Source organism: Pinus tabuliformis, chromosome 1_2 (genome assembly GCF_031772625.1).
Source record: "Pinus tabuliformis cultivar Carrire ecotype Pingquan chromosome 1_2, CPIR1, whole genome shotgun sequence".
Taxonomy (NCBI): domain Eukaryota; kingdom Viridiplantae; phylum Streptophyta; class Pinopsida; order Pinales; family Pinaceae; genus Pinus; species Pinus tabuliformis.
Genome location: NC_142298.1, coordinates 147740314 through 148028671, shown reverse-complemented (window position 1 = coordinate 148028671; position 288358 = coordinate 147740314). Strand labels below are relative to the sequence as shown.

The 288358-nt window shown below is 38.9% G+C and overlaps 1 protein-coding gene across 1 annotated transcript; it reads right to left on the bottom strand.

The window, feature by feature from the left end:
* Positions 1-100759: 100759 nt before the first annotated feature.
* LOC149204945 (uncharacterized) lies at positions 100760-266151 on the bottom strand. Its single transcript, XM_089393391.1, has 7 exons — positions 266024-266151; positions 265610-265674; positions 264623-264684; positions 171354-171413; positions 170815-170847; positions 101375-101440; positions 100760-101142 (listed from the first exon to the last, which is right to left on the bottom strand). The coding sequence occupies exons 1-7, from the start codon at positions 266041-266043 to the stop codon at positions 101101-101103; spliced, it is 348 nt and encodes a 115-aa protein (XP_089249517.1). The 5' UTR covers positions 266044-266151; the 3' UTR covers positions 100760-101100.
* Positions 266152-288358: the final 22207 nt, after the last annotated feature.

Sequence of the window (288358 nt, the reverse complement as noted above, 5' to 3'; positions counted from 1 at the left end):
AAGCCTCTAGAAGTTTCTCAAGGCTAATCACTCCTTTGATTTCGCATTTGGATGAGGAAGGGAGTTAAGGAACATCAATCCCCTATCCCTTCTTCCATGGAACTGATTTCTAAATTTAGAAAGGCATTCAGTATCACCATTGATGGCATGACTTCCTTCATTCACCTATAAAAAGACCACTCATCTAAGTGATCAGGGGGCTGAAAATTGTAGAGAGATGCTGTTAGTATGAGATTTGAGTTTGATTGCAAGTATTGTAATGATGTCAAAGTGTCTTGCTTGTTATGAGGAGAGAATGGGATTGAACTGGAGGAGTGATGCTGAATCAGGAAAATTGGGTTGTAACTCTTCCTTTTACTAATAAAGTATTCAAAGATTTTTCCATATGCTTGTATTGTCTTTTGATGCTTTCATATGCTTATCATGTATCTGATTCCATGCTATTTTTAATCAATAGATCATTATCATATGCTTTGATGGGTTCTTGTTTTTGTCTGTGTGTAGGTACTTCTCAAGCGGCTTAAGTACGGGAAGGAGCAACAGAATCGGTCAAGGGAAATAAGGAACAAGCGGAAGCTACAAGTAGGTTCTTTGTTCTCTTATTTTATCTATTGTTTATAGAAAAGGTAGAGAATGCTTTGTACTGTTGTTTCTAGATTGAGCTACTAGTCTAGAGGGTTAGGCGTTTGTCCAAGAACACTAAATTTTCCCAAAAAAAATTGGTGACTCCACTGGGGAACAGATTATCCATCTTATTAGCTTATTAGCCTCTTAAGACATTTCTACATATTGTACTTGTGGCCGTTGATTGAATTTCAGTCTTCTTTCATTGAAAATTGAGTCGAAATTGTGTCAAAATTGCCTTTAGAATGGCTCACTTGTTATAGACATATTTGGGCACTGCAACCCCAATCACATATGTCAATAAACCAAGGGCTCTCAAACCCCTAAAAGTGTTGTTTCATACCATAAAGGATCAAGGTCAACTGATTACATCATTTCCCAGAAGTTCTCCCTGAAAAACTGCTCAGAACTGGTCAAAACTGGAACATACAGATTGCTCCATGCTGATTGTGCGATGCATCTCACCTGCTACACACAAAGGGTGTGATGCATACTGAAAAGCCCTTCTGTAGGGTGTGATGAGCGAGAGAAGACAAATGGCAGAGGCAGTTTGCTAGGTGGAAACTCAGAGAATCTTTTAGAAACAACTCATATGACATTTGTCTCTCTGAATTCGCCCAGGGATGAGTAAGAGATCATGAAATATCCAAGTGGAACCAAGAACTATCAGTGAAATGAAACTAATCAAAATCCCAGAAGCTGACTCACTCCCCTGCAAATATCTATATATGGATCCCTCATCCTAGAGATCCAGAGGCTAGAATCTTTTAATTTGTAAGGAAGTGTTGTTGGTTTCTCTTTGAGACATTGTATTGTTGGATGATCTTGCTTTTCATGAGGTGAAGAGGGCTTTCATGCTGGGAGGATGATGCTGGATCAGATAGCTGGGTTGTGATCCTCTCTTCTACTACTACTATCAATAAAGCTATTTGAGTTTTCCTCCATATACTTGTATATTTCTGAATCTTGTATTTGTGTATGCATTTGTACGGTTAATGTACATCTGATTCTACATTGTTTATGGTTATAGATCTCTATGCTTTGATGGTATTTTGCTGTTTTGACTCTACAGGTGTTCTTTGAAGCGGGACAAGTGAGAAAGGAGTGGCGAAGCTCTATCAAAGGAGAGAGGAAACAAGCAAGGAGCCAAGCGAAAGACTGAGGTTGGTGCTCTCTGCTTCTCTCTCATCTATCTCTCATAAAGGAAAACACAAGTTACTTTGAATTGTTTGTTTCTAAGATAGCTACCCGTCTTAATGGGACTAGCAGCTCTGAATGGACACTAGTTTTCCCGGAAACAAAATGGCGACTCCACTGGGGAGTGAATAGTTTGTTTGTTTGTTACTGTTGTTTGCTTTATAAACTACAGACGGAGCCTGAAGTTAAGCCAGCTAGCCTTCGAACTGATTTTGCTATGCAACTGCAAAGTATATCAACGTTGCTTCAGTCAATCTCCGCGTTGGTTTATGAACTGAACATCTGAATTGCAAACATCCTAAGTGCCCTAGTGGTAGCTCAATAACCTCATTAGATCAGCCCCTATACTTTTTGTTTACTGTCTATCATAAGCTCAGCCTAAATCCCTCAAATTAGCTGCAAAATGTGGGTGAAAACCAAGCTCAGTCTCATCCCTGGACCATCGCACTGTCTCTCATTGGTAGTCTGGATGAATCGCACCTCCCATGTGCTATAGCTGAGATGCATCCCTATTTTCCTTAAGGATAGGTGCGGTGATTGAATGAGACTGTTTCTGCCTCCAGATTTTGGTTTTTTCTTCATTATTTTCAGCTCTATTTAGTAGTTTTGCTGTCTATGATCAGTATATCACTGTTGAAACCTTCTTCCTTCACATTATTCAGCCTCCATTTATAAGGATTTGTGAATGTTTTTTTTATTATTATGTATTTTTCATCATTTACAGTCTTCCTTTGCAAACAGTAACTTAATCAAACTATCGTCTTTTGATTCGAAAGTGTCGCAACTGTCATTTTCAGTCAAGAAAAAGAGTGTCGTAAAGTCTTCCTCTTTTAGATAGTCGATTACACTTTTGCCATTATATTTGATTTGAATTATCAATTCTTTGAAGTGTCGAAAACAATTTTCCATTCGAAAGAGAAAGTGTCATCTTAGTCTTCCTTTCGTTTTTTGAAAAGAAATTGTTAAAGTGTCGCTTCGAGGAAAAGTAGTTCAGATTTGTACTTAGTTTTCTTTTTGTCATTCTCACATTAAGGGAACTGAAAAACAAATACATGCATGTGCATTTGCATTTAGACTGCATGCGGAAATTGATTTAGGAAAAGTGCATTTAGTGTGTGCTCTCTGCTCTATGTTGAAAGAATCATATTTTTCTTTCCTTAGTAGCTAGGATTTTCATTGCTAAAAGAAAATAAACGACTGTTTATCATTTTAGATTGCATATTTAGGAGTTGTACATCTACATCACGCGGTGAACCTTGAAAGGCAAACTTCTTAAGAAAGATCAACTATAAAATAAACCTCAATGAACATAAAAACGCTTTGGAACCTAACGCACAACATCTAGAAGTCTAGGCTAGAGACGTATTTCGGCATCGTAAAGCCTGGTAACTATCATTTTCATCGTAGGTTGGGTGATTCCTCCTCTTTGATACAACAAGTGCCAGTACGGACTTGTGCTCCCACGTACTGTTGAGTATATATTGGGAGACCACAATAGGCTGATATCCTTTATCCTCAGGACGCCGTGTTTGCTTCCCTATCGATCGCAATGCACTGAACACAACATTCGGGAAGATTGACTGCCGTACGTAAAGTCCTTGGTAATTTCTCTATAATTTACCACCGAGGTTTATATTGCATTTTTGCGATTGGTTTGGTAATCCCTCTGTCTAGATTTCCAGAGTAGTCACTTTTGTTCCTTTTCAGACTCCTTAAAAGAAAAGGTCCATCTGAGCACTTGTCACTACAGGCTCATTAAAAATCGAAGACAACTAGAGTCATCTTTAGCTTTTTCTCGGCTCTTAAAAATTGAAAAAGCAAGTTGTGTCAAAGCGTCATAAAATTTATTTTATTCAGAATATCATCACTGTTCCCTCGTTGGTCTTAGGTTGAGAAAATGGAGTCCACCAATCAAGGATTTCCCCTTGGGGGGAATCCTAGTCCTTTCTCCTCTTGGGGAGATATTGGTGCTCCACACATGGCTACATTGTCCCTTCCAGGACTCACAATTGGCCTGCTAGTATGGCTATTCTCGACCTCTGTCGTTCAAAACACTATAATTCCTCAGCAATCAAATCAGCAACCAGATGATACTGAAGTTTCTCCCCCACCTTCCACTTCATTTGTTTCTCCCTCTCCTTCTTCTTCTTTGCTTGGTGAAACTAGTAACACTAAAAACCAAGTAACTGAGAAGAAGAAGAAAGGGAAGGAGAAGAAGAAGAAGAAGAAGCCAACGGTGAAAGGGGGCAACCATGCATCGTCTGGCGAAAATCCACACACTACACCATCCAAACCCAAATCTCCATGTGTCATTTGCAAAGGAGACCACTATCATCGAGATTGTCCCTACATCCCGCGGATCTTGAGAGACTGGTCTCCCCGCTTGCACAATCCGGTGTCTTCAACCTCTGTCAATCATGTTGAGAGTACACCGTCAACTAGTGAAAATGAAGTCAATGGGAAAAAAGGAAGATCTAAGTGTTATAGACATTTTTGTGCCCTACAACTCCAAGCATGAAATGTCCATAAACCAAGGGCTCCTAAGTCCCTAAAAGTGTTGTTCTAACCCCTAAAGGAACAAGGTCAACAGATTACAGCTTCTCCCAGAAGTTCTCCACCAGAAACTGCTCAGAATAAGTCAAAACAGGATCATTTCAGCTGCTCCACTAGCTAGGTGCGTTGCATTGCACCTAAATACACTATGAGGGTGCGTTGCATTTCAAAAGTCCCTTCTGTGGGGTGCGATGGGTGAGAAATGACAAATGGCAGTGTCATTCCGCGAGGTGGAGAGACAATGGAAGCTTCCAGAATCTTCTCCAGTGACACTTGCCTCACTGAATTCAACCAAGGATGAGTAAGAGGCCTTCAGTCTCCAAGTGGAAGCAAGAACTGACAGAGAGAAGACACTAATCAAATCACAAGATGACTCATCCTCCTTACAGATATCTATATATGGATCCCTCATCCCAGAGATCCAGAGGCTGGAATTTTGCATATTGTAAGGAATTGCTGTTGGTTTTTTGAGACAAACATCAGATTGTTGGGTGATCTATGCTTTGTTTGAGGTGAAGAGGGGCTTCTTTGCTGGGAGGTTGATGCTGGGTCAGGAACCACTGGTTGTAACTCCTCCTGGATCTTTTCTTGTTTATCAATAAAAGCTATTTGAGTTTTCCTCCATGCTTTTGTATCATTGATGCTTGTTAAATTTGTATGGTTAACTTAAATCTGATCCTAAGTTGTTTATGAATATAGATCCATGTCTTTGTATAGTTTTCTTCTTCTGTGATATTACAGGTACTTTGTGAAGCTGGGCAAGTAAGGGAGCAGGTAGCTGGAGACTATCAAAGAAGAGAAGGATTGGATCAAAGGACTAGCGCAAGACTCAGGTTGGTTCTTTCTATTCCTCTCTATCTATAGTTCATAAAGGAAATACAAAAGTAGTTTTTCTCTGTTTGTTTCTAAGGCAGCTGTCACACCTTAGTGGGATAGAGCAGTTCTAAATAGACACTTTTCCCTGTAACACTAAGTTTCCTTGTAGGTTGTGTGAAGGTGATCATTCCCTCCACCATTTCCCTTTCCTGGACAAAGCTAAAAGAGTCTTGGATAACCGTCCTGCTTCACCGCAACGACTTCCTCCTGGATACAAGAAACTCTTGCCAAGTCCATCGCTAGTTGAAAATCTGATTGACACACCTCTGTTGTCGGTCAAAATGCCTATCATTGAAGATAAACCCTCTGAGTCCACACCAGACCAAAGTCAACAGGTCGAGACGGCAGTCGACCCAGTTTTGTCTTCAGAAAGTCCACCTTCAGATGATACAGTCTCCAAAGAGAATGAGAACGACACCGTTCAGATTCTTTTTGTTAACACAGAATCCGATGAACATGGGGGCAATCTACCCATTCCTCTACTGCAAGAGGGAAGTTCCTCAGTTCAAGAGATTCATTCGACCGTTTATTCGGTCCCTCCTCCAAGCAATCTAGTCATTTCCTTTGATTGGAATCTACTAGAGAGACCCCGCCTACCATCTAATGTACCATTCTGAATCATAGTACAAGCTTACAGAATGATCATGGCTAGTACTTCATAGAGGAAGGGGCTTCTGTGAGTATCCTTTCCTCAACTGCTTGGAAAGTGCTTGGTTTGCCATCGCTTCTGCCTGAGATTTGAAATCTGCCAGGCTTCAATAATGGAACCAATAGATCGTTAGGGATCCTTACAAATTTGCCTATAACTTTGAGAAGGAAAACCGTTCATCTAAACGTGATGGTATTCCAAGGGCCTCTAGATTATAATCTACTCCTTGGGCATGACTACATTTACAGCATGGGATATATTGTTTCCTCACTCTTTCGGGTGATGTGTTTCCTATATGAAGGCAAAATGATCCAACTCATTAACCAGCTTTCATTCCCCGGTTCAAACACAGCTACTAGTCAACTGCCATCCCTAAATGGTATTTTTGCACAAGGAATGTCTCATCAACCTTCAGTTCGTCCACCTGATGATCGCGAGTGATTTAGTGAACGTGACGAACCCAGGGGGCATGCGCCCTGGTTTGCTCCGGCAAGAAAACCCCAGATATAAGGTAGGTTTCCTTGTAGGATATATGACTAGTCTGACACACCCGTCCGTTTCGGATATGGGATCAGTTTGGAATAAGACTTACTCGTTGAAGGTTATGTGATTGGTAGTGGATCCACACCTTTCACCTTTGTCTATTTCGATGGACAGAGCTGAAGAAGTGTTTTGTCTGCAACGTGGACAAAACAACCTTGCTTTAATGCAAGAACTTCCATATGGTAACCTGGAAACTTTATTTTTATTTATACATGGGGAAACCTTTTGTACGCAAGTGAAAAGCGACCAGCGTAACTCTAACCCCGTAATTTTTACTAACTTCAACTGCTTAAGTTAGGTGATTGGTCTGATCCACCATTCATCTTTGCAGGGACCGGCAGCGATGGCAAAGCAAAGGAAAAAGTTTTGTATGAAACTATCCTACCTAACCTTGGTAGTTCATTAACCCTTAGGACAGTAGTTGGTCGTTCCTAGCCTACATACAAAAGGATAAAGAGCAAAGTTTTGCATGGGGCAAGCTCCCTAAAAAATGAACCTACTGATGAGAGACATCCTTAATAGATGATTGGCATGAGCAATGTTTCCGCAAAGTTCAAGCTCGTTAAAAAATAAACCCAGCGATGAACATATGTTCCCCCGGAGGTCAAGCTCATTAAAAAATGAACCCACCTTCGGTAAATAACCTTTGTGATCGCATTGCTATCAACTTTTGAGCCTTGGTCGTGTTCTTATCATCACCTCCACCTTTTTAGCTGATCATACACCTCTACTTGATTGTTTACCCTTTTTGAGGAACAACTGCGATGAGTGATTCTATTAGCCACCTTCTTTACACTGCCATGATTGAAAAGTTCCAAACTTACTTGGAACCAGTTGCTATCCGAAAACATCACTCGTTCCTAAAAAACGAGTCTCCTTTAAGCTCTTTTTAGACTCGTAAAATATGAAAAGATTGTCGAGCAATTGGCCTCTCCAGCTCGTTAAAGTGATTGAAAGTGCCATCCCTCCTCTATATTTTAATCTTTTTGGACTTGAGGGACCATTACACAAAAGATCGAGCGCTTGTATTTTTCGGCTCGCTAAAGTGATCGGAAAAGTCATCCCTTTTGTATTATTTTATACTTTTTCAGACTTAAGGGATTATACTACGAAAAATGACTACTAGAGTTTCCTTTCCGTCTCTTTTCAGACTCTCTAAAACTGAAAAGGACCGAGTTATCTTTGTTGTTAAACTCGTTAAAACAATAGCGACAAACTTGTCCATACGGACAAGAGCGAGTTTCACTGTCGCTAGGCTTGCTAAAACATAGCGACAGGTTTGCCCGAAGGGAAAATTATAGAACAAGCATATGTTATCCTCCTCAAGCTTGACAAAAATAAAGAGGTACTGGTCAGCAATGACTGGGAAAAATGGAAGAAAAATTGAAGAACTTCATTGGTAGCAGGTCACTCTTGAACATGACACTTTCACTCCATCACCATGATTGAGTTGGGTTGGGTTATTCCGTTCACCATTCAAATCACCATTGGTCCTCCGTACCATCCATTTTGGGGTTAACGCTATCAATCAATTCCAGTGTTGCCGATATGTTCAAGAGAAGTCGCTCTAAGAATTCACCAACCCAGCTAACACCTCCTCCGCTGCAATACCTTCGTGCTCCATTTTTCATGACTGCCACCCTGAACCTTGTATCATCAAATCTTTTTCACCTCCACAAAATCATTTGCTCTGTTCCGTGTCGTAGATGTGGGATTCATCAAGGCCCTCCTACGACGGGTCACTTCTTTTCGACATCAGCTCATTATCCAAGAAGTCGACTTAGGAACAACCCTTTCAATACTTTGAAGCTTACATGCCTCGGCATGCTTCTCACTTCCGACAATAGGTTTACATCAATGGCCTTCGATCGAAAGATTTTACGTGGTGTTCGACATCAACCCTTGTATTCACACCACGTGAATTGTACTGCAGTACCTTGAGGGTCATTATCATTATTGGTGATTCCTCTTGCGCCTGTTAACAACTTACATCATTGGTTGGTAATCGGGCTATGTCTTTCCATGTTCGACACCAGAACATCTTTTCACATGGATCGACTTGTACATCGGGCGAAGATTGAACGAGTTTGAAGACCCTAGATATAGTTTCATCCATCTGGGCTGCGATACATTCGGGAAAATAAAAACATCAAATGTACTCCATGGCTGCACAGATAGTCATCCAAGCTAAGGGTATGATGGCTCTACTAGAATCATCAGTCTGCCACACAGACGATTGTCTATCCTATGTATATGAAAATGAATTTATAAAACTGAGCATGGGAATGCCCGCCTTAGCTAAATCATGAAAATACTATGAAGATAATGTATTTTATTGTATTTTATAAAGGTCACCTTCCAATTCGAAAAACCTCGGATCCTCATGATAAAGCATTTCACCCAACATCAGAAGATTTACGACCTCATGCTTTAGGGGGCAACTGTTATAGACATATTTGGGCACTGCAACCCCAATCACATATGTCAATAAACCAAGGGATCTCAAACCCCTAAAAGTGTTGTTTCATACCCTAAAGGATCAAGGTCAATTGATTACATCATTTCCTAGAAGTTCTCCCTGAAAAACTGCTCAGAACTGGTCAAAACTGGACCATACAAACTGCTCCATGCCGAGGGTGCGATGCATCTCACCTGCTACACACAGAGGGTGCGATGCATACTGAAAAGCCCTTTTGTAGGGTGTGATGAGCGAGAGCAGACAAATGGCAGAGGCAGTTTGCTAGGTGGAAACTCAGAGAATCTTCTAGAAACTGCTCATATGACACTTGCCTCTCTGAATTCACCCAGGGATGAGTAAGAGATCATGAAATCTCCAAGTGGAACCAAGTACTATCAATAAAATGACACTAATCAAAATCCCAGAAGCTGACTCACTCCCCTGCAAATATCTATATATGGATCCCTCATCCTAGAGATCCAGAGGCTGGAATCTTTTAATTTGTAAGGAAGTGTTGTTGGTTTCTCTTTGAGACATTGTATTGTTGGGTGATCTTGCTTTTCATGAGGTGAAGAGGGCTTTCATGCTGGGAGGATGATGCTGGATCAGACAGCTGGGTTGTAATCCTCTCTTCTACTACTTCTATCAATAAAGCTATTTGAGTTTTCCTCCATATACTTGTATATTTATGAATCTTGTATTTGTGTATACATTTGTATGGTTAATGTACATTTGATTCTACATTGTTTATGGTTATAGATCTCTATGCTTTGATGGTATTTTGCTGCTTTGACAATATAGGTGTTCTTTGAAGCGGGACAAGTGAGAAAGGAGTGGCGAAGCTCTATCAAAGGAGAGAGGAAACAAGTAAGGAGCCAAGTGAAAGACTAAGGTTGGTGCTCTCTTCTTCTTTCTCATCTATCTCTCATAAAGGAAAACACAAGTTACTTTGAATTGTTTGTTTCTAAGATAGCAACCTGTCTTAGTGCGATTAACAGCTCTGAATGGACACTAGTTTTCTCGAAAACATCACTGTCATCAGTGCAGTCTAATGAAGGAAACAGTGCGTTGCAGTGCACTTCCCGCATAGATCCAGAGCGATTTAGCGCACTGTCTCTAACTGTTGCCTGTGCTAATCCCTCGAGGGTCAGTTTCCCATCTAGGAACTGAAAGTTTTTGCCAATTTTCTCTTGTTTGAATGAGTTTCTGAATGTCAATGATGTTTTGTCTCTGAAAATAGTTTTTCCTCCTTAATTTGGCCCTACTTAGACTAGGATTGATAAATGTTTCTTATGTATTTACTTTGTCATTTTCAATCTATAGTCGAAAGTTAGTTTTAATCGATTGATCTTTAGCAAAAGAAAGTGTCGTAAAATCGTTTTTTCCTTCAAAAGTTGAATTGTCGTCAAATCTTCATTCATGAAAGATAGATTGGTTGATATGTGCATATGATTAGTATTTTCGTTGAAAGTGTCGTAATTCCTCATTTCTTTGAAAACGAAAGTGTCATAGAGTCTTCCTTTCCTTGAAAATAAATTGTCGCAAAATCGTCATTTTTATGAAAAGAGTTTGTTGATCGTTTGTGCATTAGTTTCCTTTTTTGAATCATTCACATAAAGGGAAATTGAAAAGAAATACATGCATTTGCATTGAAAAGAGTTTGTGTGTGCTAAAAGGAATAGCGTAGGGAACTTGCATTTAGATTGTGCTCTTTGCTATATGATCAAAAGAAATCTGATTTCTCTATCCCTAAGTAGATAGGATTTTCATTATTAAAACTGAATGGAAAGAATGCTTATCATGATAGTTTCATTCCTAGGAATTTCAGAATACATCACGTGGTGAACTTGAAAGGCAAATTCCTAAGCAATATCAACTTAAAATTAACATTAATTTACCTAATGGAGCATTTTCATTAACGAAAACATTTAGTGGTTCTAGGCTAGAGACGTGTTCAGGCGTCGTTAAACCAAGCAACTGTTGCTAACTTGTCTGCAATACATCCTGAGTGTGATACCTCATTCCAGTGTGTGAGTATATCGTAGCTTGTCCACGTACCTTCGGTTATATAGGGCGGTGTTACAGTACGTAAAGTATATGGGAATGCTCTCACTGTGCGGTTTTGCATTATATAGCGCTTATACAGACTAGGCCTCCACGTACCTTCAAGTATATATGGGAGGACAACACTAGGTTGCTATCTATGCTTAAGTAACCGAGTCGACTGCCTTGCAAATGTGATACACCGAACACAGCATTCGGGGAGATTTCCTGCCTGTACTTCTTGGTTCGCCAGGAGGTATTCTGCAGTTCAAGTTGCCTGGTAAAGCTTTTGCATAGTTACCCCTTTTTGTTTATTTCTTTTTTGATAATAAAATTAATCGTAAATCGTGGAGGAACATCAAGTCAAACCCCGTCGTTTGCGGAGAACAGTGAGCCAACCGCCTTTACCTCCCGAAGTGACACCAATTCGGACAAAGCAGTCTCGTTTAACTGAGTCTAGTACATGAAGAACTCCTAGTTCTTCATCTGGGTTACCTAAAACATTTATTTCGTAGCTACAGAGACTTCAATTACTCCGATTATTTCTGGTACATATGTTCCTAAAGAAGAAGTTTCATAATTACCTGAGGACATTACCACCGATCCTAGTGAAACAGTAACCGAGGTTGTGCAACAACAAGTTGATACTCAACTTGAAATTTTTCAACAAGGAAGTGCTTCTGAACTTGAATCAGTTCAACCAGAAGTTAGACCAAAATCTATCCCAGTTCAAATAGAAGTTACATCTAAACCTGAAGTTGTTCAGGAACCTCCCTTTCAAACTGTTGTTCATTTACCTAAACATCTAGACTTCGAATTTCGACATTCAAAAGCTGTTACCCCTCAGACATCAGTAATTGTTGAAACTACACTTTCATCAACACCAAAAATATTTTACGGACCTGACGGTCAAGTCCGTCCACCAGGTTTGATTTCCGTAGAGGAGGAATTAGTAGAAGATTCCACACCTGGAAACCTGTTTCACTTTGGAACTGGGCTTTATCTTGTTGAGAATGCAACAAGATGATGGAGCTTAGTGGAAAGGAGTCGCCTTCACTAAGTGGGCCCGCAGGCAAATTATGACGCAAAGTCTATTTTTAGACTATGTTTATTTTTAGACATATGGATCATGGTCTATGAGTTGCAGGATGTTGTTTATGGATGATTGGTCATGTTGGGAAAAATAGATGGAATTCTATTTCTGGTTCACAGCGGAGTGATCAAAGTCTATTTTTAGACTGCTAGGCTAAAAATAGAAACAGTCAAATATTATTAGCCCTTAGTAATATTTGGACTCTAAACATTATCTTATTCTCTTGGAGCACTTCAGTTCGAGCTACGGATGTGGCACATGCAGCTGACAGAAGGAAATATGCTTTTCTTATGTGTTAGTTGAGCTATTGCATGCAGGACTTCAGTTAGAACTCATGTGGTTGAGTTCTGTGGAGTTGATGGAGTTGTGTTCAGTTTGACTTGGTTAAACTAGTTGTAGTTAGTCTAACTGCAAATAGACTAGTGATGAGTGATGTGAATTAATTGATTAAATTAATTCACTAATTATTAACTCATAATGCAACTGAAGAATACATCAGTTAACTCAGTGCATGTACAGTTCAGTGGAGACAGGTGTTAGAGGTTGAGATTGCTATCAGTTGTGACTATAGTTGTGCATGAGATCTTGCACAATCAATGGATTGAGTATGCCAATGAGTATTGCGCAGTGTGGGCCAATGCCTAGTGATATAGCCTATGCTCACGTGATTTTCAGGGTGAGTGATTCTCAGCAGGTATTGTGCAATAGAGGCAGGCAAAGCAACGGAGGAGATTTGAACCTGTGACTTGTTCGGATCTGAGCTAGTTTTGTGTGTAACAGGTGGAGATAGTGCTGGATACTTGTGAGGAGTATTGTACTATGTATTGTTACATGTTCTCAATCATTAATATACAGATAGTGTGGGGTTTTCAGCTGTAAGCTTTCCCCGGGTTACATACTGTGTTAATGTGTGCATGCGATTGATGTTTCATTGTTTTTGATGCTGCTAAATTGATGATCAAGGTAGAGGAGATTATGTATTGTGCATGTATTCCGCAATAGTGTATAATCAGGATAATCTTTGTGAATAAGTGTCATATTATTCAAAATTTCTACATGGTATCAGAGCTTTTGATCATCAGATCTATTATTTAGAAAGTGTTTACATCTTATTTCTTCAGGCAGAGTCTGTAATCGGGCCAGGTAGCCTATGGATTCATCCTTCCTTTGGAAGGTGAGATATCCGGTAAAAGCCCATACAGTCAATCTCTGTACGAGAAATACTTTGTTCTCACGAATTCTAGATCAGAGGCGGTTGAGTTTGGAGTTGGTGGAATTCGAATTTGCAGCAGTGTTTTCTTGGTATCAACGTGGCAATGTCTTTCAACGGATTGCGATTGGAGTATGCTCTTGAGGGCAGCTCGAACTATATTGCATGGAAGGACAGGATGGAGGCAATGTTGGATGATAATGGGCTGAAGGATTTCATAGAGGCCGATGTCCCAAAGCCTACTGATGCTACTCAAGTTGATGCTTGGCAAAAGAAGACAACAAAGTGTCGAAGGATTCTGTTGGAGGGCGTGAAGGATCACATTGTGTCCAGTCTGCATGGAAAGGCTTCTCCATACTTGATGTGGAAAGCGTTAACAGATCTATTCCAAAGAAAGAGCGATCAGAGGAAGCTGGCGCTCAAGGATAAACTCAGAAACATCAAATGTGAGAAGGGAGACAGTATGCCCAAGTATTTCATGAAGTTCACCCAGTGCCGGGATGAGCTGGGAAGTGTGGGGGTGACTGTCGATGATGAGGACTTGGTGAGCTTGGATCTACTTGATCTTTCGAAGAGTTGGCATTCCTATCACGACTCTGTCAATGGTCGGGAGAAACTGCCAGGATGGGAGAGACTTTGGTCAGATCTTGTGCAGGAAGAGATCAGGCGGAATACCAGGGACGGATCTTCATCAAAGGGAACTGATGAAGAAAATTGCACTTTGGATGCCAAAGCAAAGAAGGGGAAGAACAAGAAAGATCCTCAATCCGGTGCGAAAGGCAAGAAGCGGGACATGTCCAAGGTGAAGTGTTTTCACTGTCACCAGCACGGACACTATGCCACTAATTGTCCACAGAAGAAGATGAACAAGCAAGCTGTTGGATCTGCAGCAGGAGAGGCTCTAACCTCTCAATTTGAGCTTGATTTTTCATTGATCGCATGCTTGGTTTCAAGTGTGATGGGATCGGTGTGGTTCTTGGACAGTGGTGCGTCTTTTCACATGACAGGAGATCGAGATTTGTTTTCTGATCTGGAGGACAAAGATCTTGGAGTGCACATCGAGATGGGCGATGATGGTAGATACAGTGCGACCGGTATCCGTACCATTTCCTTTGAGAGGGAGTCTGGTAAACCATTCGTATATAAGGAAGTGATGCATGTTCTAGGATTGAAGAAGAATATTATCTTTGTGGCGATGTTAGAAGACAAGGGATATGATGTTGTTTTCAGCGAGGGGAAGGCTTTCCTGCGCAGCAAGACAACTGGAGAAACCCAGAAGATAGGGGTTCGAGTGAGGAACCTTTATCATTTGCATGTAGATGGATGCGGAGCAATGGCATGCAAGGTAGAAGGATTGGTGAGCCAGGATGATGGCGAGCTGTGGCACAGGAGATTGGGTCACCTTCAACATGGAGCCTTGAAGATACTACAACAGATCACTACAGGGCTTCCTAAAGGCACTCTTGCACAGTCAGATTAGTCAAGGGGTGTACTTTGGGAAAGTTTGTGAAAGCCACCTTTCACGAGAAGGATAGTCACGCCACAACGATCCTTGAGAGAATTCACACAGATGTGTGTGGACCTTTCTCAGTAGCTTCGACAGCAAAACACAGGTATTATGTGATTTTTTTTTATGATTTCTCTCTTAAGTGTTGGATCTTCTTCATGTAGAAGAAGAGCGAGACATACTCAAAGCTTTGTGAGTTCAAAGCACTGGTTGAGAAGGAGTCGAGGAAGAAAGTGAAGGCTCTTAGGAGTGATAATGGTGGTGAATACATCTCTGGCGAGTTCAAGGATTTCTGCAGTGTAGAAGGGATTCGAAGAGAGCTCATAGCTCCCCATAACCCACAGTAGAACGGGGTTGCTGAGCAGAAGAACAGAACGATCGTGGGTGCTGCACGGGCGATGTTGCATGATCAGGGCCTACCCCTTCACTTGTGGGCGGAAGCATGCAATACAACATTTTATGTGCAGAACCGTTGTCCTCACAGGATACTTGGCATGAGTACACCCGAGGAGGCTTATTCTGGTAAGAAGCCTGATCTTTCTCATTTGAGGATTTTTGGTGCTAACGTTTACATGCATGTGACGAAGGATGCCAGGAAGAAGTTGGAGTTGACCGCAGAGGTTGGGATATTTGTGGGGTACACTGATACGCCCCACAACTATCGTGTGTATTTGCCAGACAGTGGTAAGACTGTTGTGCGACGCGATATAAAATTTCAGGAGGAGAAAGCCATGAAGTGTTCGCTTGAGAGGGAGCCACACTTGCATGCAGATGAGGAGCTATTAGTTCCTAAAGATGAGCTTCAGGACATGGATCAACCACAAGACGAAGTTCATGGAGTGGAAGAGACCACTCATGCAGCGCCAACCATCAGAGGGCGAGAGCGCTTGACAGAAGCTGAGCAATAGGCTCAAGATGCAGAGAAAGTTGTAGGACCACCTACAACCCAATGCAGGGAGAGATAGTCACCTGATCGGTACACTAGATACATGGCTCTTGTGAGCAAATGTGTTGTGACTGAGCCATCCTCTTTCGAGGAAGCTATGGAGGATCCTGCATGGGTAGACGCTATGGTGGAAGAGTATGATTCGATTGTCAGAAACAGTGCATGGGAGATTGTTCCTAGACCGGAAGGGAAATCAGTGGTGGGTTCGAGATGGATCAAAGTTAAGTAGGCAGTTGACGGGAGTGTGGAGAAGTACAAGGAAAGATTTTTTGCCCGAGGCTTTTCACAGATAGAGGGGATCGATTATGAGGAGACCTTTGCACCTGTCGCAAGGTATTCTTCCATACGGACGATTCTTGCTCTCTCAGCGCAGATGGGTGTTGAGTCTTGAAAATGTCATTCATTTCCATTACACTTTCACTATTATGTCCATTATATCATCTCCATTCCACCTCCATTTCACTACTATGTCACCACATTCATCCCACTTTCATTATCATTGGGCCACATTTATGTTTTCCAATCTTTATTAATTCTAAGCCTTTTAAGTGAATTTGTGGTTAAAAATTAGAAAATAATGTGCATATGCTTATACCTAACAAATGGGTTGAGATTTTTGACATGTGTAGGTTGAAAGGAGGCTTCTAGAAGACCCTTATGTGGCACTCTAAGGCCAAATTCGAATTTGAGTGGAAAGAATCATGGGATCATGAGGATATGTGTCACATCTCCTAATTGTATTGTAACTCTAAGAAGACATGTGTCTTATTAGTTCCTATTTTGATTAGAACTCTAGAGGTAGAGGGAGAGATTCATGGATTCTCATTAATGAGATGGCTTCTCATCTTTTTGTATAAATAGGAGATCTCTATCCTTCATTTGGGAGCTTATCTTATTAGTCTTTTTAGCTTGTGAGTTCTTTAGCTTGGAGTTTGTAGTTCTTCCTTGATGGCTTTTGAAAGCTTTGGAGAACTTTGTTGTACTTTGTAATTTTGAAGAATTTGAATAAAGCTTTGATGTTCTCAACATGGAAGGAGATGTGAAGTAGATGTCATGGAGCACATTAGAATGTAAGGTAGAGTAGATTTCATTTTGTAATTTTGATTTGATTTCATTATGTCATTTGATTGCTTTCAAGTTGATAGATTAGATTTTTCATTCATGCAATTTTAATTCATGCAAGTGTGTTCAACCGGTTGATTGTAGGTTAGTAATGCACATAGATTTTTAATGACTAATGACATGACGGAATCATCTTGTCCTTCTGCTGATTTTTTTTTTTTGAGTTCTAATTCCAGCATTTTTATTTCTTTCAGTTTTGTTTTGCTCATTTACTTTCATGCAATTTAGATATCATATTACTCAGCTCGTTTATGATTACTTCCTATAGATAGATTGAGTTGAAAGGAGAAGGATCAGAACGGGGGTTGGAGTAGTGTGATTAGTTTCCTTTTATGCAATTTAATTTCCTGCAATTTAGATATCATATTACTCAGCTTGTTTATGATTACTCCCCATAGGCAGATTGAGTTGAAGGGTAAAGTATCAGAACAAGGGTTGGAGTAGTGTGATTAGTTTCCTTTTATGCAATTTAATTTCCTGCAATTTAGATATCATATTACTCAGCTTGTTTATGATTACTCCCCATAGGCAGATTGAGTTGAAGGGTAAAGGATCAGAACATGGGTTGAAGTAGTGTGATTTAGTTGCTTTGCTTTCAGTCTTTGAGTTTCTTTAAGTTCAGTTTTTACTTTCTTCAGTTTTCTTTTTATACAACAACAAAGATACTGGGTTTCATAGTCACTAGCTCATTGATTGGTTATTGCATTCTATTTTGATTGAAGTAGCTGAATATTTACACTTTTGTTTAAGTACTAATTCCATCAATAACATGTTTTAAGATCTTTTGAAGTGCTAAGTTTTGGAAGCTACCATTAGGGACATAGGCCTTGTCTTGAAATCTCTATCCATACTTGTCCTGTAAAAGTATTCTTAAGACCTTAGAATATGATTTCCATTTGCATTAGACACTTTAGGAAACCAATAAGAACAAAACCCCCAAAACAACATAAACTATAAAACAACGAAGTAAGAAAAAGGTTAACTAAGCACATATGGTGCACCACACTTCATCAATTTACGATACCCGGATTGATAATTTATGTAGAGCAATTTAAGACATTAAATTGACTAGACAATGGGATGGCACATTCATCAGATGGATGTGAAGACTGCGTTCCTCAATGGAGTCATTGAGGAGGAGGTGTACATAGAACAGCCTGAAGGTTTTGAGATATTCAGTAGCGAGTCACATGTGCAGGCTCAAGAGAGCGCTGTATGGGTTGAAACAAGCACCACGTGCTTGGTACACACGGATAGACAACTATTTCACCGGACTTGGATTCTCCAAGAGTGAGGCGGATCCTAACCTATACCAGATTGTGGTGGAGGGTAAGTTGCTTATCATTGTACTTTATGTAGATGATTTGATTATGAGTTTTTGATACTTTCATGCAAGGATGATCTTGCTAAGGAGTTTGAGATGAAGGACTTGGGCCTCCTTCATTATTTCCTGGGATTGGAAATTTGGCAGCGCAGTGATGGACTATTTGTTTCTCAGGGTAAGTATGCTCGGGAGATACTGGAGAAGTTCAACATGCATGGCTGCAAGCCTGTTGATACTCCTCTTCCTGGAGGTTGGAGGAAGGAGGATGCCACTTCGGCAGAAGAAGTGGATGCCATTGTTTATTGACAGTTGGTGGGGTCGCTTATGTATCTGGTCAATACACAACCCGATATATGCTATGCTGTTAACCAGCTTTCACAAGCTATGGTTAAGCCTACCAAGCTCTTCTGGAAGGCAGGAAAGCATGTATTGCATTATTTGAGAGGCACATTGGGATATGGATTGTGGTACAGACAGGAGGATGAGGTGAAGCTATGTGGCTTCACTGATGCAGATTGGGAAGGGAGCCCAACGGACAGAAAGAGCACACCAGGAGGGGTCTTCAATATCGGGTCGACAGCAGTTTCTTGCTACAGCAAGAAGCAGAGATTCGTGGCACTTAGTTCAGTAGAGGCCGAGTATATAGTAGCAAGTTTGGCTGCATGCGAGGCTATATGGATGAGGAAGATCTTGGTCAGTTTGTTCGGTTCTTACTTGGAGCCTACTGTGATTTACTGTGATAACCAGAGTTGCATTAAACTCTCGGCTAATCCAATATTTCATGATAGATCTAAGCACATTGACATCACGTACCATCATATCAGAGATTGTGTGCAGCGGAGAATCATGTTACTTTCATACATTCCAACGGAGGATCAGGATGCTGATATCTTGACGAAGGTGCTCACCAGGAGAAAATTCGAATAGCATCGAGGCAGGATAGGGGTTGCTGATAATCCATATCTTATTGAGAGGGAGTGTTGAGAATGCAACAAGCTGATGGAGCTTAGTGGAAAGGAGTCGCCTTCACTAAGTGGGCCCGTAGGCAAATTATGGCGCAAAGTCTATTTTTAGACTATGTCTATTTTTAGACATATGGATCATGGTCTATGAGTTGCAGGATGCTGTTTATGGATGATTGGTCATGTTGGGAAAAATAGATGGACTTCTATTTCTGGTTCACAGCGGAGTGATCAAAGTCTATTTTTAGACTGCCAGGCTAAAAATAGAAACAATCAAATATTATTAGCCCTTAGTAATATTTGGACTCTAAACATTATCTTATTCTCTTGGAGCACTTCAGTTCGAGCTATGGATGTGGCACATGTAGCTGACAGAAGGAAACACACTTTTCTTATGTGTTAGTTGAGCTATTGCATGTAGTACTTCAGTTAGAACTCATGTGGTTGAGTTCTGTGGAGTTGGATGTGGAGTTGATGGAGTTGTGTTCAGTTTGACTTGGTTAAACTAGTTGTAATTAGTCTAACTGCAAATAGACTAGTGATGAGTGATGTGAATTAATTGATTGAATTAATTCACTAATTATTAACTCATAATGCAACTTAAGAATACATCAGTTAACTCAGTGCATGTATAGTTCAATAGAGACAGGTGTTAGAGGTTGAGATTGCTATCAGTTGTGACTATAGTTGTGCATGAGAACTTGCACAACCAATGGATTGAGTATGCCAATGAGTATTGCGCAGTGTGGGCCAATGCCCAGTGATATAGCCTATGCTCAAGTGATTTTTAGGGTGAGTGATTCTCAGCAGGTATTGTGCAATAGAGGCAGGCAAAGCAGCGGAGGAGATTTGAACCTGTGACTTGTTCAGATCTGAGCTAGTTTTGTGTGTAACAGGAGGAGATAGTGCTGGATACTTGTGAGGAGTATTGTACTATGTATTGTTACATGTTATCAATCATTAATATACATATAGTGTGGGGTTTTCAGCTGTAAACTTTCCCTGGGTTACATACTGTGTTAATGTGTGCATGTGATTGATGTTTCATTGTTTTTGATGCTGCTAAATTGATGATCAACGTAGAGGAGATTATGTATTGTGCATGTATTCCGCAATAGTGTATAATTGGGATAATCTCTGTGAATAAGTGTCATATTATTCAAAATTTCTACATATATTTACCCTACTACTCCTGATTACTTTGCTTCATCTGATCCTGCTTCCTTTCAAGTACCCGTCAAATCTTTAGTACAACTTTTGGGCCAATTAACTATGGCTGAACAACTGTTAACATTCCAAACTATATCATTTGATGCAGCTGTAGCAGAATAGTATGTTGTAACTCCTTCAATGTTTTCTACCACACCTGAGTCGCACCTATATGGTGAATCGTCCGTCCCGATTGGTTACCAGTCATTGTCAGGAACCCACTAAGGGGTTGCTTCTGCACCATGGTCATCGCCCTTGTCCACAAATGGAATTTTACCCAGTTCTTCTCTAATGGGAACCCAACAGTTTGATCTTGCACGTCAGTATCAGGCTAGGAAATCTGGTCAACAAAGACCTATATATCCATTAAATACTAGATTTCCACCATATGGAGAGAAATTTGCTTATTCATCGTATCCTCCTTATTCTGGAGGACAACCATATGGTAATTTCCCACAATATTCAAGTCAACCTGGAATTAGAGTTTGTCAATGGAAACCAGCAATGCCAACTCAACCAAGGCTTGTGTATCCAACACAACCAATGCAAATTGTGTCAACTATTCCTACTACACATGTTGTTACCACTGTGCCACAGTCACAAGCTCAAACTGTTGTATCTCAACCGGTACAAACTGATCCTTCTCTCTTGCAACCACAAGTTTCAATTCAAGAGGTTCAAGTTTCTCAAGTTTTTATACAACAACCACTTGTTTTTGGAGCTCAGCAACAACCTCAGGTTAGTATACCTTTATTTGGACTAACCCAGGCTTACACTGGTATAGTTGATTCACAACCTGGTCAACCTTTCATTGCTGGGAAAAAATAGTTGGTTCAACAACCGTGGTTGCCGCAATTCCAACAACCCCAGTTCCAACAGTTCCAACCTTATTTTGGACTTGGTTCACAAGATCAACCTGGTTTTAGTCAATATCAAGCTTACCAAGGTCCCGGGCAACAAGGCTTTGCAGGTTATGGAAAACCACAAATGCAGTCTAGTTATCAACAACCATACCAAGGTTACCAAATGCAGATGCCCTATGTTGGTCTGCAAAGACCTATTGCATAGGCAATTCCATCATATCTTGGGTATGCTCAACCTGAATTGAATCGACAGTTTCCATTCATAGCAACTTTAGAATTACCAGATTTAAACCGGCTCACCAATGATCCAATCGCATATGCACCTTGGTGGCCAGTAATTCCACATAATTTACCATCTGATATTCCAAAGTTTAAAGGAAATCCTGGAGAAGACCCATCGAATCATGTTATGAACTTTCATTTATGGTGTTCATCCAACACTTTGAATGATGATTTGATCAAATTTAGTCTTTTCAAAATAACACTTATTGGTCCAGCTGCTAAATGATACATTGAATTACTGAGAGCTTCTTTCGATAACTTCACCACTTTAGCCACTACCTCTTTGACCCATTTCCAGTTACTTATCAGATATGAGACTGGAATGGAGCTCTTGACCAACTTTAAACAGACTACTGCTACCCATATCTCAGATCATATTCATGAGTGGCGACGTCGTCGTCGAATGGTTAAGACATATGTTCTTGATCAGCTTTTGGCTGAGTGGTTCATAAAGTCCTTGTTGCCATCAATCACCGAGGATGTGGCAAAAGGAGGATTTGTCACAGAAGAGCAAGTTATCGCTCTTGCCCAATACTTGGATTTGATTTACACACAATTCGACACGCTCTATGATAAAATTCCCGATCAGGGAAAATTTTAAGAACCCCCCCTAAATTTATAAATATAATAAATGGGCGAATCTCCATGGTATATAGGAAAAATGGAAGGCGATTTTATCAATAATATAATATGTATATATAATTTTTTGGCGAATCTCTCACCAGGCATGGCGAAAACCTGGAGCTTAAAAATTACTATTAGTAATTTATAAAAATTAATAAAATTAATAGTTGATTTTTATTTTATTTTTTATTTTAACCAAGCTAAAATGTTTAACCTACATTAAATTACAACATCCATTTTTACTCTTGACCAAGCCCCAAGAGGATCAAATATTTTTTCACTCTATGCTAGTTTGCATATCACGATATTTGATACCTCTCGGGGGTTAGTAGATCCAGAGATGGATCTATGCTGGTTTAATTAATTCCCCCATTTAAATAGGCTACATTCCAGGTGAATACCATGGGTCAATACCATGTGCCATTTTGGTGAATACCATGGGTCAATACCATGTGCCATTTTTATTTTTATTAATTCTAATATTAGGGTTAATAATGGTTTTTTGCATGGTATTAAAAACAATCTAGTCCATGGTATTTGTCCCATAGTATTTTGCCCATAGGTTTCACCTAAATATAACCCATTTTTTGAGTGTTCGTAAATATAAGGTGACTTATGGAGTAAATATAAAAAAATGTTTTATTTGTTTACCATACCTCTTGTTTATTTATATTTTTATTAATTTACCATACCTCTGTTACAAATATGGTATTTGGCCCATAGGATTCACTTAAATAAAACCTCTTTCTTGAGCCTTCATAAATAGAACGAGGGTTATGGACTAAATATAAAAAGAGGTTTTATTTATTTACCATACGTCTAGTTTATTTATATTTTTATTTATTTACCATACCTTTTGAGTAAGTATAAAAAGACGCTTTATTTATTTACCATACCTCCACTTTACTTATATTTTTATTTGTTTACACCAAGTGACTTATGGAGTAAATATAAAAAATGTTTTATTTATTTACCATACCTCTCATTTATTTATATTTTTATTAATTTACCATACCTCTTTTATAAATATGGTATTTGGCCCATAGAATTCACTTAAATAAACCCTATTCTTGAAAATGGGCGAATGGATTCACTTAAATAAAACCTATTCTTGAAAATGGGCGAATGGAAGGTTGTAACTCCTAATTTCAAGGGCTAAATTTACCTTTTTTACCCTCTCCCTTAAAATAAGGTGGGCTATTTGAGGTGATTTGTAAAAATGTACTATGATACAAAATATTCGCCCACTAAAAATTTAAAACCCCTTAATTTCGCCAAAAGGCGAACATTCGCCCCTAAAATTATCCTTGTTCCCGATGCACCTAGACCAGCTTTCACTGTTCCACCACCTCCACAATCGAGTAGGGACTCTCATGTCGGCGATAGTGTGATCGGTTCTTCAAGCACACAGGCAGCAAGAAGACCATCTGGTCAAACTCTTGATGTTTCCAATCAAGCTACCAATGCATCAGAAAACACTCATGCCTCAGAGATTAATTCTGTGTCATCTGATAAAGGAAAAAATCCAAAGCAACCAGGAGGTAAGAAAAAGGGGAAGAATAACAAAAAGAAACAAGAAAATCCCTCTCTAGAGAAATCATCTGAATCCCCTACTGCAACCAGGAAACCTCGTTATCCATGTCTGATATGTAATGACGAGCATTATACAAGAGATTTTCCACATCGCTCTGAGGTCTCTAAACTTTTAAAGACTTCAACCACATCAGCAGTGTTGACAGATCCGTTTCCTACCCCAAAGACACATTTGGTTGCAACTGACAATGCTTCCACATCCCAAGTACTCATGTTATCCATCACAAATCCACAAAACGATGTTTTGGTGTCAACAAGAAACAAAGATTATGGAAATCCGTTGTCGTCGAATAATCAGGCCACTGATCAACCTAGTACTTCGACCTCGACTTCATCTGAAGTTGTTCCACCAGTTGTACCTGAATTGACAATAAAACCACCAAAGGGAGTTGTGCACAAATCAACATTCAACCCTCGTGCTCGAGTAGCTCAAAACTATAATATAGTGGAAGATCTGGCTCAATCACCTTCCGCTATGTCGACACTCGAGGTGTTGCAAAACTGTCCCTCCTAGAAACAAGCTTTATTGTTAGCAATAGGTGGAATAGATTCTATGGATTCAAATCTTGTGGTTTTCAACCATGCGGGATATTCACCACAGTTACCGGCGCAATTAGCTTTCCTAATCCAAGTAAATGCTCTCAATAAGTTTTAAAATTGGCAACCAGGGCAAAACTTCATGTGGGTCATCTTATTCATGGCTGATAATATTTTTATTAGATTCCTCTCGTCGAGAGGTGTAGGATTGATATAAAGATCATCCGATTCCGATAAGTATTCACAGAGATATGAATTTATTTTGATTATGGAATTATTATCAAGCCGACCTACAACTCATGTAGGCTCAGAAGCCCAACAGTCGCATCTATTCACCCACCAACGTTGTGTATAAATATAAGAGGACTTTTCCTCATTTGAACTCACTCATCTCATCACATCTCTCTCTCTCTCTCTACTGCGCAGATATGAGTCTCTTCTCTACTGCGCTGAAATGGGTCTCTCTCTCTCACACATGTGAAGCCGGAAACTGTTGAATTTGAAGCTGCAACTACAGAAGTAAAGATTGAATTGCGTGGCCTAGAAGATCTCCTCTTTGGAACTACGCTGTAGGTTCATCTGAACCTCCTTTGAAAGCCGCAACTTTTGGTGGTGGAATGAAGTCAATCCGACAAACGGTTTGCAAGATATCAACTGCCCTAGTTTGAAGCCGAAAACTGCTGAAACTGAAGCTGCAACTGCAGAAGCAAAGATTGACTTGCGTGGCCTAGAAGATATCCTCTTTGGAATTGAGCTGTAGGTTCATCTAAACCTCCTTTGAAAGCCGCAACTTTTGGTGGTGGAATGAAGTCAATCTGATGAACGGTTTGCAAGATATCGACTGCCCTAGTTTGAAGCCGGAAACTGCTGAAACTGAAGCTACAACTGCAGAAGCAAAGATTGACTTGCATGGCCTAGAAGATCTCCTCTTTGGAACTACGCTGTAGGTTCATCTGAACCTCCTCTGAAAGCCGCAACTTTTGGTGGTGGAATGAAGTCAATCCGACGGTCGGTTTGTGAGATATGGTCTGCCCTAGTTTGATAATGAAGTCGCTAATGCTGATGCTACTGATCTAGGGTTTGCTACTGCTGATATGAATCAGATTTATTGTACTATTTATCTCTGCTGAATTATTGAAGATAAAAGAAGATTTGATCAAAGGGTTTCCCCACACATTGTGGGGTTTGTCCCTGGCTAGCCGCCACATCTTGTGTCTCTTGTCTTGGCTTGTTTTCTGTCGATCGTTTAATGTTCTATCTGCACTTTACTTTATGTACATGTGATTGCTAATCGGTGGAATATAATAAGAAAAAGAAGTAAACTGTTATAAGCATAGAACATACCATAACTTAACATGGTATCAGAGCTGAGGTGAAGACAAAGCCCGAGCAAGAGCAAGAGCAATCATCGAAGAGAATATTGGCAAGGCTATCCTAAAAGAACTATGGGGTCCTCAACACTCTTTCCTGCTGAAGACAAGCTCCGTGAGAAAGCTGACTATCACGGATGGAAGATGTCTATCGATCTTACCCTTGAGAATCAAGGAGTGTTGGATCATGTGAGAGGCAATATTGTTGAGTCTCCATCAAATGCATCCGCTGCTGCCTGGAACAAATGAAAAAATGGAGAAGTCAAATCAAAGAAGATCATCCAGGACTCTATCGACAAGCACTTGGTGGCCTACATCTCTGAACTGGACACCTCCAAGGAAATCTACGATAGACTGGTGAGTTTATTTAAAGTTAATGATGCAAATCAAGTTTTGTTTCTTAGAAATAAGCTGAGGGAAATCAAGAAGGGTAAATATGAAAGTATGCAAGCATACTTCTTAAGAATCATCGAGATCAAGAACGATCTCCTATCTATTGGGGAAACCATTACTGACAGAGAAATGGCACTCACAACTCTCGGAGGATTACCATCTGAATGGTATGTGTTCAGGACTACTCTTCTGAACAATAATGTAATTCCTAGTTTCGAGGAATTAATGGCTAGATGCATTCAAGAAGAAACAAGGGAAGAAGTGCAAGAAATGCCCATGCCTAAAGGTCCTCCTGCTGCCTTTTCTTCTCATGCAAAGAAAAGAAATAATTCCGGGACTAAATCAAAAGGAAAGGCTGGACCTAAGGCTAGAAGAAAATGACGATGTTACATTTGCGATAAAGCAAGTCACTATGTATGAGATCATGAGCATCATGATGAATGAGATCATGGACATAAAGGGCAACATGAGATCATGGACATATAGGATAGCATGATGATGATGCACACTAGTTTGCGCAGCATTATAATGGATAAAATCATGGACATGGGCAGCATGATGATAATCATGATTAGAGAAGCATGGTACAATATGCAGTGGTGCAACTCGAAATCCCTCTGATGGCAATCAAACGAATGACAAATTCAACAGCAAAGGTAAGAGGAGAGCTGGGAATCAAGGAAGAGGACAAGCATTCAAGAAGGCTAGAAATTCTAGGATGTATTAAATGCACCTGACCTCAACAGGAACCTAGTGTCCATCTTGGCAATGGAAGACAGAGGCTACAAGGTAACCTTCAGCAATGGCAAGGTATGTATATGGAAAAATAATGTTAAAGATGACTTTACTCTTGGGTTTAGTGTTGATTCATTATATCAGGTCGATGGAAGTCCGCTAGGTGTCATGTATTGTGACACATCTCTTTAGTCTGAACTTTAGCATCGGATGTTTGCCCACCTTCATTACAAAGCTCTACCCGATGTAAGACAGATGGTAATAGGGATGCCCAAATTTCAAGTAGAGAAAGAAGGTGTATGTCCAGGATGTGCCAAAGGAAAGCTCAAAAGGGGACCATTCCCCTCAAGCCAAAGCAAGACCTCCGATATATTACAATTGGTTTACTCAGGCATACCTGAGGTTGGCATTAAGAGGGAGACTACTACACCACATACTCCTGAGCAGAATGGTGTGGTGGGAAGGAAGAACCACACGATGATGGAAGCTGTCCGGGCCATGCTACATGATCAAAGACTTCCAAATATTCTATGGGCTGAAGCTGCAAACACTGCCGTATATGTACAAAATCGATGCCCTCATCAAGCATTGGGTTCCAAGTCTCCTGAAGAAAAATTCACCGGTAAGAAACCTGATCTTTCCCATTTTAAAATTTTTGTAAGCCCTGTATACTTTCATGTGCCGAAAGAGAAAAGAAATAAATTGGGAACATCTGGAAAGAAGGGAATTTTCATGGGCTATGGTGAAAATACTAAAGGCTATAGAATCTATGTAGCCGGTCAAAGGGAAGTCATAATTAGTCATGATGTCACCTTTGACGAAGATATGGCTCTCAGCAAGGTGATCAATCTTCCGACTTTGAGGAGCTCTCAAGAAGCCGACACCAGGGAACCGAAAGAAAAGGATGATGAATCAATGCCTGATGTAGAAGAACCCATGGATCCGATTGATCCTCCTCCATATGAGCCTTCCTCTTCTAGGAAGAGGCCTTCATGGCTTAAGGGGTTACATGATGATGCTGAAGGACATGCTGCACCCCGAGGAACCTTTCGTGAAAGTAAGAAATCTAATAATACCTGACCATCATGAGCACGATCATACAAAATGAGCCTTCGTCATTCTCAGATGCCGTCAAGCATCAAGTATGGAAGGATGCTATGACCGAAGAATATGAGTCTATCATAAAGAATGATGTTTGTGAAGTAGTTCCCAGACCCCAGGACAAGATTGTTGTTACTACCAAATGGCTTTAAAAGATAAAGCATGCAGCAGATGGAAGCACGGAAAAGTATAAGGCTCGTTTTGTTGCTCGAGGTTTCTCCCAAAAGGAAGGTATAGACTATGATGAGATATTTGCACCTGTTGCCAGATATACGACCATCCGCTCAATCATAGCCCTTGTCGCTTCACAAGGATGGAACCTACATCAGATGGATGTCAAGCCTGCGTTCTTGCATGGCTCGATCAAAGAAGAGGTCTACGTGGAGCAACCCGAAGGATTTGAGATTTATGATCGAAAATCTCATGTATGCAGGTTGAAGAAAGCTCTCTATGGGCTGAAGAAAGCACCCCGAGCATGGTATGAGAGGATCGATAGCTACTTGATGAAGCTGGGATTCACTAGGAGTGAAGCCGATCCTAACCTTTACTTTAAGGTTGAAGATGACAAGCCTCTCATACTGGTGTTGTATGTGGATGACCTCTTTCTAACAGGTGCAGACCCTCTCATTCACAAATGTAAGAGGGAGATGGCTTCTGAATTTTAAATGAAGGACCAAGGACTTGAAGTGTGGCAGAAGCCAAGGGAAATTTTCCTATCTCAAGGAAAATATGTGGTAAATATATTGGAAAGATTCGGTATGATGGATTGCAAGCCTGTGACTACCTCGAGGATCTTAACTTTTAGAAGTTATATGGTAGTGATGCCGGACCAGACTTGGGAAATGCCTCTGAGTTTCAAAAACTCATTCGCATTGATGTTCTTGGTGAACCTCTGTCTGAACATATGTTTTGCAGTTAGCATTGTGAGCTCATATTTGGTTGAGCCTCACTGGATTGATGCCAGGAATCTTCTGAGATGTCTTCAGGACACAATCTCTCATGGAGTAAGATACACTGCCAGAGATGTGAGACTACTTGGATATACTGATGTTGATTGGGCAGGAAGTGTGGTGGACCGTAAGAGCACCTCCGGGTACTGTTTCACCTTGGGATCTGCTTCGATATCCTGGATGAGCAGGAAGCAGAAGTCGGTGGCTTTGAGCACCGCTGAAGCAGGACATATTGTTGCTAGCATAACCTCGTGTGAGGCAGCCTGGTTGCGAAAGCTCTTCAGTGAGCTGTTTGGATTTACATTGGATACCACTGTGATTCTCTGTAACAACCATAGGTGGGATTCAATTATTGAGGAATCCCATATTCGTCAATTTCTCCAGCAGATAGACATCATCTGGGATATGGTAAGTCGATGAGCATGAAAGCTCCATCAAATTAAGATGATGTACAGGTTGATACACCTTGTCAAAGCCCCGAGGAAAGATCTAATCTGTGATTTTCCCAAATGACTTGGAGTCGGAAAGAAACCCTTGTACAAGGGTCCTGCATGTTGCATACATTGAGCTCTGGGAGCTCTGAGGGCTTGCGGTTCCTACTGGAGCAACATATGACCACAGGGTGACTCACCCTCCCCTGGTGGTGCACACTGGAACAAGATGATTCGCTCTCTTGTGGGACAAGATGATTCGCTCTCTTATGGAACAGGATGATTCGCTCTCCTGTGTAGCAGGATGATTAGTTCTCCTGTGAGGCCTGGATTGATGTGTTCTCCATGGCAATTGTAGCAGGATTGATGTGTTCTCCTGTGAGGACAAGATTGATTAGTTCTCCTGTCGAGGCATCCTACCCATGCAGTCTGGGACTCATGGGAAGTACCTCTCATCTGATCAATGAGCAGGGAAATGAAGTTAGGGACCATAGTAGTACCGATGGACGCATCGTTGTAACTACCGTACTCCCTATGCTAGGATGACCTCCATTGATCTGGGATCAATGATACTGGTCTGGGACCAGTGGTAGGAGTGGTACTTACTATGAAGCTGACTTCGGGTCGGCTGAGACTGGTCTGGGACCAGTAGTACGCACTCTGAGACCGACTTTGAGTCAGTGGAGGATGATATTGGTCTAGGACCAGTGGAGTTGTACTCACTATGACGCTGACTTCGGGTTGGTTGAGACTGGTCTGGGACCAGTGGTACATACTCTGAGACTGACTTTGAGTCAGTATGATACATCCTCGATCATTTCTTCTTCTTCATAATTCGGACAAAAGCAGAGCAGAACAGAACAATGCAAGAGCAGAGCAGAATAGAGCAAAACAGTACAGATCAGTGCAGGGCAGAACAAGACAAAGTAAAATAGGTAGAATAGAGCAGAGCAGGGCAAGGGTCAGGCTATACAAGGCAGTGCATTTGATGGATGAATAGTAACGACCGATAGACAAATTGTAGATGAAGTTCTCCATGGTTGAGAGGGAGTGTTAAAATTGGCAACCAGGGAAAAACTTCATGTGGGTCATCTTATTCATGGCTGATAATATTTTTATTAGATTCCTCTCGTCTAGAGGTGTAGGATTGATATAAATATCATCCGATTCCGATAAGTATTCACGGAGATATGAATTTATTTTGATTATGGAATTATTATCAAGCCGACCTACAACTCATGTAGGCTTAGAAGCCCAACAGTCGCATCTATTCACCCACCAACGTTGTGTATAAATATAAGAGGAATTTTCCTCATTTGAACTCACTCATCTCATCACATCTCTCTCTCTCTACTGCACAGATATGAGTCTCTTCTCTACTGCGCTGAAATGGGTCTCTCTCTCTCTCACACATGTGAAGCCGGAAGCTGTTGAATTTGAAGCTGCAACTACAGAAGTAAAGATTGACTTGCGTGGCCTAGAAGATCTCCTCTTTGGAACTACGCTGTAGGTTCATCTGAACCTCCTTTGAAAGCCACAACTTGTGGTGGTGGAATGAAGTCAATCCGACGAACGGTTTGCAAGATATCGACCGCCCTAGTTTGAAGCCGGAAACTGCTGAAACTGAAGCTGCAACTGCAGAAGCAAAGATTGACTTGCGTGGCCTAGAAGATCTCCTCTTTGGAACTACGCTGTAGGTTCATCTGAACCTCCTTTGAAAGCCGCAACTTTTGGTGGTGGAATGAAGTCAATCCGATGAACGGTTTGCAAGATATCGACTGCCCTAGTTTGAAGCCGGAAATTGCTGAAACTGAAGCTACAACTGCAGAAGCAAAGATTGACTTGCGTGGCCTAGAAGATCTCCTCTTTGGAACTATGCTATAGGTTCATCTGAACCTCCTCTGAAAGCCGCAACTTTTGGTGGTGGAATGAGTCAATCCGACAGTCAGTTTGTGAGATATGGTCTGCCCTAGTTTGATAATGAAGCCGCTAATGCTGATGCTACTGATCTAGGGTTTGCTACTGCTGATATGAATCAGATTTATTGTAATATTTCTCTCTGCTGAATTATTGAAGATAAAAGAAGATTTGATCAAAGGGTTTCCCCACACATTGTGGGGTTTGTCCCTGGCTAGCCGCCACATCTTGTGTCTCTTGTCTTGGCTTGTTTTCTGTCGATCGTTTAATGTTCTATCTGCACTTTAATTTATGTACATGTGATTGCTAATCGGTGGAATATAATAAGAAAGAGAAGTAAACTGTTATAAGCATAGAACATACCATAACTTAACAATAAGAATGTTCACCGAACTATTATTGATGAGGGGGCCTCTACTTGCATTATGTCCATGAGTTGCTGGAAAACACTTGGTTCACTGCCATTGTCACGATCACAAACTACGTTAAAAGCCTTTGATGGAAGAACATATACTCCATATGGGATTTTGAGTAACATGCAAATCGAACTAGGGGGTAAGACAGTAACTGTTTAAGTTGAGGTAGTTGACGGACTCCTCGATGACAACATTTTACTAGGAAGGCCTTGGGTATATGCTATGGCTGCTGTTCTTTCCACATACTTTCGTATGATTTCATTCCCTTTCAAGGGTGGAATCACAGTCATTGATCAGCTAGCCTTCTTTGCCAATATTTCATAGGCTACGGGAAGAATTCCATTGATACACGGAAACTCGCTGTCACTTCAAAGTGTTGGAGTAGGTCTCCTTAAAGATCCTTCCCTAATGGGCACTTTCACCCTCCCGTCACCATTTGGTTTGGCGAAAGTGGCAAGAGTGGAGACTTGCAACATGATTTCTTCTACATCATCTGATTTTACGAGAATTTCCAACCACTTTGAAATTGATAGTCATAGTAAGGGGTTGCCGTTCAGCCCCATTGAATCATCATAGCAATCAATTTTTCGGGCTTGTGCGGCAAACCCTAATCTGCACTCAACAATTGAATGGGTAGATATATCGTTAGAATATGGTACCTCTTCGGATCCTTTTTCACGTATACATTCTATGAATGAAGGAATTGTCAAATCAATGATGATAGGCGAGGCACCGTGGGAAGATTATCATCATCATTCCCACCTTCTAGATGACATTGAAGATTATTCAAATGAAGTAAATAACCCATTGATCGTTGATTTCATGTCAAATTCTGTAAATACTGTAGATTCTGAGCGTAATTTGTCAAACATAGAAGAAACAATTTCTATAAACATTTGGACCAAGCCTAATATTGTAGAAAACATTCATGTCGGCAAATCTTGTTCTCAATTGGAACTTGATAATTACTGTGCTCTGTTTCGTGAATTTAGAGATGTTTTTTCATGGTCTTACAAGGAGATGCCAGCCATTGACCCAAGTATTGTACACTGATGTCAAACCAGTACGACAACGGCTTCAACCTGTTCATCCTAAGAAATTCGCTGCCATTAAAGCAGAGGTTGAAAAACTTTTGCGTGTTGGCTTCATTTTCCCTGTACCTCTTACTGATTGAGTATCTAATATTGTTCCAGTAATGAAAAACAAGGGACAATTCGAGTGTGCATTGATTATAGGGATGTAAACCAAGCATGTCCAAAGGACAATTATCCTACACCCTTTATTGACCAGATTATTGATGAATGTGATGGATGTGAAACCTTTTCATTTATGGATGGATTTTCTGGCTACAATCAAATCAATATCCGCCCACAGGACCAATCAAAACAACTTTTATTTGTTCGTGGGGCAAATTCGCTTATCGAAAGTTACCTTTTGGTTTGAAGAATGTAGGGGCTGCATTTCAGAGGGCAATGAATTATGCTTTCCATGACATCAAGCACATTGTTCAACCTTATCTTGATGATTTGCCTCCTCATTTACGAAACCAGACTGATCACCCGCAACATTTGAGAGCAATATTCTTACGATGTTGACACTACAAGATAAGACTCAATCCCCATAAATGTGTGTTTTGTGTTGGCTCTGGTCGATTGCTTGGATTCGTAGTTTCAAAAGATGGAATTCGACTTGATCCCATTAAGGTTCAGGCAATCCTTGACTTGCCTCCACCTTCAAACTTGTTACAGATACAAAGACTTCAAGGGAAGGCAAACTTTCTGAGGAGATTCATTCCAAACTATGCTGAATTAGCTAAAGGTTTTACGCGTCTATTGAAGAAAGGGGTACCCTTCCATTGGGACCAAGTTGCGCAAGCTTCTTTTGATGCTCTCAAAGATTCCCTGATTAGAGCATTATTAATGTATGCCCCAATCAACGTTACCTGTATCTCGCCGTTGCAGATACAACCATTGGTATGGTTTTAGTTCAAGAATAAAGTGGAACTGAACATCTTATTAACTATTTGAGTTGTAATCTCAACGATACAGAAAGTAAGTATCCATATGTCGAAAATTTAGCCTTGGAAACCGTTCAATTTGTGCAGAGATTTCATCATTACATCCTCCTCCGTAAAACTACCATTATATCAGATTGCAACCCTATGACATACATTTTGTCACGTCAATTGCTGGGGGGCAAATATTCTAAATGGATAGTTATCTTGCAGGAGTTTGATTTGGAATTCATCAAGTCTAAATCAAAGAAATCTCTTGTCTTTGCCGAGTTACTTTGCGATCTTCCCTCATCCTCCAATGATTTAACATCAGAAGCATCAATCTTGGATGAGTCTCTATTTCTTATCTCGTCAAGTGATCCATGGTATGGAGATATACTGATCTATCTCCAGACCCAAGCTTTTCAGCCTAATACCTCTCGCTTTGAACAACGATGTACTTGATACCAAGCCAAAGATTATCTAATCATTGGTGATACACTTTATCGTCGTGGTGTCGATACGATTTTACGTAGGTGCCTTACTCATGAGGAGGCCGAAAAAGATTTGAATGAGTGTCATTCAGGTGCTTGTGGGGGGCATTTATCTGGTTACGCAACTGCACAAAAAATTCTATGTGTTCGTTACTTCTGGCCAACCGTATTCAAAGATTGCATTCTTATTTTCAGAAGTTGCCATGCTTGCCAGATATTTGACCATAAAACTAGATTACCACCTGTACCACTACATCCAGTCATTGTTGTTGGCCCATTCGCAAAATGGGGCATTGACTTTATGACATGTAACCCTGCCTCGGCCGGGGGGCATGGGTATATTATAGTCGTCGTTGACTATTTTACCAAATGGGTCGAGGCGATGCCAACATTGAATAATAGTGGCGAAACGACTGCTTTTTTTTTCTTCAACCATGTGGTTTCCAGGTTTGGTGTACCACAATCTATAGTTACAAATCATGGGTTGCATTTTCATAATCACATGATGGTTGAATTAACTGCCAAATTAGGACTGTCATATGATAGTTCTACTCCATACTACCCGCAAGCTAATGGACAAGTTGAGGCTATCAACAAAGTCCTTAAGCGCATGTTGCAAAGAATGATTGGAGTTCATAAAAGGAATTGGCATTTAATCTTGTACTCGGCTTTGTGGGCATATCGAACCTCGGTGAGAAATGCGACCGGATTTACGCCTTTTCAGTTGGTGTATGGTTTGGAAGCAATCTTACCAATCTAATGTGAAATCTCGTCTCTCAAACTTGCGATTGACCTGCTACCTGACATTTCTGAAGAAGAAGCACGTTTCTTGGAATTAATCCATCTGGATGAAACCCATCATGATGCCGCAGTGGCTAACGAGGCGCATAAAAAACGCATCAAGGCGCAATATGATAAAAATGTTAAGCCTCGTGTCTTCTTAGAAGGTGACCTGGTCTTGCTTTACGATCAGGATTTTGATAAACTTGGAGCAGGAAAATTTGAACCACTATGGATGGGCCCTTATATTGTTAAACGTGTGTTGACGAAAGGTGCCTATGAGTTAGTGGACTATGATGGGATTCCATTGTCGCAACCTCGAAATGGGTTGTACCTTAAACATTACTATGCTTAGTTAAGTGTAGTAAAACTCACTATATATATGCTTTGATTGCATTTGTGTGTGTGTTTCTTTTAGAGTTTTTTTTTGGTTAGGTAATCCACTTCGCATTTGTTGCAGATGTCGAAATTTTCGGAACCATTTGTTGGTTATGCTAATGGAGCTAGTCGTAGTACGCAGAATTTATCTTCTGCAGCATGGGCCATTTTCGCTCCAAGCAGCGAGTTAGTGAGTTTTAGAGGGATATGTATTAGACAATCGACAAACAATATCGCTGAGTATAGCGCGTTGATTGAACTCCTCTCTGATGCCATTTCACTTGGCATACGCCGAATCATCATTAGGCTAGACTCACAACTTGTTGTACTACAGCTTACTGGCATCTATACCGTCTAAAACCCAGCAATTCATCACATGTTCCTTAGAGTTCGTATTTTGGAAAGGTATTTTGAGTTTATTCAATATCAACATATTTCCAGAAATCTAAACACATTAACTGATTCTGTAGCGAACTATGTGTTAAATAGAAATTTGCGACATTTGTAAAGTAAACATTTTCAATTCACATCATCATTTGAATCGGATTGCATCACTTAACCATAATAAAAATCTGAAATTAAAATAGATAGTTGTATATAAGTTTGTACAAATAATTTGTGCCCAATACAAAAATTGGTCATCTGACCCAAAAACTCAAAAAAATATGCAGAAAATATCCAAGTAGACTAGTATTGCTCATGATAACAGGTCATAGCCTGTGTTATCATGCGTAGGAGTCTCATCCAACAACTCGACACACCAATGGTGTGGCGCTGCAATCGCATAGGTAACTCCTCGATCCGGACATCCGGAATACCTAGGATCAAACCCCCTATGTGACCTTGTAGCTCGGCCAGTGTCTCTGCTAAGTCCAGGTCTTGGAGAACTGCTCTCCCAACAGCTCTCTGGACTGGCACACCTACCTCTTGTTGATGTCCCGTAGGTAGAACAAGTCCAACATCTGCATACATATAAAAATGTTTGTTTAGTCTTGGCAATAAATAAAAAAACACAAAAAAGTAGAAACTTAAAATAAAAACTTTGGTCAAACAATTTACCAATAGCACTCCACTGCACTCCAACTGGTAACATCAGATCTGGATCACCACGGAAATCCATTCCTGAATATGGATATTCTGCGAAGGCCATGTCCTATCGGTCAAACCACTCAAAGAAAGCAAGGGTAAACGAGATCAATGACTAGCCAGCATGCCTAGCCATAAGATCTACCCACCTTTGCATTCGTGGGTCTCTAGGTCTAGGTACTCCCAGTGAGATGTGTTGTGGCTGCATGAGTGGAATTCTCTCCAAGGCAAAAGAAATCAAGATAGACCCATAGCCAAATTTTTTTGTCTTTCCATTCTTTACCTTGGTCAGTTGTTCTTTCATGGATGAAATAACTGCCTCACACCAGTTGAACACTTTTGGCTCCAAACACTCTAAAGCATACTGCATATATGACCTGTTTTCCAAGTGTAAAGTTGCGCTGCTAGCCAGTTTGGTGAGGGTAAAAAGGATTGTTCTCAATGGTAAATCACTAACATCCTTGATGTTGATCTTTCCGTCTCTGCTAGGTTGAGCTCCTTCTTGGCAGAACTGTCGTATATAGTCTCTCACTGATTCACCTCCTTTGGTAAATCCTGATAATGAGATGGGGACACCACGCCTTGACAGTCCAGTCAGAAAGTAAATATCATCGATGGTAAAGGGCATCACTTTGTCCCTAATATGAAAGACCTGATCGGTAGGATCCCAAGAACGAACAAGGTACTGTAAAAGCTCAATTTGTTGCTGCATGCTAGATAATCAAAAATACTTGAGTAACCCACAATTCCTTAGGGCATCAACTATTCCCTGATTATTTAGGGCAATCATATCTTGTTCTTCATGCTCTCGTTCTCTCCATATAATCACCATTTTGATCCGATGAATGTTTGAAATGAAACCATTAGACAAATTAGGATCCTTTTTTTGCAAAAAACAGTGGAAAATTTGGGAGAAAACAACTGTCAAAATTTGGTTTTTACGCCCATCGCACCCTTCCCTTAGAGACAATGCGCTGCAATGCATACAGCCTTCTAGGTGTGTGCAATGCAGTGCACCTTTCGATATTGAAAGGGTGCGCTGATCTAGAGTGCGAAAAATGAAACCTTAGGGGCCTCAAAAACCAATTTTTTTTGCTTAAAACTGAAAATAATTGGAATAAAATGAAAGAGAATAGGGATAGCTCCTACCTGGTCTAGACGACATAAGAAACGGTCCAATGAATCCTCCACATTTAGCTAGTGAACTTTGAGGTAGAAAACTGCTCAAGATCACCAAAGTCAAAGGGTAAAATTAAATAAAACGTGTTTTTATGTTTATTTCTTGCACGTTAATCGAGTAAACATTGGTTTTTATTCATTTTATCCATTTGAACAGGTACTCCTAATCTATTTTGATGGAGTTTTGAGCAGGTTTAACAATTGAAAAGTAGAATTTGACGTGCTCAAGTGTAAATTGAACATCTTTGACCACAAAGCAAACTTTTATCTCTTTTTCGAGCTTTGTTAAAAATGAAAAAGGAACCCCCTTGGAGTCCTCTTTAAACTCTTTTCAGACTCTCTAAATATGAAAAGATTGTCGAGTGCTTGTCTATTCCAGCTCGTTAAAGGATTGGAAACGATATCTCTCTTGTATTATTTTATGCTTTTTCAGACTTGAGAGATTATTTTACGAAAAATAACTTGTGGAGTTTCCTTTTCGTCCCTTTTCAAACTCTCTAAACATGAAAAGGACCGAGTTGTCTTTGTCGTTAAACTCGTTAAAAACATCAAATAGTGACAAACTTGTCCATCAAGACAAGGTCGAGTTTCACCTTTGCTAGACTTGTTAAAGCATCAAATAGCGATGGATTCGCCCGAAGGGTGAAATTATACAACAAGCATATGTTATCCTCCTCAATATTGATAAAAAATAAATAGGTACTGGTCAACAATGACTGGGGAAAAAGGAAAAATCCGAGAACACTTTATGGTAGTAAGTCGCTCTTGAACATGACACTTTCACCTCATCATCGTGACTATGTGGGTTGGGTCATTCAGCTTGATGGTTATCACACTGTTGGTCTATCATACCATCCATTACTTTGTTTTGGGTTAATGCTACCAATTCATCTTAGTGTCTCCAGCATGTTCAAGAGAAGTCATTCAGTACAAACTTCATCCTTTGCAATACCGTAAACCTTCATTTTCATGACCGCCATTCCTGAACCTTTTGTCGTCAGTTGTTTTTTCATCTCCAAAATCATTTACCTCGTTTCGTGTCGTAGATGTGGGATACATCAAGGCCCTCCTGTGACGAGTCGCTTCTTGTCGACGTCAGCACATCATCCAAGAAGTTGACTTAGAAACACCCCTTCAGTACCATGAAGCTTGGATACATCAATGGTAGGTTTCTCACTTCCGACGATAAGTTGACATCTTTGGCCTTCGACCGAAAGAATTTGTATGGTGTTCGACATCAAATCATTTATTCACACCATGCGAAATGTACTGTAGTACCTTAAGGGTCATTATCATTATCGGTGATTCCTCTCGTGTCTGTTAACGGCTTACATCATTGGTTGGTAATCAGACGATGTCTTTCCATGTTCGACTTTAGAACATCTATTCACATGGTTAGACTTGTACTTGAGCAAAAGATTGAACGAGATTGAAGACCCCAGATCTAGTTTCATCCATCCAGGCTGCGATATTTTCAGGAGTACTAAATCAAATGTACAATGGCCTTACATTCATGGTTAACCATTCATGGGTCTATATTTGTAGACAACTATATTTGTACATGTAATGAAAGTTTATGAGCTGAGCATGGGTATGCCTTCCCTCAGCTAGTTCATGAGAAAAATCAAATTATCATGATATATGTATTGTAATTGATGCAGGTCACCTTTCGTTTCGAAACCTCCTCTCCTCGTGATAAAGCATTTCACTCGACATATATATATTTACGACTTCATGCTTTAGGGGGCAACTGTTATAGATCCACTTGGGCACACTAACCCCAACTTACAGATCGATACTATTAGGGTCCATCAACCCCTAATGCAGTTGTTACATTCCCTAAAGAAGTTGAACATCAGAATGCCTCATTTCCCAAGAAGTTCCATCACTGAAAAAATCCAAAAACTACCTCTAAGAAGATCAGCGCAGGTAGGCCTTCATTAGGGTGCGCTGCAATGCAAACCATACACTGTTAGGGTGCTATGCAGGGCACTTGGTCCCTCTTTGGCCTGTGCTGGACGAATTTGAGTGAATTTCCGTGAGGGTTTGAAGATTCCTTATCCATTGAAAGCCTCTAGAAGTTTCTCAAGGCTAACCACTCCTTTGATTTTGCATTTGGATGAGGAAGGGAGTTAAGGAACATCAATCCCCTATCCCTTCTTCCATGGAACTGATTTCTAAATTTAGAAAGGCATTCATTATCACCATTGATGGCATAACCTCCTTCATTCACCTATAAAAAGACCACTCATCTAAGTGATCAGGGGGCTGAAAATTGTAGAGAGATGCTGTTATTATGAGATTTGAGTTTGATTGCAAGTATTGTAATGATGTCAAACTGTCTTGCTTGTTGTGAGGAGAGGATGGGATTGAACTGGAGGAGTGATGCTGAATCAAGAAAATTGGGTTGTAACTCTTCCTTTTACTAATAAAGTATTCAAAGCTTTTTCCATATGCTTGTATTGTCTTTTGATGCTTTCATATGCTTATCATGTATCTGATTCCATGCTATTTTTAATCAATAGATCATTATCATATGCTTTGATGGGTTCTTGTTCTATTTGTGTGCAGGTACTTCTCAAGCAGCTTAAGTATGGGAAGGAGCAACAGAATCGGTCAAGGGAAATAAGGAACAAGCGGAAACTACAAGTAGGTTCTATGTTCTCTTATTTTATCTATTATTTATAGAAAAGGTAGAGAATGCTTTGTACTGTTGTTTCTAGATTGAGCTACTAGTCTGGAGGGTTAGGCGTTTGTCCAATAACACTAAATTTTCCCAAAACATTGGCCAAAACCTTTCATTACAAACCACCCCCCCCCCCCTCATCTCTCTCACACATTATACACACACCAAAGAGACCTAGTCATAGGATCATCATATATTGTATTGTATTCATTGCATAAGGAGGTTTTGCCCTTGAAGTGGATTATATTCATTGTTTTTTTTTAAGGTGCACGGTTCATTAAATTTGGTATTAGAGCATCTAAACCAAGGGTTTTGTTGCTTCAAATGAGTCATTTTGACATTTCGCTATAACCTTGTTTTTAGGAAGCTTGAGAATCTGAAATTTTGAGAAGATTGAGGAGAACTATTTAGATTCTAGTTTACTATACTTTGAGATAAACCCTAACGAAGTTAGGATTTGTGATTGGTCCTGAAATTAGTTTCAAACAAGTGATGTTGGAATTCCCACCATAATTTATTTTTTAGGATACTTCATACAATGAATTTTTCAAGAGACTGAGGAGAGATCTCATAGTACAACTAGTAAAAGTTTTAGATTTGATTCACTACAATTTTGGAGATATACCTTGTGGTTTGTGAATATAATTGAAATCAATTTTCAAATGAGTGATCTTGGAATTTTCACTGTAACTTTCTCTTAGAGAAGTTTCAGATTGTAAAATTTCCAAGCAGGTAAGGAGACATAGTAAGGTACCTCAGGAAATAATTTTATAATCATAGAATCATATTTGAAAAATTGGACTCGCAACATGCTATACAAGTTCACTCTTGGGAAGAGGCCAAAAATAAACAAGCTTTGAGAAAGTTACCATAAATTTTACTTGACACATCAAATTTTGGTTAAACCCATGGAATTGTAGAGAAGATATATCAAAGTACTACACACAAAAGTTTCAGATCAAATTTTAGAGATATATGAGAACAAAATTTAGCCATCTAGATAGTCTACAAATTAGGGTGTTGAAAGGTACACAACATACAGTTGGCATAACTTTTGATTGGAGGATCTATTTTTGGTGATTCAAATTTTGTGATGAAGAGGAAGAAGAAGAGAATTATTATTTACACACATGGCTCCTAAGGGTGTTTCAAAAGTTACTTCACCACTTAATGCTCCAGAAGTCTCATCCATGACTCATGAGGAAATAAAAATGTATAGTATAAGGTATCCAAGTTGAAAACTCAATTGTCAAAGGCGTAAGGATCAATAAAAAATATGTACAAAATTATCTCAAAGAGGCTTCTAAAATAATATATGGAGATATTAGGGAATCATGAGAATAAGGAGAACAATTGTGTTGAAACCTAATCACATATGGGGATTATTTTATCACAATGACAAATATTGAATCATAGAACCATAATCATGATTTTTCAATCCAAGATCCACATCATTAAGGCTTAAAGTTAGCACCAAGGAACTACTTCATTCTGAATATATTTATGAGGAACTTTGATGGTAACGGTCCTATCAAATGGATATTTAAGATAAATCAATACTTTTATCTTTGAAAAGTAACATCCTTACAAAAGGTAAATATGTCACCCATGTATTTAGGACAAGATCAATTTGTATGGTATCAATGGCTTTGTGAAAGAAAAAATGATATTGTATCTTGGTCCAATGATATTGTATCTTGGTCCATTTTTAAGGAGGAATTGATAGCTCATTATGGAGATACTAAGATAAATACATTCTATAATCAATTGGTAAATATTATCGAAAAGGTCCAATTACAAAGCACATTCAACAATTCCAAAAATTGAGTCTCAGGGTAAAGAACATTTCAGATAATAATTTGTTACACCTCTTTATGGGAGCTTTAAAGAAAATCATTCAACATGAGGTGCATCTATTTGAACTTAAACCTTTAGAGCATGCTTTTAGTCTAGAAAGGAAAGTTGAAATAAAAAATATGGATACTAGAAGAGTTGCCATTGACAACTATAGATAACATAATTCTCCCTCTCTTAACCTCACTCAACTAACAAGGCTAATTGATGCAGGGTCTGATCAGTTCGTTGATCAAATACTAAGGTTTGCACTTAAATATAACCTCCCCTGCAATATATAACAACTGTCTATATAACCAAGACCTTGAAAACAAGGCTCATCACAATTTCACAGGCACATCAACAGGTGACTCCTCGTCGCATTCCTAAGGCTCCTTTGCCCGAACGCGATATGCGATGGAAACTTCAAGACCAAATTTGCAATTTGCGATGAAATACTTCAGACCAATTGGTGCTCTGCAAATGACTTCAGAACAAATGCGATATGCGATGGAAGGTTTTCGGGAACCAATGCGATATGCGATATTCCACTGTGAATGCACAACGCTTCAAATGAAACACAAGATTAAGATCAAATCACGATTTTTCTAGACTTACTCTGCAACTTTGTCGAATTTCCAAGGTCCTGGGCACGATCTACAAATTTATTAATGAATTCTAAGGGATCTGACTGTTCCGCTGGCCTCCATACGGTTCCTCTTTAAGAGCTGTAATTATGTGAAATACTGCGTAAACACAAAGAAAAACAAATAACAAAACACAGAACCATCCCTGCTCCAATGGCGTGATCTTCACGAATTCAGGGAGAACAAAAAAACACAATTTAAGGCAGATAATAGTGATCTCTGCACACAGTCTCTTCTGGAATAAAAAAATACTCAAACAAAATAGAGTTTTCTCCTTCTGGCCCTTGATGACTTGATAATTACATTCCTGTGGCTCTCGCTCTGCTCTCTCCTCTTTTACTCTCTAATAAAAACCAAAATGCGTTATTTTCTTTTTATTGTTTTAATGCCGCTATCCTATTCCAATCTCTCAAACAACCTAATCCCTATTTTATAGGTCTAACACACACCTATCTAACAAACCTAATATTTTTCTTTCTAATCTTGTACTCTATTAACTATTACAGTAAATAATCATTTAAAATAAATTCAAGAGGTCCAACCCTCCTTATTAAATGATGATTGACCAATCAAGTCAATAAAATTGATCTGATTTGACGCTCCTGCATCACTAACACCTCAACAAGTGATTGAAAGAAGATAAAGGAGAATATGTTTCATTGTGACAACTAGTATATTAAGGGGCACAAATGTGATGAAAATAAATTATTCTACATAGACTATGAAGAGGAAGAAGATCAAGATTTGGAATCATCACAAGATCTAGAGCTAAAGAGAGTACTCCAATGATATATTGTCATGCATTGGCCAATGTCAGTTTTCCACAAACCCTCAAGATATAATGATATATAAAACAAAGGCAACAATGTTAATTGATTTAGGTAGTACACATAACTTCATTAATTACAAATTGGCAAAACTTCTCATTTGTTTTGTATTTCTAGCACTAGAATTGTAAGTAATGATCGCAGATGGAGGTACCATAAAATGTTCCAGAAAATGCCATTCTATTAAGCTGAATATGAGATATTATTTATTGGAGAGTCTCATTATTGCAATCCAAATGGGTGGTGCTAATGTTATATTAAGGGTCTACTGGTTACAATCATTGAGAACAATGGAACTTGATTTATGAGATCTTTTCATGAGATTTTCCTAAGAATGAAAGGAAATTGAGCTTAAAGGTATCCAAGGGAAACCCTCTAAAGTGATAAGCTCTAATAACATGACAAAATTACTCACAAATGGATAACTTGATGTAATTGCACAATTATGTTCATTATATGTTCAAACATATATATCCTTTGCTTTAGTGGATTTCCAAAAGGTTATCAACAATCATTTTAAGGTATTTGGAGAGAATCCTAAGAGTACTCCACCTACTCAAGACCATTACCAATGATATCCATTTGCAACTTGGAAGTGTACCACCTAACATTAGGCCTTACAGGTATATGTATGCAAAAAAGAGTGAGATTGAGCATATGGTTCAATAAATGTTAGAGGTTGATATCATTCAACCTAACCAAAGTCACTAAAGGTGATAGTTATAAAGAAGGGTGGTTCATGACGTATATGCCCATGTTACCACACAATCTAGCATGCCATAGGAGGGAAATACTATGGGTCAAAGAGCTATACTAAGTGATAACAATGGGACAATGACCCACTGTCACCTCAGCTAGTGTCCCTTTCTCTTTACTGACTTTCATTGATGTGAGGAGTCTCAGTAGATAGATAATCATCTTTTTTGAAATTCTAAGGTTTATGGTACTAGGTGATAAGGTAAAGCCTCTTAAAACAATATCTATAGGATGTTTTGAAATTTCTAAAAGGCCTTTCTCTCCCTCTAAGAAAACTTGCACAAGACCTAGGGTTTCATGAGTTATCGTGGTTAGAGGTGCTCCCGAGATCAAGGTAAGGAGAAGAAAGGGCTTCTTAAGATTTACTCCAATGAGTACTGAAATCATACAACCCTCAAAGAAGTCACCAAGTCAAAAGAATGCAAGCTAGGGTTTCCATTCTAGAGCACACCTAGGGCAGGGGTTTTTATGGATGAAAAATCAAGGGATGACTACCAAACTCTAAGGTCTTGTAGACAAGACCATAAGCTTGAAATATGTGCTCCTAAAATCTACCAATTTGTATTCTAATGCAATTCGATCTATGCCTTAGCCTCACCATCCAAGAAGAGGCGACCAAAATTTATAAGGATAAAATATGGAGAAGAAAAAGTTTGATCACCAAATGGCTTGGACCAATGCCTTATCCCTTGGGGTATGGAGTCCTAGATGTTCTAGATTTTCCAAAATCGTTCGTAAGGAGGTCGAGAGTTGATGCCCTAGCTTCTAACCCTTAGAAATTAACCACTCAATATTTATGGAGTTTTATGGAGAAAAACAATATTTCATCCATTGGGAACATTGATCACTTGTCATGCTATGAGTAACATATGCAATTGCCAACCAAATTCAAAATAAATCTTCAATAATTAAGGCACAATATAACATTAACCTATTTGTAACTATTCCATACAATAGACACTTTTAAAGAACAAAACTTCAATAAATGGCACTTAAAAGATGACAATATGATATATCCACCCACAAATCAAGAGATGGCTCCAAATAAGATCAATTTTCAACTCCAAATATCGAAATGCATTTAAGACACCCAACATCTAATCCAAAGAAAAAGTGTGAATTTACTAAGAGGGTCGAAATTCGCAAGTGTGATGATGATCCAATACAAATGAAGTTGAGTTCTATTTCTATGAGACCTATTAGGTTGAATTATTAGCCTAAGGGCCCCTTAACATTATAAAATTAAGCAATATACATGCCTTGGTTGCAATCCAACCAAGTATCTCTTACAAATTGCGAAATAACCATCCAAATGCTAGTTGAATTGATGACATCATGTTGATGTAGGGCCATTAGAGGGCCACATTGAGTCCTATTGGTTCCAAAATGTGTGAGAGGGCTCCATAAATCATGAACAAGGGGATGACCCTTTGTCTCCATGCAAGTCATCATGTGGGGCCCCAAAGTGAATTTGGGGCACATAAAATAGTCTCATGGGTCCCTTGATGACATAATAGACTATAATGCTCTAATAATGAGGGCTCTAACAATGGTGTTTTCCCTCCCATGTCTCAAGGGATGAGACAAACCTCCTATGGACCATGGATCGACTACAAAACCATGTGATAATTGTTAAGTCGGTTGGGGCACACTAGTCCAAGTGCATCATCTCGTGAATAAAGTAAGGAAATGAGAAGATTGTTGAGGGAGTTGAAGGTTCCCATAGTGTGAAATAATGCTTTGCACATGATGGGAGTCTCGTGACTCAACGCTTCACCCGGGGGTGTCAATACGATCCTCTGGTGGACTTGGGCCCCGATTAAGTTGCCCAACCCATGATGAAACTACTTTCCAATTACATATAATGTTCAGTATTACATCCTCACCATCAGGTGCAATAGTTCACTAGTGCGTCTAAATTAACCAAGCTTGTTTATCAATGTCACATTGAGACTTCATAGTGGGATTCCCCTCCAAATTTGGGGTTTCAAGCCTGTAATAGTGTTCCCTCCCTAGGTAGGAGTGGATAATGAAAAACCCTATTAGGTGTTCCCAACCCCTAAGGGGAAAGAAAGTTCCCTGGTACATCCTTCATTTGATAGGTGTTATGTGAATGATGATGAATGGATGGGGGCATGGGGTCTCAAGGACAAGTTCCATGGGTTCAAGGGTGCCAATGATGAGGAATGCCTATAAATTGGGTGTATAAATGTAGGGTAGAGAAATCGTGGATACATAAGCTACCCCAGCCTTTGTTTTTACACCCTTCTATATTTTCATTTTTCCTTTTCTTGATTTTTCTTTATATTGTTGCTCGGGGCTCTAGAAAATGAGAACATGTAGTGTATGATATAAGTAGTTATTAACCCCTTAAGGTGGGGCATTTCATCGCCCACTAGGGGTTGGGACATGCATGGGTTTCTTAATGATGTAGGGGCACCCATGGGGCCCTAGGAACCAGGGCGATGGCTATAATAAGGGGTAGAGATCATGCTTTCCTTTTTCCCACATGCTATGCTAATGTCCTAGCCATCTTTTGCAATTTATAATATTCTTTTACTTTGTTTCTTGCTTGTGGCCATGATATGCTTTTAACGTTCTTTTAGTTGCATTAACCTCCGTGGAAACATTTCTAGGCCCGACCCATACATGTGGAAAAGGGGAGGGGGTGTGCCAGTACCTTGTGGACCCAGTGGTCATGTAGACACAAAGAAGAAAAAGGATGAAACAAGACTTGTAATGTGCAAACAAGAGTGAAATATGTGGAACTGGAAAATGAGACCACACTACCAAAATTGGGGTTTCCCAAGTAGTGTCCTTCCTAAAGCCATAGGCTAATAGGGGAGATCCCATATGACTAGGATTGAAGATTAAACCCCCCATTTAATGCGAGGGAAAAAAACTATGGTAAAAACCCTTCCTTCTTTCAAGCCACCCATTAATCCATGTCCAAGATGCCCAAGGAAAAAAAAGCATAAGCACCAGATTGCATAGTGAAAAACATATCTTTTAGATTGGATTTCCCACCTTATAATATATGCTCTCAAAAAATGGGCTAGGGGACATATGACTGATGCAGGGAGCAAAGATCAATGGTACAATGTCTTGACTACACTAGTCACTATCAAGGGTTGCTGGCTACTGGCTAAAGAGAGATCTAGGGGAATTTTTTTTCCTATGGGGTCACCCATTTTTGGTGGGTAACAGTCCACATTACAGACAACTCAACAAAATGACAATAAAAGTTAAGTCTCCTATTCTTAACATTGATGAATTATTAGGAAAATTGCATGGTAAAATTTTCTTTACTAAGTTGGATCTCCATTCATATCATCAAATCATAGTTAGAAAGAAGACAATCCCAAAACAACCTTTAGAACACATGAAGATCATTATGGGTTCTTGGTTATGTCATTTAGACCTAGTAATGGACCTTCAACATTTCAAAGCTTGATGAATTCTATTTTCAAACTGATTCTTAGAAAATTTGTGTTAGTATCTTTTAATGACATGCTAATCTACAACAAATCTTGGGAAGAGCATGAACATGTTAACAAGCTCTTAACATTGTTGGACAAGCACCAATTATATGCAAAACCTTCTAAATGTGCCCTTGGGCTCCAAGAAGTGGAATATTTAGGTCATATTGTGTCTCATGAGGGTGTCAAAGTGGAATCTAAGAAAATTAAAGCTATAATGGAATGGACATTCCCCAAAACCTCGAAGAAACTCAAAGGATATTTAGGATTGATAGGCTATCACAATAATTTTGTCAAGAACTACGGTCAAATAAAAACACCTGTAACAAGATTATTAAGGAAGGAAGAATTTTCTTGGACTCAAGAAGCAACCGAATATTTTGAAAAACTTAAAGAGACTATGTGTACAACACCTATATTGGCCACACCTTACATCAAAAAGATCTTTATTATCGAGTGTGATGCCCCAGGCCATGGCATTGTTGTAGTTTTTGATACAAGAAGGCAAGATCATTGCCTTTGAAAGTAACCAACTCAAAGGAAAGAACTTACTCAAACCCATCTATGAAATTAAATGTTGTCCATACTACATGTAGTTAAGAAATGACATCCATACTTAATAGGAAGACACTTCAAAGTAAAAACAAATCATGATAGTTTGAAGTACATCTTGAAACAAAGACTATCTTCAAAAGAGTGACAAAAATGAGTTACAAAGATGTTAGGGTATGACTTTGAAATTATCTACAAAAAGGGAAAGAAAAATATCTTGGTAGATGCATTATTAAGGAAAGAGGAAGACAAAAAGGGTTTACTATGCATTGTTTCCATTTCACAATCTAATTGGGTGGAAGAAGCGAGGATAGAATGGAAGCGGGATGAGAAGGTATGCAAGATCATTCAACAACTATAGGAGGACCCCCATGTAATACAAAATTTTATGTGGAAGAATTATTTTTTGTGGTATGAAGATCGCTAATGCCTATGTAAGAATTCTCATCTCAAACGAAAGGTCCTTTGGGAATTATACATAAGTTTCCTATACAAGGAAAGTTGGGGTTCTTGAAAAGATACCATAGGATCAAGAAATATTTTTCCTCGGAAGCTCTTAAAGTAGATTTGCAAACGTTTCTGGTTGAATGTGTGGTTTTCCAATAGAGTAAGAGAGAGACAATCGAGACCCTGGGGCTCCTACAACCATTAGCAATACCAAAGTTAACATTGGGAAGAACTTTTAATGGATTTTATTATAGGTTTACCCAAATCTAAAGGAAAGAATGTCATTATGGTAGTGGTAGTGTTATGAAACCGGCTCAAGAAAAGATAGAAAAGATAGATCAACGCCTTAGAATTCAGCCTCTTCGAGGGGGCAACCTCCTTTACATTACATAAATGAACAATTCTTCGATGATACAAATGACAAAACCTCCTTTCTATATATAGGAGTCTATGGAGTCACAATATAATCCAGCCGACCTAACAATAATAATATAAAGCCACAAAAATAACAATAGAGGGATTCTATGGGGCACAGAAATAACAATATGGGGGTAATAGGGGCACAACAATATAAATAAGGGGTATAACTACAATAGTAATGGGGTAATCACTAGTATTATAGGGACCCAACATGCCCCTCTCCTTCAAAAAAAGTGTTGTCCTCAACGCTTGAGTAGTTCTGGATACTTCTGCATAAAATTCTCATCCTCCCATGTGGAATCTTCAGCGGATAAGTTCTTCCACTTGATAAGATACTCTGAAATTGATCGATTTCGTAGCTGTCGAGTTCTTGTTTCTGTGACTGCTTTCGGTTCCAATATAATTTTTCCTTCCTCGTCAAGTTCTGGTAATATTGTTTGAATTGGGAGCTTGTCACCTATAACCTTCTTTAAACATGAAACATGGAAAACTGGGTGCAATCGAGAAGCTGCAGGAAGCTCCAATTTGTATGCCATAGTACCAATCTTTTGCAACACCTTGTACGGACCATAATACTTTGGTGATAATTTATTATCCTTCTTAGCTTGCTTTAGGGACATTTGCTTATATGGTTGTAACCGTAGGAATACCCAATCACCTACATCAAAACTTCTTTCACTGCGATGTTGATTTGCCTGTTGTTTCATTCTATTTTGTGCCAACACGAGGTTATCCTTTAAGAGTTGGAGGACTTGTTGTTGATGTTCGATGTGATGTTCCACTGCCTGAACCTTAGAATTTTCTCTTAAATATGATGTGATGGATGGTGGTTGATACCCATAAAGTGCCATAAATGGGGTCATTTTTGTTGCTGTATGGAAGGAAGTGTTATACCACCATTCAGCCAGAGGCAACCATTTGACCCATTGTGTCTGTTTATCAGATACAAAGCAACGAAGATATCCTTCCAAACATTTGTTTACTATCTCAGTTTGCCCATTAGATTGAGGATGATAAGATGAGCTATGAGCTAACTGAGTACCAAGACAAGAAAATAATTCTGTCCAAAAATTTCCAGTGAAAATGGGATCTCTGTCACTTACAATAATCTTTGGGTTTCCATGTAGCTTTTGAACTGTTTCCATAAATGCAGTAGAAACTGTACTGGCTTTAAATGGATGTGATAGTGCACAAAAGTGTGAATACTTGGTAAGTCTGTCAACTACCACCATGATGACACTCTTTCCCTTAGACTTGGGTAAACCTGTGATAAAATCCATTGAAACCTCCTCCCAACGTTAGCTTGGAATGGATAAAGGTTGTAATAGACCCGATGTCTTAATTGCTTCAACTTTATTTTGCTGGCAAACCAAACATTCTGCCACAAACTTTTGAATATCTGATTTAAGGCCATCCCAAAAAAATTCCTTCTTAACCCTGTGGTAAGTTTTTAAAAATTCTGAGTGCCCTCCTAAGGGAGAAGTGTGCAATTCCATAAGAATCTTTTGTTTTAGCTGGGAATTCTTACAGAGGTATAAGCGATCTTTGTACCATAATGAATCATTTTGCCAGCTAAATGTATCAGAAGTACTGGAATCTTGTTGTAGGTGATTGGGTATTCCTACGGTTACAATAAAGGTTTTTGTGAAGTCCGGTGTAGCTAAGACCGGTGCTTGGCACATTGCCTCTTTAAGATGTTCAAAGGCCTTTGTTGCTTCTGGAGTCCATGAAAATGAATCTTTCTTCAATAATGTTGTTAGAAGTGCTGCTATTCTCCCATAATTCTTAACAAACTTGCGATAATACCCTGTCAACCCAAGAAATCCTCACAGATGCTTTATGGATGTGGGGATTTTCCATTCCTTAATGGTTTTAATTTTGCTAGGGTCTACCTTAACTCCTTCATGAGATACAATATGACCCAAATATTCCACCTCCTGGACTCCAAAGAAACATTTGGATCTTTTTGCATATAATTGTTTCTCCTCCAATAGTTGTAGCACCCTGTCAACATGTTCAACATGATCCTTCCAAGACTTGCTGTAGATTAGTATATCATCAAAAAATACTAACACAAATTTTCTAAGGAATGGTTTGAAAATTGAATTCATCAAACCTTGAAATGTTGAAGGTGCATTGGTAAGGCCAAAAGGCATGACCAAAAATTCATAATGACCCTCATGAGTTCTAAATGCCGTTTTCGGAATGTCTTCAACCTTCATTCTGATTTGATGATATCCCGAACGAAGATCCAACTTGGTGAAGTAAATTGATCCATGCAATTCATCCAGTAATTCATCAATAACAGGAATGGGGAACTTATCTTTAATAGTGAGCTTGTTGAGCTCCCTATAATCCGAACACATGCGCCATGATCCATCCTTCTTGTGCACCAATACTACTGGAGCTGAGAAAGAACTTTGACTCGGTTGAATTATACCAGCCTCTAGCATTTCTGCAACCATACGTTCAATTTCACTTTTTTGGACATAGGGATATCTGTACGGCCTGATGTTTGGAGGAACACTTCCTGGAATCAGATGAATAGCATGATCATGATCACGCATAGGTGGGAGACCCTTGGGAGTCTCAAATACCTTGGAATGATTGTCCAGGACGTTTTGGAGGTCTGGAGAAATAGATGATTCCAATGTGGAAACATCTAGCGAGCATAATTGTGCAATTACACCTCTTTGCTCCTTTTTTAGAAGCTTTGTCATACCATGAGAGCTGATTATCTTTCCTGGTTTCCCTGCAATACCCCTTAATTCAACTTCCTTTCCTTCCGTAGAAAATTTGATGAAAATTTCTTGAAAATTAAAAGCTATTGTACCCAAGGATTGTAGCCATTGGACTCCTAGTACAACATCCGCACCTCCCATTGGAATGGAAAGCATTGGGCTAGTCAATACATATTCTCCCATGGATAGCTTTATATTATGGCACTTTCCAGAGCAATTTATTGTTCCTCCATTTGCAATCATCACTTGACACTCTGGTGCTGGATATAGGAAGCAATTCAATTCTTTTGCTACCCTACAATGAATAAAATTGTGGGTGCTTCCTGAATCAATCAACACTATTACCTTTTTCTTCTTGATTTGTCCTTCTATCTTGATGGTTTGAGGAGTGGTAATTCCCGCCAATGCATTACAAGATATGGTCGGATTTATTTGTTCTTCATCTAGGCTTTGTTCCTGAAGTATATCTTCTTCTTTTGACCTTTCTTGCTCCTTTTCTTCTTCCTCTTCACAATCTATGTAGAATAATTTCTTCTCAGCACACTTATGACCTTTAGTGTATTTGCTATCACAACTGTAACAAAGCCCTTTTTCTCTTTTTTCTTCCAATTGTTGTGGTGTCAACCTTATAGGTTGTGGAAGACTAGGGGCAACAACACTTCCGTCTTTATAGTTGTGAGTGGTATGCTTCCTGGTTGCCATAATTTTGCTTTCCATTTTTCTTGCTAACCTGAATGCCTTCTCTAATGAATCAGGTTCCCAAAGGCGAACATCATGTTGGATATTATCCTTTAAAGACCCTATGAACACATCAATCCTATGCTCCTCTGGAATATCTTTTACCCTTATGTTCAATTTTTGGAAATCCTCAATGTGCTCCATTACTGAACCCTTTTGTTTGAGACTTATCAATTGGCTAAAAAAAGTGTTGCTTTTTGTATCTTCATAATGTGCTATCAATTCTTCCGTAAAAATTGCCCAAGTGATAAATTGTTTACGAGAGCAAAGCCATTGATACCATACAAACTGATTTGGTTCCAAATATACAGTTGCCATACGTACCTTTTGTGTGTTTTGCACATTATTGAGATCGAAGAATTGCTCCATCTGTAATATCCATGTGGCGGGATCCTTGCCATCAAACTTCCTCATATCGATTTTTGGAATATGGTGATTCTTCGATCCAACATTAGCGTCTATGGAATCATTATTAACATTTCTTTTGTTCTCATCATGAGTTTCCTTTACTACCTTTTCACCATTAGTGACCCTTTCTTGTAGCAACTTCTTCAATTCTTCCATGTCTGTCTTCATATCTATCTTCAAATATGCCATGTCTCTCTTCAAATCTGTCTTCGAATCATCCATCTTAGCTTCCATGCCCTTTATCTTAGATTCCACGCCATTTATCTTAGATTCCACGCCACTTATCTTAGCTTCTGTTAGCTTTTGTGAGCGTGACATTTGTTGCACTTGTTCTTGTAATTTTGATATATCATGTAGCATTTCTTCCTCTTCTTCATGGGTCATGCTAGGGCTTTCAGGTTCCTTACTAGGTGTTTGCATTTTCTTTCCTCGGGGCATCAGTTACCGATAATAATGCTTTACTATGCCCTTTTAATTCCGTTAAACCAAGCTTACACAAAAATTAAAAAAAAAACTACACACCTTTTTTCACTTTATAGAAGCCTGATATTGAATCTGATGTATCTCTGTAATTTCAGATCATCCAATTCTGAAATTGCTACCTGTAGTAGCCTTCTGTGTCCTCTTTCCAATGCCACAAGTCTGAGCCAAATTGGATTCTCCAAGGAAGAGTTATGTGAAATCTCCCACAGTGACTTGTTTTTAGACTGGTTCAGTACAGCGAACTTGTACGACGTGCCACGAGTCACTGTTTCAACCTTTGAATCTGAAACATACACACAAGAAACTACAGTCCGTCCTCTTTCTGTACCTTCTTACGAAATTTCAATCCGATCCCTAGAGAGAAAGTTATGACGATTTTCCCCAGGTCACCTGTTTTGAAAGTAATTCAGGTGTTTGCAAAAAGACCAACTTCCTCAGATCATATCTCCGCAAATATCGCGCAAAAAGCTCTGAAATTCGGACCCAAGGTTCAGCGCGATTTCTTCTCAAATGGGTTTTTTTTTTGCGACTTCTGAAACATCACAGAAAAAAAGTTATAGCGAAAATTCTACGATGACCTGTTTGGAGCAACGAAACCCTAGAATCCAAAGCTCTGATACCAAATGTTATGAAACCAGCTCAAGAAAAGATAGAAATGATAGATCAACGCCTTAGAATTCAGCCTCTTCGAGGGGGCAACCTCCTTTACATTACATAAATGAACAATTCTTCGATGATACAAATGACAAAACCTCCTTTCTATATATAGGAGTCTAGGGAGTCACAATATAATCCAACCGACCTAACAATAATAATATAAAGCCACAAAAATAACAATAGAGGGATTCTATGGGGCACAGAAATAACAATATGGGGGTAATAGGGGCACAACAATATAAATAAGGGGTATAACTACAATAGTAATGGGGTAATCACTAGTATTATAGGGACCCAACAGGTAGATTGACTGAGAAAGTATGCTCACGTTGCTCTTTTTCTCGTCCTTTTAAACGAAGTACAATGACAAAATCATTATGAAAACAATACAAGAGCTACATGGAATCCTGAAGGTTATTGTAAGTGACAAAGATCTAATTTTCACTGAATTGATTTTCTTGTTTGGGTACTAAATTGGCTCACAACTCATATTACCATCCTAAAACTAATGGGAAAAGTGAGATTATGAATAAATGTTTAAAAGGATATCTTCGTTGTTTGCATTTGATACAAAAACACAATGTCTTAGGTGGTTTCCCTTGGTAGAATGATGATACAACACATCCTTTTGTACGTCATAAAAAAATGTCCTCATTTATGGATATCATCCTCCATCCATCACATCATCCTTGAAAGGGACTACAAAGGCACAGGTAGTGGAGGCAGAGGACCACACAAGGGACCAACAAGAGGTTCTAAACCTATTGAAGGGCAACTTGGTTAAGCACAAAATATGATGAAATCAGAAGCAAATTAACATAGCAGTGAAAGGGAATTTGAAGAGGGGTATTTAGTGTTTTTGAGAAAATAACTATACACACAAATGTCCCTCAAGCAACAAAATAAGGCCAATAAATTAAGAACAAGGTATTATGACCCCTGTAAAGTGTTACAGAGGGTTTAAAGTATGATTTAGAAATTAGGGTTACCTCCATCTTCACATATACATTCACATTAGGGGAATTTTGAGGTCTAAAATGGACATCCTAAGGAAAATGATAAAATAATAGTAAAAATAACAAAATGAAAGTTATGATTTTTCAAAAGAAAAGAAATGAACCTACTTTTGTTTTATTGCACTTTCGACTTATCTCCTTCTATGTCTACTCAAATTTCAAGTGCAGGCACTTGTTGAATGCAAAATTATATTATGCATTGAACGAATACCTTCTCTACATACTTAAAAGTAGACACACACCGATAAAAATTGAAAATACATGAAAACATGTATTTTTTTTAAAGAATTATGTTTTTCATGCATTTTCAAATTTTCTCAGTGTGGATCTACTCAAAAGTATGTAGAGTGGGTAGTCATTAGATGCAAAATCTAATTCTACATCCAACAAGTTTTCATACTTGAAATTTGAGTAAATCTATAAGGAAATAAGTTGAAAATACAATTAAAAAAAGTAGTTTTCTTATTTTCCCTCCAAAAATATTAACCCCTGGGAATGATATCAACATCTTGAATCCTATTTTTTATTTAAAATTGATTTTTTTAGTAATTTTTCATTTTGAGGCTCATTTTTAACCTCAAAATTCCCTTAATGGTCTTCCATGTTTCTTTCTTAAAGAAGGTAACCAATTACAAGATCTTAATCCAAACTATTTATTAAAGATTGATGAAAAAGGGAAAACATACTTAAACCAGAAACAATCATGGCAAAAAGTATTAAGTAGCAACGAAATCAAGCAAATATAAAGTACCTCAAAAAATGGAAGTACCTACTAATGAAAAAGGCAACATGGGAAGATAAGTTACTCATGTAAAAACGCCAACAATTAGTCAAGTGTTGAGGATAACACTTGTTTGTAAGGGGAGGGACATGGTAAGCCCTAGAAAAACTCCATGTTAACCCGAAAACTCATTATTAAGCCCTATATATTGAGTTATTTCATTTCTATTGTTATATTATTATGTATCCTAGAAAATTTCATTATAATTGTACCCTTTGTCTCCAATGATGTAGTCTTGGGATCATCATATCTTGTCTTGTATTGTATTAATTGTAAAAAGAGGTCCATTCCTTGAAGTGGATTGTATTCATTGACTTCTTATCCTTTTTAAGGCACATGGTTCATAACATAGTTTTACATACTTAAGAATACAATGGAAAGAAATTCACCGAGGTAGAATTTTAGGGACATAACACATGCACCATAACATAATTAAGGAGTTGGACATATCACCCTTCACTAATCAATCCTTTTCCTTGGGAACCATACTAGAAACAATTAGGAGTTTTACATATTTACATCATGAAGTCATATAACTCAACCCACTTAGCTTGAAACTTGTCAAATACATAATATCATTACAATATGTTCATTATTTTACATAATATATTTTAGGGATAAAAACCGTCAACATTATTGGAGGATAATACATTGGCAATGATTTCAAAACATTTCTCATGGCATCTCTTAGAAAATGATTGTTCTACCAAAAAATGGGGTAGTTGAATGGGATAATAAAGTCATTATGGACATGACTCAATGCATGCTTCACTCCGAGCAAATGAGGCTTAAATTATATCGAGAAGCGGTTATTTATGTAGCCCACATCATCAATTGAATTACTACTCATGTTGTTGAAGGTATGAATCCACATTGAAAATGACGTGGAAACAACTTGATGATTTCACAATACAAAAAAAATTCATAAGTGCATGGATCCATATTCCTATTGAAATGATAAACAAAATTGGAACCAAAATCTCTACTACATTTTGGTGGGTTACATTAAACTTTCCAAAACATAGTCTCTGTCACATTTCCATTGACAAGGTTAATGAACATAGAGACGTTCTCTTTAATTAAGTCCTTTCTTACATTTTGTCAAGATCTTTCCCACTACTTCTTATAGAGGATTTTCCTATAGATCATTCCCAACACGTTTCATTGCATAATTCTCTTTCACATTATCATGTCGGTCCTTCTCTCAACCCTGTGAATGTTCCTTGAGCATTATTCTTATGGTGACTACACAAGAAAATGATAAGGACCTAAGTTATGACTCAAATGGTTCCAATCCTTTCGAAGTCTCTTCCATTATAATATTTCTCCTTTCAACACTCCTTTTAAAGCGATTTCCCAATAAAGTGATGATGAAGAAGGTCTCTTGATCGATCCATATATTCCAACTCCTCTTGCTAGGTCAATCCCTATGCACAAATGGGTCATATCCACACTTATAGATGTTATTGGTTGTATTACACCAGAAGGAAACTTGAAGCATCTTCAAAAGTTGTCCCTACTAGGGTTGATGATGTGCCCATTAAACTGAGGTTTAATCCACCATTAATACCCCACTACATGGTTAATGCTACAAAATATTTCACTGGATACTGAAGGGAGTGATATGGAATTTAAGGGGGATGGCATATGTCTTATTTTGCAAATCCCATGTTTAGTGTTAAGAGGGAATGTGTGTATTATATTTTCCCCAAGGTATCATGCTCAAATTAAAGGGGATGTTAATTTATTAAGGGTGTAATCTCCATTTTTTATCATGGCCAACATTATATTGCATCATTATTATATTTCTAAGTTTCATTAAAGTTGTCATTGTACATGTAGACTCAAAAATCTATGGGAAAGAAACCTACCTTTCACTTGGGTATTATATTCCCTCTCCCATTCATATTTTTCATTAAAGTGATCCATTGATTATTTTAATAAAGTGAATTTCCCAAGGGAAACTATCAAATATTGCGCTCTTTCTCGTGCTTGGTTTTCTTTCTCTCAAGTGCACATGTTCTTAAGTTGTTTATCTCTCTAGGGTTGAGTTAATCTTGTGTGATATATATTCAAGTGTTGAGATGCCATAAAAACTGGTTATTTATAGATCAAAAGTCTGGATTAAGCACAATCATTTATAAGAATGTCTATGTTTCGGGTCCATAAGTGGATCCATCATCATGACACAATATTGAGGGAAATAATGTCGAGATAACAATACAAATATGAGAAGCAAAAGGAATATAAGGATGTAGACTCTGAAAACCTAGGTCATGACATTTCTTCAAAAATTGTAGATTTGCAACTTCCTTTTAAATTTTGATTCTGGTTCTCCCTAATAGAAAATTTTCCTTCCATATATCCCCTCCATACAGGGAAATAACAATGGTTTTTAGATTACTATGGTTGGAATTCATAGTTTGGAAGTTTGGATTAACCACAATCATTTTGTAGGAATGTCTACATTTCGAGTCCATAAGTGGATCCATCATCAAGACATAAAAGCCCAAGGGAAATAATGTCGAGAGAACAATATAAATATGAGAAACAAAAGGAATAGAAGAATGTAAACTTTGAAAACCTAGGTCACGACATTTCTTAAAAAATTGTAGAATTGTAGTTTCCTTCTCAATTTGATTATGGTTCTCTCTAATAGACATATTTCCTTCCATATATCCCCTTCGTGCATGGAAGTAACAATGGTTTTTAGATTTATATGCTTGGAATTAATAGTTTGGAAGTTCAAATGTCTATGTTTTGGGTCCATTAGTGGATCCATCATCAAGAAATAAAATCTCGAGGGAAATAATGTCGAGAGAACAATATAAATATTAGAAGCAAAAGGAACATAAGAACGTCGGCTCTGAAAACCTAGGTCACGACATTTCTTCAAAAATTGTAGATTTGCAATGTCCTTATGAATTTTGATTATGGTTCTCTCTAATAGACATATTTCCTTCCATATATCCCCTTTGTATAGGGAAATAACAATGGTTTTTAGATTTTTTTGGTTGGAATTCATAGTTTGGAGGTTTATATTAACCACAGTCATTTTGTAGGAATGTCTATGTTTCGGGTCCATAAGTGGATCCATGATGAGGACATAAAATCCCGAGGGAAATAATGCCGAGAGAATAATATAAATATGAGAATCAAAAGGAATATAAGAATGTCGGCTTTGAAAACCTAGGTCACGACATTTCTTCAAAAAATGTAGATATGCAGCTTCCTTCTGAATTTTGATTTTGGTTATCTCTAATAGACACATTTCCTTCCATATATGCCCTTCGTACAGGGAAATAATAATGGTTTTTAGATTTATGTTGTTGGAATTCATAGTTTGGAAGTTCATATTAACCACAATCATTTTGTAGGAATGTCTATGTTTCGATTCCATAAGTGGATCCATCATTAGGACTTAAAAGTTTGGGGGAAATAATGTCAAGGGAACAATATAAATATAAGAAGCAAAATGAATAGGATAATGTCGACTCTGAAAACCTAAGTCACGACATTTCTTCAAAAATTGTAGATTTGCAACTTCCTTTTGAATTTTGATTCTGGTTCTCTCTAATAGATATATTTCCTTCCATATACCCTCTCCGTACAAATTATTTTTCATTTGTATTGTAAAAATAGGATTTTGTTGGTTTTACTCAAATATTTCTCTATCTGTTATGAAATTCAAAAATTACATTCATATACGAGTTTTTAAACATTTGGTTGCATTTGACACTTTAATAGTTTTCTCCTTTCTTTAAGTGTTTCCACATGATAAGTGAATGACATTAATAATAGAACACAACATCTTATCTATCTCAATCCTATTCTTAAAGCGAAAACAATGGAATCTTTATTCAACAAAGTTTCAGGGAAGAAAGAACTTCTATTGAAAAATTGAAACAACAATATGTAGTAAATAATGTCCTTGTTCCTCAAATAGGTTTTTATAGTTCAAATCAATATATATTGATTGTCTTAGATTTGACTTCACATCTTAGAGAGATTATCTTCAATAAAGAACATATATCAACTTTATCATTGATTTAATGAAGAAACAACAAAAGTTGTCCAACCAAATTTTGAATTAATGTAGTTTCTTATAAAATGTCCACAAGGGTGTCATGAAAAATATTTAAAAAATGCAATAAGCCATCTATAATAGGCAGTAGTTGCAAAATTATTGTAGTTTAATGCAACATAATGTTAGACAAAAATGATCATATAGATCATAGAATGCCATCGCTATGGAGTAGATAATGAAAAATAGAAGTGGTTTTAGGTGTATGAGAGAATGGTTTCGGAAGCTCCAAATGGTCCAAAACCAATGGACGACTATCATAGGGCTACACGACAATATCATTATATTGGTCCATATTCCCAAGGCCCACAGTATTCCCAAAGTAAAATTGATTGGCCAATTCAACCTGTAAAACAGAAGACTTATTTAGTTAACTAAATTCTATTTGAATATCAAAAGGAAAATAATGTGAACAAAGTGTGTTTACCACAAAATATTTGGAATATAATAATATCCATCACAGGATAAATAATATTTATATAAATATTTGAGTGCAAAAGTGATATGATTTGATATTACAATGATGGATTTTTCTTTTATATATAGGTAGGAATGCCCATTCATAATTATTTTGTATTATATATTATTATTATATGTTCATATCATTACCTTACCCTTTAGAAACGTTTTGTCCTCAAAGCACATGGATGAAAAAGTGTGTTTATTTTTGTCTTTGTCTTGTAATCTCTTCACAACTTTTTGAATTCTTGAAGTTGTCATCTTTAAATATATAAGGCGGTGTGAACTTCTAATTTTTGTACAAAATTGTTGCACTGTGAAATGATCTATGCTGATTTTTGGGTAGTTGTGATCGGTATTCACCAGCTACATATGTTGAAACTTGAAAGAAAAATAAAATAAAATTTACAATATAAATTTTGGAGCACATGTAGGACTAGTCAACCCCACAAGTGAAGGGATGTGACTTTTGGTCAAAAGTCACCCCACTTGATCTAATATAAATACAAGTGTAACTCCTCCACTTTTCTCACTCATTCAACAAATCATATCTTCTGTTCTGATCCACACGTGTGAAGATAAAGGAGATCAAAAGTTTGATCAACGAATATTTGACCAACATTTGACATACATTGACCAAGGTGGACTGAAGATTTATGAGATCTGTTTTGGCCAATTTTTTTGGGGAAGTTTGGCCGCAAAAAAAGAGAAAATGACCAAACCTTTTCTAAGTAGAGTTGGCTATTTTGCGGAAAATTGACTAAGCTACTTTAGGGAAATTTGTTCGAGTTGACCAACTGATGTAGAAGGCCAAATTTCGACATGTTTGACTAGATTTGACTAGAAGTTGATTAGCTGCTTGTCCAATGCTGAAATCTTGGTATGGGTTGACCAAGTTTGACCTGAGAATATCATATTGTACCTTTTGCTGAATTGAGCAATTTCTCCTAGAAAAAATTGTTTGTCTTTCTCTCGATTTTGGGTTTCCTAGGCAAATATTTTTACGTTTCTTTTGTGCTTGGGTGTCTCTTTATGATCATACTTTCATTATCACATTATTGTTAATATTTTATATGTATAATTGCTTAATGATATGTGTGACATAAGATGACTTGATTAAGAAATAATTGGAAAGTAATTATCAAATTAGAAGACCGAGATTTGCTTTTGAAAAATCAATAATCTAACCATCCCAAACCAATCTTCTGTGCAACTTTGTAATTATTTGATACATGGGATGAATTGTTATCATAAGACTTAATTTTGTTAACATCATCATTCTTTGGAACATATGTTTGTTTTTTTCGTCCTAAGTAATTTTGATAGGTTGATTGATTGAAATATTTGTTCTTATGATTTGGGTGCCAGTAAAGAGTTCATGTGGCATGCTTTTATCTTATCACATTCGTGGCGATTTATTCTTTTTCTTCAAGTATATGATTACCTACACACCACAAATGTTTCTTGGTATATCACGAAATATTCACGCACTGTTTCTGTCATTTGTACGAAAACATTCGAGTAATTCACTTCAATTGGATTCATATTTTTCTAGAATTATGAGGTTGATGGGATTTGTATTTGTTCCCTTCTCTGAACATTTTTATTTGAACACTTCGATGATTATATCTAGATAAGTTATTCTATTCTACTTTCTAATGATTGCTTCGCAGCCTTAGACTTTTTGACTTGTGCAAGTAATTTCTGACCATGATCTTTTATGTGAGATATTTCTTTATTTTTATTGTGATAATTTTATCAAATTATTTTTTCATTCTTGATATTGACTTTTGACTTTCCTAACTGATTATATTTGATATGTTTATAAGGTCATTGGATGAAGGTACTATTGTGTTAGAAAATTATATATTATAAAGCAATGGAACACATAAAATATATTGCAGAAATATAAACACATAAAACACATAAAACAAGAGAGACACAAATATATGTGGTTCACCCAATTTGGGCTACGTCCACGGAGAAATAGCCAGTCCTTCCTTTTATATTATCCAACAAACTGAAGAGATACAACCTACAACAGATCCGTTGTAATTCCCTCTTCGCTCTCACACAATCTTCTCTCTCTTTCTCACTCAGAATACAGATCTTCATAGACGCAATACAATTCCCTCATATAGCAAGGGGTTGACTTCTAGGGCAAAAAACCATAAATTAAACGTAACTACTACCTTCAGATCTCCGCCTAATGAACGACCCAGATTGACTATGAAATTACAACATTTTACAAGGAAATTTTACATCTATTTTTAGCTTCAGGGGCGCTGCCCCCAATCCCCGCTGGGGGGTTCCCAAAGATCGCAACTGCTTGCTCCTCCGGACCCCCCTTGTAACGTATATTTTATGGGTGGCGTTTCTGCCACATTACGAACTGGGGTCCAATGTGGCGATACCTCTAAATAAAGAAGATAATCAGGCTCCACACCCAACAATCTCCCACTTGGAGACTGATTATAACAACTCCACCGCTGCTTCATTTGTTGGAAAATGAATCCAATTTGGACCTGACTGTTTCTTATCTTCATCATCATAATTGAAGACCAATTGAAACTGAGCAATATCTCAATTCCTCCCTGGTTACAACTTTTGTTAACATATCTGCAGGATTCTGGCTAGTGTGTATCTTTTCCAGCTTCAACTGTCCATCTTCCAACACTAACCGTATGAATTTATACTTGAGCTGTATATGTTTTGTCTTGGAATGAAATGCAGATTTGTTTACAAGATGTATGGCACTTTGGCTGTCACTGTATAACCTGCCCAACTCCTACTTCTTACCCAATTCATCTAGAAACCTTTGTAACCAAATCATTTCTTTACTAGCCTTTGTAGCAGCAACATACTCTGCTTTCGTTGTTGAGAGTGCAACAACACTTTGCAGTTTTGAAACCCAACTAACAAATGTTCCACCTACAGTAAACACTTAACCTGTTGTGCTCCTCCTGTTATCTCTATCACCAACCATATTTGCATCAACATATCCCTATAGATCAATGTTTGAACCACCAAATCATAATGCTTGATTTGTGGTACCTCTCAAATACCTGAGAATCCACTTCACCGCCATCCAATGTTCTTTTCCTGGATTGTTCATGTGCCTACTTACAACTCCAACTGCATGTGCAATATCAGGCCTTGTGCAAACCATTGCATACATTAAGCTTCCAATTGCTAATGCATATGGAACTTTAGTCATATAAGCCATTTCTTCCTGAGTCTTGGGACACACCTCCTTACTTAGTTTGAAATGTCTAGCCAAAGGTATACTAACTGGTTTTTCATTTTGCATATTAAATCTTTTCAACACCTTTTCTATGTACTCGCTCTAAGACAATGTTAATTTTCAATTCTTCCTGTCTCTAGTTATTCTCATACCAAGGATTTGTTCTGTAGCACCTTGTTAAAATTGGAAACCAGGGCAAAACTTCATGTGGCTCATCTTATTCATAGCTGATAATATTTTTATTAGATTCCTCTCGTCGAGAGGTGTAGGATTGATATAAACATCATCCGATTCCGATAAGTATTCATGGAGATATGAATTTATTATCAAGCCGACCTACAACTCATGTAGGCTTAGAAGCCCAACAGTCGCATCTATTCACCCACCAACGCTATGTATAATATAAGATGATTTTTCCTCATTTGGACTCACTCATCTCATCACATCTCTCTCTATCTACTGCGCAGAAATGAGTCTCTTCTCTACTCCGCAGAAAAGGGTCTCTCTATCACACATGTGAAGCCGGAAACTGCTGAAACTGAAGCTGCAATTGCAGAAGTACAGATTGACTTGAGTGGCCTAGAAGATCTCCTCTTTAGAACTGCACTGTAGGTCCATCTGGATCTCCTCTGAAAGATGCTACTTTTGGTGGTGGAATGAAGTCAATCCGACGAACGGTTTGCAAGATATCGATTGCCCTAGTTTGAAGCTGGAAACTGCTGAAATTGAAGCTGCAACTGCAGAAGTAAAGATTGACCTGCGTGGACTAGAAGATCTCCTCATCTGAACTGCATTGTAGGTTCATCTGAACCTCCTCTTGAAGCCGCAACTTTTGATGGTGGAATTAAGCCGATCCGAAAGTTGGTTTGTGAGATATCGTTTGCCCTAGTTTGATAATGAAGCCGCTAATGTTGATGCTGCTGATCTAGGGTTTGCTACTGCTGATATGAATCAGATTTATTGTACTATTTTTCTCTGTTGAATTATTGAAGATAAAATAATATTTGATCAAAGGGTTTCCCCACACATTGTGGGGTTTGTCCCTGGCTAGCCGCCACATCTTGTGTCTCTTGTCTTGGCTTGTTTTCTGTCGATCGTTTAATGTTCTATCTGCACTTTACTTTATGTACATGTGATTGCTAATTTGTGGAATATAATAAGAAAAATAAGTAAACTATTATAAACATAGAACATACCATAACTTAACATGGTATCAGAGCTGAGGTGAAGACAAAGCCTGAGCAAGAGCAAGAGCAATCATCGAAGAGAAGATTGGCAAGGCTATCCTAAAAGAACCATGGGGTCCTCAACACTCTTCCCTGCCGAAGACAAGCTCCGTGAGAAAGCTGACTATCACGGATGGAAGATGTCTATCGATCTAACTCTAGAGGATCAAGGAGTATTGGGTCACATAAGAGGCAATATTGTTGAGCCTCCATCAAATGCACCTCCTGCTGCCAGGAACAAATGGAAGAGCGGAGAAATTAAAGCGAAGAAGATCATCCGGGACTCTATCGACAAGCGCTTGGTGGCCTACATCTCTGATCTAGACACCTCCAAGGAAATCTACAATAGACTAGTGAGTTTATTTAAAGTTAATGATGCAAATCAAGTTTTGTTTCTTAGAAATAAGCCGAGGGAAATCAAGAAGGGTAAAGATGAAAGTATGCAAGCATACTTCTTAAGAATCACCGAGATCAAGAACGATCTCCTATCTATTGGGGAAACTATTACTAACAGAGAAATGACACTCACAACTCTTGGAGGATTACCATCTGAATGGTATGTGTTTAGGACTACTCTTCTGAACAATAATGTAATTTCTAGTTTCGAGGAATTAATGGCTAGATGCATTCAAGAAGAAACAAGGGTAGAAGAGCAGGAAATGCCCTTGCCTAAAGGTCCTCCTGCTGCTTTTCCTTCTCATGCTAAGAAAAGAAATAATTCTGGGTCTAAATCGAAAAGAAAGGTTGGATTTAAGGGTGGAAGAAAAGGACGATGTTTCATTTGCAATAAACCAGGTCTCTATGCAAGGGAATGCCCTGATAGAAAGGACTCTCACCATGGCGATGATCAAAATCCCTCTCATGGTAATCGAAGGAATGGAAAATTCAACAGCAAAGGCAAAAGGAATGTGGGAAATCAAGGAAGAGGGAAACCATTCAAGAAGGCTATAAATTCCAGGTATGAATCTAACACTGTTGACAATAAGCAGGATAAATATTATCTACCAGCTGCTCTATCTACCTCCGCTCCTTCAGACTCAATGGGAATTTGGCTCATTGATAGTGGTGCCTCAAGACACTTCACTGGTTACAAAGAAGTACTCTATAATCTGGTAGAGAAAGAAACTAACCTGGAAATTGTCCTTGGAGATGACATGAAATACCCAGTGAAAGGTGTAGGCAATGTTTCTCTCAAATTGAATCAAGGTAATACGATTCACTTACAAGATGTATTATATGTACCTGATCTCAAAAAGAACCTGGTATCCATCTCGGCAATGGAAGACAAAGGCTATAAGGTAACCTTCAGCGATGGTAAGGTACGTATATGGAAAAATAATGTTAAAGATGCTTTCACTCTTGGGTTTCGAGTTGATTCTTTATATCAGGTCGGTGGAAGTCCGCTAGGTGTCATGTCTTGTGACACAACGCTTCAGTCTGAACTTTGGCATCGAAGGTTTGCCCACCTTCATTACAAAGCTCTACCCGATGTAAGACAGATGGTAACAGGGATGCCTAAATTCCAAGTAGAGAAAGAAGGTGTATGTTCGGGATGTGCCGAAGGAAAGCTCAAAAGGGGACCATTCCCTTCAAGTCAAAGCAAGACCTCCGATATATTACAACTAGTTCACTCAGACATATCAGGTATGATGCCTGTGAACTCCTTGGGAGGATATTCATATTATCTCACTTTTATAGATGACCTTTCTCGAAAGACCTAGATATACTTCTTGAAAAAGAAGGATGAAGTGCTCCCTTGGTTTCGACACTTCAAAGCCCTAATCGAGAATCAAACCGAAAAAAAGATCAAGATCTTAAGAACTGATAATGGGACTGAATATGAATCTAATGAGTTCCATGATTTTTGTAAAGAGGCTGGCATCCAGAGGGAGACTACTACACCATATACTCCTGAACAGAATGGTGTGGCAGAAAGGAAGAACCGCAAAATTATGGAAGCTGTCCGGGCCATGCTACATGATCAAAGACTTCCAAAGTTTCTATGGGCTGAAGCTGCAAACACTGCCGTATATGTACAAAATCGATGCCCTCATCAAGCATTGGGTTCCAAGACTCCTGAAGAAAAATTCACCAGTAAGAAACCTGATGTTTCTCATTTTAAAATTTTTGGAAGCCCTGTATATTTTCATGTGCTGAAAGAGAAAAGAAATAAATTGGGTGCAACTGGAAAGAAGGGAATTTTTGTGGGCTATGGTGAAAATACTAAAGGCTATAGAATCTATGTAGCCAGTCAAAGGGAAGTCGTAATTAGTCATGATGTCACCTTTGACGAAGATATGGCTCTCAGCAAGGTGAACAATCTTTCGACTTTGAGGAGCTCTCAAGAAGCCGACACCAGGGAACCGAAAGAAAAGGATGATGAATCAATGCTTGATGTAGAAGAACCCATGGATCCGATTGATCCTCCTCCATATGAGCCTTCCTCTTCTAGGAAGAGGCCTTCATGGCTTAGGGGGTTACTTGATGATGTTGAAGGACATGCTGCACCCTGAGGAACCTATCGTGAAAGTAAGAAACCTAATAGGTATCAGGGATACCTGACCATCATGAGCACGATCATACAGAATGAGCCTTCGTCATTCTCAGATGCCGTCAAGCATCAAGTATGGAAGGATGATATGACCGAAGAATATGAGTCTATCATGAAGAATGATGTTTGGGAAGTAGTTCCCAGACCCCAAGACAAGACATTTGTTACTTCCAAATGGCTTTACAAGATAAAGCATGCTGCAGATGGAAGTATGGAAAAGTATAAGGCTCGTTTTGTTGCTCGTGGTTTCTCCCAAAAGGAAGGTATAGACTATGATGAGATATTTGCACCTGTTTCCAGATACACGACCATCCGCTCGATCATAGCCCTTGCCGCTTCACAAGGATGGAACCTACATCAGATGGATGTCAAGACTGCGTTCTTGCACGGCTCGATCAAAGAAGAAGTCTACGTGGAGCAACCTGAAGGATTTGAAATTTATGATCGAAAATCTCATGTATGCAGGTTGAAGAAGGCTCTCTATGGGCTGAAGCAAGCACCTCGAGCATGGTATGAGAGGATCGAAAACTACTTGATGAAGCTGGGATTCACTAGGAGTGAAGCTGATCCTAACCTTTACTTTAAGGTTGAAGATGATAAACCTCTCATACTGGAATTGTATGTGGATGACCTCTTTCTAACAGGTGTAGACCCTCTCATTCTCAAATGTAAGAGGGATTTGGCTTCTGAATTTGAAATGAAGGACATAGGACTGATGCACTACTTCCTAGGACTTGAAGTGTGGCAGAAGCTAGGAGAAACTTTCCTATCTCAAGGAAAATATGTGGTGAAGATATTGGAAAGATTCGGTATGGTGGACTGCAAGCCTGTAACTACCCCGATGGAGCTTGACTTTAAGAAGTTAAGCGGTAGTGCTGCTGGACCTGTTTTACGAAATGCTACCGATTATCGACAACTCGTCGAAGCATTAATGTTCTTAGTGAACTCCCGTCCAGATATATGCTTTGCAGTCAACACATTGAGTTAGCATATGGTTGAACCCCACCACATACGTTGGACTGGTGCCAAGAATCTACTGAGATATCTTCGTGGCACTATCACTTATGGGTTAAGATACGTTGCCGGAAATGTGAGACTATTTGGATACACAGATGCTGACTGGGCAGGCAATGTGGAGGACTGTAAGAGCACTTCCGGGTGTTGTTTCTCCTTGGGATCTGCTTCGATATCCTGGATGAGAAGGAAACAAAATTCGGTGGCTTTGAGCGTCGCCGAAGCAGAGTATATTGCTACCAACATGGCTTCTTGTGAGGCAATTTGGTTGCGAAAGCTCTTCAGTGAGTTGTTTGGATTTACATTGGATACCACCCTGATCCTTTGTGACAACCAGAGTGGGATTCGTTTGTCAGAGAATCTCGTATTTCATGATCGCTCCAAGCATATCGATATCAGATACCATTATATTCGAGATATGGTGCAGCGGGGAGCTATAAGGCTCCAACATATCGATACAGATGAACAGGTCACCGACATTCTGACAAAACCCCTTGGGAAAGTAAAATTTCTGACTTTCCGAGAACAACTTGGAGTTGTTCAAAGACCCTCCAATGAGGGTCATGTATGATGCATTGAGCTCTGGGAGCTCCAGGGGGGTGCGGGGTGCTTCTTGGAGCAGCATATGACCACAGGATAATTCACTATCCCCTGGTGGTATACATGTACACCCCGTGGCGACATTGTAGCAGGATTGATGTGTTCTCCATGGCAATTGTAGCAGGATTGATGTGTTCTCCTGTGAGGCCTGGATTGATGTGTTCTCCATGGCGGCCTAGATTGATGTGTTCTCCATGGCGATTGTAGAAGGATTGATGTATTCTCCTGTGAGGACATGATTGATTAGTTCTCCTGTCGAGGCATCCTACCCATGCAGTCTGGGACTCATGGGAAGTACCTCTCATCTGATCAATGAGCAGGGAAATGAAGTTAGGGACCATAGTAGTACCGATGGATGCATCGTTGTATCTACCGTACTCCCTACGCTAGGATGACCTCCATTGATCTGGGATCAATGATACTGGTCTAGGACTAGTGGTAGGAGTTGTACCATACTATGACGCTGAATTCGGGTCGGTTGAGACTGGTCTGGGACCAGTGGTACATACTCCGAGAATGACTTCGTGTCAGTGCAGTACTGGTCTGGGACTAGGGAGAGTGGTACATACTATGACGCTGACTTCGGGTCGGTTGAGACTGGTCTGGGACTAGTGGCACACTCTCTGAGACTGCGATACTGGTCTGGGACCAGTGGTAGGAGTGGTACATACTATGACGCTAACTTCGGGTAGGTTGAGATTGGTCTGGGACCAGTAGTACGCACTCTGAGACTGACTTTGAGTCAGTGGAGGATGATACTGGTCTGGGACCAATGGAGTTGTACTCACTATGACACTGACTTTGGGTTGGTTGAGACTGGTCTAGGACCAGTGGTACATACTCTGAGACTGACTTTTGAGTTAGTATGATACATCCTCGATCATTTCTTCTTCTTCATAATTCGGACAAAAGTAGAGCATAACAGAACAATGCAAGAGCAGAGCAGAACAGAGAAAAACAATACAGATCAGTGCAGGGCAGAACAAGACAAAGCAGAATAGGCAGAATTGAGTAGAGCAGGGCAAGGGTTAGACTGCACAGGGCAGTGCATTTGATGGATGAATAGTAACGACCGATAGACAGATTGCAGATGAAGTTCTCCCTAGTTGAGAGGGAGTGTTAAAATTGGCAACCAGGGAAAAAATTCATGTGGCTCATCTTATTCATGGCTGATAATATTTTTATTAGATTCATTTCATCGAGAGGTGTAGGATTGATATAAAGATCATCCGATTCCGATAAGTATTCATGGAGATATGAATTTATTTTGATTATGGAATTGTTATCAAGCTGACCTACAACTCATGTAGGCTCAGAAGCCCAACAGTCGCATCTATTCACCCACCAACGTTGTGTATAAATATAACAGGAATTTTCCTCATTTGGACTCACTCATCTCATCACATCTCTCTCTATCTACTGCGCATAAATGAGTCTCTTCTCTACTCCGCAGAAAAGGGTCTCTCTCTCACACATGTGAAGCCAGAAACTGCTGAAACTGAAGCTGCAATTGCAGAAGTAAAGCTTGACTTGCGTGGCCTAGAAGATCTCCTCTTTAGAACTGTGCTATAGGTCCATCTGGATCTCCTCTGAAAGCCGCAACTTTTGGTGGTGGAATGAAGTCAATCCGACGAACGGTTTGCAAGATATCAACTGCCCTAGTTTGAAGCCAGAAACTGCTGAAACTGAAGCTGCAATTGCAGAATAAAGATTGACTTGCATGGACTAGAAGATCTTCTCATCTGAACTGCACTGTAGGTTCATCTGAACCTCCTCTTGAAGCCACAACTTTTGGTGGTGGAATCAAGCCGATCCAACAGTCGGTTTGTGAGATATCGTTTGCCCTAGTTTGATAATGAAGCCGCTAATGTTGATGCTACTGATCTAGGGTTTGCTACTGCTGATATGAATCAAATTTATTGTACTATTTCTCTTTTCTGAATTATTGAAGATAAAATAAGATTTGATCAAAGGGTTTCCCCACACATTGTGGGGTTTGTCCTTGGCTAGTCGCCACATCTTGTGTCTCTTGTCTTGACTTGTTTTCTGTCGATCGTTTAATGTTCTATCTGCACTTTACTTTATGTACATGTGATTGCTAATCTGTGGAATATAATAAGAAAAAGAAGTAAACTATTATAAGCATAGAACATACCATAACTTAACACACCCAAATCCTTCATTGCAAATGAGTTCACCAATTTTCTTTTGAGCACATTTATTTCCTACATGTTAGAACCTGCAACAAGCATGTCATCGACATACAATAACAATATAATATAGCTGCCATCGTTTTTCCTTTTGAGATAAACACAATGATTAGAGTGAATTCTAGTATTTTTCAGACATAAACCTGTCAAATTTTAGATACCACTACCTTGGAGCTTGTTTTAAGCCATACAAGCTCTTCTTCAACCTGCACACTAGTTTCTCCTTCCCTTTTACCTCATATCCTTGTGGTTGCTGCATATATATCTCTCCTCCAAATCCCCATGGAGAAATGTTGTCTTTGCATCTAACTGCTCAAGATGCAGATCTTCAGCTGCTACTAGACTTAAAATAGTTCTGATTGAAGTCATTTTAACAACAGGAGAAAATATCTCATCCAAATCTATACCCTTTTTCTGTGCAAACCCCTTCACCACAAGTCTAGCTTTATACCTTTTTCTACCTCCATCTTCTTCCTTCAACCTGTAAACCCATTTATTCTGTAATGTTGTTTTACCTGCAGGCAATCTAACTAAGTCCCAAGTCTGTTTATGTGCTAAGGAGTCCATCTCTTCTTTCATGGCTTGCTCCCACTTCTTCCTGGTTTCTACCTGCACTACTTCTTCATAACATTCTGGTTCACCAGAATCAATCAACAATATATAATATAATGAAGGAGAGTATCGTTCAGGGGGTCTATTTATCTTTGTAGATCTTCTAACACCACTTTCAGGCGTTTGAGGTGCTTGTTGCTGTTGTGGTTGTTGTTGTTGTTTTGGTTGTTGATCATTATGATTTTCAAGCACCTTCACTTTTTCTATGATCTCATCAAGCACTGTGTATTCTCTGTTTTATTTTTCCTGTTTCTTTTCCTGCAGCTGATCCTTATACAAAATATTTTCATTGAATATGACATCTATGCTCCTAATGATTTTGTGTTTTTCATAATCATAAAAGTGATAACCAAAATCATTAACACCATATCCAATAAAGGTACATTTCTTTGATCTTGCCTCAAGCTTTGTTCTATTTTCTTTATTAATGTGGACAAATGCTTCACAACCAAAATTCTTTAAAAATGAGTAGTTTACCTTTTTACCTGTCCATGCCTCCTCTGGAATACCACCATCCAAGGAACTTGAAGGCCCTCTGTTTATTAGATAAACAACAATATCTACATCATTTGCCCAAAATTGTAAAGGCAATCCTGCATGCAATCTCATGCACCTTGCACACTCCATGATTGTCTTGTTCATCCTTTCTGACACACCATTTTCTTGTGGTGTTCCTGGAACTTTCTTCTCTCTATGAATTCCATTCTCTGAACAATACCTATCAAGCTCTTTGCTGCAATATTCACCTCCATTATCTGATCTGAGACACTTCAACCTTTTTCCTGTCTCATTTTCAACCAAAGCTTTCCATTTCTTGAAAGTATCAAATACATCAGATTTATTTCAAATACAATAAATCCAGGTTTTTCTGATTGCATCATCAATAAAAGTAACATAATAACGACACCCACCGAGAGATGATACCTTAGCAGGTTCCCATACATCTATATGCACAAGCTCTAAATTTTCTCTCTTCTTTCCTTTCCATACTCTGAGGAATTTGACTCTATTTTGTTTTCCATAAACACAATTCTCACAGATTTTTAAATCAACATGCTTCAAACCTAGCAACAAATTTATTGAGTGAAGAATTTGCATCCCCTTCTCACTCATGTTCCGAGCTTATGATGCCATAATGCCATATCTTCTCCTGTAGAAGTTAAAGCACTAACATAATTAGATATACCATTTCATAAATACAATGTACCAACCTTTTCTCCTTTTGCTATTACCAGGGCTCCTTTAGTGACCTTCTAGGTTTTATCTATGAAAGTAGTTACACAAAATTCACCTCCCAACTCCCCTGTTGAAATCAGATTTTTCTTCAGATATGGAACATGCCTTACCTCCTTCAATATCCATTGATTTCCATTCTTTGTTTTATGAAAACTGTACCCATTCCAATGATTTTACAAGGTTTATCATCATCCAATCGAACCTGTCCAAAATCTCCTTGAACATAATCATGAAATTTTTTCCTATCAGGTGTGGCATGGAATGAGGCCCCTGAATCTACCACCCAGGCATCAATAATATTTTCTAATGAAAGAATCAAAGCATCTTGCAACACATCACTTGTCACATTTGCTTCATGATTGTTTTCTTGCTGTGCGTCTCCTTCTTTTTCCTTCCGAGACTTGCAGTCTTTCTTCAGGTGTCCTTTCTTCCCGCATTTCCAGCACACTATCCCCGATTTGGACTTGGATCTGCCTTTCCTTGACTTAATGTGATATCTTGGGCTCTTTCCTCTTTCCATTTTTCTTCCCCTAGTCTATGCAATCAAAGCATTACCTGATGTCTCACCAGAGCTTTTCCGTCGCATTTCCTTGCTAAGGATTGCACTGACAACATCATCAAACTTTAAAGTACTAGATCCAGAGACAGAGTTACTAATGGCCATAACTAAACCATTCCAAATTTCTGGAAATGAGCATAGAAATAACAGAGCTCTAACTTCATCATCAAAAGTTACCCCTACAAAACTTAACTAACTGGTAACTGTATTAAATTCATTTAAATGATCATCAACAAATCCACCTTCTGACATCTTCACATTAAGTAAACGCTTCATAAGAAATACCTTATTTGAGGCTGAGGGTTTTTCATATAATTTTTCCAATGCTGACATTAAACCCTCTGTTTTCATTTCCTTTGAAATATTAAATGTTATCGATGCCGCTAGGCACAATGGTATTGTTCCAAGTGCCTTTCTGTCGAGAATATCCCATTTTGTGTCTGTCATAATCGTCGGTTTCTTTGTCTTTCCACTTAATGGTAGGTACATATCTCTCTGATACAGATAATCTTCCATCTGCATCTTCCATAGCTGGTAGTTTTGGCCGTTAAACTTTTCGACCCTAAACCTACCATCTTCCGCTATTACTCCCACTCGAACCAAGAACCCTTCTCTCCTGCGAGTTTATCAACCAAATAGACCTTTGGCTCTGATACCAGTTGTTACAAAATTATAAAATAGAGAGCAATGGAACACATAAAATATATTACAGAAATATAAACACAGAAAACACATAAAACAAGAGAGACACAAATATACGTGGTTCACCCAATTTGGGCTACGTCCACGGAGAAACAGCTAGTCCTTCCTTTTATATTATCCAGAAAACTGAAGAGATACAACCTATAGTAGATCCATTGTAATTCCCTCTTCGCTCTCACACATTCTCCTCTCTTTCTCACTCAGAATACAAATCTTCATAGACACAATACAATTCCCTCATATATAGCGAGGGGTTGCCTTCTAGGGCAAAAAGCCCTAAGTTAAACACAACTACTACAGTTAGATCTTCGCCTAATGAACAACCGAGATTGACTATGAAATTACAACATTTTACAAGGTAATTTTACATTTATTTTTAGCTTCGGGGGCGCTGCCCTCAATCTCCTGCCAAAGGGGGGGGGGGGTTCCCAAAGATCGCAGCCACCGCCCTGGACCCCCCTTGTAGCATATATTTTACGGGTGGCGTTGCCGCCACATTACAAATTGAGGTTCAATGTGGCGATACCTCTAAATAAAGAAGATAATCAAGCTCCACACCCAACATATTGGATTTGACCTCACAGTAATGTCTTGAAGTGTCACCTTCTTCTTCTTAAAAAATAAGTCAAATATTTTTCTTTTGTGTTTAATATGAAGGTAACCAATTTTTTGAACCAAGGTAAACCAAGAATTATGTTGATTTTCTTTAAACATAGTTACGACACTGAATTAAGACATATATTCATAATAATCAATTATTACTTGTAAGTCTTAAATTTGTAAGGTTTCTTATGAAAAAAATATTCTCTTTCATCTATATTTTGTTAAGGAAATGATAACTAATTTTCCAAGTTAATTGTAATGTAATTTTCCTTGTTACATAGTTTGATAACAATATTGCTCTTTTCCTGGGACACTTTCTTTTAATGTAAATAATCCGTGATCTACCGTTGAAACACTCTTACATGAGAATCTTTCTTCCTTCATTTTTGGATTATTCATTTTCCTTGTTTGAGATGAGCTTGGGTTTATAAGTAACCCTTTTGTTTTTTTATAACCCCTTTTTTACAGAAAACAAAAATATCACTATGAATATCCCTTTTTATACTTTACACTCTTCCCTTTTTCTTTAATTTTTTCCTTTTCCCCCATATTATATATATGTGACACTTTTAAGTTCCTTTCTCTTTTGCAAATTAATACTTTAATGAAAAATAATTTAATATTTTTATTAAAGTTTTAATACTTTTATCTTAATTTTTTTTAAGACTAACCCCTTAACTATAATATGACCTTAAGAATGAAAAAAATTATGATTTTCCTTTTATGACCTATAACCACTTAATTATTCTTTTCTTTAACCTCCTTTTTCTTTTTCTATATTTTTAATAAAGAATGAGGCTTGGATTAGAATTTAATGTTGGATTAATTTATTTATTCTTTATTTGAACTTCAATATTTAGCCCGTAATATTTTTATGGTTCCCCTTACTAATCATGTACTTTTTTTTTTTTTTTTAATTATAAATTAGAAGGCATGTTTTTGTTTTACCCACGAATCCATTAGGTGGTTAGATTATTAGTCCCTGCCTCACCAATGACTATAGTATTCGCCTCATGGTCAAAGTGTGTTCAATCTACATTATTTCGTTGTGATTTTGCAATTTTAACCAAAGTTTCGGGAAAATGTTGAATATTTCATTTTTTTCGTAAATTCAAAACAAAAACGAAAAACTAAGTTTCTACGTGGCCATTCCATCAATGAGTGCTCTGACACTGACATTTAGACAATGTTATGAGCAGTTTATGGGGGGAGGGGGGGCGGTGTTTCATCAATAAGTGCTTTGACACTGAGACTGACACTATGCCATGTATTGCTAGTGCATTTTGCTCTTATTTCATTTTACATTTTTTTTCTATCTTAAACTTTTTTAAGAGCATGGAGTCGTGAATGTGTGTGGAGTAAAGGATGTGCGGGTGAAGGGGTATGTACGGATACAAGGGAGTCCGGAGAAGGAGACACATATATAACACAACTACATAGTAGATTTCACAATGTTTCGTATGTTTGGATAACAAAGACTAATTTTGTGATATGCAAAGGAAGGAGAAATAATATGTGAGAGAAAGGGTGTGCGGAGACAATGTTTGCAGTGGAATTATTAAAGAGAACGAGTTATGTAAGTGGGTGGGGAGAGGGGGAGGGGGGCGATGTTACATCAATATGTGATCTTATTCCGTTTTAAACTCTTTTTTTTTTTCCATCTTAAACTTTTTCAGGTTTCTCTATGTGGGAGAACATGTGCATGGAGCCGTGAATGCGTGCAAAAAAAAGAGAGTGCAGAGAAGGAGACAAGGATGTAGCACAACTTCGAAGTAAGTTTTGCAATGTTACGTATCTCTAGACAATATACACTAATTTTGTGATATGCCAAGGAAGGAGAGACAATGTGTGAGAAAAAAGATGTGTGAAGAAACTGTATGCAGTGGGATTTGTTAAAGGGCATGAACTATATCAAATTAAACTTTCTTCTCTGCACTATGTAGAAGAAGAATTTAATATGTGGAGCAAGGAACATAAACTTTAATTCGTAGATGTTTTATTTGATGTAGAGATGATTCAATAATTTGATGTGCAATTTTTAAAACTATGAGTTTGCGAGTACTTATTATGCAACACTAGTCAAATCACACACAATGGAAATAAAAAACCAATGGCTTCAAGCGAGTTTCCCAAATCAAGGAACATAAACTCTCTTTCAAGATTATATGTAACTCAGGATACATTAGTTCAATTAGTTAGCCATCATATAAAATGTATAAAAAAAACTGAAATATTTGAACGTAATAAACCTGTTAAAGTCTCCTTTTAATGCATAACTATAAAATTTGTTCAACACAATGTATGAATTTGTGCAATGTATGAACCCACACCTTCGCATTTCGTACAATGTATCAAAAAAGTATTTATATTTCACTATAATTCTAAGACACATTGTTCGATGGTCACATGTGCAAAGTGCAGACAAATAAAGGAAGGCGGAGAAGCGTTTTGTACAATAAAAGTTTTGATTTCACTATCGCATTCTATATAATGAAAATGTTGACTGCATATATTATCAGTAATATATGCGAAAGATTGCAAATTATTGAACATGCATGGCAAGAAACTTTCTATTTGAAACATTTAGTGCAAAGAACTAAGTCATTTATTGAGTCCATTGAATGCAATTTCGAAGGAGACAAGTATTTCGTAAACAATGGTGAATGGTAATCAGATGAAGCAAATCAAAGCTACATGGTCTCAGAGAATAAAAAGGTTGGAGAACATTATTTATGAATGAATATGTCAGGGCTGTAGAAATTGTGCACGATCGAAACACATGACATGTGACTCTTGATTAATTTTGAGAATAAAGAAATTTTATTCACACATGCGTACTTCACATAGCTTCCTTCGCTTCACGCACTCTACATGGTAATTGTTCGTTGATACATTGTGAAAAGTGATTAATATCAAGTGGCTTCCATCATTTAAAATCTAATATTGTGCAAAAGGAAGGTGTGCAGGAGAACTGTGTGGAGGGAGAATGCATGCATAGGTGCATAACTTTGTGGTAAAAATATAATGTTTGTTATTGCACAAACTTTTTCTTTGACACAAACCAAAAATGTAAAATGTCAAAGTTTTATGAAGCTTTTGTAACGTAATTTTAACAAGTAACGTGTCAGTAGTTGCATTGGCTAGGTGTTCATCATGAATTTTTTAGACATGCATGTTGTCAACGCATATTTGATTAGTTCTCGAGGGGGCTCATTATGAATGGTTTTTCCTAAATTTGTCAAAATCAATAGTTAAGAGTGTTGTTTTGAGTACTCTGTATTTTTCTTGTTAGCATAAGAATTATGCGCATAAGATGTTTTAAAAAACAAGGACATATTTTAGGATATCTTAATCAGATACGTTGTGGTTGTTTGTTTTATGATCTTAAATATTGTTCCTACAAAAGAGTTTTATGGGTTTCAAAGTGGATATATGCATATGCTATTAATGTGTGTATTTTCTGTTATCTTATGGATTTATTGTGTGTAGCATAATCATGTTGTTCATTTTCTTGTATGTTGTTTATGTTGTGGTTATCGTGCAACACTAGCTCATAGTGAATTTAGAACATGTTTAAAGTGTGATTGCTAAAGCATCAACGAAGAAGCGTTTGTTTTCTATAAAAAGAGATAATACATATGAAATTCTGAGGCAACATAATCTATTTTGTTTAAACAATTTTTCATATGCTGTAGGAGATTGTCTATTTAATGTTATGCAAACTCTATTGCATTTTAGATACATGTCAACAGAGTTATGTGAAGGAACGATAGAACATTTCAGGAATTGTTTACATGAATGAAACAATGAAGTGATACTATCTTATGAAAGTGAAATGAATATAGATGCATTGATGCAAATGCATGGTATAAATAACTCACATGTTTACTTGGAAATGATGACAAAATCAACTTCAATTTCTATGACTGCGGAAGAACGAGAACTTTGGGGGGACATATTTTGTATAGATTGGTTATTAAATTGGATAAAATTTCCGATAAGACTTTGGTCAAAGACAAAAATGAAAATCTGTTTACATTTTAATTCAAATTTGTGCAAATAAAGTTACAACATATTGTTCCATGACGAAAATCCAATTGCCAAACATTTTGAACCACTTATGTGCAAGAAAAAATGTTCAATAAGAAATGATCATGAACATATAATAAATATAACACCATATGAATAGACAAAACATACATGGATGCAAATAGGGGAAACCATGAGTAGACGTATGTTTAAGAGATTTTTTGGGTTCAAGAGTATTTACAGTGAATCTATTTTGAAAAACATGTCAATTGACAAAGAATGAAAATGATGTGCCTTGTTCATGACACATAATTGCACAAATGTTTTGCAATGCAATCATGCATAATGATTCATTTGCATTAAATTGCATAGAAAAATACATGAACAAAGATGCTATTATGCAATTCCTTGGAGTAATAGATCGGGAGAGATACATTATACAATTAACAATGCCATATAAAAAAGGGAGATAGATAGTGGAATTTTTTTTTATGATTGGATACAATATATCTTGAATATAACTATATACATATGGTATGCTAATACGTTGGATGTTATAGTTGAATTTTGAGTGTTCGAGAAAGACACAACAATATTCCATGTTATGCAATTTGGAACGAGTATAGGTCATTTGCTTTATGAACCATTGAAAGAGATAGTACAAGAGAAAAACATTTCACATCGTATTGAAGCAGTTAATGAAGAACAATTTATAAAAGAATCCAATAAAAAACATGAAAATGTCATAAAACTTGACACAAATCTTATCAATGAAAACAAGAGATGGAATCTATCATCGCATCAACTTAAAAAACATATAAGAAACAAGGATGTTTTCGAAACAAGACTTGTTATAAAAGAATGCAAACCATTAAATTCTAGCTTTAAAAACATCAACATAGATGAACATGCCAATGTAAAAAAGAGACCACGTTGCTCGTTGCATCAAATAAAAAAACACATAAAAAACAATAATGTTATTGAAACAAATGTGATTAGAAGATGACCAAAGCGGCCAAAATCAACATAGAATATGATATTTCCAAATAAACATAAGGAATTATTACAAATGTTTGATTATACATTCAAAACAGTGGCCAGACAACAATATTTAAAGAAAATACAAGATGTTATTGTTTATGATTGTTTAATATGCAATGAAACTAGGTTGAAAAGAGATGTCATAGAAAAACAATTGGGAAATGTGTCCAAAGGTAAACTTATATTCAAAAAATGCAAAAAAGCATTAAAAAATGACACAATTATCAAATTTACTGTTCTAGAGTGGATTAGGCGTAATAGGAAAATTTCCATAGTGAAAGAACTTTATGAATTGGAAGAAAGACTAATATCACTAACATTACCTTTTTTGCAAATATGAGAACTTGGACAATGTTTTAGAAAACCACAATTGACATTCACTAGTGGACTACTCAATGTACTAGTTGACACATCTCAAATTCAAATTACACTTCCTTGTTACATAAATGAATCTAGTACAGTGGTTGTGACAATTAAAAGGAATTTAGCGTTTAAAATAATATTTGTTGTTGGGCGAATACATGTTCATAAAGTCATGAAGGCATTGAGACAATTGTGTAAAACTTCACTTTATAGACTAGAGAATGTTAGAAAGGCTGGAAACAAGTCTTTGATCAAAACAAGTATGCATATGCATGTGAGACATATACAAAAAGCAATGATGATAATGATCACTATGATGAAGAGTCAGTAACAAAGAAACTATTACATGGATTTAGATATTTGTATAGTATTTATGATTTTCAAAATAATCAAATAAACATTGATCCGGGTGAAAGCTATAAGCCTTTGGGCATATTCAGGTATAGGTATTCAGAAGAATTGAGCTTTACCACATTATTTTATGGGAAAAAATGATCAAACAATGTTGCGAGAAAATTTACATATCACAATATTGCTCGATGGGAAGTTTTGCATCAAAATCCTGATTTTGCGTATCATATGACGGATTTATTTTGCAAAACAATGCAAATTTTCCTCAATCAAGTATTTAGTTGTATTTGGATTCATATAAAAACATGATATTTAAAAGGACAAAAAACTAATAGCTAGAGATTTTAAAACAAAGGCAAATTTGAAATGGATTCTAATGTCGAACATTGTGCATATGGATCTTAACAAATACAGACATTGTTAGACTATTTTTTGCATTTGCGTAAGAAATTAGATGAAATGATCCGACAATTAGGTCCATCGACTTTGTTTGTTTCGTTTAATAGTGCTGAACATATTTGGGAGACTTTAGTAAAGAATTTGCAACAAATACATCGAGAGAAAAAACCGTCAACTGAAAAATGAAGTAGAAGAAGATGATATTGACACCTTAATTAGAAATGACCCCGTTACTTGTGTACGCTATAATAAAAGTAAAATGAATTCTCTATGCCAGTTAATTTTACACGAGTCAAAGTACTTTGGTGACACTTTTAAATATTTCTTTGTATATGAATTCCAAAATCGAGGAAGCCAACATGAACATGGATTGATATGGATAAAAAATGCTCCTATCTATGGAACAATAAACTACTTGCAAATCTAAAAATTATTCAATGTCATCGTCATACAAACACTTGTAGGAAAGGAAAACATATGCATTGTAGGTTCAATTTTCCAATTCCACCAATGCGAAAGATGCAAATATTTGAGGCTATGCAATTCGACAATGAAAAAAAAAACAAATGCAAGAACGATATTTGGTGCACTAAAGAATATGGAACATGATGAGACATATACATTTGGTAGTTTTCTTGCAAAATTAGGTATAAGCGAATCTGATTATATCCATGCAATTCAAGGTACTCTAAAACAAAGAACAATTCTATTGAAAAGAGAGAAAATAAACATATGAGCTAATAACATTTCTCAGCATATTCCATTAATTAGGGTGCAAATAATGATGCCCAATTTGTACTTGAATCATATGCTACAACTACTTAATGTAGTTCAAACGTGACAAAGCTAGATAAAACAATGGCATCGATGTTTAAGCGAGTATGAAGTGAATGTTAAAAAATGACGGTGATATCATAGAAACAATTGTAATCTTGAAAATTCTTTATTGAACTTACAACAAATGTCTACATAATAGACTGTGTATATAGTGTTGCCATTGTCATTGAATACTAGTTCAAGAAAATGTATATTTATTAATACTTCAACAACAGATGATTGGACATTTTAGTTAAAAAACCAAAAGAGATGGAGCGTGAACTAGATGATTAAGAAAACATAGCATGTTATCAATTATCGACCACTATGTGCAACGACCAGAAATCATTGAACATCTATGCTTAGCGGAATTTACATTGTGCTATACACTACAATGCAGGGAAAGAGGAGGCGTTGAGAGACCATATGCTATAAGATATACAAAGTATAATAAACATATTGATCCTGATAACTATTACAAATAACGATCAATGTTGTATGTCCCATATCACATTGATGAGAATAGTTTTAAGGAACAATATTCGACTTGGGAAAATGCATATTTATTATTTAAAGAAATATATTTTTAAAGAAATGATAAAATGCAATGAGAAAAAGTTCATGAATGAAACAATGACATCATGGACTGATATTGATAACATAACAACTTAGCTTGAAAACAAAGAGAGTGAACTGATTGAAAGAGCTGTACCTACATATGAAGAAATAAGTAAGAAGAAACGTTATCAAGAATATGACATTGAACAAGATTTTTAATATTTGCAAAAGGATAGAAATGTGAAATCAATAGTTGAGATACCTTACCAACTTGTAAAACAACCACATATACTAGAAGTAACATAATTCTACGAAATCATGGGAATAATCAACCCAGAACATGCAAAATTAGTGAAAGAAATAGTGATAGAGAAAAAAAATCTAGATTAACCATTGTATGTACTTATAACAGATGGTACGGGTGTTGGAAAAACAATTACTGTTATAACATTATTCCAATCTTTTATTCATTTGTACAATAACATATTGGAATATGACCCAACTCAAATAAAAGGAATCGTAACAACATATACAGGGAATGCAACATTCAATGTAGGTGCTATAATGTTGCATTCTGCATTCCATTTACCATTTAACAAATCATAATATTTTTCGCTTAAAGGTAAAATTGACAAAACATTGCAAACAACTCCGTGTTATGCTTATTTATGAGGTGTCTTTGATAGGTTTAAAATTACTATGTTGGCTTATTTTGGAGATATTGAAATAATATTTTCAGGTGATTTCTTCCAACAGCAACCAATCAAAGATTCTCTAAATTTTGAGCAAACAATTTTAGCAAAGGAAAAAACAGTATACGATTTTTGGAAGGAAAAAGTTAAATGCTATGAATTTCATACCATAATGCATAAAAAAGACAACAAATTCGTTGAAATTCTTAACAGAATGCAAATGAATAAATAATTTGATGAAGACATACAATATATAAACAATAAGTGCTATAAACCTACTCCGCTAGATCCATTTTTTTTCATATCTATAATACAGGAACAAGGATGTACAAAAGCATAACGAAAAAATGTTGTCACATGTAAAGGAAGAGCTAATTGTTCTTGACGCGATTGACAAATGTCACAGTAAGGAAATAAGCTATGTAGCATATGAGAAAACAATGAGGATCCTTATCAAATGTAATGTTCTCGTTCAACTATATGTAGGAAACTTTAATACAAAGGATGACCTTGTTAATGGCATGGATGGAATATGCAAAAAATATACGAAAAATAGCAAAAATGTTGATGTGTTATGGATAAATTTTGTAAATACAAAAATTGGTAAACTGCAAAGAAACAAGTATCATGAACTATATGACGAAAACATTTCACCGAATTGGACTCCAATATTACATGTTCCAAAACCATTGACATGTCATAGCAAGAGCTTTACAACTATAGTGCAAAAACAATTTCCCATTGAAATATGTAACTAGGTTCGATATTCATAATGACACATGTAATCATGATTTTATGTATTTAATGTAATGAGAATAATAAATTTATTATTGTTGATCTTAAAGCATGGGTTTCATGCTCAAGATAATTTATTTTTAGGCTGAGCTTCCATTGATAGCTTCCAGGGTTTGTCATTGAGTCTACAAGTTTAGGGAGTCATTATCATGTATGAGGGACCCTTCTTGGGCATGTTACCTATTGTAAGAAAATTTATTTGAGTCATTGTAGATTCTCCAAAGACATCGTCACAAGTGCACATCAAGTTTTCCTTCAAAAGAAGCTATACACTTATCTAGAATGAGATGTTGGCCTACACATGATGACAAGTCAACTCAAATAGATGGACAAGATTACTATATAAAGGAGGATTCACCCTCACTTGAAAAGGCATAGATTAAGCATCTAAAAGGAAGAAATAAGAGTAAATAAAGGAAGGAATGAAGCCTCTCATCCAACGAAAAGAAGGATAAGAATATCGAAGGTTTTTAACACTGTTTTTGGGTACCTCTACTCATACATGTGATTGTAGCTAGGGTTTCTGCAGTAGGGTTACATCATAATTCTAAGGAGTCAAGAAAAGAACATCATTACTAGACGAAGTCACAAAATGAAGTGTGCAAGCATAATGAAGGAGAAGAGCCACACAAATATGCCCAAGTCAAGGTCACACGTGTGACATATTGACAGTTGTAGGTAGGCTCAAAAATTTAGGTCTGTAAAAAGAAGACGAAATTCCACAGAAGCCAAGAACAAAGGTGCAAAAGTCAGTTTGACTAACATTTACTTGTATAAGAAAACGAGTTGTTCAAATAATCCTTGTGACTTGGTCTTGGAGAGGTTCTTAGGTCAAGGGTCTTGGTCTTGGAATTCATCAATTGAAGATTCTACAAGAAGAAGAATTCGATGGGTTTTCCTCTCAAGGTTGGAGAGGTTTTGGCCCTGGATGACAACCTATATCTTGTGTCCTATGACTCATTGTTCATTATGTTTTAGTAACTTTTTGATGAAAATAACTCAATAATAATCAAGCTAAAGAACAATATAATCAAGAAAAGTAAAAAGCCTTCACAAGAAGTTACTACAAGAAGAGAAACCATCTAATATTGTTGCCCTAGATTTCTCAACATGGTATCAAAGCTAAGGTGACAAGTCAAGTAAGGGCAGCTCATCAAAGGAACGAAGTTCTAGAAGATTACCAAAGGCATCAAATCATCAAGAATATCATATCATCTCCAAGGAATCTTCAAGGTTAAGGACCGTATCATCATCTTGAAGGAAGAAGACCTACAAAACCTGAGTTCGTTCAAAGAAGAATTCTACAAAGCACCCTTCCGAATCTTGTTCAAGAAAGGATACCTCAATATACCCTGCCTCTTTTCAAAATTCAAGAATAAATTCAAAAGGCGAAGCAACTTGAAGTCTACTCATCCAAGGAAATCAAGGTCAAAGGCATTTTCTTCATCATCAAGGATACAAAGTGATCTCCCTCTCCTTGGATCAAAGATCACTTTTGAAGAAATGAATCTTCATTAAGAAGAAGTCCTCCATTACTAATATCATCATCCAAATAAAGAAGAAAGCAGGTTGACGAGAAGTATATTCTCAAGTAAGTACATTTATGTCTATATCTGAATCTATCAAAATTCCTTTTTGTAAGGAAAGAAACAAGTTGGTTGGGGCTTCAAACTTTCTTGCATGTAAGAAAAAGACAAACTTGAACCTCATAGAAAATGAAGTTATGGAACATGTTAAGGGCTCAATAACTAAACCTCTAAAGGAAGAAGCTCAAGCACAAGAAAAATTCATGAAAGGGGAAGTAAGGGCTCAAAGGATTCTCATAGAATCCATTAAGGATCCCCTCATTCCCTATGTATCAAAATTAGAAACATCAAAAGAAATATATGACAAACTTGTAGAATTGTTCTCCGTAAGAATTGCAGGAGAAGTGATCTCGTTAAAACAAGAACTCTACAAGATGAAAATATCAAAAGAAGAAGGAATAGCCTAACACTTTATGAGGATATATGAAATAAGGGACTAAACTACAAGAGTTGGGAGAGATAATGTCTGACAAGGAAATGACAACTATAGTACTCAATGCACTACCAGAGGAATGTGGTAACTTTACATAAAGAATTTATGGGAAGAAGGAAGCTACCCCATTCAATGATCTATGGTAACTATGCAAAATAGAGGACACCAGCTTGAAGGCAAAAACTAATGTAGGATCAAATGAGCAAACTCAAGCATATGCTGCCATGGAAAAGAGAAAAGGAAAGTTTGGGAAATTTGGTCCTTAGAAAAGGAAGAATAATATGACAAAAGTTCAATGCTATCGATGTCAAGAATATGGGCACTACAAGAGAGATTGTCCTAAGCTCAATAAGGACAACAAAAAAATAGGAAGGTAAGAAGTCCATATCACTAAAGAAGTGGAAGAAGCTGAAAAGAAGAAATCCAAAAAGGAAGAAGAAAAATATCTATACTATGATTGAGATAAGTCTTCTCCACCTAGTTCTTTTCCATTTCTTGTAAAATATGGCTATCATGGTAGGAAGCATGATGGGATGCATCATATTAGGAGATGGCATCATAGGAGCATACAACCGAAGCAAGAGCTCAAGACATCATCATAAGAATCTTGAAAGATAGTTGAAGTAGGTTTCTATGACAATCATCATTAGAAGGAAGTAGATCTTAGTAACCTCAATAGAAAAATAAGTAGAAATTATGGGTAGAAGTAAGTCATCTAGTATAAAAATCATCATATGTCATTGGGAAGGATCATTTGCAAGATGAGGACAATCATGATCCTCTGCTGGAATCTTCATTAGAAGGTTCATCTATTGAAAGATGGCTAGCTTAGAATTCCACTCAGGATGGGATTCATTAGAAGAATGATGGTGTGATGACAAAGCAATGAAATAGGTCAAAGATGATTGAAGCACTCTCAATCAAGGATAGGAAGCTACTGAAGGAAGTCTAGATGACCAAGGAATAAAAGAGGTATGTATGCATATGATAAATAAGCCAAGTCATGTCATTATATAGTTGCAAATAGTAATGATGCATGCTCTAACTCACGAGCATGATCAAGGAAAGAGACCTCTTTCATTAGAAGGATGCATAAAGGCATGGGTCACATATTAACTGGATAAAATCAACATAATATCTCCTCATATGGAATATGAGGTGGTTGACAAAATGAATGGAACTATGATTGGGTGTTACTGGGAAGTAATATGTGAATAAAGTGAAAGGAAGATATCATGAAAAATGCAACTATGGAGAAGGCAATCAACATCCTATGAGTAGAAGAATTGACTATGATACCCACATGGGAAAGATATGAAGACCTTGGAAAAGTATGAAAAGAGAGAAGACCCTTGACAAAAGAATATCTTGGAGATATGTCAACATGAATGCAGGATGTTGATGTTGCAGCAAGCAAATGTCATGATAAAGGGCCATCACAAAAGGTAACTTTTGATTTGATGTTCAATTCTAATTTTTGAAAAATATCTGGATGGGCTAATACAAGGCTATCGAAAGAAAGGTATGGATGTCATCCACAATTGGTACTCATGTGGTGGGATGGAAGATCCTGAAGGATACATGATGTAGAAAATGTAGTTGTATGAGGAAAATCTAGATATGGTCTAATGGATCAATCTCCGATAAAAGGAAGAAAGACATGAATACTCTGATTTGAGAAGGAAAGTGATGGATTACCAATGCCCAACAGAGAAGTCTCAATGATGAAGGCTCCGTAATGTTAAAAATGAAATTCATGACATCGAATAGAGGAGCACTACAAGTAGCTGAAGGTCCCATGATCTCCACTAATGAAGAAAGAGCTAATGTTGGAAACAGGTCCCTAATTAAGAGGGAGCTTGGAAGCAAGTTTCTAATTAATAAGAAACTTGGAAACAAGTCCCTAACTAAGAGGGAGATTGGGTACATTAATTTTATAGGAATGGATACATTCCTTAATTGTAATGAGTATATCCTCCCTAATTGAGAGGGAGAGATAGATATATTATTCTTGTCTTCACTTGGGAAGAAAATAATTGAGGATTGGGTAAGCATCTGGCATTCGATACTCTTTGAGGATGTGGTAGGACATCCAAGATAATAGTAGTCATAGAGGACCAATATTCTTTGAGGGTTGGGAATCCAAGATAAGAATAGTCTTGGAAGGACATACCCTGTGAACACCCGGGTGGGGTATGCTTTTGGAGAGACAATGATGAAGGTGTTTATAAGTCATTAGTCTTGCCAACATTGTGCTTTAATCTTGTGGAGAGATAGCGTTGTTAGTCAAGGCCTTATTATGTGACAATGCCGGATGATATGATGCTATACAGATGGGTTACCAATCCGACTCTTCTTATGAAAATTCTTCAGATTGAGAATGTCCAAGTACCTTGTATGGATTATGAATACCTCCCTAGTTAAGAGGGAGTGTTGAAATATGTAACTAGGTTCAATCTTCATAATGACATATGTAATCATGATTTTATGTGTTTAATGTAATGAGAAAAATAAATTTATTATTTTTGATCTTAAGGCATGGGTTTCATGCTCAAGAGAATTTATTTGTAGGTTAAGCTCCCATTGAGAGCTTCTAGGGCTTGTCATCGAGTCTGCAAGACTAGGGAGTCATTGTCATGTATGAAGGACCCTTCTTGGGCATGTTACATATTGTAATAAAATTTATTTGAGTCATTGTAAGAGTAAAAAAGACCCTCCAAAGACCTTATCACAAGTGCACATCAAGTCGGCCTTCAAAAGGAGATATACGCCTATCTACAATGAAATGTCGGCCTACACATGATGACAAGTTGGATCAAATAGATGGACACGATTACTATATAAAGGAGGACTTGACCTCACTTGACAAGGCATCAATCAAGAATCTAAAAGGAATAAATAAGAGAGACTAAAGGAAGGAAGGAAGCCCCTCATCCAACAAAAAGAAGGAGAAGAAGATCAAAGGTTTTTAGCACTGTTTTTGGGCCCCTCTACTCGCACGTGTGACTGCACCTAGGATTTCTGCAGTAGGTTTACATCATACTTCTAAGGATCCGAGATAAAGGTTAAGAAAAGGACATCATTACTAGCCGAAGTCACAAAGAGAAGTATACAAACATAGCGAAGGAGAAGAGCCACACAAATATGCCCAAATCAAGATCACAGGTGTGACATCTTGACAGTTGCAGGTAGGCCGAAAACTTCTGGTCTATAAAAAGAAGCCAAAATTCCAGAGAAGCCGATAATAGAGGTGAAAAAGTTAGTTTGACTAACGTTGACATGCAGAAAAAAAAGAGTTGTTCAAAGAAGCCTTGTGACTTGGACTTGGAGAGGTTCTTAGGTCAAGGGTCTTGGTCTTGGAATTCATCAATTGAGGATTCTACAAGAAGAATAATTCGATGGGTTTTCCTCTCAATATTGGAGAGGTTTTGGCCTTGGATGAGAACCTATATCTTGTGTCCATTGTCTCATTGTTCATTATGTTTTGGTATCTGTTTGATGAAAAGAACTCAATAATAATCAATCTAAAGAAAAATATAATCAAGAAAAGTAAAAATCCTTCACAAGCAGTTACTACAAGAAGAGAAATCATCTAATATTGTTGCCCTAGATTTCTCAACATTTCCGATGCAATTAGCTTATGCTAGAACAATTCATCAATCACAGGGTTTAACGTTGAATGGAGTTCCATTTGATCTGAGTGCTATATCGATACATGGACTTGTTTACGCAATATTGTCATGTGATAGAACCATGGAATCATTGTATCTTCTTCATAAAATAACATAAAAGAAATTTTATGTGAATAAAAAAATATTGGAAGAAAACGAAACACTTAAGAACTGAAGCGTCATGGAAATCATGATACATAGAGAAGCCGATAACAAGTGCAAATACTTTAACAATTGCAAGTTTGAATACATGAAGTCTACACGGTCATGTGAATGGCATTGTATGTGATGAAGATCTAATGAATGCTATGATTCTTTGTATTTAGGAAACACATATAAATTTTCCGTCGTAAAAAATTGAATTTCACAAATTCAATTTCAACATATCAAATTGTCTTCATGGAGTCCTTGCATACAAGAAAACATCAAAATAGTATCATCGAAAAAAATTTACAATAACATAATTGAACTTGTTTTTTCATATGTATATTTCCAATTTCGAATATGCATAATAAATGTATATGTTGCACAAATTGTATTTGTTTCAACAATCATTACAAGGGCAAAATTCACTCCCGTTGATTACATTTTTATACATATTGGAAATTTCAATATTGACATCAATTTAAATAGCAAATGAAGTAAACAATTATTAAAGCACACATGGTGCAAACAATTACAAGAAGTAAGGATAAATTTTATTTATGGGAATAAAACAATTATTGATCACATTTGGACAAAATTTCCTATTCAACAATGTCATGTTCATATTTCACATTCATACTAGAGTGATCATGATGCAGTTCATGCTTGGCTACACTTGTGTGATTCTAATCTTGCATAAGCTATGCATTTTGTTTTGAAGTAGTAAAGTTCACTAGCAATTATAAATGCAATACAACATATTTTTGTAAATCTTAGCTATTTCATATAAGCTGAAACAATACATTTGTTTGTTCATTCTCATGCAGAATCCAAAATGGATAAGTAATTAATTTAACTTTTTCAAGGTGATAAGAACCGTAGATTGCAGGATTCATATATACTTTCAAGGTGTGAGTATTCTTAAATCTTTAAGTATATGTTTGTTTGTTATTATTTTTAATGTTTGATAACTCACATTCGTTAATTGTATTATCATAACTTAAGTTAATTTTTAGTTCCACAAGTGCAGAAGATATGATAGATGCACAAGTGTTGTGCGAAATGTGCGAATGTGTGAAGTGTTGCTGTCTTTTTTGCATGTTCCTTCTCGTGTACATACTTTTCGCTTTGCACATTTTCTTCGCATACTTCCATCTCTTTCTGTATGTTCGTGAACTCTTTCTAAATGCGATTAATTTTAAATTGAACTAAGCTTTATTTAGGGAACATATTATGTGTTTGTGAACAAAAACGAGATATGGTTAACAAGTAAGAGAGCAGAGAAATTTGCATGATTTCCCAAAGCTGCATGTGTCTATGAACTTTTTCAAATCCGTGTGTCAGGTTATTCATAAATCAAAGTTGACAACGATATAGTAGTGGGGACCAACCAAGCGATCAAATCACTTCGTAGTAGGGATAAATGAGCACGTCTTTTGTAGTGAGAGTTATTATTGAAAACCTATAAGCTAATTGTCATTATCACAAAGAATTCATACTAACGTTGAAGCAAGATGCATAATAAATGGACAAGATGGTTTTGAAATTTCGAGATTTATTTGCACTAGTTTCGATAAACTTTAGTTTTGGTATCTTCAATTGTTATGTATTTAAAAATGTCCTGTATAACATATTTCACACTTGCAATAGTAGCATATGATTTTGCACATGCAGTAGTAACAACTGGTGATTATATATATAATTGAAACATTGTGCAGTTAACCGACATTGAGAGCGTTATTGATTGAGAAATGGGTTTAAGGTACAAAACAAACATGGCTAATAAAGGAAGTAGATAAACTATTTACACTGATACGATTTACTTACTTGCTCGTATCGATGAGAAATTTCACAGGTCGACTGCATATGAGCATTATGTGAACTTGCTGACGTGAGAGAAGAAGAACAACAAGATTTGGACTAGCCAATTCGCAAATGTTGTATTTGTGCCAACATTTTTTGATTTTAGGGAAATTGTTCATTTGTGCGCAAAAAATTTGGATTCAAGAACAAGAACGAGTGTGCTACTAGAAAAAAGGATTCCTTTGAGTCTGAAGGCATTTAGATGAATATTCAAGCTACCAAAACCTAATATGCATTTAAAATTGTCGGAAGCAAATAGTTTCTTGAAGTCAGAGGTAGGCGAGGCTAACGTTGTTGGATATTTCATTTTTCCAAGTTGTCAGGTTCCTTGTGATCTTTCTGTTCAAGATATTTCTTTGTTTAAACAATCGTTTAGGGACTTTTGTTGGCTCTATGTGCGTGTGATGGATCGAGAAACTACAACAAATGTTCCAAAATATCTATATGTTTTATCACACATACAAAAAATATTGTATATTCGATTGGGTTGATATCATTTCTAATGAATTGGCTTTTTAGTTAGTCAATTTATCCAGGACCAATAGGTTCTTCATGATGATGTATTTGATAACAACTTTGTTTTCTAGCCATGTTTTTCGCGACTTGCCGTATCATCCTAAATTCATTGTGAATCAAGAACTAATGTAGTTTTGGTATCCTATATTACAAAAGCATAATGCTTCTTTAAACTTTTGTCTAATTCAATGTCTTTATAAAGAAAGTCAATTGCATGATAACTAGACAAGAGCCTCATGGAATATCTTCACATCTGCATGTTTTCTTATGGGGAAATTTTATGCATGAAGAAAGAAAAAGTAATACGCTAATTCTAATTTATGGATTTCAAGGTAAGCCGTTGTTGTTGCCAGAATTTATTATAGATATGTATTTTTTTGCTGAAGTCTGTAGGCAATACCGTGTCTCGCTGATTATATCTAAAAGCAAAAATACAAGACAATTTATTTCATTGTCATTTACCATTGGAGAAATAACAGTGAAGAATGCAGATCATGTTGCAGAGATCGTAGAGAATTTGCATTCTTTTAACTTAAGTGAAGTTGAAGGCATTAAAGCCTTTTTTAAGGAGGGACTTTTTAGTGCACACTTGGAAACTATTGGGTACGCAAACTTAAGAACAAAGTGAGCAAAGTCAAAATGCATCAATAAAAAATCAAGGGCTAGTCATAAATGTTGAATAAATTGTTTAAGAATCAAGTATTAGTACTCCTGTAGAGCAATCTGTACCTTCCACAAACGATACTGATGCAAGTTCACCCTCAAGTAAAAAAAAAGAGATACTACAGATACGAAACTGGTTCACGATGGGCTACCGGGAGCAGAAATGACAAAGATCTTGATTGAAGATTCACTCTAGAAAGAACATATATGGGTGAATAAGTCAAATCCAGAAGTCCTGTGAAAACAAGAAGCATTGGAGGAGCTATTGACGCAGAAGTTGACAACATTGTGCCACCTAATTGGGTTAGTGCTTGTTTAGCAGAAAACCAGAAAACAATGCAACAAATTGCTGAAGAATTTATTACTTTCGATGACTGTTCTGTTACATTGCAAAATGCAAAGTATGACAGGGGCATTAAAAATTGAAAATTGAGAAAGTAAAGGTTCGCAACAAAAAGGTTATTGATCAAACAAAAATGCATGTTGATCTCTATGGAGTTGGAAGCACGTGGCTCATGAAACTAAATCAAGTTACTAGTGACGTACTTGCACAGTCTGTTAGCTAGCAGGAAGCAAAAAACTTGACACTGAAGACAAGAATAAACGACCTAGAAGATGCTCTAAATACAGGTCCTTTGTTAATGAATCCATTGGCAATACAAATAACATCATTGGCAATTTCTACCCCTGACACATCACATAGATTTCCTAATCCTATCAATCTCCTTAATGTGGTGAAAACATATATTATTAGATATATATGCGAAAGATCACAAATCATTGAACATGCATGACAAGAAGATTTCAATTTGGAGCATTTAGTACAAAGAACTAAGTCATTTATCGAGTGCATTGAATTTAATCTCGAAGGAGACATGTATTTCGTAAATAATGATTTATCTTCTTTTAGCCAAACACTTGATTTACTTTATAATCTAGAGAAAAAAAGGCAGGAACTACCAAATGCTAATGAGATGAAGCAAATCAAAGTTGCATGGTCTCAAAGAATCAAAAGGCTAGAAAATATTATTTCTGAATGTGAAAACATAGGGAACTGAAGAGCAACATCAAGGCTGTACAAATTCTACAGGATTTAAATGGTCCATGTATCACATGTGACGCTGATTTAATTTCGAGAGAAACACTAACGGTTGAATTGGATAAGCTAAAATAATTGATAATATAGCCAATTTTAGTACAGAGGAAATTATAGAATGGCTAATTACTTTTGTTAATGTTAATAAACATAACTTTGCTTTAGTTGCACAATTGCAAGAAGAAGCTAGGGAAAGTAAGGAGATATTTAGTCAACGTGTCAAACAAGAAATTACAGTTGCTCCTATGAAAAATTACATCTAGGCCAAGCTAAATAAATTGCTTGAACAAATCGAAAATCCAAAAAACAATTGACAGTTAAACAATCAAGATCTATGCTTTTACATATTGTGAGTGTTCTTAAATATTGGAACATTTGTTTCGCTGTTTACTAGTGATTAAATGTTCATATTTGTTAGATATGTTATCATGAACTAAGCTAATTTATGGATGCAGTTTCTTGCTTTTCTTTGCAGGTGCCTTTTGCATATTGCATTTCACAGAAATCCAATTCCAACCTTCACTAAGACAAATTCATTTACTTTTGCGGTTAATTATAAATATTTTGATAAATGCTTTAGAAAATCAAGCATTATTCTCTACACCCAAAACTTTCGAAGTGGTCTATTATAAAAAATGTAAATTCAGTTACATAACAACTTTCATTTGCACATATCTTTCTTTTTTGAGATAACTTTGTTTTGGAGTTAAATTATCATTTATTTTGTGTATATAATTCATCATGGAACAATTGTTGCTATTCTCCGAAATGCAAGTGCAGAAAGTTAAAGAAACAAGAAAGCGAAATGGTCGAAGTGAATACGCTAGTGAGCTAGGATAGTAGAAAAGTCTCATTATGGTTATGAGCAACCTACGAAAAAAAATTAACACAACAATAATTTTGGATTTGATATATATGTTCCAATTGTAGTATTTATCTTAATCATAGCTATGATGAATAGCTATGTAGTATTCTTGTTATTGCAATTGTATTCGTTACTGTTCAAATTTGATTACGTTGTGTGAATTCTAAGACTGTTTACCAATTTTGTGGACATTTTCGAGATGATGCTTTGCATAAGTTGTGGACTGTATACTTTGAGCTTTTATATTGTATTTAATGTTCTTTTGTTGAACAAAATGAAGATGAATTTTCAATAACAATTTTGCTTGTCAGAAATTCATTACATCTTTGATGTTTATTTTAATCATAGCTATTGTAATTGGCATTTGAATCTGGATACAATTGTTGTTACTGTAACTATTTATTGTTAAAGATTTTTCAGGCACAAATAATGATCACTCTGTTTTAATTCTGAATCTATTTATCGATTTTGTGAAATGCTCTAAAATGATGTTTTTGCAAACTTTTTCGAGGATATGGGTTCTTCATTATTGTTAAAGACTTTTCAAGCACAAGCAATGATAAACTATGTTCTAATTCTAAATTTGTTTACCAATTTTGTGAAGTGCTATGAAATGATGTTTTTTTGCAAAAGTTTTCAAGGATATGCTTTGTGCTTTTACTTGTGTACATTGTTTACTTTTGCATACAACTTAGCTAATACAATTAATCATATATACTTACTCGACATCTGATGCACACATAAACCAAAATTTTCATGTCATAAACTGCTACTTAATTGACTTATCCGTAGTATGGTCCACATATCCATTTTATCGCACAACACTTCTTCCTCACACAGATTGAAAACACAATTCATTTAATATTGGATAATACGAGTTCAATTGAAAAATGTGAAATCACTAATGCACTTAGTATTCGACAAACGTCAATAAAAAGTTCGTTCACTCTATTTTGGTAGCAAAAAAAATGGTCGATAACAAAACAAGCTAATGGAGTAAATGCCCTAAATACACGTTGGTTCACTGAATAAATGCTGAAAAGACTTGTATTTATTGACAGGAGAGCTTTAGTTAACCAAAATAGATTGAGATTTAGGATATTAATAAGATAGTATGCTGATTTCAATTCCTAAAGCGTGTCAAATAGAGCAATCATTAATGGTAAGAAATTGATATAGTTACTAGTATTAACGTTTTCATTACAGATAATGCCAAGGTAGAGTCGAAGGTTTTATTGAGCAGTAACACTAACTATAATAGCGATAATGTCAATATTAATGTTTTGAAAGTCTTTCCTGCCCCTCCGCACTCATCATTACCTATTCTATGCACCTCTGCACATTAGCCATCCAACAATATGTCTTAGTATTTCATTATGCAGAATCTGAAAACAAATATTGAACAAACACTGATTAATATTATATATCAATTAATTTGTCTAGATTATCCCTTTGTACAGGTGCAAAGGAAGCTTTCATTATGTAGAATACAAAGATAGGAGAGAAGCACAATGCAAAGGAAGGAGAAAGGGTGAGCAAAAAGTGCAGAGGAAGGAGGGGCAAAGAACGTTTTAATTTTGTGGAGCTAAGTGGCCTAATATCTTTTATGCAGATCTTTTTTGGTTGTGCGAACTTCCACATCTTTGCACCTACTTGGTATCAAGACACAAGTTTGAATATTAGCACCAAAAAGTTTTGCATGTTCACATACATTTTCATTGTCGTAGAATTTTTTGATACTTCTATTTTCCACAAAGCAATTGTTGTGGATACACACAAGTTTTGCATTTTCTGTAGACATTAAGCCCTTTGTAGATATGTTCCACACATTCTAATCCTGTACAACACTTTTATGCAAGTCAATAATGGTTAACCAAACTTACATTTCCCCGTTTGTAGATGCAATATGCAAAAAGTGCAGAGGAAGGAGGGGCAAAGAATGTTTTAAATTTGTGGAGCTAAGTGGCCTAATATCTTTTACGCAGATCTTTTTTGGTTGTGCGAATTTCCGCATCTTTGCACCTACTTTGTATCAAGACACAAGTTTGAATATTCACACCAAAAAGTTTTGCATGTTCACATACATTTTCATTGTCGTAGAATTTTTCGATACTTTTATTTTCCACAAAACAATTGTTGTGGATACACACAAGTTTTGCATTTTCTGTAGACATTAAGCCCTTTGTAGATTTGTTCCACACATTCTAATCCCGTACAACACTTTTATGCAAGTCAATAATGGTTAACCAAACTTACATTTCCCCGTTTGTAGATGCAATATGCATAGTTGACATATCTGCTTCAGCGGTGCACATATCTTTGTTTGACAGTTTTTAGTTCATATATGCCTTGGTTTCACACGTGTTATTTAACACATCAGTCATTTTACAAACAACTATAATAATATTTCCATGTTCTAACCGACAACAGACTCTAGGCAGTCCAATCCATAATCAAAGATATTTGTGTAAAATATTTAGTCGAATTAACCGTATGCATCACACTCAATATCCATCACTGCAGGTTCTTGCATTAGTTAATAAAAAAACAATTAATGTAGGGCAAATTTTATTATTTTATGTTTTACTCTTTTAAAATTTGGGTAATGTTAAACATTTAAACATTTAAATGTTTTGTTTTTAATTTAGTTATTTTCGTTATATGGAGTGCGAAAATGCAAAGAAAGAGTTCATCGTGCTTGTTACAGACTCCGCACAACAAAAGCTTCCTTCTCACCTCCATATTCCGTACAATGAAAACGTAACACTAATTATTGCTATATACATCAAAATCCAATATAGGTTGAAGCACTATGCTATATAGTAACAATGCAAAACAATGATTCAATGGACATTTGACGTTTGTTCACCCTGAATGAATTACCATTTTAATGTGAAAGGTAAAGTGTTTTTAGTGTTTGAAATAATGGATGTGCGAACGAACCTTTACGTCGTGCTTTTCACATCTCCGCACACATTTCTCGACAACACAAATTGATGTCATAGCGGTTAGCCTTTTCTTTCTCTCTATTGAGATTTGCAGGCACATAATTTGCAAGAGGTTGTACAGAGGTATGCCTACCTCATATTTGATGATGACTTTATGATAGCGTTGACCATGATGGAAAGAGGGAGCTGCAAGAGCCCTAATGACATTGAAGTTTACATTGATGGTTGAAAGATGACCTTGTTGCCATATGAAGATAAAAAATGATGTTCCTAAAGGTCGAAGTTCTCTGATGATATGATTATGCAAAAGAAAGAGCATATGTAGCCATAAGAATATAGTTGTTGATGATGGACTTATCTCCCTAAGTTGAGAGGGAGCTTGGATGAAGGAAAGTGTATATCCTCCATAGTTGAGAGGGAGGACATGATGTGTCATAACTAACAATTGTGCATATAGAAAAGACCATGAATGAACAATGAGATCAGACAATAGCTAAAAGCACTAATGGTTAGTTTTGATGTATCAAGAATAAGGCTTGTTTGTTTTGAGTAGTGCCAAGTTTGTGTATGGTGCTGCTAGGAGAGGAAGAATCCGTGAAGATTTGTTTGATATTGTGATGACCTGAGCAACATCAGAATGGTTAAAGACCCCCAGAATTTAAGCTAGCATATTGATGATAAGTACCAATACTGGTTGGGGTTGTGGAGCTACAATATGTTTTGTTAGATGAAAAAGTAGTTGATGTGTTGATCTTTCCCTGAGAAGTTTGACTATTTGACAAGCATGGTTGGATTGGTGAATATCTCTGATTTGGTTGAGAGGGAGAGATGAGTACCTTAGGCTGCGTGCATGTATGATGGTACTTGGTAGGACATCTTGGCCTAGTCGGTATTGAGATCTCAGTTATAATTTGGCCTTGATGATGTCTAGATCTTGGTGTGGGATGGTATCTTAGTCTTGAGGATATGGAGCTCCGTTTGAGTGATGATACTTAGATCCCTATGAGGGTTGGGGTCTTGGCATGCAGGCCTAGATGGTATCTATATCCAACTGGATTGATACTAGGGCTATAGCATGATGGTACATATAAGAAGAAGTTGCCTTGACGACACCTTAGTCCTTGTTGAGTTAGTGTCTTGGCAAATAGCCTTTGATGGCACTTGATGATACCTTGGCAATTTTTGGCTTTGATGGTATTTAGCATTGGATATGTTGTTGTACTCTTCTTGGAACACTTAAAATTGAGGCCATCCTTATACTAGTTGAACAATTATGAATACCTCCCTAGTTAAGAGGGAGTGTTGAAAATGTAACTAGTATCAGTCTTCATAATTGTTGTTTAGCTCATGACATGATGTAATTCTTATGTATTTGAAAAGAGAAGAAAAAGAAAAATCATTATAAATATCAAAGAAATATTTTTATTAGCATGGGTTTCATGCTCATTTGATTATATTAATAGGTCAAAGCACCCATTGAGTGCTTCTAGGGTTGAGTCATGAGTCATTGTACTTGTCATTATGTTCTAGACCCTTATTGGGCTTTTTGTATTAAAAGAAATAAAATTATTTTGATGTAATTTGGTCATCTACACCTCCACCATCAAGTCGGTCTGTCCATCCTTCATGTTGGCCTTAATGAAGAGATTTGACCTCATTGGGAGACTATATATAGGCCAACATTCGACTTATTGTGGACATACATAACATTTGCATTTCTATGGAAAAAGGAGGCACGAAGAATCTTAAAGAGGAGGACTATCTGTTGGAGAAGCCTAACCAAGAAAAAAAAGACTAAAATTTGCTCATTTTGTCACACATGTAAAAAGGTCTGAGATAGAAGTACGAAAATTAAAAGGTCGAAGTTCAGAAGTTGAAAAGAGGGTCAAGATCCCTTGTTGAAGTTCAAAAGTTACAGAGAGGGCCAAGATCCCTTGTTGAAGTTCAAAAGTTGCACAAAGGGCCAAGATCCCTTATTGACTCAGTTTGGAAGGGTTGACATGTGTTGAATTTTGATGAATTTGACTAGAGTGTGACTACTCTTCTTGGGAGGTCGACTTGATAGATTGGAGGAGGTCTTATTGGGTCTTGGTTGTCTCATTTGATTTGGTTCTTGAAGAAAAGGATATTTTGGTTGGGTTTTCCCCTAGGAGAAGGGTTTTCCCTTGGCTGAGAGCCTACATCTTGTATTCTTGTTGTTTTGATCTTCATGCATTTGATTTTTGATAGTTGATTGATGATAAGAGGTTAAAGAAAACATAAGAAAGATAAAAAAGACCTAAAGATGATAAACATACATCACAAGTAATTATCAAAGATAAGAAATTCTTTCTGCCCTTTTGATTTTCCAACATGCTCCATTTATATATAGGCAAAAGTGCCCTTCATAAGAGTCATGCACTTTCATAGTTATTATGTATTATTGTTATTATTATTTATTATTTGTATTATTCTACATTTATGTTCATAATAGAAAAATCAATATGTAATAGAAACTATGGTCTCTCTTGGTTTAAATTTTTACAATAAATAGCCAAAACGACTGAAAAATGATTGAAAATTAATAATAACATGCAATATTACAAAACATTGCTAGACAAAAAACATGACAAGCCTAAAGATACGTATTTGGATTTAGGATCAGCAAAAACAATGAAAATATCACTCAATAAATATAGGAAAAAGGGAGAATTTTTCTCTCTATTTGGACCATACAAAGGGGCCCATTGAGTTTTTTTGGTGGGCTGTTTAGTCAAACTTATTCTTTGTGCTACACCAAATTTGACTTAGCAAATATAAGCCAATCTCAATGATATTCAACAACAATAACATATTATGCACAACTTTGCATATTTAGTTGTACTAGCTAATAAGATAAATGTTTATGTATCTAAATGCTTTTCACTTGGGATTAAGTTACATAGATTTAAAGGTATAAAATTTAATATTAAATGAAATAGTATAATGATTAAAAAAATAGTTTTCTTGCTTTCTACATCCCTTGTCCACATGCTTTATTCAACATATCTCATATTTTTGAGATACTTACATACAAATGAAATATATAATGATTAAAAAATAATAGTTTTCTTGCTTTGTACATCCCTTGTCCACATGCTTTATTCGACATATTTCATATTTTTGACATACTCACAAGTGTGAACATAACAATTATCTACATCCATTTCCAATATTTTGGTAGGTATGCACTCGCCACTTATCAAACTATGATGCATTTAAGGCTTCAAACAACCATTGTATACTATTCTTCTTTCAACGCTCGTATTAGTGCAGGTTCTTGCTCCTGCAAAAGTTGTTAAATAAACTATAAGAAGTGCACATATCACATATCTTAACTTCACGAAAGTCACTACCTTTATACAATTTCTTCTAAAGAAGTTAAAGATCCTAGTGTTTTGGTTGTTGGGAAAATTATGCCCACATCTCATATTTATGTGGTGCTCAAAATGTCCTTTCAAACAAAACATCAAAACATCCTTGTTATAAGTAAACATTATTAAGGTTTCACAGCATACCACCAATGCTTGAAATTCATTCTCTTCATCAATAGCATCAAGAACCAAATCGTCGTCTAGAAGATCCTGCATTCCGTTGATCATAACAAATATTTGTCAAGATATGTGAAGACATGCCCCAAAAAAAAAAACAAAAACTTTGCGCATAATTTTGTCGAAGTAGTTCCATTAAAAAAGAACTTACCAACGAGAGAATAATTAAGTCAATACAAGAGAAATAATACAACTGTTAAGGAGTGACGCAACAAGTTAATCTAATAATACTGCAATATTGACAAAAACATCTCATAATGTAACATATTATCAAAGCTTGTGCAACTATGGAATATTTAAGAAAACAAAAGACTATTCAACTATGGAAAATTTTAAAAACCAAAAAGCCTATGCAACTATGAAAAAACTAACAAGCCGATCTATAAGAAACAAGCACACATGCATTTCCTAATACTTTATATACAATGAAGGACTAAATTCAAATCTCCACTAAAAATATAGAACCATGGCCTAGTTTAAGTGTGTGTCTAATGGGGAAAGTGTTATGATTGCAAAACTAGTTCCCCTGCCACCCAATTAGCGATTTTAGTATCAAGTTACGTCCTATATTTCCTAGCTAGTAAGGCCAAAATATAAAAAGCGAAATAATTTCCTATAAATGGTTTTCTTCGAGGGGAAATAAAAAAACTTCTAACCTAATTATAATTTATGTCTTGAATCAAATACATGTAAACGATTCGGTATTTTGCCCTGTTATATCAGCCTTTGCAATAAATACAAGGAACCATTAAAATAAACTCAAAATAAGGCACTTGCCTAGTCGTCAAGTGACTTGGTCAATTGCCCTTCTTGTATATAACGAGTAGATAGAGTTGGCACCAGTGAGAATTATCATTATTCTATTTGGTCAAGTGCCCTCTTGTATATAATGAGTAAAAAGACTTGACACCAATGGGAATTATTATTATTCTACTTTTTAACATCGATTTTGGTTAGAGATATCAAAACATTGTAATGTGTTTTTGCATCCATGTCCAAGATAAGTAACTCTTTTCAAATTGGATTTTTCCTCCTATCGAAAGTTTTTCTCACTCTAAATCTGTTTCTAATTTTTATGATGTTATTTGTTTCTTAAATGTGATAATAGTATGAACATTGATTGATGTGGTAGAATAGATTTGCAATGACTCATACTTGGTTATTGTGTCATTCATTCAAACAATGAATCCCATCCAAAGTGAAATTCTTAGCGAGATATTTGCTTCTTCCAAGAGTTGAACCTTCTAATGAAGATCCCAATGCTTCTTCCAAGAGTTGAACCTTCTAATGAAGATTCCAACGAAGGATCTTAATTATCCTCATCTTGCAAATGCTCCTTTCCAATGATGTATGATGAGTTCTATACCAGATGACTTTCTTCTATCCATAAGTACTATTTATGCTTCCAATGAGGTTACCAAGAGCTACTTCCTTCTAATGATGACTGCCATAGACTTCTACTTCAGCTATTTTTCAGGCTTCTTATGGTGATGCCATGTGCTCTTGCTTCAATCGTATGCCCTTATAATGCCATCTCCTAAAACGATGCATCCTATCATGCTTCTAGAGTTTCCTACCATGATAGCTTTACAAAAACTCAAAAGAACTTAGTGGAGAAGATTATCTCAATCATAGTAGAGAGCTTTCACTTCCTCCTTTGATTTCTTCTTTTCAGCTTCTTCCACTTCTTCAGTGATATGAGCTTCTTCCCTTCCTCTTTTGTTGTCGTCCTTCTTGAGTTTGACACAATTTCTCTTGTAGTGGCCATATTCTTGATAGCCATAGCATTAGACCTTGGCCATATTCTTCTTCTTTATCTGAGGACCAAACTTCCCAAACTTTTCTTTTCTCTTAGCCATCGCAGCAAATGCTTGTGTTTGTTCGTTTGGTCCTACATCACTTTTTGCCTTCACCTTGGTTTCCTCAATTTTGCATAGTGACCAAAGTTCATTGAATGGGGTAGCTTCCTTCTTTCCATAGACACTCGATGTAAAGTTGCCCCATTCCTTTGGTAGTGCATTGAGCACTATGGTGGTCATTTCCTTATTAGACATTATTTCTCCCAACTTTTGTAGTTGGTCTCTAATTTTTAACATCCTCATAAAGTATGAGGCTATTCCTTCTTCTTTCGATATCTTCATCTTGTAGAGTTATTGTCTTAATGAGATCACTTCTCCTGCAGTGCTTACAGAGAAAAATTCTACAAGTTTGTCATATATTTCTTTAGATGTTTCCAATTTTGATACATAGGGAATGAGGGGATCTTTGATGGATTCTATGAGAATCTTTTGAGCCCTTACTTCCCCTTTCATGTACTTTGCAAGAGCTTGAGCTTCTTCCTTTGGAGGTTTAGTGATTGAGCCCTTAACATGTTCCACAACTTCATTTTCTATGAGGATCAAATCTGTCCTCTTCTTCCATGCAAGAAAGTTTGATGCCCCAACCAACTTGTTGCTTTCCTTGCAAAAAGACATTTTGATAGATTCAGATGTGGACATAAAGATACTTACTTGTGAAGATACTCCTTGATGACAATATCTTCAACCTGTTGCCTTCTTGATTTTGATGATGATATTGATAGTGGAGGATGACTTCTTGATGAAGATGTCTTCCTTCAAAAGTGATCCTTGACTCAAGGAGAGGGAGATCACCTTGAATCCTTGATGATGATGATAACGCCTTTCTTCTTGCTTCCCTTGGATGTGTAGACTTCAAGATGCTTCAATTTGAGGTTCTTCTTAATTTGAGTAGAGGTAGGGTCTTTTGAGGTCTCCTTCTTGATGTAATGGTTGAACAAAGTTCCCAAGAATGCTTGAAGTGTAGAGTTGTTCTTTGAACGAACTAGGGTTTTTGAGGTCTTCTTTAGAAACTTCCTTCTTGACTATGGATGCTCTTCTAGTGTTTCGGCCCTTGAGTGTCCTTCTTTAAGCTTCCCTTCCTTGACTCATCTCCTTAGCTCTGATTCCATGTTGAGAAATCTAGGGGAAATAACATAGAATGATTTCTCTTACTTTGATAACTACTTGTGACATATTTTTACTTTTCTTGATTTACTTCTTTCTTTGTTTTATTATAATTAGTGTTCTTTATCATCAAAGAACTACCAAAACATAAAGAACAATGAGACAACAGGGACACAAGATGTGGGCGATCAGCCAGGGCCAAAACCTCTCCAACTTGAGAGGAAAATCCACCAGAATTCTTTCTTTTTTTATAGACCTTCAATTAACAAATTCCAAGATCTTTGACCCTTGACCAAGAACCTCCAAGACCAAGTCAAACCTTGCTTTTAACAACTTTTGCAAATTCTTACTTCCAATAGCTTCTTTTGCAACTTCGACCTGCCCAAAAAAAATCTTCTGTAGAAACCCTAACCCTTGCATGTGTGAGAAGTGATGGTGTGATCTTGTTCCTTTCTCCTTCGCTTGGGTAGATTCTCTCTCCTACAGAATTCAGTTTCAAAAATAACTCTTCTTGATGAAATAACTTCACCCAGTGTTGCGGGGGAGCGCCCCCCCCCCCCCTCGCTCCCGCTCCCAATCCGCGCTCCGGGCGGGAGCGACTCGGGAGCGCGCTCCCAAAATCGCTCCCGAAAAGGGAGCGATTTCGGGAGCGCGCTCCCTAAAAAAAATTTCGCTCCCTGCCTTTTCGGGAGCGTTTTCGGGAGCGTTTTGCCTTTTTTGCATTTTTTTTTTTGTAGTAATGTTCGAAATGCAATTTTTTTTGAAAGAAACAAATAGTTTTTGAGTGGGGCAACTTAATGATCAAGTCTAGGCCCTAGTATTGATATGCTATTCATGGTAATGTTAAATTCTTAAAGTAAAAGTGACATTTTCTTTAATTTTCATTTTCATCCTTTTACTTAAATTTTTAACATTACCATGAAATGACTCAGGATGTTTGAGAGTGGTTTCGTCCTCATTGGATTTCATATGGAGAAAGTAGAATTTTAGATTTCATTCAAAATCCAGCAGACTTATCAGTTTTTCAGGATTTCAGGATTGGGGGATTGCAATGTTTCCATTGAATTTTGTCATGTATTAGGGTATGGAACTCATATTTAATCAAGAGTACCAATCCCTCTATGTACCTTGATGTTAGTGACATTGGTTGTCGAACTCCTCTATCATGACCCTTCTAAAAATGTACGCATCACTCAAACAAAATCTTGACTTGACATGCTATGCTTTTTCTATCTTATGTTAATGCTTAGAGGGTGATATTAATGACAAAGATCCCTATACAGATACAAAGGTAATGACAAAGATACCTCTGGATATTAATGCTTGGAGGGTGATATTAATGACAAAGATCCTGATTTTGCAACAAGACTAAAAAATTAGACATTTCTCGTGGTGGCAAGAGGCCCAAGCATAAGAAATAGATAATAGATTTACTTCTCTTTTCTAGTTTATAGTAGCTTTTATAACTATTGACTCTTTCATATTTATTATGATATTTTTTTAAACAATATATGACAATTTAAGTTTGAAGTTGGCAATTATAACTCATTAGTAATGAATTATGAATATGATGCTTCATGAAAGTTGAAAGTTGTTTCATTTCATTTCATTTTATAACATTTCATTTTATAACATTTCATTTCATGTTAGATATTATTTGTTGTAATGGTTACACTTAGCTTACAAGTACAACTTTGGTGATCAATGATGATAAATGTTATATATTGAATTTTAAAAGCTTGAAACTTTAAGATTGATGAATCATGAGACTCAATATGTTGTATGTTACTATGTTACTAACTTGCGGACGTGGTTGATGAAGATTATAACTTCTAGATGATTGTTGTTATATGGTTCAATCTATGTTTTTTTATGTTTTTTATGTCTATTTCATCATTCTACATGTTTTTGTTGACATATATGTATCAAAAATTAAAAAATATAAAAAATATATATATTTTTAAAAAATCGCTCCCCGATTCGCTCCCAAACCGGGAGCTTCTGAAAATGGTCGCTCCCGCTCCCGCTTCCGCTCCCGCTCCCCGCTCCCGCTCCCCGCTCCCGCTCCCGCTCCCAAGTAACATTGACTTCACCTCTGCAACTCGGCTTTTATGCAGCAACAAGAACCCTAATTCCTTCACAATTGTGGAGAGAAGTAGCCTAGAAACAATCCAAAAAACTTGATTTTCTCTTCCTCCTTCGTTCTCTTTTCCTTCGCACTTCTTCTTGTCCTTATGATTGAACTTGTGTGTATGAAGTGTGTCATCCAAGTGAAGTCAATGTCTCCTTTATATAGGCTTCTCATTGGGTCGAATTGCTCCTTTTAGGCAGACTTGTTTTTGAGTGTAGACCGACTTGATTATTGCAATATGACTTGGTCTTGGAGGGTTCTTTGACTTGATTTTGACTCAAATAAATTCTTTTTACAATATGTAACATGCCCAAATGGGTCTTCCATACATGACAATAACTTAATGACTTGCAGACTCAATGACAAGCCCTAGGAGCTCACAATGGGAGTTTGACCTAAAAATAAATTTCTTTGAGCATGAAACCCATGCCTCAAGAACAAAAATAACAAATTTATTTTTCTAATTACATCAAATACGTAAAATCATGATTACATATGTCATTATGAAGACCGAACCTAGTTACATATTTCAAAAGCGAGGAGACAACACAAACCATCATGATGCGAGGAAAGGAGTTGCTACCAACTGTATAAGCGCTGACACATAGCAGACAGTCAACCATACAGGCCGTACAAAACGTATGGGTACAAGAACTGACACATAGGAGACGAACCATTATGCAAGCCGTACATGACCTATGGGTACAACAACCATGAGAAATCAATAGTATAGGTGCTATAGCAACACAATGGATAATAGAGGCCAAATTTTATAGTTGGTACAAAGGATAGTGCCAATGCAACTAGCAAGATTGGCAAAGGTCACCTTTCAGAGGGAGACCATACCAATCAAAAAACTTTGTGGATGTTTCAAAGGACCAAGATACAGATCCACATGAGATCCTAGTGGATCTATAAACCAACAACAATTTATTATTCTTTTGGGTGCTAGAAGGATTTAGCACAAGGCAAAAAATTAGATCCAGAGATGGCAACAATCAATATCAGATTAGAGGACCAGTTGGATGAGCATCCCACTTCCTGCCTTGGAAGGAAAGGGTTACCTTGCTAATGACGAAACATGACATTTCAAAATTTGCTGAAAAGGTTGTTCTGAAATGGAAAAATCTAACAAATAAGGTGACTCATATGAAGAAGGACATCAAATCCCAGAGGATTGTCATGTATGCTATGAAGGATCATTTGATCTTGCACTTCATGGAAAAGAAGTTGGCCAGGGAGATTTTCAAAGCTCTAGTGGACTTGTTCCAAAGTGATAACAAGAATAGGAAGGTGATATTGAGAATACACTCAAATCCATCCAATGTCAAGATATGATAATGTTCCTAGTTACTTCATGAGGATCACTGAGACGCATGAACAACTTGTAGTCATTGGGGAGAAAGTGGAGGACATAGAACTCATAAATGTGGTACTAAATGGGTTTCCCAAGTCATGGGAATTGTTACCCACCAAAAGTGGGTAAACCCATAGGAGAAAAATTTTCTCCTATTTTGGACAGCCAACCAACTGGCAGCGCTATGCCACATTCCTTCGCCATTCACACCGATCATACACCTCTCATCTCTTAATTTTTATTTTGGCTGAATTGTTCTTTGCTTTGATAATTGCATTTATACACTTTTCATTATTTACATAGTCATTCACCTCATAACATCATTTGCAACATATGCAATTATGTAGAAAGAATAATCATCATCAACAATGCAGCATAAGTAAAAGAAACATCAAAAGGAAAGCACACACACATAGAAACACCAAGATTGGTCAGAGACCAGGGAAAAACCCCACAAGGGGGAAAACCCAAAATTCTTCTTCTTCTTCTATTAGATATCATTGAAAGTTCAATAGAGAGGTACAATGTACAAATATCATGATCATCGAGTTACCCAGGGCCTATACATGACTTGTTCACAACTACCTTTGTGAACAAGTCTTATTGAGAGTATAACTATATTATACTGCCATATTGATATGAGGGCTGAAACATTTAAACCCCATCACTACTTCTTGACTGAACGATATAATTGAATTGTGATGCCAATAGAGCCATATATTGTCAACGAAAACACTGATAATGCTGCTATCCATACAATTGAACTGAGGTGCCATATATGACTGATATTATGAAGCCAACCAAAGAGGAACCACACAAACTTGTACACATGACCTTCAGAAGTGTTAAAATTGGCAACAAGGGCCAAATTCCACCTTAGGACAACTCATATGATGGAGATGATTATGGCATTGGATTCCTCTTTTCGAGAGGTCCAATTTTGATATAAGGATCATCTCATTTTGACAAGTAGAAATGGAATTTTGAATTTATTCTCTCTCATGCACAAATTGTCAAGGTCGACCTCAGTCAAATGTAGGCTCATAAAGCCCAATAGATGTGTCTCCTCAGCCTCAACAAAGTGTATAAATACGAGTGACCTCTCTCTCATTTGGACATCACTCATCTCATCATATATCTCTCTCTCCTCTCTTGATTGGTTCGTACAACTTGGAGGCAACCTTTTCTACTTCGCACGTGTGAAAGGAGGATGAATTTTTGGGTTTGTTTGCTGGCCGAATTTCAGGAAATTAGAACAACATTGACCAAGGATCTTTTGACTAGCGTTGATTGCGTTTTCTTGGGCAAAATTCTGATTTTTGTAGGCTGCACTCATTGGCACATAAATCGATGTGATTGAGACTATTTGACCAGGGTTGACCTCGATGTTGACTTCAGATTTGATTGCAGAAATTACAACAATGTTTTATCTCTCCTTTGATTGGGTTGACTGAATTGTTTTGGGTTGACTTTGATTCTCTTGGAAGGCCGCATTTATTTGTTTTGACCGAGCTGCTTGGAGGACATTTTGGAGCTGCTTTGACGAGCGTTGACTTTCTGGTTAGGGTTGCAGTTGACTGTTGATTTTGACAGGACTGTTTCGGGCAAGTTAATTTGATATTTGTACTCACTCTCTCTGCTGAACTATTGAAGAATTAAAAGAAGATTTGATCAAAGGGTTTCCCCACATTGGGGTTTTTCCATGGCATCCACCATATCTTGTGTCCTCTTGTCCTGGCTTGTCTTCTGCACATGTTTTTATGTTCTATCTGCATTTACTATCAATGTGTTTAAGTTAATGTGATTGCCACTGGATCTAATTGGAAATTGTCATTGGGCTGCTAAAGGAACATTGAAGTAAATTGTGCTAAAGCATAGAACATACCATTGTTATCTAACATTAACACGGGATCAGAGCACAGGTGAAGACAAAGCTCGAGCAAGAGTGAGGAAAAACAATCACTAAGGGAAACTGTTGGACAAGGACTTGGGTCCCAATGACTACTACATCTTACTTCAAATCCGAGGACAAGCTTAAGGACAAATCCGACCATCATGCATGGAAGATGTCTGTAGATCTAACATTGGAAGAAAATGATGCCATGGACTATGTCAAAGGAAGAGTAGTGGAGCCTCCTTCAAATGCATCCGCAACTGCACAAACAAAGTACAAGAAAGGTGAGGTTAAAGCTAAGAAAATTATTGCTAATTCTATTCACAAGCCTTTAGTTGCCTATATTTCTGGTTTGGAAACATCTAAGGAGATGTATGACAAGCTGGTTGGGATGTTCAAAGGAGATAATGCAAATAAAGTTCTCTTTCTCAAGAACAAGTTGAAAGACATGAAGATGGATAGAGGAGAATCCATCCAATCCTACTTCATGAGGATTACCGAGATCAAGAATGATCTCCTATCTATTGGAGAAGTCATTGGTGACAGGGAGCTCACTCTTATTGCACTTGGAGGCCTTACAAGAGAATGGGATGTGTTCAACACCACCATCCTCAACAATGACAAGATTTCAGGATTTGATGAATTATTGGCTAGATGCACTCAAGAAGAAATAAGGATGATAGAAAGAGATAAGCCCTCAAATGGAAATAATCCTACCGCCTTCTTCGTTCATTCTAAAAGGAAGAACAACGCTGGTCCGAGAAATCAAGGTCAAGAATTCAAGCCAAGATACAAAGAAGGAAGAAAAGGAAAATGCTTCAATTGTAACAAGTTTGGCCACTTCGCTAGAGAGTGTCCTCACAAGGATACTCCAAGAGATGATGAAAACAATAACAACAACTTCAAAGGCAAGGACAATCAAAGGAACAACAGGTTCAACAACAAAGAAAAGAGGAATGCTCCTGCTGCTCAAAATGGAAATGGTCGTCCTCCCAAGAATTCGAGAAACTCCAGGTATGAAGGAGTTAATGTTGTAAAACAAAAAGAATTTTATCTTATTTCTGCCCTCACCGCTGCCTCTCCTTCAGATACATTGGATCATTGGTTGATTGACAGTGGTGCCTCATGGCACTTCACTGGGTACAAAGAAGCTCCCTCTAACTTGGTTGAAAAGAAGACGAATATGGAGATTATAGTCTGGGATAATGCCACTCATCCCATGAAAGGAATTGGGACCGTTACTCTCCACTTAAATCAAGGTCAAACTCTTCATTTACAAGAAGTGTTATATGTACCCGATCTAAAAAAGAACTTGGTCTTTGTTTTTGCGATGGAGGATAAAGGTTTCAAGGTGTCATTCATTGATGGGAAGGTTCGTGTTTGGCAAAAGAACCCAAGAGATGCATTCACTCTTGGATTCAGGGTTGAAGGTCTCTATCAGGTTGGAGGAAGTTCGTTGGGAGCAATGACTTGTGATACTTCTCTTCAATTTGAATTATGGCACTAGAGATTTTCTCACCTTCATTTCAAAGCCTTACCCGATGTAAGGAATATGGTCAAAGGGATGCCCGAATTCAACTTAGATCATGAAGGTGTTTGTCAAGGTTGTGAAGCTGGAAAACATACAAGGGGACTATTCCCCTCAAGTGAAACTTAAACCACCAATATTCTTCAGTTAGTCCATTATGATCTATTAGGTATGTTTCCCGTGACATCTTTGGGTGGATATTTGTACTATTCTATTTTTGTGGATGACTTCTCTTGCAGAATATGGATCTATTTCTTAAAGAATAAAAATGAATTTTTCAAAAGCTTCCGCTCTTTCAAAGCCTTGGTCGAGAATCAAACATGGAAGAAGATCAAAATATTGAGGACCGAATATGAGTCAAATGAATTCAAAGACTATTGTAGAGAAGTTGAGATTAAGAGGGAGACCACTACTTCATATGCTCTTGAACAAAATGGTGTTGCCGAAAGGAAGAATCATACTATCATAGAAGCCAACTGTGCCATGCTTCATGACCAAGGTCTACCGAAGTTCTTATGGGGAGAATCTACCAACACCGATGTGTATGTTCAAAACAGATGCCCACATCAAGCTTTGGACTTCAAGACACCCGAAGAAGTTTTCACCAGTAAGAAACTTGATGTTTCTCATTTTAGAATTTTTGGTTGTCCTGTATATTTTCATGTGCCAAAAGAGAAAATAAACAAACTAGATGCATATGGGAAGAAAGGAACGTTTTTGGGCTATGGTGAAACTTCGAAGGCATATAGAATCTATGTGCTTGGTCAAAGGGAAGTTGAATTAAGCCATGATGTCACTTTCAATGAAGATTTTTCTCTTAGGAAAGTTCAAGATGTTCCTATCGCTAGGAAGGAAAATGATGACGATAATGTAGGAAAGTAGGATGAACCTCTGTCTGATGAACCGATACCCGATGTAGAAGGTCCGATGGATCCCATTGATCGACCTCCTAGTGAGTCCTCTACTTCAAGAAAAAGACCTTTGTGGCTCAAAGATACTCCTGAAGATGTTGAGAAACATATTGCACCGAGGGGGACATTTCGTGAAAGCAAGAAGTCGAATAGGTATCAGTGGTACTTAGCTGCCACGAATACCATTGTACAATCTGAGCCTTGCACATTCGAAGAAGCCATGAAACACCAAGTTTGGAAGGATACGATGAACGAGGAGTATGAATTGATCATGAAAAATGATGTATGGGATATGGTTCCTAGACCCAAGGACAAGTAAACGGTCACTTCAAAATGGCTCTACAAGATCAAACATGGAGCTGATGGGAGTGCTGAAAAGTTCAAGGCTAGATTTGTTGCTCGGGGCTTCTCTCAAAAGGAAGGAGTAGACTATGATGAGATATTTGCACCGATTGCCCGATATACCACCATCCGTTCGATCATAGCCCTTTCCGCTTCGCAAGGATGAAGCCTACACCAGATGGATGTCAAAACTGCCTTCTTGCATGGCTCGCTTAAAGAGGAAGTCTATGTAGAACAAATCGAGGGGTTCAAAGTTCAAGATCGTGAGACACATGTATGTAGGTTGAAGAAATCCCCTCTATGGGTTGAAGCAAGTCCCTAGGGCTTAGTATAGGAGGATTGATAACTATCTTATGAAGTTGGGATTTACAAGGAGTGATGCTGACCCAAACCTATACTTCAAGGTTGAAAAGGATAGGCCTCTCATTCTGGTCCTTTATGTGGATGATCTCTCTCTGGCAGGTGATGACCCTCTCATTCATCAATACAAGAGGGAGTTGGCTTCCGAGTTCGAGATGAAGGACCTAGGACTGATGCATTACTTCCTAGCGCTGGAGGTTTGACAAAATCCAGGTGAGATTTTCTTTTCTCAAGGAAAATACATTGTGAAGCTACTTGAGAGATGTGGGATGGTGGACTGCAAGTCCGTGACTACTCTGATGGAACTCAACTTTAAGAAGCTATGTGGAAGTGCTGCTAGGCCCGGATTAGCGAACCCTTCCAAGTATCGCCAACTTGTAGGGGCCCTGATGTTCTTGATCAACTCCCATCTTGACATATGCTTCGCTATGAACATGTTGAGTCAATTCATGGTCGAGCTTCATCACATTCATTGGATTGCTGTTAAGAATCTCTTGAGATATCTCTGGGTCATAATCCACTATGGACTGAGATACATTGTCGGGAACTTGAGGCTACATGGATATTCATATGCTGACTGGGCTGGCAGTGTGATGGATTGTAAGAGCACGTTTGGATGCTGCTTCTCTTTGGGGTCTGCTTCAATATATTGGATGAGTAGGAAGCAAAATTCGGTTGCTTTGAGCACCACCGAGGCTGAATATATTGCTGCGAGTATGGCTTGTTGTGAAGTAGTTTGGTTGAGGAAGCTCTTCAATGAGCTATTTGAGCACATGCTAGATACAACTGTGATCCTCTGTGACAACCGGACTGAGATTTGCCTATCAAAGAATCCCATGTTCCACGACTGCTCCAAGCGCATTGATATTAGGTACCACTTTATCCAGGGTATGGTACAACGGGGAGCAATAAAGCTCCAACCAAGGTTACTTGGGAGCGAGAGCGAAAACGGGGAGCAGGAGCAACATTTTCAGAAGCTCGCAGTTTGGGAGCGATTCCAGGAGCATTTTTTATATAATATATATTTTTTTATATTTTGATGCATATATGTCAACAAAAGCACGTGGAATGATTAATTACATATAAAGAACATAAAAAACATAGATTGAACCATATAACAACAATCATCTAGAAGTTATAATCTTTATCAACCACGTCCACAAGTTAGTAACATAGTAACATACAACATATTGAGTCTCATGATTCATCAATCTTAAAGTTTCAAGCTTTCAAAATTCAATGTATAACATTTATCATCATTGATTACCAAAGTTGTACTTGTAAGCTAAGTGTAACCATTACAACAAACAATATCTAACATGAAATGAAATGAAACAACTTTCAACTTTCACAAAGCATCATATTCTTTTTTTGCTTAAGCAAGAGTCCAACCTTCTATTTCATTAAAGTGAAAAATCCATTACATAATGTACAACTGTTCACCAGGAACTTAAGAAAAAAGTGGAAAAAACCCCAGACTCCCAATTACCCAGCCCAAGGCCGAAGTCCCACCCCTTACATATCACACTGCTACCTCTTAAAAGGAATACTTAGCCTCCAAACTACTAAATCATAAATCGCTATCTTTCCAGGCATCAAGGAATCCTTCAAAGCAAAGAGCATCAGAAGCCGTAAAGACTCCGAGACCCAGAAAGCCGTGAATAGTTCTTTACCTTGCATCGCCCTACTCACTTCCTTAATCTCCACCGTTGGATCCCCCTGGTCAATCCAACGATTGTAGAGGATTTTGCAATGTGAAGAAGCCCGACTGTTAACCCGCAGGTCCCACTGACTTGCTCGCTCCATGCTGACCGTCGATCCGCTATCTCTGATCCGATGGCTACGGATCATTTTGCGCGGTGCAACCCTACCGAATATTACTGTGCGAGAAGGGCAGTAATGCCTCAGGCCCCACTGCCACGTGTTATCCGTTGAGTGGGATCGCTTCCAAAATCGTAAAACCGCTTCCCGCTTACACCGCATGCGATCGCCAGAAAACCTCCCCCAAGATGGAAAGACGATCTCTGGCATAAAACAGGGGGTATTACCGCCCAAAATCGGAACCTGAGACGGATGCATTTTCACTTTCCCTCCTTGTCTGTACCTGAACTCGTATCTAAAACTGTCACCACCATTCAACCTTACTGCTGATAAACTGGCACTCCCCTTTTGTTTCCCCCTGGGCTCTCTGAACCAATTCTTTACTTGTCTGCGAGGGTCGAAAAAGGTCTGCCACCCATACCTAAACGAGCCATACAAAAAAAGGCTACTCATACAAAAAACTCTTCCGCTTGTTCACGATACCGAGTTTTCACTTTGCATTGAGGCCACTCCTGCCAATTCATTGTAACCCTGCTATCAGGACAATTCACCCCTTGGTTGGCCAGTAGATCCGCCAACTTGTTGGCTGTTCTGCGAACATGGTTGAAACTAACAGTACGAAGACCTTGAATTCTCTGGAAAACCCAGATAAGCCTCCAGTGATTTGAAACTTTCTCCAGCTCTGTTCCACAGCTAATTCTTTTTACCGAGTTAATAATTAACTCTGAGTCCGCTTCTATGATCACATTCGAGCAGTTGTCCTGCTTCAGACACTCTAAGCATTGCTCCATAGCCATTAGTTCCGCCATGTTATTGGTAGCTTTACCTAAATGACCATGGAAGATGGAGATAATACTTCCTCTTTCATCCCTTAAAACCCCACCATAGCCAGCTGTTCCTGGGTTGCCTTTAGAAGCTCCGTCAATATTGTATTTCAAATACCCTGCCGGGGGGGTATACCAGTCATTTTTCTCCGTATTTGAAGAAATCACTTGCCTGTCCAGGTTTAGAGGAATGATTCCCTGAAGACCCAATTGCCTGAGAATTTTCAAATCTGCCTCTGAAGGAGGATTATTAGGATATTTCTTCACTGTGGATCCTAGTGTTTCCTTCAGCTGTTTTAAAATCAACTCAAGCAGGAGATGAGAGGGTTTCTTTTCTTCTTTAAATATTCTCTTGTTCCTTTCTTTCCAAACATTCCATATAATAAAACTTGGTGTAAGGGCCCAGGCCGAGTTAAGCCAATCATTATCAGAAAAGTTCCTTCTCCAATTATTGAGGGTGTTGATTATACTCCCTTTGTCTCTATCTGATTGACGAAAAATGATAGCAAAAGAATCCCATAGCCAGGAGGTAAAGCTGCAACTATTTAGTAAATGTTCCATTGTTTCCTCTTGAGCCTCACAGAGCTGGCATCTAGAAGGCCCCAGAACCCCCCTCCTCCTAATATTATCCCACGTCAAGATTTTTTTGTGATGAACTAACCACATGAAGAGTTTGATCTTCATCCACCCATGGTGCCTCCATAGGTTTGGCCAAGTCTTGTCTGGTATAAGAGAATTCAGCTTAAGTAGAATTCCTTTTGCTTCCTTAAGATTGAAGGTGCCCTCATTATTATTGCCCCATCTTAGCTGATCTTGCCCTCCTGTTACTAAGATTTTCCTTTGCTCCAGCGTTTTCCTTAGTATCTCTGCTTTTCTATTCAAGGGGCTCCCCTCTCTGCCAACGATGTTCTTCCAGATTCTCCACTTTTCTGTATGCTGAGTGTGCTCCCAGAAGTCCTTTACCTTAATTAGTCCTTGTATATCTATCTCGTGCTTAAGGTCTAAAAAGTCCTCATTAAGCAGTATTGGTTCTTGCTGCCACTTGTCCTCCCAGAAAAGAGCTAAGTTTCCCTCTTTGATCTCCCAGAAACTATTTTCTTGTACGAGGCTCCTGTTCTCCCAGGCTTTGTTCCAGATGTGTGAGCCTTTTATGTTTCCAGACATTCTTATGAGATCACTAGTGTGCCATGAGCTGGCATATTTTTCCTTCCAGATATTTGCCCATTGGGCCTTTGGATTTTGTACCCAACGCCACCAGAGTTTGGCCCCTAGAACATTGTTAAGAATTTCTTGGTCATCCAAGCCTAGGCCTCCATAGTTCTTGGGCCTACAGATTTTATCCCAAGAAACTAAGGCCCACTTTTTCCTTGTTTCCTCCTTACCCCACAGGAAATCTCTTTGTATGTTTCTGAACTGCTGTAGGACCCCTTTGGGAGCTGGGAGGGCTGATAGCATGAAAACCGGAATAGCTTGCAGAACTGCCTTAGTGAGAACCAGCCTACCAGCTAGGTTCAAAGATCTGATGGTCCATTTTTTAACTTTATCCTGTAGCTTATTGATTAATGGTTCCCAGATGCTTTTGAGCAATGGTTTAGCAGTAAGAGGGATTCCTAAATATTTTGAGGGGAGGGAGTCCCTTTGAAAGCCTAGGATTCTGGAAATATTTCTCTGAATCGCAATATTGGTATTAAAGAAAAATATTTTTGATTTGGATAGATTGACTTCCATACCTATGGCCTTGGCAAAGACGTTCAGTAACTGTTTATAGGCAGTAGCTTCTTTGACTGTAGGGATTCCCTATAGCATGATATCATCTACAAATTGTTGATGAGTCAGAGCCTGCCCATTCTCAGTTAGTTGAAGACCTTTAATCTTACCTGTAACTTTAGCATGCTTGATAGATCTACCAAGTCCTTCCATCATGAGAATGAAAAGGAAAGGAGATAGTGGGTCTCCCTGTCTGAGACCTCTGGAAGGACAAAAGATCTCTGAGGGAGAGCCATTCACCAAGATTGAAAAGCTGGAGGAGGTCACTAAGGCCATAACCCACCTGACCCAATTATGATCAAATCCAAAAGCAATAAGGACCCTCTTTATATAGGTCCAGTTGACCTTATCATAAGCTTTGGCTATATCTAATTGCATGATCATTCCAGCCTGCCTTTTGCTACTTAACGAGTGCACCACCTCTTGGGCTTGAATGATGTTGTCTAAAATTTGTCTTCCTTCCACATAACCTGATTGTTCCCCTGAGACTAGGGTAGGAAGCAAAGGTTTAAGTCTATTAGCCACTACTTTGGATATTATCTTGTAGACCACATTGCAGAGAGCTATGGGTCTGAATTTATCCGGAGTTTGCGCAATATCCTGCTTAGGGATAAGGGAGATGAAGGAGGTATTGAGCACTTTCAAAATAGTTCTGTTCAGCCTGGAATCCTCCACTACATTCAAAACATCCTGTTTGACAATATTCCAGCATGCTTTAAAAAAATCCACATTGAAACCATCCGGGCCTGGTGCTTTTCCATTCTGCATTTCTTTGAGGACATCCCCTACCTCCTCTTCAGAAACTGGCCTGTTTAGATTGAAATTGTCCTCTTTGGTTACCAGCTTTGGTATGTTTCTAGTTACCTCACTGATAGACTGCTCCCTATCTGCAATATTTTCCTGAGTGATTCTTCGGAAATGCTGAACAAACTCAGCTTCAATATTCTCATGGGCGGTGAGAAGAATCCCATCTTCGTTTTTGATTGAAGATATTCTGTTGTGAGTTCTGTTTGCCATAGTGGATCTGTGAAAAAATTTCGTGTTTCTCTCTCCCTCTTTTAGCCATTGAACTCGAGACTTTTGTCTCCAAAAAATTTCCTCTTGTTTGCACAGATTATCCCATTCTTGATGATATTTATCCACTTGGTTACTTTTATCTCTATCAAATCCATCCATGATCAGAGCTTGGTTAAGAACCTTCATTTTGTTTTCAACAGATTTTTTTCCACAAAAATATTGCCGAACTCATTTCTGTTCCAATCCTTTAGTCTGAGTTTGATATGCTTTAATCTTTTGTGGAGAAGAAACATTCTTGTTCCCTGAATCTGAAGATCTTCTGACCACCATTTCTTAATATTGTTGACAAAATCTGGGTGGGAAAGCCAGATATTTTCAAATCTGAAAGGTCTGTTTCTGAAAGTACCTATTCCTTTGATCTCTAGTTGAACCGGCCAGTGATCTGAGCCACCAAAGGGGAGAACTCTCGCTGTTACTTCCTTATTTGTCAGCATAAGATCCTCTGAGATAATGAATCTATCTAGCTTTGAGGCTACCTGAAACTCACCTCCTCTTTTGTTATTCCAAGTAAAGAGACCAGAATTCGTTTCAGTATCTATTAGGTTCATCTCATCTATGAAAGATAGAAATTCTAAAGAGTCTTTACTAAGAGTTCTGATTCCTCCTTTTTTCTCCGAAAGGGATTTAATCATGTTGAAGTCCCCACCCAAGATCCAAGGTATTCCTGCCTGTCTGTTTCTAAGCTCCACCAGGGAATCTAGAAACCTATGTTTGTCGTCTATTCTTTGAGGGCCATATACATTTGTGACCAGATAGGTGAACCTGTCTCCTACAGGTTGGACCACTACTGATAAATAGTTCCTAGTTGCCTCAGCATCTATTATGCTAATTATTTGAGGGTTCCAAAGAGTAAGAATTCCCCCTGCTGTATTCTCTGCTTTGACTTCTAGAAATTCATATCTACTGAGCCATTTGCTATGAATTTGTCTTAATTTTTGAATGGAACATTTCGTTTCTTGAATAAATATTATATCCGACATTTCTTGTTTCATCCTATTACTAAGCATTCTCTGCTTTCTCCTACTCCCTAGACCTCTGATATTCCAAGATGTAAACTTCATAATTAAAGATTTGTGAAGGAGTAGCTGGCTAGATCTTTCATCTTACCTGAATCTATCATTAGCTTTCCACACTCCATCAAGAGTTCATTCTGCTTTTTCCTGCCTCTTTTCTTGCCTAGGTTTCTTGTGGCTAGTCCCGGAGTTGTTTTCATCGTCTTCACCCCTTTGATGTCCTGCTTATTTATGTTTTTTCCTTTCTCCAACTTATTTGCCTGCGTTTTCCATAAGAACAACTGCTGTATTCTGTTGAGCTCTTCTTGAGGTACAAAATCTACTCCTTCTGTATTTCCCTGAATCAAGAACCCTTCCAGATCCAGGTTTTCTTTGTCCAGAATCTCCTACAGCTCATTTTCCTCAAGGTCCATTTCACTTTGGGTCATTTCCTGATCCATCTCAAGCTCTGTGTCACTCATTATAGTTTCTTTCTGATAATCAGTTTTTTGTGTTTGTTCACTGTCTTTTTCTTTTCTCTTTTCCTCAGAATTTTCTTCCATGGCTTGATCTTCTTTAGGAGTCTCTTCGTTTTCCTCAAGAACTCGGAATTTATTTTGGCTGACTTGTAGCCCTTCATCTTGATGATTCTTTGGTCCTACTTTGCCGCCTTTTCCTCGCTTTCCCACTTTCTGGAAGCTGTCCGTTTCCTTCATTGTGTTTATTTTGCTATTATTTACCACTTTACCGAGTGGACAGTCTCTAAATAGATGTCCATGTTCATGACATCTGAATGGAATATGCTCATAATCTATTGTTTGCACCCATTCTTCATCAAAAACCTCTAAGATCACTTCATTTGGGAGAGCTCCTGATAGATCCATTTCCACACATATCCTAGCAAAGGAAGTGTATTTCCCTCTTCTGGTGGCTTCAGAAGCTTTGACAAAACGACCTAATTTATTGCCTATGGCTGTTAATGATTCATTTTGCCAGTAGTCCAGAGGTAAAGAATAGAGTCTTACCCACACCGGTACCGAAGTGAAAGTCTCCCATTCCGGGACAAAATTCATCATCCATGGTCTCATGTAGAGTCCAACTGTTGCATAGAAGTAGGGTCCTCCTTCAAATACTCTGTCCTTGTCTTCAATGTTCGTGAACACCACAATGAAAAATCCCTTTGACCCAAGATGTAGGTCAATGCTCCCTTTAGGTTTCCAGTGATATTTGATCCAAGTCTGTAATGCTTTTTTAGTGGGCCATAGTCCCATGAACTTACAGATAATAGCATATGTCCGCATGTGATCCCTATGTGCTTGCAGGGCAGGATCATTTAAAATAACTCTGGGTGTGATCTCAGCTTTGGGTTTGCAGGGTCCCTTTTGCTTTTTGTCTTTAGTCCCCTGTTTTTTTGTCTTCTTCCTCCTTGTTCTCTGTGCCATTGTTTTTGTGTTCTTTGGCTCTTGCTGTCTCATCTTCCCTATTTCATTTCTCTTCCTCTAAAGTTTCTTTAGCATTTTCTAGAGGTTTCTTCCCTCTCCTAGCAATGGCCTCCTTGTGGGAGGGAGTGGCACTCCCTCCTTTGCGACACTCCATGCGAAACACCTCCTGCAACTTGCTGAAACCCTTGTTCGTCTTTGTGCCTCCCTACTTCTCCAGTTGTGTTCAATCTTTCACAAAGCATCATATTCATAATTCATTACTAATGAGTTATAATTGCCAACTTCAAACTTAAAATGTCATATATTATTTACAAAAATATCATAATAAGAAAAGACAAGTAAATCTATTATCTATTGCTAATGCTTGGGCCTCTTGCCGCCACGAGAAATGTCTAATTTTTTAGTCTTGTTGGAAAATCAAGATCTTTGTCATTAATACCACCTTCTAAGCATTAATATCTAGAGGTATCTTTGTCATTATCTCTGGATCTGTATAGGGATCTTTGTCATTAATATCACCCTCTAAGCATTAACATAAGATAGAAAAGGCATAGCATGTCAAGCAAGATTTTGTTTGAGTGATGCGTACATTTTTAGGAGGGGCATGATAGAGGAGTTCGACAACCAATGTCACTAACATCAACGTACATAGAGGGATTGGTGCTCTTGATTAAATACGAGTTCCATACCCTAACACATGATAAAATCCAATGGAAAAATTGCAAACCCTCCAATCCTGAAATCCCGAAAAACTGATAAGTCTGTTGGATTTTGAATGAAATCTAAAATTCCACTTTCTCCATAAGTAATCCAATGAGGTCAGAACCACTCTTAAACATCCTGATTCATTTCATGGTAATGTTAAAAATTTAAGTAAAATGATGAAAATGAAGATTAAGGAGAATGTCACTTTTACTTTAAGAATTTAACATTATCATGAATCACATATCAGTACTAGGGCCATAGGCTTGATCATTACGCTGCCCCACTCAAAACTTATTTGTTTCTTTGAAAAAAAACTACATTTGGAATATCACTGCAATGTTTTTTTGCAAAAAAGACTAAATGCTCCCGAAAAACCTGGGAGCGATTTTGGGAGCGCACTCCTGACTAGCCGCTGAGTCGCTCTCGCCCAAAGCGCGAATTAGGAGCGGGGCGGGTGGTGCTCCCTCGCAACCCTGGCTCCAACACATTAGGACGGATGAGCAAGTCGCAGGCATTCTCACGAAGCCTTTGGGAAAGGTCAAATTCTTAACCTTATGAGAGAGACTTGGAGTTGTGGAACGACCCTCCTATGAGGGTCATGTATGAGTTGGACACTGAGCTCTGGGAGCTCTTGGGGGGCTTGGGGTACTTCTTAGAGCTATGAGAGACCATGGGGTGAGTGGTTCACCTTCCCCTAGTGGTGTGCTATGTACAGGGTGAGTGGTTCACTTTCCCATATGATTGACATGCATAGGATGAGTGGTTCACGTTCTCCTATGGAATATGCGCAGGATGAGTGGTTCACCTTCTCCTGCTGATGCCCCAACACACATCCTACCCATAGAATCTGGGACTCATGGGAAGTACCTCTCATCTGGCCAATGAGTTGGGAAAAGATGGTTAGGGACCATAGCACTACTAATGGACGCATCGTGTACTGTCGTACTCCCTATGACTAGGATGCCTGGTGTTCAACAACTTGATCTGGGATCAAAGATTGACTTTTGTCAGTGGAGAGTGGTATGATCTTATGACTCATTCTCGATCACTTCTTCATTATTACTTCATGGTTTAGTACAGCAGAGCAAGGCCGTGATGACAAGGATGGTACAAGATGACAGGATGGCATGATGACAGATGGATTGGCAGGTGGAATTCTCCCTAGTTGAGAGGGAGTGTTAAAATTGGCAACTAGGGCCAAATTCCACCTTAGGAAAACTCATATGATGGAGATGATTATTGCATTGGATTCCTCTTTTCGAGAGGTCCAATTTTGATATAAGGATCATCTCATTCTAATAAGCAGAAATGGGATTTTGAATTTATTCTCTCTCATGCACAAATTTCAAGGTCGGCCTTAATCAAATGTAGGTTCATGAAGCCCAATAGATGTGTCTCCTCATCCTCAACAAGTGTATAAATATGAGTGACCTCTCTCTCATTTGGACATCACTCATCTCATCACATATCTCTCTCTCTCCTCTCTTGATTGGTTCGTACAACTTGGAGGCAACCTTCTTTACTTCACATGTGTGAAAGGAGGATGAATTTCTGGGTTTGTTTGCCGGCCAAATTTCAGGAAATCAGAACAACGTTGACTAGGGATCTTTTGACCAGTGTTGAGTGCGTTTTCTTGGGCATAATTCCAATTTTTGGAGGCCGCACTCATTGGCATATAAATCGAGGTGATTGGGATTGTTTGGCTAGGGTTGATTTCGGCGTTGATTTCAGATTTGACTGCAAAAATTACAACAGTGTTTTCTCTCTCCTTTGACTGGGTTGACCAAATTGTTTTGGGCTGACTTTGATTCTCTTAGAAGGCTGAATTTATCTATTGTTGATCAAGCTGCTTGGAGGACATTTTGGTGTTGCTTTGACTTTTGGTTAGGGTAGTAGTTGGCCGCTGATTTTGACAGGATTGTTTTGGGCAAGTTAATTTGATATTTGTACCCTCTCTCTCTCTGTTGAACTATTAAAGAATAATAAGAAGATTTGATCAAAGGGTTTCCCCACATTGGGGATTTTCCCTGACATCCGCCATATCTTGTGTCTTGTCTTGGCTTGTTTTCTGCACATGTTTTTATATTCTATCTGCATTTATTATCAATGTGTTTAAGTTAATGTGATTGCTATTGGATATAATTGGAAATTGCCATTGGGCTGCTAAAGGAACATTGAAGTTGATTGTGCTAAAGCATAGAACACACCATTGTTATCTAAAATTAACAAGAAGCCATACATAAATATCTTGCAGAGATACCTAATTGTGTGAAAAATAGATGACTGTGAGTTAAATAATTGTGCAGAGAATCATATAGACTACTATGCAAAATACCCATACAAACAGAGATGCGATATCCTGTTTGAGGCCATACAACGGAAGTGTGAAGTGATATCATGTCTGAGGACATACAATCGAAGTGTGAAGTGATATCATGTCAACTGCCATACAATGGAATTGCGAACCGATCTTATATCAAATGCCATACAACAGAAATTTTCGAGATCCATCCTAAGTATGGAAGATTACGCCATACCTCTGAACCATAGAAAGTAAAAATTATTGTTTTCGATATATATATATACAACCAGAGCGTCATATTATACAAACCCTAGATGTGTATGGAGAACAAGTTGAGTCTGGTGATTTGCGTATGACACCATTACAGAGATGTGAGTTACATATGTTAAATCATATCAAAAGTCACACAAATCGAACCACATAGAATAACGATGCAAGCCATGAAAAATTACGATGACTGTAACCGACATTGGATTAGCGATAGAATTGAGATGACTATAGAATGGAATTGCGATACCTTTGGAATATGCGCATAACATAGAGACAACGAGATTTGTCCATAAGAAGTTGCTATATGCGCTGGTGCACAACTTCTGCAAAGTTGATGTATGATTGGATCACAATAACACACCACAAGGTTATGCATACCAAACCACATAGGCATACGAACCATAACCGCAGACATTCAAACCAATGTGGAAAAAGTCGAAGTCAGGATTAAATCGGCAAGGGTCCAAAAGTTGAAAAACTCGTTAAAGTCTAGAGTTTTTTGAAAAAGTCGGCAAAATAAAAAAAAAAAATAATATTCATTTTTTTTTAACATCTAGAATATCCACAACATCAAATAAATGCATTTCCACATAAACATGTAAAGAAAGCTAACATATAATATGTATATGAAGTCTAGTGCTACATCACATATCAAAATAGTGAATCAACTCCTGAATCTTGAGTCTTGTCTGAGTCTCAACTCTCAAGAGTCAAAATATCAACAAAAAATATAATAAATGTATATCATGAGTCATCTAAAAGTCATAAAGTAATCAGTCACTGAGATCCTCTTCCCCTTTTACGGGAATAGGGAATGGCTTTGCCTTTTCCTCTAGAGGAAGAAGGCCCAACCCCTAGAAATACAAATGGAGTTAGTTGTCCTCTAGAAGCCAATAAAAGAGGTGGCCTCTGTCTAATGCTGCTGCTGCCCATCCTAGATGGTGTCACCTCCTCCTCATCATCCTCATCTAGCTCTGCCCCCTGACCCTGATGTTGCTCCTCCTCCTCTACCTCTGGTTCTCCCTCCCTTGCAACTGCTACCTCCTCTAGATCCACACCTAACCAATCCAGGATCGAGTCCATGGTTAGCTTCTCAGTCTCGACCCTCCGTGTAGCAATGGTATCAATATTGTCCAATGATATGGCTTCCACATCAAGAGGTGTCTGAAGTCGTCTCACCCACAATCGAAGATTGTAGTAGACGTAGACCATGTCATTGAGGCGTTGGGACTCCAATTTGTATTAGGGTCATAGATTGTAAATTAGTACTTAGAAAATTTAAATATTAAAGATATTCAAATGAATTCAAAAAAATTATTTTGAATTTTTTTTACCTGTTGGGCTTTTTGCTGTGTATTTTGTCAAATACACTCCAATTGCGTTCACACCTAGAGGAACTGCATGTTTGGCTGAGCACTCGAACGACAAGCTTTTGGAGATGGGGTACTCTGTCACCATAGCTTGTCCACCAAGCATCTACAAGTTAAAGGAAAAAATAAAAAAAAAACATTGAAATTCTAAACTTAAAAGTTTGAAACAAACTAAAGCTTACCTGACATTTTGTTCATCCTATTCTCAATAGCCATGGTAAAACCAAATGTGCCACACCCAATCCTATATACCTCCATTTTTGTAGAAAAATATTCACGTTCTTTCTCAGATGACACCATCCTCTCAACACAAGTGAAGAAACCATCCATCACCTCAACATCAAATCTAAAACCACATGCGTAAGAAAATGCGGGGTTGAGGTAGATACCTGTAGCATGAATGGGGCAATGGAGGGTATTGTTCCATCGCTCATCAATCACTCTCCATATGACCTATTGTTTCTCTAACCCCTCGTCTCCCTTATCTTCATAATAAGCATGAATGGCTTCTTTGGCCCTATCCATGGCCATGGCCTCATACATGTAGCCCATTGTGGGCTTGTCTCCATCAACCAACCGAAGAACCCTTACCAAAGATTCTGAAATGGCACACACCTCCTCTACTCCTGCCCAAAAGCTCAGATCATATGAAACTAGTCTGCATATGCCCTCTCCCTTTGGTTTGTAGCTAATAGATAAAGCATGTCAATCCAGTGAAAGAAACATGTTCTTCACATTCCACATAGAATTCAATAGACACTGAAGAGATATGAAAGTAGTGGCAAATCGTGTAATGGTAGGATGCACCAACTCTTTGTTTTTGGTGATTTTTCTCATCAAGCTAAGCACAAATGCATGATTATATATAAATTTTGTTATGCTCCTGGATGATTCAACAATATCCCTCACAATAGGAATCTTCCCTATATCCTCCAACATCGAGTCAATGCAATGAGTAGCACAAGGTGTCCAAAACAAGTTAGGATACCTCTCCATAAGCAACTTGCCAACTGCAACATAATTTGCAGCGTTGTCCGTTATGACTTGGACAACATTGCTTGGGCCTACTCCCTGAATGAAGAGGTCCAACAACTCACATAATGTACGTGCATCTTTAATGTGTGCAGATGCATCAACATATTTCATAAACATTGTCCTCTTCGGACAACTAACCAAGAAGTTAAGAAAGGTCCTACCCTTTTGGTCATTCCAACCATCTGACATGACTGTGCATGCAATTAGTTCCCATGGTGCCCTAAACTCCTCCAATATAGAAGTGCAATTAGTCTTTTCATCTTGAAGAAGAGGCCCTCTCAATTCTGCAAAGGTGGGGGCTTTGTACCCTGGGCCAACGACAACAACAACATCAAACATAGGTTGGTAGAATGGGTTTGTCTTGGCAATGTTGAAAGGAACATCACTCCATAGAAGACATTTACTGACCAACTTGTCAGCTTCTGCCTTTTCCTTTTTTTAAGTGCTGATTTGATGCCAGGTTGTGCACCAGGTGTGGTTCTAGGAACAAAAAAAGATGAGATAGATGAGGGGTTGGGACATATGGGTGAGGAAGGTGATGCTGAAGAAGCACTGCCACTCTCAATTCCCCCCACTCTTGAGGCCCCTACAAGTTGGAATTTTAGTGCTGCCCTGGTGTCTTTTCCCTCCTCTTTATCCATCAATGATTGAATGGCCCATCGGATGATTTCTGGAGATGTATTTGGGCAAAGGTCAACATTTTGCTCCGGAATTTGCCCCAAATGGAATTTTAACCTGTTGATACTTTCTAACATATGCTTGCCACACAACTTGCAAGTATAATACATTCTATTGATCCCCCCAGATTCAGGTATAGTATCAGGTTCACCATATTCCCACATAGCGTCCAAAAGCCTCGACATTTTATTTTAAACTTTGAACTTGAATTTAAACATGGGCACAATTTTTTTTTGAAACAAATTAAAAATTTCCCATCACATAAGAAGCAAACACAAATGCAATAGTTGATTTTAGATTTTAAATGCCTGTTCTCAGTCACTTGAAAACACTCAGATTCAGTAAACAAGGGTTTGAATTTTTGTCATTTTATTCTTGAAAGTTGAAGTTTTGCTTCAATCTAGATTCTAAACAATGTTTCCCTTTCAAAATTCTAGGCAAAAATAAGATATAAACAAACTAATATAATTATAGAGAATTATAGAAAGATTTAAGAAGCCATTTGTGTAAAAAAAACTAAGAAAGAAATTAAAATACATACATGGCATCAACAATTCGACACTTTGAATCTCTCACATTGACCAGTGGACAAATCTCCAAATCCCCACCACAAAACTAGCAAATCTTCTCCTCTAGGGCAATGGCAAACAACGATGAATCTCCATAGCGCCGAATGGGAGAAAAAACAACAACCACTGATATTATTTTCGACCTTTTCGGCCTCTTTATCTGCGGTCTGGGAGGATGGTCGACTTTTTGGGTCGACTCCCGATAAAATCGGGCATAAAACGATTTAATTGTGATTTTTTCGGGACTGAAAAAGTCTGCAAAAAATCGGCTGATGAAATCGTTTTGCTGAAAAAATCGCCATTTTGGGAATTAACCCCGATTTTTTCATCAATCACTCTCCATATGATTTATTGCCTCTAGACAAGGCTTCACTCTTTTGCCCTGTTTAATTAAGGGATTTATGGAGAGTGATTGAGAATTGTTAAAATTGGCAACCAGGGCAAAACTTCATGTGGGTCATCTTATTCATGGCTAATAATACTTTTATTAGATTCCTCTCGTCGAGAGGTGTAGGATTGATATAAAGATCATCCAATTCCGATAAGTATTCATAGAGATATGAATTTATTTTGATTATGGAATTATTATCAAGCCGACCTACAACTCATGTAGGCTCAGAAGCCCAACAGTCGCATCTATTCACCCACCAACGTTGTGTATAAATATAAGAGGACTTTTCCTCATTTAGACTCACTCATCTCATCACATCTCTCTCTCTCTCTACTGCGCAGATATGAGTCTCTTCTCTACTGCGCTGAAATGGGTCTCTCTCTCTCACACATGTGAAGCCGGAAGCTGTTGAATTTGAAGCTGCAACTGCAGAAGTAAAGATTGACTTGCGTGGCCTAGAATATATCCTCTTTGGAACTGCGCTGTAGGTTCATCTGAACCTCCTCTAAAAGCCGCAACTTTTGGTGGTGGAATGAAGTCAATCCGACAAATGGTTTGCAAGATATCGACTGCCCTAGTTTGAAGCCGGAAACTACTGAAACTGAAGCTGCAACTGCAGAAGCAAAAATTGACTTGCGTGGCCTAGAAGATCTCCTCTTTGGAACTGCGCTGTAGGTTCATCTGAACCTCCTTTGAAAGCCGCAACTTTTGGTGGTGGAATGAAGTCAATCCGACGAACGGTTTGCAAGATATCGACTGCCCTAGTTTGAAGCCGGAAATTGCTGAAACTGAAGCTGCAACTGCAGAAGCAAAGATTGACTTGCGTGGCCTAGAAGATCTCCTCATCTGAACTGCGCTGTAGGTTCATCTGAACCTCCTCTGGAAGCCGAAACTTTTGGTGGTGGAATGAAATCAATCCGACTATCGGTTTGTGAGATATGGTCTGCCCTAGTTTGATAATGAAGCCGCTAATACTGATGCTACTGATCTAGGGTTTGCTACTGCTGATATGAATCAGATTTATTGTACTATTTCTCTCTGCTGAATTATTGAAGATAAAAGAAGATTTGATCAAAGGGTTTCCCCACACATTGTGGGGTTTGTCCCTGGCTAGCCGCCACATCTTGTGTCTCTTGTCTCGGCTTGTTTTCTGTCGATCGTTTAATGTTCTATCTGCACTTTACTTTATGTACATGTGATTGCTAATCGGTGGAATATAATAAGAAAAAGAAGTAAACTGTTATAAGCATAGAACATACCATAACTTAACATGGTATCAGAGCTGAGGTGAAGACAAAGCCCAAGCAAGAGCAAGAGCAATCATTGAAGAGAAGATTGGCAAGGCTATCCTAAAAGAACTATGGGGTCCTCAACACTCTTTCCTGCCGAAGACAAGCTCCGTGAGAAAGCTGACTATCACGGATGGAAGATGTCTATCGATCTAACCCTTGAAGATCAAGGAGTGCTGGACCATGTAAGAGGCAATATTGTTGAGCCTTCATCAAATGCATCTGCTGCTGCCTGGAACAAATGGAAAAATGGAGAAGTCAAAACAAAGAAGATCATCCGGGACTCTATCGACAAGCACTTGGTGGCCTACATCTCTGATCTAGACACCTCCAAGGAAATCTACGACAGATTGGTGAGTTTATTTAAAGTTAATGATGCAAATCAAGTTTTGTTTCTTAGAAATAAGCTGAGGGAAATCAAGAAGGGTAAAGATGAAAGTATGCAAGCATACTTCTTAAGAATCACCGAGATCAAGAACGATCTCCTATCTATTGGGGAAACTATTATTGACAGAGAAATGGCACTCACAACTCTTGAAGGATTACCATCTGAATGGTATTTGTTCAGGACTACTCTTCTGAACTATAATGTAATTCCTGGTTTCGAGGAATTAATGGCTAGATGCATTCAAGAAGAAACAAGGGAAGAAGTGTAAGAAATGCCCATGCCTAAAGGTCCTCCTGCTGCCTTTTCTTTTCATGCAAAGAAAAGAAATAATTCCGGGACTAAATCAAAAGGAAAGGTTGGACCTAAGGCTAGAAGAAAATGACGATGTTACATTTGCGATAAAGCAAGTCACTATGCAAGGGAGTGCCCTGATAGAAAGGACTCACTCTAGGACGATGATCAAAATCCCTCTGATGGCAATCAAAGGAATGACAAATTCAACAGCAAAGGTAAGAGGAGAGCTGGGAATCAAGGAAGAGGACAAGCATTCAAGAAGGCCAGAAATTCCAGAATGTATTAAATGCACCTGACCTCAAAAAGAACCTAGTGTCCATCTCGGGAACGGAAGACAAAGGCTACAAGGTAACCTTCAGCGATGACAAGGTATGTATATGGAAAAATAATGTTAAAGATGCCTTTACTCTTGGGTTTAGTGATTCATTATATCAGGTCGATGGAAGTCTCCTAGGTGTCATGTCTTATGACACATCTCTTCAGTCCGAACTTTGGCATTAGAGGTTTTCCCCCCTTCATTATAAAGCTATACTCGGTGTAAGACAAATGGTGATAGGGATGCCCGAATTCTGAATAGAGAATGAAGGTGTATGCCCAGGATGTGCTGAAGGAAAGCTCAAAAGGGGACCATTCCCCTCAAGCCAAAGCAAGACCTCTGATATATTACAATTGGTTCACTCAGGCATACCTGAGGTTGGCATTAAGAGGGAGACTACTACACCACATACTCCTGAGCAGAATGGTGTGGTGGGAAGGAAGAACCGCACGATAATGGAAGCTGTCTGGGCCATGCTACATGATCAAAGACTTCTGATGTTTCTATGGGCTGAAACTACAATCACCGTCGTATATGTACAAAATTGATGCCCTCATCAAGCATTGGGTTCCAAGACTCCTAAAGACAAGTTCACCGCAAGATGAACAATCTTTCGACTTTGAGGAGCTCTCAAGAAGCCAACACCAGGGAGCCGAAAGAAAAGGATGATGAATCAATGCCTGATGTAGAAGAACCCATGGATCTGATAAATTCTCATCCACATGAGCCTTCCTCTTCTAGGAAGAGGCCTTCATGGCTTAGGGGGATACTTGATGATGCTAAAGGACATGCTGCACCCTGAGGAACCTTCCGTCAAAGTAAGAAACTTAATAGGTATCAAGGATACCTGACCATCATGAGCTCGATCATACAAAATGAGCCTTCGTCATTCTCAGATGCCGTGAAGCATCAAGTATGGAAGGATGCTATGACCGTAGAATATGAGTCTATTATGGAGAATGATGTCTGGGAAGTAGTTCCCAGACTCTGGACAAGACAATTGTTACTTCAAAATGGCTTTACAAGATAAAGCATGCAGCAGATGGAAGCACGGAAAAGTATAAGGCTCGTTTTGTTGCTCGAGGTTTCTCCCAAAAGGAAGGTATAGACTATGATGAGATATTTGCACCTGTTGCCAGATATACGACCATCCGCTCGATCATAGCCCTTGCTGCTTCACAAGGATGGAACCTACATCAGACGGATGTCAAGACTGCGTTCTTGCATGGCTCGATCAAAGAAGAGGTCTACGTGGAGCAACCCGAAGGATTTGAGATTTATGATCGAAAATCTCATGTATGCAGGTTGAAGAAAGCTCTCTATGGGCTGAAGCAAGCACCTCGAGCATGGTATGAGAGGATCGATAGCTACTTGATGAAGCTGGGATTCACTAGGAGTGAAGCCGATCCTAACCTTTACTTTAAGGTTGAAGATGACAAGCCTCTCATACTGGTATTGTATGTGGATGACCTCTTTCTAACAGGTGCAGACCCTCTCATTCACAAATGTAAGAGGGAGCTGGCCTCTGAATTTGAAATGAAAGACCTAGGACTGATGCACTACTTCCTAGGACTTGAAGTATGGCAGAAGCCAAGGGAAATTTTCCTATCTCAAGGGAAATATGTGGTAAAGATATTGGAAAGATTTGGTATGATGGACTGCAAGCCTGTGACTACCTCGAGGATCTTAACTTTTAAAAGTTATATGGTAGTGATGTCGGACCAGATTTGGGAAATGCCTCTGAGTTTCATAAACTCATTCGCATTGATGTTCTTGGTGAACCTCCGTCCGAACATATTTTTTGCAGTTAGCATTGTGAGCTCATATTTGGTTGAGCCTCACTGGATTGATGCCAGGAATCTTCTGAGATGTCTTCAGGACACAATCCCTCATGTATTAAGATACACTGCCGGAGATGTGAGACTACTTGGATATACTGATGTTGATTGGGCAGGCAGTGTGGTGGACCGTAAGAGCACTTCCGGGTGCTGTTTCACCTTGGGATCTGCTTCGATATCCTGGATGAGCAGGAAGCAGAAGTCGGTGGCTTTGAGCACCGCCGAAGCAGGATATATTGTTGCTAGCATAACCTCGTGTGAGGTAGTCTGGTTGCGAAAGCTTTTCAGTGAGCTGCTTGGATTTACATTGGATACCACTGTGATTCTCTATAACAACCAGAGGTGGGATTCGATTATTGAGGAATCCCGTATTCGTCGATTGCTCCAGCAGATAGACATCATCTTGGATATGGTAAGTTGATGAGCAAGGAGGCTCCATCGCATTAAGATGATGTACAGGTTGATACACCTTGTCAAAGCCCCGAGGAAAGATCTAATCTGTGATTTTCCCAAACGACTTGGAGTCGGTAAGAAACCCTTGTACAAGGGTCCTGCATGTTGCATACATTGAGCTCTGGGAGCTCTGAGGGCTTGCGGTTATTACTGGAGCAACATACGACCACAGGGTGACTCACCCTCCCCTGGTGGTGCACACTGGAACAAGATGATTCGCTCTCTTGTGGGACAAGATGATTCACTCTCTTGTGGAACAGGATGATTCGCTCTCCTGTGTAGCAGGATGATTAGTTCTCCTGTGAGGCCTGGATTGATGTGTTCTCCATGGTGATTGTAGCAGGATTGATGTGTTCTCCTGTGAGGCCTGGATTGATGTGTTCTCCATGGCGGCCTGGATTGATGTGTTCTCCTGTGAGGACAAGATTGATTAGTTCTCCTGTCGAGGCATCCTACCCATGCAGTCTGGGACTCATGGGAAGTACCTCTCATCTGATCAATGAGCAGGGAAATGAAGTTAGGGACCATAGTAGTACCGATGGACGCATCGTTGTAACTACCGTACTCCCTACGCTAGGATGACCTCCATTGATCTGGGATCAATGATACTGGGCTGGGACCAGTGGTAGGAGTTGTACCATACTATGACGCTGACTTCGGGTCGGTTGAGACTGGTCTGGGATCAGTGGTACATACTCTGAGACTGACTTTGAGTCAGTGGAGGATGATATTGGTCTGGGACCATTGGAGTTGTACTCACTATGACGCTGACTTTGGGTTGGTTGAGACTGGTCTGGGACCAGTGGTACATACTCTGAGACTGACTTTGAGTCAATATGATACATCCTCGATCATTTCTTCTTCTTCATAATTCGGACAAAAGCAGAGTAGAACAGAACAATGCAAGAGCAGAGCAGAACAGAACAAAACAGTACAGATCAGTGCAGGGCAGAACAAGACAAAGCAGAACAGGCAAAATAGAGCAGAGCAGGGCAAGGGTCAGGCTGTACAAGGCAGTGCATTTGATGGATGAATAGTAACGACCGATAGATAGGTTGCAGATGAAGTTCTCCATGGTTGAGAGGGAGTGTTAAAATTGGCAACCAGGGCAAAACTTCATGTGGGTCATCTTATTCATGGCTAATAATATTTTTATTAGATTCCTCTCGTCGAGAGGTGTAGGATTGATATAAAGATCATCCAATTCCGATAAGTATTCATGGAGATATGAATTTATTTTGATTATGGAATTATTATCAAGCCGACCTACAACTCATGTAGGCTCAGAAGCCCAATAGTCGCATCTATTCACCCACCAACGTTGTGTATAAATATAAGAGGACTTTTCCTCATTTAGACTCACTCATCTCATCACATCTCTCTCTTTCTACTGCGCAGATATGAGTCTCTTCTCTACTGTGCTGAAATGGGTCTCTCTCTCTCACACATGTGAAGCTGGAAGCTGTTGAATTTGACGCTGCAACTGCAGAAGTAAAGATTGACTTGCGTGGCCTAGAAGATCTCCTCTTTGGAACTGCGCTGTAGGTTCATCTGAACCTCCTCTAAAAGCCGCAACTTTTGGTGGTGGAATGAAGTCAATCCGATGAACGGTTTGCAAGATATCGACTGCCCTAGTTTGAAGCCGGAAACTGCTGACACTGAAGCTGCAACTGCAGAAGCAAAAATTGACTTGCGTGGCCTAGAAGATCTCCTCTTTTGGAACTGCGCTGTAGGTTCATCTGAACCTCCTCTGAAAGCCGCAACTTTTGGTGGTGGAATGAAGTCAATCCGACGAACGGTTTGCAAGATATCGACTGCCCTAGTTTGAAGCCGGAAACTGCTGAAACTGAAGCTACAACTGCAGAAGCAAAGATTGACTTGCGTGGCCTAGAAGATCTCCTCATCTGAACTGCGCTGTAGGTTCATCTGAACCTCCTCTGGAAGCCGAAACTTTTGGTGGTGGAATGAAGTCAATCCGACTGTCGGTTTGTGAGATATGGTCTGCCCTAGTTTGATAATGAAGCCGCTAATACTGATGCTACTGATCTAGGGTTTGCTACTGCTGATATGAATCAAATTTATTGTACTATTTCTCTCTGCTGAGTTATTGAAGATAAAAGAAGATTTGATCAAAGGGTTTCCCCACACATTGTGGGGTTTGTCCCTGGCTAGCCGCCACATCTTGTGTCTCTTGTCTTGGCTTGTTTTCTGTCGATCGTTTAATGTTCTATCTGCACTTTACTTTATGTACATGTGATTGCTAATCGGTGGAATATAATAAGAAAAAGAAGTAAACTGTTATAAGCAGAGAACATACCATAACTTAACAAGAATAAAGATCTGAAACCAAGGCAATAGAGTGAAGCCCTATCTTGTAACCATTCAATGTGCCAAACAAATGTGACATCTGAATTGTGCACAAGGTAACGAAACTGAGGCAGAGAATTAGAGTCATCCAGAACTTCAGAGCCTTGAATACCGTGCGAACGTTTCAGAGAAAATACCCAAGCGAGAATTGCACACTAAATTCACACCGCCTCTTGTGGATCACCCCAATGGGCTATATATAGTAATTTGCCATTAATGAAGGGTCCTGACTTTTGGATGAGCCAACATGCACCTATTGAAGCCGACTTGAAGACAAACATTGATTTTCAAAAATACTTTTCCCTCCAACAAGGCCAACGTAGATTTTGAAATTAAGCCGACATGGAAATCACTAAATATATTTTAGTAATATTTTGGAATCATGAGATGGCTAGGGAATTTCTCCCTGGCTGCCAAAATTAACATCATCATCTGGCATTCCTCTTATAGGATGGTGGGTTACCACTCGATAGGTACTTTAATCATTTTGCAATCAAGTGCTTTTACTTAATGTTTTGGTCATTCTAACATGGATAAAGGGGAGATCTAGTTGACTGATAGATCTTGACTGTAAAGTTGTTCTCTCACCTTACTAGGAGGTTTAGTCTTTAGCCCTAATCCAGTGGGACCTCCTCTAAGGCCTTAGGGTTATAGGAGGGGCACTCCTATTGGAGAATGTAGCAAGTTTACATCTTCATAATTTGTACCATTATGTATTTTATGTAAAAAAGCAAAAGAAAAGAAAAAGAAAAATTAATATTATTTTTCTAGACAAGCATGTTCTTCATGCTTTTAAGTTTTTGAGTCAAAGTCCTATTTGGACCTATTGCAAAGAAAAAAAAGAATTTTTAAATATGTAATTTTGGGATAGAAACCTCTCTAGGTGCCAAGTCGGCCTACATGTCAAATTGGCTTTGCCCCAATGGATGTGTCCATGCACACCCCTCTGACCTATATAAATAGAGGGAAGATGGAGCTCATTTAGCACACACACATTTGATGGAATTGTGGTTTGAAATATCGCCAAAAGGGCAAAGGAAAAGTGGAGGACAAACTTTGAAAGAAAGAATGTCTTCTTGAGGTTTGACTTGGCATCTAGAGGTGGAAGTTTTTGTGGTTATGGGTCTTGGATATCTCATTTGATATGATTCTATAAAGAAGAGAATGTTTTTCTTGGTTTCCCCCTTGGAGGGGATTTTGCCCTGGCTTGGAGCCTATATCTTGTGTCTTTTTGCTTATGTGATCTTCATGTTCATGTTATGGTAATTGTTTAATGAAAAGAATTAGAATAAAAGTTTAATAAGAAATAAAATAAATTGACAAGCAATTACTATGGATAAGGAAATCTAAATTAAACGACATAGCCTCCTGATTTCCAACATGGTTTCAGAGCTAAGGTCTAGAATAGGAGGCTAAAGATCGCACTTTTCTGGCTTCTGGTTTGAGGTCTAATGCATCTTTGAAGAATCTCGATGGTAATGATTTCGATGGACTTGTGGCTTATATCATTTACAATATGGCTTGCATTAAAACTATGGTGATCGCTGCACATAACAATTCACACTTCGGTTCCCTTTTTCCAACTCACTTATGACATATGCATTGATCACACCTGTTGTAGCATGCATTTTTTGTTGCCTTTAATATTCATGTTTCATTCAAGAATCACTTGAAAATATCTTAAAAAAAGGATAAGGCAAGAGGGAAATGTAATAAATTACATATCAGAATCAAAACACAAAAAGAATTGGCCCATGCGATAAAGTTAAATTGCAATATAAACAATTATATGAAGCCATAATCAATATATATATATATATAGGTGTTAGTGATGCGATTAAATCGTAATCGCAAAACACAATGGGCATTTGTATAAAGTTACCACGGGAATCATTGATCATCGATTGCGATAAAGGCGTATCTTGAAAACTATGCAAAGGCTTTGAAAAGGTGGAAAAAGGTATGGTTACGCATTCTGTATGTATTTCTATTATAAAATATTATAATAGAAATAAGCGCTGAACAGGTTGGACCCGAAGTGTATATAGATTATGTAGTAAAGTGCCGGCGGGTTCGCAATAACATAGCGTGCCTTTATATATATATATATATAGATATATGGGATCGCCGATTGCGATTGCGATAGGCCGGACCCGATATAACATATATTATGTTTGATTCTCCCGTCGGGTCCGCGATCATCGCATAACATTTATGACTTATGCCGATTGCGATTTGCGACGGCGATCCAGACCCGATATTATATCTATTACGTTTTATAACTCCGTTGTGTCCGTCATGCCGCAGTTTATAAAGGATTGGGTCGATATAACATTTGATAGTGCCAATTGCGATTTATGATGAAAAGTCAATGGAACATTGGATGGGCGGATCCGATGGATTTATGAAGCAGAGTTAATTCTTTTTCAGTTCCGCAGTTACCAAAGGTTTGCGTTAGTTTAGCTGGGTAAAGGGAAAAATCAGTGTTAGAGCCAAATCCGAGGAATAGGTGATTGTTCGGGTTTATATATGTTTTTGTCAATCAGATCATTCCCGACATATATATATGGACCCCTTTTAAAGATTTTGGCGCAGTTTACATATTTTCTGAGCTTTAATATTGTATATGTAATTAAGTTGAATAATTTCAAAGAGAAAATAGTTTTATAACTGTTATAAAGCAGTTTATTAGCTGCTCCAAGAAATCAGTTCCAAAACTGATTTGATAGAAGAGATAAAAGCCCGAAAAGGGAATTTTAACGGTTGGTTGTTGGAATTTTGGAGAACCCGGAGACTAGGCCACAGTATTCCTGATATCATCGTTGATAAATGAAAGAATCAGAAGTTTTGATGAGTTGTTGGGTATAATTTTGTAACCTTCTCTGTCATGTGTCATGTTATGTTTTCTTCTTTCAAGTATAGTAATGAAGCTGCAGGTCTTTATTTGCTTATGTAGATAAAGTTAAAATTCTTTAAAAGAGCGCTCCTATACTTGAAGTTTCCACCTTCTTTTTTAAGTTATAGATAATAGTTTCTGTGAAAGATCAACATATTATCTTTAGCTTCTCCCAAAGTCACAAGTAGTAGTTTCTGTGTTAAGCAGCATATTGTCTATGATTCAGTTCTCATTTCCATAATTCCTCTAAGTGACAGATAATAGTTTCTTCATTCATCATTTATATTTAGCAACAAATGGCATTCTGAGATGTTCTGGTCATACATGTACTAAGGGTTAAAGACCAAGTCTCCAAGTCCTTCAGTTCAAGACACAACATATATATCGAAGTGCCAAATAAGTGATAGTAAATAATATTTATTAATGTCTTAAGCACAATTTCCCTACAGCGAGGAAATTGGTTTCTTAAGGTACAACATTAATTGGCGCCGTTGCCAGGGAGAGAAGACAAGAACATTTTTCCCTAGGTTTTCACTATTTTCCTCTGGTTGTTCAGTGAGGAGGAAATACTTGGCTGTTTTGAATAAAAGCAATAAAAGGTGACTCCATTGTAACAAAGACCACAATCTGCAAAGCAATAGAATAATAACACTTTCTCTTAAATTCATTAAGTTTGAAGTTGATTCTTGAGAATGACAAGTTTCAACAGTTGGTTGTACATTCACACCTGTGATTTTCACTTACAACATTGATTGGCGACTCCACTGTACTTTGAAGTTTTCTTTTCTGGGTTTTAATGGCTCTCCCTGCATTCTTAGCCCATAAATTTGATCCATTTGATTTTACTGGGATCACTGGCTATTCTGTTAAGTTGTGGTATGTTTTATGCTATAGCAATTTATTTAAATTTTCACAGTTAGCAATCGCATCAGCATTAAGATAAACTATAGATAGAACATAAATATAAATCGCAGAAGACAAGCCAAGACAAGAGGACACAAGATGTGGCGTGAGCCAGGGACAAACCCCACAATGTGTGGGGAAACCCTTTGATCAAATCTTCTTTTATCTTCAAAGTTCAGCAGAGAAAGAGAGAGAGAGTACATTTACAAGAGAAGTCAACACTTTGACTTATCTAGATCTAGCATAGATCATTTCGTATAACGATGAGATCAGTTGAAGACATTTTGCTTCCACTGATTCTCAAGGTGACTCCTTCACCTATCGTAGTGCTGCCTCTTGTTTATTTGCTGCACATTATCGTGTGACACCTTGCTGTACTGTCACATGTGTTGAACCTTGATGACTGAACTGCTCTCAGCTTTATGCTGCTCATCATGCTGCATCTTCCATCATCAAGCTGCCCATGCTCATGATCTCATTCATCATCCATTCTGGTCATGCCCACAGTGCTGCATCTTTCATCATCATGCTCCTTCATTCATTACTGCTTTGATGAGAGGATTATACACCATGATTGTTCCTAGAGGCTGAGATGATCTTAGTACCTTGAGATCATAACGACACCTTACTGTACTATAAGATTGTGATCTTGTCTCTTACATTTGCAGAGGTGATCGCTGCATATTGGTGCATCATTTAATACTTTAAGTCACAGCTGTATAGGATGTATGTTACTGTGATTTATATACCGAGATCTTTCATAGCATATCAAAACTGTTCTCAGATGTGCCTAGATTACATATCAAGTACATCGTATATAATTTCGTGATCTGCGTATAAATTCTTTTATGAACAACGTATAAAGACCTTAATGAACAACATATAAAGAAGTCTCCATGATCTGCTTATAAATGTCATCAATGATCTGCGGCTAGGGCTGAGTGTCACCATTGACTGCGTCTAAGTGACTTCCTTAGGCTACTACAACTAGGTCATCACTGCGGCTTTTATTACCCTTACAACGTCTTCATTACCATGACTGCGGCTCTTATGTGCTTCATTATGTTATTATTGCGACTTCCATGCTTTGGTTGTGACTTCATGCCTTGACCCATTACATTGTGTGTAAGGATCTTTGCCTTGTGTATAATTAGGGCATCACGTTGACCGATGTCACTATGAACAACGTAACCATGAACAGATCATGACTGCGTTGGATGAGTCTTCATTGACTGCGTTGAATATCTCCCATGACTGCATGAAACCAACGTATAATATCCACAGCGTATCCACTATGAACATCGTAACCATGAACAGATCATGACTACGTTGGATGAGTCTTCATTGACTGTGTTGAAAACCAGCGTATAATATCCACAGCGTATCCACTATGAACAGCGTAAGCATGAACAGATCATGACTGCATTGGATGAGTCTTCATTGATTGTGTTGAAAACCAGCGTATAATATCCACAACGTATCCACTATGAACAACGTAACCATGAACAGATCATGACTGTGTTGGACGAGTCTTCATTCATTACGTTGAATATCTCCCATGACTGCATGAATAGGTGTCTCTGTTTGCTGCGTAGATCAACTTGCGGCTAGGGCATCACCATAAGGCCAGCGTATTACTCTTGGTGTCTCATTCCTTCTCCAAAAACCCAAGACGTGGAGAGGAGGAGATCACTCAAGAATGTGTGTCCAAATGACATCAAATCCTCATCTATTTATACTAACGTGTAGATGATGAATAGACACCACATTTGGGCTTCTTGAGCCTACGTAAGAGCTGGTCGGCTTGATAATAATTACATAACCAAAATAAATTCATATCTCCATAAATACTTATCGGAATCGGATAATCTTTAGATCGATCCTACACCTCTCAACGAGAGGAATCCAATAAAAATATCAGCTGCCATAAATACGCTGATTCACATGGAGTTTGGCCCTTGTTGCCAATTTAACATATTCTCATGATATGCCTGCATTTTCTGTGTGGAATGAGTATCTTCCAAAATTCAATAGAAAGGAATATGAAGATCCAGCTCAGCATCTCCAAGAGTTTCATGAATGCATGGAGCAGCAGGGCATCATTCATGAAGATGTTAAGATGAAGTTGTTTAGGTTTTCTTTGGACCTAGAAGCTAGGGATTGGTTCAGGTCTCTGCCTCATTCAAGAATTTCATCTTTGAAAGATTTCCATTCAGTATTCAATTCTTCTTGTAGAGTTTATTATCCACACAAGTTTATTTTTGAAAATTGTTGTGAATATTGTGATTTTAAAGAAACTTTAAAAGCTCAAGATATTCCTGTTGAGGAAACTAATGATCTTGTTGATAATATATCAAGCATTCAGAAAGATTATAGCCAGATTAACTATGAGCAAGTCTCTGAAAGCGAGGAACTATCATTTTCTCAAAATGATGCAGAGAAGTTTATAAAGCATGCCTCTCTAATAATCTCCCAAGCAGATAATTGGTTGACTCTGTTCCAAGCAAATCAAGAGAGTATTCAGATGGAAGAAAGTTCAAGCATGCATCAAGAATTTCTGCTTAGCAGTCGAGAGGAGGAAGAAATAATTAAGTTGCAAATAAATCCCCAGAGTTCTTATTTTGTTAAATTTGATGATCCTCCTATCTATAATGAAAATGGTTTAAATGGGGAACATGACGAAGCTCTTCAAGTGCATCAGTTGGGTGTTGAACATACAGGAAGAAACCAGCAAGTGGGATATGTTGGACAACAATATATTGAGCCATCTATCATAGAAAAAGAGGCTATCTCATGTAAAAAGGAAGCTGATAAAGAGGTTGTATATCACTGTATTGAAGAACATAATGATGCCCATGGATCAGAGGTAAATAATTTATTTGAAGTTGATCATATGTCGTATAGTAATGTGACAAAATTTCTTTTTCTTCTTGAGCTTAGAATCACAAATTATTTTCAATCAAATCTTAGAGATGAAAAGTGGAGATATGAAAGTGACATAGATCATCTTCTTAAAGATGTTGCTGATTGTTCTGTTGAACATATTATCCCAACAAAAGGTTTAATTGAGCAGGAACCTTCATACATAGAGAATTTATTTTTTGGAGCTGATCAAGAACATATTTTTTCTCATACTTTTGAAGATCTTGTGGCAGATTACATGGAAGAATTTATCAGCAGTATACACATATCATTTTGTGGATATACTCTTAATTTTCGTTGTGAGCTGCTTTTATGCATAATTTATTTTTTGTTCAGGATGAATTGCATTTTCAAGATTCATTGGCAAAATGGTTCTAGATTAAGCACTCAAATGCTAACCTGGTACCATTGGAAGATTGACTTCACCTGATGGAGATCAATCATGTACATATGTCGGAACTTGTACATAAATAAGCTAAGGAGTTGAGAATTTGGTTTCCAGTTGCGGTTCTTCAGTTTAATCATCAGTTGATGAATAAGGGTGACTTTCCTAGTTGGAAACTGGTTTGCAGAGGTGTCAAATTGTCAGGTTTCAGTTGTCAGATTTCAGGGTTTTCAGAGTTTTGGACTCCATGCCCAACTAAGGCTACTGATCTATGATTCTCAATACTTTGCTATCAAAGCACAAGCATTTTATCACTGCAGATATTACAAAATTTTCACACAGTTAAGTTTGGTGAAACAATATATGACTCCATGCCCAATGGATAAGGCACTAATCTATGGTTCTTAGTGCTTCAGAAGCACTATCCCCTGGTGGAGCCAGATGTTGTAGCATGCATTTTTTGTTACCTTTAATATTCATGTTTCATTCAAGAATCACTTGAAAATATCTTAAAAAAAGGATAAGGCAAGAGGGAAATGTAATAAATTACATATCGGAATCAAAACACAAAAAGAATTGGCCCATGCGATAAAGTTAAATTGCAATATAAACAATTATATGAAGCCATTATATATATATATATATATATATATATAGTTGTTAGCAATGCGATTAAATCGCAATGGCAAAACGTGGCGGGCATTTGTATAAAGTTACCATGGTGTTAGCGATGCGATTAAATCGCAATCGCAAAACGCGGCGGGCATTTGTATAAAGTTACCATGGGAATCACCAATCACTGATTGCGATAAAGGCATATCTTGAAAACTGTGCAAAGGCTTTGAAAAGGCGGAAAAAGGTATGGTTACATTTTGTATGTATTTCTATTATAAAAGATTATAATAGAAATAAGTGCTGAACAGGCTGGACCTAAAGCGTATATAGATTATGTTGTAAAGTGCTGGCGGGTCCGTAATAACATAGCGCGCCTTTATATATATATATATATATATATATATATATATATATATATGGGCTCGCCGATTGCGATTGCGATAGGCCGAACCCAATATAACATATATTATGTTTGATTCTCTCGTTGGGTCCGCGATCATCGCATAACGTTTATGACTTATGCCGATTGCGATTTGTAACGGTGATCCAAATCCGATATTATATATATTACGTTTTATAACTCCGTTGCGTCTGTCATGCCGCAGTTTATAAAGGATTGGGTCGATATAACATTTGATAGCGCCGATTGCGATTTATGATGAAAAGTCAATGGAACATTGGATGGGCGGATCTGATGGATTTATGAAGCGGAGTTAATTCTTTTTCAGTTTTGTAGTTACCAAAGGTTTGCGTTAGTTTCACTGGGTAAAGGGAAAAATCAGTGTTAGAGCCGAATCCGAGGAAAAGGTGACAATTCGGGTTTATTTATGTTTTTGTCAATCAGATCATTCCCGACATATATATATGGACCCCTTTCAAAGCTTTTGGCACAGTTTACATATTTTTTGAGTTTTAATATTGTATATGTAATTAAGTCGAATAATTTCAAAGAGAAAATAGTTTTATAACTGTTATAAAGCAGTTTATTAGTTGTTCCAAGAAATCAGTTCCAAAACTGATTTGATAGAAGAGATAAAAGCCCGAAAAGGGAATTGTAACGGTTGGTTGTTGGAATTTTGGAGAACCCGGAGACTAGGCCACGGTATTCCTCATATCATCGCTGATTAATGAAAGAATCAGAAGTTTCCATGAGTTGTTGGGTATAATTTTGTAACCTTTTCTGTCATGTGTCATGTTATGTTTTCTTCTTTCAAGTATAATAATGAAGCTGCAGGACTTTATTTGCTTATGTAGATAAAGTTAAAATTCCTTAAAAGAGAGCTCCTATACTTGAAGTTTCCACCTTCTTTTCTAAGTTATAGATAATAGTTTCTGTGAAAGATCAACATATTATCTTTAACTTCTCTCAGAGTCACAGGTAGTAGTTTCTGTGTTAAGCAGCATATTGTCTATGATTCAGTTCTCATTTCCATAATTCCTCTAAGTGACAGATAATAGTTTCTGTGAAAGATCAGCATATTATCTTTAACTTTTCCTTCAAGCTTTCTTCATTCATCATTTATATTTAGCAACAAATGGCATTCTGAGATGTTCTGGTCATACATGTACTAAGGGTTAAAGACCAAGTCTCCAAGTCCTTCATTTAAAGACACAACATATATATCTAAGTAATAAATAAGTGACAATAAATAATATTTATTAATGTCTTAAGCACAATTTCCCTACAACTAGGAAATTGGTTTCTTAAGGTACAACAACATCTATGACTCACGATATCTCTGAGCTTTGTGGATCTCCTAAATCAAACATGGTATTATAATTCCGCTCATAATCCTTGATGGATCACATGTAAATCCAAGATTCAAATTTATGTGAATCACAATTCTGGACATTGAATTTCTAAAAGTGCGAGTTCAGTGATCTCAGATCTGTGGTTCAATGGCTCGCTATAAGGATTCACATCAATCACAATGGGTCATTATCTTCTATAAACAAGTGTTTAATACGTGTTCACATAAATCTCGCTTGTTGAGATCGTGTGGTTCACATTTGACGTACAATAACAACCTGCATCCATCTTAGAGGTTATCTGATATATATTATGTCTAACAATTAGGATATTAGTTTCGCGTGGCTCATCTCAACGACATTTTTCATTGAACTGTGCAATCGATCACGCACAATAGCTCTTATTTTTGAGACTCGCATTCCAATTAAAGACTCAGTAGCTCAAGATCAATGACTCATGGCTCTCCCTGCGTTGACGTATCTATGATGACATCATCATACACATGCTATATACTATGGCTACGATCTTCTGTACATAAGAATCAAAACTGGTATTGTTATAGCATCGACACTTCGCATCGATTTGGCATCTATAAGATTGTTGTGTAATCACGATGGCTCAACAACAAAGCATCAAATTTATGGATGACAACCATAGCTTGACGAATTTATGTCACCGACTTGCACACATTAGATATAAGTTTCTGTGGTTCACTATTAAGGAGTCAACATCCATATAGTGATAGCTCGATGGCTATCATAGTGAAGATCTAACTATGATAATATGCACGTCCTTGATGACTATAGCATTGTATGTTGTAGTGGCTCGATGGTGATAACAAAATGGTGGTTCGAAGTCCCTTGACAAAGTCTAAGTCACTGGCAAAGGCAAGCAACATGATCTGCAAGAAATGATTGCATTACTTGCTACTGCTATGCGGGATATTAGCCTTTAGCCTCATTATTCCTCCTTGTTCACGAAACCCTTGGTGCTACTCAACAAGACTCACAGTGATAGGGAAGTTCTCGAGATCGTAACGATGCTCACATTGTGGTTGTGTTTCTAACAAACATTAGGTCGTTGCTCATCTCAACGCTTATGGTTGGATAGGGCATTGTTGCACTCACGGTGCATCTAGAGTTCTTGAAGATCTGTGTTTAAGTCGACAGTCAGATTCTCAGTGGTGGTGGATCTCAGCCCCCAATTTTCTTATGGTTTGTTTGGTTACTTAAGGAGAATTGAGCTACTGAGGTTGCAAAACAGAGTATTGGTGCTTTGGACTTAACAAAAAGTTATGTGTTCAGATCTAGCTCATCTCTGCAAAGAAGAAGTAAAGTAGAATTTGCAAAGGTACGTATAATTGTCATGTTAAATTTAAAGGGCCTATAAAGTCTCTAGGGTTTTGCAGATTCTAGGGTTTGTAGGACTTGTAAAGTCTTGAAGAATTTTGGTAGGGTTTCTAAATCCTAGTTTAGATTAATCATACCCTAGGAGTAACCCTAAATCTCATTGATTGTTCCCTCTAAAGAAACCCTAGCCATTGACATCTAGGGTTTGCAGGTCTAATTTTGATAGGATTATCTAGGGTATATGGTAAAACCCTAGCAAGGGTTGAATTGAATAAACCGTAGGGCTTGAAAGTCAAAACTCTAGGGCTGATGTTTCCATTGAAAGTAAAAAACTTAATAAGAGTTAGATCGAGAAATGTAGGGTTTGTAATTAGAACCCTTGAAGTACACCCTCTAAGAAACCTTGGAACCCTAGATTGACAGAATTGACACCATGTCTTGTCTTTGTATATTTTGCTTGGTTGTACTTGTTGGTGGATATTGTAGGTATATAATAAAGGAAGCAAGATGAGAAGGATAGAAAAGTAAAGCAACACTCATCCCTGTTGATGACTCTTGAAAATGATGAGCATGATGGAAGGAGGGAACTGTAAGGACCCTGATGAACATTGATGATTAAAAGATGAAGCAGAACCTTGTTGCAATTTGAAGATAAAGCATGCAAAGCGATGTTGAATTCAAAGGAAGCAAGTAGCAAAATTTGACATAACACTCTTACTAGAGGATGTTATAATTTGGCAAATCTGATATTGATGATTTGCTTGGGACATGACTTGGCTCCCCGGTAGGACCAATTGCTAAAGCATGTAAAGAAGCTGGAAGGAGAGTTCATTTTGATGATATTGATCAACATTCAGATATGGTCTCTTGAAGTAAGAAAAAGAGTTAACAAAGACAACTCTATAGAAGAAGGATTAGAACCTATCCATGCAGCAACACTTTGACATCATGTCATGGCAAGAAAGGAACACAAAGATCCTCTACAAGAATAAAGTTACAAAGAGATTCTTCAATATATAGAAGAAGAATCACGATGACATCACAGGAGTATACCATACTCACATATTATGGAAGCAAGCTTCCTAGAAGTTTGCAGGTACAATTGCAGCATGAAGGAAGTCATATCTTCAAAATGAGAAGCAGTTTGATCCAAAGGAAGTGGACTAGATGACTGGTTGAAGAAAGAAGAATTCTCTTTAACTGATGAATGAATGGCTAGGAGTATGGAAAAGTACTCTAGCATGGAGATAGGCCATATGAAAGGATGCTGATCTCAAAAAGAACAAGTAAGCAAAATTTGATAACTTGACAAAAGGCCATCAGGTTGAGGTAATCATGATATTGATGTTTTGGTATTGGATATTTGGTTGGTATATGGCTTTGCTACCTAGAAGAATGTGGCAAAAATGCAAAATGGCAGTTGAGGCAAGTGCATCTACAACTGTTTGTTTTCAACTCAATGAATACATGGATTGAGTGGATGACTTTGGTAATCCTTGGAAGATTATGTGGTCAATATGTCCATATCATCTTGGGGTGGAAAGGTAGTAGTACAAAAGGATAACCTGATGTTCATATGACGATGAAGATCACTTTCATGATGAAAAGAATCTATATGTCTAGCTCTACTTGAATTGGCTCTATATAATGCCTTCGTTGACGAAGGAAAGTGATATGAAAGGTTGATGGGATGAATCCTATCGCAGTTTGGTTCCAAGAAGATGAAAGCTCAATTTGATGAAATGCGAAGAAAAGGAGGAACCATGCAACTACTTGAAGATCTTCATGAAGGACTAGTAGCCGATGTATTGATGAAGACAAGCTAAAATAGTTTGTGGTTATGACTTCCCAATAGAAAGGAAGTAAGGAATCTCCTCCATGCGGGAGTAAAGAAGTCTCCTTAAATGTTTGAAAGGGAGCAAGGACAATTACCTAATCAAGAGGGAATACGGATCTCCTCTTTGGATGAGAGAGAGTGATGATGGACATCATATTCTCTTCTTCATGTGTCATGCACTAGGCTAGGATTAATAGCCATACGTCTAATGAAGGCCATGGAGGGAGAATGGAGTTTGGAGGATTCGATAAGAATCTAAGATTTCCTCGAGGATAGAGAATCCAAGATAGGAAGTAGATTGACACTCTTTGAGGATTGGACAGGTATCTAAGACAAGAGTGGTTGAACAGGATCAATATTCTTTGAGGATTGGGAATCCAAGATATGAATAGTCCTGACAGGACATACCTAGAGAACATCTGTATGGAGTATGTGCCTTGAGAGGTAGTGTGGTATCTCACGTAAAGCCTCCCAACATTATGCTTTGATCTAGTGGTGAGATAGAGCTTGTTAGTCAAGGCCTTGCTATGTTGACAATGTTGGTTATGATGTTGATGCTTAAAGATAGCTTATCAATCCAACTCTTCTTTTGAGAATATTTCAGTTTGAGAATATCCATGTACTAGGTGTACAATTATGAATACCTCCATAGTTAAGAGGGAGTGTTGGAGAATATAACTAGTTTCGGTCTTCATAATTTGTACCAATATGTATTTAATGTAATAAAGCAAAAGAAAAGAAAAAGAAAAATTATTATTATTTTTCTAGACAAGCATGTTCTTCATGCTTTTAGGTTTTTGAGTCAAAGTCCTATTTAGACCTATTGTATAGAGAAAAAAAAATTTAATATGTAATTTCGAGACAGAAACCTGTCTAGGTGCGAAGTCGGCCTACATGTCAAGTCAACTCTACCCCAATGGATGTGTCCATTCGCACCCCTTTGAATTATATAAATAGAGAGAGATGGAGCTCATTTAACAAACACATTTGATGAATTTGTGGTCTGAAATATTGCAGAAAGGGCAAAGGAGAAGTGGAGGACGAAGTTTGAAAGAAAATATTTCTTAAGGTTTGACTTGGCATCTAGAGGTGGAAGTTTTTGTGGTTATGGGTCTTGGACATCTCATTCGATTTGATTCTATAAATAAGAGAATCTTTTCATGGGTTTTCCCCTTGGAGGGGTTTTGCCCTGGCTTGGAGCTTATATGTTGTGTTCTTTTGTTTATGTGATCTTCATCTTCATGTTATGGTAATTGTTTGATGAGAAGAATCATAATAAAAGTTTAATAAGAAATCAAATAAATTCACAAGCAATTACTATGGATAAGGAAATCTGAATTAAATGATAGCCTCCCGATTTCCAACAACTCCTTGGGAAACTTGGATTGAAGTAGTGTGTCCATAACCATTCCATCCTGAACACCTTTCATCATTCCCTTGATTTCACATCCATCCTTCGGGTTTTGCTATCATTCGTTCATTGGGATTTGGTACCCTCATATCTGCATCCTTGAATCAAGGTCATAAAACATTGCTTTGGAGGTTGATGCAACTAAAAGAAAGGTAAAAACACAAGACGACCACAACAAAAGAAAAAGAAAAGACAAAATGCAAAAGATGGCTAGGGCAATAATTAACATGTCGGAAAAATCCTAGCATGAGCTCTGCCCCCCTCATTAGCCATCACTCGGTTCCTGAGCACTAGATACTCCATCATATAATATAGAAACCCTTGCATGTCCCAACCCTGATGAGCAAGAAATTGGCTCATCGTTAAGGGGTAAATAAATGCTACCTCATTAAAAGCCAACTTGCACACCTAAGTTATGCTCCCTATCAACACATTATAAAAATGAGGAAAAACGTGCACTAAAGGGGTGGAGAAAGAAGGATGAGGAAAGGGGTAACTCATGCCTCCACAATTGCCCCCTCCATACATCTATACACTCAGGATGATGGACCTCCATCAACTAGTCCTGTGGCCATGGCACCAAGCCATGAAGCCTTTCCCCTTTGTTGCCACTACTGCCATAAACACCTATGAATTAAAGGGTTGACCTTGGACATGTCACCTCCCCTTAGGGGCTAAAAGCACCCAATAGGGTTTACCATCTAACAACATTTAACAAGGTAGGGAACACTTTTACAAGATTTGGTCTAGTTAGATATTTGAGGATGATCCTGGTTTGAAGTCTTACTATGCCCTTAACAATTAAGTATGGTCCACTATGACGCATTTATGGCCATTGTCTCTAATGAGTGGTTGCTTTCACTTGAGTTTGAGATGGTTTTGGTAGGTCATCCTTCATAGATCAACAAAGGCCTTAAGGGAACACATTCCATGTTTGTACTCTACATGATGCACATGCCATACAACACATCTAGAGAATAGTGATGAATTTGCATATGCAACGCTGCCCCTCCATAGCAGCATTGGACAATTTGATGATTCTAGCAATTGATTGACACCTCAGAGCACCTGTTGAAATGCTAAGCTCACTTTGCGTGGGGTTGGAGAATCTTTGTGATGTACCCAATGGACCCAGAATGCCCCCAGGTTGGCCTTGACACTCTTGGATGGGCATGGGTTGATTTGAAGTCCAGATAATGATGGTCATCCCCAAGATGACTAGGGAGGGCTTGTACCACTTCAAGGAGCCCTGATGCTTGAGAGAAATTGCACCATGTTGTCTTGATGGCCCACTTAGAGATGACGCAAGACACCAAGAGCTGGCTTTTGACATATGGAGACATTTTGAGGCTTGATTTGAGGGCTTATCCTCAATCACTTGGTTGATTATGATGGTTGGAGATGCATCTAGCCCATTTCTTGCATTTTTGGAGCTTTATTAGCCCTTAAAAGGCATGATGTCTTGCTTGGGAGGAGTTTCAACCCACACGTGTAAGCTCTTAGTGGCTTATTTTATTGTATTGAGCTATTGGGTTGGCTTGTAACCCATTTCTTCATGTACACTCAAAATTGAACTTGTCATAAGGCTTTTAGGCAAATTAATGGAAGTGATTGACCTCATATAAATAGAGGATCACTCCATTCTCTTTTTTCATCACCACTCTTGGATTTTAGTCTTCTTTAGAGAGCTCGACTTAACCTAGTGTAATTCTTTACTTGCGGAGATGTGATCTTTTTGGAGATATTGCTCTTGGAGACGTCTTTTTGGGATTGAAAGAAGGCCATTTCTTGGAAGAATTGTAAGCTTAATTGCAATTTTTTATTGTTTTTCACGTGATTAATTAATGTTAGGGTTTTTCTTATGCCATGTCTAAATGCAAATTATTTATGGAAAATATTCCTTGATTGTTGCATGTTAACCTTATCTTCCTTGACATCCATAGGGGACCTCCTAGAGAGCTTCCCATATTTAATTTCTCCCCACAATAAAGATAGCTAGGGTTTATCAAGTGAAAACTAGGTTTTCCCCCTTACTCCAAGCATTAATTCACTTTCACTTTAATTTATCCCTAAAGACTCCATCACCCAAGTAGGGAAAAGCAATGGGAATCTTTGTGTTGGTCAAAAACTACAAAAAATTCTTACTCTCTTCTCCTTTATTTTTTCTACGTCCTTCAAGGCAAATTGCTAGGGCTTAATTCAATTAGGGCAATTCTTGGATGGACATTGAAGCTTAATTGGCTTGAATTTTACTTTCTTAATCCTTATAACTCAAAATCTAGCACTTTACATGGTTGAATTTGCCCTAGTAGGGTTGATGTCATCCTCCCTAAGTAATTTGTGCCCTAGAAAAACCGTAACCTTAGTTTGGGCTTCAACTTAGGGCTTAATTCAAAGGTTTGGTTTCTTTCTTTTTTGATTACATCATTTGCAAACATATTCCTTGGTGCTTGTATGCCTAGGTATTCCTTTGTTGATCCATATCTTGAAACCCTAGGTCACATGTGCCTCTTTTAGGGCTTAGTATATGATACATTGCTCCTACACAAAAGAATTGTCCTGACGATGAACCACACTAGTTGGTTCGAAACGCGTCGACAAATGATTTTCCATGTGATTTTCGCCGAAAATCTCTCACAAAATTGTGTCCTTGTCCATTGAAGAAGTATCTTTACTTAGCCTTTTTATTTGCATCACCTTGAGCCATCTAACTTTAAATATCCTTTAGGTGATTACTGGGAAGCCTCCCTTGTGGTGAAATTCCATTAAAGAGTAAGAGGAGGATTGTTGAGGTGATAGTTGCAATCCACCTCATTATTGCAATAAACTCTGACCTTCACCTTGGGAGACCTCTCACAAGGTTTGCTAGATTTTCAGGTAACATTCCTATCGTCGTTGTCAGGAAGGATTCGAGTTAACTTGTTCGTAGTCTAAAGAATAAGCTTCATTAAATTTTGGAGAGAATAGCTTATAAATGACAACATAGATTCTCTCTTGGCGACTCTAAAAGTTGGCCCTCATATTTCCCCTAGTAGTTTGTTTGACAATACCATAGCTCCAAGAAAGAAAAGAACTACTCGGAAGACGACTATTGATACCTCCACATCTCCCTAAGTTCCAAAAACTTGTGGAGAGGAGTCTCTTTGGTGATACATCAACCACTAACACCATGGCTCATTGTTGCATTCAAGCCCTTGGATGTGAGTGGCTTCCTTGATGCTCCTTACAAATTCCCTAATAAGTATGAAGAGTGGTTGCCTAAATTCAATGGCACCAATGTAGTCACAACAGGAATACACATGCATGAGTTCTATTGGGTTGTAGGTGGAAGGTTGATATAAGAAGAGGATGTTGCTATGATGTTGTTTGCCTTGTCCTTAGATGGGAATGCTAGGGATTGGAACCTAGATTTACCTGAAGGTACCCTTAAGAACTGGGAATTTTTATACCAAGCATTCGACAAAAGATTGACCACTGTCAATGAAGGCATACAACTCTTAGATAAGTTCTAGAGAGCCAACAAAACCGAAAATGAGAATGTCAAAGAATTCACACAAAGGTTTGATAAGTTGCTCAAGGAAGTCCCTCCCCTATATAAACCTACAAAAAAACCTATCTTTGAGAGATACATAGAAGCTTTCACTGGACATTTGTCATATGCTATAAAAGGCAAGGGACCTAAGTCTTTAGATGAGGCCAAGATCCTAGCTATCCAAATTTAGCATAACATAAGTACATCCAAATTGATTTGCTTGCTTACACAAGGGTTAGAATTGAACCCAAAACTAAGCCTAGCGCCGAGGTTGACACTGCCTTGCAAGCATTTATCCAAAAATTTGACAAAGTTACAACTAATCTAATGCAAGGGCAGATGGCTATGATGAATAAGTTGTTAAAGGAAAGCGGAGCCCGTCCTAGTGCCAGGTGATCGTACCATCCAGTGTACCAGATACGTGCCCTCCTTGACAGTAGTTATGGGAAACTACTCGATGACGGACCACTTCTTTGTGGTCGATGTGCCAGACACCAACGTGGTGATGGGTGTCCAGTGGTTGTATTCCCTTGGGCGAGTCACGACAGATTGGAGGAAACCTGAGATGGAGTTCATGGGGCCAGATGGCAAACTGGTGGTCTTGAGAGGCATGCAATCTTATCCGCCTCAGACAGTTTCAGCCCACAGGATGGAGGCAGATCTTCGACATGGGGACATTGCATGGGTAATCGAGTTGAGGATCTCAGAGGTTGGGGGACAGGCACAGTCACCACCAGCCTGACATACAAGCTCTACTAGACAGGTATGCAGTAGTGTTTGGGGACATTCCACCAGGGCAACCACCAGATAGAGGGTTTGAGCACACCATTGAGCTGGAGCCGGGTATACAGGCAATCATCACTACTCCTTACAGGCACCCCAAAGCCTATAAGGACGAGATAGAGAAGGCTATTCAGGAGTTGCTTGCTTTGGGTCACATCAGGCCTAGTTCCAGTCCTTTCGCTTCTTCCGTAGTGCTGGTGAAGAAGAAGGATGGGACCCTCAGGATGTGTATCGACTACAGAGCCCTTAACAGGAAGACCCTCAAGAACCGGTACCCCATTCCCCGCATTGATGAGCTGATGGATGAACTTAGAGGAGCCAAGTACTTCTCTAAGATCGACCTGCGTTTCGGGTACCAGCAGATCAGAGTTCGGGATCAGGGCATCCTAAAGACAACATTCCAGTGCCACTATGGGCACTTTAAGTTTCTAGTCATGCCATTTGGGTTGACCAATGTTCCTGCCACATTTCAGTCTTGCATGAACCATATCTTTCGGGGGTAGCTGAGGAGGTTCGCGCTAGTATTTTTTGATGACATCTTGATCTATAGTTGGACATGGTAGGAGCACCTCTAACACTTGGAGGAGGTACAGTGCATTTTAGAGCAACGGTTTTATGCCAAGTTCTCCAAGTGCGAGTTTGGATTGACAGAGATGCTTTATCTCGGGCATATCATTGGAGCAGATGGGGTGAAGGTTCATGAGGAGAAGATTCGGGCCATCTGGGATTGGTCAGTACCTCGAGACATGACTACGCTGAGAGGCTTCTTAGGCATTTTCACTTACTATAGGAAGTTTGTCAAAGGGTTCTCACAGCTGGTAGCACCCTTGACCGACTTGACCAAGAAAGGGGCCTTCGCATGGACTAAGGGAGCACAGGCCGCCTTTGATCACCTCAAGGAGGTGATGAGCAATTGCCTTGTTTTGGCACTCCCGGATTTTTCCCAACCATTCACGGTGGAGTGTGATGCATCAGGGGTAGGAGTTGGAGCCGTATTGTCACAGGAGGGGCACCCCATAGCTTTCAAGAGTTGAAAGCTCCTACCGCATGAGCTGTCATATTCCATATATGACAAGGAGATGTTGGCCATTATGCATGCATTGGCCAAGTTCCACCAGTACTTGGTGGGCAACCGATTCCGAGTGAAGACTCATCACAACAGTCTTTGACATTTCATGGGGCAGCAGGGCCTCAATGACAGGTAGTAGAGATGGGTCAGCAAGGTGCAAGCCTACGACTTTGATATTGAGTATGTGCGGGGCAAGCACAATGTGGTGGTCGATGCTCTATCCAGGAGACCAGCTGGGTTATCTCTTATGAGCATCTGCCAGGATTGGAAGGCTCAGTTGTTGGTAGAGTACTCCAAGGACAGGAAGGCCTACGAGGTGCTGGAGGGGACACATCAGAGGAGCATTACTGTGTGATGGATGAGGTCATCTATTACAAGAGGCGTATTTACTTGGTGCCTAACTCGCAGTTGAGGGAGAGGGTACTCCAGGCAACTCACGATTCACAATTGTCCGGACACCAGGGGTTCCGAAAGACTTACATGGCTATTCAGTAGAGGTTCACGTGGAAAGGCCTCAAGGAGGATGTGCTGCAACACGTAAGGGAGTGTGAGGCCTGCCAACGGAACAAGGGGGAGCTAACTCACCCTGCAGGGCTATTACAACCACTTCCCATTCCAGAGGGGAAATGGGAAAGTATCTCGATGGATTTCATCACTGGGCTCCCCACGGTACAAGGGAAAGATTGCATATATGTGGTGGTCGACAAGCTAACCAAATTTGCCCATTTCTTCGCCATCCCCACTAGATATACGGCTACCCAGGTTGTTGAGTTGTTCTTCCAGGAGGTTTTCAGAATACATGGACTTCCTAAGAACATTGTGAGTGACAAAGGCAGTAGATTTATGGGTGGCTTTTGGTAGGAGCTCTTCAGGTTGGTTGGAACGGAGCTCACTCTTAGCACCAGTTATCACCCTCAGACGGACGACCAGACAGAGAGGGTCAACCAGTGGTTGGAGGGGTACATGAGAAACTATGTGATGGGTCAGCAGAGGACATGGATTCGATGGTTGCACTTGGGCAAGTTCTGCTACAACACCACACACCATATGTCTATCGATATGACTCCTTTCCGTGCCCTTTATGGTTATAATGCTCTGACTTTTGCTGATGTTATTTTCAGAGATAGTCAGGCCCCAAAGGCCAAAGACTGGGTCCAAGAGAGCCAAGATATCCTCAAATGTCTCAAGGATAACCTAGTGACAACCTAGAGTCAACAAAAATTGTATGCAGATCGGCACAGGATAGAGAGGCACTCTAAGGAGGGGGACCTAGTGTATCTTCGGTTGTAGCCTTACAGACAGTCTATGCTAAAACAAAAGGGGGCCGAGAAGCTACAGCCACGCTTCTATTGGCTCTACCGGGTGACTAGGCGGGTAGGAGAGGTGGCTTATGAGCTAGAGCTGCCTCCGGGGAGTAGAATCTGTTAGAGTCGGTCTAGTAGCCCTCCATCAGCGATCAAAGCTCTTTGCATTTGCATAAGTAGGTGTCTCATCAGTGTCTTGCATTCCATTAGGCATGCCATAACCCTGATGGAGGAGCTGGTATTTTATTCCCCTCTTGGTACTGTTGGGTCAGGTTGTTTTAGTCATTAAACTATTTCAAAGTTATTTCAGTCCTTAGTCACTTTCAAGCTTGTCTTGTCTTCGCTTGAGGTCAAATTCCTAGGTCTAGGGTTTTGGTCAAGTTTGTTTACAAGGTCATGTCTTTGAAGGTCAATAAGTGCTCAGCAAGCCAGAGGGATGATTTTAAAGGTGTTTCTTCGCAAATTTCAATCTTGTACAGTTAATCTTTACCTTGGATTTAAAAACTCTGTTTTTAAAGCCAAGGTCATTTTTTAAATTTTTGTAAAAAGTGATGAAATTTCAAAAAACTTCCAGAGACAGCATGTAACCCTGGCTCCCTTGCCAAGATCCCTCAGATGCTGTCCCTGCAAAAATTATCAAAGAAAAGCATCAAATCAACAAATCTCAGGATAAAAAGGAAACCATGTGGGTTGTGACATGAAATTAATTCAAACAAGGCTATAAAATCCCTAATCTCCCTCTATCAAGCCTCATTATGCATCCAAGTGATAGAGCAACTGATTGCAAGACAGTTTGAGTGAAATTTGTGAGCTTGACAGGCGCGCGACCCGTCAGACCAGGCGCGCGACCCGTCAGAGGCGCGCGACCCGTCAGGCACCCTCCGCCAGTGCAAAATTATAACGGGCGCGACCCGTCAGAGGCGCGCGACCCGTTGGGTGAGGCGCGCGACCCGTCAGCGCCCTCTTTGTAAAACCGCCTGAAAATTCACCAAGGAGCCACAAATTGCCAAATTTTGCAAGGTAGGCCCTCCATCATGAAAAATTATTGCTTGCTACAGTTCAAGAAGATCATGATTGTATTTTTAAAGGTCTTCATTTGCAAGTAAAAGTCTCCATTGTGCTTTGGGCTTAAAGTTGTCAAAATGCTAATTCATGTCACCATTCAGCTGAGCCTATCATCATTCAGAGGGTTGCTATCATCATATTAGGTTCCATTGGGTCATGTTACACCTTATTCATGCTTCAGTTGCGCCTAGGCAGGGTCATTTCCCTCTCCTAGGGTTTTGAAGGCAATTTCTCTTGGATGGTCAAATCACCGGCAAAACTTGTTTCCTGATGTTCATACACCTTCCCCTATCCTTAAAGTACCTTACCGAATGCTTCCCATCACTGAGATCCCCCAAATTCCTCATTTTTGCACAAACTCTAGTTTCTAGCTACAACCTGGCAATTTTCTAGGTTTGGCCTGTGTTTTGCCCTTTTGGACCCCTTCCCCTCCCTCAATCTCTGAGATTCCACTTTCCCCTGCTTCCTAACATCCCTCCCCACTCCCAAAAATTTCCCCAAGAATTTAGAAGCCCCCTATCCCCTTCATTTCGCTCCATTTCGACAAAATTCATTGTTTCACACATCGGGACAAGTCGCACTCAAATGATGTTCCAGAGCAATAAAAGATGAATTTTGGAAAACTGAGAGAGGTTTTTGTCCATAACATGCCAAAGAAGAAAAACCTCCTTCACTTTTTGCACAGGTGTCATGGTTTTAGAGAAATGTCAAAATTGCAATCGTTAGATTCAAGGAGGTTGGCCAAAGCACAAAAACGAAGAAAAAGGCCCGATCCCCTCCACATTTTGGCCGAGGCTTCCTTGAAGGAGGAAGGCACTAAATAGCCTAGCCACAGCACAAATCCCAAGAAATTTTGAGAATTTTGGGTGAATTTTGGCATTTTCAGGCAATTTGCAGGTTTTTCCCATTAACGAGTCTCACCCCGCGCGCGACCCTTCATCATGGCAACTCCTTTTGGCGAAAACTCAGCATTTCTAGATTTGTCATGCAAAGTTACATATGCCCATGGATGGACTTGAGATTTTGTGCAGTTTTGGTCCCCCAAAAGGTCAAAAAACTACCAAAAAATAACTTTCTGACCCCTTTTTGAGTTGCAGAAACCAGTCTTGGGAGAATTAAGTTTTGACAGGGCAAATGACCTCCAAATTCAAAAATTCCAGTTGGGTTGGAAAGTATACTCACAGACCTTTCCAACAAGACCACTTTTGCTCAATTTGGACACCTGCAAGTGCCTCAAACATCGCTCCAAAGGCGAGCGACCCATCAGGCAGGGGCGCGCGACCCGTCAGGCAGTTTTTGCCAGATTGCATTGTACAGCCCAGAAAACGCAGTTTTGACCCAGTTTGACTTTTTGGGGTGGAAGATGATTATCTTTGATGTAATTATTGTACTTTTAAGACACTTTTACTCTTATGTAACACTTCTAGAAGATTCATTCATGAAAAGGGTAAATATTAAATGAATGAATTGGTTTCCTAGCTTATAGAGGCAAGTTGTTTTGACTGCCTAGTTGGTAGTGCTTAGTTTAGAAGTGGTTGAAACAGCTCCTAGGATAGTGAGCTCGACCCATGGAGGCAGGGAAAGAGGTTAGATCATCTATATTATGTACTTTCTTGCTCATTTTCATGGTTGGACTCTTGAGGGAGAAGCTATCATTGTATTATTCACTGTATCTCTGCAATTTTTGGCTAAGGAAGACCAGGGTTTTGCAGTCCTTTTTGGGATTCTTGTGGTTTCATGTATTGATGGAGTGCTTCTTAATGTTCTTGTAAGTGTGTTATGTGATTCATCTCCTTTCTTTCCTTCTGCATATTAAACAAATGAAGTGTTAAAGTAAGAATTCATGCTTGCCATGCTCTGCTTTTAAATTTGTTTAATTTCTATGTTTTCTACTGTTTAAGGAGAATTCAAAGTATTATTTGCTCTCCTTAGCTCCTCACCGGTGTTTTCCATCCACTCACCTCAATCAAAGGCATCAATACTGTCTCCTACCTCGCCCCAAAGAACCCCCTGCAGAAACTGTGTCCAATCCCCGCACCCAAAATTGCCATCCCCTCAATTTGCCACCAAAAACCCAAAAAAACCCCAAATCAACCCTTTTGATCAGTTTACTAGCCTAATATCAGTGTTACCTTATTGGTCATCTCATCTATTGAAGATTTTACCGAGATAGACCGGAGAGAGCCTTCTCATGCCCCGTAGGGCTAGCTACGAGGCTAAATGGTTTGATGTTGCCTTGAGGTTTACCTTTCTCAGCCTGAGGTGAAATTTCAAGCGCTAACAGAATCCATAACGTATTTCATGTCTCATGCTTGAAGAAGGTTGGGACAACAGGTGACCGCAGCAGCTGATCTACCCCCATTGGATGATGAGGGCCATTTGGTGTTGGAACTAGAGGCCATTCTGGAGAGCAGGGAGAGGAGACTGAGGAGCATAACCATCAGGGAGTTCTTGGTACGATGGAAGAACTTGCCGGATGAGGATGCCACCTGGGAGGGTGAGCACATACTGGAGCACCCAGCTTTGAGGTTGTTTGAGGGCAAGCAACATTTGGGAGGGGAGGACTATCATGTCCCTTCTCGAATGTATTAGTGACGGGGTCCAGCTACACAATTTTGGCATCATTTTTGGCTTAAGAGGAGGACCCCACACGCAAAACTTAGGAACTATAGGCAATTCAACCTTATTTCTGGTAACTAGTGGAATGTGGGGACCACCCACATGAATAATTCGAATTTTCCAAGGGATATGTTGGAGGGAAATCAAACTAGTGGAAGGAGGGGCCCACAAGAGGCTAAGGAGGCCCAAAGTGATAAAAGGGGAAGGAGCTCCCATTTTCCAACATTCTAATCATTTGACAATCAAACTTACCTTTGCATGCTCTGCTGCTTAGTGAGTCTACCAGCTATTTAACCACGAGTCTTCCGCAAGGAGGATTCAACCTCTACTTCGGGGGACTATCCATGCCTGCCCTAGGGAGGTTGTTCCACAGAGATTGTAGGAGTTCCAACATCAATTTACAGTTCACCCAGCCATGCAAAGGAGTAGACTGCGTGTTTTCTAGGCAGCCAGAAATACGCAGAAGAGGATTGAGACAGCCAAGAGGTCTCTAGCTTGTTGGGGGTTCCGAGAGCAAGAAAGGTAGAGGGTTGAGGACATTTTCTCAGATTTTTGTAGCTAGCCAGTCAGTAGTTACAGCAGTACGCATTTTTAGGCAGAGGAATTGTGAAGTGGCCTCTGGCAGCAATTTCGTGGGGCTTAGGGGAGTAACCATCCGGGCCAAAGATCATACGAGGAACAAGGAATCAACTATCACAGGGGAAAGCAACGTTTGAGGGGTGTTTCTAGGTGGATTTGTAGGTTGTTTCCTGCAAATCGAATTTGGCAGTAGTAGCTAGAGAGGGGCTCCAAGGAGGCTGAAAATCCAAAGTCAAAATCAGAGAAATTCCCCTCTGGGTTTTCTGGGTTTTGTCCAAGGAGTCTAAGGCTAAAAGGATAGAATTTTATAGGCTGCTTTTTGGCACATTCCAGCAAGTTGAAGTCAGCAGATTGATAGTTTACTGGGATAGCGCAGTGCACAGTGGTGCAGCGACTGAACAACCAACATCTCAACTATTTCATCACCTGGGTTTGGTCCATCTTGTCCTTGAGACAAGCCCAGGTGCACCACTTCATCTATATATTGTACTTATGCTCTCATATTTCATAGTATATGGCTTAGTAGTTCCAGATTTACAGTGTTTCATGGGTGTTTAATGTTTGTTTTTAACTTTATGTTGTTGCACCATTAATTTATTTGGAATATAACTTAAATCCCTACTTGGGAACATTACAATTTGTCTCAAGTTTATTTCCACAATTTTGGCATTTTTGGTGACCATGGGACCCACGAATTTTTGGAGAGAGACTTAGGAGTGTGAAAAATTCTAAATAGAAATTCTATTATTGGAGCAACTGATTTATTTTACTTACTTATTTTCCAATAAGTTATTTACAAAATCCCTTCAGTAAATATTAAAATAAATTCTACTACAGATATCACACCATTATACAGAAACAAATACATGCACAAGAATCAAACACATCAACACAATTATTTTTGGACAATTGTCCCCGGAAAAAGCCAATGCGAGAAAACCGGTGCAACAGAGGAGGATTTTATTAATCAGCTTTTCTTGAGTACAACTAGGGTGCCAAACTAGCTTACCCAACAAAGATAACCACACGACAGTAATACCACAAAATCCTTCTGTGCTTCCCCTAGGCTCAGCGTCAGTCCAACTAGCCTTTGCGCAGCTCCCACACCCTCTGCATTAGCACTTGGTCTCTCTGCGTCACCGCGTAGTCCAACTGCCTTTGCGTCTACCTATTTGATCTCTACGCTGGTCCTCTGGCACTATACCTACCTCTATGTTATGTACTCGCTGCTTCTCACTACAATCCAGTCCTCTAGTTCGAATTTCTCAACAAGCCCCGCTCCAGAAATCGAACTGACTGGTCTCCCTCAGTGTATTTCCAACTGACCCTCAAGTCTTCTCTTATACTTTTTCTGTTGATGAATCAACGACCGCGATTAAGTCCCTAATCAATGGCTAAGATTAAAATAGACTTGATCTTTATCTCTTAGAAGCTTCTCATCCTTATCTTTATTAATACCCATTAGCATTTTATTTTCCTAAGTTGAGACTTAGGAACTCATTAAAAATATTAATTATTTTAATAACTCCTCATCCTGATGGAATTTTCCAAAATGATTTCTGGGTCTTGGAGATCTCATGTGATATAGCCTCTCCACCAATTTTCATGGCTAGAGCACATCTGATGCTACCCCAAATTAACACTCCCTCTTAGCGAGGAATGTGCTCTAGTAATGCTCCACTACTAAACATCACCCTGATCATCTTGCATCGGTACCTGTGTTGATGCTTGGCCTGCTGCCCAACATCCTCTGCACTGATGCCCCCTGTACTGCTGCCCATGACTTTATCACTGCCATTGCTACATCTGTATTGCAACTCCCTCTGCATCTGTGCTACTGCTAGTCCTTCTTCCCAATACTGCATCTGCACTACAACTCTCTCTCAAATGCTGCATCATGCTGCTCATAGCACTGCAACACCTAATACTTATCCATTTCTGCTACTGAAATGGATTCTTTACCATCCCCATCTTCTCCCTGAAATAAGCGAACTTGGTTTTTCAAGGGCCTTGGTAAGGATGTCCGCCACCTGTTCTCTTATAGGAGTGTAGCTCAACTACACAGCTCCTCGTTGGACACAGTCTCTGACAAAGTGACACTCAATATCAATGTGCTTTGATCGATCATGGAATACTGGATTCTCAGAGAGCTTGATGCAACTCTAATTATCACACATGATCCTGGTCACTTCCATCCTTCTTTTGAATAGGTTTACAAGCAATTTTCTAAGCCATATGGCTTCGCACGACACTACGCTAGTGGCCATATATTCTGCTTCGGCTAAGCTCAGAACTATGGATTTATGTTTCCTACTGCACCAAGAGGTCATCTCCACTCCAATGTTGAAACAATACCCAAAGGTAATTTTTTGATCTATTGAACTTCTAGCCCAATCTGCATCAATAAACCCACTCAGTTTGATATCATTGCTTTTGGTGTACAAGAGTCCATAATCGACTGTTCCTTGTATATATCTGAGAACATGTTTGGCTGCTTCCCAGTGTGCCCTCTTCGGTTCCACCATGAACTGATTGAGGGTGTTGACAATGTAACAAATGTTTGGCCTGGTATTGACCAGATACATCACGAACCTTATGGGCTACCTGTATAAGGTGGGATCAACATCCTTGTCTTCTGATGCATCAATTTTCTTCCAGTTGGTGATCATTGGAGTAGCCATAGGTCTATAGTCCTGCATCCTGAATCTCTTCAGAATTTTTGTAGCATATCTCCCTTGTGCAAGGAAGATCTCCCCCTTCCGCTGCCAAGCTTCCAACCCCAAGAAATAATGCATCTATCCCAAATCCTTCATGTTGAATTCTGTGTCTAAATTCTTCTTGCAGTCCTCGATGAGCCTGGATGATCCTGTCGGGAAGAGATCATCCACATATAATACTAGGATTAGAGGCTCATTCTCTACAACCAAATAGTAGAGATTTGGATCTGTGTCACTCTTGACGAACCGCATCTTCTGCAAGTAGCCGTCAATTCGACCATACCATGCTCTAGGTGCCTGTTTGAGCCCATATAAAGTTTTTTTCAATCTACATACATGAGATTTCTTTTCATGTGTCTCAAAGCCTTCTGGTTGTTCAATGTATACTTCCTCTTCCATCACTTTGTTCAAGAATGTAGTTTTGACATCCAACTGATGAATCTCCGACCCCATCTATGCTGCAAGAGATATCATGGTTCTAATAGATGTATACCTGGCTACTGGGGCAAAGGTCTCTTCATAGTCTATTCCTCCTTTCTGAGCATACCCCTTAGTCACAAACTTGGCTTTGAATTTTTCCACACTGTCGTCTGTGGTGTATTTGATCTTGTAGATCCATTTCGAACCTACCACTGATCTGTCCTGAGGCCTAGGCACTACTTCCCAGACATCATTCACCATTATAAAGTTGTATTCCTCTACCATTGCATCCATCCAAACTTGATGTTGAGCTGCATCCTGAAAACTGGAAGGTTCCCCATCTTGAGCTACTAAGGCTTGATATCTATCCGGATGTCTTCGCTCCCTTTTATTGTTCCGGGGTGCACCGATGAAATCTTCTACATCCCGCAGAATCTGTCGGAGTTCCCAACTCGTTCTTCCCCTGGTAGTAGGTGCATCTGTTAGCTCTTCCTCTTCCTGTGATTCCTCCTGTTCTGAAGGAGAATTCTTGGTACTGGCTTCCGCTGGTTGAAGTGGTTTGACCAATGGCTCATCTTTTGACTACTCCTTGGAAGGCATTTCTCGAGATTTTCTAAAGGCCCTATCTTCCATGAACTTCACATCTCGTCGAACTACTACCTTCCTGCTCCCTGGAAGATAGATTCTATATGCCTTAGCATTCTCGCTATATCCCACTAGATATCCTTTCTCTGCAGTTTGATCTAACTTCTTCCTCTTCTCCTCGGGTATACGATAATATGCTAAACTCCCAAGTATCCTGAATTGACTAACTTCAGGTGTCTTCTTGGTGAAGACTTTCTCTGGAGTAATCTTGCCCAATGCCCTATGAGGAGTTCAATTCTGGACATAGACTGTCGTGTTGCATGCTTCTGCCCATGAGAATTTTGGCATATCCTAATCATACATCATAGCCCTAGTTGCTTCCATGATTGTCCTGTTCTTCCTTTCTGCTACTCCATTCTGCTCCGGATTGTAAGGAGATGTCCACTCCCTTTTGATGCCCTCCTTAGCACAAAAATCAGTGAAGTCCTTGTCGACATATTCTCCACCATTGTCTGAGCGCAAGACTTTTATTTTCTTTCCAGTTAGATTCTCCACTAGAGCCTTGAACTCTTTGAATCGACATAAAACCTCATCCTTGGTTTTCAGAAAAGAAATCCAAGTCTTCTTGGAATGGTCATCGATGAAGGTGACGAAGTATTTGGTACCACTAAGAGCTTTTGTGGACATCGGTCTGCAGATATCTGAGTGTATCAATCCTAGTACACCCTTGGCCCTGTTTTTACTTCTAGGAAACACTGATTTGGCATACTTTCCTAGAGCACATCCTCTACATACATCATCTCGTTTTGTACTAAGATTTGAAACTCCTATCACAGTTTTCCTGAGAATTCTCAGAGCCCCATGGTGCAAATGTCCCATCCTTTTGTGCCATAGTTCATTCAAATCCTTGTCTCCATTATTGCCTATCAGTGCCATTGGTGATTCTAGCTGCAACTTGTACAACCTGTTACTTATGCCAGCTTGGGTGTTTGACGTATACTTTCTCCTTAATGAAGAGAATGCCATAGCCCTTGCTTTGAAGTTGTGATACAGAATGTAAGTTCATCTCCAGTCCTGGCACATGTAGCACATTGGTAGCTCGGAACTGCTCTCATGTTTCTGTTTGAAAAACTATGGTACCCTTCCCTACTGGAGTACACTTTGCCTTATTCCCCATGGTGATCTGAAAATTCATTCTTTGCTCCTGATAATCTGAGAAACATTCTCGGATTCCTGTCATATACCAGGTGGCTACACTGTCTATATACCATACCCCTGATGATGCAGAGCTTGCTACGCAAGCAACTTCTTCTTCCAATCTGGAAGCTAGCATAGAGAAATCAGAATTTCTATCTCTTGGGAAATTTTCTGAAAATCTACACGAGTCTCCTGACGTGGATGCCTCTGCATTACTATCTTGACCCATAATTGATTTTCCCTTCCTGTCTCTAATTCTTTGCTTTGATACCATGTGAAAATTTCTAAATAGAAATTCTATAACTACAACAACTGATTTATTTTACCTACTTATTTTCCAATAAGTTATTTACGAAATCCCTTCAGTAAATATTAAAAATAAATTCTATTGCATATATCACACCATTATACAGAAACAAATACATACACAAGAATCAAACACATCAACACAGTTATTTTTGGACAATTGTCCTTGGAAAAACCCAATGTAGGAAAACCAGTGCAGTAGGGGAGGATTTTATTAATCAGCTTTTCTTGAGTACAACTAGGGTGCCAAACAGGCTTACCCAACAGAGATAACCACGCGACAATAATACCACAAAATCCTTCAGTGCTTCCCCTAAGCTCAGCGTTAGTCCAGCTAGCCTCTGCGCAACTCCCAAACCCTCTGCATCAGCACTCTACCTCACTGTGTCAGCACTTGGCCTCTCTGCGTCACCCACGCAGGCCCTCCAGTCACTGCATAGTCTCGCTGCCTCTGCGTCTTTCTGATTGGCTCTGCGTCTGCCTCTCTGATCTCTGCATTGGTCCTCCAACACTATCCCTGCCTCTTTGTTATGTACTTGCTGCCTCTCACTGCAATCCAGTCCTCTAGTTCGAATTTCTCAGCAAGCCCCGCTCCAGAAATCGAACTGACTAGTCTCCCTCAGTGTATCTCCAACTGACCCTCAAGTCTTCTCTTATACTTTTCTTGTTGATGAATCAACGACCGAGATTAAGTCCCTAATCAACAGCTAAGATCACAATAGACTTGATCCTTATCTCTTAGAAGCTTCTCATCCTTATCTTTATTAATACCCATTAATATTTTTATTTTCTTAAGTTGATACATAGGAACTCATTAAAAATATTAATTATTTTAATAACTCCTCATCCGGATGGAATTTTCCAAAATGATATTTGGGTCTTGGAGATCTCATGTGTTGTAGCCTCTCCACCAATTTTCATGACTCGAGCACATCTGATGCTACCCCAAATCAACAAGGAGAAAAGGGAGGCTGAAATATTTTGCTTGTGGAGCGTGGGGGCCACACACATAGGGGACAACACACTTGCCAAGGAAGGAATTCAAATAGCTAAGGAAAGGAGGTCGAAGAGCTAGTTGGAGGGGCCCACGTGGGAAAAGGGAACTCACAAATTATAAATAGGAGAAGCTCAACCTCATTTGGGGTCTTTTGCCAATCGAAATTAAAATTGTTGCTCGAGTTGCTTAGCCAGGGCACATTGTTGTTCAACGTCGAGTTTTCCAAGCATAGAGCTCACCCTTTCTTTGGGGGACTTCGAGTGCCACCCTAGGGAGGTCAAATCATACCAATTTGGAGAGAATTTTGGAGGGATTCAAAGCTAAACACACGGCCACTCACTCAACTAGTGCGTATTCCAGGAGGATGTTGGAGGGCATAACACTTGGCTCATTTCAGGGGTCCTCCAGGTAGTGTTTTTTGGGAGAATTTTGGCATAGGAGCTTCAGGGAGAGGTCAGCCTAATTGAGGAGTTTTTGAGAAAGAGATTATTGATTGAAGGCACCACGAATTGGTGCATCCAAGGTCAGCAAAAATGTTATTTTCTGGGAATACATGGGAGTTTGTGGGAAGAGTTTTGGAGTTGAGTTTTGCTGAGAGAAATAAGGAGAACTTTGGGGCAGTGAGACTCAACATTTTGGGAGTGATTGGAGGGATTTTTCTAGGAGTTTGCAGGCAGGTCGTATTTCCCAACTGTTGGAGGAGGACGTGGTAATTGGGGCCGAATTTCAGGGGTCAAAACCAGACCAAACCCTTTCTAGGTTTTGGTGGGTTATTTGTGAGGAGCTTGGGGCTAATTTTATAGAATTTTCTGAGCACCGAAAGTGGGGTTTCCAACAGTATCTTTCCAGCAAACAATGCAGTTTTCTGGGGCAGCGCAGGGCATCATTGGAGCATCTTGTACTTTCATCGGGGCTTGTTATTTTATCACCTGGGTCTTGTCAAGCTTGCCATTGACACAAGCCCAGGTGCACTCCTTCCACACCATTGTATTATTGCTCCAATTACTTAATAAAATGGCTTAGCTGGTTGACATTTCTGGAGTTTTTATGGGTGTTCACTGAATGTTTTGAAATTTTCTGTTGCATGTATTGTTTTGCTTTGCATATCACAGTTTTCCTAATTAGGAACATTACACAAACCTTTTCCTTACACCATTAGTTAAGTCCCATGTTTATCCAAAAGAAATGGATTGAGGCCTATTCTACCATTCCCTCCTAATTCTATGCAAGGAATGGCTCAACCTCAATCCCTTTACCCTTATCATGGAGGGATACAACGCCCTAATCCTTCTCCTCCCATAATATTATCACACATGTTTTCACCCACTTCATACAAAGATTACCTTAGGAATCCTTTAGCATCCCATGTGATCGTGACACCTACTCCTTTACCATTTCTAGAAGTACCTAGTTTAGTAGAGACTTAGGTCAAAACCCTGCTACTCACATAAATGTATTTTTTCTTGCTTTAATGATTTTATGCACCATGAACTTATTGTGCTAAACTCATTCTTAGATCCTTGGAAAGGGAAGTGTTTGTATTGTTTAATTGTGTTCCTAAAGGTTCCATATTTACATTTAAGTGGATAGTAAACCTTTTCATCAAACATTTTGATGTGGCTAAATCTTGCAACATTGGTGTTAAGGGTCTTAAGTCTCTAAAATAGGATCTTGAATTATCCAATTTTGTCTCTGTTCATAGGTGACACGAGGCATTCCATGCTTGTTCTCACCCACACCTGGAGCAACAAACAAGATATTTTCATCCATTCTCTTCAACTTCAACTCTCATATAGATCCCCTACCCAAGCTCTAGCATCTCATGAAATATCAACAAGCTTCAAACCCACTTTCAACCCTTCTCAACCATTTTATGTGAGTCCATGCAAACCAATAAGGTACAACCAATAAAACATGAGAAAAGAGGCAACCCCAAGAAGAAGAAGCAAAGGAAGAACAAAATGAAGCCTGGTAAAAGGAAACTCTAAAACTCCAACACTCAAGTGAATAACCAACCTCAGCGGTAACAAAATACACCTCAACCAAGTCCAACTCTAGATAAGGTGCTCAAAAATGGTTGAGACTTTAGTTTTCCAACCCTTGCAGTCATAAAAAATTGTCTTTTCCTCTTATACTCACAAACCTTACATCTCCTTTGGCTTGACAAACCTATGTGATATTAATGAGAATTGGCACCAAGAAGACGAGACACTTTATACAATTGTTCAAATGGTGGATCACCTGGCGAAATGAACCATCATGGATCTAGATATTATCTTTATTGTTATTCAAATAACATTGGCCCAAACTCTTGATAGTAGCAAATTCAAATGTCGTCATTGTGTTTTTCAAGGGCTAGCAAATCCAAAACTACTCCTTTAGGTGCCATATATCTTTCCATCAACTTGGATGGAAAGAGGTGCTTACAAAAGCTATCACGCTTGACCACTACTTACCATTACAAAAATTGTCATGCTTAAAAAGCTATCACACTTGACCACTGCTTACCATCACAAAAGTTGCCATGCTTAACTAGTACATACCATACAACATTTTTCTTAGTTTCCCATGACTTTGTACCATGTGCACCATTTGTTCCACTCTCTATAGGGAGGTGCAACGCTTCAATTAAGGAAGGATTTGTAAGGTTAAAAAGGATATAGTCCCTTTAGCCACTATACTTTCCCTAGAATCATGCCTCTTATCCCTTCAACCCATGTAGATGGTGTTTCCTTCCTCTCAAGGAGTACTCTCCTTTGGTAGAGGACCAAACCATAAATGTTATATCATCTAGGCATGGTCGATATAGGCTTAGGACCTCTCCTTCCTTTATGATAAACAAATCAACACAATCCTTGACTACTTTGAGAATAAATAGCTCTCTTGTAATCCCTTGAAGCACAATAGAAGCAATTTCCTCGTCAACAAAAACTTAAATTCACTAATTTTTTTTTCACCTAATAGAGTCTTTCATTGTGAGATTGTTAATGTCTCTCCATCACCTCACAAGGACACATATCATAACCCACCCTAGATGATTATTAGGAAGGTAATGCTATAGTGGTTGAAGCTATTGTTGGCATCAACATAGGCACTAAGGACAAACCTATGATCAAAATGAACTCACCCCTCACATTTGCAAAGCAGAATGAGAATTGCTTACTAAGATTCAAACATCTTATCTTGGCATGATCAACCCATAATATAGCATCCAAATACCACATGGGATTAAGTGCATAAGCAACCATATAAAGAGGGGATGCTTAATTTGTTCTACATCTTGTCAACGAACTTTTGAAATCCTCTAAAAAGCTCCAAAGAGGGGCCTCTTTGAGTATAATGGACTTTATCCTGCCAATCGTAATGTCGAATGCCTCATATATCTCCCCAGACTATGCGAATCTGAATCTGCACATCTGATCATTACCAGTGTTGCATATGTGAACAAGAAAATGTATTTGCATTTATTTTACCAATCATCATTCAAAATTATTTTCTTTCCCTATTTTATTTTGTACTCCCCAGAATAGACCACTCAACATTAATTGGTGTAGATTGGAAGGCCTCCTACAACCCTATCATACGCTCAAGAAGAATGAACAGGGTAACATATCTTGTATCTGCTAGTTATAAATGAATCATAAATAGGTAAAGACACATGGTAGCTATAAACGAACACCAATCTTGCTTCCAAAATAATGCATGTGGTCCAAGGAATTTCACTAATGTCTTTTAGTGCATTGTTTAGAGCAGGAACACAAGTCCAAAATATATGCTTATACCTGTTCTCAATCATCAATCCCGCAAATCTACAAATTGGTGTTGCATTTGTAATGGCCTGTATTACATTAGTGCATGATCGTCTTTTGTAGTTTTGTTCAAAACAATCCAACTCCACTCTTGTACTAGTTTCTAAGCTTTTTATTCCTTGATTCTTAGATATTAGATCCTTTTGTTATTGATGATAGATATCGAAGCAGCTTTTGCACTCCCACTTGGTATTACACCAATTGTATGGTTATTCTAGTCCCATTGAACTACTTTGTAATCATTTGTTGAACATTAATAAAATTATTTGATCTATTCTAATTTTTTTCTTCTCTTGTATCGAATGATATCATCTCTCCTATAATCTGTGCCATAGGGTTCAATGTAGTGTTAGTTGTCATCTCAAAGGATAGGATATAGCTTTTCAGTGGTCTCAGAGCACAAATGCTTTCCTGTGGGTAATATTAAAAAGCTACAATAATAAATGCAGCAGAAGTTTTTAGGCAGAAAAACAAGGGATATTCTAGTAAAATTTAATAGTTCCTGGATGTTAAGTCTCAATACAGATAAATTGTAATGACGAGGGCAAGATGTTTATAGAAATGGAGACAACTTTTGTCCAAAACAGCAAGAAATTGGACATACTCATTATCTTAATGAATGACAAGATACTAGTTCTAATTCCAAGGGAAAAGTTGAAAGAGAAAGGGTTAAAACTACATACATCCTCGGCCATTCTCAGTTCACCATTTTCATCCTGCAAAGAAAATGATCAAAAGATGTGAAACCTTTAAAAATCTTATAAGGAAATTAAACCTAAGTTCAGCTTTTGGTTCTTAAAAACACTATTCGAGGGCAAAATTGCTTCAATATCTCAAGGCATTCCATCATAGTATCTGCTAGCAAAGTACTTCATCAATTTTTTTTTTGAAATGGAATATCTCTTTCCTGCTCATAGACAGTACTTTACTAGTTTCAAGCTCAGTCAACATGACAATCAATAAGCACAAAATCACCATTTCTTCAATTTTTGAACAGTTTCTGAAGATGACCTCCCAGATTTTATTGCCTCTTCTCTCTCCCATTACATAGTTATTTCTCTTTCATTACATAGGTGGTCCACTAACGTTTTAACTACACAAGTGATTGATATATATATATATATATATATATATATATATATCAATTATATATATGAATGTCCACCACCAGACATCAAAAATACTATTGAGATATCAGTCCTGGGTGATTGAGAAACTAAACCTTCACAGCAACAAAAAATAGAGGATCAATGGGGCTGTACACTAGATACTCTGAATCCTCCTGCAAAACCAAAACAATCAAGTCAGTACTCGTTATATAAAAACCAACCACCTACACAGTAATATGATATTTATGGATAAATAGAGAATATAACAATATAATTCAAGCATCCAAGTTAAGATATTAACATAATACTGCCTCACTATAAATCATTCAAAAAGCAGAAAGACTGTCTTCTTCCACAGAAATGCTCTCTGTATGGATCACGTTTATTATTTTTTTAATTGCATCTCGTGTTAACCAGTAGATATTTACAAAGATGAATAATAAAAGCAGAAGGGTACATACAGTGGAGTCTTATATTCTCTTTCCCAATGCTACTAAAGTAAAAATAAGGTCAAAATAAGCTAGGGCATGTAATTCTTTGGATTCCTTCATCAAAAGGTAACATTTGGAAAACAATCACATATATACCTCTCTCACCAAGGGTGATAAAATATTGAACTGAACTGACCTCATCGGAAAAACATACGTGCACTACAGCTTACAAATGGTAAATAATGCACTGATTCTTAGCAAATCAAAAATCCCTGTGAAGGGATAAAATATGATGGATCAGGAAGTTGCACAAAATATGTTCAGGATCATTGATCAGTTTTGCAGTCCCATAAGATGTGTTTCACTATCTTTGGTAGACTCCAAACTAGGCAAAGACCATCTGTCAGCCCACTTTTAGACATGTGGGCTTTAGATGGCAAACCATGATAGATAATAGCCAAGCAAAAGCCTAGAGGTTATAACTGAGGTAGAGCAACCAAACACTGTGCAGCTGTCAAATCAACTGCTCCCCTAGATGAAAAGAGATAAAGTTGGCATCTAATACAGGAGATAAAAGATGCTTCCTGTGCAAGAGAGAGTATAGCATTTTGGCATCATACTGTTGAATCTGCTTCCCATATTTCCAACTGCATCTCACCCAATGTTTTAAAACTCCGACTCAGCTGAGGGTCGACTCTGACTCCGACTCCGACTCGGTATCGACTTGGCCGGCTCGATTTCAATGACTCGGTCGTTGTAAAAAATACATTAAATATTTATTTTTTATAAAAACACATAATTTTAAAGATTTTCATTCATGTTTCCAAACACACAGCATTAGAATATAGATAGAAGACAACATATGATCAAAGTAGGCTCATGAATATATCCATTATATCAAAATGGCACCCAGTGCACTGTCCAATACATACACGATGATGATATAGAGATCAAAACAAAAACACATAACCAAGGAGGCTATAAATGGCCTCTACAACAAAAGTTTATGACTAGTACCACTGGCTACTGCTAGAGTTGCCAACATCATCTAGCTCAGTGTTACTTGGGAGCGGGAGCGAAAGTGGGGAGCGAGAGCGAAAACAGGAGCGGGAATGACATTTTCAGAAGCTCTTGGTTTGGGAGCGAATCCCAAAGGAGTTCGACAACCAATGTCACTAACATCAAGGTACATAGAAGGATTGGTGCTCTTGATTAAATACAAGTTCCATACCCTAATATATGACAAAATTCAATGGAAACATTGCAATCCTCCAATCCTGAAAAACTGATAAGTCTGCTAGATTTTGAATGAAATATAAAATTCTACTTTCTCCATATGAAATCCAATGAGGCCGGAACCACTCTCAAACATCCTGAGTCATTTCATGGTAATGTTAAAAATTTAAGTAAAAGGATGGAAATGAAGATTAAGGAGAATGTCACTTTACTTTTCTTAAACATTACCATGAAATTTGAATAGCATATCAATACTAGGAGAGGGGAATGGACCCCAAATAGCATTTAACTAATTTAGAAAACACCTTGGAGTCCCCAACAATCAGCTAACAGTTAATTTTTTTTTTTTTAAATATGAAAAATCGCATTTTTTTTGGGGTTACAGGCCGCATTCATTGACTCGGCCGAGTTATTGCAGAACTGGCTGGGTTGACCGAGTCATGACTGACTCGGCTGAGTCATGCAATAACTCGGCCGAGTCAGTCATGACTCGGCCTCCCGTTCCATTTTTTCTGTCGGGTCACAAAAAATCCCAACGACTCGGATCAACTCGGCCGTTTCGGATTCGATTCAGCCGTTTTTTAAAACATTGGTCTCACCATAGAGGTCCCTGCATATTGATATTCAAATTGTATAACTATTTGAAAGGAATCAGCCCCGTGATATCTTTGATAGCCAACTTGTTCAGCGACACCAATGCCTTCTAACGAGCTAGCAATCTCTAGTCCATCCCATCCCTTCTCTCAAAATCCTAATGATCTCTCCAAAAAATCGCCTTACCAGCTTAACCTGCAAGTATAGAATCTCAGATGCTAGGCAATACACTAAATCTAATGAAACCAACTTCCGACAGGGCACTAAGCCAAATCGAAGTTCCACCTCACTAAAAGGATAGCAAACTTATAGGCCTCCAACATGACAGGACATCACATAACCCAAAGTACCTTGAACCAAAGTAAATGCTGAGCAGATTGGAACTGATATTGTAAAGAGTCTTCTTCCATAGAAATGCTCTTTGTATGAATCAAGTTTATTATTTTTTTAATTGCATCTCATGTTAACCAGTAGATAGGTAATGTTCCTAATTTTGTGCATGCAAAAATCACTTAGGAGTTTTGCCAAATTTTGGATAATATTAAAAGGGGAAAATAGTATTTTGTGAGAAAAGGGAGAAATTATTATTTTAATGAAATGGCGGAAAAGTAATATTTTTTGGAGGAGGAAGACAAATCATTATTTTAATGGAATGGCACCAAAATAATATTTTATTGAAAAGGGAGGCAAATTATTATTTTATTTAAATGGCAGCAAAAGTGGAGAATGGCCTCCACCAATAAAATAATAAGGAAAATGTTGGAATTTTTGAATCTAACACATCAGGAAATTCCTACTGCATTATCTGGTTTATTTCACCTACTTGTTTTATTCCTTAACAAATTATTTAACCATATAAATACTGAAAATAAACACAAATGTAGTCTCAACTCATTTACAAACCATCAACTGAAATTATAGACAAACACACAAGGGACACCGTTATTTTTGGACAATTGTCCTCGAAAAAACCCAACTTGGGAAAACCGGTGCAACAGTTCTAAGGGTTTTATTATTAAGCAGCTTTCTCGAGTACAACTAGGGTGCCAAACTGGCTCACCCAACGGAGATTTCTATCTGGCAGTAATACCTCTCTTCGGAAGCAGATATTCAACAAGTCTGTTCCATGAAAATCCTTCAAATGCTTCTCTAAGGCTCTACGTCAGCCCTGCGGGCGGGCCTCTGCATAGCTCTGGAACCCCCTGCGTCTGCTCTCTAGCCTTCTACATCACCCACGCAGGCCCTAATAGCCTTTGCGCAGTCTCTTTGGCCATCTGCGTAGCCTCCTCAATCATTGCGTTGGTCCTTTGACATTATCTTTGCCTCTTTGCTATGCACTCACTGCCCCTCGCTACAACTCAGATCACTTGTTCGATTTCTCTCAGCAAACCCCGCTCCAGAAAATTGAACTGACTAATCAATCTTGGTGTCTCTCCAACTGACCCTCAAGCCTCCTCTTATACTTTTCCTGTTGAGTCTTCAACGACCGAGATTAAATCTCTAATCAACGACTAAGATTAGATTTGGCTTGATCCATGTCTTTTAGAACATTCTCACCCAGTTTTATATTAATACCCATTAATATTTTAATTTTCCTAAGTTTAGACTTAGGAACTCCATTAAAAATATTATTTATTTTAATATCTCTCTAACCGGAAGTAATTTTCTCAAACCATTTCTGGGTCTTGGATATCTCATGTGCTTTAGCCTCTCCACCAATTTTCATGGCTAGAGCACATTCGATGTTACCCCAAATCACAATATATATATATATATATATATAGAGAGAGAGAGAGAGAGAGAGAGAGAGAGAGAGACAAAATATGTAAATTTTGTTCATCTATATACCATGTAAAGGTGAATATATCAAAATGGCACCAAGTGCAATACATATCATCAACAAAATACATAAGCAATGAGGCTCTAAATGGCCTATAAAGTCCAAAAACAATGCTACAAGCTATGAGGCCATTGCCCTACTACAAAACTACAAGTCTACACATGATCAATCATCAAATTCATCACCACTACTAGACATAGGATCATCAACAAGAGCTACAGAGACATCATTTGGTTCAGACTCTGAGGATGCCTCAGCATCATCTACAACCTCAATAGCTAAGTTGCACAAAACGGGGAAACGGGTACGAGTTTCCGAAACGGGAAGTGATACGAAAAGCGACCTCCCCAAATTTTGGAAACGGGGAAACGCGAATATATATATATATATATATATATATATATATATATATGTGCAATCATAAAGCATAAATGATACATTATAATTTATTACACTTAAACATTAAGATTTAGTTTACATCACATTTACTCATGAATGATCACATAATGAAAATAAAAATATGGGAATATCCAAAAGCAACCTTTATTATATATCCAAATCTCAAAATCAGCATTTATTTATATTAATATATGAGGCTGCAAGTACAATAAAGACTATAAGGCTGCAAGAGAGAGATCCAAATTAGGATTTTCTGCATCCACATCCCATTCTTTAGAAGGACCACTGTTGTATTGGGAGTCTCCTCCTACATAGTCGAACAACCTTAGTGCTCTTGATTAAATACACATTTCATACCCTAGTACCCTACATGATCTTGATTATTGGGAGTTTCCCCTGCATAGAGGGCTTGGTTCTCTTGATTAAATACAAGTTCCATACCCTAGTACATGATAAAATCCATTGGAAACATTGCAATCCCTCCAATCCTGAAATCCTGAAAAACAAATAAGTCTGCTGGATTTTGAGTGAGATCTAAAATTCTACCTTCTCCATATGAAATCCAATGAGGGCGAAACCACTCTCAAACATCCTGAGTCATTTCATAGTAATGTTAAAAATTTAAGTAAAAGGATGAAAATGAAAAATAAAGGAGAATATCACTTTTACTTTAAGAATTTAACATTACCATGAACTGCGTATCCCTCAAACTTCCTGATGCACTGCATATCAACACTAGGGCAAAAATTCATTTTTATAACTTTAGACACGCATCTAGAAGCAACAAGAAGTCACTAACATACCCTAAAAGTAAATTAAAAAACAAATTAAAAAAAATAAATAAATAAAACACAAGTTAATGAGGAAACGTGGGTCGTACAGCCCTGAAACGCGTTTCCGGCCGTACTGGCCACGTTTCCGTTTCGAGAAACGTGGCAGTACGGCCGGAAACGCGTTTCACGGCCGTACCAAACGCGTTTCCGCGTTCTGTACCCGTTTCCGTACGGAAACAGACCTCTATACTACGTTTCCTGCAACATAGCTCAATAGTAACACTGCCACTAATAACAATAGAAGTGGTCCTAATGGAAGCACAAGTTCGTCGAGCTGCATGACTAGTGCCTTCCATTGGTTGTTTGCCTTTGTTTGATGCAGCTACTAATCCTAGTTCTGATGGCACTACCAAATCTGTGTCATCCCCCTAATGCCATGTAAATATCAAAATCAGCATCAAACACAGGATCTTCAGTCTCCTCCACCCATTCCGATGTTGGATCAATATCGTCCAACACAATGGGATCTAGATCAGGTGTTTTGTTCATCATTTGGTTCCGCTTTAGTCAAAGGTTGTATTGCACAAAGACAAGATCATTTAACCGTTTTTGTTCCAAATGGTTTCTCTTCTTCGTGTGTATGCGCTCAAAAACAGACTAATTGCACTCACAACATAAAGCACTACAAGTTTCGCTAAGGACTCTAATTGCAAACTTTTGCAATTAAGGACATTGGCCGCCAAATGACTCTTGTTACCGCTCAATCTAGCAGGGGACCTAAGGGGGATCCCTAAAGGGAAAATGTTAGACCAAGGGCAACAAATGGAGACTTAGCCCACTACCATCTCAACTAAGCCTCCCTTCTATTTATGGACTTTCACCGATGGGAGGAGACCCGATATATTATGGAGTCACTGATGAAGGATAAGTCAATGAAAGGATGTGGAGTGACCCAAATAATCCCTTTCCCGAAAGATTTAGAAAAATAGAGTTTGCTTACTTTCTAAGCAAGGTACAATGTCTTCTAGGGAAAGGAAGGGAGGACTTGAGGGTTAGGTTTATGTGACATGACTTGTGAAGGAATTTCCCAATCCCTAAAATCCCTATTGAAATTGGAATCCTAGATGGTTCTTGAAGAATTGTCTTTTCAAAGGAACGAGACCACATGGGACCAAGTGGACCTAGTCTAGGGTAGGGGAGAAGAGTATGGCAGCCAATGATGTCCCTAACTTGGACAAGGTATGGGAATGGATCAAAGAAAGAATATCCACTTGAAGGTTTGAATTGATCTAATAAGGTACTAACCTTTGGGATGCTAGGGCAAAGTTTGATCATGAAGCTAGGGCTTGGCTTTTTTCACAACTCCACTATTGGAATGGTATCAAATTTGGAGGAGGTCTTGAGAAAACACCAGCGCAGGAGACCCTAAGAGATCGAACATTTTGGATGAGCAGTTTGCTGAGAAAATGACGCCCTAGGTAAACCCAACTTGGCTAGACCTCGGAAAAAGGTGAAAAGATATGATTTTAGGTGACCACCTCTTGGTAGATTACTGCCTTAGTCTTGGGAGAATGGAGTCTATGATGAATATGAGTAAAGGATCTTTGATTCCCAATCAAGGAGGCCTCAAGACCACTTCGCTAGCCCTCTAGGTCAAAGAGAAGCAATCTTGCAACTTTTATAATTCCATGTGCAAACGAGATGGCTTATCAAGGTCAATTCGTTGATAGAATTACCACTAGGAGATTTCGTTCACATTACATGGTCCATACATTAAGAGACGCTATAATAGAGACAAAATTCCACAATTTAAAGCAGTAAATGCATGCAACAATTAGCCCTAAAAATAGCAAAAAACCCAGTCCAATTTATATGGCAAAGTAAAATAAGAATAACATTAAAAGCATGTCCTTACATGTAACAGAATATATCCAACCATCCACAGTTGACAAAAGAGAAGCTCCAAGATAAGATAGATCGATATCCATACATAAAAATTCATCCATAAAGCTCCAATTCATCCTCTAGAAAAAGTGTGAAATTCTCAAGAGAGAGAAAAGATCCAATCCAAAGTGATGATGAGATAATGAACTCATATCACTTGTATTTATACGCTAATGAGGAGTTCGAATTAGCCTCCTTGGCCTGCATAAGCCCCAAAATTAAAATAATGTTCTAATAATCCAACTTTTGGTGACAAACCCACCAAACTAGCCCATAAATAAAAGAATAAGCCTCTCAAGAGATCAAATAATAATCTATGCATGTTGTAGGGCCCTCTAAGAGGCCTAGTGAGGTCCATGGCTGCCATAATGAAGAGTAGGACTCTTAAAAGCAACAGACAAGGGATTGGCCCCTTGTAATAACCTGTGGTTCTCCAAATGACATGTGGGGGCACACAAGTGTCCTCATGGGTCTCCAAACAAATTGAAGATGCTTGTAGATCGCCTACAAGGGCTATGATGATGGTGTAGGTGATGCCATATCATCGTGCAACTCCTGGATCATCTGCCAAGTGTATGGTGCAAATTTGGGGACAGTTGGGCATGATGGATAAGGTGCATATTCTTCGTCCAATAAGCGAACCACGAGCAATCTCTAAATAGTTTGGGATCCATGGAGTGCTATCTGCTACTGTGGAGGCCCATGGCTCTCAATGCACACCCTACATGTGCCAATGTATCCCTCTGGGGTATTAGGATCCCATATAGGGAAACCAAACCCAAGGTGGAGACCATCTACAATCCTGCATAAGATCCAATGCGTCCCCAAGCCTTCCAGTGCAACAAGTCATTAGAGAAATTGAGTAAATGAGCTTACCAATCATGGACCACATGTGGGGACTTCATAATGGCCTACCCTTCCGTAATGGGCCTCGGGATGTGCCAACGTCTCCTAAACTCAAAATGGGATTAACCAAGAATCCTATTAGGTGGTTTCCACTTCTAAAGGGGATAATATATTCAAGGTACATCCATCAAAAGGTGGTGGCATGTGACAGATAGGTGAATGAAGTAGGGGATGAGAAGGGGCAACCTTAGGTCACATGGTGGGGTACAAGGGTAGCCAATAAGAGGGAAGCCCACACTTGGGTTTATAATGTATAGGAGGGAGCATGGTACATGAGGCGCCCCGACCTTGATTTTTCCACCCTTTTTTATATACCTTTTGTCTTTTTATGATTTTCTTTGATTAATTGCTCAGGGCTCAAGGGATAAGAGCATGATGTATAAGATATAGCAGTGAATACCCCCTTTAAAGTTAAAGTAGTTCATTGCCCACCAGGGGTTGGGACAATCATGAGTTCCTATATGATGAAAGAGGTTCATAGAACCTGTAGGAACCAGGGTGATGGCCATGAGGATGGGGTAGAGCTCATGTATTGGCTTTTGCCCACATGCTAAATGTGTTTGTCCCGGCTATCATTTTGCATTTTGTGGTACATTTTCCTATTGAATGTGGCCAAATATGTTTTTATCTTTCTTTTTTAGCTGCATCAACCTTCGGACTTCATTCCAAGACATGACCCAAGGTGTGGGCATGGGGAAGGGGCAAACTAACTCTATGTGGACCCAGTGGAGGAATGTGGACCCAGGTGGGAGAAATGATGAATGGGATAATAATGAGTGGAAAGAGGGTAATATAAGCGGATAAGGGAGCGAGACCACACAACCAAAATCGGGGTTTCCTATGAAATACCATCCCTAAATCCAAATGGTCAGTAAAAGAGATTCCACAGGACTAGGATGCAAGGTTAATATCCAAAAGGGGGTTACGGGACAAGGGCACAAACCTAACCCATTCTTTCCGCCGAATCCCCCCATTAATTCATGCCCAAAAGTGTCCATGATAAGCAAACTACAATACTCAATTACCAAATGACAAGGCATAGCTTTAGATTCGGGAGGCCCACCTTCAAACATATGATCATGGCGAATGGGCGAGGGACCACATGGTTGGTTTAGGTGGCGAAGAAAAGGCATAATGAGTTAGCTGGTGGTTGCAAGGGGCTATTGGTTGTTGGTCGGGGACAATCTTGGAGAAAAATGTTCTCCTAGGGATATCACCCACAAAATGGTGGGTAACATCTCGCTCCAACTGGGACGTGATCTTTCGAAGAAGTGGGCGAAGCTACTTGAACGGAAGGTCACGAGAAGTCCAACAACCCCTTGGTTACTGTAGACCTGTCACCTGTACATATAATATATGGAAAAACACGAGGTAGCATGCTTTCGTGACGTCTCATGATCGCACATGCTATATGTCAGGCCATAAAATCAACAAAAAATAAAATATGCAGATATGCACCTATTTACATAAAAAATACCATATGATGTTATTTCTAATGCAAAAATCATCATGCAATGCATCCTACTCTACCATGCATATGATACAGTGTCAAGTCTCAAGGAAGGAGGTGATACGACTTAATTTGACCGGCCCAGGCCAAAGTTCATCGTTAAGTTTGACAATGTAGTAATAATCATCCCCAACCATTCCATGAATCCTGACAGGTATGGGATCTTTATCAACCAAGACTAAATCCCCAACCTTATATTCTTTCTTAGGCTTCCACTTTTTGTTTGTTTGAGAGGTTGGTCACTTGAGGATACGAACTTCCTAAGTAGGGAGAATAGGGGAGGGTTTCTCGATCTCGCATGCCTCATAGTATGGTCCAGGCTTGATCACATGAGGTAAGTAAGTAGGTTCCCTATAAAGGATAAAAGGGGTGCCATCAAATTGTGAGATGGTTGCATATGATAGGTCCATTTGAACATGCCCCCCAATAGTAGCTCCCCATTTCCTAGATTATAGCATCCCCCACACGTCATGAATATCAATAACAATAACATCCATGAGGAGGGATATATCATGATTCCTAGCTAAAGAAACCTTAAGGTTTTTTATGATACCTTCCACTTCCATGGGTTTGGAATTAAAACGACACACCTTCTTATATGGTAGAGTGATGTTGAGACCCAATTGCTTCATAACAGTCATAGGCATGATATTCGCGGAAACCTCTGAGTCTAACATACAATTGTATAAGAAGAGGTCATTTATAGCCAAAGTAAGCAAGAAAGGTTCATGCCTAGGCTTTGGTCAACAATATAATTGTTTTGTAATTCTTCATGTAGTTCTTCCTCTTGAATCCCCAGGGATTTCTTAAGTTGTTGTTGTTGCCCGGGAAGCTTAGCAATCTCCTTTAAAGGAACAGGTATAGTCATCTTTCCTACGGCAGCCTCTATGTCAATGTCGAGCGTAATTTCCTTTCCCTTTTCCTTCTTGATGTACTCTTTCCTTGGAGGATCCTTTTCGAATTGGCTTTTGTTGGGGGATCCTTTTTAGGAGGAATTTTGGGGATGGGTTGTTTGAGAGGGACTTGCTTAGGTGATGGATCTTCCTTAGGTGTTTCCTTAGGAGGTGAGGGGTCTTTGCTCTTCTCCTTTCGAGAATATTGGACCCCTTTGAATCTTCCCTGGCTATCAAAGTTGAGAATGGATTCTTCTTTTTCTTCCTTAAGGGTGACCTCACTAATGGGAGGATGTGTATGATCCCCCCAACAAAATGTTGAAGAAGTCAGATTCCACAAGGTTGGCTTGCTCATCAGTTCATTCATCCTCACTTTCCTTCGTCTCACTTTCCTCATCCTCGGATGAAGAATCAGGCTCAACGACATTAGTTGCAGACAAAGCGTTTGGGATTTGAGAAGAGCTTGGCCTATCTTCTTCACTTTTCTTTTTGGGAAAACGCTTTCCTTTAGGGATATAACTTGACTTTTGGGCCCTTTCTAAGGCAATGATTTTGTTCATGATAACCCTGTCATGCACATTGGCTTCTTCAGTGAAATTTTCCATTCTTTTCAGAATGGTAAGGAAACTTTCCTCATGTTGATCTTTGGACTTCCCCTTCTTGATTTCAACCTCAGCTCTAAGGTGGTCATGGATATCTGCCTTTGAGATTCGTATGTTTTCTTCAACTTCTATTGCCATTTCTTTAGCCACAACCAAAGTGGAAGGTTTCTTATCCCCCAAAACATAGGTGAGGTGGCCACCCACCACCTTTATGAATTTATCAAGAATGTTGACTTTAGATGGCTTCAAATGATCAGGTATGTCTTTGACTATCCTATCAAACTTTTGAATGAACTCTCGCCCATCCTCCCTTCCCTTTGTTATTTGATAGAATTTTTCAATGTTGAAGGTCCCTTGGGCATTGCATGACCACCTCTTCATGAATAGGTCTTCAAATTCATCGAAGTCTTGTATGCATGCAGGGGGGAGGCTAAGGTACCAATCTCTTGCTTGTCCCTCAAGTGATAAGGCAAAAAGCATCATGAGCCTATCTTCATCAAAGATCATTCTGGGGGACATTTGCCAATAGAATTCTTCAATAAATCCATGGGCAGTCCAAGTAGCATCCCCTTTGAATTTGGGTAACCATCGGTTATATTTCTCAGGTAGTGGTTTGGGATCATTACTCAATTTCAAAGGGGCCAATAGAATTCTTCAATAAATCCATGGGCAGTCCAAGTAGCATCCCTTTTGAATTTGGGTAACCATCGGTTATATTTTTCAGGTAGTGGCTTGGGATCATTACTCAATTTCAAAGGGGCAAAGACACTAACCAAGTGTCTTTCACTCTTGGTCATCTTGGGTTGATCTTTTTCGGGGTCAGTGTTTGAACTAGATGGCATCTTTGGAGATGGATCACTGACCTTCTCAAATTCAGGGAGAAGAGCGGTTCCAATAGGTGATGGAGTTCGCTCTCCCCTTTTTGCAACAACCCTAGTTAAAGGAGGAATGTTGTCGCCTTCAAGTAAACTAGGGGATTGGACAATGAGTGGAGTCGCCAGAGGAATGTTTTATAAATGTCGTCAATGAATCAATTCCTCAATGATTCACTAGGGAGGTAGATCTGCTTCCTCCCCGGCAACGACGCCAAAATGTTACTGCTCAAACTAGCAAGGGACCTAAGGGGGATCCCTAAAGGGAAAATGCTAGACCAAGAGCAACAAATGGAGACTTAGCCCACTGTCAACTCAGCCAAAGCTCCCTTCTATTTGCGGACTTTCATCGATGGGAGAAGACCCGATATATTATCGAGTCACCGATGAAGGATAACTCAATGAAAGGATGTGGAGTGACACAAATAATCCCTTTCCCGGAAGAGTTAGAAAATTAGAGTTTGCTTGCTTTCTAAGCAAGGTACAATGTCTTCTAGGGAAAGGAAGGGAGGATTTGAGGGTTAGGTTTATGGGATATGACTTGTGAAGGAATTTCCCAATACCTAAAATCCTTATTGAAATTGGTATCCCAGATGGTTCTTGAAGAATTATCTTTTCAAAGGACTGGGACCACAAGGGACCAAGTGGACCCAGTCTAAGGTAGGGGAGAAGAGTATGGCAACCAATGATGTCCCTAACCTGGACAAGGTATGAGAATTGTTCAAAGAAAGAATATCCATTTGAAGGTTTGAATTGATCCAATAAGGTACTAGCCTTTGGGGACACCAGGGCATAGTTTGATCCTCAAGCTAGGGCTTGGCTTTTCTCACAACTTCGTCGTAGGAATGGCCTCAAATTGGAGGAAGTCTTGAGAAAATACCAAGGCAGGAGACCCTAAGAGATTGAACTTTTTGGATGGGTAATTTGTTGGGAAAATGACGCCCTAGGTAACCCAACTTGGCTAAACCTGGGAAAAGGTGAAAAGATATGATTTTAGGTGACCACCTCTTGGTAGATCAGTGCCTTAGTCTTGGGAGAATGGAGTCTATGATGAATATGAGTGAGGATCTTTGATTCCCAATCAAGGAGGCCTCAAGACCACTTCGCTAGCCCTCTAGGTCAAAGAGAAGCAATCTTGCAACTTTTATACTTCGATGTGCAAAGGAGATGGCTTATCAAGGTCAATTCGTTGATAGAATTACCCCTAGGAGATTTCGTTCACATTACATGGCCCATACATTGAGAGATACTATAATAGTGAAAAAAAATCTACAATTTAAAGCAGTAAATGCATGCAGCAATTAACCTTAAAAATAGTGAAAATCCCAGTACAATGTATAAGACAAAGTAAAACAAGAATAACATTAAAAGCATGTGCTTACATGTAACAGGATATATCCAACCATCCACAATTGACAAAAGAGAAGCTCCAAGATAAGATAGACCAATATCTACACATCAAAATCCATCCATAAAGCTCCAATTCATCCTCTAGAAAAAGTGTGAAATTCTCGAGAGAGAAAAGATCCAATCCAAAGTGATGATGAGATAATGAACTCATCTCACTTGTATTTATACACTAATGAGGAGTTCAAAGTAGCCTCCTTGGCCAACATAAGCCCCAAAAATAAAATAATGTTCTAATAATCCAACTTTTGGTGACAAGCCCACCAAACTAGCTCATAAATAAAAGAATAAGCCTCTCAAGAGGTCAAATAATAATCTCTAGTACATGATGGGCATGATGGATCGAGTACATCTTCCTCGTCCAATAAGTGAACCACGAGCAATCTCTGAATGGTGGTGGGGAACCATGGAGTGTTATCTGTTGTTGTGGAGGCCCATGTTTCTCAACGCACACCCTACATGTGCTAATGTAGCCCTCTGGAGGATTAGGACCTCGTATAGGGAGACCAAACCCAAGATGGAGACCATCTGCAATCCCGCATAAGATCCAATGCGTCCCCTAGCCTTCCAGTGCAACAAGTCATTAGAGAGCTCGAGTAAATGAACTTACCACACATGGAACACAGGTGGGGACTTCATAATGGTCTGCCCATCCATAATGGGCCTCGAGATGTGCCAATGTCTCCTAAACTCCAAATGGGGTTAACCAAGAACCCTATTAGGTGGTTTCCACTTCTAAAGGGGATAATATATTCAAGGTACATCCTTTAAAAGGTGGTGGCATGTGACAGTTAGGTGAATGAAGCAAGGGATGAGAAGGGGCAGCCCTAGGTCACATGTTGGGGTACAAGGGTAGCCAATAAGAGGGAAGCCCACACTTGGGTTTATAATGTATAAGAGGGAGCAATCGTGGTACATGAGGTGCCCCGGTCTTGATTTTTCCACACTTCTTTAAATTCCTTTTGTTTTTTATGATTTTCTTTGATTAATTGCTCAGAGATCAATGGGTAAGAGCGTGATGTATAAGATATAACAGTGAATACCCCCTTTAAAGGTAAGACAGTTCATTGCCCACCTGGGGTTGGGACAATCATCGGTTCCTATATGATGAAAGAAGTTCATAGAACCTGTAGGAACCAGGGTGATGGCCATGAGGATGGGCTAGAGCTCATGTATTGGCTTTTGTCCACATACTAAATGTGTTCGTCCCAACTATCTTTTTGCATTTTGTGGTACATTTTCCTGTTGAATGTGGCCAAATATGCTTTTATCTTTCTTTTTTAGCTGCATCAACCTCCGGGCTTCATACCAGGCCATGACCCAAGGTGTGGGCAAGGGGAAGTGGCAAGTTAATCCTAGTGGACCCAGTGGAGGAATGTGGACCCAGGTGGGAGAAATGATGAATGGGGTAATAATGAGTGGAAAGAGGGTAATATAAGCAGATAAGGGAGCGGGACCACTCAACCAAAATCAGGGTTTCCCATGAAATACCATCCCTAAAGTCAAATGGTCGGTAAAAAAGATCCCACGGGACTAGGATGCAAGGTTAATATCCAAAAGGGGGCTAGGGGACAAGGGCACAGACCTAACCCATTCTTTCCACTCAATCGCCCCATTAATCCATGCCCAGAAGTGTCGATGATAAGCAAACTACAAAACTCAATTACCAAATGACCAGGCATACCTTTGGATTCGGGTGGCCCACTTTCAAACATATGATCATAGCAGATGGGCGAGGGACCACATGGCTAGCTTAGGTGGTGGAGAAAGGTTGTAATGAGCTAGCTGGTGGCTGCAAGGGGTTGCTGGCTGCTGGTTGAGGACCATCTTGGAGAAAAAAATTATGCTAGGGATATCGCCCACAAAATGGTGGATAAGGACTCTCAATAATGTGTTGCAAAGAAAAAGACATTAATTAGTAACTTAGTTCATTTCATTACTTATTTACAAATTACAAGCATAGTATTCAAAACCGAAACTGGTGACCGAATTGGTCCACCTATCAAACCGGGTTTCAAACCGGCACTGGTTAAATCTCAATAAACCGACCTTTAAAAAAATACATTAAATAATTAGTTTTTAATGAAAAAAACTATTTGTAAGATTTAAAACCATCATTCCAAACCAATAAAGATAAAATATGCAAAGTTCGCTCATCTATATACCATGTAAAGGTGAATATATCAAATTGGCACGAATGCAATACATATTAGCAACAAAATACATAATCAATGAGGCTCTAAATGGCCTCTAGAGTCCAAAAACAATGCTACAAGCTATGGGGTCATTGGCTTACTACAAGTCTACATATCAGTGTTCAACATGATCACTCATCGTGATCAAACTCATCACCACTACTAGACAACAAATCATCACCATGAGCTACATAAATAATCTGGATCACAGTTTGAGGACTCCTAAAACTCCTCTACAACCTTAGTAGTAGTGGTAGTAGTAGCAGCAGAAATAGACATCAAAACTACAAATCACTGATCAACATGATCACTCATGAAACTCATCATTGATTCAGTGCTACTAGAAATGGGATCATCAACAAGAGATACATGAACATCATCTAGTTCAAAGTCTTCAGACTTGGATTTCTCAACCGCATAGTATGATAGAAATTGAAAAAGTTTAACATGCCTAACTAGTGATTTTGGTTTAAGTGAAGGGTTCATCTCCTCACCCTTATAATGTGGTAGAAAAAGCTTAGCATGTCTAACCAATTATTTTCCTATGAGTGAAGGGTACATTATTGTTAAGGCCGTGGTAGAGGAGATCAACAATCAATACCACCAACATCAACACAATTAAAAAATCAATGCCACCAACATCAAGGTTCTTAAAGGGCTTCATGCTCTTGATCAAATGCCAATCTCATACCCTCATGCATGATAGAATCAAATGGAAACATTGCAAACCCCAAACCATGAAATCCTGAAAACCATTAAGTCTGCCGAATTTTGAATGAAATCTAAAATTATAGCTTTTCTATATGGAATCCAATGAGGTGAAAACCACTCTTAAACATCCTGAGTCATTTCATGGTAATGTTAAAAAATTAAGTAAAAAGATGAAAATAAAAAATAAAGGAAACGTCACTTTTACTTTAAGACTTTAATATTACCATTAATTGTCAATGTTGTTAGGATTGAGATGTGTGAGGCAAATGAGAGGGGAGGCATGCTTTTCTTGGAGGGCAATTTTTGGAGGGAAACAACGCCAAATTTCCCTCAAAATGACTTTAAAACTCACAAAACTGCATTTTGTGGGGTTTGTAACTTGTTGAAATATGTAACTAGAATCGGTCTTCATAATGACATGTAATCATGATTTTATGTATTTGATGTAATAAGAAAAATAAATTTATTATTGTTGATCTTGAGGCATGGGTTTCATCATAGTGTGGAAAAAGTCTGGAAAAAATCGGGATTAAATCCCCAAAACACAATTTTTTTGGCTGGCCGATTAAATCGGCCGATTTTTTCCTAGTTGAAAAAGTCAGGATTAAATCGAGACTTTTTCCAAAAAATCATGAATAACGTAGTTTCCTTAACGATTTTTTATTTTTATCTTTTTGAAAAATCGGGATTTTATTGAAAAAGTCCAGATTTTTTTAAAAATGAATGTTTTTGTATTTTTTTTTTTTAATTTTGTCGACCTTTTGCCGACTTTTTCAAAAAACTCCCGACTTTAACGACTTTTTCAACTTTTGGACCCTTGCCGATTTAATCCCGACTTCGACTTTTTCCACATTGGTTTCATGCTCAAGAAGATTTATTTTTTTGTCAATCTCCCATTGAGAGCTATTAGGATTTGTCATTGAGTCATCAAGTCATTAGAGTCATTGTCATATATGAAAAGACCCATTTGGGCATGTTACATATTGTAAGAAAAATTTATTTGAGTCAAAGTCTAGTCAAAGAACTCTCCAAGACCAAGTCATAAGAGCAAAACACAAGTCGGTCTTCTCAAAGATCATGTCGGCCTAGGGACAGCTTCAAGTCGGCCTCAAATCATGGATGAGGAAGTCTATATATAGGAAGACTCGGCCTCATTCTAGGATCATCAATCAAGCATTGCAGAAGTTCGATCAAGGGACAAGAAAGAGCCTCATACTCTAGTAAAGAAAGGAGAATCATAGAAGAAGGAAAAGTAGAATTGTTTGGGTCTGTTTTGGGTCTTCTCTCTCGCACATGCGGACTGCTGTTAGGGCACACTTTTAGCTACAGAAGGACGAAATCACAGTCAGATTTAGAAGGTGTTTCAAGGGTCAAGAAGATTGGAAATACAAGTCGAATTGGTGTAAAAGGAGCCTCTATTCAAGCGAAGAAAAGAGGAGAAGGTGTTGTCCATCTTCTAGGTCACATAAATAACCTAGGGTTTCTGCAATAGGGTTACACCAGATCTTGAAGGAAGTCGAGATAAGGGTCAAGAAGGAAGCATTTCTACTAGCCGAAGTCACAAGGAGCAGTGTGCAAGTATAGCGAAGGAGGAAAACCTTATAAATCTGCTCCATTAAGCACACATGTGTGGCATCTTGACACTTACAAGAAGGCCGAGGATTGCAGGTCTGTGATAGAAGGTTGAAATTCTAGAGAAGTCAAGGACAACGGTGACCATCGTTGACTTAAAGAAGTAGAAGATATGTTGTGACTTGGTCATGGAGAGATCCTTGTTCAAGGGTCTTGGTCTTGGAGTTCATCAATTGAAGTCTCTATAAGAAGAAGAATTCATTTGGGTTTTCCTCTCAAGATTGGAGAGGTTTTGGCCCTGGCTGATCGCGTACATCTTGTGTGCTTTGTCTCATTGATATTTATGATTTGATAGTTGTTTGATGATAAAAGAACACTAATAATAAACAAAAGAAAAAAGAAGCTAACTAAGTGAAGTAAAAATACATCACAAGTAGTTATCATTGAAAGAGAAATCGCCTACACTTGTTGCCCCTAGATTTCTCAACATGGTATCAGAGCTAAGGTGACAAAGTCAAGAAAGGGCAGCTCAAAGAAGGACACTTAAGGAACAAAGTCCTAGAAGAATATCAAAACCATCAACCATCAAAAGGGACCTATCATCTCAAGGAAACTTCAAGAACAAGGCATTGACATCATCATCAAGGATCCAAGGTGATCTCCCTTTCCTTGAAGAATCATCTTTTGAACGAAGACATCTCCATCAAGAAGACAGTAGATTGAAGATATTATCATCAAGGAGTATCTACTCAAGTAAGTATCCTTAATGTCCACATCAGAATCTATCAAAATGTCTTTTTGCAAGGAAAGCAACAAATTACTTGGGGCTTCAAACTTTCTTGCATGGATGTAATATTCCTAACCCAAAATAATCCTTAAACCCCAGCAAAAACTCCAACCAAATATGTGCAAATGATATAATAACCCAGAAGTGATAAAATAACAGTGGAACAGCATATAATGATGTAAACTGGAAATAAAGCAGATACACAAGAAATGCAGCGAGAAATGCTAAGCCATTTTATTATACTGAGCAATAAAATGAGTACAAGAGGTGATTAGACAGATGCCACCTCGACTTGCACAAGGCAAGTGAAGAAATACACTCAGAATGACAAGAATGGCCTCTCTGCGTGGATGTCGCTGCTGCTTCCCTCCTCGGAAAAAGCTAAAACTCTGGATTCAGGTTCTACTCAAGAAACCCAAAAAAACCCAGAAAGCTTTCCTGGAATGGCCGACCCTCGAAAAACGCTTTCTTGGGGTTCTAAGCAGTTCCTCAATGCCCTGCGCTGCCACTGAAGAAACCCCTCTAAACTCTGCCTGAAACCCTGCCAAAATCCTCCATTGAGACAGAGCTAGACCCCTGCTCAAACTCCCTGCATAACTCCACCTGCAAAACCCTAATCCAACACTACTACCAAAAAGAATTGCGTCCCTATCCAAGTGCTGCGCAGTCCTCCAAATGCTGATGACATTGCTGCTGAAATGCTGATAAAACTATTGCTGAAATACCGATAGAAATATCTTGCCCGAGCAAGCACTCGAAGTCCCCCGGGGCTAAGGGTGAGATCTCCGAACGGAGGCACTTAATGCATTAAACAATGTTGCAGAGCAGCTAAACAGCGAGCGTGTTCAGAAGTCGAAACAACTAGCTCAAAATGCACATAATTGAATGATCCAAAATGAGGGGGCTCCTCTCTATTTTATAGCCTCTACCTCTCACAATCCCCAGGCTCACCTCCTCTTGCGTGCTTCTCCTCTTGCCACGTGTTCTTCCCTCCTGCGCAGTCTCTCCATGTGTCTATGTGGGCTCCATTTCTGCGTCCCCCTTTGGCCCCCTTGGCTCCCCTTTAAGTCACAACGTTGTGCTACCTAGGAAGTGACTTTTTATTCTAAAGTGAGTTATGTCCCCCTTCCTCACTTTTTATTTACAAATAACTATAGAAGGCAAAACTTGAACAAAATCGAATATTCCAATTAGCCATAGCTAATTAGGAATATCACAGTCTCCCCTGGCAAAATGTTGCTTGTCCTCAAGCAACTGAAGTGATGGATGCTGCAAGATCCTCTCACTCTCCCAAGTGGCATCCTCATCTGACAAATTCTTCCACCCCACCAAGAATTCCCGGACCGTCCTGCTCCGTAGCTGCCTCTCCCTGGTATCAATGATAGCCTCCGGCTGCAATACCAAATGCCCCTTGTCATCCATGGGTGGTAGCTCATCTGTCACTGTGACCTGCTGCCCCAATGCCTTTTTCAGAGATGATACATGAAAAACGTTATGAATCTTGCTGCCTTGGGGCAGCTCCAGCTCATATGCAACCTGTCCAACCCTGCGTATCACCCTATACGGCCCATAAAAGTGGGGCTTGAGCTTCTCATCCCCCTTCTGCTTTAGTGACGATTGTCAGTAAGGCTGTAATCGTAGGTAGACCATGTCCCCTACCTCGAACTGTCTCTCCACTCGACCCCTGTCGACATACAGAACTGATTCTGTGCTGTAGCCATGTTATCCTTGAGGGCTCCGAGAATATCCTGACTCTCTGGGATCCAAATCTTGGCTCTGGGAGCCTTGCTATCACCAAACATCACGTCAGCAAAAGATAAAGGATGATACCCATATAAGGCATAAAATGGTGACATACCAATGGACATGTGATGTGAATTATTGTAACAGTACTCCCCTAGATGTAGCCACCTTAACCATGCTCGCTGCTGCCCACTGACATAGTTACGCAAGTAGCCCTCTAGCCACTTGTTAACTATCTCTGTCTGCCCATTCGTCTGTGGGAGATAACTGGTACTCGGTGTCAACTTCGTCCCCACCAACCGGAAAAGCTCCTACCAAAACCCGCCCATGAAACGACTGTCCCTATCACTGACGATGGTCTGAGGAAGACCATGTAGCCTGAAGATCTCCCTGAAGAACAGCTCGACCACCTGTGCTACTGTATAATGTGCGGATATGGCAAAGAAATGTGCGTACTTCATCAGCCAATCAACGACGACAAAGATACAATCCTTGCCCTGTACCATGGGCAACCCTGTGATGAAGTCCATAGAAATACTCTCCCATTTCCCCTCTGAAATGGGAAGAGGCTGCAATAATCGTACGAGATGGCTCATCTCCCCCTTGTTCCTCTGACAAACATCGCAATCCCTGACATGCTGGAGTATGTCCTCCTTGAGGCCCTTCCATGAGAACCTCTCTCTAATGGCCCTGTAGGTTTTGGTAAACCCCTAATGGCCTGCCAATGGTGAGTCATGTGATGCCTGGAGTATCTTCTTCTTGAGTTGAGACCCCTCAGTCAAGAAGATCCGATCCCTGTAATAGATGATCTCATCGATCACCCTGTACCTGTCATCTGCCACCTGTCTGTCCAGAATCTCACATGCAATCCTGTCCTTGGAGTACTCTACTAAGAGTCGAGCCCTCCAATCCGTATCCACGCTCATAAGAGACAACGTGGATGGTCAACGTGAAAGGGTATCTGCTACCACGTTGTTCTTACCCTTGACATACTCAATGTCAAAGTCATATGCTTGGATCTTGTTGATCCACTTCTGCTGCCTCTCCTGTCGCTGCATCTGCTCCAAAAAGAACTTGAGGCTGTTGTGATCAGTCCTCACCCTAAACCTGTTACCTGCCAGATACTGTCGGTACTTAGCCAATGCATGCATGATGACCAACATCTCCTTGTCGTATATAGAATACAACCTCTCGTGTGGAAGGAGTTTTCGGCTCTCGAAGGCTATAGGGTGACCTCCCTGCATCAATACTGCGTCGATCCCCTCTCCTGACGCATCACACTCCAAAACAAAAGGCTGCGTAAAATCTGGCAACACAAGCACTGGGCAGCTGCTCATAACCTCCTTGAGCCTGTCAAAGGCTCGCTGCGCTGTATCTAACCAACTGAATGCCCCCTTCCTCGTCAAATCTGTCAGGGGTGCAGCAAGCTGTGAGAAACCTTTGACGAACTTCCGGTAGTAAGTACAAATGCCAATGAATCCTCGAAGTTCCGTCACATTTCTCGGCTCCGGCCATTCTCTGATGGCCCTGATCTTCTCCTTGTGGACCCTCACTCCGTCCACCCCTATGATGTGTCCCAGATACAACATCTTTGTCAACCCAAACTCACACTTGGAGAGTTTGGCATAGAACTGCTGCTCCTGTAAGATACGCAATACTGTCTCAATGTGCTGGAGATGCTCCTCCCAAGTCCTGCTGTAAATGAGAATGTCATCAAAGAATACCAACACAAACTTCCTCAAGTGACTATGGAAGATGTGATTCATGCAGGACTGAAATGTAGTTGGGGCGTTGGTTAGCCCAAAAGGCATCACCAAGAACTCAAAGTGCCCATAGTGACACCTAAAGGCGGTCTTGGGAATGTCTTGCTCCCACACGCGAAGCTGATGGTACCTAGATCTCAAATCAATCTTTGAGAAGAAACGCGCCCCTCTCAACTCGTCCATCAACTCATCGATCCTGAGTATGGGGTACCTGTTCTTCAGGGTCTTCTTGTTCAGAGCCCTGTAGTCAATGCACATCCTCAATGTACCGTCCTTCTTCTTCACCAACACCACAAAAGAAGCGAAAGTACTCGTGCTCGATCGGATATGCCCAAGAGCCAGCATCTCCTGGATAGCCCGCTCAATCTCATCCCGATAGGCTTTGGGGTGCCTATAGGGGGTGGTGATCACGGCCTGTATGCCCTGCTCAAGCTCGATGGTGTGCTCAAACCCCCGATCCGGTGGCTGTCCTGGTGGAATCTCCCCAAACACTATGGCATACCGATCAAGGATAGACTGTATCTTTGGATGTACCGTCTGCCCTAAAGTCCCTGCCTCTGATGCACGCAACTCCACTGCCCACTCTATGTCCCCCTTTTGGAAGATTGCCTCCATCCGATGAGCCGAAACAGTCTGAGGCGAATATGTGCGCTGTCCCTGTATCTTCTCATGCCTCCCTGTCTTCTCATCATCCCACTCCATCTCTAGGGTCTTCCAATCTGTCGTGACCTTCCCTAGAGTGATAAGCCACTGAACACCCAGTATCATGTTGGTGTCCGGAATATCGACCACGACAAAGTGGCCAGTGAACATCTAAGTCACCCGACACAAGGCTTCTGGACATGTAGGATTCGAGATTCGTGGTGTCGGATTCGAACATGTTGAACCCCCGGAACAAGACACGTAGGATTCGTTATATATTATTTTATTAAAAAATAATAATAATATATATATATATATATATATATATTAAAAATTAGATATTTCTTGCAAAAAATTTAATTAATGATACAAATTTATTGATTTCAAACATAGATCTTCATCTATAGCTATTAGCATGCATAGTACATACAAAATTCAAATAAATGTCAGTGGTACTAGTCACATAAATGATAAATCTATTAAAAATTTAAATCATGATTCATAATTCATAACTGAAAGACAACTTACAACTACAAGATAGTAAGATAAACACACTGACAACTGTAGTTTTCTCATTAAGTCATCAAATCAAAATGTGTTACATAGGTAGTGTTGGTGCAATGCCAATGGCAAATAGAAATAGAAAATATAAAACAACTACAGGTATACAAGCCTCAAGGCATCAATCAACATCAGAATCAGCATCAATGTCCTCATCATCATGGTCCCCACTGCTCTCCTCTGCATCCTCCTCCTCCCCTGTATCCATAGTCGCCTCTGCATCTGCTGGTGTGGAGGATGACCCCTCTAAGTCATCAAATCTAACAGGCTCTAGCACTAGATAATTGAGATCCATGTTGGCCAATGCCAACTCAACACTGGTGTCCAGACCCATATCATCAGGAACAATGTTACTTGGGAGCGGGAGCGACATTTTCAGAAGCTCCTGGTTTGGTGCTCTTGATTAAATACGAGTTCCATACCCTAATACATGACAAAATTCAATGGAAACATTGCAATCCCCCAATCCTAAAATCCTGAAAAACTGATAAGTCTGCTGGATTTTGAATGAAATCTAAAATTCTACTTTCTCCATATGAAATCCAATGAGGCCGGAACCACTCTCAAACATCCTGAGTCATTTCATGGTAATGTTAAAAATTTAAGTAAAAGGATGAAAATGAAGATTAAGGAGAATGTCACTTTTACTTTAAATTCTTAAACATTACCATGAATGGCATATCAATACTAGGGCCTAGATTTGATCATAAAGCTGCCAAAACGCTTGCCAAATGAAAATATGTGTGGTTGTAATGACCAAATGCGGCCTTTTCATACCCGCGCAGGTCACTTTTTGAGCTTAGCAAGTCCTGCAAACAGGACACGATTCCCAAAATCGTGACACACAGATGAAAATTAGGACATGACCTCGGATTTGACAAGTCAAGAAAGGACACAACATGTCATTGGATTTGGACACGAATCAGGGCAGAATCTCGTCGGACACGCTGGATTCGAGATTCGAGGGGCCTCTAGGACGAATTTGGTTATCTAAGTCAATGTGTAGGTGCCCATCGTCACTGAAAGCTCTGGAACATATCGAACACACGTCATGGTCTGATCCCCTAGGACCAAGACTGAAAACCCATCAAAGCTCTCTGTCTGTATACCTCTCCGCTCAACCATCTGGGCATCGATGAAGTTGTGGGTCGCCCCACTGTCCACCAAAACTGATACTCGCTGGCCACGTACTATCCCCCGTACGCGTAGCGTTAGATATTTGGGTACTCCTCACAATGTTGCAAGGGCCCCTCCGGTAGGTGCAAATGATGCACCTCTTGCTGCTGCTGGTGGAGGTGGTAAAGGTCCCTGTATGGCATGGCTATATCCTGCCTCCCCATCATCCTCGTCATCCTCTTCTCCACTGCTCTCAGAGAAGACCTCAATAAAATGTGCTTTACCAGCAGCACATCTATATCCCAGTGCCCACGGCTCCTGACATGTGAAGCACAACCGCTTCTTCTTCAGCTCCCTCCTGGCATCATCATCAAGCTGTACTCGTCCTGGATTCCCCTTTGGAGTTGGAATCCTCGCGTCCTTCCCCTTAGACTGGAAAGTCTGTCTCTGGGCGTAAGGTGTCCAGGTCCTGGGAAAGACATCCTGTAAGTCCCGGGTCCTGTTGATAGCATCCTGAAGTGTGGCTGGTCTAGTGGATCGGACTAGACCCCAAAGTGGCTCTGCTAACCCCTCAACATACATATAGACCCTCCGTGTCGTGGATAAGTCTGGCACCATCACGGAGACCCTCAAGAAATCTGCAATGTAGGTCTCTGGGGTCCCTGACTGTTTGAGCCTCGTCAGCTCAACAAAATGCTGCTCTGGATCCCTCCGATCAAATCGCTCCATCAGTCTCCTAATAAACTCGGCATATGTCGTCACTGTGGAGTGCCCCAGTGTAACCATCCCATGAAACCACCAATCATGGGCCTCGCCATCCAAATGCAATGTTGCCACCTTGATGGCCTCTGCCTCCGACATCTGGTTAAGCTGGAAGTAAATGTCCAGCTTCTCCACCCAAGACTTTGCCGAACTGTTTGATGAGCCATCAAACATAGGCAAGTGGAATCTACTCGCGGCACGGTGGGTGTCGCCATCATGGTAATGCCAGTACCCTCTGTGATGGTCGCGGGGTCTGCTATCCCGCTAGAGTTGAACAAAATCTCTGAATGAGAGGGCTTCCCTGAACTCCTGCCCATAGGCCTAGTACTCTGCAAAATAATCTCCCATATGTCCAGGCTCTGCCTCCTGTTGGGCTACGGCCCCCGTGTCTGCTCCTAAGAAAGTGGGCATGGTAGAGCGTGTAGGGGCATGTGAGGCCACCTGCTGTGCAGTATCACGTTGCTCTGGCAAGTGATGGGATGCACCTAATCCCTCACCAATTTGAAAAACTCGTGGGCTCTCACTCTGTCTAGCCTCAACTGTCGTGAATCTCTGCCCCATCACCTCAATCTGCCTCGACAAATCCTGCACTCATTTGAGGAGCATATCTGCAAATCTCCTCCCGTCCTCGTCGGCCATCTATTCTGCGTCCACTACTAGCTCTCTCTGTTCTGCATCCACCACAAGAACACAGTCTCCCTCCCCGTAGGTATTCTCCAGCCTACGCCCGGTGTCTCTGTACCTCCTACCTCTGTAACAAATGTAGGGTTTTTCCCCTGGTGTCATAGATTGCTAGCTCCACAGGCTGAGCCAGATCTATGCTCTGATACCACTGTAATATTCCTAAGCCAGAATAATCCTTAAACCCCAGCAAAAACTCCAACCAAATATGTGCAAATGATATAATAACTCAGAAGTGATAAAATAACAATGGAACAACGTATAATGATGTAAACTGGAAATAAAGCAGATACACAAGAAATGCAGCGAGAAATGCTAAGCCATTTTATTATACTGAGCAATAAAATGAGTACAAGAGGTGATTAGACAGATGGCACCTCGACTTGCACAAGGCAAGTGAAGAAATACACTCAGAATGACAAGAATGGCCTCTCTGCGTGGATGTTGTTGTTGTGCTACTGTTGCTGCTGGAAAACAAATGATGATTTGGGGCCGCTTCCCTCCTCGGAAAAAGTTAAAACTCTGGATTCGGGCTCTACTCAAGAAACCCAGAAAAACCCAGAAAGCTTTCATGGAATGGCCGACCCCCGAAAAACACCCTCTTGGGGTTTTGCGCAGTTCCTCAATCCCCTGCGCTGCCACTGAAGAAACGCCTCTAAACTCTGCCTGAAACACCGCCTGAAACCCTGCCAAAATCCTCCATTGAGACAGAGCTGGACCCCCTGCTCAAACTCCCTGCATAACTCCACCTGCAAAACCCCAATCCAGTACTACTACCAAAAAGAACTGCGTCCCTCTCCAAGTGCTGCGCAGTCCTCCAAATGCTGATGAAACTGCTACTGAAATGCTGATAAAACTACTGCTGAAATACCGATAGAAATACCTTGCCCGAGCAGGCACTCGAAGTCCCTCAGGGCTAAGGGTGAGATCTCCGAACGGAGACACTCAATGCACTAAACAATGCTGCAGATCAGCTAAACAACTAGCGTGCTCAGAAGTCAAAATGACTAGCTCAAAATGCACATAACTAAATGATCCAAAATGAGGGGCTCCTCTCTATTTTATAGCCTCTGCCTCTCACAATCCCTAGGCTCACCTCCTCCTGCGTGTTTCTCCTCTTGCCACGTGTTCTTCCCTCCTGCGCAGTCTCTCCATGTGTCTGCGTGGGCTCCATTTCTGCGTCCCCCTTTGGCCCCCTTGGCTCCCCTTTAAGTCACAATGTTGTGCTACCTAGGAAGTGACTTTTTATTCTAAAGTGAGTTATGTCCCCCTTCCTCACTTTTTATTTACAAATAACTATAGAAGGCAAAAATTGAACAAAATCGAATATTCCAATTAGCCATAGCTAATTAGGAATATCACAATGGAAGAAAAAGATAGACCTAAACCTCATAGAAATTGAAGTTATGGAACATGTTAAGGGCTCAATCAATAAACCTCCAAAGGAAGAAGCTCAAGTTCATGCAAAATTCATGAACGGGGAAGTAAGGGCTCAAAGGATTCTCATAGAATCCATTAAGGAACCCCCCATTGCCTATGTATCAAAATTAGAAACATCAAAAGAAATATATGACAAACTTGTAGAATTGTTTTCCTTAAGAACTGCAGGAGAAGTGATCTCGTTGAGACAAGAACTCTACAAGATGAAGATATCAAAAGAAGAAGTAATAGCCTCATACTTTATGAGGGTGTCTGAAATAAGGGGCCGACTACAAGAGTTGGGAGAAATCATGTCTGACAAGAAATGGCTACTATACTACTAAATGCACTATCAGAGGAATGGAGTAACTTTACATCAAGCATCTATGGGAAGAAGGAAGCTACTCCATTCAGTGAATTGTGGTCACTATGCAAAATTGAAGAAACCAAGTTAAAGGCAAAAAGTGATGTAGGATCAAACTAACAAACACAAGCATATGCTACCATCGCGAAGAGGAAAGGAAAGTTTGGGAAATTTGGTGCTCAGAAAAGGAAGAAGAATATGGTAAGGTTCAATGCTATGGATGTCAAGAAAATTGGCACTACAACAGTGATTGTCCCAAACTCAAGAAGGACAACATCAAAAGAGGAAGAGAAGAAGCCAATGTCACCGAAGAAGTGGAAGAAGATGAGAAGAAGAAATCCAAGAAGGAAGAAATAAAAGATCTCTACTATGATTGAGATAAGTCTTCTCCACCTAGTTCTTTTCAGTTCTTGTAAAATATGGCTATCATGGTAGGAATCATTAGAAGCATGATAGGATGCATCATTTTAGGAGATGGCATCATATGAGCATACGACTGAAGCAAAAGCTCAAGACATCATCATAAGAAGCTTAAAAGATAATTGAAGTAGGATTCTATGACAGTCATCATTAGAAAGAAGTAGCTCTTGGTAACCTCATTAGAAGCATAAGTAGCACTTATGGGTAGAAGTAAGTCATCTAGTGTAGAACTCATCATACATCATTGGGAAGGAGCATCTAGAAGATGAGGATAATCAGGATCATCAGTGGGAATTTTCATTAGAAGGTTCATCTCTTGAAAAATGCCTCACTAAGAATTCCACTTGGGATGGGATTCATTGTTTAGAAGAATGATGGTGTGATGACAAAGGAATGCAACAGGTCAAAGATGATTGAGGCACTCTCAATCAAGGACAGGAAGTTGTTGAAGGAAGTCTAGATGACCAAAGAAGAAAAGAGGTATGTATGCATATGTTCAATGAGTTAAGTCATGTCATTATATAGTTGCAGATAGTAAGAATGCATGAGCATGATGAAGGGAAAAGGATCTCTTTCATTAAAAAGGATGCATAAAAGCATGGGTCCAATGTTGCACGAAGCCGGGATGAAACGGGGACGTTTTTTGGAAGCGGGGATGCGGAAGCATCATTTTCCAAAAACGTCTGCAGAAGCGTCTGCTATATATATATGTGTGTGTGTGTGTGTGTGTATATTTGCATTTATACTCAAAACAAACATCCCAAATACCAAATTAGTTGTAAAAGACATGAAAACATGCATATTTTTGCATAAATCAAGATAGATATAGCATCCATTGTACATTAATGATTAATTATTCGAGCATCAACCATTTAGATGCATCAACCATCTAGAATCTAGATTCTTCTACTCTTGTCTAGCCTTTGCCTCTACCTCGATTGTCTAGGGATATTAGTCAACATTGCCCAATTTTGATCAAACTACATAATCCAAGACTTAAAATATGGTAGAAAAAGCTTAACATGCTTGATTGATGATTTTGACTTGATTGAAAGGTAATTTTTTGCGAATGGCGTGACAAAGGAGTTCAACAATTAACACTACCAACACTAGGGTACATATAGGGCTTGGTGCTCTTGATTAAAAGCTAATCGCATGCCTTCATTCTTGATATAATCTAATGAAATGCCACAATCCCGTTGATCCTGAATTCCTGATTATTGTTAAGTCCGTTGAATTTTGAATAGGACATGAAATTCTATTTTCTCCATATGAAGTCCAATGAGGCCGGAACCACACTCAAACATCCCGAGTCATTTCATGGTAATGTTAAAAATTTAAGTAAAAGGATGAAAATGAAAAATAAAGGAGAATGTCACTTCATTACCATGAGGGAGCATCTGCTATATTTATTTTTTTATATTTTTTTTGCTACATATCTATATATATATATATATATATATATATTTTATATTTTTTTGCATTTTTTTTATAATTTTTTTCAAAAGCTTGACGCTTCGTACGGCTGAAACGTCGTTCGAAACACGTTTCGGAAAAAACCGAAAAGCAGTTCGGAAAAAACCTAAACGCTTTTCGGGCAAACGCTTCCTGAAATTTCCAGGAAGCGCCGAAACGCGTTTCGGTTTTTCCAAAGCACGTTGCAGGGGGCACTTCCCCCACGCATCCGTACGGACCGCATTTTGGGGGTTAGATCCCGGGGGGGGATGTTTCCTGCAACATTACATGGGTCACATATTAACTAGATAAAATCAACATAATATGTTCCCATATTAAATATGAGGTGGTTGGCAAAATGAAGGAACTATGATTGGGAGTTCCTGGAAAGTAATATGTGAATAAAGAGAAAGGAAGAGATTGTGAAAAATGTAACTATTGAGAATGCAATCAACATCCTATGACTAGAAGAATTGACTATGATATCTCCATGGAAATGACGTGATCTTAAAACAAAGAAGACCCTTGACAAAAGAGTATCTTGGAGATGTGTCAATATGAATGCAGGATGTTGACGTCATGATGAAGGGTCATCACAAAAGGTAACTTTTGATTTGATGTTCATTTCTGATTTTTCGAACAATATCTTGATGGGCTAATACAGGGCTACCTAAAGAAAGGTGTGGATGTCATCTACAACTGGTACTCATGTGATGGGATGAAAGATCCTGAAGTATACATGATGTGGAAAAGGTAGATGTATGAGGAAAAGCTAGATATGGTCTAATGGATCACTCTTTGATCAAAGGAAGAAAGACATGACTACCCTGATTTGAGAAGGAAAGTGATTAATGGTCGATGCCCTATCAAGAAGTCTCAAAGATGAAGGCTCCATAATGTTAAAGATGAAATTCACGACATCGAATGGAGGAGCGCTACAAGCAGCTGAAGATCCCATGATCTCCACCAATGAAGAAAGAGTTGTTGTTGGAAATATGGCCCTAGTTAAGAGGGAGCCTAGAAGCAAGTTCCTGATTTAGTAGAAACTTGGAAGCAAGTCCCTAGTTAAAAGGGGGCTTGGATACATTCCTTTTATAGGAATGGGTACATCCCTTCATTGGAATGGGTATATCCTCCCTAGTTGAGAGGGAGAGATAGACACATCATTCTTGTCTTTACTTGGGAAGAAAAGAATGGAGGATTGGGTAAGCATCTGGCATCAGATATTCTTTAAGGATGTGGTATGGCATCCAAGATAAGAGTAGTTGTAAAGGATTGGGAATCCAAGATAAGAATAGTCCTGGAAAGACATACCTTGTGAACACTCGGGTGGGGTATGCTCTTGGAAAGATAATGATGAAGGTGTTTATAATCATTGGTCTCACCAACATTGTGCTCGGATCTTATGGAGAGATAGGGTTGTTAGTTAAGGCCTTGCTACATGACAATGTTGGATGATATGATGCTATGCAAATGGGTTACCAATTCGACTCTTCTTATGAGAATTCTTCAAATTCAGAATGTCTAAGCACCTTGCATGGAATATGAATACCTCCTTAATTAAGAGGGAGTGTTGAAATCTATGTTGCACTGCCTTTGGGGACGAGGGGACGGGAGTGTTAATTTTAGATAACAATGGCATGTTCTATGCTTAAGAGCAATTTACTTCAATTTTTCTTATTAGCCCAATATCAATTTCTAGATCAGCAATCACATTAACATTGATAGTAAATGCAGATAGAACATAAACAATAAGCAAAAGACAAGCCAAGACAAGAGGACACAATATTTGGCGGATGCCAGGGAAAAATGCAATGTGGGGAAAGCCCTTTAATCAAATCTTCTTATTATTCTTCAAAAATTCAGCAGAGAGTACAATATACAAAATTCACTTGCCCAAACACTGTCAAAACCAATCCAGTCAAACTGCAATCAACAGGATGCCCTAATCAGAAATTCAACGTTGGTCATACCAGCAGATATTCTCCTCCAATTCACCTCGGTCAAACCAAATCAACTCGACCTCTAAAGATAGTCCAAATCAACCCAAAACAGTCTTGAAAAATCTGGTCAAACTTGGTCAACGCATAGTCAACTTTCTATGGTCAAAGGGCTACAGGCAATGCTGGTCAACTTGCTCAGAAAATCTTGATTTCTATGCCAGATTATGCGGCCTACCCAAAAAGAGAATTTCCCACCAAAAACACAGTCAAACGAAGTCAGACACTGCCCAGTTAACATTTGTCAAAGCTGGCTGCAACTCAGTGAACGCAGAGAACAGAAATCCCAGTGAAACCTTCGCACGTGTGGAGAGGAACAAGCTACCTATAATTTTGTACGACCCAATAAGATGTAGAGAGAGAAAGATGTGTGATGATGAGAGACCAAATGAGGAAAATGACTCCTCTATATATACACAACATTGAGGGTGAAGAGACATGTATGTTGGGTTTCATGAGCCTACATCAGACTTCTAGCTGACCTTGGCAATTTGTCCATAGAAGAAATAAATTCATAATTCCATTTCTACTTGTCATAATGAGATGATCTTTAGATCAATCATGCACTTCTCGGAAAGAGGAACCCAATAAAAATATCATATCCATCATATGAGTTGTCCAAGGTGGATTTTGGCCCTAGTTGCTAATTTTAACACTCCCTCTCAACTAGGGAGAACTCTACTTGCAAAACCATCTGACAATTTGTACCATCTCTGCTCTGCTGAACCATGAAGAAATAATGAAGAAAAAATGATCGAGATTGTATCATATCACTCTCCACTGACCCAAAGCCAGTCTCCATTGATCCCCGATCAATATCAAACATCTTAGCATAGAGAGTACAATAGTACACGATGCGTCCATCGGTAGTACTATGGTCCCTATCCTCATTTCCCTACTCGTTGGCGAGATGAGAGGTGACTGCATGGGTAGGATGTATCGGTAGGAGAAGGTGAACCACACATCTTGCTCATATACCATAGGAGAAGGTCAACCACTCATCCTATGCATATATCAACCATCATGGGGTATCATAGGGGAAGGTGAACTAGTCACCCTGTACACAGTGCACCACTAGGGGAAGGTGAACCACTTACCCTATGGTCACTCATAGCTCCAAGAAGTACCCCAAGCCCCCTCGGAGCTCCCAGAGCTCAATATCCAACTCAAACGAGACCCTCATAAGGGTGTCTCTCCACAACTCCAAGTCGTTCACGAAAGGTTAAGAATTTGAACTTCTAGGAGAGAAGTAGACTCTCAGAGGAGTCGAAAGGAAGAGCAGAGAGATGGCCATGAATGCACTGAGGTATTAGGACAAGCTGGACGGGGCGTCCAACTTTGTCATCTAGAAGGCCGGGATCCTATCCGTTCTAGATAGACATCGCATCAAGGCCTTCGCCTTGAAAACCATGGCTATCCCAGTCAGCCCAGCTAACAATAAAAAAGTATGAGGATGCGATGGCCAAGGCGAAATGCATAATCCTTGATGGGGTCAAGGATCATGTGGTCTAGCATATTACCGAGAAGAATACGGCAAAGGAAATGTGGGACACCTTGATGACATTGTATCAGGGCACTTCCGTGCAGAGGAAGATGCTACTGGAGAATCAGCTACGGTCATATCAAATGCAGAAGGGGGAGCAAGTAGATCACTTCTTCAACAGGTTAAAGGAGATTCAGGACCAACTGACTTCCATGGGGGCCACGCCGAATCAGGAGTTAATGGTGAGGACCGCCCTGAACACAGTCTCCGAGGAGTGGGAGACGTTTGTCCAAAGCATTTTGGGCAGAAAGCATCTTCCAGATTGGGAAGAACTATGGGCAGCTCTTCGTCAAGAAAAGATCAAACGACTGACCAAGGTGGGAAGTAGTTGCAAAGGAGCTCGGGTCAAGAAAGAGGAGGAAGAGGATATAGCTCTGGCAGTGCAGCAGTAGCAGTGGTAGTGTTATGGGCAGCACGATGCAGCATGATGAGAGAGAACTGCAGTGCAGATGCAGTGTTGGGAGAAAGGACCAGCAGCTGCATGGATGCAGAGGGATCTGACATACAGATGTAGCAGTAGCAGTGGCAAAGCCATGGGCAGCAGTACAAGATGTAGCAATGCAGAGGATGTTGGGCAAGAAGGCCTAACATCAGCACAGGGACCTGTTGATGCCTCGAAAATCGTAGCACCAACATTGGGGGATAACCACCCGATCTGAACCTTAGTGCAGCTCCTTCTCCGTTTGGTATGGTGGCTCCGACTAGATAGTATGGGACCAGTTTCCCAATAAAGTATGATTTGATGAATGGGTGTTTTAAATGTATAAAAAGATGATAGGTGGTTTAATCTATAAGCTCTAAAATATACAGATATATCTATATAACTCTAGTGATATTCTTGATGATTCCTAGCAAACAAATGATAATATAGATTATTCACTTACCTACAGAAAGATGCATTTAAATGATGATTACTTTGAATAAGAAATTAAACAAAGTAATGTGAAAACATATCGCATAACATATTAATATTTATCGTTGACATATGTATACAATATAACAATTCTAGATCATTCAAAAATGAAATAATACAGAGTTGTTTGCAACATGAGAATATATCAACAATAACAAATCAATGGAATGCTAATTACATAAAACAAGACGAAAAGAACAACGATAGAAGTACCATATGCATTTGGGTCTCATTATGCAAGTAATAATCTCGTTCAATCTTCTTATTCTGGAAACTCCAAGAAGATACAAAAATGCAAGTTTTTATGAAGCTCTTTCACAACAAGTCTGAACCTCGATCCACGGCTCATAAAAAAATAATTAAGAAGTGCAGAAGTGCAAACTTCTCAAGTCTAGTTTTATACAAATTGAGGACCCTTTCTAAAATGACATGAAAGGGTCTTTATAGTAAAATTAAAAACAAACTATCCATAAAAATTGTTGAGAGTTGTTGGAACTGCCTTCATCAAAATATGGGATTTGAATTTCAAAAATAGAATCGCGATAACCTTTGAAGAGATTCATCGCATCTATGTTTTCTCTTGTATCTTCAACCGACAAATCGAGAGCATGGTTTGGATCTCTGGAGGATGACTCATTGTGGAGTGTAATTGTCCTGTGTATGTGGCATCTGAGAGCTCGGGCATCATGCAATCAACGACATCAACAAGGCACTTGATAGTCATCTGTTGGCTATATGGCTTGACCACAAAGGACCAATGCGCATCCCAGTTAAGACTTTGTACTTTGTTGAGCTGCTCCTCCTTGGTGTCTAAATCTTGCTTCCATTGCTTCTCTAAAACTTTCGCCTTTGGAAGATTTCCTGGGAACAATAAGAAATTAAATTGGCACCATATAAGTTATCATTCACCATCTCAATAACATTATTCATTATATCCCTGGCCTTGGAGGTAGCTATTTCTGCCTTTATCAACTGTGTTTCCTAATCTGAAAACAATATCTCTTTATCAGATGCTTCAATTTTAGGTAATTTAGCAGCTCTTCCATCTTTTGTGCTTTGCCAAGAGAGATAATCTGTGACTTTATCATCCGCATCTTCAAATTCTAACCTGGTATTGATTACTTGGTCAATCAGTGATGTCGTTATGATGCATAATAGATCAATAAGAGATATTTTATGGCAGAGTAGATTCCGCTGTTGAGATAAAGCCTTATTTGCCTCTAAGGCTTCCTTCTTAAACTCTTCAACCTTGGGATAATCTTTGAACTGTTCTATAGAGAGTTGTAACTGTGTGATTTGCTCTTCTTTAGATTTAATCTCTTGTTGATGTGTCAATTTAAGCTGCTCGAGCTCTTGAGACAATTGTTGTTGTCTTTGAATGGCCTGCTAGTCAATTTTCTGTTTTTCCAGGTTTAATTGTTCCTCAAGCCGATTAATCTTTTGATGCTCTACTACTGACTGTTCTTCAAGCTGATTAATCTTTTGATCCTTTTCTTTGATCAATTGATTAACTTCAGTTGCTTTATCAATTGTAGCAGCTGTGTATGCCCCTGCAAATTGAGATAACTTGGTCAAATCCTTAGAAGGATTGACCTCTGAATCTTTCCATATGACATTCATAAACTCAAATTGAGGAGCTATGGATGATGTTTGGTCTATTTTCCTCTTTTTCCTCTGCCTCTTGACTACAGCCCTGTGTTTTGGGCTGTAAAACACATCCAAGGGTGGAATTTCCTCAATGTTCAATGTAATCTCTCCTGAAGGATTTTCAGGGATTATTTCTCTCTTTTTTAGCTGTGTCTTTGCTGGGTGTCTCTTCAATCACAATATCAGGAATAATGGGTCGTTGTGTTCCGAGAGGCACTGATGTGATAATGTTTTGAGGATCATTCTGACTTTTGATCTGTTGATCAAATTGCTCCCATTCTTTAAAAAATATGGGATCAATGTGAACATCAGTTCTTAGCGGTTCACTGGCCTTATCACTTGCTTCAACTTCTCAAGAGATCTTTTCTATAACCTGCTCTCCGTTGTGCTCTGCTTGCTGAATGATTGGTGTAGTATTTAATAAATCCAGAGGTACTGTCAGTAACCTCTGTGTCCTATATTCAATGAATTTGTCCATTTTCTCAGCACCCAATTTGAATTTTACCAGATGACTTACTGTTGATAATAACTCTGCTGAAGCAAATAAGTCATCAAACTCATTTTGCTCATGGATGAATTTATTAACTTTCATCTGAGTGGTGAAATTGAAAGCAACCTTATTTGGGTCATATTGTCTTTTAGGGATAACAGCTAGACTCAGATCCTTTGTCTTGTTTGCTTCTTTCTCGGCATGTTTAAAATCATGCAATGAGTAGGTGCCGCAACGAAGAGGAAAGGTAGGCCACAACTATTTCTTGGAGTCTTTAAGATTTCTAGACATCCCTTTTTCTACTATCTGGTAGGCTACTTCCCTGGCTAATAGCTTATCTGGAATGTAAAGTGGAAGGACATGAGGATCTATAATGCTGCCAAAAACCCTAACATAGGTGAACGTCTCTTCCCTGAACCAACTGCCGATTGAGGTTAAATCAATGCTAGCCTCGTCAAAGAGCCGACGAGCAGGTTTATTAAAGATAGCTTGATGGACGGGTAGGATGAAACCATGGCAAATCCTGTATAAACGATTCTTGTATTCATTCTTCCATAAGTATTTATGGTAAATATAAATGGGGGTTGGATCTTGAACAGTCCATTTCCAACCTAAGATGGGAAAGTCGGAATTAAAACAAATTGCGTCAACTATGTAAGCACTCATATAGAATGGGGGCACAACTCAGGTAGTGACACATATGTTCTTTCTATAATCCAGTGTTTGACTAGCCATTTTATCCAATAAGATAGTTGCCAAATCCATCACAAAGGAGTTTATCGCTGCTTCTATCAATGGAACCATTTCAATAGAAAATCTAGCAGAATCTGGGCTTCCAAAAAGTCTACACATCATAGCAGCAGCATAACAATATGGAGACGCTAAGGAGTCCACAGAATACATACCGGATGATTCATGTTTGTGCTTGTTAGAAAAGTGTCTACATTGTTTGATAGGGTCTGATTCAATCTAATTCTCCTTGGCGAAAGCTTCCAGGAATGATTTGTTGTAGTGTCGCTGGGGATCTGGCAAGTGATACATTCTCTTGACGTCTTCAGGTTTGAAGGATCCAAACATCCTTCCATCAGCTGTGAAAAAAGCTCCATCCGTTATGTTAATGCTCTCGATTACCCATATTACCATATCATTATATGGTAAAACCTTTGCACGAGCCGCTATTCGATGGAGGAAAGAGTTGGCCAAATCATTGAGTGTTTTTTCTAATTCATCAGTTCCATCAGTTGTTGCTTCTTCTTCTATCTCCTTCGGATTTTCATTTTCAAGCAAAGCATATATGCCTTCCCACGAGATCTTAACAAAGCCTTGACAGGTAGTATCTGAGATTAACACCAATTTTCCTTGTCCTTCTTCCACTGTAAGGGGAGCCTTTGTCTTTTGAGCTTTCTTAGACATCTTGACTAACTGCATGATTCTGGATTTACACTGCAAAATGAGAAAGAGAAGTGTGATAGGCGAAAAACTTTGAGAGCAGCCAATACAACTAATTACAGACTAAAATCAGTGTATGTGCATTAGATGCAAAAGATCTCATATTGTACATAGTCACAAAGGATGAAATCCTTAAAGGATTGTAACCATAACTGCCTCTTAATGCTTTACCGTAACCTCATGACGTGAAACTTTAATGCCGAATTAATATATATCGCATCGCAAGTTTTCCAACGGTCCTGTTAGAACAGGTGCCATAACTTTGCGATTAGCAATTGTGTTATTTTAATACTTGTAGAACCATCGCATATCGCAAATCGGGAGTTACAAGCGCTACGTTCAAAAGAATTCTTTGTATTGTTGCGATTGCGATGAGTGATGAGCTTGCACGTAGAGTTGGCGGGTTCCTTTTCAAACTTGGCAAATCATGTTTTTCGTTTGTAAATCATGTTTTACTTTATAATTGATTTAACACTATATCGCAAGTCTTCATAGTATATATTACTTGCTTCTATTGGGAGCACGATATGCAATATGCGATCGCGATAGTTATATCGCATCACAAAGTTTCAACGGAGTGGTTTCAATGTTTTCCTATGGATTGGCGATATGTGATATGCGATAGCCTTATCACATCGCAAGGTTTCAACGAAATGCCATAACTTATTCCTTAGGATTAACGATATACAAAATTCGATAGTTATATCACATCGCATGTTTATAAATGGATCATTTCAATTTAAAACTTTGCGATGACTTTGATCGCATTGCAATTTTTCAAATGGATGTTCATTGGTCTTAAGAAATTGCGATTTGCGATGAGCAGTTCCAAACACTCATAAATCAACTTTTATATGAAAAGTATGGAAAATTTATTTTTACTCAAAAAGTTTTATTGCTTTTTATATCCTAAAGGGGACCTATTTCTTATTTAGCATCTTTAGACTAAGATTAAAAATTTGAAATGGGGGGGTTGTTGTATAGCACAACAATTGGCGATTCACTGGAAGAACCAGTTATCTTTGAATAAAATAATGAAATTTCTAACACTTTCTTAAGTAGAATCAATTGAGGAAAAGGGAACTATCTTGGAATTGGTTAGATAAAAAAAAAAATCACTCTGAATAAAACAAAGATATCAATTTTGCAATTTCTTTTACAAACCCTTATCATAAATAAAAACATTTTTTGGTTTCTTCAAGCTTTGATTGGTTGTTAAAAATAAAGTAGGGGGCTCCTCCAACTTAGCTTTTAAATTTACTCTTTCGTCACAAGCAGTGCCAGTGCTGCCAGCGAACATTTATAGTCTCGACAAGGTTACCATTTAACCATCAATTATTCATTGTCCCATCCATCTAAGAGTATAATCTTTTAAAGATAAATTCAAAAAGATATATATATATATATATATATATATATATTCATATTTTTATTTTATTATTTTATTTGATTAAAAGCCATTGCCCTGGTTTGGTAGCCAGAAGATGACAATGCCATTCACTAGTTGTAATTAAACTGAACAAGCTGGCTCGTAATGAGACCCCTTGTCTTTTGATTATAAGCCATTACCATGTTTTGGTATGCAGTATTGGTAATATCAGCTTAATGAGTTCCCTATGATCATGGTAAGCAAGCTCGCAATGAGACCTCTTATCTTTTAAATCATATATATTTTAGAATTACACTCTAAAAAATCATAAACCTAGCGGATGGGGTGAATGCTTGCTTCCTTGAGAGTTTATGGATGACAATTATAGAGTTGTAGATGCTTAGTTGGAGAAAGTCTTTACCTTTTTATAAATAACCTTTCTCAACTGATTAAACTCAAAATGATTTATTGTGTTTTCAAGGTTTGAAAGATTTCACAAATTTAAAGAGGATTTCAGAGTTTCGTGTTTTTTATCTAATTTCCAAAACTGTAATCATTTCCTTGAAAGTTTCTACTTTTTAAAAGCAAGTATTCACAATATTCTTTCAAAGAGCTTTTCAAAACAGTGAAAAGCCAATGATTATTATTTACAACATTATTTTTAAAAGGAAACAAAATTTGCATAAAAATATGTACAGATAAGGAGTTACCTCCTTAGGGAAAGAATTTCTTTAGGATAAGTCCATTCACAGGAAGAGAATCTCTCTTTCCTGATAAATCTTGCAGTAAAAATGTTGATGAACCTATCTTTTCAACAATCTGAAATGGTCCAAGCCACATCTTTTGAAATTTGGTATGCTTGCCTTTTTCTTCATGTGCTTTCTCCCATTTTAAAACAAGATCACCAATCTGTAACGTTTTTGAGCCAGCTGAACTTGCATCAAAAGAAGATTTAACTACTTGTTGATGTTTAACATGAGTAATTTTGGCCTTTTCTCTTTCCTCGTCCAATTTAAGAATTTGATCAAGCCTTAATTGACTAGAGGAAGAAGGAGTTTCTTTAGCGAATTGTACTACGGCTAGAGATGGGAGGGCTAAATTTGGTGGAATTACAGCTTCTTTCCCATATACTAAGTTAAAAGGAGAAGTACCTATTGAGGCCTTCTGAGTTGTATGATCTACCCATAATGCAAATATTAAATATTTATGCCAATTCTTTTGGTTTTGATCAACATTTCTTTTAATAATTCTGATGAGATTTTTGTTAGTTGACTCTGCTAAGCCATTTCCTTGAGTATAGTAATTTGCAGAATATTTTAACTTAAAACCTCTCTTAAGAGCAAATTCAACTATACTATTTCCAGAAAAATAAAATGCATTGTCAAAGACAAGCGTGTTAGGTAAACCAAACCTTGTTATAATGAACTAATCAATAAATTCGATAATCGCATCAAAATTGGCTACCTTTAATGGAATTGCTTCTACCCACTTTGTGAAATACTCTGTGGTTGTGAGGATGTATCTGTGTTGCTTGGAAGAATGTGGAACGATCTCTCCTATAATATCAAGCTCCCACTGTTCCAATGGTTGCTCAATGTTAACTGGTTGTAAAGGAAAGGCTAGCTTCCTTTGTCTCCCGCTAGCAGTTTGGCATATCTTACATTTCCTCACATAGTCATGGGCATCTTTGAACAAAGTCGGCCAATAATATCTAGCATGTAGTGTTTTGTGGGCTGTAGTATCTCCTCCAAAATGTCCACCTATTGGGCCATCATGTAGTTCTTGCAAAACCATTTGTGCTTCAGCTTTTTCAAGGCATCTTAACAAAACAGAATCATAGTTTCTTCTGAATAACACATTATCAATGATTTCATAGTGTTTGGCTTTTATCCTTAAGGCACGTTTGTTTTTGTAGCTGAATTCAGGGGGAGCATATCCATTTTTTAAGTAAAATATCAAATCAGCGTATTGAGATTCAGAGCCAATGATACTGATCTCGTTCACTTGTGTAGTACTACCTGAATCTTCATGATCTGGTATATTGGAAGCTCCTGCCAATAACTTGCAAAAAGCTTGCCCCAATTTTCGCTGGTTTAATATCAATGTCATACTCTTGTAAAGTTGTTACCCAGTTAGCTCTTTTCTCTCCTACTTCTCTTTGAACTAGCAATTGTCTCACTGCGGAGAATGGGACTATTACTTTAGTGTGTGTTTTTAGGAGGAATGGTCTAAAATGTTTGATAGACTTAAATACAGTGAAAGCTTGTCTCTCAACTTCGAAATAATTGAGCTCAGCACCCTGTAAATTAGAACTAAAGAAAAATATCGGTGCTTCTACTTGTTGATCGTTGATTTGTGTTAAAACAGCAGCATAAGATGTTTCAGTGGCCAAATTACACAAAATAAAATGACTAGAAAAATTCGGAGTATTCAATGCAGGAGCATTAATGATCACTTGTTTGATAGAGTCAAAAGCCTCTTTTTTGTTATGTCCCCATTTGAAGACTGAATTTTTCTTAATCATGGATTGCAAGGGTAAAACAATATGAGAAAAATCACGAACATATATTTTCACAAAATTTATCCGTCCTAAAAATGATTGCATAGATTTCTTATTATGTGGCAAAGGGATATCAAAAAATTCTTTTATCCTGTCAGGATCAATGTATATGCCATTTTTGGATACAATAAACCCTAAAAGTTTACCTTCATTAAGAGCAAAGAATGATTTCTTTGGATTTAAGGAAATCCCATATTTTTTGCAACATTCAAAGATCTGCTTTAAATCATGCAGATGGTTGCTCTTTTTCTTAGAATAAACAATTATGTCATCTAAGTAAACAACGACCGTCCTATTGATCAAACCTTTGAAGGCTATATCCATGGCTAGTTGGAAAGTAGCTCCCGCATTTATCAAACCAAAAAGCATTTTCTGATAAGCATATGTTTCCCATTTGGTTCTGAATGTAGTCTTTAATCTATCATCTGGATGTACCAAGATCTGATTATATCCTGAAAAACCATCAAGAAAAGACATTATTTCTGAGCCAGCTACTGATTGAAGTATTTGTTCCAATGTTGGTAATGGGAAATTATCTTTCTGACATGCTTTGTTGAGATTCCTAAAATCTATGCAAATCTTAATATCACCATTCTTTTTCCTCACAGGTACTAAATTTGAGACCCATTTAGAATGTCTAACAGGAAAGATTATTTTGGCTTTAAGGAGTTTATTCAACTCTGCTTTGATTTGACTTTCAACTCTGCTTTTGGGTGAATTTTCCTTAGTTTCTGTTGTACAGGTTTCTCATCAGAGATCAATGGAATTGTGTGTTGAATGATAGAGGTACCATAAGTTTTCAGATCTTCATAATTCCAAGCAAAAACATTTTTGTATTTCTTCAATACACTGATGAAAGCAAATCTTTCATCTGATGAAAGTCCAAGTCCTAGATTGATATTTTTGGTTTGGCATCAGTGTCGAGATCTACTAATTCAAACCTTAAAGTTGAACTTTGAAGTTTTGCATTAATTATCTTTTTGAATCTATCCTTAATATCATAAAGATCTTCATGCTTGACCAGAGATTTAAGAATAGTATTTTCATTGAGTCTTTGCTTTAATTGAAGATTATGATCGCTTTCATTGATAATTTGATCATCATAAGATCCTTCAGATGTCAAGAAATTTAAGATATCCTCATCATGATTGAACACATGCCAATTGGTGACATTATCTGGGATAGATGGCCGAAAAATTAATTCAATAGAAAATCTATCTGGACTATAATCCTCGGATGGAAGGAGTTTAGAAGCAACATTAACCAGGAGATCTGCTGCTGCATTCTGTGATCTAGGAATAGGAGAAATGTCAAATGCCAGAAAATGAGTTGTGAGATCTTGAACAAGTGATTGATAATGTTTCAGATGCCCCGAAAAACAATGGATAGTATTTCTCACTTGTTTAATGACAATTTCGGAATCACCAAATAATTTCAGATATTGGATAGTCAGGCCTATTGCTTTATAGAGACCTTGATTCAATGCTTCATATTCTGCAGTATTGTTGGTACACAAATTCTAATCTACATGATAACATCGTTTTTTCTCCTTCAGGACTGACTAAAATACATCCTGCTCCTGCACCGTCATTAGATTTAGATCCATTAAAATACAAAAACCAAAATAAAGGCTTATTTACAGGGTTATCTACAACACTAACACACTTAGAAGTATCGGTATGGAAGAAATTTTCGATTTGTGATAATGACACTATTAACAGGAAAAAGAGATTATTGAGCATTGAAATTCCCAAAAAATGATTCAGACGAATAGTTTCCAAGAATGTTATTATTGAAGGCTACACGTTGATTTTCTTCCTCAAACTTAGTTACTGTGTGAGTCAAATGTTTTTCGCGATCAATTCTGATCTGATTTGGTTTCCCATTATAGTGGAGCCACATGTGAGACCAATCAGTTGAAATATAACCATGAAGTTTTTCAGACCAATCTTTGCTAAAGATCAAACCATAAAACTCAGGGATGTCAGCAATTAATATATCAATTCTTTGGACAACCCTAGTATCAGCAGATAATCTGATAGTAACTGAATTTATTTCTCCTAAAACTTGAACCTTAGTTCAATCTAATTGGACAATATGAACTGCAGACTTCTGGGGTTCAATATTTAACTTGGAGCAAACTGATGTTGGCATTATGTTTGATGAAACCCCTGAATCAATCAAGCAGTTATGCAAATTTCTATTGTTTTTCTCATAAGTCAAGAGAAAAGGAGGGCTATGAGAATTTGATCTATCCCCAATTAAAACGGCATCGGTAGCATCCACCTTATCAGATGGTGGCTTACCTGATCTTCTAACAGCCTTTGATAATACACTAGTTGGAAGAGGAGAAGAAGGTACTGCATTTAATTCTTTAAGCATCGACTTTTGTTGATGCTTGAGCTTGCTAAGTTCATGCAGAGAAATATTTGCTCGAGTCTTCTTCATATCTTTCACTATGTTATAATCTATGGAATCTGAAACTACTAGCGTTTTAGATGATGAGGGAGGGTTGGACGAAAATGATTGATTGTGAGACGTAACTGGAGCTTTCTTTGCGGGAACTTTCTCTTTAGTAATAGGATTTGAGTTTTTCTTCTTTTGATTTGATCAATTAGGCTTTACTATACTTTTACTTCTGGTGTTTACTGGCAGAGCTTCCTGTTCACTTTCATTATCAGAGTTGGGTAGGATAAAGTCCCACATTCCATGACATTCAACTGTTTCGTCCAGTGTTGCACTAATCGGAAAAAATCGTGATTTTATCATTTTATCGCAATTTTTTCAAAACCACAATTAAATCGGACGATAAAATCAAGAAAAAAATTAACCGATTTTTTCGGAAAAAAATAGCTATTTTTTGAAAAAATCGCGATTTTTTTTAAAAAATCACAATTTTTATCCAAAAAATAATGAAGAAGAACAATATATATATATATATATATATTTTTATGAGGAGGAGGAGGTGACCCAAGCTACCCCTGTCACTAGTAGAGGACGTGATCTACCTCCTGTAGCTCCTAGTTCTTCAGCTTGTAGAGCACAACAGAGTCTACTGCTAACTCCACCGACATCTACATCTAAAGGGGCAAAGGAAATCAGTAGTATTAGACTTTAGTTATTTGGTTCATTTCATTGTATATGACATTATGACTCATGATATGAGATACATTACTATATTTTTTGTTGATATTTTGAGGCTGAGTTGGGACTCAGGAGTCAAGGCTTACTATTCAGGACATGATTCACTGTTATGTGTGATTTTAGCACTAGAAATGATATTAAACATCTTATATATTAGTTCTTTTATCATATTTATGTGTCAATGTATTTATTTTATGTTGTAGATGGTTTAGATATTAAAAAAATTGAAAAAATGAATATTTTTGTACCAAACGATTTTTTCCCGATTATTACTGATTTTTTCCTGATTATTAGGATTTTTTCTGATTTTTTCCCCGCGCCGAATTAATCCCGATAACGATTAGTGCAACATTGGTTTCATCTTCTTCCGTTTCTTTAGCTGATAAAACTATATCTTCTTCTTCATCATCATCCAGGTCAGATTCTGCATTAGCCATAGCGTTAGGTGGTTTAGGATTAGTTGGCTGGTTTCTTTTAAAATTCCTAAATGGTCTTTTCGTAGAGGTTTCAGCTACCTGCTTTTCTATTTCAACCATTTCATTAGAGATAGTTTTAAGAACTTTTTGTAAGCCTTCCATGTCATATGGATCCTTGGTTGATTTCTTCTTTGAATCATCTTTAAAGGTAACTTTCTTGGATTTCCTTTCTTCTAGAGCATTTTTTTTTCAAAAGCAAGGATACGTTTTTCAACAGTTATTACTTCCTTCATATTTTCTGCTAATGCTGGTTTGGCAGCCCTATCAACAAAGATGGCTATGTTTGAAGGCAGAGCAGAAATGTACCATTCATTTCGGACCTCCTCACTAGGCTTGGATGTCTCAGGTATTTTATTCAACAACTTATTGAAGTGTGAGTTGAAATCCTTAATGGGCTCTTTTGATTCGGCTTTCAGGTTGGATTGGTCATTAGTCAAAGTTGTTGTAGACCTATCGTCTCCAAAATTAGTTAGAAATTGATCTTGGAAAGCATCCCAACTATTGATAGAACCTGGTGGTAACGAAGAGTACCATGATCCTGCTGCTCCTTGTAGAGTGTATGGAAATAGTCTAACAACGGCATCTTCTTCTGTTACTCCATTCAAGTTAATCGATAACATGAAATTGTTTATATGTTCTTCCGCTAACAAGCCATTGTCAGGATTAAATTTAGGTAGCCATTTTTCAGGATGTGCTGGCAATTGGGTCAAAGGTGTAGACATTCTGACAGCTCCTGGGTTGGTCCATGGCCTTGGTTGAGGTTGATTATGTGCCATTGTTGAGCTATTACTAGAAGAGGGTGACGAATCAGTTGAAAGTGATTGGGTAGAGGATGTTGAAGCTCCTGTACCTGTTTGGACTATGATCTGAAGTTGGGAAACAGAGGTATGATCTTGCAATGGTATGGATAGAATGGACGATGATGAGGACAAAGTCTCACTGTTAGATTCTAATGGTGTCTTTCTAGGCCTTTTTCGACTTGGTAGAGGGAATTCAACTAGTGGAATGTCAAGCTTTCAGCTCTTTGCCCTAGTAAGCGGCTGTGATGGGATATATTGGGAAGTAACATTGCCTGGGGATAACTCAGACTCTTCTTGGGATATTGAAATCCCCTAGAGGTTATGAATCAAAGATTGTACTTCAGGAGGTTCAGGAGAGGAACTTTCTGGCTTGTTTAGGGTTTCAGCAATGGGTTTTGTATCTTTCTTTTCAACTTCTCGCTTAGGAATAGGAGATTTAGAATGCGAAGGAGAAGTTGGAGGTGATGGTGAGGGAGTTTTACTCCTAGAATGGCCTGTAGATTTAGATTTACTCGCCATTCACAGTCAGGCCCTCCTTCTAGTGCCAAAAATGTTGATGCCTTGAAAATCATAGAACCAACATTGGGGGATAACCACCCGATCCGGACCTTAGTGCAGCTCCTTCTCCGTTTGGTATGGTGGCTCCAACTGGATATTATGGGACCAGTTTCCCAATAAAGTATGATTTGATGAATGGGTGTTTTAAATGTATAAAAAGATGATAGGTGGTTTAATCTATAAGCTCTAAAATATACAAATATATCTATATAACCCGGGTGATCTCATAGTAATGCGATTCTTGATGATTCCTAGCAAACAAATGATAATATAGATTATTCACTTATCTACAGAAAGATGCATCTAAATGATGATTACTTTGAATAAGAAATTAAACAAAGTAATATCAAACATATCGCATAACATACTAATATTTATCGTTGACATATGTATACAATATAACAATTCTAGATCATTCAAAAATGAAATAATACGTAGTTGTTTGAAACATGAGAATATATCAACAATAAAAAAATCACCGAAATGCTAATTACATAAAACAAGACGAAAAGAACAACGATAGAAGTACCATATGCATTTGGGTCTCATTATGCAAGTAACAATCTAGTTCAATCTTCTTATTCTAAAAACTCCAAGAAGATACAAAAATGCAAGTCTTTATGAAGCTCTTTCACATCAAGTCTGAACCTCGATCCACGGCTCATAAAAAATAAATTAAGAAGTGCAGCAGTGCAAACTTCTCAAAGTGACATGAAAGGGTCTTTATAGTAAAATTAAAAACAAATTGTCCATAAAAATTGTTGAGAGTTGTTGGAACTACCTTCATCAAATATGGGATTTGAATTTCAAAAATAGAATCGCGATAACCTTTGAAGAGATTCATCGCATCTATGTTTTCTCTTGTATCTTCAACCGACAAATCAAGAGCATGGTTTGGATTTCTGGAGGATGATTCATCCTGGAGTGTAACTGTCTTGTGTATGTGGCATCTGAGAGCTCGGGCATCATGCGATCAACGACATCAACAAGGCACTTGATAATCATCTATTGGCTGTGTGGCTTGACCACAAAGGACCAATGCCCATCCCAATTAAGACTTTGTACTCTGTTGAGTTGCTCCTCCTTGGTGTCCAAATCTTGCTTCCATTGCTTCTCTAAAACTTTCGCCTTTGGAAGATTTCCTGGGGAACAATTAGAAATTAAATTGGCACCATATAAGTTATCATTCACCATCTCAATAACATTATTCATTATAGCCCTGGCCCTAGAGGTAGCTCTTTCTGTTTTTATCAATTGTGTTTCCCATTCTGAAAACAATATCTCTTTATGAGACTCTTCAATTTTAGGTAATTTAGTAGCGCTTCCATCTTCTGTGCTTTGCTACGAGAGATAATTTGTGACTTTATCATCCGCATCTTCACATTCTAACATGGTATTGATTACTTGGTCAATCAGTGATGTTGTTGTGATGCATAATGGATCAATAAGAGATATTTTCTAGCAGAGTAGATTCAACTGTTGAGATATAGCCTTATTTGCCTCTAAGGCTTCCTTCTTAAACTCTTCAACCTCGGGATAATCTTTGAATTGTTCTATAAAGAGTTGTAATTGTGTGATTTGCTCTTCTTTAGATTTAATCTCTTGTTGATGTGTCAATTTAAGCTACTCAATCTCTTGAGACAATTGTTGTTGTCTTTGAATGGCCTGCTAGTCAATTTTCTATTTTTCCAGGTTTAACTGTTCCTCAAGCCAATTAATCTTTTCATGATCTAATGCCGACTGTTCTTCAAGCTGATTAATCTTTTGATCTTTTTCTTTGATCAATTGATTAACTTCAGTTTTTTATCAATTGTAGCAGTTGTGTATGCCCTTGCAAATTGAGATAACTTGGTCAAATCCTCAGAAGGATTGACCTCTGAATCTTTCCATATGACATTCATAAACTCAAATTGAGGAGCTGTGGATGATGTTTGGTCTATTTTCCTCTTTTTCCTCTACCTCTTGACTACAGCACTGTGTTTTGGGCTGTAAAACACATCCAAGGGTGGAATTTCCTCAATGTTCAATGTAATCTCTCCTAAAGGATTTTCAGGGATTATTTCTATCTCTTTTTTAGTTGTGTCTTTGCTGGGTGTCTCTTTAATCACAATATCAGGAATAATGGGCCATTATGTTCCGGGAGGCGCTGATGTGATAATGTTTTGAAGATCATTCTGACTTTTGATCTGTTGATCAAGTTGCTCCCATTCTTTAATCAATATGGGATCAATGTGAACATCAGTTCTTAGTGGTTCACTGGCCTTATCACTTGTTTCAACTTCTCCAAAAATCTTTTCTATAACCTGCTCTCTGTTGTGCTCTACTTGTTGAATGATTTGTGTAGTATTTAATAAATCCAAAGGTACTATCAGTAACCTCGGTGTCCTGTATTCAATGAATTTGTCCATTTTCTCAGCGCCCAATTTGAATTTTGCCAGATGACTTACTATTGATAATAACTCTGTTGAAGCAAATAAATCATCAAACACATTTTCCTCATGCATGAATTTATTAACTTTCATCTGAGTGGTGAAATTGAAAACAACCTTATTTGGGTCATATTGTCTTTTAGGGATAACAACTAGACTCAGATCCTTTGTCTTGTTTGCTTCTTTCTCGACATGTTTAAAATCATGCAATGAGTAGGTGCCACAGCGAAGAGGAAAGGTAGGCCACAACTGTTTCTTGGAGTCTTTAAGATTTCTAGACATCCCTTTTTCTACCATCTAGTAGGCTACTTCCCTGGCTAATAGCTTATCTAGAATGTAAAGTGGAAGGACATGAGGATCTGTAATGCTGCCAAAAACCCTAACATAGGTGAACGTCTCTTCCCTGAACCAACTGCCAATTGACGTTAAATCAATGCTAGCCTCGTCAGACAGCCAAGGAGCAGGTTTATTAAAGATAGCTTGATGGACAGGTAGGATGAAACCATGGCAAATCCTGTATAAATGATTCTTGTATTCAGACTTCCATAAGTATTTATGGTAAATATGAATGGGGGTTGGATCCTGAACAATCCATTTCCAACCTTGGGAAAGTCAGAATTAAAACAAATTGCGTCAACTATGTAAGCACTCATATAGAATGGGGGCACAACTCGGGTAGTGACATATCTGTTCTTTCTATAATCCAGTATTTGACTAGTCATTTTATCCGATAGGATAGTTTCCCAATCCATCACAAAGGAGTTTATCGCTGCTTCTATCAATGGAACCATTTCAATAGAAAATCTAGCTGAATCGGGGCTTCCAAAGAGTCTACACATGATAGCAGCAACATAACAATATGGAGACACTAAGGAGTCCACAGAATACACACCGGATGATTCATGTTTGTGCTTGTTAAGAAAGTGTCTCCATTGCTTGATAGGGTTTGATTCAATCTGATTCTCCTTGGCAAAAGCTTCCAAGAATGATTTGTTGTAGTGTCGTTGGGGATCTGGCAAGTGATACATTCTCTTGACGTCTTCAGGTTTGAAGGATCCAAACATCCTTCCATCAGCTGTGAAAAAAGCTCTGTCCGTTATGTTAATGCTCTTGATTACCCATCTTACCATATCATTATATGGTAAAACCTTTGCACGGGCCGCTATTCGATGGAGGAAAGAGGTGGCCAAATCATTTAGCGTGTTTTCTGATTCATCAGTTCCATCAGCTGTTGCTTCTTCTTCTATCTCCTTCGGATTTTCATTTCAAGCAAAGCATATATGCCTTCCCACGAGATCTTACCAAAGCCTTGACAGGTAGTATCTGAGATTAACACCAATTTTCCTTGTCCTTCTTCCACTGTAAGGGGAGCCTTTGTCTTTCGAGCTTTCTTAGACATCTTGACTGACTGCGTGATTCTGGATTTACACTGCAAAATGAGAAAGAGGAGCGTGATAGGCGAAAAACTTTGAGAGCAGCCAATACAACTAATTACAGACTAAAATCAGTGTATGCGCATTAGATGCAAAAGATCTCATATTGTACATAGTCACAAAGGATGAAATCCTTAAAGGATTGTAACCATAACTGCCTCTTAATGCTTTACCGTAACTTCATGACGTGACACTTTAATGCCGAATTAATATATATCGCATCGCAAGTTTTCCAACAGTCCTTTTAGAACAGGTGCCATAACTCTGCGATTTTGCAATTAGCGATTGTATTATTTTAATACTTGTAGAGCCATCGCATATCGCAAATCGGGAGTTACAAGCGCTATGTTCGAAAGAATTCTTTGTATTGTTGCGATTGCGATGAGTGATGAACTGGCGCGTAGAGTTGGCGAGTTCCTTTTCAAACTTGGCACATCATGTTTTTCCTTCGTAAATCATGTTTTCCTTTATAATTGGTTTAACACTATATCGCGAGTCTTCATAGTATATATTACTTGCTTCTATTGGGAGCGCAATATGCAATATGCGATTGCGATAGTTATATCGCATCACAAAGTTTCAACGGAGTGGTTTCAATGTTTTCCTATGGATTGGCAATATGCGATAGCGATATCACATCGTAAGGTTTCAACGAAATGCCATAACTTATTCCTTAGGATTAACGATATGCGAAATGCGATAGTTATATCACATCGCATGTTTATAAATGGATCATTTCAATTTAAAACTTTGCAATGAGGAATTTGCGATGACTTTGATCGCATCGCAACTTTTCAAATGGATGTTCTTTGGTCTTAAGCAATTGCGATTTGAGATGAGCGGTTCCAAACACTCATAAAGCAACTTTTATATGAAAAGTATGGAAAATCTATTTTTAATCTAAAAAAATTATTGCTTTTTATATCCTAAAAGAGACCTATTCCTTATTTAACATCTTTAGACTAAGATTAAAAATTTGAAATGTGGGTGGGGGGGTTGTATAGCACAACAAAACCAGTGTCGTATAATCAAGGTGATGCTCAGTGGTGGAGTATTACTAGAGCACATTCCTCGCTAAAAAGGAGTGCTGACTTGGGCTAGCATCGAATGTGCTCTAGCCATGAAAATTGTTGGAGATGCTAAAGCACATGAGATCTCCAAGACCCAGAAATGGTTTGGGGAAATTCTGCCCAGTGAAAGAGATATTAAAATAATTAATATTTTTAATGGGTTCCTAAATCTAAACTTATGAAAATAAAAATATTAATGGGTATTAATATAAAACAGGGTTAGAAGGTTCTAAATGACATGGATCAAGCCAAATATAATCTTAGTTGTTGATTAGAGATGTAATCTCGGTCGTTGAAGACTCAACAAAAAAGGTATAAGAGGAGGCTTGAGGGTCAATTGGAGACACACCAAAGTGATCAGTCAGTTCGATTTTCTAGAGCGGGGTTTGCTAAGAGAAATCGAACTAGTGATCAGAGTTGCAGCGAGGGGCAGTGAGTACGAGGCAAGGAAGCAGAGAGGCAGAGGCAGAGCCAGAGGGAGCCACGCAGAGGCTAGTAGTGACTGCGTAGAGGCCAGAAGGGCCTACGTCACCCACGCAGAGGCTACAGAAGTGACGCAAAGGGCCAGAGAGGCTGCGCAGAGCCTCAGAGCGCTGACGCAAAGGGTTTCGGGCTGACGCAGTGCTTCAGATTGTGCTAGAGAGGGTTTTGTGGGGCAGACTTTCAGAATATTTGCTTCCGAAGAGAGATATTACTGCTTGATTTTTTATCTCTATCAAGTGAGCCAGTTTGGCATCCAATGTACTCAAGAAAAGATGCTTAATAATAAAAACCTCAGAACTGTTGCACCGATTTTCCCAAGTTGGGTTTTTCCGGGGACGATTGCCCAAAAATAACAGTGTCCCTTATGTGTTTGTCTATTTCTTTCAGCTGTTGATCTATAGATGGTTGAGACTATATTGTGTTTATTTCAGCGTTTATATGGTTAGTTAAGTTGTTAGTAATTAAACAAGTAGGTGAAATAAACCAGAGAATACAGATAAAATTTCTAACGGGTAATACTTAGAAATTTCAACAGGAGTTTGTTGAGCAAATATATTAAAGAAGTTTTTCGTGAAGAAGCCTTAGAGCAGCATTGTGTAGACATCTTGAAACAGTGGTTTGATTGACCTCAGTGGAGCTTGAGTATTGCAGTCACCGAAGGAGCTTTGACCTGTGGAGTGTGTACACATTTAGGCCTCTACCTGTTGCAGCCTTGGACCTGTGTGAGGAAGTGAAGTTTTTGGGCAAGAGAAGTATTGAACAGTGAAGACTTGGGTTGTTCATTGAAGACATCTTGAAGGTCTTGGAGATAATATTGAAGACCATGATGCATCGTTGATGTCATCATGAGGTAACCTTGGAGATCTTTGTTTGGGTGACATGAAGAGCAGTGGCGACACCTTCTAAGAAGACAAGGTTGTCATTGATGATGTAACGTGGAGACCAAAGTGAAGACTAAGCGAAGATTGATAGGGCTCATTGAAGAAGACATTGGGAGTCGTGAAGTATAACCAAATACATCTTGACGAAGTGAAGCTGAGGGTTGGAGCCCAAGAGGTTGGAGCCTCGAAAAGACAAGGTTGGTGCCTTGGAAGATAGGGTTGGAACCCTAGAGGATCGGAGTCCTCAAGAAACCAGGTCGAAGCCTGAACCAAATATAGGGTTGGAGCCCTTGAGGTTGGTGCCTCTAAATTGACAAGGTTGGAGCCTTGGAAGTCCAAGTCGGTGCTTGGCAAAATACAGGTTGGAGCCTGGGAGATTGAAGATCGGTGTCTTCATCTAGGGTTGGAGCCCTATATATATTGTACTTGATTTATTGTAAAGAAGAAATTAATAAAATCTTTTATTCTTATTGTTCATTTTGTGTTCTAAATATAAGTGATCTAACTGGTAAAAATGACAAATGAAAAGAAATACTGATTCACCCCCCCTCTCAGTGTTTCCAACATGTAAGACCTATACGATCTTCCCCTGTATAAACTAGCAAATCCGTGAATGTGATTGAACTGCCAAGCAGCTAAGATCCTGTGTTGATCGCAAAAGGAAACTGCCATGTTGACGTTGTGGCTGTCTAGTCATAATTGGTGGTGCAACATGCTCATATTGCCCACTGTGTGCAAATTGTATCCTCCTCTCCTGAGGCCTAGTGGCAAAAAATCTGTGAGAGCCAAGCTCATCCTGTCCGGGTATCTCCATGATGTCGATATCTACACCTCTACTGCCAATCTCGACCTTGAGCAACAACAAGATAACTCTGCCTTGCCATGCAATGGAGGTCTCAGTGATCCCCCATGTCTCAAGTCCAAGGTGAACTGGATCACCCTCTGCCATGACCCTGGTCATCACCAAGGGGAGTGATCTACCCGCCAACCGGATCCCTGGATCCCCCAACCATACTGGGATCTCATAACGCCCACTCCTCGCGGAATGTCGCTACGTAGCGTTGCTACCTATTAGAGCCCATTTGGCCCTCATCTCTGATCCCTGTATGTATCCCATGGGTTGACCCCAGGTATCAGGGGTTTGTCCCACACAAGCCAACCTGCCCTGCTCCTGTCAAACCACGCAGTGAAGTCCGCTATCCCAACTCTTGACGATACATCTGGATACTACTCGGAGTATGGGTGCCCTCCTGTAGATAAAGTATTTCATCCACTGTCCCTCAGGCTCCTGTGACACCTCAGATTGTTTTGCCTGGAATGCATCATGCAGTTCCCTCGCAATCAACTCCGCCTGTGTGAGCCCAGGAGTGGAACCTATGCTACCTCAGCAATAAACCAAGTCGTCCCTAAGCCTGCATCCATCAGCTTGTGCCTCCACCAAACGTCTCAACTGGAGAGTCATGGGTGGGGAGGTCCCCAAGGGTAGGATCCAGAATCTGTTGGGGTACTGAAGAATAAACCTATGGGTGTCCCTCTCTCTGTCTCGGATTTGTTGATCAAACAAGCAAAGACCTGTCTCTGCACACCACAGGATATCCTCGGTTACCTATATACCACCCTGTAGCATCCCGTGCCTTGTCTGTGTAAAGGCACCAGTCACTCCATGCATGTACTCAATGTGATGTAAAACACTCCTACTCCACAATGCAATCCAACACAATACAGTACACCACCATGCATCTCCATGTCCACAAGTAGTCCACTGCTCTGCGCCTCTGCGTCCTTTATGCCCCACACAAAAGCGAAGAGTCCCCAACTCTACAGAAGGCACCGTTTGGTGGCCTGCCAATGCCACCTCCTCTAACAAACTCTTGCCAAAGTATGTTGATCACCTAGTGATCCCGTGTAAAGATGTCATACCAAGACAACCAAAGGAATATGTCCATAAATTGGTTGGCCACTGGTGCTGACCGAGACTCCCCAAGCGAATGTGCATGCTCAACTGCTAGGTCAACTGTACCATCCAGTTTGTAGTCAATTGGCATACCTGAGAAATGATAGGTAGTCCCACCCGGATCCCAATGCCAGTCTGGGCTTCCAATATCCCCAGTGCTTGGAAGCTCTTGCTGAGCTACATCTGGGTCCACCACCATCTCCATAGCCCACTCCATAGGGTACCAACTCAGAATCTCTTGCCATCCAACCCCAAGAAAGGGATCGAATGCACGTACTCCTGCATATAGAACAACCCCAATATGCCGAGGTTGTACCCTGTGCAACTCTGATCGTCTCATCCCGCTACCCAGGTTAACACATGAGATCTGACTAGGTAGCTCTATCCCCCTCTCTCCAATGGGCAAAGGTGACCCAATAGTGTTGCTAACCTAGTCATTCCCTCTAGTATGTCTAGACAACTCTGCCTCTCTCAATCCAATGCATAGGGATGGATTAATAACTTTGTAGATCCTGTCAGTGCGCCTCTAAAGCAAACTGTATTGAAATCCCAACATGTCGTCTCTATGTTGCCCCTCCTCAATGGCTAGCCCAAAAGATGGTTGCACCTCCTCCTCCATCATGGGCTCGACATGAGCCTCCAACTGCTCCTCCATAGACAACCCAACATGCAAGACATGCTCACCAGTCAGCTGTAGGTGACTGTCGTCCGGCAACTCTGTCATAGATCTGGATGCCTCTGTACCTATTGGAGATGTCTCCCGATACCTCATCCACCAGTGGTGCGCTACTATCACCTAAGAACTCGATCACAACCCGGGATACCTCGTCAATGGATACCTCAACAACGGATGGCATCTCATCAACGGGTGTATGCTCAATAATCTCCTTGCCAACCATGGCTCCTTGAACTACTCTCTCGTCTTCTTCCTTAATCCTCCTCATCATCCGTGCAAAATTCCACTGAATCTCCATTAGTTTGTGCATGCCTCTCAGTTCACAGAAGTCCCAAAAAGAGAGGGACGCCTTCATGCCACGACCCAATGATTGGGCTATGCCCTCTAGTTTGCTCCCAATAACTCCACATCAGTTGCAATCATGTCTAGATTCCCAATGGAGGAATGAATCAACTTCTCCCCCACATCAATCATCATTTGTTGCATCATAATCACCTCATTCAAGGTTACTGCCATGTGGTCTAATTCTAAGCTTTCTTTGGATCCCATGATTTCTTAGATTTTATTCTAGTCTTGTCATAGAACGAAGGGTCTCCCACAGGCTAGGCCAAGATTATGGCTTTGATACCACTGTAATATTCCTAATGGAAATATACAATGATAAACAAAGAAAACAGCGAAAAACACATAGAAAATTACTTGAGCATCAGAACACCATTTTATTATAATATGAAGAGGGTACAATGAGGTGTTGGAAAGAGTGCACCTGGTAGCTAAGCCCAAATGAGTAATAAGAAGTCCCCCTCAATTATGTTGCTGCTCTATTTCCTAGCTTTGCGCTGAACTGCCTAGAAATACGTTGTTGGGTGTGAAGATCTGCTGTTAGGGCCTCCCCCGGTGCTCAAAAAATTATGGGAAATTAACCTCGGCCTCTCCACCAATAACCCACAAAAACCCACGAAGGAATTGGCCAAATATTGACCTCGGAATTTTGGCCCAAATTTCCCCTAGCTCCACTCGCTGCTTGCTGAATTGGGACCCGTATTTGACCCCTTGAATCTACCCAAAAAATTCTGCCAAATTATTTTTGAGGTCCTTGTCAAAAACCCAGAAAATTCCAGAAAGGGTTTGTCCTAGTTTTGACACTCCAAAATTGACCCCAAAAGCTTGGCCCTCTCCCATAAGCAGAAGATGTGACCTGTAGCAAATGTTGTGTTTGTTGCTCCGCCAAAATGCTAGAAAAACCCCCAAAACACTTCCCCGGACTCCACCTCAAGTTTTAGGCCCAAACTCTCTTCATTCCTCAACTCCCAAGTATGACTCCTCCAAGCACTACATAGTCCCTGCATTGCTACTAGTGTCTCCACACAAACTTGCACTCCCACTGTTGGAACAATCGGAAAAGGATGGAACTCCCTCCTTGGGCTGGCACTCGAAGTCCACCGAAGCAAGGGTTGAGATCTCCGCTTGGAGACACTCGTGTGCTAAACAACACTTGCAGACTTGGCTTCCACTCAAGTGTGCTATGTCAAAGACAAGTTTTTGAATAGATGAATGAATGACCAAAATGAGTGCCTCTTGCTCTATTTATCAAAGAGCCTCCAAGATGCCCATGTGGTCCCAACTCGACTTCCCCCACCAACTTCGCTCTAATGAGAGAGTACTCCACATGTGGGTCGTAATTCTCCATGGGGTGGCCCCCACGCTCCACTAGCGCTACAATATTTCCCTTCCTTCTTAATGTTTGGGCACCCACTTAATCCCAAAATTCATGTGGAACCTCTAAACCCACATCTCCTAAGTGCAAACATGAAATAAGGCAAAATTGGGCAAGATTGATATTTCCCTTAGCAATATTGCTAAGCAGGAATATCACAACCTATTTGCCACTCCATGACCAGGACACAAGTTCCCTTGATGAGATCCTTAGACAGCGATAGTCAATCTTCTGCTCCTTCCTTTTTCTCGACTCCTCTTCCACTTCGACCTCCTTCTGCTTCAAACCTTCAACCTCCTTGAATTAGGTATGTAATCCTAATTTAGAAACCCTAGTCCATGCACAAGACCTTATCTTATTCCTTAACTTTCTTCGCTTTGGATGGGTCTTCTTCTAGCTTGTCTCAGCCTCCCGTATGACTTGAACTTATCCCAATTCAGTTACCTTGGATCTCGACCTTACTACAACAAATGATCTCCTTCTTCTTCACACGTGCGACAGCAAAACTGTTGTAAAATGTAACTAGGTTCGGTCTTCATAATGACATTGTAATTGTGATTTTGTAAATGATGAAATGAAGAAAATGAATTTATTAATATGCTTGCTTCATGGGTTTCATGAGCAAGGATTTTATTTAGATGACTCCCATTGAGAGCCTTAGGATTTGTCAATTAAAGTCAAAGAGTCAATGTCATGCATGAAGAACCCGTCTTGGTGATATAACAATGTATATGAGTCTATGAAAACATCTAGAAGCCCTCCAACGACAAGCACTAGTCATGCTCTTGAAGTCCGCCTCAAAACAGAAAGGAAACTCATGTTGGCTCACCTTATATGGAGACACATCTATTTGAAATGTCAAGTTGGCTTATATTAATGGGAAAACAACTATATATATGCGTGTAGGCACTCCACATTTCCTCAGTTCAGAATTCGGGTTCCTCTTAAGTTTCGGTGATCAAGTACAGTGAACAGTTCGGTTATATCTCTGTGATTTTCGGTTGGACAACGCATGGATAACTTCGTATGGGTAAGGAAGAGGCAGCGAGTTTTGAGTAGGGCTAATCACAGTAAGGAAGGCTCAAATCTCTCAAAGATTCAGATCACAGTAATAGTGAAAGAGGAAGAGAGAAAGTTGGATGTCAAGAAGGAACTCAGACAATCAATAGAGGAGCAGTGAGGATTCTTTTAGGACTAAACAGAAGTTTTATTTCATGAGATAATAGTCTCGATGTTACAGCAGAGGAAGACCACTGTAAAGTGCTATGAAGGAGCTACATCACAGTGTCTCGGTGTTGCTACAGTGGTCACAATTTGGTGACATCATATTGACATGTTTCATTGCCATATCTAGTTCATTGAGAAGATGATCTCAGTGCTAAGAAGGTCGAAGAGGAAGAGGAGTTAAGAAGAAGAAAAGAGCAGAAAACAGAGAACTAGTGTCCTGGTCTTGGAGTGGCTAATAGGTCATGGGTCTTGGTCTTGGTATTCGTCAATTGGAATCTCTATAAGAAGAATTTGTGCAGGTTTTCCTCTCAAATAGTGAGAGGTTTTGGCCCTGGCTCATAGCCTACATATTGTGTCTCTTATCTATTTATGTTCATACATTGGATATTGTCTGATGAAGAAGAACACTAATAATCTAACAAGAAGAAGATCCTTATCTAAAGAAGTAAGAAAAAAGCATTCACAAGCAGTCACTAATAGAAAAGAAATCACTTAATGCCAATGCCCTAGATTTCTCAACATGGTGTCAAAGTCAAGAAAAGGGCATGCAATCGTAGAGACACTCAAGGATCGAGTTTTTAAGAAAGCCATCAAAGCAATTCAAAGGGTATCAAAGCGAAAGTTCAAGATCTACATTGAAGAATCAAACCCTAGATCGAAGAAGCAGTGTACACCAGCAAAAGTTTTGAATCCTATAGTCATCACCAAAAGACACAAAGACCCTCATGAAGAGCAAGGTAGCTCGAAGTACTTTAAAGACGAAGATCACATCATCTTGGAGAAAGTTGAAACCCTAGAAGCATTTCAAGTCTGCACTCACTCACTTCCAAAGAAGTTGAAGTATCTTGAAGGCAAGAAGGCATTATCATCATCTTAAAAAGCTATAAGGCAAGCTCCCTATCATTGCAGCAAGGATCCCCTCCTTATCCTTAAAGAAGATCCTCTGAAGAAGCATCAATCACCATCAACAAAGGAAATTGGATCTAAAGGCATTGACATCATATAAGGAGCAATCTCCTTTATTGAAGAAGGGTTTTTCAGTTGGAAGAAGATCATCGAAAAGGAGCACTAATACATCTTCTTCAACCAATATCAAAGAGATCAAGTTGAAGATTTCATCTTCACATGTCAAGTAAGTATCTTTCATTCTATAATTAAATTTGGTAAAATGACTTCGTTTTGCAAGGAAATTAATAAGTTGGTTGGGTCTTTGAAAGTCCTTGCATGGAAAAGGAGGATAGACATAGTCCTTGAAGAAAGTGAAGTCATTGAACATATCTATGAAAAAGGTCTCCTCTGAATACATGGATAGGGATCAAAGGGCTCGAATTCTTATGAAATCAGTCAAAGGTCCCCTCATTCCCATATAGCAGGATTGGAGACATCAAAGAGATATATGATAAGTTGGTAGAACTATTCTCTGAAGATAAGATAAGAAAGGTCATATCACTTAGATCTGATCTACACAAAATTGAAGGTATCAAAGGATGAAGGGATATCTTCATAAGATCTTAACTGCAAGATCTGGGAGAGATGATAAGGAGATAATCATCATTGTTCTAAATGCACTAACTGATGAACAAGGTAACAAATGTCTATGGGGATAAGAAAGCTATCACGTTCAACAACTTGTGGGTTCTATGCAAGCTAGAAGAAGAGAGGTTGAGGGAAAAAAGTATTTAGACATTATCGAAAGGAAAGAAGAACATAGCTAAGAATCATTGCTATACAAGAAAGATTGTCCTAAGTTGAAGAAGGGAAATAACAAGGAAGATAAAGAAGAAGTGGAGGAAGCTGAAAGAAGGAAGTCCAAGGAAGAGGAAAAGCATTAGAAGTAAGAGCTCGTGACATCACCATAAGAAACATGAAGGATGTTTGATAGTCAACTTTGAAGGATTTAGCTCTTAGTGACCTCATTGAAAGATCAAAGGAAGAAGTCATCCAGGACAAGTCTCATCATACATCAGTCAAAAGGGAAACATCTGTAGAATAAAGATATGCGAGATCCTCAAGATTCTCTGATGGAATCCTCATCGGAGGGTTCATTGATCTAAAAGTGCAAGCAAGTGTTTCATCAAGAACTCCACCATGTGGAATTCATGGGATGATGGTATGATGACATATGAAGCAGATCAAGCGGTTGAAGCTCTTTTCAAACAAGGAAGTTGTTGAAAGAAGCCTAGATGACCTAAAGGTAAATGAGGTAGGTATGCTTGTATCAATATTATAAAGTCATGTTGTATGGTTGCTAGTAGCATGGATCACTGCACGATCTTGAGAAGCATGATCAAAGGAAAGGAATCTCCTCCTATGAAAGGTTGTCCGAAGGCATGGGTTACACTAGATGAAATCAACGTAATATGTCCTCATATGAAGTATGAGGTGGTTGACTACAATTGATGCACTCTGAATAGAAGCTCCTGGGAATGAATTGTGTGAAAAAAGGAAGGAAGAGATTGTGAAATATGCAAACATGGTAAAGGCAATCAACATCCGAAAGACCAAGAAGATTTGATTAAGAAATCTCCCAGAAAGATATGAAGACTCTGATGGAAGTCTGAAAAAGATGAAGACCCTTGACAATGGATATCTTTGGGAGATGTGTCAACATGTATGCAGGATGTTGATACCTACAAGAAGATGTCATGATGAAAGACCATCACAAAGGTTATTTTGATTTCACTGTTCATTTCTTATTTTTGAACAAATATCTGGATGGGCTTATGCAGGACTACCAAAGAGGAACTATGAATGTCTTCCATGAAGAGCCATGTAGTGTTAATCAAGGTTGTCATTGATGTCAATATGGCATTGTTTATGATGGAAAATTCTTGTGATGCGTGATGATGCCCTAGATGCCTATTAACAATAATAACCTAGCACAAAACCCTAACCCTAAAGTTGGAAGGGTATTGATGGCAAACCCTAGAAGATTTATTGGCAAGTCCTAAAATTATTAAAGAGCATGTCTTCACATTTGCATGGCTGAAGTAGAGACATGAATAAAAGAACCAAGAATCATATATGACAACCATATATATAATATAATAATATTTTGGCATATATGTTTATCAAATATAAATATATCTATTACATTTATATGATATAACATATATAATAAAACTTTATATTGGATTTAATCTCATGCAAATTCAAATGGTCCCCACTCCTCACGACGCCCAATTTATCGGATATCAGACATTGAACTTAACCATGCATCTTAGTGGTCATGCCACCTCGATCGTCCTCATAAACCCAAGTCGACCTTAACTAAATAGATGCGTCTCTTTCTTTGAGATTTGAAATCAGTGTATATATAGAAGAATTTGACTCATCCTTTGAGGCATCGATCAGAGGAGAAATATACAGGAGCTAAAAAGAGAGGAAGAACGAAGAAAGTCGAGATTCACTACGCATAGGATCATTCCTACAGCTCGGACCTATATTTGACAATGATTCGGATGACAGTCCAAAAGAACGTTTTGCGGATCTAAGGAGATACTTATTACCTGGTTGTGGAAGAACCTTAGCATTATGTTTAAAGAATGCATATTTCAGAACCTGTGATATATCCTTTGGACCCGTGAAGGGATTCAGTATTTCGGATCTGAATTAAAAGTTGTTGGAACTGTTCTTCCAGATTATATGAGTTTGAACAGGGTTGTTTTTTTAATTAAACGCACAATATGAAGCCTCTGACTTGTTGAAACCTCGTATTGACCTACACAGACTTAATTTGTTGCTTGTTGAACACTACGCAGGGTTTTGTTTCCTTTGCAGTCTCACTCTTGTAACAACTCCTTCATTATGCAACTGTGAAAACCCTTAGATCCACAGTATCCTCAAACTAGATTGCTTGTAATGAATACTGAATTCAGTAATTTATTGTGACATCAATTTGAATACTGAACATACATTTCGATCTACTGAAGACGCCCTCTTTTTTTTAGATTTGAGAAGGCTCACACCCCATGAAAATTCATGATGTATCGTTGAAGACATTCTTGCGGACCTGTGATGACAATGAATATCCTAGCACCTCTAGTATATATCTATAGTAACAAGCTTGTTAAAGCACAACCATGAAACGGTTTTACTGAAGAAAAAAAAAAAAAAAAAAAATTAAAATAAAATAAATAAATAAATAATAAAAATAAATAAATAATAAAAATAAAAAATAAAAAAATCTTTTGAGGCAACCTTGAAAGCGTCCTTGAAGATTAATCTAGGAAGCAATTGCAAGGACTATTGAAGGCGTTTTGGAATACTGAAAATTGTTGGAGATACTTCTAATGTATTGTTGACCAGCTAGTAAAATGCCTATCTTGGAGAAAGCATTGTTGAAGCATCATCAAGCCATTATTGGAATATTCATATTAAAGGCATCTTGTTGGGAAGATTTGAAGATTTCTTGCAGTAGCAGATCTTGAAGTATCTCGTGAAGACATCTTGAAACTAATCTTGGAAGCATTGGTGAAGAACTTTTTTGGGTACGATGAAGTGCAGTGGCGATACGTTCTAATTGACAAGGTTGTCATTGATAATGTAGCGTGGAAGACTACATTGACGCTGAAAATTGACAAGGCTCGGTGAAGAAGCTTTTGGGAGCCATGAGTTACTACTGAACATATCTTGACGAAGTATTGCAGTGGGTTGGAGCCCAAGAGGTTGGTGCCTCAAAAAGACAAGGTTGGTGCCTTGGAGGATAGGGTTGAAGCCCTAGAGGATCAATGTCCTCAAGAAACCAGGTCGGTGCCTGTACTAGAGAAGGGTTGGTGCCCTAGGGGTTGGAGCCTCTAAACGAAAGGTTGGTGCCTTGAGAAGATAGGGTTGGTGCCCTAGAGGTCGGAGCCTCACAAAAGTCCAAGTTGGTGCTTGGAAACAGGTTGGAGCCTGGGAGATTGAGGATTGGTGTCTTCATCTAGGGTTGGAGCCCTATATACATTGTACTTGATTTATTGTGAAAAAAAAGAAATGGAGATCATACTATCAAAGAAGGTTGAAGAATGCAAGAACATGAAAGAAGAAATTGTCTTTCTTAAAAGGAAGTTGACTTGTTGAATAAGAACTTGAAGAGTTCTCAAACCCTAGATCACATCCTAAGTCATCAAAGGTCTCCCCTTGACAAATCAAGTCTTGGCTATGCAGGTGAATCCTCAAGCAAGAATGATAATGCTTCAACAACAAGGATGTGAGAAAGCCTAGAAGAAATGTTGATGCTCCCAGCAAAGGCAAGAGTCAAGTTGACATCGGAAGAAATCCTACTCCAAGAAGGATGCAAGAAGCAATGGTTATCATCAAAGGATCCCAAGGCAAAATGACTTCAGAAGTACATCAAGGAAACCTTATTCTCCCAGGTATCAAAGTATATTTCTTGGTTATTGCTATTCTTGTACAAACTTTGGGCACATGGCAAAAGATTATATGGCATATCACAAAGATAATTATAATGGTCCCCGTCAATCTCCGAGAAACAATTTTGCAAGAAGTCATGAATTTTTATACATGAACAATATAGAGTGCTTCAAGTGTCATAACATTGGACATATGGCACGTGATTGTAACTTGACTTGGGCCCCTACACAAGCTAGAACCATACCAGAGAAAAAGGTTACACAAGTATGGAGAAGGAAACATACTAGATTCGAAAGTCTCTTGGACACTCCAGCTAACAACACATGTTGTTGATTTGACGAAGACATCCTTGTTAGATGTGATATTCCAGGTGTTTGAGGATAAAGGAGACCATGCATACAATTAGGGGGAGTTTGTGATTCTTGAGCATTCTTGCAAAAGTTATACGTGAAAGAGCCCTATGAAATCCTTGATGAGTCAACATGAAGAAAAGCAAACACATATATCATGGACCACATTGCCACATGAAAGAGCACCATGACAAGGGGAGTAACATATCCATGAAGAACTACTATTGATGAAGGAAAGAAGCAGCTTGACAGGGGGAGCACTTGGGCACCCCGTTTGCCATTGATGTCAAAGAGGGAGAGAATGTTGGAAGGACAAGAATATTGTCTTCAATGACAAAAGGGGAGATTGTTAATCAAGGTTGTCATTGATGTCAATATGGCATTGTTTGTGATGGAAAATTCTTGTGATGCGTGATGGTGCCCTAGATGCCTATTAACAATAATAACCTAGCACAAAACCCTAACCCTAAAGTTGGAAGGGTATTGAAGGAAAACCCTAGAAGATTTGTTGGCAAGTCCTAAAATTATTAAAGAGCATGTCTTAACATTTACATGGCTAAAGTAGAGACATGAATAAAAGAACCAAGAATCATATATGACAACCATATATATAATATAATAATATTTTGGCATATATGTTTATCAAATATAAATATATCTACTATATTTATATGATATAACATATATAATAAAACTTTATATTGGATTTAATCTCATGCAAATTCATGTGGTCCCCACTCCTCACGACATCCAATTTATCGTATATCACGCATTGAACTTAACCATGCATCTCAGCAGTCATGCCACCTCGATGGTCCCCACAAACCCACGTCGACCTTAACTAAATAGACGTGTCTCTTTTTTGAGATTTGAAATCAGTATATATATAGAAGAATTTGACTCATCATCTGAGGCATCGATCGAAGGAGAAATAAACAGGAGCTAAAAAGAGAGGAAGAACGAAGAAAGCCGAGATTCACTACGCATAGGGTCATTCCTACAGCTCAGACCTATGTTTGACAATGATTCGGATGACAGTCCAAAAGAACGTTTTGTGGATCTAAGGAGATACTTATTACCTGGCTGTGGAAGAACTTTAGCATTATATTTAAAGAATGCATATTTCAAAACCTATGATATATCCTTCAGACCCGTAAAGAGATTCAGTATTTCGGATCTGAATTAAAAGTTGTTGGAACCGTTCTTCCAGATTATCTGAGTTTGAACAGGGTTGTTTTTTTTAATTGAACGCACAATATGAAGCCTCTGACTTGTTGAAACCTCATATTGACCTACGCACTTAATTTGTTGCTTGTTGAACACTATGCGAGGTTTTGTTTCCTTTGCAGTCTCACTCTTGTAACAGCTCCTTCATTATGCACCTGTGAGAACCCTTAGATCCGCAGTATCCTCAGACTAGATCTCTTGTAATGAATATTGAATTCAGTAATTTATTGTGACATCTATTTGAATACTGAATATACATTTCTATCTACTGAAGACGCCCTTTTTTTTTAGATTTGAGAAGGCTCACACCACCTGAAAATTGTTGGAGATACTTCTAATGTATTGTTGACCAACTAGTAAAGTGCCTATCTTAGAGAAAGCATTGTTGAAGCATCATCAAGGCATTATTGGAATATTCTTATTAAAGGCATCTTGTTGGGAAGATTTGAAGACTTCTTGCAGTAGCAGATCTTGAAGTATCCCGTGAAGACATCTTGAAACTAATCTTGGAAGCATTGGTGAAGACCTCATAATGCATTGATGGAAGTCCTAGTAATGTGACTTGAAGAACTTGTTTGGGTACGATGAAGTGCAGTGGCGATACGTTCTAATTGACAAGGTTGTCATTGAGAATGTAGTGTGGAAGACTACAGTGAAGTTGAAAATTGACAGCGCTCGGTGAAGAATATTTTGGTATTTGTGAGTTACTACTAAACATATCTTGACGAAGTATTGCAATGGGTTGGAGCCCAAGAGGTTGGAGCCTCGAAAAGACAAGGTTGGTGCCTTGGAGGATAGGGTTGGAGCCCTAGAGGATCGATGTCCTCAAGAAACCAGGTTGGAGCCTGTACCAGAGAAGGGTTGGTGCCCTAGGGGTTGGAGCCTCTAAACGCAAGGTTGGTGCCTTGAGAAGATAGGGTTGGTGCCCTAGAGGTCGGAGCCTCACAAAAGTCCAAGTTGGTGCTTGGCAACAGGTTGGAGCCTGGGAGATTGAAGATTGGTGTCTTCATCTAGGGTTGGAGCCCTATATACATTGTACTTGATTTATTGTGAAAAAGAAATTAATAAAAGCATTTATTCTTATTGTTCATTTTGTGTTCTAAATATAAATGATCTAACTAGTAAGTAACAATTGAAAAGAAACACTGATTCACCCCCCTCGGTATTTACAACATGTAGAAGGATGCAAGAACCTTCCGGAAAAGAAATCTTGATGAAGGTAGCATAACATGAAGCAATGCCACATGAAGATTGATGGATCACTTTCCGATGAAAGGAATGATGACATGACTAACGGATGAAAGTGATGGGTGGTCTATGCCCTATGAGGAAGTCCAAAAGATGAAGACTCCACAACAAAGAAGAAATTCATGACATTGAAGAAAGGAGTTCTTCAAGCACTTGGTTGTTCCATCATCTCCACTTGAGGAGCTGCTGAAGGTCCCTATTTTGAGAGGGAACTTGGAAAGTCTCTTACTTGGAAGAAACTTGGAAATTCATAAGCCAAGAGGGAGCTTAAGTACATTCCTTGTGTAGGAATGAGTAAATTCCTTTAATGGAATAGATATGTCCACCCTAATTGAGAGGGAGAGATAGACACATCATTCTGGTCTTCACTTAGGAAGACAAAATGAGAGAATTGGGTAATCATTTGGCATCTAATACTCTTTGAGGATGAGATAGGTCATCCAATAGAAGAGTAGTCGTGGAGGACCGATATTCTTTGAGGGCTAGGGAGACCAATATAAGAATTATCCTCATGGGACATATCCTGAGTACCCGAGTAGGGTGTGTTCCGAGAGAGACAATGATGAGAGTGTATATAAATCATTGGTCTCACCAGCATTGAGCTTAGATCTTGTGGAGAGATAGAGTTGTTAGTCAAGGCCTTGTTATGCAACAATATTGGTTGATATGATGCTAAACAAATGGGTTACCAATCTTATTCTTTTTATGAGAAATTCTTCAGATTGAGAATGACCAAGTATCATTATGAATACCTCCCTGTTTAAGAGGGAGTGTTGTAAAATGTAAAAAGGTTCGGTCTTCATAATGACATTGTAATTGTGATTTTGTAAATGATGAAAAGAAGAAAATGAATTTTTTATTATGCTTGCTTCATGGGTTTCATGAGCAAAGATTTTATTTAGATGGCTCCCATTGAGAGCCTTAGGATTTGTCAATTAAAGTCAAAGAGTCAATGTCATGTATGAAGAACCCTTCTTGGGGATATAACAATGTATAATGTTGAAGTTTCTAAGTCTATTTAGTTAGAAACCCTCCATGCACATTATCTGATTTATTCCTACCTACTTGTTATTTTACTTAACAAGTTATTTACAATGTAAATACTGAAAATAAACACCAATGCATGCTCAACATATTACAGATCAACAACTAAAGGAAACAGAAACAATCACACCATATGACACCATTATTTTTGGACTAATGTCCCCGGAAAATCCAATGTGGGAAAACTGGTGCATCTATCTGAGGGTTTTTCTTATCAAGCAAAATCAGAGCACAATCTGGGTGTCAAAACTAGCCTACCCAACAGAGAATTTCCTTGGCAGTAATACCTCTTAGTTTCTAACAAATCTCCTAGTTGAAACCCCGGATAATCCTTCCGGCAGTTACTCAGCACCAATCTGCCCCAAAAACCCCAGCGTCAGCCTCTCTCTGGACTACGTCAGCCCCTCTCTGGCCAGCGTTGGCCCTATGTCACCTCGGATGGGTCTGTGTCAGCCTTAGGAGGCCCTGCATCAGCCCTTGTTGAAATTTGGTACCGAGGACAGGTGGTTCCCTTAGGTTTTGATCTTTGGCCTAGGGAAAAGTGTCCAAAAGAATTTAATTTTTCTCCTAAAGTGACTTTATAGTTTTATAAAGTTAAATCTAATTTAAAAGTGACTTTAAGTGATAAAGTTACTAAGTCTAATTTTAAAGTGACTTTTATAAAGTCAATGAAAAATTAGAAAGGAAAAGTGACTTTGGAAATAAATGACTAAGTGGGTCTTTATTAAAGTGGGGTGAATTAAAAAATAAAAAGTGAGATTTAAATGAGCATTTAATCTCAACCTTAGATCTCAATCTATTTCAGCCATTGGATTTAGGGATCACCCAAAAGTCACTTGGATCACCCAAAAGTCACTTAGGGTTAGATTAAAGGAGGAAAAGGTCATGAGCAGATTGGGAGAAGGAGAGCAAGAGAGCAAGAGAGATTTCTGAGCAGGGAGGAGAAGGAGACAGCAGCTTGGCACACATTCCAAGGTAGCAGTTGAGCAGATTTGTACAGCTGGTTCAGCACACAGTGAAAGGCATATTTTGGCATGATTTTCGAGGGGTGGTTTGCACAAAAATCGAGGAGTAGTTTGCTTAATTTTTTGCATGCAAAACAAGGGTCGTACAGTGCATTTATTGCAGTTCGTACAACGCATTTAATGTTGGTAGTACAGCAGCATTTAATGCTGAAAGTGGGCACAAAAATCGAGGAGGCCATATAGCATTTATTGCTGTCCTGTTTGCTGTAATTTCCAGATTGTTGTGAGGCACGGGAAAAGAGATAAGTTGTAAATTTGCTTGCTGATTTTTTGCTGAATATTTCTCACTGCGAAAAAGGCAATTTTCAGAAATAAAGAAGAGCTCTCGAACTGGTTTTCCCCAAGAGTTGTAGGGGGTTTTTCCAGGGTCAAGTTGACCAAAAATTTCAGTGTTTAAATGTGTTTTAATGGCTGTTTATTACTGCTGATTTTTATTTCTGCAATTTCCAGCATTCTGTAAAATTACCAAAATTTGTGTTTTCAGCAATATTTATTTTTTTCAGCTTGTTAAATGTATGGTTATGGGAAAGGGCATTTAACTACATGGGAGAAATAAGGTGAAACTGAAAACGAGGGTGGGAAAACAGAAATTTATACAGCCCTCTGGCCCTCTGCGCCTCTCTGAGGCTCTGTGCAGCTCCCGGCTACCTCTGCGTGGCCCTGCGTGAGCCCTGGTTGGCTCTGCGTCACTCTTCCCGGCTACTGCATTGCTCTCTCAGCACTATCTTTGCCTCTCTGTCTCTCTGTACTCAATGCCCCTCAGCTACAACTCTCAATAACTAATTCTATCTCTCTTAGCAAACCCCGCTCTAGAGAATAGAATGACTAATCACTTTGGTGTATTCTCCAAGTGACCTTCAAGCCTCCTCTTATACTTTTTGTTGACATATCAACGGTTGAGATTAAGTCCCTAATCAACTGCTAAGATTAGATCTGGTTTGATCCATGTACTTTGGACCATTCTAACACAATTTCATATTAATCCACATTAATATTTTATTTTTCCTAAGTTTAGACTTAGGGACTCCATTAAAAATATTCATTATTTCAATATCTCCTGAACTATTTAGAATCTGTCCAAACCCTTTCTCGGTATTGGAGATCTCATGTGCCCCAACCTCTCCACCAAATATCGTGGCTAGAGCACATCCGATGCTACCCCAAATCAACACTCCCTCTTAGCGAGGATTGTGCTCTAGCAATACTCCTCACTGAGTATTACTCTGATCATCTGGCATCGGTCTCTGTGCTGATGCTAGGCATGCTACCCACCATCCTTTGCACTGTTGTATCCTAATTACTGATGCCCATGGTTCTGCCACTGCCACTGCTGCATATGTACGACAGCTCCCTCTGCATCGGTGTTGTTGTTGGTCCTTTCTCCCAGCATTACATCCGCACTGCACCTCCTCTCATCATGTTGCATCGTGTTTCCCACTGTTGCACTGCAACTCAGTTACTGAGAAGTAAATAACTGATCTCCCAATCTTACCTCCCTGTTGGGCTAAAGACACCCACTAATGCTGAAGCTCCCTCTGCCGCTGACAAGTGCTCCCTCTCTGACCTCTGCGCTGCTGCAACAATTCCCTGCATCTCACACCATTGCACACCTCTCTATGCCATCCTGCACTAGTGCAACACTCCTATGCCTCTCGCACTGTTGCAGCCTGCTAGCCTCGCGCTGTCTCGGGACTCTTGCACTGTAGCTCTCTCTGTCGCTTCATCCACATCCATCTCTACCCGACTCAACCAGTGCTGCTACTCCTCTTCAGGGCTCCCGTAGCAAGGTCTAATCGAAGAGGTTGGGTACCTCAAGGATCCTGCCCCTCATCACCTGTAGTCCACCTAACTACAGTTCGATGTCTCCCCACTTCTTCTCAAGTGGCATGTGTGCACTCATGGCACAGTCATCGCCTGTCTCCACTTCCTTCTCTGCCCTTGCTGGCGCTGCCTTAGTCTCGAAAGACTCTCCCTTACTCTTCTTCCTTGGACACTAGGTCGCATAATAACCCAGCTCCCCACAGTGGAAGCACTTGACCTTGGAGAGATCTTTTTTCTTCCGCTTCTCCTGCTTTCCCTCAAGATGCTAGGGCAACATCTTCCTCCTCCTGCTTGACTTTGATCCCCTTACTGCTGCTACTTGTCTTCGACTGTCGTCTGATCTCTTCCTGGCGAAGAGTTGTCCACATCTCGTCCCAAGGTGGGAGAGTCCCTCTACCCAGTATACTTGGACAAATACCTCCCAGACTTCTAAGACAGCATTCAGGGTTGTCCTTACCATCAACTCCTGATCCGGTGTTGCTTCTATAGCAGTGAACTGATCTCGGATCTCATTCAGTCCTCCAAGGAAGGTGTCAATCGGTTCTCCCTTCTTCATCTCATACGACCTCAATTGATTCTCAAGTAGCATTCTTCTCTGCACAAAAGTATGTTGGTACAATTTCTTGAGAGCCTACCAAATCTCAAATGTCATTTCCTTCTCAGCTATGTGTGGTGCTACATGATCCTTGACCCCGTCAAGGATGATGCTCTTGGCCCTCACCATTGCCTCCTCATACTTGTCGTTATCATTGGGGTCGACTGAGATAGCTATTACCTTCAAGGCGAGGTTCTTGACACGATTTCTGTCAAGTACGGATAAGATTCTAGCCTTCCAGACTACGAAGTTCGACGCTCCATCCAGTCTATCCTGGTCTCTTACTCTGTGTAGTGCCATGATGCTCTTCTACTTCCCTCCTAGAAGTTCTCTGTTCGACTCCTCTGAGTCTCTACTTCTTGTCTCGAAGTTTTCTTTTGGACTCCCTCTGAGTCCTAATTTCCCTCCTGGAAATCCTTCAGTCGCTGTCGAGATGCCCCCTACTCTAATCATCTTATGCAACCGCACAACTGATCCAGGTTCCTCGGCTAGAAACCCTCGGTAGCAGCTCCTCTTGGCCTTGCTCTGTCAGGTATTGTTCTGACTACAGTACCTCACCAGCTCCACTCTGCAATATTCCCACAGCCTTCTAAACTCCAGCAACCTGAAGGTGAGAGCTCCTAGGCTCTGCGCAATCCTGGCACCAACAACCCGGCCTCCTCAACCAACTGCGTCAGCCTTCCCAGCTACTGCGTGGCCCTGAGGCTCCCTTTGCCTTCCTTAGCCTCTGCGTTGCCTCTTCTCGACTCACCCTTGATGACAGAGGCACTGCGTCACCCTTCCCTTGTTGTTGCTCTGCTAGAAACAGCTTCTGTCACCTCGGGACAACTGTTTTCTGTTGCTATTGCTCCACTCAGCTGATGTCCTTAGTCCTCCTATGATCTGCAATCACGCTCTGATACCATGTTGAAGTTTCTAAGTCTACTTAGTTAGAAACCCTCCATGCACTTTATTTGATTTATTCCTACCTACTTGTTATTTTACTTAACAAGTTATTTACAATGTAAATACTGAAAATAAACACTAGCGCATGCTCAACATATTACAGATCAACAACTAAAGGAAACAGAAACAATCACACCATATGACACCATCATTTTTGGACTAATGTCCCCGAAAAATCCAATGTGGGAAAACTGGTACATCTATCTGAGGGTTTTTCTTATCAAGCAAAATCAGAGCACAATTTGGGTGTCAAAACTAGCCTACCCAACAGAGAATTTCCTTGGCAGTAATACCTCTTAGTTTCTGACAAATCTCCTAGTTGAAACCCCGGATAATCCTTCCGGCAACTACTCAGCACCAATCTGCCCCAGAAACCCCAGCGTCAGCCTCTCTCTGGACTACGTCAACCTCTCTTTGGACTGCGTCAGCCCCTCTCTGGCCAGCATTGACCCTATGTCACCCCGGTTGGGTCTGCGTCAGCCTTAGGAGGCCCCGCGTCAGCCTTAGGAGGCCCTGCATCAGCCCTCCAGCCCTCTGCGTCAGCAACGCTGGCCTCTCTGAGGCTCTGCGCAGCTCCCGGCTGCCTCTGCATGTCCCTGCATGAGCCCTGGTTGGCTCTGCATCACTCTTCCCGGCTATTGCGTTGCTCTCTCGGCACTATCTCTGCCTCTCTGTCTCTCTATACTCAATGCCCCTCAGCTACAACTCCCAATCACTAATTCTATCTCTCTTAGTAAACCCCACTTTAGAGAATAGAATGACTGATCACTCTGGTGTATTCTCTAAGTGACCCTCAAGCCTCCTCTTATACTTTTCCTGTTGACATAACAATGGCTGAGATTAAGTCCCTAATCAACAGCTAAGATTAGATCTGGCTTGATCCATGTCTTTTGGACCATTCTAACAGAGTTTCATTTTAATCCACATTAATGTTTTATTTTCCCTAAGTTTAGACTTAGGGACTCCATTAAAAATATTAATTATTTTAATATCTCTTAAACTGTTTAGAACCTATCCAAACCCTTTCTGGGTATTGAAGATCTCATGTGCCCCAACCTCTCCACAAAATTTCGTGGCTAGAGCACATCCGATGCTACCCCAAATCAACATATAAGAGTCTATGAAAATGTCTAGAAGCCCTCTAACGACAAGAACTAGTTTTTCTCTTGAAGTCGGCCTCAAAAAAGAAAGGAAACTCATGTCGGCTTACCTTATATGGAGACACATCTATTTGAAATGTCAAGTTGGCTTATATTGATGGGAAAACAACTATATATAGGCATGTAGGCACTTCGCATTTCCTCAGTTCAGAATTTGGATTCCTCTGAAGTTTCGACAATCAAGTACAGTCAACAGTTCTGTTATATCTTTGTGATTTTCGATTCGACAAGGCATGGATAAGTTCGGATGGGTAAGGAAGAGGGAGCGAATTTTGAGTAGGGCTGATCACAGTAGGGAAGGCTCGTATCTCTTAGAGATTTAGATCACAATCACAGTGAAAGAGGAAGAGACAAAGTCGAATGTCAAGAAGGAACTCGGACAGTCAATAGAGGAGCAGCGAGGATTCTTTTAGGGCTAAACAAAAGTTATGTTTCATGAGATAATAGTCTCGATGTTACAGCAGAGGAAGACCACTGTAAAGTGCTATGAAGGAGCTACATCACAATGTCTCGGTGCTGCTATAGTAGTCACAATTTGGTGACATCATAATGACATGTTTCGGTGCCATATCTAGTTTGTTGAGAAGATGATCTCGGTGCTAAGAAGGTCGAAGAGGAAGAGCAGTTAAGAAGAAGAAAAGAGCAAAAGACGGAGAACTAGTGTCTTGGTCTTGGAATGGCTAATATATCATGGGTCTTGGTCTCAGCATTCGTCAATTGGAATCTCTATAAGAAGAATTTGTGCAAGTTTTCCTCTCAAAGTGTGAGAGGTTTTGGCCTTGGCTCATAGCCTACATGTGGTGTCTCTTGTCTATTTATGTTCATGCATTGGTTACTATTTGATGAAGAAGAACACTAATAATCTAACAAGAAGAAGATCCTAATTTAAAGAAGTAAAAAAAAAGCATTCACAAGCAGTCACTAATAGAAGAGAGATCACATAATGTTAATGCCCTAGATTTCTCAACAAAAACCTTCTAAAACAGACCCAAAAATGAAGCTAAGAACTTCGCTCTAATTCCTTCGTGATGATTACGCTTCCTTCCAGGCTAAGTCACCTGACACGGGGATTCGAGATTCGTGGTGTCGGATTCGGACACGTTGAACCCTCGGAACAGGACACGTAGGATTCGTTATATATTATTTTATTAAATATATATATATATATATATATATATATATATTTATATTTATATTTAAACTATATATATATATATATATATATATATATATTAAAAATTAGATATTTCTTACGCAAATTTTAATTAATGATACAAATTTATTGATTTCAAATATAGATCTTCATCTATAGCTATTAGCATGCATAGTACATACAAAATTCAAATACATGTCAATCTATTATCTATTTCTTATGCTTGGCCCTCTTACCACCACGAGAAATGTCTAATTTTTTAGCCTTGCAGGAAAATCAGGATCTTTGTCATTAATATCACCCTCTAAGCATTAATATCCAGAGGTATCTTTGTCACTACCTCGGTATCTGTATAGGGATCTTTGTCATTAATATCACCCTTTAAGCATTAACATAAGATAGAACAAGCATAACATGTCAAGTCAAGATTTTGTTTGAGTGATGCGTACATTTTTAGGAGGGTCATGATACAGGAGTTTGACAACCAATGTCACTAACATCAAGGTACATAGAGGGATTGGTGCTCTTGATTAAATACAAGTTCCATACCCTAATACATGACAAAATTCAATGGAAACATTGCAATCCCCCAATCCTAAAATCCTGAAAAACTGATAAGTCTGTTGGATTTTGAATGAAATCTTAAATTCTACTTTCTCCATATGAAATCCAATGAAGCCGGAACCACTCTCAAACATCCTGAGTCATTTCATGGTAATGTTAAAAATTTAAGTAAAAAGATGAAAATGAAGATTAAGGAGAATGTCACTTTTACTTTAAGAATTTAACATTACCATGAATAGCATATCAATACTAGGGCCTAGACTTGATCATTAAGCTGCCAAAATGCTTGCCAAATGAAAATATGCGTGGCTGTAATGACCAAATGCGGCCTTTTCATACCCGTGCAGGTCACTTTTTCCGCCTAACGAGTACTGGAAAACAGGTCACGCTGCCAAAATCGTGACACGCAGTCGGATTCGACGTGTCAAAATAGGACACGACGTGTCATGGTTTTTGGACACGAATCTCGAGAGAATCATGTCGGACACGATGGATTCGGGATTCGTGGGGCCTATAGGACTTATCCGGTTATCTAGCTTCTAGGTGATTTTCGCACTTCTAGATTTTAGAACTGCTTGACCAAAAATCTCTGCCTGAAATGATGTCGAGTTGCCCTATTTATAGTTGTTTCCTCATCAAAGTAAACCGACTTGTTGGAGGGTGAGCCGACGTGTCATTTGAAGGAGATCATTTATTCTATTTTGAAGCCGACTTGAAGGAGAGATCTTGTGCTTGTCTTAGAGGGCTTTCATACTTATTTAATGACTCATACAAAATGTAACATGCCCAAGAAGGGTCCTTCATACATGACATTGACTCAATTTGACTTTTATGACTATATAACAAAACCTAAACGTTCATAATGGGAACCTTAACTAAAATAAAATTCCTTGATCATGAAACCCATGATTCAAGTACTTACAAAAATAATTTTATTTTCTTCTTTTTCATCAATTACATATGTCATTATGAAGACCGAACCTAGATACACTTTTCAACAACAAGAAGGCCGAGGATTGCAGGTCTGTGATAGAAGTTCAAAATTCTAGAGAAGTCAAGGACAATGGTACAAAAGTCAATTTGACCATCGGTGACTTAAAGAAGAAGAAGATTTATTGTGACTTGGTCTTTGAGAGATCCTTGTTCAAGGGTCTTGGTCTTGGAGTTCGTCAATTGAAGTCTCTATAAGAAGAAGAATTTGTTTGGGTTTTCCTCTCAAGATTGGAGAGGTTTTGGCCCTCGCTGATCGCCTACATATTGTGTCCTTTGTCTCATTGATTTTTATGATTTCATAGTTGTTTGATGATAAAAGAACACTAATAATAAACAAAAGAAAGATGAAGCTAAGTGAAGTAAAAATACATCACAAGCAATTACCATTGAAAGAAAAATCGCCTACACTTGTCGCCCCTAGATTTCTCAACACAACTGGGTTGGCAATAAACTAGTCGGTCTATGATGGAACCAGTCGATTTATGGGAAAACTGGTCGGTTCCGTCATAAACTAGTCAGTTTATGGCCGGTCGGACCAAAAAACCGGTGGGGCTACTTAGATAACCGGGTTTTTCAACAGGTTCGATGGCCAAGGCTAATGAACCATCCAATTTGACCAGTTTACAGTGCGAACTAGTCGGTTTTGAATACTATGATCACAGGTAAATGTCGAGTAAGAGAAATCAAGAATAAGTTGCCCTAATGTTGCCCTAATGGATTTCTCAACAGATGGAGAGGTGCAGGACCCTAAGGAAGGAAACCTATGCTCTATACCAATTTGATATCAACTGACACGAGAACAAGATGGGAAGCTAGAAAGCTTTGGTTGTGAAAAATAGGACTGGCTCAAGATATGTTGAGGTGGAGCAAGATGACAAGACTCAAGAAACAGAGAATCCAATTAACTTGGGAAATTTCAACTAAAATATGTGAAACCTACACTTACCATCTCATAAGATGAGACCTTTATATAAGAAAAAGATTACGTGTATGCACCTACCGCCTTATGTGATTACCCATTATCTAGAAGGACACAGTTAAAAATCTAGTTCAAACTAAAGGACAAGCTTAACTTAAATGATAAGTATGCCACTAAAGAACAAATATGTTATAAGAGAAGATAAGATAATATCATGTTATTAATGTCAAAACAATGACTGGAAAAAATAGGCCAAAGGGACTAAAAGTGTGTATTAAGTATGGGTATTGTTACCCACCAAAAGTGGGTGACACCATAGGAGAAATTTTCTCCTGGACATCTCTTTAGCCGACAAATGGTAGCCCTTGACAGCAACTAATGTAGCCAATGTATTGTGCCATTTAATCTCCGCTCCCTGAATCAATCATATGTCCCCTCACCCATGTATCGAGAGCATATGTTTGAAGGTGGGCATTCCAACCCAGAAGATATGTTTTTCATTGTGCAATCGGGTGCTTATGCTTGTTTTTCATTGGGCATTTTGGGCATGGATTATTGGGTGACCTGGAAGAAGGAATGGTTTTGACCAGGGTCTTGTTCCCTCACCTTAAATGGGGGGTTAATCCTCAACCCAAGTCCCTTGGGATCTCCCCTATTGGCCTATCGCTTCATGAGAGGCACTACTTAGGAAACCCCGATTTTGGTAGCACTGTTCCAATTTCCCGTTTCACATATTTCACTCCCCTCCGGACATTACAAGCCCTATTTCATCATCTTCCCTCTCCAGGTCCACATGACCACTTAGTCCACAAGGCACTAGCACACCCCCTCCCCTTGTCCACATATTTGGGTCGAGCCTAGAAATGTTGCCCCAGAGGTTGATGCAACTAAAAGAAAGTTAAAAGTATATCATGGCCACAAGCAAGAAAGAAAAGAATATTATAAAATGCAAAAGATGGTCGGGAAATTAAAATAGCACGTGGGCAAAATCCAAACATGAGCTCTACCCCTTATCATTATGGCCATCACCCTGGGTCCTGAGGCCTATGAGTGCCCCCACATCATTAAGGAAACCATGCACATCCCAACCCCTGGTGGGCAATGAACTACCCCACCTCAACGGGGTAATAATTGCTTACATCATACACAGCATGCTCTCATTTCTTGGAACCTCGAGCAGTAATACATAGAAAAAAAAAAAGGCAAAAGCTAAATGAAGAACGGTGGAAAAACAAAGGTAGGGGTAACTCATGTATCCACGATTTCTCCCTCCTACATTTGTATGCCCAATATGTGGACATTCCTCATCATTGTCACCCTTGTACCCATGGCATTTGGCCTTCAAACCCTTGTGTCCCCATCCATCTCATCATTATTCACATGACCCCTATCCCTTGAAGGATGTACCTTGGACCTGTTTTTCCCCTTAGGGTTTGGGAACACCTGATAAGTGTTAGAAAATCAGAAAGGTAGAAAGATTTTCTTATACTTGATAATTCCTTGTGATGTTCTTGATTTCTTATTAGGTTTCTTTATATCTTCTTTCTTTCAGTTCATCAAGCAATTACCAAAGCAATAGCACATAAAATAATGGACACCAGATATAGGCTCTCAGCCAGGGAAAATCCCCTCTCTAGGGGAGAACCCAATCAGTAATTCTTCCTTCAATAGTTTTCCAGAGATAATTGAAGACCCTAGACCTTGACATAAAACTTTCCTCCACACCAAGTCAGCCTTCCTCTTCTCTTGCAAATGATCCTTCTTGACCTGGCAATAGCAGCAACAGTAGCAGCTCTTTCTTCGACCCAACAACTTCAACCTTTCTTTGGAGACATCAATCTTCACTTAGAACCTTCGATCTAGGCCCAATACAACTTCCTGAGGCAGCAACATCCAACAATAACAACTTCGACCTATAGCAGCAGCAACAAACTATGACATCAACAAAAGAACTTCGATCTTCCAAACCAGGGCACGAGAGAGAGATAGATGCACAAAAACTTTGATTTTCCTTCCTTCCTTCTCCTAGACCAAACTCGCACTCCTTTTGCCTTCTTCCATCTTCTTCGCACTTTTTCCCAGCTGCAAGAGATATCGAACTTGCTTGAGTTGAATATGCTTCAAATGGAATTCGAATTGCTTCATACATAGCCTTTGGGTGAGGTCGAATAGCCTTCCTTGAGGCCGACTTGATCATCTTAAGGTTGACTTGGTGTGGAGGTAACATAATTCATATTTGACTCAATACTTAACCTTTTTACATGATTCGAAAGCCCGAGGGTCTCTTTAAAAGAACAATGACTCTATTAACTCAGAATAAATCCTAGAAGTCCTCAATGGGGACTTTGACCTAAAAGATGATGACCCAAGCATGAAACACATGTTTTAATAAGTCATAATAATAATAATAAAATTTATTTTCTTTATTCTTTTGACACGTACATTACATGATGACTCAAATAAATTAATGAAGACCGAACCTAGTTACATTTTCCAACACTCCCTCATAACTAAGGAGATATTCATCATAAACAAGTACAAGGAAGATCTCAACTATATGAACCATGAAGAATTTCAGGCACCGCAATGTCGTGGACTAGATACCTGACCAGGGCAATCTATCCATGTGGGACTAAGATGGACTCAAGCTTTCAGCGTCTCTAGGTACTATCAAGCTTACTTGCTAACCATCAACCCAAGGATCCAGGTGCGTGTCAGAGCTCAATGACCAATGCCACCTTTCCTACTTCTAGGCATCAACACAAAGTGTTGGCCAAATGTCCTCCCAAGCAATGCTTCACTCATAAAGCCTCAACACTCCTTGATCCAGCAGATCAAGGACAACAAATCTCTCCCAATCAAATTGATTGGTAACCAGAATGCTATCAAAACCTTCGAGAGATTCACCTATACAAACACAACCCCAATCAATAATATATGTACATAATCAAATACAAACCTTCGTGGTCTTTCTGACAACTGATGTTGCTTCTCAACACAGTAGGACTATCAACCAAATCTTTGACAGAAGATTCCTCAATCATACACTTTCCTTTCCTACTTCACATGCAGCAACATATCCTTCAAAATGCATTCTCCAATCAAAACTATGCTATAACCTTCCTCTCAACCAAGGAGCTTTCCTCTATCCAGACTCCCTCTTAATCTCAGGGAGATCTCTTCTATCTGGGCTCCCTCTTAACCCAGAGAGATCAGCTTCTTATTTTCAACATCAGAGAATCTTTCAAGGCTTCCATTCATCTCATCAAAGCTACTATTACCATCACCATTCACATCATGCTTATCACATCAACTTTACTTTACAAACATCTTCACCATTTGAAGATGATGTATCTGCACAACTTACATAGCAAGTACAACCAAAATTATAGAAGCATGAAATTAACCATATCAAAATCTTAAAATAATAGAAGCATTACACTTTACAAACATAATCAGCAAGAGACTATACTTCAATACTTTAACTTCTTGCCCAGGTTTAGTTACAAACCCTAAATCACATCAACAACTGAAAATATTTAAACTCATCTAGAGTTTCGATATTCTTTCAACGATATGACAAGTTTATATAACAAACCCTAGAAACAATTCAAACAAGTAATGTGTCTAACAACTATCAAAATTCATATGTTAGACTCCTCACTAGGATTTTATACATATCCTAGATTTCATGCAATAGACTCAACAATAAAGAAATGATTACAGCTCAATCAACATCATGACTAGCATCTACTAGGGTTTGATGTAAACCCTATATTTTCATCTACAAATTCTCAGCGATCACTATATAGATTCATAGATTCCAAATTGTCATATCACACATACTAGAGAAATTAACTACTACTAGGGTTTAGTTGCAAAACCCTAGATTTTCAAAGCATCATCCTACAAAACTCAAACAAGGGCTTATATATGACCAACAATAATTAGGTCAACACACATATCTAGGAATCTATCATCAATCATAAGCATAACATATGTCAAGCAATATTAATATGTTAGACATATACCAACCTAGAACAGGCTAGGGTTTCAACCAAATGGACACATACCTACGGTTTCATTCGTAGAACCCTAAATATATAACAAGGGTTTTGCTTTTAGACCCAACCAAACCCTAATGATCTAGGGTTTCAATTGATAACATAGCAAACCCTACTTTACCAGAACTTCAAAGGTTCGAGATTTCAGACAACATCATTTTAACCCTAGCAAGTTAGGTTTTCATGATCATACCGAAATCCCAAACATGACATCCTCAACAAAAACTTCAAATGGCATTTCCCAATAACCCTAAGTAGTTTTAGGGTTTCAAACATTAAATCATCATACCCTTAGGTTAGGGTTTTCCAGATAGGTTATCTAGGGTTCTATAAAATCAATTAAGAATATGAGGAGGGTAGATTTATCAAGTGATGAATCACCCAAGACAAGAATCCTTATGATTCAATGTAGCTAGACATAACGATGTTAGATTATCAAATGAATAATCATTTATTATAAAGAAATCACAAACCTTGTCTTGTGAGGCTCTATTCCATATTCCTTGAGGATGTAGCAGATGTTTTCCTAATCAAGACAATAGAGGGAGAATGGTGATTAGTATTTAATATAATCAAAACTTAAATGAGTACATGAAACCAAACACTGTTAAGAAATGAGATGCTTATCTTTGGGAGATGTTGAGGGCTCCCTCCAAAGCTTGAGGGATACCTATAAACTTATTAAAACAAAAGAAAATTTATTTTCCAAAAACATGTTAAAAACCTATAAATTCTAAACATCAAAAATACAAAATAGGATATCTAAGACTAAAAGCAAAATACCTAGTAGTGTAAGTTTCTTATGTCAGATTCTTCGAGTTTGGCTTTCTTTGGATCTTCTTCTTCAGCGATGTTATCATGATCTCTCTCTCTTCTTATTTCTTGGATTTTCGGGATAGTCACTCTGTAGTGACCCTTGCTATGACATTGATAGCATTCTCCTTTGGACATGTCAACTTTCTTTCTTGGTCCTTTCAATTTCTTGAAGTTTCCTTTGTGTTGAGAAGTGTAGGCATTTGAAACTCCTTCAGGATTGGCAACTAGTGAGATCCTTAATTCCTCTTTATTGCAAGCAGTCCATAGTTCTTCAAAAGTGGGAACTTCTTTCCAACTGTTAAGTCCTACAACAAATGCACCCGAAGTAGGTGGCAATCCTAATAGAGCAGTGATCACGAGTTCTTTGTCTGGAACAATTTCATCAATGGCCAAAAGATGATCTATGATTCTTGCTATCCTCACAAAGAAGGAGGCCACTGTGTCTTCTTTAGTCATCTTTGTGGTCCTTAGTTCATTCTTCAAGCTTGCTACTTGACTAATGTTCTTAATAGTGAATAATTTTGACACGGCCTCATACATTTCTTGAGCATGATTAATGTTGGCTATAAACGGGACAAGGTTGTACTTTATTCCTTCTACCATTAGGGTCATGGCCACTAATTCTACTTCTTTGAACTTCACTTTATCAGCATCACTAGAGTCATTTGTAGGCCTCTTTATTTTTCCTTTAACCAAGTCTAGTACCTTATTCTTTTCAAGGATGTAGTCAATCCTCTTCTGCCAAGACCTGTAGTTTGAGGCTCCTTCAAGTTTGTTTTCTCCCTTGATTGTATTAGACATTGTCTTTGAAGATAGCAGACTTCTTCCCTTGAGTAATCTTTTTGAATGATTCCTTGATCAAGTGCTTGAGACTTCCTTTTTCTTCTTTCTTCACCAAAGCTCTAATACCATGTTAGAAAATCAGAAAGGCAAAAAGATTTTCTTATACTTGATAATTACTTGTGATGTTCTTGATTTCTTATTAGGTTTCTTTATATCTTCTTTGTTTTAGTTCATCAAGCAATTACCAAAGCAATAGCACATAAAACAATGGACACCAAATATAGGCTCTCAGCCAGGGCAAAACCCCTCTCTAGGGGAAACCCAATTATTAATTCTTCCTTCAATAGTTTTCCGGAGATATTCCAAGACTCTAAACCTTGAAACAAAACTTTCCTCCACACCAAGTCAGCCTTCCTCTTCTCTTGCAGATGATCCTACTTGACCTGGCAGGAGCAGCAACAGTAGCAACTCTTTCTTCGACCCAGCAACTTCGACCTTTCTTTGGAGACTTCGATCTTCACTTAAAACTTTCGATCTAGGCCCAATACAACTTCCTCAGGCAGCAGCATCCAACAATAGCAACTTCAACCTACAGCAACAGCAACATGCAGCAATAGACTACGGTGTTGATTTGTGGTAGCATCGGATGTGCTCTAGCAATGAAAATTGGTGGAGAGGCTAAAGCAATGAGATCTCCAAAACCCAAAAATCGTCTGGAGAAATTCTACCCAAATGAGGAGATATTAAAATAATTAATATTTTTAATGGAGTCCTAAGCATAAACTTAGGAAAATCAAAATATTAATGTGTATTAATATAATTTTGGGTTAAAAGGTTCCAAGAGGCGACGATCAAGCCAAATCTAATCTTAGTCGTTGATTAGGGACTTAATCTCGGCTGTTGAAGACTCAACAGGAAAAGTATAAGAGGAGGCTTGAGGGTCCGCTGGAGATACACCAAATTGATCAGTCAGTTCGATTTTCTGGAGCAGGGTTTGCTAAGAGAATCGAACCAGTGATCTGTTGTAGCGAGGTGCAGTTTGGCACGAGGCCGAGAATACATAGTAGAGAGGTAGAAATAGTGTTGGAGAGATAGCACAGAGGCAGCCTGGGTTGACACAGAGGAAGCCTGGGCTGACGTAGAGGCAGCCAAAGATGACGCATGAGCTTGGAGGGCCAACGATGAGGACGCAGAGCTGATGTAGAAGCTAGCAGAGTTGACGCAAGCTGATGCAGAGGCTGAGGAGCTGCGCTGAGTGATTTTCCTGGGGCAGACTGAGTGTTGGTGAGCTGACGCAGAATTAACTTGTTAATGGAAAGAACAAGTAGGAGATAATAAACCAAATAATGCAGTAGGGATTTCTAATGTGTCAAACTTAGAAATTTCAACATGGTATTAGAGCATTGCAGATCACAGGAGAACTAAAGGCACCAGCAGTAATCTGAAGAATTTACAGCAGTAGCAGCGGTCTCGAGAGACAACGTTGTTCCAAAGCAGAAGCAGCTAGAGAGGAAGTGACGCAGAGCTTGCGTCATCATTTCGAGTCGGGAAGAGGGTCAGCACAGAGGCAGAGGGGCAGATCAGATCTACGCAATGCCTAGTCATCTTTCTCAACTAGGAAGGATCAATTCTGTGGCCAAGAGGTGCAGATTCAGCCATTGTGGAGATTGCACAGACCCTGAAAGGCTCAGTTTCTTCGGTTGTTGGGGCTTGGGGAGCTGTGGGCAGATTGTGATTTGAGGAGCTGGTGGGATGTTGTTTCTGTCGATACAGAACAATGTCTAAGGAGACGGAACCAAGGTAGAGGGAATCACTACCTCGACGGATTTCTAGCCAAGGAATCTAGATCCGAGTTGCAGTTGCAAGGAGGATTGGAGAGGAGCGGTTTGACAGTTGGCCATAGGATTTCCAGAAGGGAAATCAGGACTCAAAGGGAGATTTCCAGAAGGGGAATCGAGACTCAGAGGGAGTCCAAAAGAGGAGTTGAAATGGCAGTAAACGGAATGAGGGATCAGAACAGGTTGGACGAAGCTTCCAACTTTGTCATCTGGAAGGCCAAGATCTTGGCAGTCCTAGATCGACATCATAGCAAGAACTTTGCCTTGAAAGTAGTGGTTATCCCAGTTGACCAAGCTGAGAATAAGAAGTATGAGGAGGTGTTGGCGAGGATGAAGTGCATGATCCTAGATGGGGTCAAAGATCATGTCATACCACATATCGCTGAAAAGAACACAACAAAGGATATGTGGGACACCCTAACCACCTTATACCAGGGCTTTTCCGTGCAGCGGAAGATGCTATTGGAGAATCAGTTGCGATCATATCAAATGTAGAAGGGGGAGCAGATAGATCCATTCCTTCTCAGGTTGCAAGAGATTCGCGACCAACTTACTTCCATGGGGTCTACACCAGATCTAGAATTTATGGTCAGGATTGCCCTAAATGTAGTCTCCGAAGAGTGGGAGACATTTGTCCAAAGTATTTTGGGTAGGGCTACTCTTCCCGGTTGGGAGGAGATGTGGGCAGCTCTTCGCCAGGAAGAGATTAGGAGGATGACTAAGGCAGGGAGTAGTGACAAGGGAGGTCGAATCAAGAAAGAGGAGGAGGAGGATGCAGCTCTAGCGTCTGCAAGGCTGCAAGGGAAGAGGAAGAAAAAGGACATCTCCAAGGTGAAGTGCTTCCATTGTGGGGAACTGGGACATTATGCACCCTAGTGTCCCAATAAGAAAAACAAGGGAGAGGCTTTTGATTCAAAGGCAGATCCAGCTAAGGCGGAGAAAGAGGTCGAGACTAATGACGATTATGCCATGAGTGCTCATACACCTCTAGGGAAGAGGTGGGGAGACATCGAGTTGTAGTCAGGTGGACTACATACTAGGGGCAGGATCCTTGAGGTGCCCAAACTCTTGGATCATATCCGGCTATGGGAGCCCTTAACGACAATAGCTGGATGACAGGGGTCGGGTGGAGCAAAGTGTAGTGGAGCAACAAGGCAGTGCTTGGGTGCAGAAATCTGATGCAACACAGTAGAGGTTGCAGTAGTGCAAGAGGCACAAAGGTTTATGCAGCAACGCAGTGGCAGTAGAGGGAGCACAAGATGGCAGCAGAGGCAGCTTCAGTTTCACAAGGCTTCGAGACTGACTGGGATGTAAGTATTTGGGAGAAGTTAGTTACCTACTTCTCGGTAACTGAGTTGCAGTGTAGCACTTAGCAATGGCAGTGCTAGGGGCAGCATATTCAGAGGGAGTTGCAGTACAGATGTAACAGTGGCAATGTCATGGGCTGCAGTACAAGAAGCAGCAGTGCAGATGATGTGAGGCAGCAAGCCAAGCATCAGCACAGGTACTGTCCGAAGGATCAATGTGATGTTTCCATGGTGAAACATTACTAGAGCACATTCCTCGCTAAGAGGGAGTGTTGATTTGTGGTAGCATCAGATGTGCTCTAGCCATGAAAACTGGTGGAGAAGCTAAAGCAATGAGATCTCCAAAACCCAGAAATCATTTGGAGAAATTCTACCCGGATGAGGAGATATTAAAATGATTAATAGTTTTAATGGAGTCCTAAGTATAAACTTGGAAAATTAAAATATTAATCTATATTAATATAATTTAGGGTTAGAAGGTTCCAAGAGACAAGGATCAAGTCAAATCTAATCTTTGTCATTGATTAGGGACCTAATCTCGACCGTTGAAGACTCAACAGGAAACGTATAAGAGGAGGCTTGAGGGTCAGTTGGAGATACACCAAATTGATTAGTGAGTTCGATTTTTCAGGAGTAGGATTTGCTGAGAGAATCGAACTAGTGATCTGTTGCAGCAACGGGCAGTTCGGCACGAGGCCGAGATAGCAGAGAGGCAAAGATAGTGTCGGAGAAACAGCGTAGAGGCAGCCTGGGCTGACGCAAAGGCAACCAGAGCTGACGCAAGAGCTTGGAGGGACAGCACTTAGGACGCAAAAGCTATCAGAGCTGACACAGGCTGATGCAGAGGCTAGCAGAGTTGACGCAGAGGGCTGAGGAGTTGCACTAGGCGATTTTTGTGGGGCAGACAGAGTGTTGGTGAGCTAACACCAGTGTTCCACGGGGACGCGTCCCCCAGGGTGGGGTGCGCGCACCCCTCGTACCCCACGCACCTGGGACGGGGAGACTCTTGGGGGTGCATTTCCCCACGTCCCCCTTTTGGGGAGACTCGGGGAGACGCAAGGGGGTGCGTTTCTCCAATGTGGGAGACTCGACTCCCCGAATGGGGTTCTTCTGGGTGTCCCCCCCAAAAATGGGGTTCTTCTGGGCGTCCCCCCCAAAATGGGGTTCTTCTGGGCGTCCCCCCTTCATTTTTGTCTAATTACCCTTTATAAACCAAAATAAAAAATAAAAAAAATGAAAATTAATTTATTAAAAAAACATAAAAAATAAAAATAAACTAAATTAACAATTACAAATAAAAGATTACATGAACAAGTTAGGGTTAACTCCACTTTTCAAGTTTTCATTCTGCCGCCATTCATTATGCTCTTACCTCAACGCATTTTTTTCTTCCATCTGCTCTCACTGCGCCCACGAGAGCTTCAGCGCATCCTCACTCTTCTCCACGCAGCGGCTTGCTGTTAGCACTTAGCAGTCGTTGCCCAACAGGTGTTGGAAAAACAGAATTAGCTAAGGCTCTTGCATCCTATTTATTTAATACTGATGAAGCTCTAGTGAGGATTGACATGAGTGAATACATGGAGAAGCATGCAGTTTCAAGGCTAATTGGAGCACCACCAGGGTATGTGGGTTATGAAGAAGGGGGACAGTTGACTGAGTCTATACGTAGAAGGCCTTATGCAATTATTCTGTTTGATGAAATTGAGAAGGCACATACAGATGCCTTCAATATTCTACTTCAGATTTTAGATGACGGAAGGGTCACTGATTCTCACGGTCGAACTGTAAGCTTCACCAACACTGTCATTATTATGACTTCAAACATTGGTTCTCAGTACATTCTAAGTAGGCTTGATGATGAACCTGGCTCAAAAGAGGAACTGTATGAGAGAATGAAGAACAGGGTTATGGAAGTGGCTCAAACGACATTCCGCCCTGAGTTCATGAATCGCATTGATGAGTATCTTGTTTTCCAACCTCTAGACCGTGAACAAAATAAGAGCATCGTAAGATTACAGGTATGTGGTTCATCTATCGTCATTCTTTTAGTGAAAACCAAAGCGAAATAGCGGAGGTTGGTCAGATATATTAGAAGTTAATTTATTTATAACTTTTTTATTTAATCATATAGAAACAACTGTTTGGAATATATGTTAGTTTCAGTTATTATTTTGGTTTTCAATGTAAATTGTAGAATGATGTAAATTATAGAATGATGATTGATGAATGATAATTGATATGGATCAATGTACATTGTATTTGAATATTTGAATTTCATATTGAATTTTATTATTGAATCTTATGGTATTGAATCTTGATGAATTAGCATTATTGAACAATGAATATGAACATGAAAATTTCAAAATTATATACATATATATAAATTTATAATATATATAATTAAAAATTATATTATATATACCTCGACGTCTCCCCGTCTCCCCTAAATTTCCCTAAAATTTCAGGGTTCTCCCACACGTCCCCTTTGTGCGTCTCCCCGCACCCACGTCTCCCGTCCCGGAGACTTGGTGGAACATTGGCTAACACAGGCTGATGCAGAGACTAGCAGAATTGACGCAGAGGTCTAAGGAGTTGCACTAGGCGATTTTTGTGGGGCAGACAGAGTGTTGGTGAGCTGACGCAGAGCCGTAGGAGGGTGACGCAGTCTCTTGTGGGTGACGCAGTCTCTAATGGGTGACGCAATTCCAGAGGGAAACTTGGAGCAGCTTTCATTGTCCAGCTAAGGAACAGACATTGTGGGGCTCATCATCTGGTTGCTAGTCAGCTGAAATATCTGTTTCTGAGGAGAGGTACTTCTGCCAAGGAAATTCTCTGAAGGGTGAGCTAATTTTGGCACCTAGTTGTATTCAAAAACTGCATAATAATAAAACCCTCATATTTGTTGCATCGGTTTTCCCGCATTGGGTTTTTCTGGGGAAATTTGTCCAAAAATAATGGTTTCCCTTGTGTGATTGTCTCAGTTATTTCAGTTGTTGATCTGTATATGTGTTAAGCCTGCATTTGTGTTTATTTCGGTATTTATATCTATTATTTATAAATAACTTGTTAATGGAAAGAACAAGTAGGAGATAATAAACCAGATAATGCAGTAGGGATTTCTAATGTGTCAGACTTAGCAATTTCAACATATGGCATCAACAAGAGAACTTCGATCTTCCAAACCAGGGCATGAGAGAGATAGAGATAGATGGACAAAAACTTCAGTTTTCATTCCTTCCTTCTCCTAGACCAAACTTGCACTCCTTTTGCCTTCTTTCCTCTACTTCGCACTTTTTCCCAGCATCAAGAGATATCGAACTTGCTTGAGTTGAATATGCTTCAAATGGAATTCAAAGTGCTTCATATATAGCGTTTGGGTGAGGTCTAATAGCCTTCCTTGAGGCCGACTTGATCATCTTAAGGCCAACTTGGTGTGGAGGTAACATAATTCATATTTGACTCAATACTTAACCTTTCTACATGATTTGAAATCCCAAGAAGGGTCTCTTTAAAAGTACAATGACTATATTAACTCAGAATAAATCCTAGAAGTTCTCAATGGGGACTTTGACCTAAAACATGATGACCCAAGCATCAAACCCATCCTTTAATAAGTCATAATAAAAAAATTCTTTCTTTATTCTTTTGACAAGTACATTACATGATGACTCAAATACATTAATGAAGACTGAACCTAGTTACATTTTCCAACAATAAGATCGTTTATTAGCCACTCCTACCTAGGGAGGTAACACTACTTCGAGCTCAAATCCCCAAATTTCAAAGGAAAACCCCATATAAAGTCTCACTATGCCCTTGATAAACAAGCTTGTTTCACTTATATGCACTAATGAATTATTGTACCTAAAGGTGAGGAGGCGCATTGGACATTATATGTATTGGCAAGTGGTTTCATCATGGGTTGGACAACTTAATTGGGGCCCAAGTCCACCAGAGGATCATATTGACACCGCAAGGGATACATTGAGAGCCATGGGACTCCCAAAATGTGCAGAGCATCATTTCACACCATGGGCACCCTCAACACCCTCAGCAGTTTGTTTATTGCCCCACATTATTCACGAGATGATGCACTTGGACTAGTGTGCCCAACCAGCGTACCATATGGAGTGGCAGTTGATCCGAGGCCCAGAGGAGGTTTGTCTCACCCTTGAGACATGGGAGGGCAAGCACCATCATCAGAGCCCTCATTTGGAGCATTATACAGGCTTATCTATCATCAGGAGACCCATGAGACAAGCGTTTGTGCCCCAAAACCACTTTGGGGCCCCACATGATGACTTGCATGGAGAATTAGGGGTCATCCCCTAATTGGTGATTTATGGAGCCCTCTCTCTCATTTTAGCACCTAGAGGACTCAATGTGGCCCTCCAACAGCCCTACATCAACATGACGTCATCAACTCGACTAGCATTTGGAAGGCTAATTTATAATTTCAAAAGCTACTTGGTCGGCTTGTGACCAAGGCTTGTATTTTGCACATTTTTATAATGTTAGGGGGCCTTGGGCTAATAATTCGACCTCTAAGGTCTCATATAAATAGAACTCACTTTCATTTGTGAGAGATGATCATCACACTTGGATTGGTTCTCTTGTAAAAGAACTCACACTTTTTCTTTGGAGCTATTGGAGATTCTTTTGATGCATTTCGATGTGTGGAAGATGATTCGCTTTTCTTCTTTGGAGCTTCTTCTTGAATGATGGATGGATATATTGCATGTATCTTTGTACGTGCTTAATGTTCATGGAATTTTTCTTTGAAAGTTGTTTAATGTACGGAATTGTTGCTTTAGAATATGTGAATTTGTGCCCAAATTGTTGAAGATTAAATTTGGAAAGCTTTTCTAGTAGAGTATCGCATATGTTATCCAATGCAAGGCATATAATGAATGTTCCTAGTGAATGAATGTCTTTGAATTCTTCATGAAACTCCATTAAATCTTGACGAGGGTAATGTTTGAAATTGGTATCTAGGGCATCAATTTCGAGCCTCCTTAGAAGATGTTTTATCTTATCTTAAGCATCTCAAGACTCCATTGCCCAAAGGACTAGGCACTAGTCCACGGATTTTGGTGATCAAACTCCTCTTTCTCCATATTTTCTCCTCCTAAATTTCAATCCCTTAAAGGTAAGGCAGAAATATAGGGCTTGTAGCGAAATTTTAGGGAGGTGATTTTTTGAGAATTTGAGGGTCCAAACATCAAGCTCAGGCCTAGGCTACCTATGCTACAAGTTTGGTGGGCATCCACCCGAGTTTCACCCATAAAATTTCTTTCCCTAGCTGCTACTCCAAGAGGGAAAACCTAGGTCTTTCTCTCTCAGCTTGGGGACTTCTTTGAGGGTTGTATGAGCTTAGTATTCATTGGAATAAATCATAAAAAGCCCTTTCTTCTCTCAAGCCTTGACCTTGTGAATACCTATTACCATGAGAAACCTCAAAACCCTAGGTCTTGTGCTGCCTCATACCTTTATTGAGCCTCTCTTTAAATGAGCTCTAGTTCCATCACCTTAAACCCTCAAACCTAGAATATCTATTATAGTTGATCACAATCATACTAGGACTCCTCCCATTGGTGAAAGTTCGTAAAGAGCAGGGGACCTTAGTTGTGGTGACAGTGGGCCATTATCCCATTGTTGTCACTTACTCTAGTAGTTGTCCCAAAGGTTTTCCCCCCTTAGGGCCCTGCTAGATTTTGTAGTAACAAGTACAAAGTGAGAGTGTGAAAGCAACTCCTAGATTAAAAATTAGAGGACAACGTGTCACTACTAGATTGGACCATAAAATTTACAAGATAAGCACAAACAATCCCTAACTGAAGTGATCATCAAACATCCAAAATGCAAGTCTACATTCACTGATTAAGTCTCTATTGCATGACACAAAATAAGAAATCCTCCAAATGAGATAAAAGTCCAAAAAGGAGAGGTTTTTGGTAGTTTTGACAAATTACATCCAGAAAATTCTAGTGTTCCACGGGGACGTGTCCCCCAGGGTCAGGTGCATGCACCCCTCACACCCCACGCACCCGAGACGGGGGGACATCTGGGGAAACGTTTCCCCACGTCCCTCTTTTGGGGAGACGTGGTGGGGACGTTTCCCCAGTGTGGGGGACGCAACTCCCCAAAAGGGGGTGGGGGACACGACTCCCCAAAAGGGGGACGCCTGGGCGTCCCCTCTCAATATGAGTTATGCATCCCCCGTTAAATTTGCTTGTAAACAATGATTTATGATAGGGAAAACCTAGTATTTTACTATATTTCCCTACTAATGCTATGCAATTCATGGTAATGTTAAATTCTTAAAGTAAAAGTGACATTCATGGTAATGTTAAATTTTTAAAGTAAAAGTGACATTCACGGTAATGTTAAATTCTTAAAGTAAAAGTGACATTCTCTTTTATCTTTCATTTTCATCCATGACTCAGGATGTTTGAGAGTGGTTCCAACCTCATTGGATTTCATATGGAGAAAGTAGAATTTCAGATCTCACTCAAAATCCAGCAGACTTAGTTTTTCAGGAATTCAAGATTCGATGGATTGCAATGTTTCCATTGCATTTTGTCATGTACAAGGGTATGGAATTAGTATTTAATCAAGAGCACCAAGCCCTCTTTGTACTTTAGAGTGACTTTTAGGCTCATCACTCCACTGTTTTTGAGTTTTTGTTATATCAATTTACTATTCCAGTATTCAGATTTCAGTATCTATTATAGTCTATTTTGCTTAGTACTAATTAGATTCTAGAATGATGAATGATGAATTCTAATTTTAAATCAATTTAGAATCTAGAATGATGAATGATGAATTTAATTTTTAAATCAATGTAGATTCTAGAATGGTGAATAATGAATAATGAATATGGATTGGAGTATTTCGTTATTGAATCTCGTGGTCTATGGATGAATCATGTATGTATTAGTAAGGATGATGAGAATGGATCAATGTATTTCATTATTTAATTCAATTATGTATGTATCATTGTATTTATGCTTTCATTATTGAATATCAATTTTATATATATATATATTAAAAAGGAAAAAATATATATATACCCCGACGTCCCCCCTAAATTTCCCTAAAAGTTGAGGATACTCCCACACACCCCCTTGTGCGTCTCCCCGCACCCGAGTCTCCCCGTCCTGGAGTCTTGGTGGGACATTGCAAAATTCCTTTGTGCTAAATACTTTACCTTTTGTGAAACATATGAGAATGTAAAACACGCATTTTTATATATGCTGCCTTGGTCAAGAGAGAAGATCCAATCAACAGTTAATTTTGGCATTAGTCATTGGTAGAAGCAGTGCGTTAAGCATTTCCCAAGAACTTCCAAGTTGTTGCCATGATTATTAAGATGTCCAGATAACTCGTCAAATATTTGGAATATTTAATCATGGATTCTAATAGATTATAAATTATAATCCTATATTAAATTCATTCTGGCATCTGAATCTAGTTGAAATAATGGAAGAAAATTGGACTTCTGTTCTTGTGTGTGTCTGAGGAGCCTGTTATTTAAACTTTATACACCGGATACATCAACTAATTTTGTCTAATTCTTTGAGTAAAGATGATGGGATTGGAATACGTGTTGAAGAGTCACCTCCGTTTTACATAGAATAGGCTACAGATAACGACATAAAGCAGTATCAATTAAAAAAGGGAAGAGTACATCTCAAACAAATTACTAGATTGGAAATGTCCTTAGTTCAATATTATTAAAAGAAGGTCAAATCATACCACTTGGAAATTGGCAACTTCCACCCCTTCATCCAATGAGCCACCTAAACACTGGTCATATCCTGAAATGAAAATACAAGGATGTCTGCCTCAGCTTATCTTTCGCATGCATGTAGCTTGTTAACCAGAAAGTATACTATGACCTACCACTTTGAAAGGATATAGACACACCAACAGGAATATGTCTTTTTCTTGTAAAAGTGAGTCCTATATTACAAAATTACAGAAAAGCATACATTTACTGTATAAGGTTTTGCTTCCTTTTCCCACCCATGCTAGAAGAGCCAACATATCAAACTGTGCCCCGTAATACAAATCTCAAATGTGCTTTCTACAGACAAGACCTCTAGCAGCTATTTGAATGGCAAGTTCACCCATTAATCTATGGGGCACAAAACTCCCATATGAACGCTTTCTACCTTCAACGCTATGTATACAACATTTAGTCGAAAGGAGAGAGCAATCAGTTTAAGTAATGACCAAAAGGAGAAACACTTTCCCACACATAAAGTTGAGTCACAAGATCTTAAGTTAAGAAACAACAAACTAATATCCATTTAATTCAAATAAAGTCAATTAGAAATGACAACTATAATGAACGAAATATGATTACTATAAACAACAGTCATGTTCCCCATTTAAGAAAAGACACAACTCAAGGGTGACAAACTACAAAGAAGGCTCTGTTAAATGCCAAAATCCCCACATTGGTCCTTTGACTGTTTATAATGTACAACTGCTTATATTCACATGGAAAATCTAACTTCACATTTAGCACTGGCATTTTTAACAAAAAGTTAACTACCCAAGGAAAAGTAGCAACCCAGTCACTTAAAGGATTACTCTTCAAACCTCAATCTAACAATAGACTTCATAAAGCATACTCTGAAAACAAGAGTATGAAACAATCAACCTCATAATGGTAACAGAATAAAATTCCAGTTGGTGATAGACATTATAAAATGTAAGTGCATACTTAATTCATACCAGCATCAAGTTCTATTATATCTTCCTCAGAATAGCAGAATCCTCCTCTAGCTGTAAAGCAAAACCTGGACGGCAAGCATGTGTAAAGTTCATTAAATAAAACACGAGAACTCAGTAGTTGCCATCAACGGACACGTATAATTCTAATCTATATGGGCTTTCCTCTTAATATTACTGCTACATGATTTAAAACAACTGTAAAACTTGTTCATGCAACAAAAAGCATAGAGGTTCAGATTGTTCTAGCAATTTTCCAATCTTTCAAAATTTCAGTAACAGCTACTACTAGTCCTGACTCCTAATTATTCTTTTTCAAATACTTTTCTATATAAACAAACATGAGAAGCCATTGTAATTTTTGCAATTCTACTTAAGACTGGTACACTAAAGGAATTTAAGATTTTAAATTTTCACCCGCTCAGAATTAGATGCATATGTCTCTTGGCAAGTGCATAAGCAGCTGCAGGTATCACCTCTTCAATTTCTTTATCATCTAACTGCAAAGGATGGAACTTTTCTTTAGTATTTCACAAAGCCACGAATGAATTTAGAATCAATAGATCTTAGTCACAAGCAACTGATGAACCAACCATTCAACAACAGTTATTCCTTATCTTCAAGACAATCTGCACACGAACATTATATATTAACCTCTGCTTTAAACAAAGAAACTCATTTATAAGAGTCCAGACTCCAAAATTCGGCATTTCATTTATAGTTAATTGCAAATGAAAAAATAATAGAAAATAAATGTGCAAAAGAATATTAGATCTGACAAATAGAGAAAATTTGGCAAAGTAACAATCAAGAAACATGCTTCTTTATTTTCAATTATAAAATTAAAAATCAAAATAATATCCTACTAGTCTTGAAATTCGGCAGTCTCTGCTTCCCTCACTTCCTTCTACTTCTGCCAATCTGATAGATACTTGATAGAGAGCAATATATGTTTGACATCTAAATATATTTTCCCCGTTTACAGTCTTTATATCTGAATTTACAAAAAAGTGTGCACTTTTAGTGCAATAATTAAAATTCAATACATAACTTTTGCCAAGATGTGAAGATTTGGAACCAAAAAGTCAAATCTTAATTCATTACTCTTGTGGTCATGGTTTTTCAGTGAAGCTGCCAATTGAAATGCCAACTACATTTCCTGAGTGTCCGAAGAGGGTCCTGCTACATGCCCCTGCTTATGCTGTGGCAGTGATTCCTCCTCTTGCAGTGTAGCATATCTTAAATGCATCATTTTCAATGCTGTAGTGCCTGTTCCGATAATCTGCCAGGGTTCTTTACCCTGTTCGTCAATCCTGTGCAGACAAGCCTTCCTTCAGCATTCACATAAGAAGTCACTGCTCCTGATTGTATCCTTGTTCCCACACTTTACCTGCCAGGTTTGCCTTCGACTCTAGTTCAATGGGACCTCCTCTAAGACCTTATGGTTTAGGAAGGGCAATACTAGGGGGCACTGATTGATGTAGCGTGTATAGTGTAATCCATACTTACCACCTTCCATCCTTCCCTATTTTTCATATCCATTCTTTGGGATGATTGTCACTAGTCATAGGGATTGGCACCCTATATCCACATCCTTGAGTCAGGGACCTGTAACTTGGTGCAGAGGTTGATGTAGCTGAAAGAACGATAAAAGCATATAAAGCCACAATAGAAAGAAAAGGTAAGCTGCAAAAGACGGCTGAGACTTATTTAACACATGGGCAAAAGCCTAGCATCAGCTCTACCCCATTCATTAGCCATCACACAGTTCTTCAAGCATCTAATGTTTCATCTAAAATTAAAGGAACTCTTGAATGTCCCTGTTACCCACCAAAAGTGGGTGACCCAATAGGACAAAAAAATTCTTCCACTTTGCATCTAGTCAACTAGCAAGCTGCCCGTGGCAACCACCACTAGCCGATGACAACGTCCCACTTCATCAACACCACCTGCATCAGCCATATGACTCCTTACCCATCCAGCAATAGCACATGAATGAAGGTGGGCCTCCGATCAAAAGGTACTTTAATCATTTTGCGATCAGGTACTTATGCTTGTTTGTACTTGGGCTCTTGATATGGACTATGGGGTGACCTGGAAGAAGGAGGGGTTTTGACTGTGATCTTGTTCCCTCACCTTAAATGGAGGGTTAATCTTTGACTCTAGCCTAGTGGAACCTCACCTAATGGCCCAAAGGGTATAGGAGGGGCACTACACGAGAAACCTTAATTGAGATAGTGTGTTCCATCTATCCCTATTCCATATCTACGACTTTCCATCTTACATTACAAGCCCTCATTCCACCTCCATTCTTCAGATTCAACTGACCACTGGTTCTTTGGGATTTGGCACCCATACATCCACATACCTGGGTAGGGCCCAAAACTTGGACTTGGGAGGCTGATGCAGCGAAAAGAATAGAAAAAGCATATAATGGCCACAAGCAAAATAACCATCAAAAGAATATCAAAATGCAAAAGATGGTCGAGACATACACATTAGCACGTGGGCAAAAGCTTAGCATGAGCTCTACCTCACTCATTATTGCCATCACCTAGTTCCTAGCACCATATTGCTCCTATACATCATGAAAGGAACCCTTGCATGTGCAACCCTGATGAGAAATAAGTTGCCTCATCATTAAGGAGCAATACAATTGCTATACATCATACAAAGCAAACTCTAACCCTTTGAGCTACGAGCAGTAATACAAATAAAAATCAAGAAAAAGTGAAAGGCGCACAATAGAGGTGGAAAAACAAAGCTCGGGTTGCTAACTCATGCATCCATCATTGCTCCCTCCTCACATCTGTATACTCGGGATCTAAATCCCCATCATGTTGGTACCTTTGACCATGGCACTTGGACATGAAGTCTTCTCCCCTTCGTTTCCATTGTTGTTCACATAACACCTATTGATTGAAAGGTGGACTGAGGAAATGTTACTTCCCCTTGGGGGTTGGAAACACCTAATAGGGTGGTTCTTTAGCCACTCCTACCTAGAGAGGAAACACCATTGCAAGGTCAGGACCCCAAATTTGGAAGGGAAGCCTTGTTTGAAGTGTCAAATAGTCATTTACTTTCAAGCTTGGTTCGCATAGATGCAAAAATGATTATTGTACATGATGATTGGTTGCTTGCACTAGACTTTATGTTGTGATTGTCAGGTGACTCCACAACCATGACCTAGGGACCTCACCCACCAGTACCCATGCCTTCAAAGAAGCATACTGGCACCCACAAGTGAAGCGTTGAGAGCCATGGGACTCAAGTAATAGAAGAGCATCATACACACCCTTGGGCACCTCCAATGCCCATATCGTTTTGGCACACTTTGCCCTACATTTGATGACTTTGAGATGATGCACCTAGACCCAACAGGCCCTCAACCAACTTAGTACTTTGGGAGGGATGGCAGCTGATCTAGGGCCCAAAGGAGGATGGTCTCACACTTTGAGTCATGGGAAGGCTAGCACCACCCTAGGAGCCATCAACATTGTGCAGAGATTGACACTATGGCCATTTGGAGATTCATGAGACCAAAATCTGACCCCTAAGGTGAAATGTGGGGACGATAGAGAGATTTGACAGAAATGTGAAGGCCAATCTTCACATCATGATTTTAGAAGGTTTCTACCCCTTGCTTGTGATCCAGGTGGCTCCAGACACATATAGAAGTCCAAGAGGACTCAAAAAGGGTCAAAATTCAAAGTGATCAGATTGCACTCAAACCAGCACCAGATCGAAGAGCTCGTCACCCTGATTACAATGGTGCGAACGACACTCAAATCCGAGCTCATATGGAGGAGATAGAGCCAGTCAAAGTTGCGGTCAAAGTTGAGTAATGGGCCAAGTTTAAGTGTCCTACAAATTCATCGTCAACCATCATGGAAACTTAGCTCCCGAGAGCGGGTGAAATTGTTGCCTCTTTAATTTGTCTAATATCCCTTATATTAGACAAAATTCGATTTTGATCTATTATTGATAAAAAGAAAAATAAAAATATATTAAAATAGGTGGCGGGCCATGAGCCTCGCCACCTCCATTGGACCCAAACTATATATTTAAAATGAAATTTTAGTTAAAAATGGGCCGATGGGCCATCACCTTCGCCGGCCCCAACCACCCGCATTACATATATATTAACATGTGATTGGGCTGGGCGGGCCACCCCTAGCTTACCCGGCCCAACCCCGGTGAAACCACGTAAACCACACAATATATATGTTATATATGACATCGAAACTGGTGGGAGTTCAACCCACGGCCGGCGGGTCTGTCGGCCTTGCCCACGCGGCGGTCCCACATAACTCCTTCCACAAATATAACCACACTACCATGCAAACTATGTACCATATATAACAACAATTACACAAACCGTATGTCCAAAACAAACAAAATATTATTGCGTGGTTATTTTTAGAGGGGCAGGATTTGATCCCCCGACCTCTCTCCAAACATTTGCTATCTTTTCCGCTACGCCAAACTGCTCCATGTGGTAAAGTCTGCCCATGAGTTTGTATAAGAGCAGCACTTGGAAATGCGTAGCGGAGGAGAAGAATGGCGGAACCGGAATGGAGTTATGGCATCGCACAAGGGGTCCGCCCTAGGCACAAAAATCGAGGCAGGTTCCCAGAATATTCCAAGGAATATTCTCATGCAGATTCTTTGAGGAATCTTTAAGATTCCCTGGGAGGTAAAAATTTATTTTGTCAAAATGTAATCAAGTTTATAATCATTTTTCTCAAATTTTCGCAAGGAACATAATGGCGAGGTTGGATTCACCTTCTGAGCAGCGGATTTGCAGATTACCAGCGGAGGAGAATCTTCGATAATCTTGAGAGAATCTTCTAGATTCCTTGGAGGCTGAAATTTCCTAGATTGAGTATACAACGAACTTTATAATCATTCTTCTCAGAATTTCGCAAGAATCTCAATGGTGAGATCAGTTTTCTTATTTGAGTTGCAGATCTCCAGTCAACCCGGAGGAGGGAATCTTTGGAGAATCGCGAGGGAATCTAAAAGATCCCTACAGGCCTAGATTTTGCCGGTGTCAGAATTCGACAAATGGATAGTCGAATTTGCATCTCTCGACGACACAAATTCAGTGATGCAGATAGTTTCTGCCGCTAAGCCTTTTATTTTTCAGCCATTTTCCAGATTGGAGTGACGATGTCAGATTTTAGAGTGTGGACAATCGATTTTATGCCATTCGACGCCACGATTTCGATGGTGCATTCAGATCCAGTAGCTGAGTATTCTATTCTTCAACCAGCATCAGAGTTGAGGTATACAAAGTGTTGTTGTTATGTACTGCTTTGATCATTTGCTGTGAGATGTACTATGTTCCTGCTTGATGTATCATGTGGAATCTTTGTGTCTATTTCATGTGAGATGTATTCATCATGGATTGTTATGTATGTTTTGGTTGAGATCCCGTTGATGCCATGATGGCGGAGTACTCATTGTCACCATGTGTAAGATTATGTCATGCTGATAGGAGGTCTATTATGAGTGATAGTTCCTGTAGTGGAACGTCTCATGGAGAGACTTTTCCACTCATGTAGAGGGCACATGTCCTTGTATGACAGAAAACATAGTCCATGTACATCTTCACCATTTCCAGCACTAAATGAAGCGACCAACACCATCTTGACACTGGGCCCAAAGATGTAGTCCACACTGGACGAACTCCGTTATCAATGTCTCATGTCTATGATTTGTTGATTGTCATTATGTTTCCATTTGCTTAAGCATGCATATATGTTCATTTATGCTCTGTTAAAATGCAATTCTAACCACATCACGAAAGCAAAAGATCTTGGTTAAATCTAGGAGTTGAGTCAACTCGGATCAGCTTGGCACCAAGAAGCCTCAACACATGCCTCATAGAGCCCTACACATGGATGGCATCAACATTTCGGCTCACACATGTCGACGTTTCACTTAATTTTATGTTTTGGCTAGTGGGTTGGCTTGTAATCCAATTCATCATTGTAATTTTACTTGAGATTTAAGGGCTTTTAAGCTAATTAGGCATTGTTCCTCCTCATATAAGTAGAGAAGAGGATCACTTTGTTATTCATCATCACTTGAACTTGAATAATTCGGCCTCTTTGGAGATTTTGACCTCTTATTCTAATGGGAAAGATGTGATCTATGGAGCGAAAATTGTCTTGAACATGTTGACCACTACCGGTCAACTACCCATGCAGTACACCCCCTTTTTCTTTGCAAGAAAGGGGCAGCACCTGATCAGCGTTTCCGTGCCATCCTGCAGTCATCAGCAGCTTGATCATTTTGATTGTAAAACCCAGTCTGCATGTATGAATTGTAAATAATCTTAGCAGACATGAGTCGTGTATGTGTATTGCCTAGGTGGACCTAACTTTCTAGTGGTAATCTACGTCCCGGAAGGTTTTTTGTCTCACCGATCCATGGATCGGCAGAGTTTTCCTTCAAACCTGACCCCAAAGCCGGGATGGATTTTGTCATTAGAACTTTAGGAGAATCCTAGTGTGTTGATCTGCTAGATTATAGTTGTGTCGCAGAACTGGGTGTTTTGTGAGGGTCTGTATTAAGTAGGTTTGTCCCCTTGAGATGTAAATTGTAAAAAGTCATCATGAAATGTGTCTTGAGCGTTGAAAATGTTTTAAATCCCCTCGTGAGTCCTAAGTCCTAGGTCCTAGGTGGTGTTTCCAAAGGCTTAGTTCGATGATCCATTTAAAAAATGAAATAAAATAATAAAATAAATAAAAAAATTTAAAAATTTAAAAAATAATAAAAAAATAATAAATAATAAAAAAAAAATTAAATTTTAAAATTTTAAAAAATAAAATAAAATAATATTTAAGTGAATAAATCGACGGATGAGATCAAGAGATGTCTTGATCCTCATCAACGGTCGAGATCATTTCTACATGGATCATTCGAACTAGCCGTTGGGATCATTTCCTTTATATAGGGTCTTAAGTGGTCATCTCAGATGGATTCGATCTGTGAGTCTGATACTGAAGAAGCTCTCTTGTAAATCTGTTTCTAGTTAATAAAAGAAGACTTTGGGGTCCATATCTTGCTGGTGTTACTCTCTTAAAATGCTGTGAGATTGTTTCATTTTCTGCATATGTTATTTTCAGCCATTAATAATAGCTTTTTGTAGAGTATTGTGAGCACAGGTATCTTGTTCACTTGCTAGGGTTTGGGTGCTGTTAGGGTTTTTGAAGTAATGGCAGGAATCTCCATTTCTTCCTGAGATCTAGCAGCATTTTTGCCCTCTTTATTGACAGTTGTTTTGAGCTGTGCAGAAAACATCATTGAAGGAAATTTTGTGGCCGTTCGGGGAAGTTCTCGGCTGAACCAGCCAACTCCCGCAAGCATTTTCTGCTGAGCCCAGTTGGATTTGATCCTGGGTTTATCATTCGGTTTATTTTTCTAATTTGCATGAGAAATTTTCTGAAGTTCTTCACAGTGACAGTCTGAAATTTCTTTTCTTTAAAATATTTCTGTGCTTATTGTTGAATCTGGCTGTTAAGGGGCCAAATCTGTAAATTAATCAGCTTTCCTAGGGTTTTAGGTTAGTTTCTGGCTTATATCATTTCAGGCTTTCTTTTCTTTTTGCAGGTACAGGATTGACTTTTCGGTAGCAAGGGTTTTGCAGAGACAGCGAAAGCGCTCAGATTTTGCTCAGATTTCTCCATCGAAAATAGCGGCCCTAAAGCAGACAATTGACCATATATGCACCACCAGCTGAGCGACTCAGATTTCTCCACGCATCTGGTCACACCTGTGATATCAACGAAAACCGTGTATAGCGTGGTTGCAGAAGCACGAAATCCGTCCCCTTCTGGCCATCGAATTTCTGGTGAAGTTACACAGCGCTTGTTTATCATTTTCTTATTGACGGCTAGGGTTCCCACGCAATATTCGTGCCCAGTTTTGGATGCGTTTTGTTGTGGTTCCGCTGTCTTTCTTGGGTTTTACACATCTGCGCAGGTAAAATTGAACCCAAACGCACGCACGGGAACAGGGTTTCGTTAAAATAAGCTATCCGCCATCCGGAACTAGAAACCGCAGGTAAACATTGATCCCTTTGACGTTTTGTGTATCAGGAAATCGTGTTTCTGCGTATCATCGTTTGCAGGCATGCTTTAAAATCGGAAGTTCATGTATTCCGCGTCAAATTTGGTCACGTATCGCCGGACCAGCCCTGCTCTCACTTCGGATTTAATAAGCCTGTCGACTGCGAATTCGATGAGGAATTTTCGGGTAGTTTTGTCGAGTTTTTGAATCAGCTGTTTCCGAGCTTTTCTTGGAGATATTCATCCAGTTTACCGCCTGTAACGTGGGAGGCGAGGGCCGCTGAACGTCCTATACCCAATGCGTATACTTCTTGCTCCATTTCGCTGTCCCTGCTGTCAGCCGTTTCGGTGTGATTGACGGACGAGGGTTGGCTGGTATTGTGTGGTTGGTTGGTATTTGAAAGGGCATCTTCAGGTTTGTCATTTCATACGCAAGCTATCCAGGTATTGTATTCGGAACCTATGCGTATTATTTCCAGCGTGTTCTGCAGGCTGCCGTCAATTTTTGCTAGGGTCGGACATTAATATCAGCGTTCCATTTTTGCTTTGAGATTGCCGTCTCTGCATGCACCTGCGTAAATGGTAGTTGGGCATTAGGATTTGATTTAAATTTTTCTTTAGTTTTAATTCAATCTTAGATTTATTTTAGCTCTAGGACGTTAATATTAGGGTTTTTCGATTTTATTTCTTTTAGATTTTAGATTGTTTTCTTTTGAAGCTTTATTTTAATATAGACTCATAAAAATAGGATTAAAATTTCTTTTGTTTAAGTTAAGTTCTTTAAGTTTTGAATTTAGTCCTGAATTTTAATTTAGTGTAAATTTTAGTTTGCATTTAGAGTAGATTTTTATATTTAGATTTTGTTATGAAATATAGAAAATAAAAAAAATAAAATTTAGGCTTAGTTTTAAACTTTTATTTTAGATTAATTTTAGTTTAAATTTCTTTATCTTTGGTTTTATTTAGATTTTAAAATAGTTTTAAAATTTTGTTATAAAAAATCAAAAAATATTTTTGTTATATTTGATTTTTAGTTTAAGTTTAGTTTTAAAAATTTTCATTAAAAAAAAAATAATAATAAAAAGAATAAAAAAAAAAAAAAAAAAAACATACAAATATTGTGGAAATTTTTTTAGATCCAGTTATTTTCGGGAATTGTCATATCTTTCATGCTGAGATCTAAATTTTCAAGTCGAGATGCGAAATTGATATCTGGTTAATGGTTTATGATTCGTGGTGGTTTAAAGCATTTATCTTTTTCGAAAACTTTCAGTTGCTGGATATCGTTTTGGTCATGTGATTTAGCTGATACCTTTCGATGACAAATGATTGCTGTTCACGATTTACGTTTCTATATCATCTAACAAGTAATCGTCTTAACCATAATCTCTTAAGACACTGGTCTGCTAAATTAATTAAATCTTTTTAGTGCTTATCTTAATCGTATCTCGTGTCTCCCAACCAACTGGTCGACAGTTGGCCTCATCATCTCACAGGGACTACCCCCCTTAGCCGCGGGAGACAGGCTTAAACAGAGGGATCGGGGATCAGAGTGACAGCCCCCGGTCTGAGCGTTGTCGTGTCAATCCGCGCGACAACATTTTTTGGCGCCGTTGCCGGGGATACTTTGTTCTCGGTGTTTCAACGACAATCATTTTTCTCATTTCTTATCTTTTCATCTGGCCCGGCAACGCCAACATTTTTTGGCGCCGTTGCCGGGGACAGAGTTTTTCTGTTCCTGGAGTTTCATCGACATTCATCTTCTCATCTTTCTCATCTCTCATTTGAGCTGGCAGATTCGACCTTTGGGGTTATCATTTCGATCTTTCATTGCCTTATTTTTTGTCACATCATCAGTATCTCTTCGGTTTGTTTCTTGTTTGGGTGGCGACTCCACTTTCTCATTCTTCCCAGACAAGAAGCTTTCCTCATATCTGCTTGTGGTTACTTTTTGGATCCTAGAATCAGATTCATTGTTCAAGTGGCGACTCCACTTCTTTCATCTCTGGATTTTCTTGAGCAAAGATCTAGTTCTATCATTCATCTAATCCCTTATCATTCATCATGGATTATTCATTTAAGCCATGTCGTTTTACTGAACGTCTCCATGATTTTCCGGAAGATGCCATTCCTAAGTTACCTATGTTCTCGGGTGGTGATCCAATCGCTGTTAGAAGGCATCTAGTCTTGTTTACTCGCATCATGATCATATACTGTAGATCCCCTCAGTTTAATCATGAAGATATCAAAATGCGACTATTTGTCCTTTCTTTAGAAGATGATGCTTTGAATTGGTTTAACAATTTTCCAAAGGAATCTTTCACTTCTTTAGAAGACATTGTCGATGCTTTAAAAAATAGATATGCTTATCCAAACAGCTTGCCTTCTGCCTCTAAAATTGTGCAACAGAAAGAAAGTAATCTTATAAAAAATCCAGCTGAAAGATCCCAAGACGATTCATCTTGTCAGAATGTGTCATCCACCGGAAATATTGCAGGTCAAGTTCATGATAGTGAAAAATCAGGGACAAATGACAATGAAAGGGAAGAGCAAAAGCAAATTTTACGAGATCTAATGATGCTGGTCAGAAATATGGAAATCAATCAAACTAATTATGTCAATGATGTGAAAACTTTATGCACCCACCTGGAAAAACGTAATAGGGAGATTGAAGTCACGCAAAATCAGCATGCTAAAGAAATTGAGGCCATGAAAACTAAATATGAAACAGAAATTGGAAACATGCATAGCAAGATGTCAGTCTTAGAGGAAAATATGGTGACCATGAAAGCTGATCATGATAGGGAAATTGAATCTATGCAAAATAAGTTATTCACTATGGATGAGGAAATGACTATCATGACATTCAATCATAATAATCAGTTGGCTGACATGCAAGCAAATCATAAAGAAGAAATAAATTTCATGCAACATTACTTGATGGACATAAAGGAAAAGAACAATAAAATGATAAAAGACATGGAAGAACATCATGCCAGACAAATCAGTGATATAAAGGTTGAACACTCTAGACAGATGGATGCCATTAGAATACAGGTTCAAAGGTTTCAGCAATTGGAAGATGAAAGAAACCAGTTGACATCAATAGATCATGAGCCTTCTCATGTGCTGCAACAAGCTCCATCTTATTATGAGGAGGTTATTGATTCGATTGAAAGATGGTTAATTGAAGGTGATCCGGATAGACTTAAGAATGATAAAGATCAGATGCGGGCTAAAGAAAGACATATCATGCATACTTCATCTGATAGTTTTGAAACAGAAAGTTCCAGGTCATCAGTAATTCAACCTGCCAGAAAGAAAAAACGTAAGAGAAAGAAAATAAGAAGAAGATTTGATGCATCAGACGGCCGTGAGCAGCTTGATTTTCGGATAGGAAAGAGTCCTACCATATGCAAAATTGGACATGGCACATCCGACAAGCAGCCGACAGATTTGCCTGAAAGCAGGCAAATGCTCAGTATGCACTATATTGAACACATCTGATGCCATGGGGCATTTTTTGTATCGTATTTCTAACCCTACTCCTTGTTTTTTCCGCATTTTTATTTCTGCTTTAGATAGTCAATAAATGAAGAGCTTTTATCTTTCCTGTGCTTAATGTATATGATGATTTTGGAATGGACGCTACTTATTTTTATCTGTGTGTTGTATGGGTGCAGATTCTGGATTCTCACATTCCTACAGTGCAGCAACGTGTCCCCAAGTAGAGCCAGATGTTGACCACTAACGGTCAACTACCCATGCAGTACACCCCCTTTTTCTTTGCAAGAAAGGGGCAGCACCTGATCAGCGTTTCCGTGCCATCCTGCAGTCATCAGCAGCTTGATCATTTTGATTGTAAAACCCAGTCTGCATGTATGAATTGTAAATAATCTTAGCAGACATGAGTCGTGTATGTGTATTGCCTAGGTGGACCTAACTTTCTAGTGGTAATCTACGTCCCGGAAGGTTTTTTGTCTCACCGATCCATGGATCGGCAGAGTTTTCCTTCAAACCTGACCCCAAAGCCGGGATGGATTTTGTCATTAGAACTTTAGGAGAATCCTAGTGTGTTGATCTGCTAGATTATAGTTGTGTCGCAGAACTGGGTGTTTTGTGAGGGTCTGTATTAAGTAGGTTTGTCCCCTTGAGATGTAAATTGTAAAAAGTCATCATGAAATGTGTCTTAAGGGTTGAAAATGTTTTAAATCCCCTCGTGAGTCCTAAGTCCTAGGTCCTAGGTGGTGTTTCCAAAGGCTTAGTTCGATGATCCATTTAAAAAAATGAAATAAAATAATAAAATAAATAAAAAAATTTAAAACTTTAAAAAATAATAAATAAATAATAAATAATAAAAAAAATTTAAAATTTTAAAATTTTAAAAAATAAAATAAAATAATATTTAAGTGAATAAATCGACGGATGAGATCAAGAGATGTCTTGATCCTCATCAACGGTCGAGATCATTTCTACATGGATCATTCGAACTAGCCGTTGGGATCATTTCCTTTATATAGGGTCTTAAGTGGTCATTTCAGATGGATTCGATCTATGAGTCTGATACTGAAGAAGCTCTCTTGTAAATCTGTTTCTAGTTAATAAAAGAAGACTTTGGGGTCCATATCTTGCTGGTGTTACTCTCTTAAAATGCTGTGAGATTGTTTCATTTTCTGCATATGTTATTTTCAGCCATTAATAATAGCTTTTTGTAAAGTATTGTGAGCACAGGTATCTTGTTTACTTGCTGGGGTTTGGGTGCTGTTAGGGTTTCTGAAGTAATGGCAGGTATCTCCATTACTTCCTGAGATCTAGCAGCATTTTTGCCCTCTTTATTGACAGTTGTTTTGAGCTGTGCAGAAAACATCATTGAAGGAAATTTTGTGGCCGTTCGGGGAAGTTCTCGGCTGAACCAGCCAACTCCCGCAAGCATTTTCTGCTGAGCCCAGTTGGATTTGATCCTGGGTTTATCATTCGGTTTATTTTTCTAATTTGCATGAGAGATTTTCTGAAGTTCTTCACAGTGACAGTCTGAAATTTCTTTTCTTTAAAATATTTCTGTGCTTATTGATGAATCTGGCTGTTAAGGGGCCAAATTTGTAAATTAATCAGCTGTCTTAGGGTTTCAATTTTTTCTATTCCTAGGGTTTTAGGTTAGTTTCTGGCTTATATCATTTCAGGCTTTCTTTCTTTTTGCAAGTACAGGATTGACTTTTCGGTAGCAAGGGTTTTGCGGAGACAGCAAAAGCACTCAGATTTTGCTCAGATTTCTCCATCGAAAATAGCGGCCCTAAAGCAGACAATTGACCATATATGCACCACCAGCTGAGCGACTCAGATTTCTCCACGCATCTGGTCACACCTGTGATATCAACGAAAACCGTGTATAGCGTGGTTGCAGAAGCACGAAATCCGTCCCCTCCTGGCCATCGAATTTCTGGTGAAGTTACATAGCGCTTGTTTATCATTTTCTTATTGACGGCTAGGGTTCCCACACAATATTCGTGCCCAGTTTTGGATGCGTTTTGTTGTGGTTCCGCTGTCTTTCTTGGGTTTTATACATCTGCACAGGTAAAATTGAACCCAAACGCACGCACGGGAACAGGGTTTCGTTAAAATAAGCTATCCGCCATCTGGAACTGGAAACCGCAGGTAAACATTGATCCCTTTGACGTTTTGTGTATCAGGAAATCGTGTTTCTGCGTATCATCGTTTGCAGGCATGCTTTAAAATCGGAAGTTCATGTATTCCGCGTCAAATTTGGTCACGTATCGCCGGACCAGCCCTGCTCTCACTTCGGATTTAATAAGCCTGTCGACTGCGAATTCGGTGAGGAATTTTCGGGTAGTTTTGTCGAGTTTTTGAATCAGCTGTTTCCGAGCTTTTCTTGGAGATATTCATCCAGTTTACTGCCTGTAACGTGGGAGGCGAGGGCCGCTAAACGTCCTATACCCAATGCGTATACTTCTTGCTCCATTTCGCTGTCCCTGCTGTCAGCCGTTTCAGTGTGATTGACAGACGAGGGTTGGCTGGTATTGTGTGGTTGGTTGGTATTTGAAAGGGCATCTTCAGGTTTGTCATTTCATACGCAAGCTATCCAGGTATTGTACTCGGAACCTATGCGTATTATTTCCAGCGTGTTCTGCAGGCTGCCGTCAATTTTTGCTAGGGTCGGACATTAATACTAAGTTGCAGGAAACGCAGGTACAGGGTCCGTTTCCGTACGGAAACGAAACGGAAACGCGTTTCCGCGTACCGTACGGCCTGGAAACGCGTTTCCGGTCGTACGGCCACGTTTCCCGACACGGAAACTTGGCCGTACGGCCGAAAACGCGTTTCCAGGCCGTACGTGCCACGTTTCTCCAAAAAAACACTTGTTTTTTAATTTTTATTTTTATTTTTTTTAATTTGTTTTTAATTTTTTTTAGGGTTTCCAGGTAGTAAATGTGATGTAAATTTAATCTTAATGTTTAAATGTTTATGTAAGTAAATGTATCATTCATGCTTTATGATTGCACATATATATAATAATAATTTTTAAATATTTTTAATATATATATATATATATATATATATATATATATATTATATATATTCGCGTTTCCCCGTTTCCAAAATTTGGGGAGGTCGCGTTTCGTTTCGCTTCCCCGTTTCGTTTCGCTTCCGCGTTTCCCCGTTTCGTGCAACTTAGCATTAATATCAGCGTTCCATTTTTGCTTTAAGATTGCCGTCTCTGCATGCACCTGCGTAAATGGTAGTTGGGCATTAGGATTTGATTTAAATTTTTCTTTAGTTTTAATTCAATCTTAGATTTATTTTAGCTCTAGGACGTTAATATTAGGGTTTTTCGATTTTATTTCTTTTAGATTTTAGATTGTTTTCTTTTGAAGCTTTATTTTAATATAGACTCATAAAAATAGGATTAAAATTTCTTTTGTTTAAGTTTAGTTCTTTAAGTTTTGAATTTTGTCCTGAATTTTAATTTAATGTAAATTTTAGTTTGCATTTAGAGTAGATTTTTATATTTAGATTTTGTTATGAAATATAGAAAATAAAAAAAAATAAAAATTTAAGCTTAGTTTTAAACTTTTATTTTAGATTAATTTTAGTTTAAATTTCTTTAACTTTGGTTTTATTTAGATTTTAAAATAGTTTTAAATTTTTTTTATAAAAAATCAAAAAATATTTTTGTTATATTTGATTTTTAGTTTAAGTTTAGTTTTAAAAAATTTCATTAAAAAAATAATAATAATAAAAAGAATAAAAAAAAAAAAAAAAATCGAAAAAACATAAAAATATTGTGGAAATTTTTTTAGATCCAGTTATTTTCGGGAATTGTCATATCTTTCATGCTGAGATCTAAATTTTCAAGTCGAGATGCGAAATTGATATCTGGTTAATGGTTTATGATTCGTGGTGGTTTAAAGCATTTATCTTTTTCGAAAACTTTCAGTTGCTGGATATCGTTTTGGTCATGTGATTTAGCTGATACCTTTCGATGACAAATGATTGTTGTTCACGATTTACGTTTCTATATCATCTAACAAGTAATCGTCTTAACCATAATCTCTTAAGGCATTGGTCTGCTAAATTAATTAAATCTTTTTAGTGCTTATCTTAATCATATCTCGTGTCTCCCAACCAACTGGTCGACAGTTGGCCTCATCATCTCACAGGGACTACCCCCCTTAGCCGCGGGAGACAGGCTTAAACGGAGGGATCGGGGATCAGAGTGACAGCCCCGGTCTAAGCGTTGTCGTGTCAATCCGCGCGACAACAGAACATTTGTTCTTCTCTTTGGAGAAGTAACTTTGGATCAATCATTGGATTGTTTCATGCATATTGTCTTGCAACTACCTTGTTAATTTCAAATTTCTGATTCATGTCTAATATATGGAATGAATAGATGATCTAGTGTAATTTTGTGGCCTAATTTTGTTGAAGATCAATTTATTGTAAACTAGGTCATATTATTGCATGCATTATTGATAGTATGATATGTGAATGGCAGTCCTCCTCTTAGTGATCTCAAGTTAGTTTTCCCAAGTGATCTTTGATCCCCCACAAAGGTGATAGTTAGGGTTTTGATGCTAGGACATCAAAATATCCTTACTCCTTTAGAAGATTAAATCGATTTTAAGAACCCATAGACTCCATTGACCCTAAGACTAGAAATTGGCCTTCCTTGTTGGTGATCAATTTAATATTTTATCCACAAACTTTCCTCCTCTCTCTTGACCTAATTCGGCCCCTTTAAGGCCAAACGGCCAAGCTAGAGCTTGGTGTGAATTCCTAGGAAGAGGAACTTTAGGCAATGGAGAGTCTAAATATCAAGAGGATAGTGGTTGCCACAAATCATCCCTTTGGTTAGGCATTCACTTCAATTTCGCCTATAAATTTCTTAGCCCTAGTTGTTTGCCCAAAGGTAAACCCTAGTTTAGCTTTAGCTTCAACTTGGGGGCCTTTTTAGGGTTTCATGTGCCTTGAACTTGCTAAGATATATTGTGGGAAACCCTTTTTCTTCATCTTGACCTTGGGCCACCCCAACCCTCAGCCTACCAATCAAGCCTTAGGTCTTGTGTGCATAAATTTGGCCTCTCTAAGGGAAATATTTCTTTGATTAGAGCCTTGTACTTAAGTTGTTCCTTTCCCCAGAAACCTTGTAGTCACCCTGTACCCTTATTCTTAGAACATCCATCATAGGTGACCTTATAACGAGGCTCCTCTCATTGGCGGAAGCCCATAAATAGTAGGGGGTTTTAGCTATGGTGATAGTGGGCCATAACCCCATTGTTGTCACTTAGTCTAGTGATAGCCTTGTAGGGTACCCCTCTCCAAGGCCTCCTAGATTTTGTAACAACATTTTTGGCGTCGTTGTCGGGGACAAAGCGACTTTGACTCCCCGTAGTTTGAAGCCTTAGTTTTACCCTTTAAAATGGGATAATCTCTAACAACAAGATAGATCCCCTTCATGTGAGTCCTGAATCAATTCATATTGCATCCCCTAGTAGCTCTTCTCATGATACTCCTAGAACCATAGCTCCACAAACAAGAGGCGTTGCTAGGAGGGTTGTGGAGGTAGGTACTTTTGTTGAAGAATGTAACTAGGTTCGGTATTCATAAATGTATTTAAGTCTCAATATAATGTATTTTTCAAAAGAAAGAAATGAAATTTTATTATTATTAAAATTACTTATTAAAGCATGGGTTTCATGCTTGGGTCAATTATTGTTAGGTCAAAGCCTCCACTGCAGGATTCTAGGGTTTGTGTCAAGTGTCCTTGTCCATGTCCTAATGTAAAGAACCCTTTTTGGGAATTGTTTGTCAAGAAAGAAATTTATTTTATTTTAAAATAAGTCTACTAAGCTTCCTCCATCAAGTCGCCTCAAAATTGGACAAGTCGGCCTAAAACTGGGCAGCAGACTCACTATATAAAGGCAACAACTTGACCTCATTTGACTCACTGACAACAAGTTCGGTCTGTAGTTTCTGGGCTTAGAAAAAGTGTGAATTTGAAGGAAGAAGGAGAAGAAGGATAAGAAGAAGAAGAAGAAGGTCCCTCTCGAGTATAAAAGGTCGAAATTTTATCTCTCTATCCCACACATATGAAGTGCAGCTGCTAGAAAGGGGCCGCAATTCTACAGTAACTAGGAGGCCGAAATTCTGCAATTGGGAAGTCGAATTACTAGATTGAAGTTGTCGAATAAGAAGAGACTGCTATACCATCATGGAAGGTTGATGTGGTGGAGGAGGAAAGTCTATTGGTCTAGGGTCTTGGTCCATCTCAATCTGAATCACTGAAGGAAGAGTTATTGACTAGGTTTTCCCCTATATAGGGGTTTTAGCCCTGGCTGCCCACCTATAGCTGTTGTCCCTAATCTTCATGTTTTGCTTTTGATAATTGCTTGATGAAACAAAGATAAAAGAAGAACATAATAAAGTTATTAAGAACGTAAGAATATCACAAGTAATTATCAACTAGAGAAAATCTTCTTGCCTTTCTGAGTTTCTAATATGGTATCAGAGCTAAGGTGAAAGAAGGAAGAAAAAGGCAAGCTGAAGAACTATTGAAGAAAAGCATCAAGGAAAAGTCATTAAAGAGGATCATACAAGGAGATAAATCTACCATCTACAAGAACAATGACAAACTCAATGAAAGGAGAAAACAAATTAGAAGGGGCCTCCAACTACAGGGCCTGGAAAAAGAGAATGGATCTCATTCTCGAAAAGAATAAAGTTTTAGATCTTGTTCAAGGAAAAATCAAGAAGCCTACTGATGAATCAAGTAATGCAGAGAAAACAAAGTTTAGAGAACTTGAAATCATTGTTAGAAAATCAAAAAGGCAGGAAGATTTTCTTATATAGATAATTACTTGTGATTATTTTATCATTATGTAATTCTTTATCTTTTAGTTCATCAAGCAATTACAAAAAACAATAACACAAGGACAACAAATGTAGGCAGACAGCCAAGGCAAAACCCCTATCTAGGGGAAAACCTAGTCGACAATTCTTCCTTCAATAGTTTCTCGAGATAATCCAAGTCAAACCCAGACAAAGATTCCCTCCACACCAAGCCAGCCCTCAATCCTTCCTACAAATGACAACCCTTCCACAACTTCGATTTGGCAACATCAGCACCAGCTTCGATCCAGCAACAACTTCGACCCAGCAACAGTAGCAGCAGTAGCTTCGACCCAACTTGGAGAAATTCGATCTCCCTTGATACACCTCGGAATGGAGTGAGACTTGTCCCAAAACTTCGATTTTAAGCCGTTTTATCTTCCTCTAGAAACTCGCACTTCTTTCCAGCTTCTTTTCTAGCCCTTAAACAATTTCGCACTTCTCTATCTTCCAGCTTCAAGGATCGCACTATGAGAGAGAGAATGAGATGCTCCAAATGAATTCAAGCTCCTTGTTTTTATAGCCCTTCTGTGAGGTCGAATTACTTGTCTTGAGGCCGACTTGGTGTGGAGGAGACTAAATTTATGTTTGACTCAAAAATAATTCTTTTTATATGATCTGAAAGCCCAAGAAGGGTCTCTTTAAATGTACAATGTCTCCAATGACAGAATAAATCCTAGAAGTTCTCAATGGGGACTTTGACCTAAAACATAATGACCCAAGCATGAAACCCATGCTTTAATAAGTCATAATAATAATAATAATAATATTTTCTTCATTCTTTTCATAAGTACATCTCAAATACATTTATAAAGATCGAACCTAGTTACAAATTTCAACACTCCCTCTTAACTAGGGAGGTATTCATCAGTACAAGTACAAGGAAGGTCTTAGAACACATGAACCATGAAGAACTTTAGGCACCGCAATGCAATGGACTAGATTCTTGACTAGAGCAATCTATCCAAGGTCCTCCAACAATTTAGGCACCGCAATACCATGGACTGGATTCCTGACCAAGGAAATCTATCCAAGTGGGACTAAGATGGACTAAATCTTTTAGCCTCTCTAGGTACCATCATGCTTAATTACTAACCATCAACCCAAGGATCTAGGTGCGTATCCGAGGTCGAAGCTCCATAACCAACACCACCCTCCCTACTTCTGGAACTAGACATCAACACAAAGTGTCGGTCAGATGTCCTCCTAGGCAATGTCTCACTCACAAAGCCTCAACTTCCCGATTATTCCAATTGGTAACAAATCCTTCCAAATCTCTCCCAATCAAACTGATCGACAACTCTAAGCATGTCAAAACATGCTATCAAACTTCCAAGAGATTTACCTATTCAAACACAACCCCAATCAGTAACAAACATTCAAATGTATATAAACTAGGGTTGTAGGGAAGCACCCCCCATCCCCTCATGTCCCCGCTCCGAATTCGCACTCCGGTCGGACACGATTCAGGAGCTAGTCGGGAGCGCGCTCCCTGAAACAACAACAAAAAATGCTCCCTGGTTTTTCGGTGTTGAAGGAAATGTAACTAGGTTCGGTCTTCATAAATGTACTTTGGATATTTGTATTTATTCAAGAAAAGAAATATTAGTTTTATAATATATGTCAATGAGTTTCTTGCTCGTTGAAATAGGTCAAGCACATGATTAAGTGTTATAAGTAAGTCAAATAGTCAAAAGAAAATGTTGAAGACCTTAAAGGCATGTTACACTATGCATATAATTGTATTAGAGTCAAAAGGAATACCTCCAAGCAAAGTCAAGTCCTCTCCATGCAATGACATCCTTCAAGAAGCAAAAACGATGAAGAATCTTCAAGTCGGCCTAAAGGAGGGACAGACCTCTATATATAGAGGTTGTCCACTCCCTCAAACGACAAGCAATTACCTCTGAAATCAGCGAAGAAGGATAGCCGAGAAAAGGTGAAAAGAAGACGAGTTTGAGGAGCCTCTAGTGCAGCGAAGAAGGAGAAGTAAAGACTGAAGTCAAAAAGGATTGTTTTTAGGGTGAAAAACAGTCACACGTGCGAGAAACAAAGTCATCTTTGTGGTAATAACAGCAGCAATATGGCAGTCCCATATCTATCATTGTTTGGGCTAGTAAGTTAGGCCTATAAGGCCTTCTACTCTAGCAAAGGAAAGACTCATCTAAGCGAAAGATCAAAGGAGCATAATATACAAGTAAACCATCCAACGTGGGAAGAACTAGGACTGTTGTACAGTGATACCAAGTCTACATCTATATTTCAAGAATGAGCTTGTTTGGTTGAAAGAAGGAAAGTATCTACATAAGTAAAGGATATCATTGAGTATAGAAGAGAAGCATCTCATCTAGAGCTCACATAAACAAGGACTATGTACAGCTGGAAGAAGGAGGACAAAGTGCTGGGAGTGAAGTGCCGAAAGAAGAAAGACTAAGTGTCGGGGAACAAAGTGCCGACATAAGGAAGGACTTGACTTGTTCTTGGAGGATCTTCTAGTCAGGGGTCTAGGGTTTGGCATTGATCAATAAGAAGCTTCAATAAGAGAAAACTTACCGAAGGGTTTTCCTCTCAAGAGAAGAGAGGTTTTGACCCTCAGAGAGCCAACATCTTGTGTTCTTATTCTTATGTTTTTGGTAGCAATTTGATGAAGTACACACATGCATTAATAAGAAGAAGAAGAAAATTAAGCTAACAAGAAAAAGTAAAAAGACTCCACAAAACATTATCAAGTCAAGAAGAATCACACTACACCTAATTGCCTAGATTCTTCAACATGGTATTGGAGCTAAGGTGACACATCAAGGAAAGCAATGTTTTAAAACTCCAACTCCAACTCCGACTCGACGGAGGGTCTACTCCGACTCCGACTCCGACTCGGTGTCGACTCAGCCTGCTCGATTTCAATGACTCGGTTGTTGTAAAAAATACATTAAATATTTATTTTTTATAAAAACACATATTTTTAAAGATTTTCATTCATGTTTCCAAACACACAACATTAGAATATAGATAGAAGACAACATATGATCAAAGTAGGCTCATGAATATATCCATTGTATCAAAATGGCACCCAGTGCATTGTCCAATACATACACGGGATATAGAGATCAAAACAAAAACACATAACCAAGGAGGCTATAAATGGCCTCTACAACAAAAGTCTATGACCAGTACTACTAGCTACTGCTAGAGTTGCCAACATCATCTGGCTCAGTGTTACTTGGGAGCGGGAGCGAAAGTGGGGAGCGAGAGCGAAAACGGGAGCGGGAGCGACATTTTCAGAAGCTCCTGGTTTGGGAGCGAATCCCGGAGGAGTTCGACAACCAATGTCACTAACATCAAGGTACATAGAGGGATTGGTGCTCTTGATTAAATACGAGTTCCATACCCTAATACATGACAAAATTCAATGGAAACATTGCAATCCTCCAATCCTAAAATCCTAAAAAACTGATAAGTCTGCTGGATTTTGAATGAAATCTAAAATTCTACTTTCTCCATATGAAATCCAATGAGGCCGGAACCACTCTCAAACATCCTGAGTCATTTCATGGTAATGTTAAAAATTTAAGTAAAAGGATGAAAATGAAATTTGAATAGCATATCAATACTAGGAGAGGGGAATGGACCCCAAATAGCATTTAACTAATTTATAAAACACTTTGGAGTCCCCACCAACTAGCTAACAGTTAAAAAAAATTTAAAAAATATGAAAAATCGCATTTTTTTGGGGTTACAGGCCGCATTCATTGACTCGGCCGAGTTATTGGGGAACCCGCCGGGTTGACCGAGTCATGACTAACTCAGCCGAGTCATGCAATAACTCAGCTTAGTCAGTCATAACTCGGTCGAGTCAGTCATGACTCGGCCTCCCGTTCCGTTTTTTTCTGCCGGGTCACAAAAATTTTCAACGACTCGGATCAACTCGATCGTTTCGGATTCGATTCGACCGAATTTTAAAACACTTAAGCAAAGGGCAACTCAAGAACACTCATCAAGGAAAGGCATCTATAAGGTTGAAGCATCAAACCAAATCTACTCAAAGAAAAGAAGGCCTACCATCTATCATTCTTCAAGGAAGACTACATAGCAAGAAGAAGAGCCTTACACAAAGGCACCTACAAAGAAGAGTAGATCAAAAGGGACCTACATCATCTACAATTTACCAAGCAAATCTCTTCATCAAGCAAGTCCACTTGGAGAAGACAACTTGAAGAACATCAAGATCCTAGGAAGGCAAGCCATCAAGCCTTCAAGGAGAAAACAAATC

Bases quoted from the DNA above. Each gene is read 5' to 3' on its own strand.
- LOC149204945 (XM_089393391.1), bottom strand. From the start codon at position 266,043: ATGCATCTAATTCTGAGCGG. The intron at 265,675-266,023 runs GTGAAAATTTAA...CTTGCCGTCCAG, and splicing joins ATGCATCTAATTCTGAGCGG to GTTTTGCTTTACAGCTAGAG. The intron at 101,441-170,814 runs GTATGTAGTTTT...AACGGAATGCAG, and splicing joins AACTGAGAATGGCCGAGGAT to GATCTTCTAGACGACGATTT.